This window comes from Gambusia affinis, linkage group LG11, assembly GCF_019740435.1.
Source record: "Gambusia affinis linkage group LG11, SWU_Gaff_1.0, whole genome shotgun sequence".
NCBI classification, from domain to species: domain Eukaryota; kingdom Metazoa; phylum Chordata; class Actinopteri; order Cyprinodontiformes; family Poeciliidae; genus Gambusia; species Gambusia affinis.
The window spans coordinates 3,081,917-3,370,274 of NC_057878.1; the positions used below are offsets into that span (position 1 = coordinate 3,081,917).

General features: G+C 40.8%; 7 protein-coding genes and 1 long non-coding RNA gene across 19 annotated transcripts; 2 read left to right on the plus strand and 6 right to left on the minus strand.

Moving 5' to 3' along the window:
* Window positions 1–5,807: 5,807 nt before the first annotated feature.
* On the minus strand, window positions 5,808–8,273 carry LOC122839805. The gene is made up of 3 exons (XR_006372110.1): window positions 6,574–8,273; window positions 6,185–6,400; window positions 5,808–5,896 (listed from the first exon to the last, which is right to left on the minus strand). It is a non-coding gene; the product is annotated as an uncharacterized LOC122839805 (long non-coding RNA).
* Window positions 8,274–18,783: 10,510 nt separating this feature from the next.
* On the minus strand, window positions 18,784–47,711 carry akap11 (A kinase (PRKA) anchor protein 11). 2 transcript variants are annotated; one of them, XM_044131945.1, is made up of 13 exons: window positions 47,611–47,711; window positions 47,391–47,461; window positions 39,195–39,282; window positions 37,668–37,778; window positions 37,536–37,589; window positions 37,299–37,424; window positions 34,158–34,422; window positions 28,711–33,082; window positions 28,436–28,576; window positions 26,870–26,953; window positions 23,853–23,896; window positions 23,560–23,759; window positions 18,784–22,289 (listed from the first exon to the last, which is right to left on the minus strand). In XM_044131945.1, exons 3-13 carry the CDS (start codon window positions 39,255–39,257, stop codon window positions 22,119–22,121), a joined length of 5,631 nt encoding a protein of 1,876 aa, XP_043987880.1. In that variant the 5' UTR covers window positions 39,258–39,282; window positions 47,391–47,461; window positions 47,611–47,711; the 3' UTR covers window positions 18,784–22,118. The 2 variants fall into 2 exon arrangements, with proteins under 2 accessions (XP_043987880.1, XP_043987881.1); XM_044131946.1 differs by lacking the exons at window positions 47,391–47,461; window positions 47,611–47,711 and adding an exon at window positions 47,129–47,158.
* A 2,137-nt stretch (window positions 47,712–49,848) lies between these two features.
* Window positions 49,849–115,708, minus strand: dgkh (diacylglycerol kinase, eta). 7 transcript variants are annotated; one of them, XM_044131346.1, is made up of 31 exons: window positions 115,456–115,708; window positions 114,470–114,637; window positions 99,248–99,358; window positions 97,775–97,933; window positions 92,396–92,476; window positions 84,461–84,565; window positions 80,907–81,039; window positions 76,339–76,445; window positions 76,034–76,159; window positions 75,011–75,113; window positions 71,617–71,779; window positions 71,357–71,465; window positions 70,149–70,370; window positions 69,860–69,951; window positions 68,922–69,021; window positions 68,498–68,822; window positions 67,763–67,894; window positions 66,633–66,767; window positions 66,414–66,531; window positions 65,615–65,725; window positions 64,437–64,533; window positions 63,930–64,037; window positions 62,519–62,632; window positions 62,306–62,440; window positions 61,472–61,632; window positions 61,282–61,387; window positions 60,338–60,430; window positions 60,050–60,169; window positions 57,756–57,861; window positions 56,357–56,487; window positions 49,849–54,411 (listed from the first exon to the last, which is right to left on the minus strand). In XM_044131346.1, the coding sequence occupies exons 1-31, from the start codon at window positions 115,501–115,503 to the stop codon at window positions 54,325–54,327; spliced, it is 3,906 nt and encodes a 1,301-aa protein (XP_043987281.1). In that variant the 5' UTR covers window positions 115,504–115,708; the 3' UTR covers window positions 49,849–54,324. The 7 variants fall into 7 exon arrangements, with proteins under 7 accessions (XP_043987281.1, XP_043987282.1, XP_043987283.1 ...); XM_044131347.1 differs by having other exon boundaries at window positions 57,756–57,883; XM_044131348.1 differs by lacking the exon at window positions 97,775–97,933 and having other exon boundaries at window positions 115,456–115,707.
* A 1,195-nt stretch (window positions 115,709–116,903) lies between these two features.
* On the plus strand, window positions 116,904–184,326 carry vwa8 (von Willebrand factor A domain containing 8). 2 transcript variants are annotated; one of them, XM_044132156.1, is made up of 45 exons: window positions 116,904–117,198; window positions 118,614–118,694; window positions 118,789–118,919; window positions 119,821–119,931; window positions 125,312–125,479; window positions 125,609–125,773; window positions 126,970–127,019; window positions 127,103–127,211; window positions 127,315–127,419; window positions 127,513–127,641; window positions 129,419–129,553; window positions 129,634–129,711; window positions 132,742–132,902; window positions 132,987–133,100; window positions 135,385–135,583; window positions 135,674–135,751; window positions 135,840–135,955; window positions 136,630–136,730; window positions 137,040–137,146; window positions 139,003–139,074; window positions 141,418–141,494; window positions 145,324–145,399; window positions 145,529–145,664; window positions 145,886–146,005; window positions 146,605–146,810; window positions 148,813–148,964; window positions 151,820–151,928; window positions 152,817–152,955; window positions 153,804–153,991; window positions 158,312–158,431; window positions 158,570–158,634; window positions 159,134–159,259; window positions 159,353–159,462; window positions 159,540–159,691; window positions 159,987–160,191; window positions 160,280–160,361; window positions 161,303–161,507; window positions 170,441–170,549; window positions 170,673–170,829; window positions 177,175–177,283; window positions 178,808–178,933; window positions 179,346–179,504; window positions 181,569–181,667; window positions 182,352–182,590; window positions 183,512–184,326. In XM_044132156.1, the coding sequence occupies exons 1-45, from the start codon at window positions 117,060–117,062 to the stop codon at window positions 183,618–183,620; spliced, it is 5,724 nt and encodes a 1,907-aa protein (XP_043988091.1). In that variant the 5' UTR covers window positions 116,904–117,059; the 3' UTR covers window positions 183,621–184,326. The 2 variants fall into 2 exon arrangements, with proteins under 2 accessions (XP_043988091.1, XP_043988092.1); XM_044132157.1 differs by having other exon boundaries at window positions 118,617–118,694.
* A 24,248-nt stretch (window positions 184,327–208,574) lies between these two features.
* rgcc (regulator of cell cycle) lies at window positions 208,575–214,819 on the minus strand. 2 transcript variants are annotated; one of them, XM_044131421.1, is made up of 5 exons: window positions 214,615–214,819; window positions 214,312–214,485; window positions 211,455–211,562; window positions 210,540–210,602; window positions 208,575–209,151 (listed from the first exon to the last, which is right to left on the minus strand). In XM_044131421.1, exons 1-5 carry the CDS (start codon window positions 214,640–214,642, stop codon window positions 209,144–209,146), a joined length of 381 nt encoding a protein of 126 aa, XP_043987356.1. In that variant the 5' UTR covers window positions 214,643–214,819; the 3' UTR covers window positions 208,575–209,143. The 2 variants fall into 2 exon arrangements, with proteins under 2 accessions (XP_043987356.1, XP_043987355.1); XM_044131420.1 differs by lacking the exon at window positions 208,575–209,151 and having other exon boundaries at window positions 210,529–210,602; window positions 214,615–214,816.
* A 1,804-nt stretch (window positions 214,820–216,623) lies between these two features.
* Window positions 216,624–234,642, minus strand: f5 (coagulation factor V). Its single transcript, XM_044131418.1, has 25 exons — window positions 234,414–234,642; window positions 232,758–232,840; window positions 231,619–231,741; window positions 229,737–229,949; window positions 229,487–229,648; window positions 228,266–228,487; window positions 228,015–228,180; window positions 226,912–227,092; window positions 226,629–226,725; window positions 226,331–226,536; window positions 225,499–225,646; window positions 225,087–225,299; window positions 222,774–224,988; window positions 222,496–222,664; window positions 221,710–221,946; window positions 221,079–221,295; window positions 220,752–220,931; window positions 220,553–220,669; window positions 219,627–219,698; window positions 219,464–219,549; window positions 218,852–219,007; window positions 218,621–218,765; window positions 217,504–217,655; window positions 217,020–217,202; window positions 216,624–216,910 (listed from the first exon to the last, which is right to left on the minus strand). The coding sequence occupies exons 1-25, from the start codon at window positions 234,572–234,574 to the stop codon at window positions 216,764–216,766; spliced, it is 6,051 nt and encodes a 2,016-aa protein (XP_043987353.1). The 5' UTR covers window positions 234,575–234,642; the 3' UTR covers window positions 216,624–216,763.
* Window positions 234,643–235,709: 1,067 nt separating this feature from the next.
* Window positions 235,710–245,593, plus strand: slc35a5 (solute carrier family 35 member A5). Of its 3 annotated transcripts, none has more exons than XM_044132180.1 (10): window positions 235,710–235,778; window positions 237,161–237,339; window positions 237,503–237,601; window positions 239,424–239,557; window positions 240,585–240,652; window positions 241,612–241,800; window positions 242,544–242,744; window positions 242,833–242,960; window positions 243,303–243,571; window positions 244,844–245,593. In XM_044132180.1, exons 2-10 carry the CDS (start codon window positions 237,213–237,215, stop codon window positions 244,910–244,912), a joined length of 1,284 nt encoding a protein of 427 aa, XP_043988115.1. In that variant the 5' UTR covers window positions 235,710–235,778; window positions 237,161–237,212; the 3' UTR covers window positions 244,913–245,593. The 3 variants fall into 3 exon arrangements, with proteins under 3 accessions (XP_043988115.1, XP_043988114.1, XP_043988113.1); XM_044132179.1 differs by lacking the exon at window positions 235,710–235,778 and adding an exon at window positions 236,163–236,308 and having other exon boundaries at window positions 239,427–239,557; XM_044132178.1 differs by lacking the exon at window positions 235,710–235,778 and adding an exon at window positions 236,165–236,308.
* An 894-nt stretch (window positions 245,594–246,487) lies between these two features.
* On the minus strand, window positions 246,488–267,576 carry ccdc80 (coiled-coil domain containing 80). Its single transcript, XM_044132185.1, has 11 exons — window positions 267,492–267,576; window positions 266,284–267,402; window positions 265,223–265,420; window positions 263,600–264,054; window positions 260,485–260,817; window positions 257,880–258,036; window positions 254,048–254,184; window positions 253,202–253,353; window positions 251,952–252,055; window positions 248,070–248,153; window positions 246,488–247,327 (listed from the first exon to the last, which is right to left on the minus strand). Exons 2-11 carry the CDS (start codon window positions 266,972–266,974, stop codon window positions 247,005–247,007), a joined length of 2,634 nt encoding a protein of 877 aa, XP_043988120.1. The 5' UTR covers window positions 266,975–267,402; window positions 267,492–267,576; the 3' UTR covers window positions 246,488–247,004.
* Between the last annotated feature and the right edge of the window lie 20,782 nt (window positions 267,577–288,358).

Here is a 288,358-nt window from a genome sequence, read left to right on the forward strand (position 1 = left end):
AAACACCCAGAGTAAAATATTCTCCTGTAGTTAGATACAAGCAGCCAAAACTGAACTTACTTTTGCATAAAGTCTAAAGAATATGTGTTGAAAACTATTGTGTGTGGATATGAATTATCTACATGCATTATAAATTTTTTTTTTTACTTGCACAGAATCTGAAGCTTAGCAGTGAAAGGCTGTGACAGGCAGGCACATAGCAGACATTTCAGTGACATTTATTTCCTTGTCTACTAATAATAGAAGCAGCAGAAATAAAAAGGTATAAAATACCAGACAAAGGAAATGGGGGAGGGGATAGATGACAAGAAACCTGAAATTCCACTGTTGCATGAAGCAAAGAAACTAATGCAACCGGCAGACGTCATGCTGGACTGACTCATGGCTCTCGCAGCCTGGGCTTCCTGTTCAGTGTTTTACTGAATAATTCTTTCTCAATTGACCACATGTGGATACAAGGAGCACCACAAAGCTTGCAGGAGGCTGTCCATGATGTTACTTATCCGCCTCGCAGTGATCCCTTCCCTTTCTTGACTAAGCAAGCCATCAAGATTAAGACTCATTACTTCTGGGATTCCAGCTATCAGACACAGTGGTTTGAGGGAGCAGCATAACAAACACAGATAACTGAGGTTGATGTTTGGTCCTGCATTCTTTGAGAGGTCGTTTCATAAGAAACCACCGCTGTTTGGTTTTTATTTGCTACCACAAACTCTGGAGATATTATCTGTTCCTGTTACCCTGAAACACAGGCATGACTTTTACCTCCTGTTTCCACAGTAGTAGCACGGAACAGCATTCACTCATAGACTGTCCCAATGAGCAACAAAAACAGGTTCATTGCCGTTTTTTTGCACAAACTCGTTAGTCTGCTCAGTTCTGTCTGTTGTGAGCTCCTTTCAGATGTTTTAGGGACTCTGTCACGTTAAATCCAAATACGCTGCCACTGGCCACGCCCCCTCACCTCCAACTCAAGGTTTACACTTGCACAGGAAAATGGCTGCAAACAGATGCAAAATTATACAACCGTGCATCTTTGAAAAGCAGAAATGGAGCCTCCTGCACAACCAATAAGTGCTTTCTGGACGGTAAGTCAACAACAAAACACTTGTCTTTTCCAGCAGCCATTGTACAGTGCATACAGCAGTAAAACCAGCTGACCGAAACGGGCTGGAGCTCCGTTTAAGTTGCTAGATAACAGACTGGACTTCACCGGGATTGCTAGGTAACGGCGCAGAGTGACTTGACAATCAGAAGGTTTGGGGGCGTGCCATGGTGGCGTAGGGGATAGCACGACCCATGTAGGGAGGCCTTGAGTCCTCGACGGGGCCGTCGCAGGTTCGACTCTCGGACCGGGCAACATTTATCGCATGTCTTCCCCCCTCTCTCTCCCTCTTTCCTCTCAGCCTACTGTCATAAAGGGACACTAGAGCCCACAAAAGACCCCCTGGAGGGGTAAAAAGAAAAAAAAGAAAGAAACAATTGAAAGGTTTTTGAAATGACGCATTGTCCAGACAGCAAGGAACATTAAGTTATTACCAAAAGATGGTTGGGTGTTTTTTTTTTTTTTTAAGAGCTTGTTCTGTTTTTAGAAGTAGTTGATAATGGATGTGTAAGAATGTGCAAAATGTGAATGTTCCTTGGTCAGGTCTCTGGCTGGTTGATCCTCACACAGACGTTGTCTAGACAGCATGCCAACAGTCCACCAAATGAAAATAAAGGTGTTCACTCGTTCATGTGTTGTTTGTTTGTTAAAAGTCAGAGCCAGAGGTGGGCAGAGTTGCCAAAAACTAGTACTCAGTAAGACCAGCACTACTTCAACTTAAAGAAGTATTGAAGGATCAACTTATATCATATTTGATATTTTTTACTCAAAGAAAAGTAAAAAGAATATTTGGTAAAAAAAAAAAAAAAAAAAAAAAAAAAAAAAAAAAGACTACTCAAGTCCCGAGTAACTGATCAAAAACTTTCAGAATTTAATATTTAAAAACTGCATCATCAGATGGTTCAAAATATACATTGATGTCAAAATGTTGGTATTTCAGGAACAAAAATGAAAATAATTTATACATATAACGTAATTACAAAACAACAATACTGGGCAAAAGGAAAAAAATCCCGAATCCATCTAAAACTTCTTCCTTCTTCACAGTATTGCATCATGCTCTTTACAAAAGCTTTTATAAACATTGCATGTAGATATTATTTGCCCAGAACCAGAATCGAACATGGAGACGCCGCATTCAGCTTCTATGCATCACAAATCTGGACCAAACTTCCAGAGAACTGCAAAACAGCCGAAACACGGAGTCCTATTAAATCAAGGCTAAAGTCCCAGCTGTTTAGAGCTGCCTTGGATTAGCAGCAAGTGGGACATTGATCAGAATATTTGATGATCACAAAATGTAATATTTATTGGCTGTATAATAACTGCTGACTGTGTGATGTTTTCAAACTGCTACACAAATAAACTTGACTTGACTTTACACTTTCTGGTCACTCAAAGCTGTTAATCCCACAGTCAAGTTGGCTGTTTTACTTCATACATGGATTTTTTTTATTTATATATATATATATATATATGGGCTGCATGATATATATCTACACATATCATGCAGCCTTCCTTATTCAGATGAGAAATCTGGAGTAATTATTTATCCAGTGAAGAACCACATCTACAAGCAGACAGAGGAATTTGCCCAGCAGGAGGCCGGCAGCTTCAGGGCCGTTAGACTGAAGGAGATGGAGCTGGAGGCGCCGGCCCTCTAATTGGTGGAAAACCTCTCCACCTGAAAACCTCTCCACCGCTGTTTTGCCAAATATGTAGAGATACATATTCAGCAAAAACAAACAAATGCTGCTGCTTATTTTTGGTTTTGTTTACGACTGCTTGATAAATCGAAAGTCCTGAATGGACTGTTTCGGGTCAGTGTGGTTGCTTACATGTTGCTGGGAATCTTGCTCACTTTCTCCATGTGTTGTTCTGTGATCCGCAGCTTCAGAAGCTAACAGTGCCACTGTCAGATTATTTCACTCATGGGAAAAGCGTCTTGTTAATTCTCTTCCAGTCTTTGTTTTACTTCACTGTTTGCACTAAGACTTGTTCATCTTATCAATATTAAGGAAGTTTTGACTCTAAACAAGCAACTATACCTTGATTAAAAGTTCCTTAAGTTAGTTTAGTCTTATTTCAAGGGTACTAGGATATTTACACTAGAAACTAGACAAAAATACTAGACAAGAAATACTTGGTAAGATTTTGTGTTTTTGAAGTGTAACTTTCCTCAATCCCCACAACAATACAACAGATGTATTGTTGAAAAAAATAAAAAGAAAACAATCAGGAAAACGACATCACCATCTGAATATTCAACAACATTATCACAATTCCATGTCTTCTTGGTCTTCATGATGCTGTTAAACTGATGTTCTCATACAAATAAAACGGTGCCTTCAAGGGACCGTTTTATTAAATAAATTAACATGAATCTCAATGAGATAATTTTACATACAGCTGGTAAAAACTGTTAAAAGGTGAATAGAGTGACGACTTCCCGAAGGCCGAGTGTCAGAAAGAGCAGAGATTTTTAAAGAGACAGAGGCCCAATTTCAAGACATTCAATTACTTAGTTAAAATTATTTTCAGTCATATTTGATATGTGCAGCATTTGTATAATATTGGTTGTGTTATAAAATGTGCAAGAAAAACCATAAAGCCGTCCCTCTAACATCAGCCGTGCAGTCTGGCTGAAGCCACTTCTGTTTCATCCAGTTGACTGATTAAATGGTGTTATGATCATAATTTGTTTCTTTTTCTTATGACCCATTTTGCATGTTGGTAGTTGTGTGTATGAGGTGTATTGGCAGAATATTTGGACTTTCAGGTTAAAGTGCTTTGTTCAGAAATGATCCCACCGTGTCTAACGACACCATCAGGTGACGATGCCCCGACGTGTTTTAACTGAAAGGGGAAAATTATCAACTCTATTGATAATTCAATTCAATTCAGTTTTTTTATGTGGCATAATTCCACAACAACTAAATTATTACTTGTACTTATTCATTCTTGAACCGTTGCGATCTCTGTTGCACATCAATATTCTGCATGTTTGTGAGACAAACATTTCACCACCGAGTCTTCATTTCCGCCTAACTCACGAGGACGCACTCTGTCCTGTACATTAATGTGAGACATGTAAGACAACAACAACAACAATAATAATAATAATAATAATACATTTTATTCAGAAGCGCCTTTCAGAATACCCCAAATCCCTTCACAATAAGAGCAAACAGACTGAACGATAAAAGAAACAAACACCAGAAATGAACATAGTTAAAATGAACTGTGTAATTACACAGTGTGCCGATGGTGCTATTACTTTTATTGCATGTTCCGATTCAAGCCTTCTTGCACATACCAGAGGGAGCAGTGATGCGCGGTTCCTGCTGGAGCGCCTGGTTAGGGCCCGGGCGCCTGCAGGCGTGGCGGCGGTGCCTCTCCGTGGCACCTCAACATGGCGGTGGCTCCCGTTAGCCCGGAGAGTGACCTCCACCAACCCTGCAGCTGTCCCGCTGCCAGCACAACAACACGGCAGGGCTTCAGAGAGCCAGCAGGACGAAGGAATACGCTGCAGGAGCCGGGTTATTTTAGGCAGGAGCAGCGACAACGGGAGGAGAGGGGATGGTTGTACGGCCATACCGTGCTGGGTGAGTTTGCGAAATTCAAACTCATTTAAAGGTGCCAGAGGAGTTCATGGGAGAAAGCTGTTTTTTACAACCGCCCCCACCCCTCCCACTACCCAACCTCGTGGTGCTGCAATCATTTAATACTCCATCATTATGGATTTTCAAACTTCATAAAACCACACATGATTTTGGTTATGTTGTAGTAGTTCACATTACCCCCACAGACTTTTTACAAGATGTGCGTAGACCTGTTGATGTTTAGCCTCCAAGACGCAGAGATTGGAGTTTCTCGGTATGGACCTACTGAACCCACATTATGGCTCCAGCAGACTCCTGTGTTTGGCTCAACGTAGCAGGGTCTTGGCACTGACGGTGGAAGTAAGGCTATGGAGCTGTGAGATGTACTCCTCTTTTGGTCAGGGGTCATTAATGCACTGCTAGGACCTGTGGGTTTCCTGTGCCCTCAGAAATGTACATTTAGGATTTGGGAGATCTGAGCTGTGGTTCAGTAGAGGCTGTCCACAGGTTAAAGTGGCATTTTAGCTGATCCCTTAAAGGGCCGGTATCATGTGTTTTCCAGGCACATAGTGCCATTTTATAGCACAATCAAGTAACTATTTTATAAAAATGTTGTCTGTATCCAATATGACTGAAAATAATTTAACTTTGTAATTTAAGTCCTTGAAATTGGGCGTCTGTCTCTTAAAATTTTCTTGCTCTTTCTGAAACTCCGCCTTCAGGAAGTCATCACAACATGGCTCCTCTGTTAACAATTTAACAACGTTTTTTCCGTAAGTAGCTTGTATAATGAGCTCAGCAGGTGTTTGCTAATTGCTGCTGACTAGTCTGAAGGAGCAGAGTGGGAGTCGTGTTCTGTACTGTGGAAGTTTGGAAACTGCAGCTAAAAAGAAGAGCTGCTCCTCTTCTAGGCGCTTGGTTCTGCACAGCTGAATGGTTGCCATGGAGATTAAAGGATTCCCCAAGCTTGCATGAAAGAATCAAAGCAACACTCAGGTGTGTTTTTGTTGAAGGAATTATAATGTGATGTAGTCGATTTTACAACGTTTGGGAGTTTATTTCAAGTGTAATTGACACAGAGATGGAAAAGAAAGGGAAAAAGTTGGGAAAAGGTTTAAGGGGAAAGAAGAAGACAGGAGTAAAGGAGAGAAAGAGCACAAGTCAAAACCCTTGAAGTCTGTCTCTATGCCTGCAGAACGAGAGAAAACAAGACCAATAAACCACAACAGCAAACAACATATGCACATATTATAATGACAATTATAACATCATTGAGAAGTAGATGTACCAGTGACTGGAGGGGAGTGTGATGGAGGAAGAGAAAGGGACCCAGGACCCAACCTGACACATAAACAGGTACACACAGACCCAATCACACATTCCCACCCTCATGCTCACACACAGATGTTTACACCCACTCACCCAATGCAAACATGCATGAAAATGTACGCCACACACCCACTCACTCTCCACATACCCAGGTCCAGGTAACGTCTCCCCAGAGGGGCCACTGGGCCCCCGCACCCCAGGAGGTGGTTCCCTTCTTTCTGGGGTGGAGAACAGCAGCCTGCCAGGTCGCCTCGAACCGCCCTGATCTGTCTTCACGCCCCCCTGTGTGCTGCTCTTGGCAGCCTGACATAAAGTGGAACCTGACACTCCAGCAGAGGATGCCAGCTTGACAAAAACCTTGTAACTAAAGATGGAGGCAATAAAAACAAAAAAAAGATGAATGAGGTAAAGTAGAAAGAAGAAAACAAATTGTCTGCATTCAAAGATGAAACTTCACGCCAACCCTCGCCTCGTTGTAAGTAAAGTATTATCTCTGGCCTGCAGAGCATTCCTAGTCAACCATGGCCCTGCGCTCACCCCGGCGTTAAACCCTGCAACCTCACGCTGCACCCTGCCGCCTGACGTCAGCGGTTTGCCTCCGTCTGAGGTCTCTGGGGTCAAGGGTGAGGGTTCAGGGTGCAGAGACAGACTGTGGAGTCACAGTGAGCAGGGCCCGGTCAGTCTGGCTCTGGTTCTGGCCGTGGCTATTTCGGCTTCAAAGCAACCAGCAGGATTCCGCTGGGTTCAGCCTGTTTTGAAACCAGAGAGGGGAGAAGTGCAGGAATTAGCGAGGAAATGGCGGAGCTGCTGCCCGGCACATAAACACTCGATGGCACGCATCCTGCCATCCCGACACGGCTGCTGCGTTGGCCTTTGATTCGGCGCGTGCACCGAGACGATCGCGTGTCGTCTCGGATTCCGGACGCGTGAGAAACCCGGACTGAAGGTGGAACCTGCCCAGGTTTTTCCACTGTTTATCATCGACCCTCTTTCATCTTTCTGCTCTGCAAGACCCGAGGCATGAAAAACTGAGGATTGTCTCTTTCCCCTCGTTCCCACAACTTCTATGGAAAGAGGGTCATTCCAAGTTTACAAGGAGACACACACACACAATTTAATAGCCGCCTCCATGGCAACTCCAATGTTTACACCCCGTTCCCCACCTCCACCTCTCCCGTCACATCGCACCATCTCGCGGTTTTATCAAAACTGCCCGTTTGAAGAGAAAATTGGAGTGATGATCAGCCTGAGCAGGGGTATTCCAGACCATTAGGCGGATACAGTTTCAGCTGATGTGTGTGGCTTGGAGAGTGTGGGAGAGTTTGGACGAAGCGGCAGATGGAAGCGGGCCGTCTTCAGGACTCTGTGGAGGGACCGTAATGCATAACAATAACGAAGCCGGCATCAGAATCGATGCCTTATGAACTTCCTAATGAGCATCTTGATCTAAACGCATCCTGTTGCCGATGACAAGCTGGAGAAAAGGCTGTGGGAGGAGCCACATGATAGTGAGGAAGAGGATTTCCCACAAGCAGCCAGCTCCTGGGTAGAGCTCCAAGAGCGTGTGGGAGAGGACTAATGTTTACACACAGAGAAATATGAGCATGAAAACGCAGGGCCGTTAAACAGACCTTGGCAGATGGGTGCAGATGGTGATTTTTTTTTTTCTTTCTCTCGCTCTCAAGTCTTGCAGTCAAGTGGAAGTTGAAACCATGAATCGCCTTTGATGGCAGAGAACTGAGAAGCTTAAATCTGGGAACCGGACGGCAAGAGTCTGTTACATTCAATAAAACCCAAATTCTTACCAACCTGTTTGCAAGTATTTTTCGCAAAAGGAGACTTTAAATAAAAGTGACAAGAAGAAGCCATTGTTAACAGAAAGAAGTCCAGTTTGCAAACTTGACAAAGTAGGCGGTCTGATCAAAGGAGGGAGAAATGAAACTCTTTGCATTGTGGAAAACTAAGACTGCGCAGTAACGCGCACCATGCTCTGCTGGAAACAACTGTTCCAGGCTATGAAGGATCTGAAATTGGTGGAGATTTGTCTTTCCACAGCACAAAGACCCTAAGCATACAGCCATAAGTACAATGGGGAGGTCTATATTAAGATGTTCAAATTGCAGTGCAGAGGCTCCTTCTTACCCACAATGCCCTCCATTAGCAGGCTACGTCACCAACTTGCTCCACGTCAAAGTTGAAGCTAAGAGACCGGACCTTCTCTAAAGTTGCTGAGTCAATATTTTCTGGAATCAACCTGTTGCTGCGGCTGCTTTCCCTCCAGCTTCGCTCTTTCACTGATGTTTTTCTGCAGACTACTTTATAAAATAGCTGAAGGTCAGTCAGAGTCTCGGCACAGATTTTATAATGAACTTATACGTGTTCTTTAATCGTTCCACTCAGTCATATGAAGTTACTTCAATCTAGAACATTCCACTGCAGCTCTGGTGGTGAGTTTAGGGTTGTTGTCCTGCTGGAAGGTGAACCTCCAGTCGGGTCAGAGCTCTTTAGCAGAAACGGGTTTTCGTCCAAGTTTGTCCTGGACTCTGATCGGAGTCTTTGTCTCTGCTGATGTGAAGCCTCCCCACAGCATGACCCTGTCACCACCATGTTCTACTGCAGAGCTGGTGTGTTCAGGGTGATTATAGAGTGTTAGGCCACATGCTATTTGTAATAGCTGCTAGTTCAGTGTGAACTGCACGTCATTCAATCAATAAATCAATCACGCTTATTTGTACATTACATTTGCACGACAGTGCAGTTTGCTGTGCTCTACATCATGAAACACAGAAAACATCGTTTTTTTAAAATAAAAAAATAAAAATTACTTTACAAATGTCAGAATTCCGCAAAGTAAAAAATCCCCCATAAATAATCTCGTCTATTTCACAGAACTTGGAGGTCCTGTGATAATTCATCTCTGTGGTTCAAGTCAAAATGGGTGAAATTTGATATGTAATTAGGCAGTTTTTTTTTTTGTTTTTTTTTTTTTTTTTCCTAGACTCATTTTTATGTAAGAGTGAGGGTTTCATCAAAACCTTTGGGTTTTGTATGTTTTGATGCCATTCATAACGCGCGGCATCAAAGCGAAAAGGCTGAAGAGAAAGAGGAAAATCAGATGTAAATTTAAAGTAAAAGACTAAAGTAGCTTTCACAAATTAATTCAAGTAAATTTCATTTTGCAGCATGTTAGTATAGCATCCTTAAATTTCAGCAACATCTCAGGTTTCGGTTATGCCATGTGAATGCGACACATAAAAAGCAAACATTTGGGGTTTCAATTATTTATGGTGTCCCCCCTCTTCTCAACCCCCCCCTCAAAAAAAAAAAAAAAGTTTATCCTGTGTGAACAGGGTTTCAGTTTTGCACCACACATGACATTTTGCATGCAGGCCAAAGCACTTTCTTGTCTATGTCCTCTATACGGTATGTGGATAAATGATGTACTGTATCATTTTCTTTCCGCTTTACATTTATGCACAACTTTGGGCTGGTCACAGGCCCCGTAAACACACTGGCGTTTACAGCTGTCATGTGACAGAATGTGACTTCATACATCAGCGTCTGAGTGGGAAGATACCACAACCAGAACTAGCATCTTGAAAATACCTTTACTGTAACCTCCAGACTCCGTCTCTCATTTGAACAATTCTTCTATACAATGAAAAGCCTTCAGCCTCTTTTAACTCCCATGTAACCAGACTAGGAAGTGGCTGGAGCCAGCAGGAAAGCCCTGTGTGTAAACTAATCAGCAGGAGACTTCTCCATTCATCCAGGCCTCTCCAGGATCTCCCAGTCTTGCCCTCTACTTCCTCTCTGTGGTCAGAGCTGATGTCAACATGCCCAGTCTGAAAAAAAACCCAGACCACAGTGTCATCTCCAAGGTGGGCGTGGAGGATGTGCTCTGAGATCATTTAGAAAGAAAAAATGGATTTGCTCATTCATGTTCCATCAAATCCTAATTTAAACACACACACACACACGCCCACACACACACACACACACGCACCTGAGTCAACAGAGCAGTGGGTGTAAACTGGCTGAAGATGAGCAGAGACACAACACAGGATGAGGCAACCCATTGCAGAAGCCTCTCCATATCTTCCTTACGTCTTGGGTGGGGACAGCAGCGCTCCAGCTGAGGGGTGTCTGTCTGTTGTTCTTGTGAGTCAGGCAGGATCTGTACTCAGGTTCACAGATAACAATATTATTTACCAGGTTACCACGTCCACACCGAGCTCCAATTGCTGTTTTCAATCTCCGTAGAGTCAAAACAGGAGCAGTTGCTTTGGGAAGTACTGGCAACCTCTCCTCCTGATCTTTTCAGAGAAACGCTTGTAACCTTAGGATGGGTTGATGACTTCCTTTGACACAAACCGCCTCTCTCCTCTTTTTCGTTTGGGGCTGTCCATCCCTTCTTTCCCACGCTGATGGTTTTCACAGTGCAAAGGGGTTTGGGTTGCCCTGGGAGTTGGAGAGCCGCGAGTTATTGTCCGGCTTTCACGCACACCCCAGCAGCGCCGGCGTGGCTGCGTGGTCACTCGTGGAAACGGGCAGACAATAGGCCTGGAAACATCACGGGCGGCGCTCTCCTCCCCGATGGTCACTCTGTGGGATCTGCCGTCAAGTCACGGCTTTTCTCACAAAGTCAACAAAGTCAAGGCTGACCACCACAGCCTCTTTTGCCATGACATCTGTAAAAACATAACAGCATCAGTTTCATCCCCAGGGAGAAGCTTTTTATTTATGGTAATAGAAGGCATAAATAGTCCAGGTAAGGGACTGATATGTACATCCTTCTCATGTTGCCTCTAAGCATAGCGGCGTGAAAACGTTCTTTTGAACTCAAAGGAAGATAAAGTGTTGCTACCACACATAACAGAACCTGTTCTAATTGTATCTTAAGGCCTTTTGTTTCTATTGTTCACAACGTTTCCTGCCACACACCACGGTCGGACACACCTATGCTAAGGTTTTAGACAGAGCACGCCGTTTCCTAGAGTTGGTAGGTGGATCACTGAAGGTGAATGAATCTCTCATGTCTTCTGGAAAGTCATTGCTGGATTCAATTAAGTTCAGTTTATCTTTTCTAAGAAATCCGGTGGATCGCATTGAGTCATTGACTTGCAGTATTCGGTCCTCCTGGATGAGCATATAGCATGGCGTTGTGTCATTGATCTCAGAGCAATCCCTCATTCTTTGCATGCATGTCACGACACTGAGGAGGAAAAACTCCCATTTTAACAGGAAGAAGCCACGAAGCGCATAAACATTTTGCTAAAGACAACCAGGACACTGAGCAGGGATCAGTGGCAACCATGTCCTGTAGTTAGAGAGACCAAGACAAACATATTTGAGTCACAGTGTCAAGTCGGTGGCAGCAACCAGGTGAGGAGTACAAAGACGTGTCTTGTCTTGAGGATGGGGAGTGTTATGGTGCTGCTGGCTGAGGGGAGCTACAGTTCATCGAGAGGTCAACAAATCCCAACATGTAGTAGGACACACTGGAGCAGGCCAGGAGCTTCTCCCTTCAGTATGGAAGGGAAGGTATTCCAACATGATGACGTCAGCAGACACACCACCAGGACGACCGCTGCCTTGCTAAAGAGACTCAGGGCGAAGGTGGCGCCTCTTACTCAGAGTTTGCGTCTCCAGATCTAAACCCGATTCAACATCTGTGGGGCATTCTCAAACAGAAAGTGGAGGAGAGGACGGTCTCTAACATCCACCTGCTCCTCCTGATAGAGAAGAGGTTTCTAGTGGCAACCTGTGAGGCTCTAGACTAGAGAGAGTTAAAGCAGTTCAATAATACTGGCCACACGCAATGTTGACTCCTGGGGCACAACTTGGACATTTCCACTTATGGGTTCACTCTCTTTTGTTGCCAGTGGTTTAGATGTTAATGGCTGTGCTGAGTTACTTTGGTGCCATTCTTCTGGGTGCTGAATGGTTTTTGGCTCTTATCATAACTGCAGCTGAAACAGAGAACAGTAGTTGAGTTAATGCAAGTGGTGTGCAGTCCTCCGCTCAACATTAGGTATACATTGTTGTATGGTGGATGTGCTGCAGTCGTCACCACAAGCACTCAAGGCAACCAAGCGTCGGGTTTGGGGTAAAGCAATAGAACAAAAATATTTTTAACTTCTTACAAGTTCCCTTGGGGAAACGACTTTAGCACGCCTGCCTTTTCATGCATCCTGGCAGGAAATCCTGTAGGATGTCCAAACTGCAAAAAAAAAGAAGAAAAAAAAGTTTGATCGTCTAAAGATCCCAATGAAAGTTTTCTGTGAATAACCTCCAGCGTGAGGAGCCTCTTTGTTCCAAATGCTGTGGTACAATAGGTCACCCAGCATGATCTCAGATCCACCTCGGTGATGCAGTTCAGCCCCTCATTAAATGTTCACACCTATTAGTCCATTGTGATGAAAGAAAGAGCTAAAGGATAAAAAAAGGAGTTGTCCTGATGTCTGGGATAAACAAAAGACTTAAAGGGATGATGTAGCTGGTTTTCCCCTTTCTAACACAAAGCCCACTACAGTATATCATGGATTCCAAGTGCTTGACTCAAACTGCCTTTTTTTTTTTCTCATTCATTGGACTCTCCCAACAACCCATCCATTTGTTGCTGTTTGGGAGGGAAGTGATGTCAATGGATCTCAGTGGGGGGATACACGCCAGGTCCCAGACTGATCTGACGTCAGAGACAGAGACATCAGCCCACGCCATCTCGGAGCAGAGGTTGATCTGTTCCGGGGTCCGCCATCTCTCCCTATACGCTGACTGACTCAGCATATAGACAGATTTACTGTCTGTACAGTTATTGCCGTCTGTCACTGAATTTTGCAGGAAAGTAGGCCTTTCATCAGAGCAGCATTCCTGTGGTCGCCCTCCTGTGACGCTTGCTGAACTCTTCGATTGGGGTTTCCGTGGTAATGTCTCAGTAAGAGTGTTACCTAGCTCCATCCTGGCTACTCACTGTGCTGTGGCCGCGTAAAGCATCAGCTGACGCACTTCACATTAGATTTGGTCTGTGCCTTACAACCACATAATCATTGGTATGTTTACTCACATTACGACGTCTAAACTCAGAATTTTTACTTGAAGAAGAAAGATCCAGAGGGTGAATTTAAATAATATGATAATATTGATAATCCCAATTGCAAATAAAAGATGAGCCATGTTGAGAAATATGGTTAGATAATCTGGTAATGTTCTGCTACTGGTTACTTTGAGGTGTGTTCTGTTTTCATAGTTACTTTCTTTCCATTAGTTTTGCCGCTTGTGCAGAATATTGCTGTAGAAATGTGTGGGTACACGCATAAAAATGTGCATGCTCACCACTGAGGTCATGTGTTTTTCATGTTTCCCATTGGCCTCTTAAATGTCAAGATGACGGCCATTTTTCAAGATGGACGCTGTTTTTGAGCCATTTATACCAGCTTTTGCTTAATTATGTTGCACATTTTCATGACTTGGAAGAACTTTATGTCACATTATATGTTTTGGACTATGGTGATCCTATTCATACAACTTTAAAGTAGGAATATGTTGAAAAATCAGATGCCAAATCTGAAACTGAGTACTTAGCTGTTAGAGAGTCTCACACCCGTCATCAACTGGAAGGAGATGAAGATGATTTTGCAGTCATCTTTATGGTTAGTCTGCTTTTTTTTTATGTGTTTAGCGGTTTAGAGTTAGCTTCTGCCAATATTTTGGTTTTCAACATGAACTTCTGGCAGTTTTTTTTCCATTTGTTTAGCAGTTTAGTGGTAGCTACAGCTATTTTTAAAAAATTGCTTTGCAGTTTAACATTAGCTTGCGCTAAATATCGTGTGTTCAGCAGTGTGCCATTAGCACAGCTAAGATTCTTGCTCAACAAAGTTGTCAATAGTGAACCAAACCTTTTGGTTTAATCTGTCCACCACTGGCAATGGCAATAGAGCAAACATTTTAGTTTTAGTGCAAACATTTATTCTCCACTACAAAGTTAGCAAATTTAGTGCAAAAATACATTTTCTTTGACGACCATGGAGTCCATCTTGAATTTTTCAGTGGCTACCAGATTTTTTTTCTTTCTAACAAGCTAGCCCCTGGGAACGTCTGTACCAATTTAGAAAATATTCAGTTTAAAACTACATCTGATCCAGGTGTTTCAGATGACTTCACTCCTTTAGTTATACTGATATGGGTTGAAAACTACAACAGCCCAACATCTCTGATCAGATCCATTCTTTTTTATGATGAAAATGATATTTCTACATTGCAAAAAGATTCCCTAGTATGTGGAGGAGTGCTGGTGCTGTGCGTAACAGAATCGGCACTTGTTCATCAGCATGGCGTTCCCTCAGTGACTTCATTCATTCTGGGAACAGGAGTCAAACAGGTGGCCCATATTTAAAGATGAAAGGCAGAAAATACATTTCCAAGGAGAACAGTTTGCTTTGACTAGACAGCTGGAATGTAGCTGGAAAATCCGGGAAAAAGGAAAACCACCTTTCTGATGGATCTAAGAGCAGTAAAAATGTCAAACGCTCAGCAGATGATCAGCACCAGCCCATAGTTACCGGTAAAGACTCTAACAATTACAAGACATCTATGTGAAACCAAACTGTCAGCAAGAAAGCTACACACACCTATTATTGGAGAAAAGGACAAGATCTCAAGCAATTACTGCAGAATGTTACAAGCTGTGTTTCTACTACCAACTTGTACAAACCTTTGTTGATATTCTGGTAAAGTCAATAAAACACAGTTTCACAATGTTTCTGTTAAACAAGTAACGCAATTAAAATCACACGTGAATAAGTTTGTTTGCTCGATAAGTCATTAAAAAACATGCAGCGCCATCATCCTCTGACCACTTCCTGTCGTCTTTTCGGCCAGTAACATCTGGTTTCTGATCACATGACTCTCGTGAAGCAGAAGTATTGTTTCCATTGCAGTTTTGCGAAAAAAATTTAGATACGGCTGAAGAACCACCTAATGCTAGCGCACAAATGTTTTAGTTTTTTCAAAATTGGTGTGTTTCCATTGAGCACATTTATTTTCATTCTTCCAGTTTGCTCAGTTTTAAAGTCAATGGAAACGCAGCTACTGATTTAGGATTCATTCTATGACAATGTTCAGCGTACTTTGGTCTTAGGGTTCAATATTCCGATCACGCATCAGTTTGAACACATCTGAATTCATGCAGAGACCATGCTACCTGGTACAGAGGAGGAAATACAACGGAAATGAGTGACGAGTTATGGAGCAATCAACCTGATCCCCCGACCTTAATCCAATCCAAGACCTGTGTGACATCAAACGTGTTTCTGAGGCTGAAGCAGAAAATTCAGAGGAACAAAGAAATGTAATCCATCGGTTCTGGACTGGAATACCCCTTCATGGGTCCCACAAGCTGGTTCATGCAGCAGGGATGGGAAACAGCTACACCGATTACAAAACTAAATAACAGCTCAGTGAGTCACTGAAAAGTTGCAGTAAAAGTTCAAGTATTCTTTAGTTTCTACAGTAAATGTTTGGGTTTGTAAAGAAACATGCAGATGAAGTTTGGCCTTTCTAACATTCGGCCCTCTACTGTCTATACCTGCATGTTTTTTAAGAGACTGAACAAATCTGACAGAACTGTCTTCATGTTGTGCTTTGCATTGGAACATGCTGGGTCCCCTATGATTTTGCATGTATGGAATAAAAATTATCCTATTGATTCTGACTTTTACTAACTTTTTCAAAGTTGCTGTTGCTAGTTTGATCGCAGTCCATTTCCTTTTGTTGTGCTGGGTTGCTTTCTCATAAAATTTACAGTCAGTGGCAGTGTTTTTTTGAACATCTAGAGTTTCCTGCTTTGTGTTGCTGCTCCTTAGTGTCATGTCTGTTTTGCACCTTCTGTATTCTCTGTGTGAATTCCAAGCAAGTCTCCCTTTAATGTGGAAAGGAAATAACAGTGCTTCTTTTGTCAGTGCTGTAATAACTGTGCTAAATTATTTTCTGTTAGTTATTCAAAAAGGGTATAAAAATTTTTTGCCACACCATTTGTGAAACAAAAACCAGATATAACATAAGTAAATAAAACCAGATTTTTGTTTTCAAAATTAAAGATCTGTGAGATCCTGTATCAATTCACTGCGAACCAAACTCCTTTCTGCACCTCCCTCACCCACAGAAGTTGCCACCACAGTCTCCTCCACCCCACAGCTGCATACACACAGACTTGGCAGATGTTTTACTTACGCCAGGTGAACTTCCTGTCATAGGTCTCCACCCCGGACTAACCCCCAGGAAGGAACAGGAATCCAACCAGGAAACTTCAGGGTCACTATCTGCCTTACCAAGAAGGAAACATGTTTGTTATATCAAAACAATTATAAATGTGCCAGGGCCGTGCTGTGGTGGCGCAGGGGGTCAGCACGCCCCACGTTTGGAGGCCTTAGTCCTCGACGTGGACGTCACGGGTTCGACTCCCGGTCCCGACGACCTTTGCCGCATGTCTTCCCCCCTCTCCTCGCCCTCCTTCCTGTCTGCCTACTGTCGCAAAAATACGAGCCACTAGCGCCGCAAAAACTCTTCAGAGAAAAAAAATGAAAAAATTAAAAAATAAATGTGCCTGTCAGTTTGGGCTTTATATGCTGTTTTTTGTTCATGGCATGATTTGCATTTTAATGTTAGACTGAATCGTATGGAAATGAAAGACTGAATGTAAAAACACAAAATATATAAAATAAAAAAAAATAAACTAGGTGGATGATGGATGGATTGGTATTTGTAGACCAACCTGTAGACAAAGATAAAACCACAAAAAAATTAAGACTGAAAAAAGTTGCTATATAAATATTATAATATGATTTGATGTTCTCTCTCAGAAGAGAGAGAACATCAAATACAGTCCTGTTCAACAAATTATAGTGTGTGTCATTATTAGGCTTGTTTGTAGGACCAAAAGTACTTTTTGGAATTAACTTTTAGTCAGTATTAAATATGTTGCACATGTTTCTCAAAAATATTTTTACATTTTTGACAAGAGATTCTGATCTTTCTGATCTCAGATGCCTGTCGTGTTTTCATTACCAGTAAGCAATAACATCAGTGTGTGTGGAATGAATCTATAATGCATGACTAACACTTTGACTCTCAGAGCAGCAACCCTGAAGGAAAAAAAGAAGATTTTGTTCAGAGTCTGCCCACGCCTTTCTCTCTCTCCTGGAGGGAAAGGGTGGACACAGGTTTAATTTAAAGCTTGTTGGGAATTCCTTCACTCAGTCAGGACTCCCACGCTGAAGCGCTGGTGAGCAGCGCGGCTGCTTGATGTAGGCCCCGTCAGCAGGTTTCCTGCGACTCGGAGCATCAAAGACGGGCTCCTCAGACATTCCTCGCCTCCTGTATCACCGTGCAGCCTGCAATTAGCCTTCCTCCAGCCTCCCTCCTCCAACCTGGAGGACAGTCACCTCCATTCATCCACTGCAAACACCTAGTGGCAACCGTTGTCTAACTACATATGATGAGGCGCACACTCAGTCGCAGAGGCTCTTCTGCTTGTGTGGAGGAAGAAGGAAGAGACGAAGCGTTGCTATCGAAACCATCTTTTATAAACAGTCTTTCAGGTTTCCTCTGAGGAGGAGGAGGAACCTGCTTTACAGTGAAAGCCTTTATTGTCTCTGATGTAATCTCTGTGCTCGACAAAAGGGCCTGTTATCTGCTGGAAGTCAACGCTTCGACTCTCCTGTCATCAAGGCGGTGTTGAGATTAATTACTGAAGGGAGCATGCACCAAGACTGATTTGATGTGGTCCCGTTTCTGTTTACAGCACTGCTGCAAGAAGGCGGCTGAAGTTAATCATTACTTTGACTGGTGTTCAAACTGCAGGCCGCGGCGTCTTCCAGTAAGTCTGCAGCTTATAAAGCTGAGGCGTAAATGGGGATGAGGAAGAACTTGCATTAAAAAATGTTCCTTGAAAGAAGTCAAAATGTGTCCACTGAGTGGAACTCACATGGCAACTTGGTGATGAATTTGGATATTTAACCTTCACCATTTAAAACAAATGATCTCTTAATATTGGTATCACTCCCTAAAGGCATCTGAGCTTGCTAGAAACATGATGTGAAGCATGGTGGAAACTAACATGCTAGTTAGATCAATAAATCTCATCAGCTAATCATGCGTCCAAAGGGCGTTATTGTCGAGTTCCATTTGATCAGAGCAAGAAAACAGCAAAACTGACTTTGCTCATAATACAAAGAATATTTCCAACATGAGACAAAACCACATTCTTAGATCTTTTAACTTAAAATTAACACAAGAATCAAATCAATTCAGTTGACTTTTTTTTTTATCAAACTTTGTGATCAAGAATTGACCACAAGTTTCTGATTGGTAGAGGTGGGCAGATGAATCCAAACTATTGATATCAATACCGGTCGGTATCAGTATCGGATCAATGCTTTAGCTTCAGATTATCTTATTTTTGTATTGTAGTCTTTCAACTCCATCATGAAAAGATTTTGCTTTATTTGCTCTCAAATTATGCCACCTATAACTTTTGTCCAAATTTTGTCCTCGAACTGAGCAAAAAATTATTCTGCAAAGGACAGAAGTTTGACAATATCTCAAACCTAAACAAAAAGTATTGGTACCGATAACGATACTGCTGTATCAGCGATACCAAACTGTACCGCATCATACACCCCTTCTGATTGGTTCAACATACACACCAAATCAATGCTCAACGCAGACACATTAAAAGGAGACAAAGCCTTTCAGCACATAAAAAGCTTTATTCTCACAACAAGCTTTAACATGAACAAAGTTAAGAGTTCAAGCTTAGACTAGTCAGCAATGTCACTAAGGAGAACAAATTCACTGTCATATAATTTAACATAAACTATTAAATATCTTCATTTGGCAGGGATGTTCAGAAGGAAGCGACAGGTGATGAGGTGAGGTCATTTTCTTTCTTTTTGTTTCTTCCTACGATGCGGTGGGCGAGGAGCAGAAAACGCTAGAAACAACTGGAGCAAAACAGATTTACAGTAAATCAGCCTCTAAATGGAGTCTTGGCGGCTTCATAACACATTCAGCTTTCACAAACAACAACAACAAAATCATAGAGGTTATGTGGGGAATGAGAAGGAATGTAAATATTTCAAATCGATTCTGAAAGATGAAGGATCCCCCCAAAAAAAACAAAAACAAAAAAAAAAACAGCTGAAAACACGGCAGGAGGAAATCTGTCTCCTGATACATTCTTTTTATTGTAAACCAACAAACTCTCACACTTCTCAGGGGAATACTTCAGAATTGCTTCATTCCTGTTAGGATGTCGATTTTGGATACTTTTTAGGAATATTGTTTTCAAAACAAACACCTTCAGGATTACGGAAGAATTTGGTAGCAAAACGATGAAGCAGAAACAACTGCGTCACACTGGGAACTAGTGTGAAACATAAGCTGCGTTTTCGCTGACTACTCAGTTATGCAAATTGGAATTATGAACATAAAATCGAATAATGGAAATGCCAATTTCGAAATAAAAAAAAATTGTTAAAAGAAAGTTTTATGCTCTGATGAGGCGGTTTTTCGGTTGCAACAAAATTAGCGTATTTTGTAACACACTGCAATGAAAAAACGTTTTCGCATCACAGGAGTTATGCGACCGGATGTTGCTACTGGCGGAAAAGACGGAAGGAAGTGGAAGGAGGATGAAAGCGCGGCACGGCTTTTAAAGACTTATCACGTGACAAAAATATGTGATTTTTTATTTTTTGAAGAAGTTTTATGGCCTTTATCTGAGAGTGGTCAGACGGGTTGTGAGGGAGAGGGAAGACATGCGGCCCAGGACTCGAGGACTGAGTCTCGTGGTGTGATTTTAATCGCGTTTCTCAATTAATAAAAACACCACAACTGCGAAATTGTGCTGTCGACATTATTGACGTAGTTTTGCCCCCAATTGTAATGGAAACGCAGCTACTGACAGCAACGCTGCTCAGGTGAAGCAGGCATAAAGAAGTGATTGAGCGAAACACCACCGCCAACACTGGACTTTAGAATAATAATGACGGACGTGAGTTCCTACTGTATTATTTTAAACACAGGACCCCACAGCATGGACGTCACTCTTCGGTCCCTCGTATCAAAACAATACATTAAACACAAACGTACTGTAGTTCTTTCAGTTTTCAGGACGGCGGGTACGGACTGTGAAGCGGCAGAGGGCTCGAGGGTGTGTTTGTGTCCTGAAGGTGACACAGTGTGTGTGTGTGTGTGTGTGTGTGTGCGTGTGTGTGAGCCCTGCTTTCAGCTATGCACAGGCCGCTGGTCTGTGGGCTGCACGTGCAGACATCTCCTGCACCTTTAATTGCCGTCTGCGTCACCGGAGCTTCCCCGAACTGAACCTGCTCCCCCCCCTCCCCTCCTCCTCCTCCTCCATGATTACCGACCCGTTCAGCTACAACTGACTGGACCGGAGTCACCTTTAACTGCGTCTGGCAGATTCCCACCAGTGAGACAGTTTAAGCAGCATGTCATGTTCGATTAGATACTTTTGTGTAAAAAAAATAAAAATAAAAATTAAGATTTTTGTTTATATTAAATTACTCTAACTTTAGTAAATATCATGCACTCTGGAGTTTCTTACTAAGTTTGACAACTGAGGACGTTATAGTGAAGCAAACAGATTCAGTTCTCTACAAAAAAAAAAATCTGATCCAATATTTTTCATCTAGTTTCTAGTTCAAATATCTTAGTAGACTTAAAACGAGCTAAAAGTAACTTGGAACAAACTTGTCAGCAAAATGTAAGAGCTTATGCAAATAATTCCTTAATATTGATTGAAAGATATGTTTCACTGAAGGGCTGGGCTTTGTTTGGGTTGCTAGGTGATATTCAGCAGGTTTTTGAAACGCTCATTTTCCAGACGCCAAAAGACTTTAATTTATTGACCAAAAAAAAAAAAAAGACTAGGTGGGGTTTTTTAAGCACTTTGGTTGTTTCTAAATGCAGTAGAAACCCAAATTAATGTACAAAAATGTGCAAAATAGGAATTTTGCATTATTGGTCCCCTTTAAAACAAGACCCCTTGTTAGTGAAATAATCTGCCAGTGGAACTCGTACTTTAAAATATATATATATTAACTGACTTAAAACAAGCTCCTATATCTTGCTGAAAAGTTGCTTGTATGTTAGCTTTGTCTTATTTCCAGTGTTCTAAGACATTTGCAGTAGAACCCAGAACAAAAATACTTGGTGAGATTTTGTACTTTTGCAGTGAACAACAATACTCCTTCATGAGGCATTTTTTGAAATATTCATCTCTCTAAAGCCACAATTATGGCTTCTTATATCAACACAAGGTAACAGTAGCAGAAAAAGGTTTCTTACACCTTCACAGACAGCTTATATTTCTGAATGTTTGGCAGCACATTGATGAATTATGATGGAGAGACTCAGTTCTTCACAGAAACTTCACCGAAGCGAACCGAAAAACAGGAAGTTTCAAAAGATGATCAACTAAATGGTGGGATAATACTACTCTTTAGAATTGAATCTGATAATAAAAGGGTGTGGTGTGTGTGTGCGTGTGTGTGTTTTGGTGCACGATTGGTCTCTGAACATGTGGAAACGCCACGGAGGTGAGCAGTGGATGTGATGACATCATCTGCTGAGCAGCTGTGGGGATTCCCTGTCAGGAAAAACAAAAAAAAACAAAAAAAAAACACATTTTCTCTCTCCCAGCTCCGTCCGTGTCTGTCTGGAAACACACGGGATGGGTCTCTGACTCCTCAGCTCCAGAACACAGGGAGGCTTGGCAGCGTGGGTGGGGATGGAGGCAACAAGAGGGGTAGAAAGAGAGATGGCTCCTCTCATCCGACATGGGGATATGAGGAAAAAAATCTGCAGCAACACAACAGGAAGGTGGAGAGAAAAAAAACACAAAGGCAGCTCAAGGAGCTCTTTGTAACATGCTGCCCACATGGGAGGGAATGGAACCCATAACATGGTTTCTGTGGCGCCCTCTGGTGGCTAACGAGATCCTAAAAGGCCTTTTTTGAAATAATAATAATAATAATAATAAAAATATATATCAGGAGGTTTTAAGCATGTTCCAGGAGCCACTGGAAGAGCGGTGGGTGCTGGGTGTCTCCGGTTCCCCCCGGCGGCGGCGGCGCGTAGCAGAGCCTCTCCTCTTGGTAGCGCAGCAGCATGTGCAGCAGATCTGCCACCTTCCACTTTCTCTCCTGGAGCTTCTGCACCACAGCGGGCAGCTGAAGGGGCAGACACAGTTCTGGTTAATGGCTTCCAGCTAGAAGGAGGGGTCAGATACACAGGATGACGGAAAATGATCAAGGAATGAGAGGAGGATCACCAAAACAATTCGCATTCAGTCATGGGAAATAGTTGCAGTTGCCAGGGCCGGATTTACACGTATGTGGGCTGGAGACAGTTTCGGTGCCCTGTGTGCTACTGAAAAATATTTCTGCTGAAAAATACTTCTACTGAGGCAATTTACAGAACATTAATATGTAGTGGTGTACATGAATTGATGCCTGGTAGGTTTAATACATCCACTGGCCAATGGTTCCAAGATTTTCCCAAGCAAAATCTTATAAAATGTCATCATTTTTCAAATACTTGAAGAATGAAGAATATATATTCATAAAACTCCCAAATTATGAATATAACTCCTCAAATATCAGGTTGTGAGATTTATATATAATATAAAATATGCCAAACATAAATCTTTAAAAAAAAATTTTTTAAACATTGGGGTCCCTCATACAAAAAAAAAAAAAAAAAAAAAAAAATATATATATATATATATATATATATATATATATATATATATATATATATATATAATAGGGGCCCTGTAAGCCCTTTCTAAATTATTATTATTATTATTATTATTATTATTACTATTATTACTATTATTCAACTTTTTAAAAAATCATGAGAGTAATTTTTTTTCTGCATCATATCATAAATCATAGCACAATGGGAGAAACTAAGTGCACCTTCAGCATTTCAACAGATTAGAAATAAAAACATCCCCATAAGGATACTGATGACAGACATTAAATATATAAATGAAAATAACATTTTGACACACAAGTGTACAAGTCCTGCTTTTAGCATGTTTGTTTTTAACATAAAAGAAAATCTCAAATTTAAAAATGCTTTAGAGTTGAAATGAACAAAAAAAATATTTGTTCACTTCATTAAAAGCCTACATAAATTAAAGGTTTCTGCATACTTCCATAATAATCACAACTTTTGTTTCTTTTTATTTCTTCTCCTCAGTCTGTCACTGCAGTAATGACAGTGGTTGTTGTGATGTTGCGTTCGTGTTCCTGTAACTGCAACCGGATTATGAGCGGAACAAACCGGACTCAGTTGTTAGACTGAACCGCTGAGAAAGAACTGAAAGAAACTCTGAACTAAATGTCAAATGATTTCTACTAAATCTTTATGTCACCATCTGACTCTTGCTGCCACATGCAGTTCCACAAACTATGACTCATTTCACTGAATCACCTGCTGCAGCTCTCTGTCCACGTTCAGCTGGATCTGAGGGACGTCGACCACGGAGGCTGCCGCCCACTGCAGCATGCTCCTGAGCTGGGGGTCGAAGGTCGCGTGCTGGAGGCCGCGTCCCAGCTCCCTGAAGTCTGAATTGATGATGAGCAGAGCGGAGCGCGCGGTCTGTGCCGGAGTTCTGTCTGCACACAGCGTCCCTGCAGCACAGACAGGCCAGCAGCTCTGCGTTAATCGGTTCTGGACCGGGATCCCGTGGCACACGGACGGAACGGAACGCTGAGGCTGCTTACCACTGGACTCCCTGACCTCCGTCTCCTTGTCCTCGGTGTTATCGCTGTTGGACGACAGAACGTCACACAGGTTACAGACTAACAGCAAAGGTTGAGAACACACAGTTCTTTCTTTCCAAAGTATTCAAGCGCCCTGAACCTTTTCAGAAGTCACACAGCAACCTCAAAGTGTTCTATGTGATAGAGCAACATGCAAAGTGGGATATTTAGAAAACACTAAGCTGCAACTAACGATTGTTTCCGTAACTGACGGTCCTGACGATTAATCAGTTTTAAAAAAAATACAGAAAAATTCAAATTTTATATTGAACCACCTAAAACATTTTACACAATATTAGAACTGAATTAAAAGATGTAAACAAACACATAATTCAATTCCTTTTTTAAAATAAGAAAATAAACATTTTATTACCTAACGTGCAACAGCACAGCTTTCCTTTAGTGAATTTGAACTGAGTGAAGCTATAACTATGCCACTGACGGAGTTTTGGCTTCAATATATTTCCAGACGAAATGGGTTTTTATCCTGTTGGCAGCAGCTTAACCTACTGACCATTTTTGTGGAAAATATGAAATAAAATCGCAGTTATGCATGAAAAAGCGCAAAGATTTGTCGATTTTGCGTAACAAGGTTCCTGACTTCATTACAGACGACTGCTTGGCTTGGCTGTCTAATCACGGTTAAGATGCGACAATACAGAAAACATCTTGATCAGTTTTTCCCCTGATATCTTTTCTGTCAGTTCTGCTGATCCTCGACAACAGGTAAACAGTCATTTCTCCTCCTCGGATTGTTAATCACAGACTTGTTGACACAGCCTGTGGCAACAGACAGGTAGACTCTGCTGGATCTGTGAAAAGGAGGGCAAATACCTGAGCCGGCTTTTTTTAGGCACCGAGAAACAGAAAACACCAAATATATACAACGTATCCACGTCCAACCCACCCGGCTCCCAGCGTCGCTGTTGCCTCCAGGCTACAAACCTTTTAGAAAATGTCTTGTACAGCACAATCTGACTAGTTCCAGCTTGAAAAAAAGCCTATTATTAAATACATCTACTTCAGATGAAGTATAATTAACAGCAACAACCGGCAGGTATCATGACTAAGTGATACCTGGCGTGAGGTCTCTTACATCACGGCGGAGGAATGCTGGAACGCTTGGCTTTGCAAATTGTTTTAATTCAGGATCATTGGAGGACACTGAGGATGTTTGGGGTCATTCCATGGCCTCTGAGTCGGATTTAAGTCCGGACTTTGACTAGCCCGCTCCAAAGCCTTCATTGTTGTCAAACTATTAAGAGGTGGATTTGTTGGTGTGCTTTGGCTCATAAACAAAGCTTAATGGAGCAAACTTGTAGCTATGAGGCATAAGGGGAACCACACCTCCCAAAAAGTTCCACTTTTGTCTCATTAGTCCACAGAATATTTTTCGCCCAAATCTTTGGCATTATCAAATGTTGGGAAATATGAACTCTTCATCAAAGTGTGAAGAGGACTTTGGAAATGCAGCAAGTCGGTGGAATTATTGGAAATATAGACAGCAGTCATGCTGAAAGCCAAAGTGTCTAAATGGAACAAAGAAACAGCTTCAATACTTTTTCTCATCTTATTATGCAACAATTCAATTGTAAGGCCCTGAGTTGAGATATATAAAATAGAAGATGTAGACATAAATTAAGAAAAGTTGGATTTATGTAAATGAAAAATAAAGAGAGGGGAACCAAAAGCGGCAGTGTTTGAAAATGTGATGGATGGTAAAACGAGATCAGTTTCAGAAGAACATTTCTTTTTGCACCAGAAAAGTTATCAAAGAAAAAAGTGCAAAGGGAATGATTGAAATGACTTACAACTGCTGGACATGTGAAAAAGTGTACACTGTGTTCCAAATTATTATGCAAATTGGATTTAAGGGTCATAAAGATACATTTTTTGTTGCGCTATTAAATTTATAGACGGTATTGTGTGTCAGGGCTCTTTGAATATCTATGATTAATTTCAGAGAGCTGGTTGATTAGTTTGTCTGGTAAACTCAATTAAAGGAAATCTACTTAAGGAGGATGTTCCACATTATTAAGCAGGCCACAGGTTTCAAGCAATATGGGAAAGAGAAAGGATCTCTGCTGACGAAAATAATCAGATAGTCTAGTTACATATGACAAGGTATGAAAACATTAGATATTTAATGAAAGCTGAAGCGTTCTTGTACTGTGAAGAGATTTGTGGATGATTCAGAACAAAGATGGTTTGTACAGATGAAGACATAATGAGGAAGGTTTCTGTTAGACAAACTCATTGGATTAAGAGAGCAGCTGTTAAAATGCCCTTACAAAGCAGCAAACAGTTATTTGAAGCTGCTGGAGCCTCTGGAGCCTCAAGGTGGAGGATCCTCCAGAGGCCTGTGGTGCATCAACCTACTATTGGGCCCCTAACCAGAGATCACTAGCAGAAACGGTCTCAGTGGGTCCAGCTGTACATGAAGGATTAATTTTCAAACAGATTTGTTCACTGATGACTGATATGCAACCCTGGATGGTCCAGATGGACGCAGTAGTGGATTGGTGGTGGACGGACAACACATCCCAACAGAGCTGTGACGTCAACAAGGAGGAGATGGAGTCATGCTTTGGGCTGAAATCATGTGGAGAGAATCATTGGTCGGCCCGTTCAGAATCCATGAAGGTGTGAAAATGACCTTGGCAAAATATACGGACTTTCTGACTGATCACTTTCTGTCATGGTTCAAAAAGAAGAGCTGAACCTTCAGTAGCAAAATCACCTTCATGCATGAAAATGCACCATCTCATGCTGCAAGGAATGCCACTGTGTCATTGAACCCACTTTAATGCGTTTTTTAAATGATGGAGACACAACAATTGCAAACTTGTGTTTTGTGGACATAAGCAGAGTATTGACAATGTTTTGCACACATCTGCAATGGAAACACAGCTACTGTTGCGTCTTTTTCTGATTTGGGTTAGTGTTTAGAAAGTGGTACAAGGCTGTGGTGGACCAACCTGTCAGAGGGGGAGAACGACATACGCTCCTCACACACGTCCCCTTCAAGGCCCAGACTGCTCCAACTACTGCTGTTCCCATTGCTGCAAAGAAGAAAAGACAGGTTATGCCAACATCAGAGCCAGATGATTCAATAATGATCATTTTCCTCATGTTCTTATCCCTCATGTAATGTACATAAACAATAGTCAGAGTAAAGAATTATTCTGGAGATTTGCAATAGTCCTATAACTGTTAGGTGAGGCACAAAACAAAGGAGGATTTACCAGATGAGGTAGATCTTTCCCCTGTATCTCCCCATTGAATCATTTGTTGCTAAAGACTTAACAGCATGAGATCATCGTGCTGTTGTCCCTACACAACCGAGGTACTCATGTGGGTTCTACCAAGACAACCAGCAGGCAACAGAAGCACAACAACACACTCAGTCTCTGTGGTATGAGTAATTAGCCAGCAGGAAGGATCCCCTGAACTGCAATGAGCATTCATCTGGAAGGTGTGCAGAATTGATAGCTAAACATACCTTCAATAATCAGCAATTACCTCAGCTTTCTCTTGTGGTTTTACTGAGTGACACGCGGCAAAACAAGCTCCATTTATCACCGTGCGTCTTGGCTACATAGGCCCATCAAGGTGTTTTGCTTTCTTGTGTCACTTCATCGACAGAGCGGAAATGGTTCCGGAAGGCTCTAATGAATTACACATGATGGACTTTGTTCTGACAGAAACGGAGCCAGAAGTGAACAGAGAACTCACAGACACGCCTTTAGAAAATATTATGATACATTAACTCGGTCTAGATCACACACTGTGTTGTTTTGGTATCTGAGGGGAGAATGGCAGATGTTGTCAGTTTTGCTTCCATAGAGACAAAAAACTTTTACGGGGGCCTCATTTCCAGGGGAGTCACCTACAAACAAGATTTCCACTACAACTATGACCTCAGCAATCAGACATGGGAGACTATTCAGACATCCTACAGATAAAGATAACCCATATGAGACTGATCATCGTTACTGGCAACCTGGTTAAATATAAATCCAAAATTTCACACTGATAAACTAAACGTAACCCAATATTTAATTTTAGTACATGTATTTAGTGGGGCAAAAGATTTCTTCCCAAAAATAAAATGTTCATAGCCGAATCCCAGGTGGGACAATTATTTTATATACTTATAAAATAAATGCTACCAATTTTTTTATTTATATGAAATTACACCAAGATTTCTTTAGCATTTCTACGATAAACAGTCCAGATGGGGATGGGTTGGAACAAGGGATGAATATGTGAAAAAGTCTACAGCTAAAAGATTTGCACACATGGAGACGTACAAAAACTAATTCTCATCAGCTAACTTTGTGGTGCAAAAGGAGGAAGTCAGACTTGAAGTTATTATTAACTGCAGTAAGTATGCTAAAGAGAACTATAGGAGTAGTTAGACCTGTATGATTGCATCTTGCAACGGATTATTCCCTATGGATTAGCTCACCCTAACCAACAGCACAAGTTTTCTGACAGTTGTGCAGAGATCTGGATGTGGGAAACAGCCAGAGGTTGTTTACCTGTCACTGAGATGGAGGAAGCTGCTGTTGTCGTCTGGGTGATCGTCCTCAAAGCTCAGGTTAGACCAGCTGCCCAGACTGTCTTCTCCCACACTCAGCTGCTGGTACACTGTGGACTCAGTCTGTTCCCGACCTGGAGAACTAGATGAAAAGATAAAGCGAGTATTTCCACGTTATTTAAAAATGCAAACACGCCAATTACACAATGCTGCTTTCATGCTACAGAAACCATTCAGTCCTAAGCAAAAAATAGTTCAAGCATCTGAAGGACATACCTGATGTTGGCAGCCTGACAGACGTTAGACAGCACTGACGTCATGATCTCTGCCGTTAGGCTCTCAGCGAAGCTGGTGCCGTCATGGCCAATCCCGCTGTCTGCATTAAGGCTGGCATTACTCAGCTCACGCTTAGCCGTCTCCAATGCCAGAGATACAACTTCTTCTGCGAATGCTGCCCTGTGGTCCAGGTCGATGTGGATCTTTGGAATACCCACACTAGGGAGGCGCTCTGATGCCAAGTGACTTTCTGATGCTCTTATCCTTCTCTGTAAGACAGGCTGGTAAGGGTGTCTGCTAAGTTTGGTGCAGTGGGGACATTCCTGAGACAGGCAGTAACGGCAGGTCCTCTCTCCTACAGACTGGACAGCAGCCGACCCCTCAGACAGCCTCTGGGCGTGAGAGTGACGATCGTAGCCACGAGTCTGTGAATGTTCCCAGGAGGAATGTCCGACTGACGCCAGGCTCATTTTGACGGTGTCATCGACTATCTTCCTGGCGTAATGCTCGATGACCTGCATCACTCTGCTGCTGTAGCCCCTATCATACAGGCTTCCTGTACTGTGGTAATGTCTATTTTTATCCTCCTTGGACAATAGAGGGCAGGAGAAAGAGTTCCTGATGATGTTGTCAGCCATATCTTCAAGTTTGGACTTTTTATAAAGACAGGAGTCAGTGAGAGACTTCGGAAGGCGAACTGAAGAAAGATGCAGTTTGCGTGTGACATCACAGGTGATGTTGTAAGCTAAAGACTCTGCAAAGTTGACCAGGTCTCCGTACTCCCTCTTGCACTGCTTGTCAGAAACCCGGCAGCAACACTCAGTGTTCTCACTGGACACAAACCCCATAGATTCTGATCTATATTTGGATGCTAAGGTCTCATTGCCAGAAGCTTTCCATTCATCCGGCAGGGACTTGGAGGACAGAAGGCGGCTGGTGGAGGGCCTTTGCTTGTTCTTACGACTAGCATGAGCCAGGCCTAATTTAATAGAGCGGTATGCCAGGCGGCTTGCATACTGGTCTAGGACCAACTCCCTAGTGCCACCTTCCTTTCTCAGCACCTTAATGAGGTAGCCTGCGTATTCATCTGTCACACTCTCACAGCTGGGGTACTCGGAGGACATACCAGAGCTGGAGCTGGTACTTGAAGTGGAATGGGGAGACTGAGAAACTGAAGCTATCAGGTCATTGGACCACTGCTCTGCAAGCTTTGCTAACCTTGAGTTTCGGCTCTGGTCTGTACTGGGCTGAGACTGGTGACGGTGGCGCGGATGCCAACCATCAGAGCTGGATCTTCTTCGGAGTTCCTGACTTCTGTGGTAGGGACATTGTTGTCTGGAGCTAACCATTGTCTTCACATCGTTTATGACCTGTCCTGCCACCTCGCCTGCATACACCCACAACGTGTTCAGGGTCTGTTCTGAGAACTGAGCCACGCTGTCCCTCCTCTGCTCGCTGCTCTTGTTTAACTCCCCTTCTTCCTCTGACCCTCCTAATGTATCCATCTCAGTCGCCATAGAAACTATGTGGCACGCCAAACGCTCAGCATAATGGAGGGCTTCCTTGTTAGACATCCTACGAGATGACACTTGATGGTGGTCCAGTCGCCCACCGTCTGCCTCTTCACCTCTCTTAGTTCCACTAACACCTTCTTCCTCAACTGGTTCTTCCTCTTCAACATCTTCATCACCAACCGCCTCCTCAGACAGAGACCGCATGAGGCTGAGCATAAACTCAGCCTTGTCTGATTCAGGGATGGCGTCTTCAGGGCCAGGACCTGGCTCAGGGTGATAATGAGGGGTTGGGGGAGGAGTCGCAGGGGAAAATTCATTGGCTAGCTTGCTTTTCAGCTTCTTGGAAAACTGTTTGATCTGTTTTTCTTTAGAGACTTCACTGGGCTGCTGAGGGGTGGAAGGAGGGGTACCAGGAGTCCCTGCAGACTTTTGGCCAGAGCTTGGAGGTGGATCATCCAGAATGCCAGATATCCGGCCCCGTCCAAGCAGAGCTGCACTAGGCACATCGAGAGTATCCATCATCACAGGATGCGTTTGATCCACACCTCTCCCCCTGGGATCCGTCTCACACTGGACTTTCCCCTGGTTGGAGGAACCGGCTGGAAAGGAAACAGGAGGAGCAAAATCAGGAGTCCACCCCTGTTGGACACACCCGTCATATCTGAAGCGCTCCCTATCTGCTCTGTGCTTTGAAGGTGAATCTGCTGTTTCCTGCGCTGAGGAGGAGTTCCTTCGGCTTCCAATGGACTTTGTGAGGAAGTCAGTGCAGTCGCCAAAACCCTTCTTCATTTTAGAAGTGGTAATAAGCTCACAGGCTTCAGTTACAATCATATCCACTATGTTGCCAGAGAAGTTTTGGAATAATCTTTGTTGAGAGCAGCCTCCCACAGGTATGGAGTTTTGGGTTTCGTGATGGTAGGCATGAGATTGTTTAGAGGAGGTACTGTCAGTTGATGTTACAGTTAATCTTTTGGTGTTGACCTTTGGGCTATCTGGCTTGTACTGGGAAGCTTCCTCTGGATCCTGGAAGCTGGAGAGGGCTTGGCCAGCATGGGGAACAGGAATACAGCTAGCCATGCCTGAGACGGTGAACAGAGCGTTCTTCACTGTGCAGGAAGCCTCCTCTCCTAACAACCCTGGAGTTGCTGAAGTGGAGCTGGAGCTTAAAATGTGTTTGTTAGCAAAGATGCTGCTGGTATGGGTGCTAGTGTTCTCAGCATTGACATAACAGACGTTATCCAAGGACACACTGATAGCCGCTTGGCTCGTAAAGGCAACGTCAGCCTGAGAGAGCTCTATGAAGGCTTCCTGTATGACGGACTCGGACAAATCCGAAGCATAGGAGGAGACGACCTCCTCCTCCTCTTCTTCTTCCTCTTCTGCTTGCCTGTGGCCAAAAGCCCAATCACTAGGTGTGATAGGGGTCGAGGGGTGGGAGAACTGACACACTTCCATTATGCCTTCAAACACCAGCTCCTCGGCCAGGTCAGCAGCAAACTGCGTCACTGTGTTGTGGAAAATCTGTTTTTTTACAATGAGGAACTCTTTAAGAGCCCCAGAAATGGCTTCACCGACAAGGAAACCAGCTAATCCGTTGATAGCTCGCTCCTTCAAGACATACGCACGTCGCATGCCAATTTCGTGAAAGGCCATCTGAAAAACAGAGGAGGTGAGTCTAGCAGCCAGGTGACACAGGGTGGTGGTACAGGAGGATACGCCTTTTTGGAGGTCTCGCAGGGCGCTCCCCAAGCTCATCTCCACCAGGTCAGAAGCAAATCTCTGAATGCCATCCTTTAGAGACTGGGACTTCTTCTGCAACTTGGCGACTGTGACCGTCTCTTGAATGTCTGACAATTTCATCAGATAGCCCGATGGGTTCTTGAACTCTTTGTGGCAGACACAGCTGAGATTCTTGTTGTCACTGATGTCAACAGCAGTTTGGAAACCACACACCGATCCTAGAATTTCTTTGGACAAATTGTTGGCAAAGTCTGAGTAGGTCTTATACAAGGAGCAGAGGTCCTGAGGTTTACGAAGCTCTGACTTGTCCTCCCCTTTCTCTTCCGTCTTCCAGAAGTATTCCAGTGGTCCATTAGTCTCCACCAAAGGACTAAAGGCAGAAGAGCTGACAGGACTGAAGAGAGGTCCTCCATTTTCCTCAGATGGCGTCTGCGTCAACCAAGAGGAGTCGGCCATGTCGGGGTGAACTGAGTAGGGAGAACCTGGTTTCAGGGGAGTAGGTTTTTTCACATTGGCTGGGAGAGAGGGCTGGTCAAAGCGCTGAAGGTTCATGCTCTTAGTTGAGCAACCCCTGGAAACATACTTCAAACTGGGACCACTGGAACCAGCCTCAGACTTTTTCTGTGCAGCCGAGGCGCTGATGGAGTCTAGAGGGAGAGTTAGAGTGCAGCTCTCTGAGCTTGGCTCCTCCAGGTCATCAAACTGGTCAAAGCTGTCAAAGAATTCACTAACTTCAGAGTCTGAGTCTTCAACTCGATCTCTGGGTCCCCCTGGAACCTGGGGGATGTCCAACTTAGCCAACAGGCTCCTCTGGTAGCCCACTTCATCCAGGAAAATGATTGGGCTGGGGCTGGAGCAGTCAGACTCCTCTGATTCGCTAAGCTGAGTTGAAGGAGAGGCCGGACGAGCTCCGGAACTGCAGTAGGTCCACTGGGATTCAACCCCTGATGATGACCGCTGCACTGTGACAGAAACATCGGGACCATGTTTGGCTGAATGTTTCATGGAAGATGAACTTATGATAATGCGGGACCCTGACAGTTCCTTCTTTCTTTTGTGGGCTGGGATGGTCTGTGAGGCCACATCACGCTTCTTAAAATGGCAAAACGCAGCTGCAGCTGAGGAGGTGAACAGAAAATGGAAGGAAGGGGAAACTGGTTAGAACTATATTAAAATAACTAAATAGGACATTCAGATGGTAAAGAGTCGTCCACAAAGGAAGTTAAAAAAAATTGAGGGGAAATTAAACATTTAGGACAAACTGGTTGATGTTTTAGTGCCTACATGCAAACATTTAGGAAATACGATATATGGTTTCCCTAACCTTCACCCTAATTACTGATGCACCAACAAGTGGTCTGGGGGGTGGAGGTGGAACATTATTAGCAACTCAAAAATGCATTCTTTATCCAATTGGTGAACATTGCTAGGATGGGATGACAATAACAATTCCACACAGCGTGAATGTTAATACAGTGTGAAGAAGACCGTGTGAAGTGTAAACCTGAACCGTTTTATGCATCAGTGAGGTGTTTAAAGGAGATATCAGAAGCTATTCAAGCGCAGACTGCTGCGACATGTCGACGTATATCTGCAGTTTATGCAGATTGCAAGCAGCCGAGAGGAAGCAGGACGTCAACCAGCTTTAGGACATTTTAAAAGGAAAGGTTAGGAACATGTTGGATGTGGAAATGTCCTCCACCTCCTTCCTGAGCTACTCTTGGTCAAAAACAAACAATAAGAGCAAGAAGGAGGGTCTTAGCGCTGTCAAGCATCCTTGCCTATGCGATGTTACATATGCTAATAGCAGAGAAACGACTGCCATTAGTAGTTTTTATTCGCTGCCATGCTAACTGACCTTAGCATTCATGACAAACTGTTATCAGAAAGACGCTGTAGGGGAAGAGAATAGAGTGGCACATACATGAGCCTAATTGTCAGCGCTAAGTCCTCTTCTTGGCTCTGACTGTTTCTGACAGAGAGACGTATTTCTGCAGTTAGTACTGGGATTAGTACGTGGAGGTGCTCCATTTTTTCACAGATGATCTGTCTCATATTATTCTGGTCTGCATATGTTATATATTAATGTGACAGTTTCAACGACTATGTAACAAAAACATATTTTTTAAGTTATATACTGCAGCTTTAAACCCGAGATCCTACTAAATCCCAGCACTCCTTACATGAACCTACAGGGATTGTCTCTATTGTCTTCCTCCTCCAGATGCTCCAGTGCAGTGACAAAATCATCTTCGATCGATGAGACCGACTGGTTGGTGTCGTCTTCTTCCGGCTGGCTGGGCTCGCTGAGACCCCTCTGAAGATCCTGGAGCTCCAGCACATAGCGGACCCCCGCTATGTAGCAACCCAACAAACCCACCAAAGACGCTACGCTGGCCTGGGGGTACACGCCTGTGGAGGGGTTGTGCCTCAGGACACACACAGCCTTTAGCCAACACTGGGTGGGGAGACAAAAAGAGAAATGTTTTAATGTCCGGACCAAACGAAAAAAAAAATAAAAATACAGCATTTCAAACAAGCATCAAACAAGAGGACTGACAAGTCCCTGTTCTGCATGTCTTGGATAAGATTTTTTTTTTTTCTTTTTAACCTCAGCAAGTTCAGCTGAACTCAAATGGGGATTTTCTCGTACGTTACAGGAGAGGGATAGAAGTGCTATTGTTATGTCTGTGCTCTGATTGCAAGTTGTCAGAACACAGAATAGGTTTTTGCAAAGCCACACTTTAGAATTCAGATCTGTGGGAGGTCCCGCCGACGAAAATGGAAAGAAAACCCACAAAATGAGCTGCAGGGCCTCCGTGAACCCAAACAAGACACAAAGGACCGGAGAAGGACAAGGCTGCAGTGGTGGGCTGCGAAAACAACATCTGTCCGTCCGTCCGTCCGTCCCACCTGCATTTCCTCTGAAGCGTGAGAAAGGACCTGGCTGTTTCTGTTGGACTGACACGACCGACAACATTTTGGTCAACAGCCGGAGGAATGCAGGGTTGCTGGTGGAGGAGAACATGGAGTATATTACTCTGTCTTATGTTTTGAGTAAATCATCTACAGATGGACAAAAGAAAGAAACTACAGCCGCTTATTTCAAGTCAGAAATGCAGTCAAAAGCTCAATATCAACAAAGGAAACATATTTTAGTTCAATCGTAAATACATGACTGCCATTTTAAAGGTTGGACAAACTATTTGATATCTACATAGCTTATCATCAATAGAGCTTTTCTGAGTAAGATATCTCACATCTGGATCGGTTTCCTCAGAATCTGGATCACTGAGTGATGATGAGCAGGAGGAGAGATTCATCAGGACAGAAACGAGACGGAGAATTTAGCACAATGAGGACGTAATGCTCCATTTACATTTACTTACAGTTATTAATGTTTACTGTTCAACTTACAGAAAGCCAAGTTTATAACGTTTAATTAACCCTAACCTTAGTCCTTATTAATACACTCAGAAACAATTGTTTTCTCCTAAAACCTTTTTTGGATGAGAAATACTAAAAATGTCACAAAAGTGTCATTAATTTAGTCAGAAGACCAGATTTCTTTAAATCGAGTTAGAATAAAACCCTGACCTGATTGAGAAAAATTGATATCATTTCTGGAAAACAGTCCCAATTCAGTTGGGAAAAAAAAAAACGGACAACTTTCCAAAATATTTTTTGCAACCCAGTGTAATCGAACTCTGGTGCGGCTAAAAAGCAAACACTGGTCTGCCTACAAACCTCGTATGTGAATGCAATCGTTCCAAAAGCAGGAAGCGAACTACGGCGCAGGGCATTCTGGGTAAGTACAACAAAACAAATGTGAGAAACTATCGCTAGCCAGAGAAATGACTCGTGGTCTTTTATCTAAAACAAAAGAGAAATCCTACAAACGATAAAATCTGACGCTTCTCCATTTTTGTTTATGTTTTATGACAAAGGAAGTTGCGCTCATGTCTTCCTTAGAGATTTTCAAGTTGTTTCCTTCAGTGTTTCTTGCTGCAGCGCCACCACAGGCAAGGTGGGGAACAGGTTTTTCAAATGGTTTGGATGGTTTGGTGTGGAAGAGAATCAAAGCAGCTGAAAATGAAACAAATGTTACAATTTTAGTCCCCAGTCAAACCGAGTCTACCAGACCATGAGGTGTGAAAAACCATTAAAGTTCTCAATCACTGCAGAAACAGAGGAAAGTGTATCATGCATCCAGCACATGCTGCACCTCATTATGAGCCGGTATTCAATGAGTTCTACTGATTTCATAAAAGTTAGGGATTCTAGGAGACATAAGGTACTGTTTCACAACCTGACATTGATGCCTAAAGTCTTAAAATGCTAGTGATATTCAGGTTCCCTAGTACTACAGACAAATACTACAACAGCTCCCCCTACAGTCTGTTCTTTGCAACACTGTCTATCGCTGACGGTGGGAATGGACCACCTGATGGTCGGTTCTGTATGCATGGACCCACCACTACTGCCGAACTGTAGGAAACTAAACCAAATTATTCCTTGGGTTTCACCTGTTTTTAATTAGATGAAATGAGAAAGTGCCACACCGCGAAACGTATCACAAATACATCGTCACTACAATGTCACCGGAGGCAATATTCATATCATAAAGGACTGTTTGCGGTTGGTTAATATATTTCCAAGTGTTATAAACTTGGGCTTTACATGCTAATGTAATATTTACCCAGTTAGAGACTGACACTGGACACTAACAGCTAAAGGTCACAGAGCGATGGAGGCACAGAAAGAAGAAAACAGGCAGATGATATCACACCAATATTTACTAGTATTGCAAGATTTTCCAATATTAAATATCTCTACTGCATTGACCCACCCAGCGCTCCTCATTTTTGTTCCTCCCTCAACTGTTTGTTGTGCACCAACACTTGTATTTTACCGCACAGACTTTAAATTGTATAATATATTAAATATCCTGAACCCTGTGAGAGCGCCACCTGTTACTCTGTTTTAAAACTACAGCTGGCTGCAGAAAGCTCCACTACTTCACTGACAAAATCATATTATTTTCTTTTAACAAAGAAAACGTTCTGGTTTTCCTCAAAACCAAGGAAAACAAACAAGTATATCTGGTTTTTGTGCTGATTGTTTCTCGAAAATGTTTTTTTTTTACTAATAATAAACACTTTATTAAAAGTTGACAAGAGAATAAAAGTTGCAGCAGGTACAGAGAAGTTTAACAACCAAGCTGCCGTTTTCTCACTTCCTGTCTGCGCTCTCCTCACTTCCCCAGCTCATTTCTGCTTTCCTCATCCTGCTGACTCAGCAGATAACTTCCCGACACGCGGCGCCGGCGGCTACCTGAACGTCTCTGTGCTCCGCCAGCCTGCGGGAGTCTTTGAGCAGCAGGACCTCGTCGCTTTTCAGGCTGTGCGCATGGAGAGACTTGAGCAGCTCGCACAGCGCCGCGGGCAGGGAGGACAGAGTCTGGGTGAAACAAACAAACAAACAAACAAACAACAAGGCAGAATAAAAACCTGTCAGACTGAACGACAATTTCAAACAAACAAGCACGGCAGCTGTGGGGCGGTGCCCGACCTGCTGGGTGGAGTCCTCCCCTTCACATTGTCCAGGCAGACACACGAAGTGAATCTGAAAGAACACAGCTCGCGGTCAGCGTTACATTATCCATGCGTGGATGAAACTGAGCTCCATCGGTGCAGAGCAAACCTCAGAGAGCCTCGTGGCGTCTCTGGCTGGCAGCTCCAGGCCGACGCCGCACAGCTCCTTTCTGCTCCTGAAGAGGCTCTTCGCGGACTGGGCTCCAGAGTCACGCACCGTCTGTAAACACACACACACACACACACACACGGTGAGGTCCGAGTACCGTCCGCACTTTCTGGATTTATTCACCGTGGCCGGCGGCCTGACAGAATGTCACTAAAAACGGACAGCGGGATGCACATCGTTTGACATGTCCAAGAAGCTCTGCTTCATCACAACCGACTCTGGAAACTACTTTATCTCCCCTCAGCAGTCTGCCCACTGCATCCCTACAGAGAACAGCTGCACAAATAAACAATCTAAATCACATTTCAGCACTGAACGCAGATCCTGTCCTGCTGGGAGGGTTTTTAAAGAAGCAGCTGTGGTCAGATGTTAGCTACAGCTACAACAGCTACAACACATCATAAAAATATCAATGTGAGCAATTTTACACAAGAACTGCAATACCCAGTTTTTCTAGCCTATTATCAGGATATATGCAAGTCAAATTTAAAACTTTTTAGGACCTTTTAAATGCCACCTTGAATGAAATTAATGACCAAAAAAAAAAACCCTGTAAATATAGGGGACAGTTGCTATAATCAAGCATCACAATAACCCCCATAGCACCTATCTTAAAAGTTTATTTTGTTTTTGAACTCACCTATCCTCATATGGACAGGCAACAGAAGTGAGCTAGTGGTGAAAACAAATGTCGTCCAGCTAAGTGGCGATACATTTTTCTTTTCATTTACGTTAAACCCAGAAATGTAGCTCTCTAGTTAACAAGGATTTGTTAGCAGGTAGTTAGCCATAGCCTCAACTGCCTTGAGTCACAGAACGCAATGAAGACGTTTAAGAAATGAAATTCTCCTGGCGCCACAAAATGTAAGACCTGTGATTAACCGTTAGCAACACTGCCATGGTAACCATGATAACCATGGTTACCCTGGCAACACACTGTGTAGGGATGCACGATATATCGGCACTCACATTGGTATCGGCTGAAGTCGGCCTTTTCTTAACATATCGGTATCTATCCGATAAATAAAACCGGGCTGATATGAACAACCGATGTTGATTTTACTTTATTATATCTTGTTGAAGTCTGTTTCTGGTTGGTATTTTTCCCCAAAGGTGTTGAAACAATAGTGAAATATATAGAATATCAGTAAATATCGGTTATCAGCCATAACAACAATGGTAACATCTGCCCAAATTGTCAATTCCTGCATCTCTAACAACAATAGAAGTCAAAATATCAGTTCTGTCTGCAAAAACTTCCCAAATGGCAAAAACACATTAAGAAGAATAACAACAACAGAAAACAGCTACACCTGTATGCCCCACCTAATGGCTAGAACCACTGATTCATACACACAAGGCTCTGGACCTCTTGTATTGTGAACTGATCCAGTTGGACCTCATCAATGTGAGCATTCCTATATCAAAACACTCAGAAGAAAATGTTCCGTGTCCTGGCAGACAAACCTCTCTCCGTACGGACGCCCTGGACCTGATCGGGCCTCCTCTGACACGAACACCAGCATCCATGGCAACGGAGAGACGGTCGGCTCACCTGGAAACAAAGAGAGGATGAACTCAGCCGCCCAACTTCCAGAAATATTTCCCAATATCCCCCCTCCTATTTCTTCGTACAACAAAAGAAGAAGAAAAAAAAAAAAAAACAGTGAACCATTTGAACTCTAACATGCTCCTTCACCACAACCACCACAGCCAAATGGGAACATCAAACTTTCACTTCATTTGTGGAAAAATTCTGAATTCCACAGTGGAAGATGATGTGAGTCACAGGAGGGAAATAGTGACTTGCACACGAACTCACTGCAGTTCTTTTCTTCAAAACAGACGGATATTTGCAGTCATTTGATAGTAATAAACGCTAAATGTTAAACAAAAAATTTATAATTTATTTATTTTTTGTTATTTCTTCTGCTGGGGTTCTCGTAAAATTACGACTTTAATTATTTATTTTAATTCTGGACATTAGCGTTGTGTTCTTGTAATGTCATAACTATGTTCTTCCATCCATTCATCCATCCATTTTCTGTTCACCCCTGTCCCTAATGGGGTCAGGAGGGTTGCTGGTTCCGCTCCAGCTGCGTTCCAGGAGAGAGGCGGAGTTCATCCTGGACAGGTCGTTAGTCTGTCGCAGGGCAACACAGAGACATACAGGACACACAACCATTCACACACACTCACACCTAGGGAAAATTTAGAGACAGTCCAAAAACATGATTGTTTTTGGACTGTGGGAGGAAGCCGGAGAACCCAGAGAGAACCCACCATGCACAGAGAGAACATGCAAACTCCATGCAGAAAGACCCCGGGCCGGGAATCGAACCCAGGACCTTCTTGCTGCAAGGCAACAGCTGCGCCACTGTGCAGCCCAACTATGTTCTTGTTTTTAAAAATAAAATATTCATTTGAAGCATTGTCCTGAATTCAAAGTAAGAAAATATAGATTAAAAATGTGGTTGGGACATACATTGTGTTTGGTGACATTACTCTTAACTATGGAAACTCAAGGAGTAAATTGGTTTAAAAAATAAAAATAAAAAAAATCCAGATTTTCCAAAAAAATCAAATCTTCAAAAACCAAAAATTTCATTAATCAATAATATCAATTTAATCACAGTTTTTTTGTAGCCTCTTTCTTCCAGGACATCTCCTGTGACCAACTACCTTATCCAGGCTTCAGACCCCCACATCATGATGCTGCCACCATCATGTTGCATGGGGATGATTTTTCAGGGTGGTATGTAGTTTTAAAACACACGGCGTTCTGTGTGGCCAGAAAACACTTCAGCCATGACCTCATCCTTTGGTGTGTCCTGCATAGCTTGTGGCAAACTGTGAAACATCACTTCAAGGTTTGTGAAAACTTTTAAGCCCCCACTTTAATCCGCTGCACCTGTGTGCCGACGAGCTCAATCCTGCGGGATAACACAGCTAACCCGGGTTTACCTCACACTCGAGTGAAGTCGTCACGAACGGAGCTCTTAAAAGCCGGTCTGGACTCGTCACGGCGGCTGAGAAGTTACCGAGGGCCGCACTTCAATGAAGCCTGGAAACCGGCGTGACCCGCCGCGACGATCAAACGGCGCGCAGAGAAAACAAGAGGCATTTCTGTGTGTGCCTTTGAGTAAGCGGAAACACACTCGCTGAGCAGCGCTGGAGTGCCAGTAGAGGAGGCAAAAATATTTACAGTGTACAAGAAGGAGAGGTTTCCCATGAAATCTAAGCCGCTGCCTTTGAGGCGCGACCCAGAGCAGATAGAGCTGAGTCAATATGCGGGCAGGTGGTCCGTCTTAGTCCGCCTCCCGTATCCTGAAGAGCCGGCTGGGGAGGAACGAATGTCAGCATCTTCCTCTGGTCGTCCAGGACCTGCAGGCTTTTCACTGGGGCCTCAGCAGAAACACCCCAGGCCCTGACCCCAGCTATCCACAGCATCCTGGTTCAGTCGGCACAATTAGCCCATTACATTTGAGACACCTGGTTGAGCACGACACTCAGGAAGAGCACACCTGACAGCGAGGAAGCGAGGAGGAGGGGCGTCCCATCAGACCGTCAGTTCCCGAAACCAGTGCCATGTGAGGCTGTTTTTCTCTATAGCGCTGCCCAACACTACACACACACACTCACACGCACACACACACCCACACACACAAAAATAACCTTGTAAAAGCTTAAGAAGGGTCAATAGATGTTACACCATATTTGCCAAAAATACAAAATCATTAAGTACTTGATAGTAGAGTAGTAAAGTTTAGCACTTTACAATAACACTGGTCAACAGACAAAAAAAATGTCTGTTTTCTTTTTACTATTTTAGTGTAAATTTGATGTGAATCGAAAAATCACATTGTTTTGGCTCCATCAGGTTCACTTTCTGAACTATGGAGCAACATGAGCATCAAAATTTATGACTTGTTCTCACATGGGGAGAGACTCCATCAGGACAGAAAAGAGACGGAGAATTTTACACAACGTAGATGTAATGTTCAATTTACATTTACTTACACTCATCAGTGTTTAAAAGTCAATTTACAAAAATCAAAAGTTGTAATGTATAGTTAATACACTCTGTTAGAAAACCTTGTTTTCTCTCCTGAAACCTTTTTTTGAGTGAGAAATATTAACAGAAATGAACTGATAATGTCACAAAAATGTCATCAACTTAAGTCAGAAGATCAGATTTCTCTAAACCAAATGAGAGTAAAAACCTGAGCTGATTGACAAAAATGGATCTCAATTTTGGATCCAGTGGTGGAAAATAGTCCTGATTCAGTTGAAAAAAAAACATAGACAACTTCCAAAGAGTATTTTTTTGTAACCCAGTGTAAATTACATTGTGGTCACAATATCTGATGAGCCATCATGTTCTGTGACTGTCTATGTTTCCATAATAGTGATAATACTACTGGTTAGTTTTTGTTCTTTGTCCGGCTTTTTCTTAATTTTTCCTTTTGTGTTTCTTCTCCCCTTGCAACATTTACATTCTTTGGTGTAGCATTGTGTTAAAATGCAACAGCGCCTCCTACGGTCACAATGTACGATCTTCACAGAATACGCTGTAACAGGTGTTCAGACTGGGCACTGGGTAAAAACCTCGCTGGGTCCAACTGACTCTGTCTCTTAAACCCGTCGGAGGTTACATCCAGAAATGTTAAGGGTAATCCAAAACCTCTGAGACCATCCGTTCAGAAAACGTCATCATCGCATCAACCAAAATCTAACAAAGCTCAGCAAATCTCACTCCCTGGTGCTGATCACCTCAGACCGCAGGAAAAAAAAAAAGAAATCAACCACCTGCCATAAGCAGAAACTGTGTAGTCTGAAGCCCGGTTTGGTCAGGAGGCTTAAGTGGGTCAAGTTCTTAACGTGGGTGGCCGGAAGAACAGATAAACAGAGGTCAAGGGAGACGAGTGGGAGCACAAGAAAACGCCCTCGCAGATGGCCGAGAACAAACACTGGAGGATAATGAAGCGCAGGTGTCCGTGGGCAGGTGGACGGAGGAAACTGGAAGTCAGTCAGAACTTCTTTCCTCTGTTGGAAACCTAAAAGTGCAATCGAGTCGAGCCAGTGCTCTCGCAATAAACATTTGTGTTTATCAAGTGCATTTGATTGTATGAGTAACAGCAGAAATTATTACCTCATTAACTTGTTTTACAGAACCAATTGGGTTTTAGTGGTACCGCTTTAAAATGGTTCAGGTCTCATCAGTCAGACAGAACCCTGTCTGTAAATATGCTGGTTTTGAATCCTCCACTTCATGGGGTTTCACAGGGCCCAATCCTAGGCCCCTTGCTCTCCGTTGTCAATTTGTTCTCTGTTGTCCAGATGTTCCATAATTGTAACGTTCATTACAGCACTTTGTCACAGTTGTTGCTACTTTAAAGTGCTTTACAAATAAAGAAGCAGTAGCAGTTTGCTGCACTGGTGCATAAAGGTGTTTAACAGAACACTAAGGTGGAAAATCAAATGGTAATGACCACAAAAAAAAAAAAAGGAACTGGTTTTGCCTAATAATCTGGGATGGGTTACTGGGACATTTCCAAACAATATGAAAACCAACATTTACAAGTGGGAACATTTAAGGCTCCTGCCAGGTCTTCTCAGCAACGGTTCAAGTCTAGGACAGACCATCCAATGCTTGGAGAAACGGAGAAAAGATTCAAGAGCACCAACTCTGACTCTTCAGGCTTCTGCTAGCTTGTTAAATGCTTAAATTCATGACTGGTACGTTTCAAAAGGGATAAAGAAATATGACTTATTTGGAAGTGTACCCAGAAAATACCTTCTCTAAAAGGAACCTGGCACCATAACTTAGGTTTGCAAAACTACTAGAATAATGTCCTTTGGACATAGGACCAAAGGAAGAGTTGGTTGGCCATAATGCAAGTAGCCTGGTAAAATCCAGTCCCTTGTTCTGTTTTGCTTCGTACAAAGCCATGAATAACCAGGTTTGGAGATAATTTAAAAAAAGCACTTTCTGATTGCTACAGAGGGCATGAGGGGAGCACCACTTTATCTACTTCTCTTCTTACCCTAATGCAGCAATCACTCTGGAAAGAGGTCATCACTGTACAGTCCAATCTTTTTCTCTGATTAGCTTCAATGATTATTGGTTTTCTTATGTTTTTCTTTAATTTTACGCCACCAAATAATTCAGAGATCACCAATCATGGTCATTCAAGGTTCTTTTCTGACCACATTTCTTGCTCAAACACGATGGTTTTCCACTTTCCCTCCAGTGTTTAACAAGTCGTTGGACAGTTCTCAACCCAATGTTTGTTTCTGCCTCTCCAGATGTTTTCTCAGCTTGATGCCAACAATCTGACCCTTCTCTAACAGACCAACGTCTTTTCCACGACCACAGGATGCGCCTTTCAGCACGGTTGTTTGAGAAATGAGAAGTTCCTCATTACATCAGCTCGGGTTAAATAACTTGTTGCCAGCTGGAAAACAGCTGTCCAGGCACTAACTGTCCAACAGGAAGTTCAGATCTATTTGCTCAGTTAAAATCAAGAGTAATGTCCTTTGTATGTCAGAGCATTCTGGGGTTAACTATGAGGCCGTCTGTCAGACAAATGAAGCTTTGCCCAAACTCGGTCGTCACCAGAACAACGATCCCAAACACAGCAGCAAGTCTGCAACAGATTGGCTGAACAGACAATACAGAATCAAGGTCAAATGACCTCCAGACTGAGATATCGAAGGACTTTTTTTTTTTTTTCTATCTTAGCGACATCATTGTTGTAATCATGAATCACTAATACTCCTACTGTGGTGGTCAGTGATTGATCAGTTGGGAACTTGACAGTCTGATCATGTTCTGACCAAACACCATTCATTAGCACTAGTTGGCTGCACAGACCACAACACTCTTCTGTGTAGAAGCTGTTCCTAGTGGAGGAAGACTCAAAATTTACTATTTTCGGTGTCAGTGAGATGCTTAAAAGTGAATGCAGAGGAGGAACAAAGGCCAGATCAAGAAAGAGAATACTATATTTTACACTGTCACAATAGGACAGGACTAGTTCCAGTTTATTACTGGACAATAAACTGTCCCAGTAGTTATTGTGGTAAAAGATAATATTGTTGTTTTGAGACCATTTTCAAGTCATATATTGATAATGACATGTTAAAGCAAGTTGGCTCTCTCAAAGATCTGTAAGCTTTAATTTTGTGAAGAGCACTGACTCCAGATAAACCCGTTTGTTTTTGTTGTGTGCTAGTTGCTAAACAATGAAATTACAGGAAACTGATTTGACTTACGGAGGATAACACAAGTGTCATGTTATTTGTTAAATGATTCTGAGACTTTTAGGAAGAAGATACTAAATTCCTCTTTGTCCATTTCTACTCGCTTAGCTGCTCTACTTAGCAAGCAGATGTTACACGGAGCTCCAGAAAACATTTAGAGGCTCAAGGGACTTGTCTTTTTCGAACTCGGGCAAAACCCAGTCATCTCAGTCCAAAAACAGCTGGCAGCCTGCAGGAATTTAAGAAGGATGAAGTGTCTCAGTTTAAATCCACATATGTCTTTTTGTAATTTACTCCCCGGAGATACAATTCCTCCTTCTTCTTCAGTAAGGTCTGTTTATCCCCCCTCTGCAAGCTTCAACCATTTTGACTGATATCTCACCAAACTAAACTTGAGTCATAAAGAAAACAAGATTCCAGGTTCTAATGAGAAAATAGCGCAATACCTTTGTCCTCTTCCTACAAACTGCTGTTCAGTCGAAAACAAAAAGAGCAGGACGCAACTGCAAACCTATCACACCATGTCCGTCTGACTGAAAGAAAGAAAAAAAAATAAATTGCCAAAAGTCGTGTACAGAAACCCAACATGTTGAAGAAAAAGCTTTTTTTTTTCCTTTGGGAAATCGGAAAACCTGCTCCCAAATGCACTTTGCATAAGGATCGCACTTTGTAAATAATCACCGTAAAGTGTGTGATCGAAAAAAACATATGCGAGAAAACAACAAAACGGAACGTGCTTAACGTGCCCCTTATCAGGGTAACAAACGGAGTGCAATAAAACGCAACCTGCAGTTCTAAAACTAAAGCAGTAGCCTGTTGAAAAGGTTAAGTATATAAAATAAAATTAATACACTTTAAGTTTTATTTCTATGTAAATGCCAAGCAAGTCAGTGCAAGGGTAAAACAGCCGCATCCTGTTCTCTTTTGACACGCCATCCTCGGACCTGAGCAACTAAACACAATAATATCGCCTAGTGTCATTTTTTCCCCCATGCTTTGAACCATGCGGCTTATAGCCCGGTGCGGGTTATATATGTACGTTTCCAGTTTTCTCATTGTTGTTGTTATTTAAATTGCAGGGGCGGCTTATAGTAAGGTGCGCTCTATAGTCCGTAAAGTACAGTACTCTTTTTGATATTTGACAACTTCTCCCTAAAGAGCAAACATTCAGGTAGTCCTTCTGCATTGGCAATGAATGCAAATGATTCGGTCCAAGAACTGGAGAATCTCTCCTCAGCTATTTGTCTCTTTTCCCCTTTGCTCTCCATGGCCCACCACACCTGGTTGTTTTCAACAGCCACCCGCCTCTCAGCCCGCTGAAAGAAACTTATGACAGGCTATGACGCAAATCTTCACTGACAGAAATTTTGAAATGTAATATTTATTCTACACATTTTTATAGCATTGGAAAACGTTAAGAATGATTATGTCATGTTTGTCCTCCTACAGAAACCGTATTAAAACAAAAAATATATCTCTCACCCCCATCTTTTCCCATTTTCAAACATTTTTGAAAAAGCTCCCGAGAGCCACTCGGCGGGTTGCCGACCCCTGGTGTAGGTGAAACTCCACCCAACAAATTATCAATTTGAAACATTCTTTTAATTGACAAAATAGAAATACATACGTGGAAGGGGTTTTCTTCCATCTACCAATGATGTTTGTGATGGTTATTAAACAAATCTATAATATTCAAAATGATAATACTTTAACAAGCCACTATTAGCTGGAGTCTGTCAGAAATACTCATAGATGATGCCACTGAAGCAGACTGAGGGTGTGGAAAAGAGGAGGCTGTCCCGTTAGGAACAAGTATGGTGTTCTAAAGAAAATACACACTGCGACAGCACTGTTACAACCATACCACATTATGACCAGGACACAAAATTGATACAATCATCCCATGGCTACACGGGAAGCTACCACCAGAGCAGACTGGCTGTTCGCAGGAATAACAGCCGCATATCTGTTCCTGCTCCCGGGTCAGGAAGCGGCAGCCAGCAAGGCCACAGAGGAGCCTCACTGAGGATGCTGATGGTGATTCTCACGGCCACAACACGTAAAAGCTTAGCCAGCGTGCTAGCGGCAGCACATTATACGTACACACACATATATGTTTACAGATTCAAACAGACCTTAAGTACATATAAAATGACAACAGTCCACTTCAGAGTGAGGCTCCTTGGGAGGTGACAAGCTGTCAATCATGAAGCTAGCCGCAGAAGCTGGCAGGCCGCGGTCGGCTCCGATTTGTCACCCTAACATCTCTGACTAGCTAGTCACAGAAACGACGGTGACATTGACATGCATTCAGTTAACCCCCTTTCCACAACACTCAGCTATTATCTGTTAATGTTAAACAAGTCCGTGTTGTGTTATAAAGCCCCCCCGCCTCACCTCTCAGTGTCGGACTCCAGCAGCGCTGTCGGGAGCCGCTGACTTTGATGGGCGGTCCGGGAACGATTCGACTGTTTTGGAATTTTTTCAACTTCAATGTGACAACATAAGCCACCATAGCAAATCATTGCAGGTCTCTACAGCTGAAAATTGTAAAAATCTTTGCAATATTTTATTATGTAAATTTGTAATGAATTTGTTTTTCTAAAGACAAACTTACGCCGTTCACTCATTTAAGACCGAACGAAATGGCTCCCAGAATCGAACCGAGCTTCACATTCACGGCCTATTGCAGTCTTTCCATAGTCTTCCCATAAAAACAAAAGTCAGGCATCATAAGTCGAACCCAGATAACAAGAAAGATGTCGCACTGTGTAGGACAAAAATAATCAAAAATCGAGAATTTGAGCAATAGAAAAAGTAAAATTACTCGCGTACTGAAACATGGCAACTTGTGTGAATGTAAATCACTCAGCTTCAGCACTGTTATTTTTTTTTCGTAATATTTTGTGAATAATACATCTACACGAAGGGTTAATAAGCGAGGCAATATATTTAATCACTTAGAATACAAAAATAAATAAATAAATTAAAAATAAAGCTGCATTGGAATTCTCATTTTTTAAAAAGAAATTGTTTTCCTTTATATGAACTCGCTACATAGACTTAACTGCAATCAAGAAGAGCTACATGAAATTAAAACTTCGAGGTAAACTAATAAATATTATAAAATCTAGCTGCTGGGAAGGAGAATAGCAAAGACATTAAGGGTGGTTTAAACGTGTTCAGTGCTGCGCATTTTACTTTGGTCTCAAAATTGGCTAACATTTACTCTGGTACTTAGTGTGTGTGACAATTCATGTACTCTGACTACACACAAGTCAAACAGTGATGATGTAAGCGTCCCCATGCAGTGGATAATCCTACCATATTCCACACTCAGGTTTTTCCTCCTATTATCGCTTTTTCTGTAATGACTGACAAAATTATTCACACCCCTTAAACATCTTCACACTTAGTTTTAACCAGAAATGTCAATGTATTTTATTGGGGTGTTAAGTGGATGGAGCATAAATGGCATAAAGAAGGAAAGGAGAGTTTCAAGATTTTTCTTTTCTTTTTTTTTAAACAAATAAAATTCCGAAAAAGGGTTTAGCCTGGATATGTATATGTGATTGAATGTCGTTATGAATCCAGCTGTTCTTTAATAACATCAGAAGAGTTAGAGAACAAATAGCAGCATGAAGAACACAACATCGGCGAAGGAGTTTGAAGTAGGGTTAGGTTATAGAGCAATATCATTTTCCCAGAGAACTGATTAATCGTTTGAGAATGAAAGCTTGGTGCAACTGCAAACTTACCAAGACATGGTGAAGGAGAGGGAAAGAAACAGCCAAGAGACCCACAAGACAGAGACCTAAACTACAAATATTTAGCTGAATATTTTATGTATTTGACATACTGGCACCAGAGGATTTTTTTATTGTTTGCTTTGTCCTGACATGTATTTTATTTTCTTTAATTCGGAGAGGCTGTGCCTACCTTCACAAACTTGTTTCCAGTTGTATTGTCACAGTGATGAAGTCTGTTTTTAATTTACCTTGGAAATATACCCTTTCCCTCCCCCGTCCACACACCCCTCCCAAAACCACATTTTATGGAAACTTTTGCTTACCGTTGGCACATCAACACTGAAACTATTTAAAACTTCAACAGATTCTGTGGTGGGTTTTAGCTTCTTGGAAATTAGAAGAAAAAAAAAAAGAAAAGAAAGAAAAAGACATGTCTGTCAAGAGTTAACACTGGGACCTAAAGAAAGATTTCATCTAATGATTCTGATTACACAGCATAAAGTAACAGGTGGCTGATCAGAGTTCTTTTGAGATTAAACGATTTCTCAAACAGGAAATAGGGAATCAAAGCAACACTTCAGGTAAGTCAAGGGAATAACATGACATGATGCAAAGCTCAAGCTGATCTTTTTTTACATAATAATAATCTAAACATTTTATTTCTCAGCTTTGCTTATACTCTACTATTGTTATTGTGCTCTACTTGTATAACAATAGTGGGCGGGACTAAGACTATTTCACTAAAAGTGATTGGTCGACATCTGAAAGGCGTCAAAATTGATGGACTGAACTGTCAAGTCACTAGTCTCTGACAGAGTCCAATGTCAGCTGATCAGCTCGATTTGTACTTCTTGTGATGTCATCAACTCAAATACAAACAAACCAGAACAAGGTTTTTTCCTTAAGTACACTTTTTAAAAATCTTCGTGAAGCAACGTTAACCCCTACACTGTCATCTGCCTGTGTTTTAAGTGTCAGATTACATTTGTTAAAAAAAATTAAATAAAAAAAGAATACAGCCCAGTGGACTGTATCTTTAATAACAATAATAAAAAAATAATGACTGTCCTGGTCATGTGTCACACCAGAAGGAGACAGAAACACACTGCATATGTATTTGGTTTTATTGAAGAAGAGAGATATGAACAGGTGGCCTGTTTCAAGGCACCTTAAAATGTACTACAAGGGCTGAATCATTTATTTATTCCGAATACAAAAATACACATCTCAGTGACTCCAAATTGTAATAAATAGGTAACCATGCATTCTAACCATAAAAAGGCACAGAAAACAGTCACTTATAGTAGTCATAAAAATGATCAACTACTTTACCAAAATCATCCAGATAAGTAATACAGGTGAGAACTGTAACATTATATTCCAACTGTGAAAACACAATACACGTTATATCATTAAACCTTAGGCAATAAATATGCAAATATTGTCTGTAGCTACATATATAGTCTTACAAAGGAAACCTGTGCCATTGTAAACATAATGTAAACAAATGAAACTCACTTTTCTTTTCTCCCGTCACTTAAAAACACACACACACACACACACGCACGCACGCACAGAGAAAAAAAAAAAAAAAAAAAAAAAAAAAAAAGACGTGTTCATTTGTCTTTTATAGATCCGCGTGGGTTCAGTTGGTTTTGGTAAAAAAAAATAAATAAAAAATAAAAAACTAGGCAGTTTGCAGCATTATTTACAGACCAGTGGGAAACCCATCATGGGAGGACAGTGGTGACTGACTTCCACTGTTAGATAGGAAAGTGGAGAACTCTCTGGTCTAAAACGGCGACGAAGTTTTTCAGAACTCGCCTGGTGTCCGGCGGTACAGAGAGGCTATAAGTGATCGCTTATCAAGAACTACCACTGCAACGGGATGTCAGTTCTCATTAAACAAATATCTTTGGCAGCATAATAAGAAAATGACACACATATTTATGTCTTTAAAGATTAAATCTGGTTCGATTTTGTGTTCAAATAAGTGAGGAGCTCCACAGTCAACCAACGGATTGTCGCTGTAAGAAACTGTCGAGCTTCAGCTGCCTGCTTTGGGAGTTGACGTGTGTTAGATCGCCCCCTTGTGGGATGTTACAGATAACACACGGTGATGCATTCAGTCACTTTTTGGGGGCGTGTGGTCCCTCAGAACAGAAAAAGTTGAACCGGTTTGTTTTCTTTTGCACCTACATTAAATGCAGAAAGTACTTTACAAAACAATCCATACTGTTTAGGTTTTTACATGGTTAATTACATTTCTGCCACAAACTTCAATGCCTTTCAATAAGATTTTATGTGGCGAACCAACGCTCAGTAGCACATAACTGCAGAGTGCAAAGAAAATGAAAATGGTTGTTTCTTTAGCAGTTATTTTTTACATGAATAAAAATTTAGAAAGTGTTGCATGCATTTTTACTCACCCTTTTTTAATCCGAAATAAAATAACATGCAACCAATTTCCCACAAAAGTAAGCTAAGAGTAAAATCTTTACCAAACTGCTGAGTTGTTTGGCATGAAAACACCAACCCATAGTGAAACATGGTGGTGGCAGCATCATGGATTGGTGATGTTTTCAGCAGCAGGGAAAGAGAAACTAGCCATAGTTGATGAAAAGATGGATTGAGACGGGGAAATAACTGCCAAAGACTTGAGAGGTGAGACTTTGTCAGAAGACACATCCAAGGTGACAATGCTTGGATCTAGGTAAATCCATTTGTTAAAACGGCCTAGCAAAAGTCCACATCTAATTCCAAGATTTAAAAATTGGAGGTTTAAAACAATTTCTCCATCCAATTTGACAGAGTTTGAGTTGTTTTGATAAGAAGAATTTGCAAGATTTTGAATCTTTAGGTTCTCCAAGAATATTGACTCAAGACGGCGAAATAGTAATGCATGCCACACTTATCAGAAACAACTGAAAGCCATGCATCCTTCGCTGTCAACTCCCCACATGAAGTACATTGAAGGTTGTGGCACCAAGTGGTATGAATTGCACTGTAAGAAACTGTAAGTGTAATATCAACTGAAAGGGCTACACCAGCTGCGTTTCCATTGATCAGATAGTTGCGCAAATTGGGACAGCAAAAAGGAATTCAATTAATGGAAACACAACAATTTTGAAAAAACTAAAGTTTATCGAAAAGAAAACCTTTTGCGCTAGGATGAGGTGGTTACGCTGCCGCATTGAAATTAGTGTATTTCATGAAACTGCAATGGAAAGACTTTTTTCGTATCACACGAGTCATGTGATCAACAACCAGATGTTACCACTGGCGGAAACGACAAAGAAGATGACAGGAAGTGGCAGAAGAATGATGGCGCAGAATGTTTTTTTAATGACTCGTGGCGTGAACAATCTTATTCACATGAGATTTTAATTGTGTCTTATTTAGTGGAAACACCACAACTGCGACACATTTGTAATGAAAACGCAGCTACTGCAAAGCTAAAATTAACCAACTATTATTCCCTAGCCTCAGTTATCAAATGTCAGTTAGTATTAGAAGAAATAAAACAAGCTTTATCGTCTGTCTTCCTCTGTTCTTTCATAATGTCTTATAGGCCTGAAATGAAGGGACCAATACATTTGAATGTGTAAATCTAAAAGGGTGTCATAAGCTGCAAAAAATTGATTCGTTTTTGAAGAAAAAGCCAAAAATAGGTTAAAATAAGGATGGTTTGCAGCTGAACTTATACAATTGCTTGCATGTCAGGCCACTAACTGTCTGTGCACACAAATGTACAAACAAACGTTATGATACGTGATAACACAACAGTCACGTCTGCCTAGTCAATCCATTCACAGACAGTCTTATTAGAGTATCATCTTGGAAGCACATAGGAGCGAATCTACAAACAAATCAACCACTGGAAGAAGTCTGGACCATGTAAGAAACAGCTGTGGGGTCGAACTTTAAAAATTCTCCCAGACTAACAAAATATAGAAACAAAGAAACCATAAGCATAAATAAAAACACAAGTTTTAGATGTTACCCCCCTCCCCCCACAGATAGAGATCATTTTGCAAAGTTTAAGAGTGAGAAAGAAAACAAGAGATCAGATATTGCACCATCATTAGAATACGACAAAGTTAACATGTACAAGAGAGCAAAACAAAATCGGCAATGCACGACTGTTGAAGGTGTTTTACACTTTGTCCAAAAGGGGGAGCTCTTCACGAATGCATGCCAAGTCAACAGAACTGCAAAATGCATAAGGCTACAACAAACATCGTTTGCATCCACTTCTTCACCGTATGTACAGTGCATAAGTATGTACAAACCTAGCATCACATCTAGAAATATACCCTGTAATGCCATCGACCTTAAAGAAACTAAGAGGAAAAAGTTTCTATCAACGTGGAAATAGAAGAAGATCAACTGCTTCGTTACATATTCAAAACTGGTTACCTAATTGCTATCTTGCATTAGTTAAAACTGCCAAAAGATACAAAGTTGAGGTGATTTTTTTGTTGTTGTTTTTAATCTATGTAATGATATGAGGATTTGCACTTGCATAAAGCAATATGTGAAAAGTGCCTTTAAGATATTCCTAACAAAAAAACAAACAAAACAAACAAAAAAACTGAACAACCCTATAATATATTTGTGTGGGCCCTGACCAGCAGCGTCTCCTTGGAAACTGTTAATCCCAGTCTGAGCGGAAGTGAGGCCCCTCGCGGTCCTCAAAACAAAATCTTCAGGTTTTCCTCCAACATTCACTTTGGTTCTGTTTTCACATCCACGATCAACAATGCCACCAATTCCTACTTTGTCATTCATCTTCCTATGATGACCGCCAGAGAGCACGTTTTACGACAAATAACCGAAAGTATGGCACTTGACAGAAATCTTTGACACGTCATAGTCATGCTAGCAAAAATAAATTAAATCGAGCGAGAGGGAAAAAAAGCACACCATCTTGGTTTCAGTAGTAACAAATGGTATCGTAATACTTAATAAGACATGTAAAACTTCTTCAAGTGTTATCTTGCACACCAAAAAATCAAGACACTAATCATGCAGTTAAAGATACTTAAAAGTTTAGCAAGCGTAGCATGCGACCGCGCCCCGATGGCAGATGGAGATGTTTGTTTTTCTTATCGGCAGACTCCTGACGGTTACTTTAATGCTCAAGATTCATCTGCAGTTCACAATCAACTCCAACTGAAAGTGAACCCCGAACTCATGGAAGTCTTATTTATGCTACTAGTTCATCAGACAACTAGCTATTAATATGGATTCTTGCATACCTGATAGTGTGCTTGAGTGGTTATTAACTTTGAAATGGCTTTTATTTATTTTTTTTTGTTGCTATGAATTTTCTTGACTTCCATTTTGAACTTTTCTCAGTTTTCTGGACTGTCTTGTTGGCACCGCAGCACAAACACGCAGGCACACTAGCACGTCCTGGTCCCGTCCGTCACGAAGACGCTCATGGCGGAGCGGTTAAAGCCGGCTCGACTTGAATACTCGTCTCCTCTCTCTCTCTCTCTCTGCCTACGGTGCTCCCAAACTCCCACGTTAGGGGGGAATGTGTGGCTTCCCCCTCTCTGGCAGTTATTGCTCCCAGGTTAAAGGTCGACCATGGAGACCTTGGCCAGCTCCTTAGTTCCCTGGAGGATTCTCTTCATATGACCCACTTTCGATATCCCCAGATCCTGAGATCCAACAAGGAGACAAAACAGAAGAAGTCAAGCACTGTGACCAAACACAAGCTAGTATGAGGAGTTGTTAGGGATCTCTATGGTTCCTACTTCCTATTGTGTGTGTAAAGTTGCAAAAACACTACCGCTTTAGAACAAAGGAAGATCTGCTCTGCAACAATGACTGCGTTTCCATGGACCATAAAATTGAAAAGTAGGAATTCCAAAAATTCGCTTAATGGAAACATGCCAATTAAAAAAAAAAAGAAAAGAAAAGAAAACGTAAAAAGCTTTTGCGATTGGATGTGGTGGTTTTTCATCTGCATCAAAATGTGTCTTTTTCACAAAAGTGCAGTGGAAACACTTTCTGGCATCACGTGAGTCACATGACCAACAGCCGGACGTTACCACTGGCGTAAAAGACAAAGACAACAGGAAGTTTCTTAATGACTTACTGTGTGAACAAACTGATTTGCATGTGATTTTGATCACGTTTCTTATTTAATGAAAACACCGGAATTCTGAATTTTTTATTTTTTTTTTTGACATTAGAGGAACATCGACAAAGTTTTGTGTACATTCATAAAGGAAACGCAGCTATTGACACATTTCATGAACTAGAAAGTACAACCTAGAACTGAGTGCTTTTCTTGATCCCCACTCATTATAGGATAAAACATTCCAAAGTTTCTAGACTCAAAATTGTCCAATCCAGGACATTTAAAAAATATGTATTCTGTACATTTTTAACTCAACTTTTTTAAAAATTTGGATATACACCGCATAAACACTCATGATGTACATCGGCATCAGATTAAAACAATAAACATAGGAAACAATAAACATCAGTTTATTATTTCTCAGATATAAAACCAACTTCCCTAAAAAGGAAAAGTTAACCGTGACACGAGGACGATTGATTGGGTTTCAGTCCTGGTGCTGGATTTGATTCTTTACTGGTTTTCCAAAAGCCAGTAAAGAAGCAGAAAGTGTCATCACATCCTAGACTGATGCAAGGATTTATTCATAAGCACATGTATTTTTATCTTTTAACAGTTGGATATGAAATAATCTCTTTCCCCCCATTTTTATCCAAACCTGAAAGAATTATTGTTTTCTGTATTTTTAAAGCTTTTCAAGCAGGACTGATCACACACCAGACTAAAGGCCCTTTTGGAAGAGAGAAACTTTATACACAAGATAATAACACATAAACACTTTTGAGTATGAATTGTAATTTAGTACACTAAAGAATTTAAACAAAAGTAAAGCAAAAACAAAACTTCTAGAAGACATTTTTCATTCAGTGCAGTGAATTACAATCAGTCATTTAACAGAGACCTAAAGCACAATAAACCTGTAGATAAGCAAAGATATGAATTGGTCAAAAGCAAAAAACAGTCATCTGGCTGTTAGATGTTTAACAGAAACACCCTTACATTATTGGTTCATACTGAATTTGATGTGATGATACGTCTTTGTGTTTTAGAAGGAGCTCGAAGGCGGTGCTTGGTCCTACCAGGCGTTTTACACAGCTGAACTGTTCCCATGAAGGATTTCTCAGACATCCATGAAAGAGTCAAGGCAACACTCCAGTTGATGAGTGAAAAACATTCTAACATGATGTTAAGTTCAAAAAAGATGATTTTACTCAATACTGCCCCTATCAAATTCACAGGTCATCAGATTGTGGCCTTCAACAAATCCACTCCCACCCCAACCCCCAGTGTCTTCTGCTTCCCTCCTGGTCAGTAAACACGGTGTTAGTGGGTTAGCAGGTTTTATCACCGAGCAACACCAGACAGTGGAAGCCAAGCAGAGCGATGCAGCAGGGAGACATGGGACAGGCCACAGAGCCATAGAGAAGCAGCACACCAACAGGAAGAGCAGATTGTTGGACTCACTACGAGCTGTAGACACCAGTGTGTGTGTGTGCGTGTGTGTGTGTGTGTGTGATTACCTTTAGGTCCCTCCTCTCCAGGTGCAGCAGCTCTGAGCCTCGGATGTCGTGCCGTATGAAGGTCTCTCTGTACTCCCCGAGACTCAGCTGTTCCAGCCAGACGCCCACCTCCTCTGTGCCCCACCTCTCCACTACTCACACACACACACACACACACACACAAAGCAGAGCAGAGAGGGGCTCAGAGCGCCTCGCAGGTACCACTTCACCTGAATCTCTGACTCATTTCACCCAGAACCTTTCTCACACACGCACACACATGTATGGAGATGGCATAACAAACGCGCGCGCACACACACACACACACACGCACACACAGAAATGCTCACAGATGGGCTCAAACTGGTAAATTACAGATGAGGAAGAGAGGAAGGATGGAGAGAAATGCAGTGGCGGCGGTTTGGCAGGGAAAGGATGAAGAGGCTGCATTCAGTTTCAGGTGAGAGTTTGGGGTGAGTGCAGAAGAAGGAGGGGGTCAAGCTTCAACTAGGCCTGTCACAATAACAAATTGTCCCAGTAGTTATTGCGATAAATGATCATATTGTTGTCTTGAGATCATTTTCAATTAATATAGTCATAATGCCATAATAATGCAAGTTCACCTGCTAACTAACATTTAACTCGTTAACTGGCGGTATCCCATCCATGGGACAAATCTAGTTTGTTTGAATACTCTGCCTTTTTCGCCGCCAGTTAAGGGGTTAATACAGGAACTGGGAGACATTTTAAATATTGAAAATAAATAAAGAAAACACCTAAAAAGAACAAACAAAATGGACACTCAAGTCTTTGCAAACTAAAATGATTTTTTTCTTTTAAAAAGGAACAAATTGAGTCCAAAGTACCAGACTGAAGACTTCAGTCATCCAGTGTTTGATAGAAAGAGAGAGAGAAACGAGAACAATGCTGAACCATGCAAATGTTTTTCTAATTCATCATAAGATTAACTGATTTATTGATAATTGCGACAGGCTTAGCATCAACTGGGGTTGGGACACAGAAGACGGAGGAGGAGAGAGGAGGCAGAAGCCTGAGTGGTCTGCAGGAAGTTCAGCCTGCGGTGACAGGAAGACCCTCCCCACCCCCACCCGTCTGGACGACTGATCCAGCCTGACGAGCTACAACCGGATCACCTCCGCTCTTCCACAAACCCGGACGGGAGCATGAATGAAGGGGTGGGGGTGCAGGTTGATGGTTCGGGATGTAACACCTCAACCACACGCCGTCACCAAGCATTTCCACCTCTACGTGTCGACTTCATGCACGTCCTTATCTAAAGGAAGCAACGCGGCCTCCAAAACACCATGTTATGCTTCGGGGCTGATTGACCTTTGACCCTTCCTGAGCAGCTGTAGGTACGTGTGTCTGCTCAGAGAGGTGACGGTGTGAGAGACCCTACCTGACTGAGGGCTGGTCTTCTTGGCGGCCTTCTCCTTCTTGAACTTGGGCACTATGCGGAACACGCTGCTGCGACTGTTCCTCTTGCCGTAACCCAGAGAGGGGTCCTGGTACATAAGCACAGTCAACCTATAGCCTTTCATTTAGCTACTCAACTCTCTTGTTCTCTGGAGCAATGCTACATTTTAGCAAGACTAGCAGCAAAACCATGGTAACACTTTGTGAACTAGATGAGGGAGATGCACCGTGAAACATTGTTGCCCGATGCAGCCTTTTCCCAATCAGTGGCCGCAGCATACACTAGCTGTGTTTCCGTTACAAATGTGAGAGCAAAACATTGAGGATATTACGCTAATGTCGAGAAAACAAAAACTTTGCAATTGCAGTGCGTCTGTTGAATAAGAAATGCAATCACAATCACACGTGAATAAGATTGTTTGCGTGATAAGTTGTTAAAAAACATGCTGCGCCGTCATCCTCCTGCCACTTCCTGTTTTCTTCTTTTTCGTCGTCTTTTTCTGCCAGCAGTAACATCTGGTTGTTGATCACATGATTTCTGGGATGTGAAAAGGTGTTTCCATTGCAGTTTTATGAAACATACACATTTTGATACAGCTGAAAAGCCACCTCATCCTAGTGCAAAAACGTTTTATCCATAAACTGCAGCCTTTATGAAATTGTCGTGTTTGTTTTCTTAAGTCCAGTTGCCGCAATTATTTAGTCAATGGAAACGCAGCTAGTGACTATAAAAAGCATTCATGCCATTTTGATGTCTTATCTTTTTATTGTTTTTGAAAAATCAATCATGATCAACCAAATGTGGCCATTTTGACAAAGAAGTTTTTTTTTATTTTTAAATTACAGTTACATATCTTGTGATTTATGAAGGGATGGTTTGCACTTATCAGAAAGACAAAGCTGAAACTTTACATTTTAAAAGCAAAATAACCTGCAAAGGTACATTAATTTTAGAGAAAAACTAAATGCTAGGGATGTCCAGCAGTTTTCAAGAATTCCAGTTTTTATTGCTGGGCTGAAACAATTAATCGATTGATGAATTGACTATTGAAATAATCAACTAATTTAATAAATAAGTTGAGTATACAGACACAAAAAAGCCAATTGTCAGATGAATTCTTTGTTAGAAATGGTTAATTATTCACTAAAGAAATGCTGTGATTGCATCTTAAGAAATAAAATGTTTATTTTCTTTCTTAAAAAGAAATTGCCTTATTTGTTTTGCCCATATTTAAATATATATTGTATAAAATAGGCTTAAGTGGCCAAAAGAAAAATTAGCAGACTATGTAACTTTTTTCACCGATGAATATCTTGCCAGAATAATGAATAGAGCAATCAATTATTAAAATAACTGCAAGCTTATTTTAGATAAAAATTAGCTGAAATAAGTTCAACTATAAAGAGTTCACAGTCTTACTGTTTGGTTCTGTTTTATTAGAACCGCGTTGTAATGTGTCACTGTTACCTCAAGGTGTCAGACTGACACTGACCAAGACTTAAGGACCAGAGTCACACTAACTGGGTTAAGATGGATCCTTGAGATAGAAAGTTACAGAAACCTCAGCTGGATAAAAGGTTGACATATAAATATATCATCTGTTAAAAACAATTTCTAACATGACTAAATCTTATGGTGAACAAATCTAGCTTAAGCTAAGATATAATGGAAAAAAGGCTCTGAAGATGTTAACAGTATTTACACAGTAAACTTTTTAAGGTTTAGTATGTTTCTTATGGTACACCAAGTATTTAATGCTTATTTTAAGCTACGCCACCTGCTGGCATGAATGGATAACTGTAATTGCTCAGAGTGACAAAGAGGCCAGGTCCATGTTTTTGGATGTTGTTTCTTTTTTCCACTCAAACTAGTTTCAATAAAAGGCTCATTTTTAACAGTGAAAACTTAAAACCAAAAAACCTCTAAAAAGAAATAACTAAAACATGTCTTTAATGGCCCTAGGATTAGTCTTCGCTGATTAATATTATCCTCTATAGATGTATATTTTCAGTTTTTTAAAGGAGGTTGGCTGTTTTTGCAACATAAGAACAGTTTCCACCAATTTTATTTTGACATCTATAACTAAAGAGTGAGATGAACTTCAATTTCTATTTGGATTTACATGTTGCGTATGGATTGTAATGGTTATTGTTTTAGACGAAAGGTTCACCTACTTCCCTACTCTGTGTGTTAAATTGTCTTTTGTTTACATCTGTGTACAGGAGCAGACCTGTCTCAGCTGTGAGAAGCGGGAGCTGCTGACAGAGGCTGCTTACCTCTTCGTCGTTGGGCTGCAGTATGTGGTAGAGCCAGGGGATTTCTCCCAGTTTGCCCAGTTCAACATCCAGGCTCTGCAAAGCACTGGACAGCTGCTCCTCCTCAGGCGGGTCCAGTTGCTGCCAGAAGCAGGTAAAGTCAACTCTTTTTTTGGTTTTTTAAAGCAAAAAAACTTGGAATTTTGGTCAAACCAAAAGATTTCACATATATATCTATCTATCTATACATATATGTACATATATATATATATATATAAAGAAGAGAAGAGAATCAATCCCAGAACTAACCAGAGAGACTCGGCCCAACAGAAGAGACTCGGTCTCGTTGTGGAGCGCCTTGACGGTGCTCGCCACCTCGATAGCAGTGTTCCTCGTCAGACTCTGTTGAAGGAACACAACCGGTGGTGAGGCTCACAGTAAACAGTTCATTAAACATCCTGAACACGAGCAACTCGACATGTTTCCTGTTACGAGTTAAATAATCTGCCAGTGGAACTAAAACTTTTTTTTTAATCAACCTTAAGGGATTATTGATTCAAAACAAGCTCCTATATTTTGCTAAAAAAGTTACTTGTAAGTTAGTTTTATCTTATTTGAAATGCACAAAGATATTTGCACTGGAAACTAGACAAAAATACTGAATAACATTTTGTGTCTTTGCAATGCAGAAACATGGCTGGAGTAAGAAAGAGGCGCAGTTTGGCTTTAAATTTCAGTATGTTATTTTATATGTTTGTTATAACAGAGACAGTTTTTTATGACACAGATAATCGATCTCCTCCACCTCCTCCCTGAGCTGCTACTGCCGTCTGAAGAAACACACCACCCGGTCAAAATCAACCAATCAGAGCCAGGAGGCGGGTCTTACTGCTGTCAATCAACCTTGTGAACACGCTGTTTAATATGCTAATGGTGGAGAAACAGTTCAAAATTACAGGAAAACTGTTTATTTTTCCTGGTGGTTATGCTCATTAAGTGGGTGAGAGGGGGCGTGGCATGCAAAGAGGCATGATTGACAGCACTAAGACCCTCATTCAGGCTCTGATTGGTTGTTTCTAGTTAGCACTGGGAGAAGGCACGGGAGCTTGATTTAGTCACATTTATCCATGTCGTATTTCTTCCAAATACGTAAAAAACATTTTTTTTAGTAAAAGTTACATAGTGCAGCTTTAAATATGCTGTTTTAAAACAGACTGTAGTAATGCGCTGTCCTGGTTGTGTTAGCTGCTTACCTCTGGGAACTTGGGGTGCATTTTGTTGATGGCGTGCGACGCGGCGTTAACAGCATGAGCCAGCTCCTGCTCCAAAAGCCCGTTGGTTTTTGCAGCTTCGCATATCCTGCGGCCACATGGAGAGAACGCTTACAGGACCGGAGCCAGGGCTGTGGATTCGGACCTGACGTTCTGGATCAAGCGTTCCTACCTTGTGATGAGCTCTTCGGCCGCCCGGGCGCACATCTGCATCAGGGCGTTCTCCTCCTCTGTGGCCAGATCCACAGACTGCTGCGGGTAGAGGTGAGGCCGCAGGGGCGGCTTGTCGTACTTCAGTTTGTCCTCCCATGACTTCAGTGTGTTCTCAAACGCCTGCAGGAAACAGTTTGAAGAGACACAGGAGAAGTTAGAGCTGCAATAAAACCAATACTGGCATTAAATGAATGTTTGGTTGTTGAAGATTTAAGTTTCTGGATTTTTTTTTTTTTTTCATCATAGCACTCCTTGGGTTCCTATAGTTCAGAGTGATGTCAGCAAGATCATGGTGGCCATCTTGCTTTACAAGTTGTTTTTTTTACTGTTTATATTTATGTGGACTTTGAATTCAAGTCATGACAAAATATAAAATTCAGGCTAAGTTCATAATGTTACAAGTCATGACGATATCATTTAAATAATACAAGAATAAACTCTTAGTAGGTCTCTAATAGGTCATGTAAGTAGTCATTTTATGAAAAAAATAACATAAAATTTAAACAAATTTTATTTGTTACTTGTATGTTAGTTTTGTCTTATTTCAAGTGTGATAAAGACGTTTGCCTTAGAAACTAGACATAAAATACTTAGTTAAATTCTGTGTTTTTGCAGTATAAAAATCCACTTTTTAAACGTATTTTCTGACACTTTCAATTTCTTTTTGAGAAAAAAAAGAAGATTAAAATCGAAAATTGAATCAGGTATGAAAACAAACCAGGTTGTCCTGCCCCTATTGCTTCCACATCTCCTGTCTCCATCTCCTCCACATCACCCAGCGTATCTCCCTCACCCGGTCTCTGGTGAGCATCTGCGCTCTGTTCTTGTGCTGGATCTTGATAACTCCGGGCGGCTGGATCCAGGCCTCGCCGTCCACCTGGATGGGAACGCCCTCGTCTCCCAGGATGGTGATCTTCACCGTTCGACACTGATTCAGACGGAGATGCGGGTGAGATGGGAGGACGCTCACTGTCGTTCTCGCTGCCGTCCTTGTGTTGCTGCTCACCTGGGCTATGCGATGATGTTGCAGCTTGATGACTCTGGATACGGCCATCTGCATGCTCCCGAACACGGCCACCACCTCCAGGATCTTATCGTCAAACGACGGAGCGCAGAAGATCTGCACAGCATCACGGTACAATGTGAGAGAGATGTGTCTGCACGCCTCTGCTGCATTTGAAGATATTTCTCAGCAAAAATACTAAATCAATCTGCAGAGATGAAGTACTTTGGTTTTTTAAGATGGCTGCAACTGCAGGTGTGCATTTTTATTCAGGCACCTTAGATGGATCATTTATGTACTTTACCTACTGATTTACCTACCGACATTAGGTAAATCAGTTTACTTACAAAGTGTTATACTGATAGGTCATCCTGGTTTTACTAAATGACCATAAAACTCAAATTTACCAAAGTAGTTCTTCTCTACTTGGCTCCTGGAGTTAATTTTCTAACCGACGTTGGCAGCTAGCTGTGCTGCAGTGCTAATGCTAACCTAATTGTTGCCAGAAACAATATATTGTGACTGACTAACATGAACAGGCAGAAATACATAAAGATAAAACCAAGAGCATTAAAATCTGAAAATGAAATATGACACAGTATTTTTTTTAAAAAAAGTAAAAATCCAGTAGAAAACTGAAAAGTTGAAAGATCTCATTGAAATTCAAAGTGATAAATTTAGAAATACTAACTAAAATAACTGCTAACCCATTTAAATGCACAAAAGTAACAAAATAAATTTACTGGGATTAGAATATAAATAAAAGCATTTTCATATAAAAAAAAGAATGCTCATCAAACAGACAAAACATTGGAATAGTCTTCAAATTTAAATCTGACTCATGTGAAGTGAATCACAAATTGCAAATGTTTGTTTTTAAATGTAATACTCAATTATTCTCAAATCTTAATCGTGGATGTTTTGTATTTGACAATGTTGTCCTGCACATCTTCAGCTAGAGATCGTTCACATAATTTGAAAAAATACAATAAGGAAAAATAGCAAACTGCATCAATGCAGGTTAATTTTTTGCATACACATTATGATTTACTCTCAAAATGTATTCTTGGATTGAGAAGTTCTTCAAAGTTTCATTTTGAAAGTTTTATTTTATTATTATTATTTATTTCAATTTTGAAACATGTTCTTTTCTTGGATTAATTTTTCTCCTTATACGTCAGCACCACATTTACATAACAGCACAGAGTGTGTCTTCTCCGGGGGCTCCCTCGGGGATGTTTGTGAAAGCTGACACTTTAATCCTTGGGCAGCCATTGTTCTTTGAGCATTTAACAAACAAGCCCACGTAGCGGTCCGTCCTGCAGGACGTCAGGGTCATGTCAAACCAGCGTCCGTCAGCGCCGGCATTCATTAGATGGAAAAACAGAGTGGTTTTTACTGTCAATGTACTCACATCATCCTCCTTGGTGCCGCCCCAGAAGTTGGTTCCGCCTGCGTAGCTGGGGATGTTCAACACGGCGATCCCCTGCAGGCTGGGCAGGGGGATGTACTGACCGTCACACTGGAAGACACCAGGGCAAAGTAAAGCTCGGCTTCAGGTCGCCTCAGCAGCGTCGCTCCATGAACCCTCCGCACGATTTTACAACCCACATGCCGAATTAGTGGGGTACTGCAGGAGATCTACCCAAGTGATACTCAAATGTTGCAGGAATGACATCAAAATAAAACGACTTAATCTTTTTGTGTGGTGTGCAGATGCTTTGTTTGCACTGATAAAGCCACCATGTGCGGTACGGTGAACACTTGGAGTGAGTCCAAGCGACGGCAGCCTGATCTGCAACACGCCAAGACACGCAGCAAGCCGTGTGACGGCAGATGATAGCTAATGCTGGGGTCCAACGTCCATCAAACACTTTCAATAATCATTTTGAAGCCTTTTACAACACCATCGGTTCCTCACCTCCAGCTGCACTTTTTGCTCCAAGTTCTTGTAGGTTCTCTGCAGCAGTTCTCTGGTGCCCAGAACACCGTACCACATCATGTTCTTCGTACGACTCCTGGGTTGGGAAGGTGTAGGTGGTGCATTAGTCGTTTTATTGATAAGACCAAGAAAAAACATTTGTATTTAAATTAGTCTGTCAGGAAAAGGAAGCGGAGAAATAACAGACCACAGGGCTAGCTAAAAAACAAAATGACAAAATGACAGAAAATATTTTTAAAAAGTGGCTTTTATTTCAATCCATCCTTCAGTGAGTTGTACAACAGCGTAATTACGAGAACATAGTCGTAATATTAACAGAAGAAAGATGAAATCTTACCAGAAGAACAAGAAAAAATGTGGATACTTTTTTGTATATGTTGTTTTTCATATTAGAATTTTTGCACTGTCCAAATATTACAACTTTGTTCTTTGTTCTAATATTAAGATTCTATTCTCTGTCAGGATCCATGTTTTTCTGTATGTTTATTTCAAGTTTTCTGTGTGTCTGAGTCTCTGTGTTGTCCTGTCTCCCCGTGATTAGTCCCCAGGTGTATCTTGTTCCCTGATTACCTCTTGTGTATTTAATGTCACCTGTGTCTCCGTGTGTTTGTCGGGTCCTACGTCTTGTTGTCAATGTACGTCTTGCTACGTCTGTGTTCGTCCGTGTTCGCCTGTTGCTACCTGTTGTGAGCATTTGCCTTCCGCTCAGCAGTGCTGCCAGGTTTGTGGACTGTTACTGTTTATTTTTCACCATTAAACTCCTCATCTCACCTCATCTGGGTCTGCTGCGTCTACCTCACCGCCACCACCACACCACTTTATGACATTCTCGTACTATTTTGACTTCATTGTCATATGACTTTATTATCTCACTGTCACTGTATTCTTGTAACTTCATGAAAATAAAAATAAACATTTGTGGCCTCACTCTTATATCTTATAGAATTGAGCTGAGTTCAAAGTCTAACTAAACAGTAGCTGTAAAAAACACTTGTAAAACAAGATGGCAGCCTTGGGCATGCTGACACCTCTCAGCTATCAAACGTCAATCAGGGCACTGTTTGAAAATAGTCCCAATTTTCCATGAATAAAATCTTCAAAACCCAAAACTTTGATTAATTGATCAAATCGATGTATCGCCCAGCCTGGTGTCTCACCTGCATTTCTCTGGATGCTCCTCTCTCTTGTTGTTGAACTCCAGAGAGATCTTGGCGTCCAGGCCGATGCCAAAGTAGTTGTTCATGACACACTTCTCCATGTAGCCCTCTCTGCCGCAGACGGAGACATAAAAAACATCTGTGAGCAAGACGGACACTAGCTACGTTTCCATTAGCCATAAAATTGCACAAGTTATGAAAATCAATTTGCTTAATGGAAACAGCAATTTTGGGGAAAACTGATGTTTTCAGTAAAAGGTTTCTTTGGTCTAGCATGAGATGGTTTTTCAGTTGTATCGAAATAGATGTATTTCACAAAACACTTTTTTCCCATCACAAAGGTCATGTGATGAACAGATGGATGTTACTACTGGCAGAAACAACAAAGGAGACGACAGGAAGTGGTAGGAAGATGATGATTTGTTGCTGATCTCACAGCATCACAGCTCATAAAAAGTTGTGTCATTCTAACAAATTGATTCCATAGCTCTTCTGCCGAAAACAATTTCCCTAAAACGCCACTCCCAAGTAGGTGGGGCTTGTCACGCTGATGCATGAATAAAACGCAGATTGGCTGATAGATGATGAACGCTAGCACCATGGATAAATCATGATTATATCACATAACTTCTCTGTCACAAATTTTAATGTCTTATCACATGAACAAGCTTATCCACATGTGATTTAAATTTAATTTCTTATTTAATGGAAACCCCGCAATTGCAAAATGATGTTCTTTTTTGGACATTAGCGGAATGTAGACAAAGAGAAGTGAAAGTGAAGGTAGTGCAGCTCTCACAGCGAGTCGAGGTCAGGGTCGATGAAGGGCGTCGCGCCGAACGGGTCGATGTTAGCTAGCAGCATCTTGCTAATGATGGAGCTTCCGGCGATGGAGGCGGCCAGCCCGGCTCGCAGCCCTGCACACAAACACAAAGCATCCGTCAGGAAACAGCGCCGGGCTGTGGCTTCTCACAGAGTGGGGACTTTTTTGATGCAACAGGTTGAAGTGTGTTTTTACCAGGGCAGATGATACGTGTGTTGAGCACGGGGAGGTTCTCCTTGCTGGTGGTGAAGGGTGTGATGGTGAAGGGGCCGTACGACTGGGTGCTGCGGCTCACTCTGCTCTCTGTCGGGGAACAGGGACTCCTAGCGGCTGAACACACACAGAGACAAAGTCTCTATGTAATAATCACACTTCTTTACGCATGCAGTGCCTGTTGAAGCCCGTTTCAAACAGGAATGTTGTTTTAAGACTAGCATTTATGTTTGTGATGCTTTTTTGTTTGTATGCCATGCATTTACCTAAAAAAGAAATAACAAATTAGATTTTTATCATAATTTGAATTGTTATTGCAGCAGTACTACAGAATATCACGATAAAATTCAAAGCCCATATCAGACACCCATAGACGTTAGGTAAGAAATAAGACATAAATGCAGAAAGGGATAATTTATCTAACTTAAAACACCTAAAACTTCTTCTTGCTTTCAGATTCCGGTGCTTCCAGGTCAGAAAAGTCAACATGCAGTGAAAGGAAAGGTGGCAACACAAAGCTGAGCATTCGAGTGCTACCAGCATGTCGACTAACTGTAATAAAAAGTAAGGAAGAAAGGAAGCGGGACTCGGATAAACAGGAAGGCGTTCTGCCCCGCAGAGGTTGAAACGTCCTGTGGTCGGTCCAGGGGGGTGTCTCCATGGTAACCTGTCTGGACTTGGGGGACAGCTTCAAACAGCAGCTCTACCCCGTCATCAGGTAGGCTCATTTATCACCGGAGAACTTCTCCGTGTCAACAGGCTGTTGTGGAAAACTGCAGATGTGAAGATGAACAGCTCAGCCTGAAGCAGGAGGTGGAATACCACAGGAGTGAAGCTCCTCTGCGCTCACTTTTAGTACTAAACCCTGAGTTTATTTATGACAGGAAACATGATTTGCGTCAGCAGAAAATTTTTCCATGAGGCCTCTGATCCCTACGCTGCAATGAGTGGGATATCCACAAGGTGGCGACATTTAAATTCCCTTTCAGCAACAAGTGAAGTTTTTTTTTTTGTGGAAACATACACAGAATCGGTCAGTGAAAGGTTTGCAAGTGAAGTGTAACCTGGACGTCTGGCAGGTCAGAGACCAGAGTGAAGGAGTAAATACTCACACGACACCGCCTCCAGTTCCTTGGTGTCCTCGTCCTTCTCACTGTCCCTGTTCTCGTCCTCGCTGTCCTTCCTGAACTCCAGCGGCGACGGAAGCTCTGTGTCATCCGTGTGGGCGTTCTGCTCGTCCACCACTGCAGAGAGAAAGTATCCACACCTCTTTTACTGGCTGGGGGGGAAAAAGGAAGAAGTCTCGTTTGCGGTTTATCATGAGGCAAGGACAGTCCTGGCATCGATTTGATGAATTGATTATCAATCACATTTTGGGTTTTGAATATTTAATTAAATTGATTTAATGTGGATTTTATCCACTAATTCAGGCTTTTAGAGTGAACAAAGGAAACCGAAGTGTTTTTATTTTCATTTAATTTCTAGTTCTTCTTTGTCGTTTCACTTAGCGTATTTAAAATATCGTCCAGGTCTCGAGTGAACAAAATTACAAGTTTATTGGTCCTTGAGAGAGCGGACTCGCACTAACGTCCCAATATCAGTTTATTACCTGGAAAACATCTCAAAAACAACAACATCATCGTTTATGACAATATCTGCCATAAACGATGGACGATATGGCAATATCGTCCAACAAAACAGATGGTGATGGTGACAGGGCTAGCTGCGGTTGCTCGTGTTTTCTTCTAAGCGTTTGCCTCCAATAATAAAACATTTCAAACACGCAGAATCCTAAATCATCAGACGAGCTGAACGTGGTTCCTTCAGGAGTCAGAAAGTAAGTGCACCTCTCACAGCCTGGTCTATGATCTGCCGGACGGCTTTCTTCAGACTGTTGGCCCTGAGCATCAGCTGCTCCCGGCTTTTAAACAGCTGCTCGGGGGGCCCGCTGCCCCCCCGCCCCTTCTCCGTCTCCTCCTCTTCCAGCTTCCCCTTGAGCTCCGTCAGGCTCTCCTCACTGGCTTCCTCCTCCTCTTCTTCCTCCTCCTCCTCATCCTCCTCTTGTTCTTCTTCCACGATCGGAGGGGTGCAGTGGGGAAGCGGCGGCAGGGACTGGCATTCTGCGTTCAGCGTCTGCAGGAGGGAGTCCAGCTTCTCGTTCAGCATGGCACACTGATGGGAGGGGGGAGGCAGGCGGATAGGAAAAAAAAGACTAGTTAAAGAAAATAAAACAGGAAAATGGTGATTCTTTTCTCCTTTTTTTTGACTTACTTTGAGAGACATCGAGTCACATTCCTCAACGTTCTCTGTGCTTTTTTCATATGCTTTCCCCACTTTGGCAATAAAATCCTTCACAGTTTCGCACAGAATCCTGGGGAACACAAATAAAAATGTATCTTCACTCCTCTGCTGTTTTCAGATACAGAAGCTGCTATTAACGCCAGAGGTGTCCCAGTCAGAATCGAATCGACTGTATTTGGTCTCCCACACATTGCAAAAACACAAAATCTTACCAAGTATTTTCAGTCAGATTTTAAAGTTGCAATGGGCTTAAATAAGCCTGAGTTGGAGTTTTCTTCACTGCAAATCTAACCAAGTGTCTTAGTATACTCATTTCAGAATGATATAGGAGATTGATTGAAAACATCCATCCATCCATCCATCCATCCATCCATCCATCCATCCATCCATCCATTTTCTAACACCCTTGTCCTGATGTCTATCTCCAGCTAACGTTCCAGGTGAGAGGCGGGGTCACCCTGGACAGGTCACCAGTCTGTTGCAGTGATTTAAAACAATAATTCTATAATACTGAAAAAGTCCCAGTTCAACTGGCAGATTATTCTTCAGGGCAAACTGTCTTGTTTTAAGTGAAATAATCTGTCAGTGAATCTACTACTTATTCGCCAATATTAAGGAATTATATTCTTAAATCAAGCTCCTATATCTTGCTGAAAAGTTACTTGCAAGTATGTTTTGTCTCATTTCAGGTGTACTAGGACATTTGCACTAAAAGCTAGACAGAAATACTTGAGAAAATTCACTGTTTTTCCAGTGGTAAAATAAACCTGTGCTCCCAATAACTTGCCTTCCAGACCTGGTTTTACTGATGCAGCAGCTCTTACAATGTATTTCCTGTTGACATTTAGTCCAATTGAAGGCTCCTGTGAGCTGGTTCACAGACTTGGTTCTTACAGTGGAACACTTACTTGGCAGAAGAGATGACCACAGAGTGCTGCTCTGAGGTGAGGATCTTTGTGAGGTGAGTGGTCACTGAGTGTTCATACGCTGAAATGTGAAACTGCAAAAAGAAAGAAACGGATGAATGGTGTCAGTTTGTTGTAGAGGGATCATTATTCTTCTTCTTCTTCTTGTTCTTTTTCCTGTTCTGAACCTCAGCTGAAGAGAAGCAGGATTAAAAAAAAAAAAGTCAGGCGCTCTCTGGTCTGTCTGGAGGGCCTGCTGTGTCAGAGTGTGAGTGTCGGCCGTTCCGTCTACCTGGCAGTCGCCGGCTCCCTCCGGGGTGGTGGGGCAGCTGTGTTTGGGTGGGATCTTAATCTCGAAGGTCATGATGCTCCAGCGGTCCAGCATCTTGGTGCTGGCCCGCTCCAGCTTCTCCAGGATCTGGGGCAGCTGGGTGTCGTCGTCGCACGAAGGGCCCCAGCCCAGCACTCGGGCCAGATCGTTGCCGGTGCCGAGGGGCAACACCCCCAGCTGGCACTGAAAGGCAGCAGGGACAGGGGTTTACTGGGCAGCGCAGTGACATTGCTGGGGTGCGTTTGGTCATGCATGTTCTGGTTACTTGACTGTGTTTTATGGAAGTTGGCCAGCAGGAAAGACAAACCAACTGCTGGGAGTCCACAGAATGAGGCTCCCAAAAATCCAAAATGGTTACAGGTCAGAGGAATGGAACAGAGGGAGGTTGCTTTGCTCCATTCAGCCTTCCTGTGTTCTACTTAAAGCTGCAATATGTAACTTTTGAAATAAATCTTGTATTTTGCATACTTATTAAGACTGTCATCATGATGTGATATTATGTTATGAGACAGATGAATCTGTGTGTAATCAATCTCCTCCACCTCCTTCCAGTGCTACTGTAGTGATCTACAGTAGCACTGGAGATCACTACAACTCCCAATCAAAGCCAGAAGGTGGTTCTTAGTGCTGTCAATCACCCTAGTGTACACTGCTCACAACCTCCTCCTTTGCTCTCTGCTGCTGCAGCTGGTGCACCACAATGTGGCCTGCAATAAATGTTAACGCTAGTTAGCATAGCCACCAATGGCAGCAGAGAAATGGTTTTCTGTAATGGTAAGTTGTTTTTCCTCAATTAGCATATTGAACGGCACATACAGGAGGGTGATTAACAGCTCTAAGACCCGCCTTCTGGCTCTAATTGGTTACTTTGATAGGTGTCTCAGGAAGGAGGTGGAGAAGCTCGATTTTTTTCAGATTCTTATGCCATCACAACAACATAGTGACAATTTTAACAAATATATAAAAAAACATATTTTACAGAAGTCACTTTCTGCAGTTTTAAAGCACACAACTCTTTCCAAATGTCTGCTTTTAAAGAGTAAAAATAAACATATCATTTTCATTAAACTTCACTTTTGTGTGCGATTGAAGACATAAAAACTTTGATTAGATATTGAGAAAGACTAAGTTGAAACTCATCAGCCACACATTCCTGTCCTGTGGATTACCTGCTTGTGGAGGTTGAGTTTGTCTATCTCTGACAGGACCCATCCCACACTGCCGTCCCCGCCACACACCAGGATACGAAAGTTGTCAAACTTCTGGAACAGACGCAGGCTGACAGAGAAACAAAACCAGTTCAGGTCAATTCAACTTTATTTCCATAGTGCCAATTCACAACTCATATCATCTGAAGGCACTTAATAAAAAAAACCCCAAAAAAACCCCACAAAACCCGTAAGCACTAGCGTCGGGTTCATCTCCTCACCCGAGGTGCGGACCCCCGTTGACCAGGTCGAAGACTTGGGCCGGGTTGAGAAGCTGCTTGAAGCGTCGCAGGAACTTCACCCCCTGGTTGTCGCCGCTTTTCGAGTTGACGAAGACCAGGAGGGGACTGGCACACGACGGGGGACAGGTGGCCTTCCAGAAGCCTGCAGAAAATCCACCGTTTCAGTTTGAACATTCCCTCCTCCTTATACTGTCAGCAGCGCAGCAAGAAGACCGCAAGAAAACAACAGCGCAGTTTGATGAGGGTTTCTTCATGGCGGCCTATTTAAAGTATCTCAATCTGGTTCCTTTTGTGTATCATGAAGTTTAAAGGCTTTCTATTTAATCACCTACCAACGCTTTTGTATAAACTGACTTTCTGGCTGATGAAGTGCTTTTTGGGGGAGGAAAGTGGTGCAGGTAGAGTCTATCACATGGATCCGACCCTGCTCTCTCAAAACAGCGTGTGATAACGTGTGTGACGGTGAGATGAGGTAAAAACACGTGCTATATGCTGATCTGTGGGAGGCAAAGCAGCAAGACGCCCTGGTCCTTAAGGAAAACCTTGGCGATGACAGCTTTGTGCGTACTATAGCTCCCCTCAAACCCTCCCTCCGTTTTTGCTCTTTAGTGTCTTCATCTGCGCTCCGTTTTGATCCCCTCCCTTCTTTCTGCCTCACTTTCTCTATCGTGCTGTTGCTAAGGAATGGAGGAAGAAGAGGGTGAGTGGTAGGGGAGAGAGAGGAAGAGGAGGCAGGGAGCCATGGTGCTCCGGCACGTGCTGCAGCTCGTGTCCCCCCCTCAAGTCCCCAAACCACACACACACACACACACACCACACTCCCTCAACCAGATAATACCAACAGGGTTGCCAGATCCGACTGACAGTTTCCAGCCCAAAAACAACGTAAAACCCAACCCGACTCCAAAAAAACAGCATGTCTCAACCGCTAAAGAAATTTATGTCGATATAGTCCCAATAATATTCCAAACAATATCCAAAACAGATTTGTAAAGAGAGAAAGCAAACAAAACTTAAAAGGAAGTGAGATTTTCAAAAAATAGACATTCAGGACTGAGACGATTCAATTAAAGGTGTCGGTTTATGGAAGAATCCTGACAGCGAAAAAAAAAACAACTATCTTAATATCTTTCTGCATTTGTATTGTATTTTTTGTTTGATTTTTGTGTACTTGAAATTTGTTCATAAAAGTGGGTTTTGCAATAAGAAAGAAATCAATTAATTGTATAATAAAACAAGCTCAATCATTTCTCTCTTTTCCACCAAAAACTAGATGACAAAAGTCTTCAGTCCGGTGCTTTGCTCTCAACCAGCTCTTTTTATGAAGGACAGTTTTCTTGACAGAAACTTTATAATTGATTTTATTTGTTGTTTTGTTTATTTATTGTTGATATTTTTAAATGTCTTCCATTTTCAGTGTTAAATGTTCCTTAGAATTTAAAGGTTTCTGATATTTGAGAATGTGTTCTTGCATTTTTGTGCCAATACCACTATATTACTGGAAAATGGTTTCAAAACAACAACATTATTGTTTATCACAATAACTTCTGGGGCAAATTATCGTCCAACATCTGCCCCATTTTCACATATGTTCTTGTCATCTGCCCCATTTATGTGAAAATGGGGCAGATATTATAAATTTATATCTCTTTCTGTTCCTCTTCATTCATAATTTCTTTTGGTTGTTACATGAACTATGAAATAAAAATGAAATTAAAAAATAAAATGGAATTTTATATAGATTTTGACAATTCACAACATTTTTGATTTTCCTTTTTTATATTCTGAACAGAACCAGGTTCCATTGAGACTACAAAGGATTGACTCTTTGAACGCAGCGAGACTTGAGAGATATTTCCTTTTAAATCGTGATGTTGCCCTGGGATTTCTGTTTTACAATGCTACTACACAGAGACGCATGACGAAGGAATGACTAATCACTGATGATGTCACATTCGACAGATTCTAGAGATTTCAGATAAGTGCAGTAGCATGGCAATTTATAAAAAGTCTTGTGCTTTTCTACAGAAAAACCTGCGAAAACACAACATTTTACAAAGTATTTTTAGTCTGGTTTCTAGTGCAAATATCTTATCACACATGAAATAAGACAAAACTAAATTACAAGTAATTTTTCAGCAACATACAGGAGCTTATTTTTAAGTGAATAATTCCTTAATACTGATGAAAAAGTAAGATAGTTTTGTCTTATTTCAAAGATATCAAGATATTTGCTCTATTATCCTGACCAAAATACTTAGTAAAGTTTGGTGCTTTTTGCAGTGAATATAATGGCAAGTACTTCGAAAGAGCTTTCCTCTGAAACTTTTCTAATAACTTGCCATAATGTTGTGAAAGGCAGCCCAAATATTAACAACCCGCCCACAGCTGTCCAAACACAGCCCAACTGGGCGGAAACCCGCACAATCTGGCAACACTGAAACCCGAGCGGTCCCTTCGCTCTTCTTCTTCATGTGAGCAGCAGAGAGATGAGCGCATCGTCGTCGTAGTTTCACTTCTGCCGTCACCTTGTCCTTCTCTTTTCATCTGGATGCTCAATCCCACCACTTTTCTATTATTCAGGCACCACTTAGAAGATGGCAGCTTTTCAGACGCAGCGGTCCGTGTGTGATTGCTTCGGAGGCAGTAATCTAATCCAGCGTGCTTATCAGGGTTCGTCTCGCAGGTGCTGAACTAGAATGGATTCAGAAGTGAGGTCTGGCAGGCTGTCCAGACACCTCAGGGTCAGGGAAACAGAGAGGCTGCCTTCCCACCCCTAACTTTACTGGATTTTACATACAGGGACACAACACACACACGCTCCCACACCCACAATAGAACGTGATTGTAAAGGGAAGGAAAACGGCACAAATAAAAATCTAAAGATTGCAGTGTTCATTCGTATTCAGTAGTTCTTGTATCCTATTGTTTGTGAGTGTAATTCTCTCATTTTCAAATCTATTTCAGAACTGTCTAGTCTCCCATTGTGTCCACTCCAACCACCAAACCAACAAAGAAGAAAGCCATCGCTTAAAGAAAGACAAAAGAAGTCTCTTACCACAAGCAGGAAGCTCATTAAAAATAACCGATTAAATGATGACAGCCAGCCTGTTCTTAGACTGACAAGTAATGACTTTAGAGGTTGTGGATGGGTTTATCCAATCAAGTCGAATTCTGCTCTCACACCACACCACTCCCGGACAGAACAGCAGGTCAGAGGTCAAAGAAAAGAGATCAGCAGATCAAATGAAGTGAAATCTCCAGTGTTCACTTGTGAGAATGAATGGTTCCTCACAGGTGGAGTCAGACTTTGACCCCCGACCCTTCAGAGTGAGTTATTGTACAGGTTACCGCATGCACAGTCGGTGCCTACCATCTGAATCGATGCTGTTGAGCGCCGTGGGGGGAATGATGGAGACTTTGCATTGACCGAGAGGACACTTGCGAGGGTACAGGTCCATACAGGCTGTATGCACCTAGAGGAAGACATAGAAAAAACTGTCGTTCAACATTCTACAGTCCAGACAGAATCAACGAAACGGACAACTGAGCTGTCATCTTGCAATTAGAGGACTAGTTGATATGCCAAAGATGACTCATTTAGGGCATTTGTAGTTTTATTGGAACAAAAATTACTTGCTGAAAAATATTTACTCCAATAAGCAGGGCATATTAAAACAACCTCCAAGCTATAGAGTTGACCCCAAGCTACATCAACAAATCACTGAACACAACTACAAATATCCAGAACACACAATGACTTTAACATAACACAAGAAGTAAGGCTCAGTGGAAAAACCTGAGAGATCCCTGATTGGACAACACCACTTTTGGCTTTAGGACCAGAAATTATTCCTGAATTCGCTTTCTCTCTGTTTAGACAGAGAGGAAGGTAGTCCCAAACAACAGAGCTGAACTTCATAGAATGTCTAATGACTCTAAATATAGCAGGAGCTGCATTTCCACCACCGGTAACATTTATATTTCAGCAAATGCCCTAGAGCCAGCATAACATCTGGTTCTAAAGCTAAAAGTGGTGTCGCCCAGTCACCCAGCCAGCATACCTGACCATATCCCACATGGGGCCCATGCAGGCTGGCCAACAATGTCTCAGGTTTCCCACTAGAACCTACCTCTTCCATTTTGTTGATGTCGATCCATTTTGTTAACTCGTAATTGTGCTTACTTGGCGATTTTGTGTTTTTGAACGTATTGTTGCATTTTTCTCAGTGTGTAGTGATTTGCTGATATGGTTTGCAATTCAGGGCAAACGAACAGTTGAGATGAAAGTCATGCTAAGATGTTCCCATGCTGCCCAATCTAACATGTTCCTTAGACGAACCATCTCCTCTGCATGCTCGCTGCGTTCAGCATGAGGGTGTGACAGATGCCTTACCATGGCTTTGCACCAGAGGCAGCGCCAGTCCTGCAGCCTTAGTACGCTGCCACATGTCTTATCACACACGGCACATTTGGCACTGACAGGAAGGTTGCCCTCCAACCACTGATGAGGCATGGCAATCTGGAGGTTTAACACACACACACACGTTACAGAACGGGATAAATACTTCTCTTGTTGAGACATTCTTTTTACAGTAGGTCGGCATTGAAGGTTGTCTTTGTAAAATGAAAGAAACATAAAATACATAGTGATGGCTCTATGTTTAAAAGTTGGTAAGAACTTGCTTCAAACCAACTCACCCCATCCTCATCTTCAATGATGTCCTTCCCTATGGAGGCCAAGGTCGTCCATTTGCAATTGTTAGTGGCTCTTACAGCGCAGCGTTTGTGGGCTTTGAACTTGCACACTGAAAAACACAGAAACACGAGTAGGACTGAAAAGTTTTCCACACTTGATAGGGGCTGTCACTCAGCAGCAGCAGCAGCAGCCTGCAGTAAAACATCAGCTCAATATGTCTGGAGGCAGACACTTCAATAACACAAACCGCTATTTATTTTTACATGGTACAATATTAATGATGCAGGGGTCATGTTTCAACTTTTAGTGAATGCATTTTATTTGTGCAGCACTGAAAACCTGCGGATCAAAAACAGGACTAAACTGAAAATTGTAGAAAACAGACCAGCTGCCTTGATTACTCTCAGTAGAGGTAAAATCAGTCAATTAACTCTTTTATTGGTCTGAACTTATTTTCAGAGGATTGTTTATGTATTAAATTGTACATACTATTTTAAGTAGTGAGATTTTTAGATTTAAAAATTGATCAACATTCTGATGTGTACTGATGATTGATGATGGCATATGACAAAATGCTAAATTTGTTTCTGGTCTCACACCTGGTGACTGAGTGATGTTTTTATGTGTGAGCTCTACTTCTACACTCGGCCCAATGCAGAACATGTTTTTTTAGAAATGTGTGTGGAGCGAGCTAAGAAACTGTATGACAGCTAAGCTAAGCTGCACGACTTTGCTTTAATGGAAAGAAACAAGAGGGCTAACACCACCTAGTCTTCTGAGTAGTGCAAAGTGAAAAAACATAATCTCTCTTAACTAATTTATTTCGTATTGCCACAAAGTGACTTTGATGTTCATCGGCTGTGTCTTAAGGCTCACTGGGCGTGAATGAAGAGATGCACCAACTTTTAATGCATTGAAACCAACTGCAGTGATTAACCGATCAGAGTGGCATGTAGAAAATATAGCGTGAACATTTCCCACCATCACGCCCCAAACAGAGAGTCTGCTCTTTCTCCAGAAGAGACGAAGCTCTTAGCAGACTCATGAATAATGTACGTACTCTGGGGAACTTTCCTTTCGCCCGCCCCACTCAGCTCATGTACAACATTAACACACACATGCCCACGCTTGCACACACGCAAACTAATACACACACACACACAAACGCAATGTTGTCATTCTGCAGACAACACAGATACTACAAGTCCAAGTCATATCCGGGGGCAACAATCAATGTTTCAATCTCATCTACCACTAAATGCTGTTAGAGAGCATTAGCAGAACATTAAGAGAATTCAGGGGACATGATACCACAGATTGTTAATGGCCAGGCCTCCACAGACCAGACTGGAAGCAAATGCCGTCTCTGGGACTATGAGTGTCTGTGTATTAAATATGAAGGGGCAGAGGACGTAGGTAGCACAAATCAATCCCCACTGACTGCCCTGCTCAGGAAATCGAAGGAACATTTAAGCCGTGTTGCTTTGCTGTGATTGGTTGCCTGCACTTAAAGTTTGACAGACATTTTTCTGCTTCATTTTCTCCTCATACTGTCTTTTCCTCCAGTTTTATTGATTCGTCGTTCATGCTGTCACACACTTGCCTTTTACTTATTTTCATTATATAATAAACACCAGCCAAGTCTTCAAAAACAGTGTGTTGTGGGAGGTAGGCCATATCTAAAGTTAATGCTTCTGGATCGATATATTTAATAAGAAGAGATAAACAAGACAAAACTCAGCTAATCTTCTCCTTACAGAAATCTTCTCTAAAACTGGGACAAAGTGTCTATCAAAGGTTAATAAACATTATTATTAAGTGTTCAAAAACAGAAAAGGCTTCAATACTGTTACATTAAATGAAATAATAAATAAAATCAAGAATAATAAAAGTTTTTTTCCTCTCCATAATTAAGCTTGATGAACTGACACTTCAAAATAATATTGAAGAAAGCTGAGGCCCTTGTAACGTGGTACATTTTTTAGATATATAGTGAACTACAGTTTGCTTTAGAAAGAAATAAAGTTTTTTTTAATGGATTTTATTAGTCCAAATAAATCTGTCACATAACCTGCATTCATTGGCCGAGAGAATGTTTTGCAATTTTGGTCTATTTTTGAATAAATTATGGTTTTATTTCACTAAATACACGGTATTGTTATTTTCTCCAAGTAGAAAGGAAATTTGTCATCTAGTTATCTATTAGTACTAACTCCCTTAATAATAAATAATACCATCATCATGCTACAGTTTAACAATGTGCATTTTAACAGCAATCTAAAAATTGCAATTGGTGCATCTCTAATGTTTCTAATGGTTACATACAACCATTACAGATGTAAAACATCCCAGAACCATCGGCATGTTCCCAACATAATCTTGTGATTATTAGTTTTGTATTTAAAGGGGCAGTGCACTTTCACAGTATACTCTGAAAGAGAATTGTTTTTGAGCTTTACATCTTGCTATAATGTAATTCCCTCATCACAAACATTCCTAGAGTGTTGCTATGATTCCTTCATGCATGTTTGAGAAACCCTTTAATCTCCATGGCAACCATTCAGCTGTGCAAAACACCTGGGTGGACCTTCCAGGCAGTGCTATGTTTCACAGCTTGTGAGCTTCTGCCTCACAGAGTCGCTCTCCCCCACGATTTCCCCACTCAGCTCCTTCAGACTAGCCAGAAGCAATTAGCAAACATCTGCAGGACCCGCGCATCTACTGAGTTGTTTATAGGAGCTACGTCTCAGTGCTATGCAGTAAGAATGTTAAGGGCTCAATAAAGGAGCCATGTTGTGATGACGTCCTGAAGGTGGAGTTTCAGAAAGAGCTTTAAAGAGACAGAGGCCCATTTTCAAGGCTTTAAATATTGAGTCATATTTGGCACACGTAGAGCTTTTATAACAACTGAAGGACACACAGTTACTTGATTGTGCTATAAAATGGCATTATGTGGCTGTAAAATGCATAATACTGCCCCTTTATAAAGTTGACAGTTCTCATATGCTATGTACCAAACCTGACCTCGTTGGAGATGATGATGAGAACCAAGAAGAAACTCGGTTTCTTCCTGATATTGGATGGATGCACCTTCCTACACCTCACAGATAAAAGTTAGCTAAAATAGCATAAGGAACATCTCGATGGTTCTCATCATGTTCTGCTGCGCACCAATGCCACGTACCACCAACTACCAGCAGGCAAACAGAAAAATCTCATTCGCTCTTGTTAACCTGATTCCCTTCAACACCTCACCTTACACTTTCCTTCACAGATAAGGTGAAGAGGTATGATGTCAGCCACAGGATTAGCAGTTTTCTCTCCGTTAATGACAAGGGGCATGGTGTGAATGCTAAAAGAGTAACCGAGTCAATGATTATCTAACACACAGTATAACATGAAACCTGTACGGCATGGCATGTTTAGTTTTAATGCCAGCACCTTCCTGTTCCTGCACCTCAAGCTGTGATTGTGATAGGCATCCTGCTCCACAGCCCAGACCGCTGCCAAGGTTCACGCTGGCTTCACTAAACCTAATCCGCTGCTTTCCAGCAGACTTTGGCAAAAATATAAATAACTTCTTCCTCTTTGTGACTTGAAAGGTCTTGTGCAGCAGTGACCTTGCCAAAGTAGCTGTGGGTCAGTAGCTTGGCAGTCCTTAAAGATCTGATGCCAAAATAAGCCACCAAGAGGAGTCAGTTTGTTAGCCAACATGTTTGCTGCTGCTGTTGAGCCCTCCTGCAGTCAACTATTGTGTTGGCTGCAGGAGGGTTTTGTTTGTTAGCTGATCCTGTGTTTGCAACGACAGAACATGACATTGGTAACCAGCAAGGTAGCATTATGGGTAATTTAGGAGTCTTAAATTTTGTGTATGGAAATTGAAGTGATGTATCCAGGGCCCAATAAAGACTAATCTGTTGTTATGGACACTGTAGTTCTACTGGACACCGCCGACTGCTTTTTTCATGCTAGACCTTTTGGTGCATGGACTGATGACGAAGGTTTGGAATGTCCTTTGCAAAAATACACAGCCTCACAAAAGTATTCACACCCTTAAAGCTGTACTATGTTAGCAGCTAGTTAGCAGCAGCCTCAAGCTCGATGAAGGTGTCTGTGTGTGACTCAAACTTTTGTCTAACAGAAAACTACAGAACGTCAAGATGTAAGACCTGTGACTGACATATTTAAGGCCAACTTACTTTTTTTTTATGCATTTATGAAAGTGTTATTTAAAAAAAAAATGTCCATATTTGTTAAAACTGTCACTATGTCATGACAGTGAATAGAGAATTTCTCAAACATGCATGAAAGAATCAAAATAACACTGCAGCTCTATTTATAATGAGGGCACAACATTATAAAACAATGTAAAGGTCCAAAAAGTCATTTTTACACGATACTGTTCCTTTAAGACTGCACACTTCAGCTGAGACTCTTCATGCTGTGCAAAACATTCCCAAAAAAACCTTTGGTGACAATATATGCAAGTTTGAAACACAAAAAACACAGAAAGCGATAATCCTACTTTGTTTTTGTCGTGTGTGCGTATGTGAAGCGTTGTGGTGTTTACCTTCGCAGGAGAGGCCATGAGATGTGACCCCAGACAAGCTGTCTTTACAGACATTGCAGAAGGTGGGCCGTGCGTGGGAGCAGGCGTACCAGTTGTGCATCCCTGAGAAATGTTCCACATTAAACTGTGCCGTCTGACAAAGGAGAAGTTAAAACAGGTTGGCAGCACTGAGAAAAAACAGTCAGAGAAGAGCAAGCACAGTGCACTAAGTGATAACAATCAACACATTCTCATTCCCAGCTTGTCATGGGGCGACACTCTCCCAACACCCCCACCCCTCAGTTTTAACGCATGGGCTGCTCCTTTCCCATCACCGTCTGATGCACAGAGAGCTGCTCTGCAGCGGAGCGTCGCTAGTTAGCGAGCAGCAGCACACAATGACGTATTGGTCATGCAAGCACTAAATGACATCTTATAATGCAGGCTGACATATAGCAGATGTCTGATTATTTTTAAAAATCTTTCTTCTGCTGCTTTCAGTCGATTGCATAAAGATTTTGAACGATGTCAAAATCCACACGTTTTAAACGCAGCACATAATAAAGTTGAGATATTTCGACCATTGAAGGGCGCCATGTAACATAGCGGTTAGTTAGATGTCCAAATGTAGAGTTTGAACAATGTAAGTCAAATTTAAGGCTTTTTAGACCTTTTTAACAACACATTGAATCGAATTTAAGACCAAAAGAATTACAATCAGGAAAAGCATGATTTTCTGGAAATGTGAAATGTATGTGGCTCTTATGAGCAGTTTTGTGCTCTTCACACTTCAAGGTTCCCTAAAACCTAAACCCCCTAGTGGCTAGTTTAAAAGACATTTTGTGCACAAAGGCAAGTGAGCCAGTGGCAAAAATAAATGCCCAGTCAACTGGCGATAAATTTACACTTACCCATGACAAATGCAAAAAAACAAAAACAAGAAAAAACAAACTAGCTATTGTATGCTAGTGGTAGCTCAAACTTTTGCCTGACAGAAAACTACATATATTAGATTAGAAAGTCCTGCTACAACATTTAAGACCTATGATTGAAGTATTTAAGGCCAACTCACATTTAACATTTTAAGGCCTTAATGTTAGATACATAAATTGAAGACTTTTAAAGACTCTTCAAGGAGACATGGCCATGGTTTCTCTGTTTCATGTCTTACTAACCTTTTAGATTTTAAGGACTAGCAGCCGTGGAGCCAATCACCATCATTTAAAAGAAATCTGTAATAATATTGATAACCAGGATGAATTTGCATCCATTAAACTGTTACCCAGAGGGTGTTAACATGTGCTACTGCATGAAATGATGCAACTTTTACAATGTTTTAGATTTGTGAGAGCCATGTTGGACTTCCAAGGCAGAACCCAAATTTTCTAGATTTTTGAGAAGAAATGGAATAGAATCCTGACTGGGTGTCTAGACAAGCTTAGAATGAGATTAGGCAGTAAAAAAACACACACACACACACACACACACACACACACGCACACGTACACGCACACACACACACACACATTGTTTCAAGATAACAAAGCATGAAATACTGACACAAAAATGAAATAATTCCAAATAAATCCAGCTTCTTTCAAGTTTTTCTTTACTTTGAAGCATTTCCTATAAGATAATAACTGCAGCTCAATCAAGAAAACCGTTGTACTAGAACACGGCTGTCAAACTCATTTTCATTTTGGGCCACATCAAAATCATGAATGCTCTCAAAGGGCTGGTTGAGCCAGAAGGTAATAATAAAATCCATTAGCAAACTGTTAAAATATTAATAAATAGCTTTGTATGCATTTGACAAGTACTACTTATATTTAAATAACAATAAACATCTTTTCAGTCATCAGTCCCTCCAGGATTTTGCGATTCTTTATTGCAATCAAAATTGCAGATTTTGTGGTGCTAATTTAGAAATATTTGCTGTTGCAATATTTGTCCCATACATGAGACCATGTGAGGCCGAGGCAATAGTTTAGTAGAGGAAGAAGGAAATACTGCCATCTGCAGGTGGGAGTAAGTAGTAGGGGCTGGCATGTATCGTATCATTTATAAATGATCATTTATCATGTATCATGATAAATTTCTGATCATAATAAGAAGAGCAGTTTTTGTGTTGGTGGTGTTCAGGTTGCGTTGCCATGTACTCACATCCAAATCCAGATTTACATGACAAAGAAGTAATAAATAGTTCTTATCGTCACTTTTATTGTTATCACAATAATTCCACAAAATACTGCGATAAAAAATGAAGTGCACAATGCCCCCCCCCCCACCCCCTCCCCCTAGTGAGCAGACACTTAGAGCCAAAGTTTTTGACTATTTTTATTTTTCAGAAAATCTGCAATAAATTTAGCTCTACAAAGTGTGGAGAACTGTTGATTTTGCATGAATTTCCATGACTGCGTAATCGCAAAATCAGGAGGAAATGATTGATGTAAATTGGCAGTAAGCGGCTAAAAACTACTTTGATTTGGTGGGTGAAATAAAAGCACCCAGTTGTTATCTTGAAAGTTCTCTTTACATGTTTCAGAGTTAGAGGGTCATAGAAAACGGTACAGTGGGCTGGATTTGGCCTCCAGGCCTTGAATTTGACATTAGCAGCATAGAGTCCATCAGGACTCCGAATGTGTGTGACCCGTGACTCTGCAGGAGCGGCCGGACCCCCAGAAGCTTCCATGCATGTAGAGGTTGGGACCACAGCGGAGGTGATGTGAATAGCGCAGCATTCCAGCGTGGGCGTTGCGTCTGCAGCAGTTGGCGCAGCCCCCATCCCAGTTAGGGTTTTTGTTTTTGTTGTAAAGTGGAACTGTAACAGGTCCCACTGCTAAATGGGACATCCTCACAGCACCGCTTTTAAATCAAAGCCTGTCTGGTCCGTGCAGCTCAGCTTGGTGTGTGTATGTGTGTGTGTGCACGGGTGTACATGTGTGTTCCCCGTGGCGAGCCAGCTCTGGGGTTGCTGCTGCACTGCGGTGCAGTGATGGGGGGTCTTATATAAGATTTCCCCTCTGAAATAAGAGCCGCTGCGCGCCTGTGCTCCTGTCCCCCGGCCCTGAGCCTGCCACAACCTGTCACCGTCAGCGCTCACATCTCTGTTGACAGGAAGGATTTCCGTAAAAGGGGGCTTGATTTTTTTCTTTGTGTGTGTGTGTGTGTGTGTGTGTGGGCGTGTGCGTGCGTGTGTGTGTGTGTGCAGAGAAACTGCTCAGATACAACTCAACTGTTGTGCTGCAAGTTTGTTGGAGATGGGATCCAGTGAGGCTGCAGCTGCGAAACAAAATTTGCTGTTGACGCTTTTATCCTTAGTAGTAGTTTATGCACATGTGAACACACAAGATCCAGGTGATACTTTGGATATCTTCGAACTTCTACACATCAAGCCAGATTTCACCGCAACAAGCTACGGCTTTCATCCCGTTTTTCCCCGACAATATTCAACCGACGAAGCGTCCCGCGAGCGGAGAGGACACGCCTTAACGTCAGATCTGCTGTCGCTCTGACTCTTGGAAACCCCAGGATGGGGGAAGAGGCTCGGATCTGGTTTAGAAAGCGCCCCTTACCTCGTAATGCTCCCTGGACTGGACGGACTTGAGCGAACTGATCCAGTCCTCCATCTCTTTCCTGTTCTCGGCGCAGAGGATGAGCCTACGGAACGGGGTGATCACCTGGAGAGAGAGAGGAGGAGAGAGAGGCAGGGATGCTGTGAGGCAGGGAAGACATACAGACGGACGGCGCTGTGGCTGAAATGAGAGGGAAGCGTTTCCGTCGCCTTCCCTCCTCCGCCCAGCGGTGCCTTTGAGCCAAGAGAGAAAGAGAGAGAGAGGATGAGGAGCCCCCACCTTCCTCCTGTCTTCCCTCCCTCTTTTCCTCCAACTCCTTTTAACTCCAGCCCACTCACACCTTCTAGAGTTGGCAGCCTTCTTCGCTTCTGCCAACCTTCTCTCTGCGTCCGCCCTTTGTGGCAGAAATGTCCTGGCAGGCGGAGATCATTAGTGCGCATTTAAAGGACGCTCCCCGGAGACGGGCCGCCTGATTCAGCCTCCGTTCATCGCTACATCACTTATTCATGCCACTTCTCTCTGGATTGTGCTTCCCTTTTGCACAGCAGTGAGAACAGAAACACCACCGGTTGACCATGAAATCACGCAAATTGAAAGTAGGAAAGTAAAATTGTTTAGTGGGCAGTTTCGTAAAAAATATGTTTTTTGATGAAAAGCTTCGTCGATAGGATGAGGTGGTTTTTCAATCGCATCAAAACAGATGTCCTTGGTAAAACTGCAATGGAAACACTTTTTTCACATCACTGAATGTGTTGAATACTTAGTGCTTCAGCAAAATCACAGAGAAAGAGCTTGGAGGATGTGCAGTTCCACCAGGTGTTTGCTAATTGCTGCTGGCTAGTCTGAAGGAGCTGAGTGGCGGCTGCTCTGTGAGGCAGAAGCTTGGAAACTGCAGCTCAGAGGAGGAGCTACGTCCTCAAAGGTGGGGCTAGGTTCCACCAAGCGTTTTGCACAGCTGAATGGTTGCCATGGAGATTAATCAAAGAAACCCTCTAGGAATGTTTTTGACGAGGGAATAACATTGTAACAAGATGTAAAGCTAAAAAAAAGTTGCTTTTACGTCACACTGCCCCTTTGATGTTTCAGCTTCATTGACATCTTAGAATCTTTAGCCAGTAAACAATCTTAATACCATGTCTGCCTGCGGTTTTGTGTTGTGTTTCCGTCTCTCTCATAGAGATCGCTGATTTCCCAACGTGCAGTTCAAGAATTACTATTTACAATAATTTGAAGGCACAGATTCAGCTGCTCTGGAGGTCCACTCTCTAAACTACACTCCCTTTGTGACAATAATTGGGATAAATGTGGGAGTGTGTAGTCCACCTACCCAGCAGCACAAACACACACTCGCACACATAACAAGCCTCTGGCTTCTTGACCACAGCCATGTCTGAAGCTGCACCTGAGGCTCTCCTGAAAGTGTGGAGAACAGCAGGTAAACACCATAGCGTGTGTGTATGCGTTTGTTTGTGTGTGTGTGTGTGTCAGTGTTAGCTTTTCATTCTGCAAGCTGGAGGTCACTTGCTAACCATCTGCTTTAAAGCCACACGTTGCCATCGTTTATCAGAAAAGCCCGATCAGAAAACACGGTCGATGATAAACAAACATCAAACGGCCTTGAAAGAGACAACGCCACTTAGAGAGAAAAAAAACAAACTAACTAACTAAGGTAGTAATCTATTTCTAAGCAACACATTTAAGCTTCCCGAAGCACACTTGGTCTGTTTGATAGCAAAGTCACAAGCTGTGCAGTGCAAACCAGGAGGAAATCATGTGTGAATGCACATATGGCAGAGCGGGGTTACATAAAACTCCCTGTGTGACGCAGCGTTTATAACATCTTCCTCCACTTTGGGCTCTGTGGGCCTGCAGGCCGGTTGCCTGGAGAGTGCCACAGTTTATTGGGGAGTAAGGATTAAAATTCTTGGGATCCTTAGAATTTTTACCTTCCTGACTGCGATTGTAAAAATTCCCTACAGACACAAATGTAGACACACCAATCAGAATAATACGGCTGATTTACATTCTCTGCTTTTTGTGAAGCTTTTTTTCCTCTCAAGAATGATGCAGAAAAAAAGTTTCTTCAAACAAACTTACAAAACCTACTCTATTTTGTAGCAAATTTGATTAGTTTTACTCAAGCTGTAATTCTGAAATCACAATTAAGACTCATTTTCTAAAGTCGGTTCATAGAAACATGTTTATCATTGCTGTGAGAGGTCAAGTCAGTTCTTTTTAATGCTGGAAACAAATGTGACTTCACCATATGTGAGCACGAGAGCTACTACTGTTTTCAAACAAAGACAAAAGGATCACATAGTTAACATTTCAAACTACTGTATCTTAAGTAGCTGATATATTTGAAGTTATAAGAGATTTGAAGAGGAAAAGAGGTGGATTAGCCAAAACTGTTGGTGTCATCCAGGACATGATGAACAAAGAAAATAGGTGATCCAACTTGAATATATTGGTAATAAGTAATTCAATTCAATTTGTCCAAGTTAGCTGATTAAGTTTTCAAACTTCATTCAATCACTTGAGCCCAATGAACACAATTTTTTAAAAGTTGATCCTTCTTTGTCTTTTTTTCAGTGCATGTTCCATGTTGCTGTGGAACATGTGCTGCAAACACATGTGTTTGCTGCATGTTAGCATCCTCGCAGCAACAATCTTCAGTCAGAGGCTTCTTCAGATTTGTGACTGCTACTGGAGGACTTTGCTGCCCACAGCGTCACCACTGACAAAGATATTTTGAAGACAAGAGTGTTTCTGAAATGAAACTCATTGAATCTATCGATTGCTTTCATTCTTTTGCTAACCAACTTTTCAGTAACTGCTGATCTACCCGAGAGCTGAAAGGAAAGTCTTAAAACCTTCCCAAAACAAACAAGGTTTTTAAGGGATGTTTTTGTCATCCCTCCCTTCGGTAACAAAGCTAATTATATTAGCCTCCTTCCTCCGTTGTTAAGTGGAGACGACGACTTCTGAATTACTGACAGTGACACTCCATTCATGCAGCTCTGTGTCTGTGCATGTTAGGAGAAAATGCAGCCATTCAGTCGACTAAAGTGCACAAGTGGCTGTGCTGTTCTGCCCGCCTTTCCCCCTTGTTTGTCTCCGTTGCTCCTTAGAGAAGTCGCTCTTTTGTTTCCCGGTCATCACAACACGTCCTCACTTCTGGACAGCAACCGGGAATGTTGGCGTACACGGCATGCATTCCTGTTTGTGTGTGTGCGTGTGTTTCTTTTCTGAGGTGTCCGACGTGTGGAACGGAGCGGTGATAAGTCTGGTTGCCAGGGGAAACTGGGAATGGCTGTTTTGAAAAAAAGAAATGGTGCCAGGCATCCCTCAAGTGCAGAAAAGCACTCTTGATGAGTGACCTTCAGAGATGAATGGGTCAGACAAGTGTGCATTGTGCAGTAACAATTGGCGCCAAAAAGAGGCTAACTTAGCAGCTCAGGAATCTAATGAGAGGCGCTGCTGTGAAAAAGGAAACTTTCAGTTCCGCGTGTTTTTTACTAATATTTGTGAAAAACACAGCGGAGTAATAATATCAACTGTGTCTATGGCATAGATTTCCATAGCATCCCGATAAATTACAACTATTGATGCTTAATCCCCGCCACAAAAAACTGTCTGCATTATTTTTATCTATTTTCTGAACTGTTCAATGAGCGCTATCATTGTATTTGAAAATGAGATTAGATGCAGTTACTGTGAGCAGCTTAGTGACACAAATCACACTTCTTCATGTGACCGGTGTTCATAAGAAGCGTATCACACATGGCAATGTGTGATACGTAAATGTGTTTTTCAAGTGTTTGTGGGGCTATAACTGCTGTGACACAATCGCAAACATACAACTGGCTGAAAAAGAAGAAACAAATAGCTCTTATTGTCACTTTAATCACAAGAGTACCACAAAATATTCTGATGAAACTTGAAATCTGTATCACCCAAATAGAGATAATGAACAACACCTGCCTCATCAACAGAGCAGCCGTGTGATTCTTTTAACAATTACTTACAATCTTTATTATTTTCTTGTAAAGATACTAAAGTTGAATGCAGTGGATGATCACAACTCCCTAAAAATAACTGTTATTTTATACCAAGCAGCAACTGGGAAACACAGAGGAAAACAGAGAGCTTTGTTGTGAATTTCCCTGTAAATTCACAAAGGGCTTGTCGGGGCAGCGAGAGGCGGGCTTTCCTGCCCACACTCTGACCACTTCAGTGTTTGGGCTGGGCTGAGAGCTGCTCCCTCACGTGGAGCTCAAGGTGCTCAATCTACCAGCTACAACAGCCTCATCGATACACACACACACCCATACACACTCATGCACATACACAGGCTGCAGCTTTAATCCATGCATTAATATTATAGCTTAAGAAAGTGAATATGATGAAACATCGGCTGTGTTTACAGGGAAGACTACTTCCAGTCAGGTCGGGACTCGTCTGGACGGAACATTTTGTTCAGAGGCTTCACCCTAAATATCTAATAATAAATCAACAATTTTCTCAACGCATTACATTATTCGTGTTAGTACTTTATTACTATTACTGTGTTTGTTTGGTTACATAAAAACTGATGCAGGTGGAAGCTTTATGTGAGAGTAGAATGATTTGTGTCTCTAACTCGTATTATAAGGTTTCCTGATGTTTGCACATCCAGAATGTCCTTGCTCTGCCCTGAGGAGACTTCAGCACCACGCACATGCACACGCCCACACACACACACACACACACACACACACACACGGATGAGCATGAAGCGTGAAGCATCTCTGCACAGACATGACTCAATGAATTCTACCAAGCAGCGCAGAGAACGCCGGAACGTCAGTCATCCTCTCGACGACACAGAGCAACACAGACAGGCTGTGCGGATTTCCAGAAGGCAGTCGTGTCTCTGCTATGAACAGTGAAGTCTGGTGTTCCCCGGGTCGGTCAGCATGCATAAAAATATATATATATATGTATATAGATATATATATATATAAAACAAAACAGCTGCAGGTGAACAACAAATTCGGCTGCGTTACCTTTCTGCTTCACCATTCCTCCTCTTCCATCTGTCTTTTCCTTCCTCTTCCTCTTCATCGGTCCCCTTCCTCTCCCTTTCCTTGTCTTGCCACTCGCTCCCGCCGCGGTCTGGCTAGAGACTCCTTTCTCTAACGTCCCCCCCTCCCCCGTAACACACACGCACACACTCTCCTTTCCCCTCGGGAGCATGTGTACGAATGCAGTCAGCGGCAAAGTGACATCACTCCAGGATTTCCTTCGCTGCTCTCCCTTTCGGAGTGTTTGCCTTTGCACCAACAACACGTCCAGTAGGCGCTTTCATCTCTCAACATTCTTGCTTATTTTTTGTTCATTCTCTCCATCACTTCCTTCTCTTTTCGTTCTGATCACCTTAGCTACTATTTTACAGTATTTGCTCAACCTTTTGACTTTCCGTTGTGGCTCAGCTCCATCCAGAGTATTAAAACATCTGTGTGTTTTCCTTCTAAATATCTAAAATATTGAAGTGACCATCAACATCCTGCCATCCCTGTGCGTGATCCCCATCGTAACATGCATGCAGCAGGCACACGCAGGCACTCAGCGGAGCGTTTCAAGCCAAAGCTAAAAATAGCCGCACGCTCCCCTTGAGGCAATGCTCCCAAGCCTTCCTCCTCCTCCTCTTCGCTTCTTTTTATAGCAACATCCCTGGGGAGGAAGAGTCATTTACAGAAAGCAGAGGGCACCACAAACTCTTTCACTTTCTGCTTTTATCCTTCTTTTTCTTTTTTTTTTTTTTGCTCATAATTCTCAAGTTCCTCCTACACGCAAACTGAGCAACAACTCACATGTTTATGCCTTGTTTCCCTCCAGAGGAAATGTCTTGGTGAGAAGCGTGTGATGAAGTTATAACGGGAAATGTAACAAAATGTCAAGCAAAGCCCATTTTCCTGTGCGGCGGCCTGATAAAACCCCACCTCAAGGCGTAGAGAGACTGAGAGAGACAGCCTTTATTCTGACAGAATACAGGCTGACGACATTTGATGGTAAATGATGCCAACGTTAAAGGGGCAGTATTATGTCTTTTCCAGACACATAGTACCACTTCATAGCACAATCATGTAACTATATTACATTCAGGTCTTATAAAAATCTTGTAAATTTTCTAAGACATTGGAAGAGATGATCAACTTTAACCGGGCCCCTCAGGACGGACTCTTCTTTCTATAGAATCGTTTATAACAGTGCTAGTAACAAATAACCCCGGGCTGATGAGCTTAACATAGAACTGAGTGATGAAATATGGGAAGAATGTTTAGGAAATATTCATAAATGTTATATAAATGCCAGACATAACCTTATGCAATTTAAAACGATCCACCAACTTTATTTTTCTCAGGAGACGTTACATAAACTCTAAAAGAAGTTTTTCTGTTTCAAACGTGCTTTAGAAATATCAGCCATAAGCCATTTTGTGCTTCAGTGGAAAGATAATTTAGTGTTGCAATAAGTAGGATACATGCTACCTTTTTTTAAAGTGAAATTTTCTGCTCGCGTTTGCAACTCTGCATTGCTGACCGCAGTACAAGATCACAGTGCTGTGACTGAGGTAACCCTCCGCAGGAGAGGCTTTTAGGTCAAAATAGGTAATGCAATCAATCTGCTTTATGTAATATTAACACGTTAAACATTTTTAGGTTAATCGCATGCGGTAACACATTAACAGTGACAGCTCTAAATAAAATTCAATCATACTGGATGTCTAATTTTCAATGTTTTTCAGAAAAAAAATTTCAATTGTGTGTTATCATAAGCTCCTTCTCTGACTATTTAGGTATGAGGAATAACCTCTTCTCTTTGGGTTGGTGATAGTGGAAAAAAATGATACTATTTGGAAACCAGGATTTGCTTTGTGAGACTGAGACCGCATCATGAAGAAAGAGGAGCAGAGTTTGATCACACCTGGGATCTGAAGTACATTTTTTTACATTTATAAATTTTTTTAATGAAGGTTTATAACATGAGGATGTGCTTTGTTAGTTCTGTGAAGTGTTCAAATGTGTTTTCTTATGTTTTTGCAACACTCAAAAGAAACCAAATAAACATACATTACAAAAAACTGTGTATATGTCCAACATGACTTAAAAGAAACTTGACTTTGCAATTTAATGCCTTGAAATTGGGCCTCTGTCCCTTTAAGAGCTTCTGCTCTTTCTGACACTTCACCTTCAGGACGTTGTCACAACAAAGATCCTCTATCAAGCATTCGACAATGTTTTTACAGCGTTTCATAAAGTAGTAGCTTAATGAGGTATGAGTTCAGCAGATTTCCAGTTCCACCAGGTGTTTGCTAATGGCTGCTGCTGCTAGTCTGGAGGAGTTGAGTGGGGGATAGCGGGGAGAGCTAACCCCTCCAAATTATTGGAATTTATTTTTACAAGACTCTTTCAAAACATTACCCGTGAGAGAGCACTGACAAAGTACCTTGTGACTTGTGAAACCCTTTTTCTGTATTTGGGAAAACAAAAATATGGAGATTCTCCTTTTTTTCAAAAACAAAAAACTTTGTTCCTGCCTTGACTTGTCATGGCACCATAATCTTTTATTTCTGTGTTTGATTACCTGGAAGTGTTTCTGCTGTTACTGTTTTAACCAAAAATGGTGTCTGCAGATCAGACTAATATTGAAACTAGAACTAGTCTAAAAAATGCGATCGCTATGAAAAACCAAACAGCTTTTAGAGTCTAAAGCTGGCGTTGGGTAAAGTTTCTATTCCCGTTTCCCCCCAGACTGCAATGTAAGCTCACCAAACCTTCAAAATGTGAGAAAAATGGAGAAGAGTTGAACAGTTGGTTGTGAGTGTCTTCATCTCCACTGTAACTCTCTGTGTGTGTGTATGTGTGCATTAAGACAGCAAGAAGCACTCACCGTGAAGCTGTTGTTGACATTCTTTGTGCTGGACTCTGCAACACTGGCATCTGATAGATCCACCTCATCGAAGATAAGGGACTGCAGCCAAGAGAGAGGCCAGGCATGAAGAGGAAGGAGAGAGATGAGACCACAAAAAAAAATAAAAAAAGCTTTTTTACAAGCATCTACAACACATCAGGTTAAGCTGAGCCTGTTGTGAACTGCGGTATGAGGACAAATGTGAAGCAAAGCGTAGAAGGAAACTTTTCAGCATAAAATGGAAACTAATATATGTCAAATATTAAGGACAACACTTTCTGGGCAATACAAAAAAACATCTTAAAAACATTTCTCACTGTTTTCAAACATTTTTCTAAACCAGCATAAGCTGAGTATTATTGCAATAGTTTAGTTTGTTTCACTAATTACAAGAAATGCAAAAAGATAAGCCACTAAGTGAACCGGATTAGGTATTATATTACACATTCTGGACTATATGGAGTCCTCCGTGATCAAATCTAATCTCATAAAAGGGATCAGGTTATGGCCACATATCATTAATTGACGGCATCTGTTATGATATTGTCAAAGTGAGTCAGCACACAGCTTATTATTAACCATCCATTAGCAGGATTAAGCTTCCCTGCTCTTAAACTAACTGAAGTATTTGTAAATGTGACACAGAGGTAATCCTTAACACAGGGGCGTACGAGCTTTTTGTGACATGGACCAAAATTGTCAAAAGGAAAGAGGGGGGAGAAGAAAAAAGAGAGGAAAAAGGAAAACCAAAGTACAGTGAATTATTTTACCTGCTCAACAATAAACGAAGCTGTAAAACTTTAATTAAATCAGCAGTCACAATTTTTGTTGGAAAGGGATGCAAAGTATTGTCGATCCAAAACATAAATAGGGTTTTGAAGGCTCACCCCTTTAAAGGAAACGGTCCACTTTGTGAATTTTTAAAGGGATTTTAAAGCTCAGAATGAACTAAAATTACTAGAGCTTTTTTCAGCAATTCTGAGGTACACAAACAATATATATGTCACTTTAATTGAAAAGAAGAAGTTGAATAAATTCATTAAAAGCAGATCGGGGTGCATCCAAACATGCTGGATAGATGTGACACAAAAAGCCTGGTTACTGGATACTTTGTGCTGTAGCCTATATTTTCCATTGTAAAATGTCCCTTTTATTTGAAATATTGCCCCAATAAAAAATAAAAAATCTTCAGAATTTGTATCGTTCTTGAATTGCCGTCTTTGGACACCTCTGGCTTAAAGGAATAATTCAGATACTTAGAATTTTTTAGAAGCTTTGACGACTAAGTATTAGTGTCTTTGCATTCAGAAAGCAGAAATTATTATTTAGCTCACAGCTAGCTAACAGAAGAAACAAAGAGTCTCAAGAAGTGCTTGATATTAATGCTTTTTACAGTAATAAACCGTCACACCGAAGGGGTTTTTAACAAATCAGACCATGGTAGGTCACAACCTGAAACAAACACCTAACATAAAAGTTTACAATAAATGAGAACATGTTAGCTTGTTAGCTGCAGAAATGTTCACCACAAATCAACACCTTTTGAGGAGCTAGCGCTCCCTTCTATGTTGTTTCGCCTCTTTCCCTGTATGAGAATGGCCTGAAGAAGATAGTGGTGGATGCGGCTGTGTGTTATTAAAATTTGGGTGGTGGAGGAGCTGGAGCTGCAGTCAGTCATGGAGGAGAGCCGGCGACTACAAACAGGAACATGATATGCTAACTGTGCTGTGATGTGTAAGGCACGCCACTGAGTCGAAACGGCTGTGGGCCAAAACCCGATGCCGTCAAAGGAATGCCCTCTGACTCTGTGTGTGTGTGTGTGTGCGCGTGTGTGTGTGTGTGTGTGAGGAGTGAGCTGCTACAGCTGTTAGAGGGAATGCCCAGTCAACAACACTCTCCACAGGCCTGGCTAGAGAGGGAGGGATCCCAGCCAACACTTACTCTGTGTGTGTGTGTGTGTGTGTGTGTGTGTGTGGGCGTGGGTGTGTGTGTGTGTGTCAGCATTTCCACATACAGCTACATGTGTGTTCATAGCAGATGCTGGGATGACTGTGAGCGTGGATGGTGGCTGTACGGAAGTGACATGTTATTGTAACTTTTCTTGTTATTTTTCTATGAATGTTGTCACCGTCACGCCACCAGCGCAACTCACAATATCACACACATGTGTAAGTGTGCGTGGGTGCATGTGTGTAAAGCCGTGGTAAAAGCTGAAAGATGGGTGGACGGATGCAGACATTCAGACCTGTGTTACCCATAATTTCACAGTTGCGCTCAGTGGCAGCGTGTCAGCAGTCAGAGCTAGCCTCCTTTCCTTCATCCTTTCAGCTTTCACAACTTTCATTCTGCTGGGGACAAAACCCGGATACCGGCCTTCTGGAATGGACTGTGGAACCGCTGAGGCTCCAGTACAGTCACTAACTCGGACAGACGGACTGATGGATGAATAGATAGGCTCTTTGTTGACATGGTTCTTTTCCATGTTGGATCTGTGTTTCTTTGTTCTGTGGCTGATTTCCAGTCTAAGTCAGGTGATGGTTGATGAAGGAGAGGAGGACGAGTTGAAGGCTGCTGAGATGAAGCCTCTCTGAGGATCAGTGAGGAGGTTAGCGTTCCTCTGTACGGCAGCACCGCCAGCCAGGCCATTTTAGAGGCACTAAGAGGATGGACATGTTGGACAGTGGACACTAACTACAGCTATACAGAAGGACAGAACCAGCTTGAATACAAGATTTTACTTCCTTTGACATTCCACTTAAAATTAGTCTTCCTACAGGAAAGTTTGGAAGTTTTCTGAAATGCAGTAAGACAAACAAAATATGTATTCTCTTAAATTTTCAAAGCTAGCATTTTTTTATTTTTTTTTTGCCTTCACTGACCAAATGCTTTTGCTCATAAATTTTTAGAACAAATAAAAACAAATATTTTTAGTCACACTTTCTTATTGGCTGAATATTTAAAATAACCCAATTGCAAACGTACTTCCCCTGTTTTGTAAAAAAAAATATATATATATATATTATTAATATGCTGTAGTCAGGGTTTGTGTGGTACACTGCAAAACTACAAAATTTTACTAAGCAATGTTTGTCTGGTTTCCAATGCAAATATATTAGTACACTTGAATTACGACAAATCTAACTTACAAGCAACTTTTCAGCAAGATGTAGGAGCTTGTTTTAAGTCAGTAATTTCTGACTTAAAACAGAAATTACTGACTTAAAGTCAGATATTTGTACCGAAACTAGATAAAAAATGATTGATAAGATTTTGTGTTTGTAGTGTTTTAGTGTAGATCAGGAGTTTCACATGCAGTTCAATGATTTTCTAAAAGACTGAGTGTTTAAAACTTTCTTAATAACCTATGGAAAAGTTGCTACTGGCATCACAGCAATCAAACCTTCCTTAGATTACTGAGGAGCTTCTTTCATGATTCCTTTTCATTACCCTGATCTTTAGCCTCAGTTGGACCTATTCCTACATTGTTGGCTTACAGCTTTCCCAATGAACAACACAGCTTCCAGGTGCTCCTGTGTGTAAAATATGTAGGTAACACAAGCTGAGTTATCATAAATGATTGTGATCAACTTTTGCTTTCTCGCTATTACAAAGTTGGTCGGTAAGAAGAACAAAAATAACTTCTGGAAATCAGTAAAATGAACAAAAGGTGGATTTTTGTAGCTTTTCAGAAAACCCAAAAACTTTTCAGGGAACAGAAAAACTGTGCAGCAACATGGGTATAAAAAAAAAGACTACTGAGAAGCTCAATGAGGCTAACAGTGATAGTTCAGTACTGGAAGACATGATTTCTATATTCTAAAGGAGTAATGAATAATGAATGAACGGCTTGTTGGCTGACTTCCTCATTTGACCTTCACCTGATCTCTTATTGAAATCAGCTGATTTCAATAACTTTTGCTTGATCTTCACAGATAATTAAAACAAACAAAATAATAATTATTATCTAAGCTTTTTTAAAAAGTCATATCAAACCGAAAGTATTTTTCATAGTTTTCAGGACTTTTTATTTTTTTACATTTTATAACTTTTAAAATTTAAGTAAAATGTTCCTTTCATACATATATTTGATTCCAGATGGTTTTGTTTCTGGACTGACTGCTTTTCCAGTATGTACACCATCTCTAATTTTGTTCCCAATTCCCTTCTGAAGGAGGCTTGCTGTGCCTCAATTATACTGTTGTTTGTTCCTATTTTTGTGTCTTGGATCAAACATAAAATCAATAGTGTACCAAAAACAGCCACTCTCTCAACAAAGAGCTCCTTACACCTGCTGACACACAGCTGTTTGTCATTATGGTGTTTGGAAATATTGTTTATGCTTATTGATAATTGGGTTTGGAAAGAAATGAACAAAAGCTGGGAAGAAGCAGAGTAAGGATGTTCATTTCTTTGTGTTTTTGCTGATTACTGACATTTGATCAATTATTGTTACAATGACTGATTTATTATTTCATTTATTCGTTTTTATCTTCATTTTGATACCTTGTGTTAAACACTGTTTCCAAGCTGCCTTGCACAAGCAGCTTGCATTTCATTGGAACAATTTGTGTAATTTAAAATTTTTTATTTTTATTATTATTTCTAAAAAAGAAATGACACAAGGCCACAGAGTTGTACTCATAATTTTGTACTTGTTTCAAATGAATTATTTTACTCTCATTTCAGATTGATCTGGGATGTAGATCAGTTTCCTTTAGGATTTGTCCTCCACTAACTGCTTGACCACATAACTGCATTAGGAAGTAGGAAAATAAATTTGCCTAATGAAAACATGCCAAGTTTTTTCAAATTTTTCAAAACTGCAACAGAAACACTTTTTCCGCATCACACAAGTCACATGATCAACCACCGGATGTTACTACTGGTAGAAACAACAAAGAAGACAACAGGAAGTGGGAGAAGAATGATGGCGTGACGTGTTTTTTAATGACTTATTAAGTGAACAAAACTTATTTGTGTGATTTTAAATATGATTCTTATTTAATGGAAGCAATTGCGAAATTGTGATTTTTGACATTAGTGGAATATCGACAAAGTTTTGCGCACATCTGTAATTTAAATGCAGCTACCGTCTTCTCAGTAGTCTTGATTTGGTCCCTCTTTACTGTCACAGAAAGCCATGCTATTTATTCTCTTATTCAAGATTTACAGTCTCTAAACCCCTTTGGAGCCAAATCTGGACTTATATGTTAACATACAGCGCATTCATGCCATCCAGAAAAACCATAAGGGTTTATTCTGTTACTTAATGAGCACTGAACGCTTCTGCAGCCTTATGACATGAATGCAGCACTACTGCATATTGTGGGTCTGGCCCCGTGGCTTAGCAGTTCTGACCCGAATTCTCACTAGGCCCTCCTCAGATCCACTGGCACCAAGGGGTGGGGGGGAGCGCCGCGCGCCCGTCCAGCACACGGACATGACTCGCCAGCACACGCGGCTCCTGGACACCCTGCGCAGTGCCCGCTCCTGCCACCGCGCCAAGGCGCTGCCAGACTAGTCCACGTGCAAACACACACACACACAAACACACACACATGTGTTTCATTCCTTGAGAGTTAGGTTAAAAAAACAGAAAAGGAAAGAGTTGTTCACCACTGTGAATAGAGAAGTTGTTTGTGATTCAAGTGGGTAGCTGGTCTCTTACCTGGATGAGACAAAGCTTAGGATGCGCTTAATTTACAGATTCACGTGAAATTTTTACGTCTTGATGCTATACACGGATATGCTAATTTTATCAATTAGAGAAAGCTATTGAGTTTGACAAAGCCTATTGATATTACTGTAATTTTGATATAAATACTGTTAATTTACATCCAGCAGTACCAGCTTAGTTTTGTTTTAAATGACAGAAAACAAGAGGAGACTCCAGCTTCATCTAAAACTAACAAACACACATCAAAATGCTCCTAAATTAACTCATAATACTTCCGGTTGCTAGGCTACCAGAAGAGTCCACATAGAGATGGTCATCCCTGTTAGCAGGTAGTAAATTCTCACGTTTTGATTTTATGAAAGACTGAAGGAACTAACTCTAAGGATGCATACACACCTGGCCTGTTCAGTCTGATTTAATCCTACTCTACTTGGTTCTTCTAGAAACACCAGTTCTTATGGGGAGGTGTGAATGTGTAATGAAACTCTGATGTGGACTCTGAGTTAGACGAACTCTGGTCCGTCTAAAAACCTCGGTCTGGGTTCAGTTGGAAGTGAACTCTGGTGCGGTCTGAATGCGTATGTGGACACCAAGAGAACCTGACCCCACTCTAAAAGCAGGGAACGCACTATAGGGAGAGCATTCTGGGTAAATACAACCAAAACAAACATGCAAGTCCAGAACTAGCAAGAGAAATGGCTCATGTTTTTTTGTTTTTTTTTACCAAAGAGAAATCCTACAACCGCTGGAATCTGACTCTGCTCTATTTTTGTTTACGTTTCGTGAAGTCTTCTTCATGGGTTTTGTGTTGTTTCCTTCAGGGGTTCTTGGTGAAGCGCCACCACAAGGGAGAGGAGGAACAGGTTTTTCTTTCACACAGATGAGTGTGAAACAGAACCACAAATGAAAATGTAAAACATATTGCAATTTTGGTCCCAAACCACACCAACTGGACCCAACTGTCAGGTGTGAAAACACCCTATGTTTGAACAAACTGAAAAGTGTCTGCAAACCCAACAGTGAACTGTTTGAGGCGTTAAAAGACAGACATGAGGCTGGTCTTTAAAAGTAGTTTGGTCTTCCCATCTAAACTAGACTGCATTACAAACTGCCGCTCTCCGGTGTACGGGGGCAAGAGGAGTGAGTGGAGCTACCTTGGCATCTTTGGCGTAGTAAAGCGTTCGGCCTCTCAGTTTGAAGTAGCGCTTTTTCCACCTCTGGAAGGAGCTCGTCTGTTTCAGCAACAATCCTTCCTTTATGCTGGTCTGCAGGGGGAAAAGACACAACGGTTTCAACACAGAACAACACAAAGCTTCACTCTCACATGTGGCGCACCTTCCGGGAATCTGTCAACATAAAAAAGTGCCTGCTGTTTTGTGTGTGTGCGTGTGTGTGAGCTGTAATTTTACGCATGGGAGGAGAGGAACAGGCGAGAAGAAAAAGACCCATTACAGACACACACACACACACCAATCTCTAATTTCTCTAAAGATGTTTAAACACACATCAGTCAGTGAAGCAATGGGTCAAGGAGAGAGTAACAAACAAAGATGGAGTGAACAGATGGAAAGGAAAAAAACCCAGAGAAGGCAGCAACAGCTTTCAGATGAAGAATGAACTGAACTGAAGTATCAGCTTTTAAACACAACAGCGCTTACAGAATATTACAAACACTGGAGGAGGCCAGTTTGACAATCCTAAGAGACGCGTCACATACTCACAGTGACGAATAAATACTAGAGACTCCACCAGTTGAATCTTCGATTGAACGTTTTTTAATTGCATTTGGATAAGTGTCAAAAAATGTCAAATTCTGCTTTTATGTTTTACACAATGTCTCAACTTCATTAGCATTGGGGCTGTAAAATCATCACTTTACCTTTTAAAACAGGCGTAAATAATTTACAGTTAGTGATGCACTGATCCAATATTAATATCTGTATCGGTTCTGATTTTGAAAAAAATTCTAGATGTGCCCGATCCATAATGGCAGATCTGTTCAGTCTAATTCTATACTTTGTGCTCTGAGTAATGTTATGCTTTAACATTTGTTTTACATTATTTTTAGAAATCCGAATTGCGTCTTTTGAACCACTTGAAACAAGACTTGATGGAGTTTAGTTTTTGCATGTTTGACCAAAGTAGAGGAGTTATTGTTTTTGTCAATTTCAGTTTATTTATTATCATTTAATGTACATTGGTTGGTGTACTCCTAATTGCACTGACTGAACAAATTAAAGTTGTGTTGTTTGTACATGACTAAGATTTTGAAGCTATTGGATAATTAAGAAATTTCTAATTCAGTACATTTCTTTCTGTTTAAAAACAAAACAAAAAATGGTTTATGTCACTCCAGTAATGTTTTTCTGTATCAGATCGGTGTCGACCGATACCAAACCTCAAATATCGGTGTCTGTATCGTAAGTTGAAGAAGTCCATCTCTAACTAATACAATAAGAAATGTCCTTTGTTTGATCAAGTAATGTTTTTTTTTTTTGTCAACACGCTGCAAACTGCTGACATTTTCACATTTTAATCAATAGAAATGTAATTTTCTATTTACTTAGACATCTAAGTAAAAGCTGTATTGTAAATCATATTAACAAAAACAAGCTAATTCAATTCCAAGAGATGTGTTGCTTTTGTCGCTCTAAGCAACTTTTGAATAGCTAAATCAACAGTTAAAGTGGCCTACATCTATGTCTGAGTTAAAAAATACCCTTTGAAGACAACTCGACAATGTTTTTCTATATTGGATCGGTATCAGTCATTAGCTCAGATATCAGTATCATAAGTGAAAAAAGTGGACCGGTGCATCCCTATTATCAATACATCATCATTACAACCACCAGCAACTTTCGCACGCACGCATACACACGCTGGACGTAAACAGCAAATAAAGCAGGGCGCGGAACAGTGGGCGCGTCACAGATTAAGCACACACAAGCGCGCGCAGATGCAAACGCTCAGCATCAAGAACATCATTCTCTACAGGCGCAGCGAGGCGAGGCGGGTCGCACACAAACACACACAGTATGAGGCTATTTATAGCGAAGGAAGGCCGCTCTGTTAGGGGAGAATTACAAACAGACGTAGAGGTCTAAATCTGACATCCTGCCCACCAGCTGTGTCAACTTAAACACAGAAAACACCACAGCAGAACACACACTCACACAGGTACGTCCGTGCAGACAAGATCATCATGTGCTTCCAAAGCACTCCCATCTCTAAGGTATTTTATTAGACAAGGGCAAAAGATGAAAGAACTTTATTTTATTTTGTCATTCTGGATATGAATGAAGAGCAAGGAATGAAACAAAGAACAGGAAGAGGACGGAGAGGATTTTCCTCAACAGCCAGCCATGCCTGCATTGATTCCCTCTGTTTGTTTCTGTAAGTAGTAGGACCGAATTCCTGCAATGGATTAAGGTGAAATACCTCAAAGCCGACTGCCATATAAGGCTTGAGCAGCTGACCTGCTGCTACATTCAAAGTGGGACCGTAGCAGCCAACAGATGAAATCATGTCCTCATATAGACCTGTAGGACTTCCAGCAAATAGCTGAGCTTATGAGGTACCTTCAGGGTCTTCCCTTTCTGCTACTTAAGCTGAGGAAACAGGAGTTTAGGGGATTCCAAGGCAGAGTGCTGTTAATGATGGCGACGATTCAACGCCAATACAAGCCAGTTTAAAACAGGCATCTGCCAATACTGAGCCAATAACCAGAACGGCCTCATGTCACAGAACGCAATGATTATGTTAAGTCCATGAGAAACAGGGTTATCTAGTCCTGTCAGGAACAAAATTTAAGACCTGTGACTAAGGTTTTTAAAATGGATTTAATATGTTTTAAAGCCTTAATTTTAGATACATGAATTTAAGACTTTTTAAGGATGTGAGGACACAATGTTTCAGTTACAGTAAATAAAATATGCTACTGTCAAACCTGTCTATCAAATCATATCAAATGCGTAATGATTTTACTGAATCTAGCCACCTATACAATAAATAATCAAGCTACGAGTGTCCATAAAAAGTATTCACCGCCTTGTATATTTTACCCTTTTATTGATTTTACAAATCAATCACAGCCAACATGATTTGGCTTCCTTTTTTTGTCAAGCCTTCCTACCCCAAAACAAATCTCTTTAATATCAAAGTGAAAACTGATTATGAAAATAATGGCATGCAGATACAAATATGAACATAAAACAAGTGACTGCAGAAATATTCACACCTAGCCTAATTCAACAGAGGTCCAGCCTACTGGTGCTAGTCATCTCACAATGAGTGGAATGGAGGTCACCTGAGTGCCTCCAGTGGTTGTAGTTTAAGGAAACATGCGTCTTTATACTCCAACACAAATACTTTGGAGCGATGCCCGTCTCATTTTCTTTTGGAAACAAACTTCTTTGTTGAATGGAAATACTTTTCAAACGTAATATCCTTTATTCATGTACTCTTAATGATGATCATTGAAAGATGACTTGATCATCTAATACTTGATGACTGGGTAGTGTACTGAGCATGTCACATGTGACTGAAACAAAACTGCATGAAAACCTCAATATATATTTATACTTATATATATTTAAACTTCCAGAAAACTTTAAAACAGCTGAAACAGTTCTTTTAAATTAACGCTAGCCCTCAAACCCCCTCCGTTTAGAGTTGCTTTTAAACAGAAATAATTGGAATATTGACCAACATATTCTATGAGTATTGATGATTTTAATGATGGCACTCATCAATATGTAATGTTTGTCACTGGTTTCTTCTTATTCTTGTGTTTTTATGATGTAACACACTTTGAACTGCATTGTTGCTGAAATGTGGTATTCAAATAAAATTGATTGATTGATTGATATTTATGAACAATATTTCCATCCACCATCTTTGAGTTTCCACAGTTGGAGTCTTGATTCTCCATTCTTTGCTCCAGTTCTATTTTCTGTTTTGCTCCTCCTTGGCCTCCATAGTTCCTCTCCTTGTCTTCATCTCCTTCCTGTTGCCAAGTAGGCCAGAAGTGATCTATAAATAGCCCGCTGCTCGCCTCTGTGCTCTGCTCTTCTCATCTGCTAAACTACGAGACAGAGAGCAAGTCCTGTGTTGAGGAGAAACCAGTAACCTGAGCAACATGTACCTTCCACCCACACCGTGCCTGGCTCCTGGCAGGGTGACACACACACGGCCTCTGAGCAGCACAAACACACACACGCTTACACAATGGACAAAGGCACAGGCGGCTCCAATGAATCCAGCAGCTGTTGCTGCTGGATAAGAGCGGTGCTGGAGTTCCCTCATAGGAAAGCTGAGGGGGCCCATGTCCTGCCTTTGATAACACCCAGACAGGCAGCCAGTCAGAAAGCTACCTGTTGACTGTAAGAGTGAACCTTTCATGAAGCTAAGCCGCAGCAAACTGGATCAACCAATCCGTCCTTCTAATGGGATAACTCCTCTGTCCCAGATTGCTGTCCTAAACCAATTGCTTTTTCCTTTCTGAGCCTCACAGAGGATTCAGTCTAATTAGACTGATGAAATATGCCTGACTTGTCACCCCTGTCTCTAGTCAGAGCTTACTTGTGCTCTGAAGAAACTAAGGTTAAATGTTCTTTACGCTAAGCCCTTAGAGGGCACGACATTTTAAGCCTGAGCCTCCTTTACGCTGACCTCCAGTCCAAAAAGGCAACATATTCTGTGTAGGAAGGGATTATTTGTTTGTAAACACTGAGGATGTGCACGAAACTTAACTGTGGAGAGAGCCAGCCAGACTTTAGACTGTCACCAGTTGCTGTGGTTATCTGCCGTTATCTTGCTGTTTTAGCTAGCATGTTGTCAGCGCACTACAAATGTTTATCACCGAGTGGTGAAATAATTGAAGCTACCAAATTAACAGTGAATTGAATGTGTCTTAATGACCTATAAAAGATGGAACAAACTTCAGTGGCTGGACATTACTCTACATAGAATATTAAAGCCATAATTTCAGCTCTAAATGATTTTATGGTAAGACGAACTAATCTATGGTGAGAAAGGTTGCCAGAATACCGTTTGTCTAAAATTGTAAATTTTCATAGTGAATCAGAATTCATGTTTAGCATACAAAGGAATGAATTTATGATCATTTCTAACTATTTTGGTTACAATTAGTAGTCATTTTGACTGCTGTAATTTTTCTGCTCTGATAGTTAAATTGTAAATATAGATACTATTTTTCAAAACGTATCGCAGTGTTTGGTCAGCCTTACATATTTTCACAGATGAAAATCTCACAAGAAACTACGTACTATATGAAAAATGAACATACAGCTGCAGTCATCAAGGCAGGTGGAAAAACGAATCCATCAGAAATCAAAGGCGCAACAGGCTGAACAGCCATCTGCAACGCTGCATGTGGGAGTTGCACGAACAGAGGTGATCTGCCCTGGCTGAGAGTTGTAAATAATTTTATTAGCCTAATTGTAAATAGTCCAATAACATATTATTGCTTTCTTTCTTTCTTCTTCATGCACAGTACAGTATACTGACATAAACAGTTGTCCTCTAACGGTAAGCCATTAACACATTGAGCAGTCCGTACACAAGTGTAATTGACAGTGCTAAGCAGGGATAGGTACCAAATTCGATACTTCTATAAGTACCGACCGAATTCCGTTGGTCCTACCAAGTACCTATTCACAAAAAATGAAATGTTTCGGTACCTAAACGCATCATTGTTACAGTATGGGGGAACAGTGGGGGATTTTCCATGCTTGTTCTGAATAAAGCATAGCACGCGCAAGAGCGTAATGAAGTCAGCAGCCACTAGTTCAGTACACAAAGTAAGCATAGCCGCTAGAAAACGCTATAAAGGTATGGCTGCACTTTTCAAAATGCGATGCAAATTATGCTCATTGTAATATTTGAATCACGAAGTACAAGGCCAGCAGTGAAAACATGTCTAGCTTGAGAAAGCACCTGGGTAAGTATATGATTTTCCTTAAGGCTGAAGAATGCACAATTTTCGACAACCTCAGAGCTATAACTCCTGCATTAGCCTCCGTTAGCACGCCTGCCTCTGTCAGTGACTCTTCTTCTGTAACCAGCAACGTGGACGAACAAATGTCTAATACATTCGGTGATGGCGACAGCAACATTTACGTTGCAACTGAGGGGAAATGGCAAATAGGAATTCGTGAAACTGGATTTTAATTTGTGCAATAAGACAAAACAGTCGGTTAGTCGCTCTGAAGAGTGACAAAGACAACACACAAAAGTACCAAAAGTTGGTACAGTGATTCCCAGGTCCTGGATATTGAAACTGAATCGATTCAAGTGTCTAAGGTACCCATGTCTAGTGCCAAGACCCTCCTCCTGGCTCTGATTGGTTGTTGGATTGGCGTATTTCTGCAGATAGCAGGAAGACCATAAAAAAGAGGCAGAGAGGCTCAATTCTCTCACAAATTATCTGTCTCAAATTATAGTGGAGACAGTTTTAATAAGTATGCAAAAAAAAAAAAACACCCCTATTTTTATAATAGTTACAAACTGCAGCTTTAAAGTGACAAAGGCCAATTTCAAGGTTTGTGGTTTGTCACTCCCTGGGTCAAATCCATAATCCACTGCTGTGAACGGTGTAACCCTCAAAATAGTAGTTTGATTAATCTGCATTATGCAATATTAACACTTAATTAATTTTCAGATTAATTGCATGCGTTAATATTGACAGAAACAGTTTGGACTCGGTCAAATGCCTTTTACATTCTTTTTGATAAATGCAGCATTTTCATAACAACTGAAGCCAACATAGATATTTGATTGTGCTTTAAAATGGATGGCACTATGTGTTTATAAAATACATAATGTCAACACTTTAAACAATAAATCAAATGGGATTTGTACAGTGAGATGTTGCTGGTTGAGAAAGTCTCGTTATTCCATAAAGTCCTTCAATTCTTAAGAACATTTAGTATTTAGTTGACAACCATTTTTAAAAATCAATACCATGTACTATTCTTTATTTTGATTTGTTCTTTGAATTTGCATTGAAACAGATATCTTCAAAACTAAGATCTTAATTTGAAACCACAAAACAATATGATCATAATTTTGTCCACATCACCCAGCTCTTGTTCAGTCTGTGTGGAGGAATGCTGAACTATTTTTACTTGGAGCAGAGAGTTTGATGCAGCAGGTAGCACAGAGGCCAATCCCCATTTCTTTGTTCTTTGTAACAAAGAAACACAAGATCGTTTTGAGCAAGAGAGACGATATTATTTTACATTCTACAGCACAAACAAGTATTCACATTCGCACGGATTCTCATCCACTAACTGCACTCACTTACACAGAAAAGCAGTGAACACATACCTGCACCTCCGCTCCAGGCTTCCTATCAGAAAGCCTTTCTCTATTTGGCAGTTTCAGGTCATGACCTTTAACATTAAACTTCTTGCGATTGCATCCATAAAGCCGACCGGCTACACATCTGTCTGTGCTGGAAGGCTGCTGGGAGAAGCCCGCTGTCTTAGCAGTCATTCCTAGAAGCAAGGCTCTGCTGTGCGTCTGTCAGCAAACGGTTTATCATTGCTGAGTCCAGCTGGAGGACAATCAGGTCTTTCAGAACCCAGCGCTGAAATGTTTCAAATTCTCTCCTCATTAATTCCTTGGTTCCACCACGCTCCTGTGATTCTCTCAGCGTATTGTCCTCTCGTTTCTGTCTAATTGTTACTCTGTACACTTCCTCCCCTAACTCCCACGGCCTGCTACAATTTCACTGAACTGATGGTTAAATTACAATCCAGAAAGTGGGAGAGGGGTAATTCCCCTGTCTAAGATCTGCTTTGAGAAACCAGACCACACATATGGGCAGCTGCATACGTATCAAGTTGGTAGAGGGGCTGATGAAGGATGCCCTCACATCCTGCCGTTATTATGTTTCAACTTCATGCACCAAGGAGATGGAAAGAGTTCTTCATGGACGAAAATCATGCAGGAGTCTCCAGATTAATCAGATTCACAATTATACTTCAGAATACCATTCCTCTGTCATAAGGGCCAGATACCTAAAACTCACAAGAAGAGACACGATGTTGAATTCTCAAGAACAAGACATGATTTTTGTTTCAAGAAAACATCAAAGATCACATTTATGCTACAAGAAGGCCTTAATTGTTCATTTTTATAGATTTTGTCATAAAGTTCAAACTGATGTGCTTCTTTTTCTGATTTTCTAAATCTCTTCAGACCTTAAGAACACCGCCTCAACTAGACAGTCTAGAGTAGAAGTGTGTAATTATACCATTTATCGTCATAAATTTGTTGTCAAGGGTAGCTCTCATCCTCATTTTTATCATTATCACAAAAGTATGGCAAAATATTGTGATAAAACTCTAAGTCCATATTGCCCACCCTTAGGATATAGTACAACATTTTCCAGTTGCTATTGACAACGTGCGCTGTGATTGTGATGTAGCTTAAAGTAGCTCTAGACAGCCAACCATATTGGTTGCTATAGCAATACTTTGTGCCTCCTTGAGCATCTGAACAACTCGCAGGCCTTAGATATTGTTTGTTTCTTGTCTGTCACTGTCACCATTTTTAATTTTCATAAACTGCCTCAGAAAGACAGAAAATATCAGAACTGAGATGAGGAAAAAAATTAACTCAAACTTTTTGCAGCGCTTTTCTTTCTAGTGGAGGATTAAAATATTAAGATGGAATAAAGAAGCAACAACTCAAAATCGATTCAATACCAACTAATGGATCAGAAAACCTTTCAAAAACTGTTTTCAAAACCCTCTATATCCAAGATTATTAACTATAGGCATTCTTTTATGACATATCAAAACTAAACTTAGGGCTGGATGGAGAAAATGAAAATTTGTCTTGCTACAGTAACAGCTCCAAACTTTTATGATAGTATCAAAGAGAGTTTCACCTCAGACAATTTCCTTATAAGTGGGTGGAGCTAAATTGATTTTAGCAAATGAAAATATAAATGTGGTTAGCAGTAGGCAGATAAGACTCCAAATGTTTTAGTTAATTGTGTAGGGGGTGCTGTGAATCCTTTTTGCAATCCTAAGTGAAGATTTACAGGTCAGTATATTTGTAACATGCATCTACTAAGGACAAGGCCACCAAGGCTACCAAGAGTTTGTGTCACTGAAAGATGTGCGGGGGTGCACGCGCGCCTGTGTGTTTGTGTGTGTGTGTGTGTGTGTGTGTGCCTCTTTAGGGTGTGATAAATTTGAAAATGAACTGATATAAATGTGTGTGTTTACATATTTTTCTTCTAACAGACAAATATCAATAAAACTTGAACAGAGAGCTGAATGCAGCTTTTTTTCTTTCCAACAACCTCTTGTGGCCTTTCTTCCACTGAGGGGCAGGTCTAAATGGAATTTACCAGAATTGCCAGAATGCATGTCTGAGCCCGTTTACGGATGGGAAGAGAGAAAAATACAATGTAACTGAAAGGGGCTGGCGAGAACATTGGAAAACAATGAAAGAAACCAAAACAAATTTCCTTATAAAGAAGCACAATTTATTGAAGTGCAACATCCTGATCAAAACTTTGTATCTAAAATAAAATGGTAAATTAACTCTCTCACTAACATTGATGTGTAGCAGGAGTGATAGGGTAATGAACCCATGACTTTCCAATTCCAAGCTTACGACTCTCCCCACTGGGCGAGATAAACAAAGAATTTTCATCTAAAAAGAAACGTCTATGCATCCCATAAATGGAAATACCGGTGTCACCTCGTCCTGCAACACCTCATTCCTTTTTTTTTTCTCTGCAAAAAACCCCCACCATGTATCTTCTTTGGATTACTCAGAGGCTCACAGAGCAGCAACGAGAGCAGCGGCGCTGTGGAACGCCATTAGCTCTGCTTTCAATCACAAACCACAGTATTAGTCACACATTTATAAGTTCTGTTCTGCAACAGAATGACAGGGTGGGAGCTGAGAGTGGAGACGACAGCAGAGAAGGGGCAGTGAAGGGACGTATTCACTCTTACACATGAGGTAGTCTCATGCAGAGCAGAGGTCAATTTCTGAAGGATAATAATCTGTTTTTGCCTGCTCATCAGAAGCATTTCAGTTATAAGTTTAAAACACCTTCTTCATATTTTGTCATGTTAGAACAACAAACTTTTGTTTATTTGTCTTGTATTTTAGGAATGATAATGATAATGACAGACACAAAATGGTGCATAGCTGTAAAGTCAAACGAACGATACCCTTTGAAATTCCTGTTCCCCTCCTTGCTTGTGGGGGCTCTGCAACGAGAACCACTGAAGGAAACGAAACAAAACTCTCTGAAGAAGACATGGAGCGCAACTTCCTTCTTCACAAAATGTGAACAAAAAATTAGTGGGATCAGATTTTAGCTGTAGTAGCATTTCTTTTTTGTTGATGGCTAAAGACACAAGCCATTTCTCCTGCGAGAGCTAAACTGTCCTATTTGTTTTGGTTTTATTTACCCAGAATGCCCTGCAGTATAGTCAGCTTCAAGCTGTCGGAGCAGGAAGCTGACTATAGCTTCATGTTCGCATTTGCATTCAAACTGTACCAGAGTTTGCTTCAACCGAACAGAGACCCAGGTTTTTAGGCGGTCTAGTTTGCTTTTTTGGATTGCATCAGAGTTCAATTACACATTCCATGGTTTCCCCCAGTATATAATAGGCCTGGCAGCCCGTCATGCTTTACAACCCCCACCGCTAGGCTACGCCTTCCTTGTTTATGATTTTAGGAAAATAATAATAAATAAAACATACGCTATTTCTTTTTTTTAAGTAGGATTGCAAGCGTCTCTGCTGCTCTGAGCGTTTCACTGGCGGAGCAGATTTATTCCTAAAATATATGTTTATAGTTTATGCATTTAAAGCTGGACCAATCACACCGCTGGCACCTCCTTCTGCATGTTCCGCAACAACTGGATGTCTTAAGTTTACCTCAGCACGGATCCTCTCACTCAAACTGGACAACAGACTGACCTGTATGGATATTTACATCAACACCCTGTAAGGAATTGTTTCTTTCCAGACATTGTGCAGGTTCAGCCCAGTGAGGAGCTTACGCACTCGCCTCATAGTCACGTATAACGCTGGTTTTACATTATTTTATTATTAGTAGTAGTAGTATTTTTCCGTTTACGAAGCATCAAACTATATCAAATGCTTTGTCCACTTAGACAGAGTTAATGTGCTTGGCCGCGCGGAGATCTGAGAAACTTGTCCCATAAACCAGACCAACCAAAATAGTTTCTGTGTCCCTTGTTAAAAACTCAACAAACACGAAATGGAAGAGCTACTAAAGCCACATTAGCAGCATTAAATTAAATCTCCCGTTTGTTCCTCATCTCTGAACGCAGTGCAGCGGATTTAACTCATGCAGGGCCGGTCCAAGGCTGTATGAGGCCTCTTGCTGCTAAAAACATCAGCATCTCTAACAGCTTCTGTCTTAGATTTAGTGAAATCTGGGAGAAGGGGAGTAGTTTAACTGGCCCACCTAAAGGCAATAAGTTATAATTACAGTTTATTAATTTTTATTTGTGGGCAAACAGAGCTCAAACTCAAAGATTAAACTCACAGCGTCAGACTATTGCTATGGTAACAAAACAATTTAACTATGAATATTGTTCTTTGAACTTTTACAAAGTAAACTTGCCAGCTGCTTTAAATCTTACATATACATGTTAAACAATTTAAAATCTTTTAATTTCTGTATGCAGAAACCATTAAATCGAATTTAGCAGCATTGATCATCTCAATAAACAAATGTTACATTTATGTATCTGTGGTCTGTGTTACAATATTAGCATTTATGGGCCCCTGAAGCCCTGGGGGCCTTATAGAGCCGCTGACTTAATTTGGATAAAATAAAAGTGAAAAAAAATTAATATTCATTTTATTTGTGTTTTTTGATTTGTTGTTTTTAAGACTAGTTGTGGGTTTAAATATCGTTTCACTGGCGATGTTTCCCTGTGACATATAATTACCCAGTAATATTTTTATTTTTCCTGTTTACTTAACATCTTTTAATACAAAACCATGGTGGATCACCGATGGACAGCCCCGGCGCCCCGACCACCGAGCTTAGCAAGTTTTTGGAGGGAAACCCAGCATCGACACGTTAGGCAACTGAACCAGTTTGATTAAAGCGGGCTAAACAAGACTGGTGTGAACGCACCCATCATAACAAACTGCTGTAAGGCAGGAGGTGATCCCATGGCTCCATCCACATTATTTGTACTTATATGTGTCACTCATGGCTGAAAGCCGAAATAGAGATTTTTCACATTACCACTTATTACATACTTTCAGAACAATATAACTTTATAAGTATGTCAACAAGAGTCAACCAGCATGGATATCTCATACATCATACAAGCTTTTACGCAACTTCTAATGGTTTATTAAGTAGGACATCCCTGCCATGTTGTTTATTTCTTATGCTCTGTCTTTTATGATTTTCAGTCATGATTGCCTCAACCTAACCCTGACCCTCATCCTGCAATTCAGGCTACATTAAATATGTGAGAATCTGAAAAGCAGCTCAGAGCGATGTGTGTGCACCCCTCACACATGTCAGCCGCTGAGATGACCAATATGGAAGAAATGGTTGTCTGTGGCAACCAAAGAACCGTGGAGATAGTGAACAAAAGAAGAGGAGTGGGCGGGGACAATACAGTGGGCACACAAGCACACACACACACACACACACACACGCACACACACACGCACGCATGCGCCCTGGTCCAGAGTTAAGCAAACAATCCAGTGGAATAACACTCGGTGAGTCAGTGCCTGCGTGATCCATTTGGAAGTCACAGGACACACACACACACACACACACACACACACACAAAGTGGGAGACCTCTGTTGTACAATGTCAACATGCTGAGCACGCTGATACAATTACAGCAGAAGTGTTTCATGCTATTGTGGTGGTAGGATGAAGAGATTCTTGACTGATCTGCAGGGTGGTGTAAAGTGGCAGACACGGCATCTGCAGATTTCAGCAAGTCCATTTTAAGACTTTTTAAGATCTTTTTTTAATGCCACTTTGAATGAAATTTTAAGACAGGAAAAAAAACTATAACTATAGGGCATGATTTAGGGGTTCCTGCAGGGTTATATGGGTTGGCACCAGAGGTGAGACTGTGGCAAAAACTAACGTCATTCACCCAGCTGGTGATGCATTTGCACTTACCCATGACAAGATGCAAAAAGGGCTTGCTAGCTATAGCTGGCAAGGGTATATTAGCAGCTCGAGTGACAGAATACACTGAAGATATCTGTGCACAACTGAAACTTTTGCCTGGCAGAAAAATCCTGTGAGGAAAAAAAAGCACATACGAGATCATTTCTGCCACAACTAAATTTAAGAGCTGAAATTATGCCAACTTACTTAATTTTTTTCAATGAATATGAGAACATTTTAAGGCCTTGAATTTAATAGATGAATATGAGTCTTTTTAAGACGTTTTTGTGGATGTGCGGAGAGAGCAGTGTGGTCCCGGTCCGGCCTTGCATAAATCCTCACACCCCTTCCATAGGAGATTCACCTTCCATAGGAACTGCAACCATAGATATACAATTGGAATGCATGAATATGTGTTCTAACACACATTGATGTGTTAGAATGATACAGTTCTGGCATTCATTCAATTGAAAGCCTGAAAACTGGCATTCTGTCATCAATTTGACTGAGACTGAGTTGTTTGTATCAAAGAAGAATGTGTACAAAAATGGTCAGTTTCTATATTTAATCTATATACTATAGATTAAAATACTGATACAAGCTGCAAACACAGGCTACACTTCTCAAATTCTATCTAAAACCTTATAGACCACTTTCATTTTTTCTTCCTCTTCAGAAGTATGCATTACTTTTATGTTGGTAGTAAAATCTCAACAGACGACATGGAAGAATTTTGTTTCAAATTCAAGTTTAGTCTATACTGTTGTACCACACTTGTCCAGCTTGATGACTCATATCAGAGTAACTTTTACTCACTCTCTCCTAAAACTCCTGTAAATGCGACAGAAATATATTGGTCACATGGTGTCACAAAGCCAAAGGGAGGATGAGATGTCCCGTCAACTGTTGCTGCTTTCAAAGTTTGGGCTTTTGTTTCAAAGAAAACATGAATGTTTGTTTAGGAAAGGCCAGAGACTGCTTTGCCCAAAGTTACTAAAAATAACTGCCTTCATCCTGAATAATGCAGAAAGGGTTGAGTGGAGCAGTCAATAATTAAGTGGGTCCTTTGCTGTGGGAGGACGGTACTCATTTACAGCGTAGAGAAGAAGTGTGCCAAGTGAGCTTAGGTGTCACAGAATTAGAGCAACATCCGCTTATTAAGTCCTGCAGGACAAAAGCAGATCTGCAACGAGTCTTTTGACTTGACAGTTCACTAAGAGAATGGCATTTTCAATTTTATCCACTGTTTTATGAAAGTTATCATTGGGTTGTGGGAAAGTCAATTTCCATAATTGCGGTGTGTTTTAAAAACTCAACTGTATATACAGGGTGATAAAACCCATACACCCATAAAGCAGCCTTCAACAACAATAAATCCAATAGGTTTGTCTTATGCAGATTCTCTTGAGTCTTTGGGATCATTGTTCTGTTGATGACCCAGTTTGAGTTTGGACAAAAAGTCAACAGTCAGACAGATTACCTTACATTTGACGGTGGAATACCTTACAGAGGAGTTCGTAGCTGACACCATGGTGTCCATGTCTTGTGACTTCAACACAGTATGCTATGTCTGATAGATTCTTTGGGTTTCTATCAGTGCTACTCTGCATCATGTGCTTTCCTCCAGCACATTATTGGAGGTCGGCATTCCGTCAAAGGAAACAGCCATGCACACACTCACAGATCATTTAGAAAGAAAAGACCAGCTATTATGCATGTTTCTAGGACAGCGAAGGGAAGTCAAAGTACCAGGAGACAGCCCACGCATGCATGGGGGGAACATCCAAACAGAGGACCTTCCTGCAGGGCAACAGTGCTGACATATAAATACAGGATAAACCTGAACGTTGTGACAGAAGCAAGGATGCTTTCAAGTCCACTAGAAAATGTACCGAACGATTCTCAATGAGATCAGCAACAGGCTTTACCAAGTTTCTCAAGAAGCTAGCCTCTTAATGTCTACCTACAGAACATAGAATATCTCTGGCACAGTAATGTCCAGACATTATGCTTCGTGCTTCCTTAACACCAGCAAAAACCCATATACTAAAAGTCATGCAGGCGGATTGATCTGTTGAATGTTTGAGGCAGCAGTTTGATCAGCCCGCCCGCTGAGGGAACACCTGGAGGAGGTGTGATGTTCATACAGAGAGGACGTTGAAATATCTAGACAAATTTTTCTTACCTTGCTCCTGATCTGTCCAGAGGTGGACACTTTCCGGATCAGCTTCTGGGGGCCTTCCTGCTCTGCCTCGCTGTCGGAGGACTCCTCCGCCGCCCCGCTGCCGGCCACAGCGCCCACCACATGGGCATGCACCCCCGCGGCGGACAACACGGTCCCTTTCTCCGGCTCCTGTCGGGAAAAGGGGGGAAACCAGTCGGGGTTAGACTTCGGTCGGTCGGCGGCTCCCTTTCTCTCCTTAAGGCGGGAGAAAGCGTCTCTCCTCGCTGTCATCTCTCCACGTCTCTGAGGTAATGATGCTTTCTGGAGCCTGAGTGGGCTGGCGGTCGCATAGGGGGACCAGCTCGGGGGTGGAGAGACCACAATTTGGGTAGACAGACTCGGGTAGACAGATGGCTGATATGGCCGGCCAGTACCCACCGACTGAGGCTGGTGGAGACCGCCTCGTCCACTCCGTCAGCCGGCGGACTGGTCCGTGGCAGGGCAGACCCTAGTGGCTGATTCACTCCAACACCCACAAAGACAGCGCCACTAACGGGAGTCACACTACATTTATTTATCAATAACTCAAAAAAATGCTGCGAAACTCTGTGACTGTGTTATAAGCAGCAAATAAAGACAACTAAACTGAAACAGATGTGAGTAAAAATAATTATGGTGTCACTCGTAATGTAGCGAACAAAGCACAATAGATTAAATTTTACATTTTTTTTCTTGAATAAACAAAAGACCCCTGGCGATTAAATCCAATTTAGTTGTTAAGACATCCCCATAAAAATCTCAGCGACAGAAACATACGCTCTAAACACGACCGCTCTCAGATTGAAGTAACACATCCACACTAAAACCTAACAGTTAAAGCTCAGTGTTCGTGAAAACAAGTCCAACTGTTCACTTTTCTTTGGAGAAACATCGAAGAAGATCCACCGAAGTGAGGAGTACGCGGGTTAAAAACAAGTCCCCCGGCCGGTGTTGGACTTTTTACTAACCAGTTCCTCCCAGACTGGGCTGCGGCTGTAGGTGTACACATCCTCCATAGTCCCAGGCTTCGTTCTGCGTCCGCTCCGGGGAAGAGAGAAGAAACAAAACAGGGGTAAAGGTGGAGGAATTCAGCAACCTGCTTCGCCGCCCTGGCTCTTCGCCACCCCCGTGTGCGCACCGAGGAGGAGAAGCAGGACGTGGAGCCCTGACCGTGTCCTCCCACCGCTCTCTTCTCTCTCTCCCTCCTTCTCAGCTCGGACTGTGGCCTCTCTTCTGCCCCTGCTGCTCGATTTCTTTCTTTCTTCCCTTTCTCTCCCTTTCTTTCTTTTTTCCTTTCTTTTTTTCTTGCGCGCGTTTTTAGCGCTGCGCGTGACAAAAGTCAAGCAGCATTAAAAGTGATGGAAATATTTGATGAGCATATTAATAGATGAGATTGGCTTGGGGTCTTTTATGACTGTGGCTGTGGATATTGTCAAAAATCTTTCAGTTGAGTTTTTGTTTTTTGTTTTTTGTTTTTTTTTACCCTCATGAGTGTACTTCTGTCCAAAACTAGGATGGAAGAAGGGCGTTTCATCTCAATTAAAGATAAGTTATAGATATACTCAATAAAAGCATTTTGGTTTGTAATGAATTCCCAAAACATTAAATGTCTCATTTGTGATGCAGGTTTTATTTGAATGTATTATTGACTTTGCGATACTGCATATTTAAGTATTTAGTGGTTTTTCTTTTGACTTATTTTTCTAGAATTTGGGACAGAATTTGGCAAATAAAAGCAAATTCTATTTCAATTTAGAATTGTGAAACTACAATACAAAAAATGAAGTAAAATAAGTAAACCAGTATTGTATTTGTAATTAAGGAGCCCCAAATGAAGCTAGCTAAAAACATAATACAATTCTAAAATGCACAAAAATGTAGTGTGAAACACATAAACAGAATCTAAGTATAAAGTTTAATATCCTAAAATTAAATTAATTAACTGCCTTATTAATTAAATTATATTATCCTAGTTAACTTCACGATATTAGTAAAACCTAGATGAAAATAATGTACAAGACATTAAAAACAAGTAAAAACAAATGAAACTCAAGATTTAACATTTGAATAGTTTAGTTTAGGTTAAAAAAATAGCTAATGCAGTTCAAGTAAGAATATATGCTTTTTATTTTGCTGGAAAAAAAATAGTTATTGCTTTCTAAATAGGCAAACTAAACTATGGGCATTTGGATTTTATACTGGCTTTTGTATAATAAAAATGTGCCAGAGCCCCTTTTTCCAAGACAATTTCAGCTCACATTATATGAGCTCAATACTCAATATTACTGTGTGTTTTGACTGTGTAATAACAGCTCAAAAGTCTAATCAAAAATGCGTTGTGGAAATGAAATTGTTGACCAAATTGAGGGCCCAGCGGAACTATTCTTTAGAGAGCTGGACGCAACGGAATTCTTTAAGCCTCGGACTCTTCTGTCCCTCTATTATTTTCCTCCGGCTCCGGCAGTATGAGCCGACAGATGTTATGAAATGGGAATAAGGCCGTTCCAGGCCAAGGAGTGACCCAAACTTGGGGCTTTTTGTATCCCGAAGGAACAACACAAGCAGCGACAGAATGCATTACCAGCTGCTACGCGGTGGCACCACGGCGGCTGTGGCCGCTAGAAGGGTGCGGAATATTCTGGGTTCGGTCTTGGGTCGGGACGGCTGGATGTGGAGATTCCATGAGGTCAAACTTGTGAGCACATCCTCAGGTAATCTTCAGGCTGGACTCCAGGGCTGACGCTTTCAGAAGGCTCAGCAGCGGAAGAATCAGGGATTCTGTTGGTGTTTATTCTAAATTCATGGACCATTGTTTGGGACTGCAGCAGCAGCTTGCTTCTCTGTTTTACACAAAGACCTGATTGGAGTTTGACTTGGTAAATTTCTGACCTCTGTGGTGATCAAAATGAGAATAAGTTGACGGAGAAACCAAGGTCAGCACTTGAACTAGTTTCTAGGTGAAAGGTCATCGACTTGCTTCTGTTGTCAGTTCCTTCAGTTTCAGTAGAAAATAATTGGCAGGCTAGTACTTCTGAGATTACTTATCATTTCGTACTTCTGTCACAGTATTACTAGTCCTGCAGTTTTTTAAAAACATTTGGGCTGATGGTTTGCTGTTTGCATATATAAAACTACTGGTACTAGCGGCACACCAGTAAATCGGTTCGATTTAAATAATTCTGTGATTGCCGATCAGCTGACACTCACATGAGAAATCAATCTTATCTACCGATCTGTCTACCTCCACTAAGTTATGAAAATCATCCACTGTCCCAGTTTGCGGTATCAGTGTTGCAAACTTAGTTACTTTGTCGCCACATTTAGCGATTTTTTTTTCAGACAAAAAAAAAAATATTGATATTGGCCAAAGTCTGAAACGGTGCACCAGGCATTTCAAATATCGGTGATCGGCCAGAAAAATGCCAGTAATTGCTAGATTCCAGTTAAAAGTAAACATTTCATTCCAATATTTTTTTTACTGCAAGAAAAATTAACTCATTGAATGTCATATGCAGAGGTGTGAACGAGTGTTTACCCTGTTCACGATTTTTCTTTTTTTCTCTCATTTTTTTTCATAATTAAATATCTCAGAACATAAAACCAACTTAAGTATTAGTGAAAATGCATGTTTTAAATGACAATATATTTAAAACATGGGAGAATATTTTTTTTCACACATACATGGCCTTATTTGAAAAGGTGATTTCATCTGAGCTCACTGTTTGTAGTCACACTCAGCTTCATTACTGTCACAGCTAGTTTGGGCTAAAGTTCATAAATGTGAGAAATGTTAAAAAAAAGAGAGAAAGAGAGAGAGAAAACAGGAAATCAGAACAACAGTAAACACTTTTCCACACCACTGTAGAATTTGTAAAGGGTTTTAAAGATTAGGGTGATGGCATTGCGGGCCTCTATTTTCATATTTAGACTTAAATACATTAAAATAACTCATTAAAATACCAGTGGAAGTTATAAAAAGCTGCTCAGCAATTATGAAAAGGGCTTGGCACTGCTGCAGTGTCAATGACTTTTTTCCCCTAAAATATAGAGAAGTGTAAAAATAATTTTCAATGTGACATAACAAAAGAAGTGCTTTTCAGGAAGACTCCTCATCCTCTTCTCTTAGCAGGTGACACTGTGACGATCGGAGAGATCTCCTACAAACTCAAAACCCCTCAGAATCCAGAACTGGTTCCCCTCAAATACCGTATGTGACGTTCAGTGTGTGTCCAGCTGTTCACTGAGCCACAGGCGTTGTGTTGTCGTCTAGATTCTTTAGCTCTCTGGTCTCCCTTCACCAGTTTCAGACTCTGTGCCCCAAACGGTGGCTCAACATCTCCGATGGATCATGCAGAAGGACCTTTTGGGCCAAGATGTGTTTCTCATCGGACCCCCAGGACCGCTAAGACGATCCATAGCCATGCAGTACCTCGTGAGTAACTTGAGAACAAACATTTGTTTTTGCCTATTATGCATACAAGAGGCAGTGAATAATTAGTAGAAGTTGTATTTAAGAATTTATGATGGCTGAAAAAGAAAATAATCATAGTGTTCTGTGGCCTAGTCAAAGTCCAAACCCCATTCTGACTGAAATGCTCCAGTGGGAACTGAAGAGAGCTTTAGATGTTTCATAAAGAGGGGTGGGCTTAGACTTTTATCATAATATTTTATCGTGCTATTGTGATAGCGATTAAAATAATGATAAAAAAAAACAACAATTTATAACTTATTTTTTAGGTAACTGCATAGCTCCGGATTCACACCGCCACAAACATAATACTGCTTTTAAAAAACATTCCCATTTGAAACTTCTTCAGGGCGCAGCATACTTAAAGAAATATGATTTATATCAATGATTTGGACACATATACTTTATTTAATCATAATTATTAATATTTATTTATGTTCTCTTGGAAAAAATTAGAGAAAATTAAAAACTTAACATTTTAGTCTGATTATTATTATTTTTTACCACTATCTGAATTTTATTATATCACTGATAAATCAAAATTCATGTCAAGAATTGACATGGCAAGAATTTTTTTTGACAATAAATGCCCATCCCTATTCATAACTTTGATGAACTCAGTCGTCTATTTTCCTTCTTAGACGACCTGAAAAACAGATCACATGAACAGTGTGATGCGAAAAAAGTGTTTCATTGCAGATTTTTGTATAGTTCAGGCATGAAGTTCAGGCATGAAAGCGTCTCAGTGGGAGACGTTCTGAGGAAAACAATATTAATTGTGTTATTGGTGCCATTTTTGTTGTTTTTCAGATGTTCAATTTAATGAGTTAATGAGTGAATTTTATTTCTTGTCGCTGTGAACTAGGAGCTGACAAGGCGTGAAGTGGAGTATGTGGCGCTCTCCAGGGATACCACGGAAACAGACCTGAAGCAGAGGAGAGAGATCCGATCAGGAACAGCCTTCTACATCGACCAGGTTCTTCTGATTTCTGTTGGATTCGTAGAATTCAATCAAGTTTGATTTTCTTCTGGTATTTCATCATTTTCAACTGGTATTAGTTTCACTTGAATGCTAAGTCAAAATGCTAGGATACAAAGGTAAACTACAACTGATGATCAGATCAACTCTGTATGCTGCATGCTTGAACGCTCAGTAGCTTTATAATGCAGTAAAACGACTTTCACTAAAGATATGAGTGTCATCTGCAAACGCAGTGAACATTAGTCTATCAGTGAAATTGATAAAGAAATGCCTTGATTTCCATATAACATGATGCAAAGCCATGGGCCTAAATCAACTACTTGGATAAAAGACTGGATATCATTACAAAAATGTCTGCAGTTGTGGAAGTTCCTCCTTACAGATATTACAATATAGTTTTTCATATAGATAAAAGTCTAATACCATAAGAGTGTGTGAAATTAAATGTCAAATTAAAGAGGCAGTCATTAAAAAAAAAAATCATGTTCATCCATGTTTTTTCCTTCCTGAGTTAAATTTCAATAGCTGCGTTTTCATTACGAATGTGCGCAGATCTCTGTCGATATTCCGCCAATGTTGAAAAAACACACTTTGGCAATTCCATTAAAAAAAGAAACGCATTTAAGTCGTTAAAAATTATGCCACACCATCCTTTTTCTACCACTTCCTGTCTGTCATCTTCTTCGTCTTTTTCCGCCAGTAGTAACATTCAGTTGTTGATCACATGAACGGTGTGATGCGAAAAAAGTGTTTCATTGCAGATTTTCGAAATACACAAACTGTGATACAGCTGAATAACCACCTCATCCTTGTTCAACAACTTTTTAGATTTAGAAAAAAATGTGTTTTTTTCTGAATTGGTGCCAGGTGCAATTTATTTTCATGACTCCAATTTGCGCAGTTTTACGCTCTATAGAAACACAGTCAGTGTTGAGCCTTTTACTAAGTGCTAAAACCAGCAACACAATGCTTCTAGGACTATTAGATAATTTAAAAATGACCAACAATAATTACCTTGTAAATGACCACTATGCATAAAAATAACACACTGCAGCACTTTTTTTTTTCCATTGGTCATTTGAACTGTTCTTCAGGTGATAATAGGCCGACTTTGTAGCTGTCTTTATGTGGGTCTGAATGTTCATGTCTGAGTCCGGGCCTGAAGCTGACCTTTAGTTTCTAACTGTAGTAACTGAAGCGGTACTTTGACTCTAAATTGTTCCTCGAGTCAACAATCTCAGGGATTGTTGACTCGAGGTTTTCTGAACAGAAACAAAACTGAAGAGTTTTTTGTTCAAAACTGAATAGTTTTGTTTCTGTTCAGCCAGAGAAAGTTCTGGAAGATCCAATCATTGATTGGTTCTCAGCATCTGTTCAGTTCTTGGTCGGGTTTGTAGTCCCCCATCTGCGAATTATGATCTATTGTAAATTGAGCGAATAGGAGAATGTAGATATTAAATCAAAGAACTACTTGGACAATGTCACGGGACAACATGTGATTTTTGTCCACTCAGATTAAAATGTACCTATTGACATGATGAATATTGAGAGAAAACACTTTCTATGTCCCTAGGGGAAAATTCTTAGTTGTTGAGCTACTTTTATCCAAACTGTTAAACATCAGCAAATATAAATATAACAATAGCAATATAAAACCTATAACACAAGTGTAAAATTACAGGTAGTTAAGTATGACTTAAACATAAAATAAATTCAATAAATGAATTGAAATAAGAATGAATGGCCCAAAGTCCAAATCTAAATCCAGTTGAGAATGTCGGGCGACACTTGAAAGTTGATGTTTGCAGATGAACTGTTTTTGACAAATAATTTGTTGCTGCAATCGGATGGATTCATAAAACTCAACTTCATTGAACAACAACATTATTATTTATCGCAGTAATTACTTTGGCCATTTGTCGTCCAGCAAAATGTGTTATTGCGACATTCTCAGTTGCCACAGAAACCATAACATGGCATCCACAAGTTTCAAAATATCAAATATCAGACTTTTTAATGCCTCAGCCACCCTGGTCAGAATCAACCCTCGCTTATTGTTTTTATGAAAGCATTATGTAAAGGTACCAAAAGGTTTTACGCGTTGCCTTCCTGAGAACCACCATCCAGTGTGGCCATGGTGAGTTGGCATGTATTATTATTATTTTTTTTAGGAGTTTTATGTTGTAATTTCCGCCTGTGGGTGCAACTTTCTGCAGTGTTGGATCTGATTACTGTTTTAGGGATGATAATGTGTGGGTGTGGATTGGAAAGCTTCTCTTTCTGAGGGTAGTTTGGTATCGTAGGAGGTGTTAACTAGAACATCCAACTATTCCTCTGGGCCCTGTGCTGCTTTGTAGCCCTATATTCATGCTTAATGTGTCAATCCCCGCGCATCCACTGTCCCTCCCCGCTCCTTAACTCCTCTCAACCCCTCTCCCCCTGCCGTCATGCCACCCCTCAAGTTTCCACCCAAGCCGTAGTCACATGGATATAATCCCTTTCTTGTTATAATTTTGACATTTGAAGTCACCCCTGTGCTGTTGCCAAGCTCTTATGTAAGGCAGCTTATCTTGCCACCTCCACCAGAGCTCAATTTAAAGTGCAGTCAGTTCCATCTAATTATGAGCTCCAAGCAGAACGTCTGAGAAACTTGACGCACCTTCAGAGAAACGTTTACCTTCTGTTCCAGCAGGTAGACCCTCCCAAGAAATCAGTGTAAAGTCTGTCCACCAGCTTTCTTTTTCCTCTCAGGTTGTCCACACCTCCTTCAAAAAGTCTTAAATTATTGTATCTAAAATGAACACTTTAAAATGTCTGAGTTTGAAAATGTTTGATTGTAACACAGCAGGATCCCCTCAGCAACCACCCATATCTCTAATAGTTTTTCAGTCTTAAATTTAATTCAAGGTCTTTGTTTGTTTTATGAATTTGACATTCTGAAACATGTGGATACCCTGTTTCTGTTGCTGTGGAAACTAGGCCTGTCACAATAACAAATTTTGCTCGATGATAAATGGTCAAAGTAATGAGTGCGATAAATAATAATGTCTGTGTTTCGTGAGAATTTATGGGATTTTTCAGTAGCGTTTGATTAATGTTGGACATCAAAACTGTCAGATGGCAGAGAAGGTTGTGGCTCCTAAGTGTTGAGTTTGCATAAAATTCAGAGGTGGGTAGAGCGCCGCAAAAATATTCTCAAGTAAGAGTAGAGATACTTTGACATATTTTTACTCAAATAAAAGTAAAATGTAGCCATCCAAGAAATGACTCTAGTATCTGTACTTGTATCTTTGAAAAAAGATACAAGTACAGAGTAACTGATCCAGTTATCAATAGCAATTATTTAAATAAAAAATAACAAAATCAAGCAAAATATTTTTTTTTTCCAAACCAGTTTCTTTCAATTAAAAAAACAAACAAACAAAAAAACTGATGAAACTCTTTAGAGCCTGAGAAAAGCTTCACTCCAAGTGAAATCCTGGGCTGACCCCTGAGTAGCCTTGGCCTGGTTTGACCTTTCAGATGGTTCTCCTCTATAGTTACCATGGGCTTGGATTTTAGTGAAGTTATCGCCTACAGACCTTAAGATGAAAGTGCAAGAGAGCCGTCAGTAGTTAAAACTCTTAACGGACGAGATCAGAATCAGAGAGGATCTGTTTCTGCTTCTTCTGGGATCCATTCGGGACGGAACAGAAGGCCCGTCTGTGCTCTCTCTCGATCCTGCGTCACTCGCATTTCTAACAATTATCTGATTACAGCGTTGGTGCCGAAAATGGACCAAGAGTTAAATTTAGAGCATCTGGTCCCCACTACGGCTTTATAGCTCTGCTTCCCACACAACCTGCCACACATTTACATGTTAACCTAATTACACGGCCGTCCGCTCTGCGGTCCACCCAGACTGCTAAAGTTTCCTGTCTCTTGACGTCAAGATGGGCTCTTTGAATTCCGCTGAAGAGTGCGCTCGCAGTCAGACGCACATGTGCTGCTCGACAAACTAAACGAAAAAAAAAAAAAGTTTTATTTGGTGGCCAAAAATAGGTTTTCCTAAAGGAGTTTTGTTTTGAATGTTTTTGGGACTTGTTTGAAGCATACCCAGCTGGCATTACACCCCAGGTTAAAAATATTAAGGCGTTACAGGATTTTAAAACAAAACGATGACATGATGATGATGATGATAATGGTTGCTTTTGAATTATTTTTTTTTTTAAACCAAAAATGAATCATTATTCCTGCTGCTGCTAAAATAATAGAATAAATTCATTATTTCCACTATTATAATACTAAAACAAAGTTGTTGTGGTTTTTTCCTTTTATTTTGATGCATAGTTTTAAGTAACAGAGTGAAACTTTGGTTAATTTGAAGTTGTTAAAATGAGGCATTTATGCCTTATTGCTAAATTCAGCATTTTTCAAAAGTTTGTAAGGAAATGTTCCCCTTTTGTCTCGATGTTCTCTCTATTTTAACATTAAGAGTCTACAGGATGTTATTTGCTGTTAATTAGCTGGGCTATTATCTGCTTGGCTAGCTAGCCAGCAGTGGGTAGTGCTCACTAACTTTACTTAAACGTGTCACTGATAGAAAAACTAGCTGAGTTCACTCAGCAACAACATTCACACCGAATAGTGTCGATTCTAGTGACTTGGTTGTGCTTAAGTATGGTGCGGTTCCTAATTAAAAGGATCACATTTTTATGATGCTAATTAGCTTTTAGCATGATTAGCATCACCAAGACAAAAAACAGTTGTTTTTTTCCCTTGATAATGTCAGTCCTGTTACTTTAACAGGTTTCTTCCTTCCTTCTTTTTTTAGCATTTTTTATTGCTCTTTAACTTCATTTAAATGTCTCACTGATAATTGAACTAGCTAACGCCCACACCGAAAAGTGTGGATTTTAGAGTGAGTTAGTTGTGCTTATGTATGTCGCAATTAATAATCGTAAAAAAATATGTATATTTCTATGATGCTAATTAGCTATTAGCATGATAAGTATCATCAAAGCAAAAAAACAGTTACTTGTTTTCCCTTGAAAATGTCGGTCTTGTTACTTTAACAGCAAAGCATCTGTCATTGCTCTATAACTTTAAATGTGACTTAAGTTGTAGGAACGATATTCAGAGGAACGTTTGTGGTTTAAAAATTATTAATTTATGTTTTTTTAAAGAAATAAAAAAAACTGGTTTTTAGACAGGAAGTAGAAACCCGAAGTTTGAAAGAATTGAACATCAGGTGGCCGTGTCACTAACAGCCTTCACATAAGCGTCACTGAAAGCTTAAATCGTCGACTTGTGGTTGGAGTCTGTAACAAACCAGCTCCTAAATAAATACTGTAAGATAACAGGCTTCATTTTACTGCCTCTACCTTTGCTCCAGTGTGCCGTAAGAGCAGCAACACAAGGTCGCGTTCTGGTCCTGGAGGGCCTGGAGAAAGCAGAGAGAAACGTCCTGCCTGTCCTCAACAACCTCCTGGAGAACAGAGAGATGCAGCTGGAGGACGGACGCTTCCTGATGTCGGCCGAGCGCTACGACAAGCTGCTGCAGGTAAGGACGGTGGCACGCATGTCAGTCACCATTCTCAGTCAAAACTTTTTGAGATTTGGAAATTTGGCTGTCTGAGTTTGGAAGGTGAAATAGTGAAAAGTGCTTTCTTTCTATGTCTGGGCTTTTCAGGAACACACCAAGGAGGAGCTGGACAGCTGGAAGATTGTCCGTGTGAGTGAGGACTTCCGGGTCATCGCTCTTGGTCTGCCGGTTCCCAAATACAAGGGCAACCCTCTGGATCCTCCTCTCCGCTCTCGCTTCCAGGCCAGAGACATCTACTACCTTCCTTTCAAGGTCAGAGCGGAGCCCTGCACTCTGTTAGCGCATCTCAATAAGGACTTTGACTGAGGAAACTGTACACTGACTCGCAAAAGTGACACTAAAGAGAACCACGCCCCCAACAGGAAGCTGCCACCTCCATGTTTTTATGTGTGGGTGGTGCATTCAGGGTTTTCTACCAGACTTAGCACTGTGCTGGTAGACCAACATGATGAAATGAGTTGATACGTAGGAATATTTAATGCCTCTAGGATGTTGTGATGCATTTTGTGATTGTTGTGGCCTCAAATTATAGATTTTTGCAGCAAATTTTTTCAAATAGCTGCAGTCACAGCTGTAATTTTTTTTTAAAACTTTTATTTTTGCCCCACTCCAGTTATGCCCATGACTGCATGCATGGTATAACCAGAACCTACAGAACATCTCAAAATCATGTTTTGTACACACACAAAAAAACAAATGTTACCATTAAATGTTGTGAAACAGGAAGTTAAATTAGAAGGGAACTAAGGCGATTGGTCAAAATCCAGCTGATTTGCAGCTGAATCAGGAAAGAAGAAAATACAGAAAACGTTACAGTGATTGGTCAGATTTACAGAAAAGTCCTTTGACTTGTGAAAAGTGCAAGTCTGTGCACAGTTTGCAACTGATGAGTGAATTTGCGTTAATAGTTGCGATCACAACATCACAACTTCCTGGAGGGAAGTATTCTACTTTATTAAGGCACTGAATTGTTGATAAATAATGAGAACACCCCTGCAGCTTTTAAGGTTTTGAAAGGGTGTGCACTTCAAAAAACAAAACCTTACCAAGTATTTTCTTTAGTCTATAGTTCAAATATCTTAGTACACTTAAAATAAGACAAAACTAACTTACAAGCAGCTTTTTGGCAAAATGTAAGAGCTTGTTTAGAGTCAATAATTCCTTAATATTGATGAAAATGTACAAGTTCCACTTGCAGATTATTTAACTTATAACAAGACATTTTTCACATTTTATAATTTCCTAAACAAACTAGTACATTTTCATCAATATTAAGAATTACTGACTTAAGCTCCTATTTCTTGCTGAAACGTTACTTTGTAAGTTAGTTTTGTCTTGCTACAAGTATACTAAGATATTTGCACTAGAAACCAAACCAAAGATACTTAGTAATATTTTGTGTTATTTGCAGTGTGCCTCCACTTCAGTTCTCATCTTTCCACTTTCAGGACCAGCTGGAGTTGTTGTACAGCGTGGGGCCAAATGTTGCTGCTGAAAGGTGAGGCATTATAGTTTCAAATACTTTTCAGATAAGTTCTGAAGTGTCTCACGAGGAGCCTCGTGTTGTGTTTGGTGTCGTAGGGTTTCCCAGCTTCTGTCACTCGCCACAACGCTCTGCTCCCAGGAATCCTCCAGTCTGGGCCTCCCCGACTTCCCTGTGGATAACCTGGTTTCTGCGCTTCATGTTCTGGTAGGATTTAGAAAGATAAATCAGAACTGTATTAAAAAAAAAGAGAAAAAGAGCAAAAAAAACCAAAAAAACATACGCTATTGTTTATGTTTTATTGCTGCAGAACACGTTTCCCATGCTGTCCTCCCAGCAGCTCGTCCAGAGACTTTATCCCTACAAGAGCATCCTGGGAAAGGATGGACACACTGCTGTGGAGAGTGTGTTGAGTGTGAGTGCAGCAGATTCGTGTGTTTTTAAGTGGCTTCCTTCCATCAGCATACAATGAAAACCTGACAGACGTGTTGCTCCTTGTCACTCGTAGCGGTTTGAGCTTCTGGACGGCCGTCGCCAGGCAGCGCCCAGCAACGTTTTGAGCGTCTCCTCCTCCAGTGACCGTGAAGGCCACGCGGAGGTCACGGTGCAGGCTGCTGATAAAGAAGTCACCTTTCAGGTATCAGGACAATGTCTGCTGCCTAGCATGTCTACCTTGAGTTAAAACTGGTTTATTTTCTTTCATTTTCAACTTGCCTGCCGATCTTGGATAAGTCTGACTTTAGTTTGGTCGATCTTCCCTGTGTTTTCTTTTCCCCCTCCCTTTCTTAAACATGGAACACTGTGTTCTGTGTGTGTGGGGGGATGAGTGCATTTTTTTGGTGTTTGTCAAACATGAGGTCATAGATTTTCAGTCAGGTTGATGTCTCAGGTCATGTAATTAATATATCCTTGTCATGTTACTGCATACTTTTATTATGGAAGATCTAATTCCACAGGAAATACCACCTTAGGTTGTTTTCCTGTTTTGGAAACTAGCTGTATTTCCATTACAAATGTATACAAAACTTTATTGATATTCCACTAAAGTCAAAGAAACACAATTTTCGTAATTTTGTTTAAAATGAGTTCAACTTGCATATTAGCGCATGCAAATGAACCTCCTGGCGCCATGTTTGTTTCCTAACAGGAAGCTATGGTTGTTTTGAAGCAATCTGGCTGACGGACATTGGTTTTAGCTTTGCGATACACCGCCCCCTGTGGGCTTGGACTGTTTAAAACAACACTCAGGGGCTAATTTGTTTGGGTTTATGTGGATGAAAACTTTTCTGAAGTCAGAAAAGTTTCAATGTAATACTTTTGAAAAATGTGGTGGAGATATTTGTTTTCATAAAGATCTGGCTACATGCGGACAAAGCCTCGATTACTCAAGAGACAACTGATGCCAACCACATAGGATTTAATTGACTTTCTCTTGTGGTTTAACTTCCCAAATATATTATAATTAGTATACTTTATACAACACAATGCAATTTTATTTATAACGCACTGTAAAACAAAATTGTTGGCCAAAGTGCTGTACATCAAAACAAAGAACACAAACAACTAAACAAAACAACAACTAAGCCATTAAAACCAACACCTCCGTCTGTGTCAAATAACGTAAGATGTAAGAAAAAATATTTTTAATAAAGGGAATGAATTGACCTTTATTTGCTTGAAATCTGTCATTTAAATTACTGATTTAAATGCTACTTCCATTGTAAAAACATCGTAAGAATGAGCAGAATGAGAGTTCTCTGGTGTAGAAGTTTCAAATGTCTGATTTCATTGGTACTTGATATTTCAAGAAATATGATTGTTACGACATATAACTATTAAAAAAATATAGTTTTTTATTAGTCTCAAACTAATAAAATATCAAGATCTCAAATTAATAACTAACCCTAACACTGACCCTATGTCCAGTTGTTTAGTACCACTAGACATTTTAATAAAATGTTGTACTACATGGTATAAACTTCCCTTATGGGCATAAAAGAGAAATAGCTTATCATCAACATAAGTAAAAGACTCTGAAAGAGTCCAGTGAATGTAAATCCATCAAACTGATTATCTGATTGTTTTAGGCAAATAAATAATTGCCTCTAAACAAAAGTACATCAAAACAGCTCAAAAGTTCAAGAAAATCCTAAGTTCTTACAGCTGAAGAGAAGTTGTCCAGATCATCAAGAACGTCAAGGCAAGAGCTACAAATGCAGGGATGAAGGCATCTGGACATCCTATAATGTCCAACAAACATCCCATAGCTTTCTAACAGTCCATGTTGGAGGTCACTTGTTGGTGTTTTCGATTTATCAGTCCTGAGCATGGTTAAAACTTCCTCCATAGATTGCCTCTTCCAAAAATCCTAAACCATTTGCTACCAAAGCTTTGATGCAGTGATGTAATTTCAGGTTCCAGCAGGCAGCAAAGAGCTGCGCCCACCTAACAGCAGCCTCACCTTCATCAACACACCCAGCCACTCGCAGCTGCTGGCTGAGATGATGCAGTCGCACATGGTGAAGGATTTGTGCCTGATCGGCGCCAAGGTAGAGAACACTCAGCTTCCACACACACACATAGACACACAAACGCTGTCTGATGTTTCTACCGTTGTCATGGTTCCCAGGGATGCGGGAAGTCAGTGATAGCAAGAGAGTTTGCCGAGATGCTGGGATACAGCATAGAGCCGGTCATGCTCTACCAGGTAAATATGAAACATTAAATCTGCTGCTTTTAGCCATTTTTTAAAAATCTGTGAAAGTTGGTGCAGACAATAGGAACATCTTCGCTACAGGAACCGTTTCCAGGGACTGCATGGGGTAGTTTTCTGGGCGCAATTATTACCAACTACGCTGCTGTTGCATTTACAGTACAAATTTACCCCAGGATATTAGCCTGGTGGTGAGGAAGTAGTTTTTCCTTCACCAAGAACTGTGTAGAGGGAGGGTATGATGTAAAATTTACTTTTTTGATGTAATGTTATAATGTTGTACCATCATCAGAACTATATCTGGAATGTTGATTTGATTCTTTCACTCATGTTCGAGAAATCCATTAATCTCTCTCAATGGCCATGCAAGGGTTCCACCAAGCTCCGCCTCCCACTGCCGCTAGTCTGGAGGAATCCAGCTCCTCCAGACTAGTGGCAGCAGCAGTTATCATACACCTGGTGGAACTGCGCATCTGCTGAACTCATCATAAGAACTTCTTCTCAGTCCAATGCTCCTAACAACGTTTGCTAACGGCTTAACTGAGAAACCTTGTGAAGACTTCCTGAAGGCAGAGTTTTAGAAAGAACAGGAGCTTCTTAAAGAGACAGAGGCCTGATTTCAAGTCTATAAATTGTGAACTCAAATTTTGTTTAAGTCATGTTTGATATATTCAACATATTTGTAGAAATTAAAGGAAACATAGGTACTTGATTGTGCTATTAAAGCGCTCTATGACGATACATAATACTGCCCTTTTAAATGTCCAGCCTCATGTTTGTTTCAGAACTTTTTATGTCGTTTCCTTCAGTGGTCCTTGATGCAGCGCCACCACAGGCCAGGGAGGGAACCGGATTTTCAAAGGGTTTGGTTCATTTGACACAGTGCAGTGTGAAAACAAACTGCACCAGCTGAAAAATCAAACCGAGTCTATCAGGTGTTAAAACGTCCATAAAAGTTGAATGGGTCTGAGAGCAGTGCTTTCTAAACATTTTCTGACAATTCAGGGATTACTTGACTTTGTGTCTACAGCTAAAAAAAAAACCTCCCTGTGTAAATAACGGCTTTGATGATTTACGTGACCCTGGAGACTCTGCTTTGATTGGAGTTCCAGGACCGCTCTGTATCTGAAGCACCGATTCGGTGCAACAGGACGGCCAGTCGCTCTCTAAGGAGACGCTTTCACAGCTCAGCAATCACTGCCTGGAACAAATGACCCAACTCTGCTTGTCTTCCCACTTCTACCCTTAAACTCTGCTGTGACATGTTAGCATGATATTAAATATGACAGGGTTGCTCAGCAGAGACCGCCCTAACAGAAAAAGTGCCATTAGGTGTTATCTGTAAAGCAGAGATATCCTGTTTAGCAGCCGGGTCAGATCATGTGGGGACAGAGTTAATAGAGTTGATGGAAAAAGTCCCCCAGGTTTCTGTTCTCATTCACATTGGTGGGATTGTTGGGTTGCATTTCTTTTTTCAAACTGTTTCTTTTATCAGATTTTAGATTGTTGAAAGCCAGAGTCTGTATGCTACTGACTTTGCTAAAAGAGCCAAATTTAGACATTATGCATGGCTACATGAAATAAATCTGTCACTTAGCTCAGCAGTCTATTGTCAGCCAGTCGGCTTTTTTTTTCAATCACTTTTCAAGTTCAGGGAATGTGCTTCATAAAGATAAACTATGATATGATATGAAAAGTTGGACCAATGTCATTATCTGATACCTGATATTTATCGATATATATATTTCTACCTTCGCAACAGCATGAATAAACAACCACATGGCTGACATTAGTTTTCTGCTTCACTTTAACGCCCCTCAGATGCAAATGAACGATGGTTATTTTTCAGATTTTTTGTTTATATCCATTTAATCTACTGATCAAACTTCATGAACATTTTTCTACGTGTACAAGCTCAAAATTTCACTTGCGCGAATTACGCCGGTGGCTTGACTTGATGAGAACAAGCGGCTGCTGCTTTGTCGCACAAATTTCATAGGAAATGAAGGGAGAGAAACATTTCTAAATGAACAAAATTACTTCCTTTAAACCTTCCTGAATATAAAACTCTTTAAAACTTAGAGTCTTCAGACATGTTTGGCTTGACAAAATGAAACTTAAAAAAAAAAAAAATCTACATACAGTGGCGGTTTTTGATGCATGGGCAGTTGTCCAGGGCATCATCAAAAAGGGAAGGAGACACCCAAGAACTAGGAAAAAATCCTTCTTTGTCCGTTGTCTCCTCAACAAGCACAATACTACTTTAATGTATGTGAAGTGAAATAAGTTTCCTTAAGTTGCTGTAGAGCAACTTCCTGCGGACCGGGGGGGGGTGGGGGTGGGGGGTGGAGGGGCGGGGGGGGGGTGGGGGGGCGGGGGGGGGTGGGGGGGCGGGGGCGGCGGTGTGAGGCTCAAACGGGGGGATGCGCGTTGTGAGCTGGTGCAAGACTCAACACTCGGCATCCGGTGTACAATTTTCAAAATAAAAGCTCCTCCAGACTCAATACATAGAACGGACATATTTAATCATTTCTTGCGCGGCCCGGTACCAATTGGTCCACGGACCGGTACCGGTCCGCGGCCCGTTGGGGACCACTGCTGTAGAGTACAAAGAGACTACATTACCTGCTTTCTGTGGGGGGGAAAAATTCATAATTTCTTGTATTTTAATTGGTTGGAGTGAAGGAGGGGCTTGCCCAGGTCACCATTCCTGGAAGAACCACAACTGTGTACATATTTCAAGATTTAAAGCTTTCAAAGTTAGTCATAGTGATTAATGGCAATTAATCACAGCACTAATGTGATTAATCTGATCAAATGTTGTAATCAGGTGGCAGCACTAATAAATAGTTCTCATATTTCAGTTAGTAAAGAATCTGTTGCGGTCAGACATGACTTTGAGGACGACACAACATCCTTTGACTTTTTGCTCTTTTTTTACGCTTTCTCTCCATTTTTTCCCCCCTTTCCCAGTCACCTTTTCTCAACCCATCTGACCTCTGCTACTTGTCGCTTTCCTTCCAGGATATGACAGCCAGAGACCTCCTGCAGCAGAGGTACACCCTGCCTAACGGAGACACAGCATGGCGGCCGTCTCCATTGGTAACCGCCGCCATGGAGGGCAAACTGCTGATTCTGGACGGCATACACCGGGTCAACCTGGGAACTCTCGCCGTGCTCTCCAGGTACTCCTTCGTTTATTTCCCCATCATGCTCAAGGAGTCTGCTGTGAGGAGTATCAGCTCACTCTGCAGCGTTCTGTCTGGCAGGTTGCTCCATGACAGGGAGCTGGACCTGTACGACGGGACCAGGCTGCTGCGGTGGGACAGGTACCAGGCGCTGAAGGAGCAGCTGCAGTTTAGTGACCAGCAGCTGGAAGAAAGGTGCGCACAGACTCCAACAGACAGGCTAGCAGCAGAGAAGGTGGATCCACTGGGTTTTTAATCAGCATTTTAGAAATCTACTGGCAGCAAATGTCTAAAAATGCTGTTTCTGTTCGATTTGCGTGGTCTGTTAGTCCCAGAAATGACGTCTGGTCTACGGAGTTCAGACCAAAAACGGTTTAAAGTGTGAAAGAACACAGAAAACAGGAGATACTTCTGACTAAATGTTCGCTTATTTAAAGCCCTAATATGCCTAAAACTCCACCTGCTGCTCAAAAGCCTCTGAAGAACAATTTTTTGTACATTTTTAGATAATGTGGTTTTAATATGTTTGGTTTTTTAAGTAATTGTTTACGTGTAATGTTCCCTTTTTTTGCCTGATGAAATGTCATCACATTCACCTTGTGTGTGTTCGGTCCGTAAAAATCCAGCCAGGCAGCAGGAAGGAGGTTTGTGGTGTCTGGCTTAGTTTAACACACTTCCATTTCCTCTCCTCCTGTGGTACAGACTGCACCGTGTGTTATATATATATATATATATATATATATATATATATATATATATGTGTGCGCGCACATATATATACCCAGGCGATGTGTGTAACCAGTTTGATTTTACTTGAAAGTTACATTTTTAGCTTTTGCAATGTCCATGTTAACAACACCTTGCCACATAATTCGGCCTTGAGCTCTACCAGTCTATCTAAATGAATAGTGTAACAAACAAATCAGTAAATGAATGAACTTCTGATTTGGAAGACATTAATGATTAAATCTCTGATAAATCTCCTTTTAGGAAATAGAAATAACTGTACGCATTCTAACTAATGCTCTGATTTCAGACAGTGAGAAAAAGGTGGATGTGTTTTTTATATGGTGTATGTAAACTTCTAGTTTCAGCTGTATGTATTGTGGTGAAAAGTAAACAATCAATTTATTCCCACATTCTTAAAAAGACTTAAATTAACACATAAAATTAAGGCATTAAAATGTCTGAAAAACACAAAACAGTAATTTGGTCTTCAATACGGTAATCACAGGTTTTACATTTTTTTGTGGCAGGTCTGTTTAATCTCAGATATTTTATTTTATTTTATTTTTTTTTAATCAGGATTTACTGTCAGGCAAAAGTTTGAGTCACCATCTTGTGAGTTAAGGCAGCTGAGGCTACTGCTAACCAGTTTCTGATACACCCTTGCTAGCTAGCTAGATAATTTTTAATCTAGGAACTGTGGGATTTTTGTGATGCTTGATTGAAATACAGAAGGATCCCCAATATTTTTAGGTTTTTGTCTTAAATTTCATTCATGGTGCTATTAAAAAAGGTTTTATAAAATCTTAAGCTTTACTTGCTGAAACCTGCAGATACCCTGATGAATACGTTTGAAACGCTCTCTTTGAATTGAGTAAATTAACTTTTTTAACTTATGCAGTTATTTGTAACTGTAAAAGTTACAGATAAGTGCAGTTGAAAAAAAGCTTCATCCTCGAAGGCGGAGCTAGGTTCACTCAGTCGTTTTCACAGCTGAATGGTTTTCATGGGAGGTGAATTAATTTCTTAAACATGCATGAAAGAATTAAGGCAACACTCCTGGTATGCTTTTGATGAGGAAATAACACTAAGACAAGATGTGAAGCTCAAAATAGTCAATTTTACATGATACTGCCTCTTTAAGAAAAACCAGGCATGTAAGCTAACCTGATACCAGTAACTTAAGTTACAGAATTTTATGCACAAAACTCCTTTTTTTTTGTTTAAATATAAGCTGAGGGACTTTGATACAGTATAGAATTGATTTAAATAAATGTTCTGTTTGTTTACGCTGTCTTTGTTCCTTTTGTCAGTCACGTAACGGAAACAGAATCTCTAGACAAATTGGTTTCTGGATCGAATCGTGACGCTAAAAGTTGGATTCGAATCGTTAGGCACTTAAGGACTGCCGCCTCCACTTCCTACCCTGATCACAGCCAGCGATGAGGGCGATGGTTAGCGGCCGCCTCGGCCTGCGGTGGCTGCAGCATAAATATATCCGGCGTGGGCGTCTCTGTGGTTTGATGGAAATGGACTTTGCTGTCTTCTTGAATCAGAGGAGCTCATAGCCAGCTGTCACAAGTCGTCCTTTGAGTTCGGACGTAAATTGGATGAGACACACACACACACACACACACTCATTTAGAGTGGTGACCCTCCCTCCCACATCCTCAGCTTGGACATGGCTGAACAGATGTTGGACAGTATCCTCTGCTGCCACACACACATATCCTCAGTATGTGTGTGTTTTCAGGTCCATTTTTCCCATCCACCCGTCGTTCCGGGTGCTGGCCCTGGCAGAGCCCCCGGTAGTGGGGGCCAGCAGCAGCTCCACCAGCAGCAGCAGCAGGGGCCAGCAGCAGTGGCTCGGCCCAGAGCTGCTCACCATGTTCCTCTACCACTCCGTCTCCCCTCTGGCTAAAGCAGAGGAGACGGGCCTCATACAGGGACTGGTGAGTCCCACACACTAAAACGTTCTTATTTTTTTCCCCGTCTGTCTCGTTTGTTTCTTTTCTCCTCAGTCTGTCCGTCTCCGTCCGCAGGTCCCCGGTGTTCCAGAGGAAGCAGCTGAGCGGCTGCTGCACCTCACACACAGCCTCCGTCAGACCAACGACCCCACCGTGAGTCCGTCGCCACCCATTATCGGTGTCCCCCCAGCCTCCTACCCCTCGGTGTCGTCATGGTAACTTGTAGGGTGTGTCTCCGCAGGCGCAGTCTCTAGCCTCGTCCCTGTCCACCAGACAGCTGCTGAGGATCTGCCGCCGTCTCTCCCAGTACCCTGATGAGAGCATTTCTCACGCTGTCAACAAGGCCTGTCTCTCCAGGTGAGGCTACACACACACACACACACACACACACACACAGACACACACACACACATCATGGCACCTAAAAGAATTTAGGCTAATTGATGAAGAATCGGAAGAAACTTTCTGCTTTTAAAAAAGAAAGTTAAACAGCTTAGTCAGCCACTTCCTTGTTTAATAAAGATCATTTGTTGAGATCATTTTGAAGTTTCATTTCTTCAAACAAACAGCAGTTAGTAACGCTGTAAGGGCCCAGATTTCTCATTACTTTAGAGAAAAAGATGAGCTTCAGTAGCAGAAACAAGTTCTAAAGTCCCAACAAGTCTTCTTTTCTCTCTTTTTCCTTCTTTTCTTCTTTATTCCACCTTTTTTTCCCCATTCCTTCCTTCTGTCTTCCTTGCCCTTTTTTCCTTTTCTAATTTCATATAATGTTGGAACAAGTGGGGTTTGAAAATGAGAATTAATATTTTTATTGAGGTTTGTCTTGTATAAATAAAAGTCCAAATAATAAGAGGAAAAAAGTCTCAGAATAAAAACCCATAAAGAAAATATTTTCCGCTTTTAGTCCTTTGCTGGTGCTGGGATCCATTAGGCAAATTGTTCATGTGTGTTTAGTCATGTTTCAGTTTGAATGAACATGATCTTTTATGGAGTTTTGCTTCGTCATGTAACGTTTCTAAATGTGTGTTTAGGTTCCTGCCCAGCCTGGCCCGGGCCTCTCTGGAGAAGACCCTCAGCAACTGCTCCATACAGGACGCTGCAGATCCTGCTGGACAAACACAGGACCACAGCTGTGAGTCCCACCTACTGCTACCGGATCTCAAAGACTATTATTCAGAACTAGCAGTGCACCAATTGCAGTTTTCTGCCACTCCTTGGACCTGTTTGCATCATAACCACAACTTAAAGTTGTCTTTGCCAAAAAGAAAAGAAACTTTTTGTAGCTATAACCTGATGTGTGCACCAATTTTCTTAGACATCTTTCATTTCAAGCTATGTCAATTGAGATCTTAGAAAGAGATTTACAGAAAAAACATATTGCCATGTTCAACACTTATTTTACCAGCTGTATCCATCATGGCTTCTCTCCGTCTGCCTCCAGGTGTGGTCCAGGACGGCGTGTTGACCATCGGCAAAGTGTCCGCTCCCGTCTACACCCCTGACCATAAGATGAAGGTTCCGGACGTTCTCTTCTATGACAACCCTCAGGTAATCCAGGCGACAGCTCTGTCCATTCACCATGAAAAAAAAACACAATTTGTTGAACATTAATAGAATTTTTTGTGCCACTAATAATCATGTCTCTAATTATGTAGATTTTGTAGACTGGATCAGGATGAGGTCCTGTTGCCATGGCATCACCGTCTAGTTTTTTATATTTTAGGCGTCAGCTGATAATCTGTGGGTTTAAAGTGTAACTAACTTCCAAATCAACTATTTTGTGCCGATAAACTGGCTTAATCTATATTTTTGTTTGTGTGCAAATTTTGACATTTTCGGGTAAATTTGTTTAGTTCTGCTTTATTTATTTATTTTCCCACCAGGGAGTCTTTTTGTGGGCTCTAGTTTCCCTTATGTGAAAGTAGGCTGACAGGAAAAGGGGAAGGAGCGGGGGGAAGACATACGGCAAATGTTGGCCGGGTCCGGGAATCGAACCCGCAACGGCCGCGTCGAGGACTCAAGGCCTCCAAGTGTGGGTTGCGCTTTCCCCTACGCCACCACAGCACCCCCCAGTTCTGCTTTATTTTTGTCTAAACTCATCTCAGTTCTGGCCCTTTTAGGCAAACAGTGCCAAAACAGCTGAGCTGCAGAAAGTTGCTGCTATTAAAACTGAAGTTATTATCTTTGGACCTGAAGTAGATTGATGAAGACTCAGTGAACAGATTCACTTATTACAGAGAGGAACTAGTGATCAGGTCTGAATGAAATTTGGATGCTGATCACAGATCCTGACTTGAACCTTCAGAGTCACATCAAGACAATCACAAAGTCATCCTTCTATCGCCTGGAGAATGTTTGTACAAACATTGAATCCTCCCATAGCTTCTACCAGCTCTAATCCTGGAGCTGGTAGAAGGCTAGCTCAAGAGAGAGAAAAAAAAAAAAAACTCAGAAATTTTTACATTAATCCCAGAAATGTTCCAGGGATAACTTTGACATTTTTAATTTCAAAAGTTGAAAACTTTAGACGTTTGAAACTCTGAAGTTCCCACATTTTATCTGAAAACTCTCTGTGATTAATCATAAAGACTTTTCCAGAACATTTTCAACTTTTCAAACTCAGAAATGTCCAAAGTTTTTCTAGAAAATGTCTGAGTTCTTTCTAGCACGCTTTTGACTTTTCAAACTCAAACATTTCCCCTTTTTTCCAGAAATTGTCCTGAGCTTTATCTAAACATTCAGATAAATGTTTAAATAAAAACATTTATCTCAAAAAATTTTGATAAATTAACACATTTTTTTAAGCCAAAGGTTTTTGGCACAAATGGATTTCTTTTTTTCTGTCTACAATGGACCTAATGCATCGTTGTAACTGGCAGTGACAGCAGTGAGGAGGTACTCCCAGTATTTTTATGATCTCTAAGGTTCATGTTCAGGTATGATCCATTGCTTGGTTCTAATCTCATGTGACCAAAGATGAGCTGCTTAAACCACCACATCTATCATCTAACATATCATCTATCCCTATGACTAGAAGACAAAACCTGCAGAGTTCACCAGAGTTTGATCTAGCCAAGTCCACGTATTCTGGTTTTTGTTTACTTTGTATTCGGCGTTGGTCGGCGTTGGTCAGTGCGACCAGACCGCAGGACGCTCAGAAATGGGCTCGAAATAAACCTCGAGCCGAGCCGTGTGACCCAGATTCACGCCCTGCTCCCAGTCTTCGCCCTGCCCCTTTTCTCTGTATTGGAGGGTGAAAAAGCACAAGAAAGGATGAGAGGAGAGAGGGTGCCCTACTTTTGCAGTGACCTAGCTTTCAGAGTTAGAAGCATATTTATGAGAAGAAGAGAAACGGGCGCGGTCCGTTCTGAGCTCCTTCTCACATGTTGTGTTTGTCTTTGCAGCACATGATGGTGATGGAGGACATGTTGAAAGACTTTCTGTTGGGAGAACACCTCTTGTTGGTGGGGAACCAGGTGGGTAAAACGGCCCAGTGTCATGTTGTCATGGACACCAACGTTTTCAGGGAAAAGGCTGCAGTTTCAGGAGTGAAAGCAAGACAAAAAACACAAACGGTTTTTTTCCATTCACACCATAATTGCGTACATTTTGGGAAAATAAATGGATACAATGGAAAAAATAGAATTCAGAAAATAAAAAAATAAAACAGAAATTGGAAAAAAATTAAATATATTTCATAGAAACTAACAGTAGGGATAGGGGACATGTAGACCGCTAGCTATTGATTTGTTATATAGTTTTCATTCACATTATAATTACTTACTTTTTTGGTTGAAAAATATGGATAAATAAAAAAAAAGAATTTAGAAGAATGAAAACAAAAAAATGTTGAAAATAGTGGAATGTTTAAAAAAAAAAAATGAAACAAATTTACAAAAACAAACTGTAGTTTGTTTCATTTGTGATACAGAACAACAGAAAATATTGACCTCAATTGATTTTATCATATTTTTTCATTCGCACCTTAATTAAGCACTTTTTAGGTTAATAAATGTGGAAAAAATGGAATTCAGAAAAATTGAAAGTGAAAAAGTGGAATTGGGGAAACTAATAAAGATGGCGCTGCGTAATTCTCAGCCATATCTGCAGGGTTAGCTGTTTCTGTTTGGACCGTATTACAGGACACACGTCAGCTCTACTTGACCGTGGAGGGAAGAGTTATGAAACAGGCTGTAGTCACCCTCCAACACACACTGCTGGTAGAAGGACACATGTACCACCGCTTCCAGGTCCCAGTGTCCCCCACAGCTCTAGTGGGCAGGGTTAGAGAGAAGTGACCGTGGTGTGATATCCTCCCCCCCAGAGGAGCTCCGTGCGTGAGAGCGGGAGAATTCATTTGCAACCCAGAGCGCACGAACACGCAGTGGGGCGACGCTGAGACGCTAAGAGCTGTCAAAGCGGCTCATCGGATCGGTGACGGACCGGCCCAGAGGTTCCGGAGCCTCCGTGGGAAGCCAGCGGGAGTTCCCCCTTACCCCACTGTCCAAACAAAGCACCGTCAAAACCGGGGGGACACCACAGGCTCTCCCCGGAACAGTCTGCTGTCAGCACACTGATGGTGGAGCTTCTAAAAGGTTCCTCCACAGCTCTGGCCCGCGTGAAGAAAAATTACGGCCTGTTTATGCCGTTGTCAGAGCGGAGCAAATCATGAGGCTGCAGACCAAGGTCTGGTTTATGGAGGGTTATTCTGTGATGTGTGAAAACAGGACAAGGTTATACATGACTTTAGGCTCCAAATTAGCCACCATGTCTTACTTAGCACAGGCTTGGTACAGTTTTATTTGCTTTAATGGAAATATAAATAAGTTGGAGGAAGAACACCTGATAGACGTGGCTGAACACTCCAGTCTGGGTCAGACATTGATCATAAAGCATAATGACGACTCTAATCGTCACGCGCACACTTTTCATTCATTTGTTTTGAAAGATTTTGAGAAATTTGTTTAAAAAAATATTCAGGTTTAACACATGCTTTTAAAATGTCCTGTACGGCAGTGTTTCCCAGCCCTGGTCCTCAAGGCACACTGCCCTGCATGGTCCAGGTGTTGCCCCGCTTCAGCCCAGCTGATTTCAACTGATGGATGATTAACAGGCGTTTGCTGAGCTGCAAACACCTGAGTTTGGAGTTTCAAGGCAGGGAAACGTCTAATATACACAGGACAGTGTGGCTTGACAACAGTGACAGTCATATTTAGAGTTTTCCAGACAACAGTAGACACACAAAAACACTCAAAAGTTACAAAAGTATTTTGGGGTTTTTTGAGACTGTTGTAACCATTAGGCCAGAGGTAGGGAACTCCAGGCCTCGAGAGCCGGTCTCCTGCAACTTTTAGATGTATCTTAGCTTCAACACACCTGAGTAAAATAATGAGGTCATTAGCAGGACTCTGGAGAACCTGACTGCACTTAGGAGGTGATTCATCTGTTGGATTCAGGAGTGTTGAAGCTGAGATACATCTAAAGGTTGCAGGAGACCGGCTCTCGAGGCCTGGAGTTCCCTACCCCTGCATTAGACAGTCTCCCCTTCAGTTCAACCTTATAAGTGGAGATACATTTTTGATGTTGCCACTATAAAACATCACTTTTTGGGTTACTTTAAAGTTACTTTTCTGTGCCATCACTACTTGATGACCAGTATGGGAAACACTGCTGTCCAGTCTCAGTAATTGTTTGTTGACATCCTTCCATGACGCATGCTGTGGTTGACTGTGTGTCCACAGCGCCTGGAACCAATGTGAGCTCATGATGTTTGAATTTCTTTACATTATTCTGATTTCTGTGTCTGCCTTCCTGCCCAGGGTGTCGGTAAGAACAAGATTGTAGATCGGTTCCTGCATCTTCTAAACAGACCCAGAGAGTACCTCCAGCTCCACAGGTGAGGGTCACCCAAAAAGGCTTCCCCTGGAAACATGCTTCAACTTGGGTTCCCTTTGCTGTCTAAAGCTGCATAAGGAAGTGCAGTTTGCCATACCACACACACACACGTGCGCCTGCACCCCCCCCCCCCCCACACACACACACACACATAAAGCTCATAAACCGGCGACCCGCCAGAATCGCGCACACGGTAAAAAGTTCAGACAGAATCCAAACTACCAATCTTAGAACTATGGGAGGATTCAAATTCCGCCTGCAAATTGACAAAAGTAAACTGACCAATAACATTTAGGCTTTGGCCTGTGGACCTTCATGGACTCACACAGGCTCGCTACGTACAAGATGTTTTGACACAATATATCTTTTTTCTCCTAAATGTTAATAGTAAAGAGGGTTAGATAATAAAAAAAAAAATTCAAAATTATTCTTTTCTTTTTTACTTAAAGAAAAATTTCAAAGTACACACAGTGCGTACAGCTGTGGGCGCCCTGTGATCAGCTACTTGTTAAAAGTCCAAAATACACACAATACAACTATGCCGAGGGTAGAAAGATATGACAAAAATCACGACTGGAACATTAAAAAATAAATAAATAAATACAGTACAGACCAAAGGTTTGGCCACACTTTCTAATTGAATTAAATTAGAAAGTGTGTCCAAACTTTTGGTCTGTTCTGTAGATGTCAAATATCCTCCAGCAATGCTAAGTTAGAGCAGAAGGACAACTTAATGGTTGCAGCAGCTCAGCAGCAGCTATCTGCATCCTCTGGGTCTAAAACCAAAGGGTTAACCAAAAGGCGGCGCAGATTATATTTGCTGCATGTTCCACAAATTTTGCGGGAAAGAGATTTCTGAGTGGGACAGATAACCAGCCAGACTGCTGACAATATTTTTGCATTAGAAACAAAATGAAAAACACCATGAATAAACTTTACTGTGCTTGGACAAAAATGAATTTCTACAGCCAACAGAGACCTGAAAACCATCAGCAGCCATTGATATTTATGGCTACTGATGGCTGATTGGCATTTGGAAGAGCAAAGAGGAAAAAAAATAAATAAATATTACAATTATTTTTCCACCTGAGCCAAAATGATCTGCTCTGGGCTAAGTGTGGATGAGCATTAGCTCCGGACTGTAAACGGACATGAGCCCAATGTCTCTTTTTTCCCTCCCAATGCCATTAATAAGAAAACATCGTCACACTTTTATAAATGGTGACAAATACAGAAATCCCACTTAATTTTTAGGCAGAATTGGTTCAGAGTCAAAGCCTTTTTTCAGATGTCAGACCGGTTCATGATCCCAACCCGACCCGGAGCTGCCGCATGTGCGTAAACCTTTGGCTGAGTGTTTGTGATCTGGAGCCTTTAGATTTGGTCCAGATCTCAGTGCTGTAGGTTTTATCTGTACCTCTGTCTGCATATAAACACAGAGAGATGTCAGTCACGGATTGTCAGAGTTGTGTGCAGCCTGTGGAAATGTCTGGTGGGACCAGAGGACGGGCGGGTCAGGGCAGTAAAGTGGCCCCCTGTATCGCCTTGTTCCGGCGCCTATACTGTCAATCCACTAATTATGAAAATATAAATATGCATGCTTTCAAAAAGTGCTTAGGAAAAAGCTTTGTTGTCTCAAACCAAACATCTGTTTTCCAGGTTTTTATATTCAGGAAGGTTTAAGAGAAGCCATTTTGCTTGAAACGTAAATTTAGAAATGTTAAACCTTCAATAATAATCTGTAATAATAATAATAATAATAATAATAATAATAATAACCAATAATAAGCTTTGGTGGAAGGATAATTCATTGTTCCAATTTGTACATAATTACCAATATCTACCTACTCACCTTGGTTTTATCCAAACATCCATCAGGGTGTATTTTAAAATGAAATTTGCCACTAAACACACCAGTCTGACTTTCCTCGCTCATGTTTTCCCTTGTGTTTGCGTCTCTGCTTTGCTGACCGCAGTACACGATAGTGTAACGCGCTGTTGTGAACTAAGCAACCCTCCACAACAGAAAGTCAAAACAGATATTGCGCTTTATCTGTACTATGTTAATAGTAAGGCGTTAAACGTTTTAGACTAGTCACATCCGTTAATGTGTTAGTGTTGACAGCGCTAATATAGTAGCGATTAGCAAGGCTGGCATGAATATAACAGCAGCCTCCGCATGTATATGTATAACCCAGAGATTGTGGAACCATTACGTTGACTTGAAGATCTGAAAAAAATCTGTCAAACTTTCCAAATCCACGATAGACGGAGGCTGAAAGCTCAAAGTTTTTGTTGCATTCAAATATGTAAAAAAACCTTCAACTGAAAGTGGGTGTGCTTTCTTTTTTGCCACGCCTGTAGAAAATCAGCTTTGGTGTTTGATCTATTGGAGGTAACAACAGAATTTTTTACATCTCGATAAGCAAAAATTCTTTCGGAAAAAAAATTTCCAAAAAGATCAAAATCCCGAGAGATTCCACAGCGGCAAAGCAACGTCCGCCGCCGACACATCCACATGCACACGCACACACACACACACGTTAGACCAGTTTCCGCCCCTATATGTGTACTTGATCAAAGTCTTGTGAAAGTCAAAGCGGAGCTGAATATAACCGTGTCCTGGTTAGCTGCTGTAGCAGCAGCTAAAATTAGAGCAGGACAGAGGCAGGAGAAGCTGTGTGTGTGAGGCTTTGGGGAGCTTGTGACTGAAAGTCTACAGAGATGTGGCTCAGAAAAGCAGGAGAGAGGCTCCCTGCTAGGGAGGAAACTGGGACAGCCTGGGTCACAGAGCAAAACAGAGCGGTTTCAGAGGTGTGACAGTGGGAGGGATGACTCTAGACACTGGTGAGTCACTGGCTTTTATCTGGCCAACGGATGTCAATGTTCATGGCCAGGCGATGCTCGGTCAACATTCTGCGTCTTCTAAACAGGAAGTGATGCTTCTTTGTTGTGCTATGGGATTTCTCTGAGCCTCGAGTGTTGTTTCTCATTCCCTTTTCAGTCAGCAAGGCCTAAAAATATTACTGACCAGCTTTCACTGCATCCTAATAGCCTCTCCTGTTGAGCTGTTATTCCGTAAGAGGAAACCATGGACAAAAAGAATCTTTCAGACAAACAGCTGGAAGCTTGAATAAAAGTTATAGGGCAAGCACAAAAAGTTACATTACTGTTCATTTCCATCCATCCGTCTGTTCTTCAGATGACTCCTGAGACATTCCCAAGATGGGATTACTAAACCACCTCAGCTGATTTGCCCTTTCTGCCTCGTAACAAAAGCTGCTTTTCCATCACAGATGTGCACAAAACTTTCTCAGTATTCCTCTGATGTAGAAAATATTCAATTATCTATCGCAGTGTTTCCATGAAATAAGAAATGCAATTAAAATCATGTGAATCAGTTTGTTTGCGCAATAAGTTATTAAAAACCATGTAGCACCATCATCCTCCCACCACTTCCTGTCGTTGTCTTCATGGTTTTCCCCAGTAGCAACATCCGGTTGTTGATCCCATGAGTTGTGTGACGTGGAAAAAGTGTTTCAGTTGCAGTTTGTCAAATATTTCAATTTCAATTCAATTGAAAAACCACCTCATCCTTGCACAAATTTTTTTTGATTTTTTTTTTCCAAATTGTTGTATTTCTGTTAAGCAGATTTATTTTTGGAATATCAATTTGTACCATTCCATGGTTAATGGTGTAAAAAATGGTGGGGGTGCAAGTAAAGCCTGGTGACCCGCCAGGCTTATAATGCACCGGGGGGAAACCCTGGGAGTCCATCTGCCTCTTGTTGTTCAGTGCTTTACCTAAACCTGTTCATTTCCTCCTTCAGGGACACAACCGTTCAGACTCTAACCCTGCAGCCCTCTGTGCGGGACGGTATCATCACCTACGAGGACTCTCCCCTGGTCAGTTTGAGAGACACATGTTAACTCAGGAATCAATTTTCTATTGCTTCTTACCCCGATTAGCTTTGTTTTTTGTTGACCACAGAGGGTTAGCAAACAGTCGAAGTCAGGTGTTAGCCTTGTTTTCAGGTGAAGGCGGTGAAGCACGGCCACATCCTTGTGATCGACGAGGCCGACAAAGCCCCCACTAACGTCACCTGCATCCTGAAAACTCTGGTGGAAAGCGGAGAGATGATCCTGGCTGACGGCCGCCGGATCGTCTCAGGTACGTTTGGAGGTATTGGAGGACAAAAAAGCCAGAACTGACAGTTCCATATAAAGGAACAACAGCACATAAAGTGGGAATCTGATGGTGCTAGAGAGAGAAGTCCTGAGTTTTGTGTTTATACATTTTTAAGCTAGGAGTGATACAATTATACCTGATGTATTTTTGTAATTCTCTGCTATTTTTGATCATGCAACTCTTGTACTTTTTTTTCTTTGTAGATCCACATGAAGCCAACGGGAGGGCTAACATCATACTGATGCACCCAGACTTCAGGATGCTAGTCCTGGCTAACAGGCCCGGCTTCCCGTTCCTAGGCAACGACTTTTTTGGAGCGTTAGGTATGCAAACGACATTATGGGTTCAGTAACCCTTTAGCCTTTTGACGTCACCCGATTAGTAGAAAGATTGTGTGTAACTTCAACGTTTTTTCCCAAGAGATGCATAAACACAAAAATAAAATAACAGGGTCACAGTCACAAGTTCTATAGAGTTTTCATTTATTTACTTAGGCCTTTTATAAATACATTAAAGAGGCAAATACATATTTCAATTCTCTTAATAAATAAGAAAATAAATGTTTTATTGCTTAAAATGCCATAAAATAACATTCCTTTAGTCAATTTTAACCAGGTGAATGTAAGAAAAATGCCACTTGAGGAGTTTTGGGTAAAAGATAAAGATGTTTTTCAACCTAAAATTTACAATGTGTACACTTTGGGGTTCTTTACTACTCTGAATATGTTTTTTGTTTTTTTCAGTAAACGGGCTCCTTTTGACTTTGTGTAGTCCAGTTAATGATTAATTGATGACTGAATTAATTGACAATTAATTCAATAATCGATTCATTGTGCTTAAGCCGATTAATTGTTTCAGCCCTACTGTTTTCCGACGTAAAATGCTGTAAACGAGAGAAATCCCTTGTGTGTGTATTGGACAGGGGACATATTCAGCTGCCACGCTGTGGACAACCCAAAGCCCCAGGCAGAGCTGGCCATGCTGAAGCAGTACGGCCCCGACGTGCCCGAAGCCACGCTGCAGAAGCTGGTAGGCGCCTTCGGCGAGCTGAGGTCCATGGCCGACCAGGGCACCATCACCTACCCATACTCCACCCGCGAGGTGGTCAACATCGTCAAGCACCTGCAGGTGGGAGGAGTCACACCTGCGAGCCTGTAACCAGTTTTCCTCCTGATCGTTTAATGTCAGACGGCTTTCTGTGAATTATTCAGCGTGTTTGTCCGCCTTCAGTCCTGCAGAACGAGGCGCTTTAATAATGCAGGAGAGGGACCTCACGACTTTGCCACACCGCTGAGGGTAGACGCTGTTCCCTTGCCCCCTCAGTCAATACTGAGAAAAACCCCCTCACACACATGCACTGTGGAAAATATACTGTCGCACAATGAGGTGTGATGTCTGGTTTTCACACTATCCTGGTTATATAAGACAATCTCACACATACGAAATACCTCACAGGATCATTTTTAGGTTTTGTTTTTCTCCGGAGGCATTCATGATGTTGATGCGGCCAGCTTTGGAAAACTTTTGCTGATTTTTCGCTCAATAAGATAAACCTTCTCTTTGTCTTTGCTGTTTGCTTTGGTTAAAGAGAGCTTGTCCAAAAGCTGATCCTTTAGGAACTGGGATGATCCGGTGGACTCCGCCCCTCCATCCTGTATCAAACCTTAGAACAGTCAAGTAACTGTTGTTGTAAGAATATACAGGGCGTCCACATCATCCTTAAAATGTGTGACAACTTCTTGAAGGCGGAGTTTCAGAAAGAGCAGGGGTTTTCAAAGAGACATAGGCCCAATTTCAAGGCATTTAATTACACAGTTAGATATAGCATTTTTGTTGCAACTGAAGGTAACACAGTACTTGATTGTGCTATAAAATGGCACTAAGTGGCTCCAAAACACATCGTACTGCCCCTTTAAGTCACATAAAGTATTGATATGTGAAGTCCACCTGCTGTGTGGATCAGCATTTATTGAGAATATATAAAAAAAATAATCAGAATTTCCTTAGAAATTTCTTATGCACCTCTTCTGTTTCTATCTTGCACTGTTGAGTCTCACTAATCCAGCCACAGAGACTCACCCTTATGTCTTATTTTCCCACTAGGACCATGGCTCAGTTATCCATCACCTCTGTTATTGATATCTGCTGGAGTGGCGCAGTTAGGCTGTAATTTAGTGGGAGTGAAACTGGCTTCCTTAGAAGTCACGGCTGCTGTTGGCTGTAATTACTGTTTCACCTTTTGTCATAATGATCCCTGCGTGGCAGCAGGCCGTCTCAATCAACAGTCTGTAGTCCTTCAGACGTTCATCTGAAACTCATCTGGATTCGGCTGCTATTAATAGTGGAAAAATTTATTGCCCTGTTTAACTGCCGTGAATGTTGTGAGTAAACGTGGTTTGAATGTTTAACTGTCCCTTGGTGCTTATTATAGGTTACAATACCCTCATGAAGTCTGTGCTAACGTGTATTTGGTCAGCTCAAGATGGCAGACTAACTCTGATTTGAAATGACGTACTAAAGCTGAAACTGTTGTTAGTTCACAGTCTGGTTGGAGTCTTGCTCCCACTCAACAGGAATGTTGGGCTTTTACTGGTTTGTATTGTTTCGCAGCATAGAATTTTGAAAAGCACAGATTAGTTGCTGCAATTTCAATTCTAATTTCTCTCTCTCTCTCTCACTTCTCTGGCAGGCTGAGGCGTTGAAAATGTTAGAAAATAATCAGATTTGAATCAACTTCTTACATTTCTGTTATTCCTCTGGCTTCATTTCAAAGTTAAAAATAATAATAATAATAATAATAAAACATGAATGGCTAACATTATCCATTAGCAGAACCTGGTAATGTTTTGGTAGGGTGTGTTCAATGACCCCCCAAAAAAACTAGTTTGCTTTCTTTATAATTGTTGTGGCTTTTTATAGCTTTGCTCTCTTTTAAAAAAGAAAGCGAGAAAAAAACAATTAACATCAGACGTATGACGTATAAAAAAAAAATCCGATTTTCTTTTTAAGCCGTATCGCCTAACCTTGGTAAATGTATACAACAAATATGAATGTTTAATTGTTCACACACTTATTTATTTATTTTCTTGTATTTATTTCGTCTTTGTTTTCACTTTTCCCTTCTCGACAGAAATTTCCCAACGAGGGCCTCGCCAACGTGGTCAGGAACGTATTCGACTTCGACTCGTACAACAAGGACGCGCGGGACGTTCTGATCGAGGCTCTGCACAAACACGGCATTCCCATCGGAGCAAAGCCAACCTCTGTCAATCTGGCAAAGGAGTAAGACCCCAAAAGCAGCTGATGCTAGCACATTCAGGGACAGGCACCTCTCTTAACTTGCTGTTCTGAAAAAAAATTTTTTAAAAACAAAACATTCAGGCTGTACATTAACATTCTTGATTGATAGTTAAATCAGTCCTGCTTTATTCTGATTGGTCAGCTCCAGTGGTGCAAGAAAATCCTCCATTAGAGATGTGAGACAGATTTCAACCAAGTACAAATGATTGTAAAGTATATCTTTACAAACAATTAGTTTTTATGATGACAAAATTTTATAATGTTTGGTAAATTCAGTAGATTTCATATTGGTTTAAATTAAATTGGAATTCGTTATGATTTGCTAAACCACACCTCTATTTCACATCTTAGCCATCAATAGTTTACTATTTGACTTCTTGACTACATGTATAATATCAATCAAAACAAAGAAGAAGGAAAATAATCTATTTTGTCACTAAGCAACTCTAAATTCAGATTAAATTGCATCTTCATTTCTTAAACTGTCAAGCTGAGCTCTAAACTAATTAGTCTTTGGAAATTTTGGAAAGGATGTAAAACTACCATCATTCACCAACAGCTCTTCAAAGACTCCCCGTTTAGTGTGTACGGGGATTCATTCCTTACATGACGAGTTCCACTAGAAGTGGCTTTTGCCTTTGTGTTGTTTCACACAGAAACCCGACTTTTTGTAATCAGGCTACGGGTTAATATTTTTGACTTAAGATGGCCAGAATTTCTTTAAAAAAATACAAAAAAATATCTGGAAGTTAAGTCTGGAAAGTAGTTAAAAAAGAAAAAAAAAAGTGCAAAAAACCATTAATGACAAACTTTGCATCAGAACACTTGTGGAGGATTTCCTCCTACTTTGAATACATTCAATACCATCTTTATTATTTTATTATGAACTACATAAATGCCTTGACTTATTCAAATTCTCTAGAAGTGAAGCCAGAGGTGAAAGAAGTCATTCCGGACACTTTACTGAGACTGAAAGTAGTAACGTTTAGTCTTCTACCTACAGTATCAAACATCTGCACCGAAGAGTGTTGGTGTCAGTGTAGCCTGATAGCCTTTAAGTATATTGTCTTCACTGATTAGAAATGGATTTTCACTTTCTGTGCATTTCTACTCATTTTCTGCTGCTGGTTTGTCAACAGAAGGTTTCTGTAAATACTGACCGACTGAAAACATTGAAAATCTGAGATGCTTGGAAGAGGCTCGTGTTGCCTGCATCTTTCACATATCGTTCTAATAAATTGTTATTTATTTATTATCGTTCTAATAAATTATTCATTAGAAAGGTAAAAATTATTTCACTATCCACTAAATGTCACAGATAATGTACAGATTTGTTCTTTTAAATAAAGGAAAATATTTGTTTCTTCTGTCTCCTGTGCTTTTATTTGACACATTTATAGTCGACATTCAGTTTTGGAAGAAAGAAAACATAATGAGCAGAACAGAAACAAGTATTTTCCTTGAACAACAATAACCCAATATTCAGATTGGGATTTCCAACTTGAGGCTCTTTGTTGTGGCTCTGAATAAATTTGCCCAAATAACTAAGCAATGCTTTCAAATTTCAACATAATTAGTCTATGAATGACAGTTTTAGCTGTTCTTTCCCCCAGACATTTTCATGTAATTTGTAAGCAAAACATTTTCCCAAAGAATGATGCTAATACCAAAGATACACCGATCCGATATTAATATCAGTATTGGTCCTGATATTTTTTTTTTTAAATACTAAAGCTCAGATATTGGCATAGGTATCAGAAGTGGAAAACGTGGATCAGTGCATTCCTAATTAATGCTATTAAAGCTATACCTTGATTTTAATCAGTAAGTTTCAAACTGCTGATTTCGCTTTTTACATCATAATTTTCAAAAATGTAATTCCCTATTGAAGAAAATGATCTAAGAAAAATGTGCAGCTGCTCTTTATTAAAAAAAAATTAACTTAAATCTTATCGTACGTCTTATAAGAGCGAGCTGTTTTATTTCCACAAGTTTTGTTGCTTTTATGGTTCTTAGCAACTTTTGATTAGCTTGACTAAAAATCCAAAATGGCCGTCAGGGCCGTAGAGGTCGCTGACCCCTAATTTGGATGATGTTTGCTGCTGTTTCTGTCATCCAGTCCCCCTTTTCTTTGCTCCGTCTTGAACAGTTTATGGCAGCACTAGCCTCCGCTCACATCTTGTGTACATGAAAGCAAATATTTTGTCTCCTGATTTCCGATTTTGGACATGGAAAACATGAAACCGCTCGACTTGCCCGTCTCGCCGCCTTTCTATTCATAGATTTATTTACGGTGGTCGGAACCGTCCGTCCTCTCAAGTCCACTTCCCCTCCTCTCCACCAACACACACCAACCCCTCCCCAATCTCTTTGAAATGTGTGTGTTTTGTGGTCAGGATGCATCTTTTCACCCCACCTGCAGCCAATAAGCCCCCGTGGCAGCGCTCCAGCTATGAATCATGGGAAAACCAGTAAACATCTGCTCAGATGTGACTGAGCACATGAGGATATTTGTTCTGCATATATTGGCTTTTCCATCCCCAGGGAACGCGGGGATTCAAAGACGAGCGTGTGTTTTCTAGGAGCCCCCGTCCCAGCAGAGTGAAGCTGTCATCTGATATCATTTTACAGCTCCTGCTTTGAGCCCTCGAAGGCCAGAACTTTGTTTTTCATTTTATGTGGGCATTAACAGCAGTTCCACCCATAATTATCCAAGATGAAAAATCAGAACACAGCAATTTGTGTGTACATGTAGGAGCTCTTTGTTTTAATCCCCTAGGAAATGACTATTTGTGTGTGTGTGTGTGTGTCCGGACTGACTGGATTATTGTCTTCAGGTTGCCGCTGCCGGAAGTCACGATGACGGGATACTGGACTTTAAACCAAGGTGGCAACGCTCGCCGCAAGCTGCTCTGTCCCACTGAGACACGCCCCATAGACGTCAAGGTACACATAAATAAGCAATTTATCAATTAATAGTATGATCAATTAAAATGATCGCAATAATTTTCATTTGGACAACAGACGTCAAATCAAATCAAACTTTATTTGTATAGCACATTTCAGCAGCAAGGCATTTCAAAGTGCTTTACATCAAATCAAACACAAAAACACAACGCAACATAGAATCAACAATAAAAACAACATCAAGTCAGGTTCTGTCAATAAATTTGCAATTGGTTACGTTTCAAATCCAACTCTAAACAAGTGGGTTTTTAGTTGAGATTTAAAGGAAGTCAGTGTTTCAGCTGTTTTACAGTTTTCTGGAAGTTTGTTCCAGATTTTTGGTGCATAGATGCTGAATGCCGCTTCTCCTTGTTTGGTTCTGGTTCTGGTTCTGGTTCTGGGGATGCAGAGCAGAGAGACTTGGAAAATGATGCTTCCTGACGCTCCACATCCAGTCTAACTGAGCTCATGCTGTCTGCGTTAAACACACCTGGTTTCCAATGAAGTGGTTCTAAGATTTATTCATCCTGGAGAACTGCACGCCACACTTTTCAGATTCTTATTAGCCAGACTATTGCAACTTCTATCGAGTAAAAAAAGATAAAGAACTGAATTGATGTAGCCTACTTTCTCAACTTTCAAACACTTGCCAGCAGAAAGATTTTTTTTTTCATACAAACTTTTGTTTTTCCTTCAGCTTTTCATTTTTGCCTGTAATCAGAGCCGTAGTTCCCATGGTTACAAAGACAGAAATACATTTGCTAATGGAGTCATCTATGCACAAACAACCACTTTTAAGTCTGATTTGTAGAAAAGAAACTTTATCTGAAACATTAAACAGCAGCGATGCTGTCATCAGTGTGTGTGTGTGTGTTTACGTGCTTCCAGGGCCCGGCGTTCCTGCGAGTCCAGAGTTATCCCAGCAGTCGGCAGGAAAGCAGGACTCTGAGTTTCAGCGAGGAGAAGGCCCACTGGCAGATTCCCATGAATGAAGTGAACATCATCTGCGACGTGGTCAGCTCAGACGGTACTGACGGTTTAATCATCTGTCACACACACACACACACGCACACGCACACACACACACACACAACTAACAAGTCTCAAGTAAAAAGTTTGTATTTTATGTCACTGAATTTCTGAAGTAAAACCCAGAAATTCCCTTTATTATTCAAAGACGATACAACAAAGTCCACTCCTCTGTTGAAATGTCAGGTTATAAAAATAACACAATAATAATAAATTCAGAATTTTTTCTGCCTAGTACAAGTCAGCAACGTTTCCACCCTGAGAGCCGTTTTTGTCTTTGCTCCAGCTAAACAAAATGTGTTTAAAGCCGGGTTGTCCATTTTTTTTGATGAAAGTAAAAGTTTTTTTTATTTTTTTTTAAATAAAAAAACATCATCACACTTTTACACAAAAGGAATGAGTAATGTTTTTTCAAGAAAAGGTCACTTCTTTGTCTATATTTGATGATTTATTACAACTGTTTTATATATACAGTACAGACCAAAAGTCTGTACTGTATACTGTATAAACTTTTGAGTTTTTCCATCAACCTGCTAAGGGACTACAGATGTAAATTAGCCTCTCTGGCTAAATCTGGGATACTGAAGTGATGTATTTATGTTGTTAATATTTATTAAAGGTACTTTAATAATCAGTTTAATCTGATGTCATATTTTTTTTTGCCTTCCTGACATTTTAACAGGCCCGGCCAAACTTTTAAATCCACTGAGCTACAGAAGAAACAACTTGGGAATTTTATGACCTTTCATTTGCTGTCTGAACAAAAACTTGATGAGGTGATGGAAGGATTTAAAGGTGTTTGCACAGAGCTCCAGTGTGACGTCGCCGCTGCTCGTGTTTTTGCAGACACGCTGTACGTGGCCATGTGTAACCCCGTGACCCTGTACTCCATGAAGGAGCGTGGGGACAAGATTCAGTGCATGGAGCTCTATGACGTCTTCCCCAGGACCATCAGCGGCGTCTGGCAGCCGTTCGTCACCGTGGCGCCGCTCGGGAGCCCCCTTGATGGACAAGTGGTGCTGCACGAGGAACAGGTACACACTAGCAATCTAAGTAGAGAATGATGAGTTAATCTAAAGCTGAGCAATCTTATCGATCTATTAACGATTAATTGACAAGCAGCAATTTTCTTAAAAACCTGAGTTTCTCTTGTATCCAATCTTTCCATAATATGAAGGGCTAAACTGTTCTGAATAAAAAAACAAAAAACACATCTTGACATTGTGTTTTACACCCTTATTCTGGTGGGGTCAGGAGGGGTGCTGGTCTTTCTCCAGCAGGCGAGAAGCGGGGTCACCCTGGACAGGTTGCCAGTCCATCGCAAGGCAACACAGAGACAGACAGGACACACAACCATCCACACACGCACACACACACACCTAGGGAGAATTTAGAGAAATCTATTAACCAATTAGCTGTAGAACCCAGAGAGAACCCACACATTCTCAGGGAGAACATGCAAACTAAATGCAGAATGAACCCGGGCCGGGAATCGAACCCAGGACCTTCTGGCTGCAAGGCAACAGCTCTACCAACTGTGCAGCTCAGATTGGAATTTTAACTTAAAAAATCATTAATCAACAATTAATCATAAGTTTTATTGCTTGCGTTCCTAACAAAAGTTACACACACTAACGTGTGTTACACACACATCAGTCTGATTCAGCAATCACAGAAGAGATAAGATGGTGTTTGATCTGGAAACACATTCCGTCACAGCAAATATTCCACTCTGAGGAGTTGTTGGGGTTTTTTTTTAAGTGTATTTATGTCCACACCACGTAATGTGTGTTCTTTAATCTGTCTATGTCCTTTTAAAGAGAAGATGGAGCCACGCTGGGATTTCTCAGCAGCTCCCCCACTTGGCTTGTTAACACTGTGGAGATCGGAGCTTGACCTCGCGCAGTCAGCACTGTGGTGTTTTTAGGTTTTTTCCCCGCTATGGTCAGAGTAAGTCCAAGTGCTTGTCATCAAACAACAAGTAATGAATCAAACCGGACCGCTGGAATTTCCAAAGGGAGAATAATTGCTGATGTTTTAACCACAGAGCGTCATGAATCCATTCTGGGTGAATGGTAGTGAAAACAAAAAGATAGTGTGTCTCTATTTATTTATATTTCTAAAATAACAGATGGCCTAAATAGAACAGCTTTTAATAAAACGGTGAACATTGAAGAGGGACAGAGCTTTGAAAAGTACTTCTGTACGATTAAATTACCAGGAGGAACGGACCAGAACTCCAGCAAACCTGTGGAAGGAAACCCAACATTCATCCAGTTCAAAGGCAATGAATGAGATGTAGATCAACATGTACACTTCTGAACTGGAAGACATTCATAAATACATTTCTGAAATATTTTTCTCCCGTTATTATGGTGTTTAGCAAATAGAAATCTTTTTTGTGATTCTAACTGACCTGAAACATAAGAGGTTTGGTCTGATTTAACTTCAGACAGTCAGACAGAAAAGATGTTTGTGACTTTTTAATTCATCTGTAAACTTCTGGTGTCAACTTTCAAAGCAACATCAGAAAAAATTCCACTCTTGTAGTTTGTTGCTAGGATTTATACCAGCATGCTTCCAAATTGTGACTCTGTGAAAATAAACATGGTAAACATTTGAAATCTTAAATAATTTTTTATTTTTTTTTCACCTGATGCTTTCAGTAGACAATGGGTTCATCTGTATGAGGGACGTCGGTGTGACACCTTCATATGTTGTGCTTTCGAAAACATTTGGATTCATATTTCACAAATTGACCTAAAGCCCGGGCTGCACAGTGGTGCAGCAAGAAGGTCCTGTGTTCGATTCCCGGTCCGGGGTCTTTCTGCATGGAGTTTGCATGTTCTCCCTGTGCATGGTGGGTTCTCTCCGGGTTCTCCGGCTTCCTCCCACAGTCCAAAAACATGACTGTCAGGTTAATTGGTCTCTCTAAATTCTCCCTAGGTGTGAGTGTGTGTGTGAATGGTTGTGTGTCCTGTATGTTTTCTGTGTTGCCCTGAGACAGACTGGCCACCTGTCCAGGATGACTCTGCCTCTCACCCAGAACGTTAGCTGGGGATAGGAACCATCACCTCCTGACCCCATTAGGGACAAGGGTGTTAGAAAATGGATGGATGGATGGATGGATGGATGGATGGATGGATGGATGGACCTAAAGCCCATGAGGCTTCTGGAAATGTAGGGCTGGAAAAGCCTGAATCGGTGAAATATTTTGCTCAGGATTTCCAGATAAAATCTTAACACCTTGACACATCAAACTATAGAGGCGCGTTAGATCAGGATTGGAAGATGTGTTCGTAAGTCGTTTCTCTGCTGTTTCCCATGACATATTTATACAATTACGACCACAGTCTCTTCAAGATGAAGTTCATCTGTTGTACTTTGACTTTCTTTTTTTTTTTTTTTGTCTTTAACAAGACAACCTCGGATACCTCAGAGTTTAAAAATAGCTGCGCACAAGTCTGTTTCTTAAAATGGCCAGTGGTTGACGGTTGTTTGTTGATGGACGTCCTTTCGCCCCGCGGGACGCCGTGCAAGACGAGAACAATGCTAGTTAGGCTTGTCCTGCAACCAGAACTGCTTTGCACAGCTGCTGCACATTAGGCAAGAGGAGAACTTCTAAAAATACAGTTGTGACGGGTCGGGTTTCGTCTGTCTAAAAATGAGGAGGCCCAGACGAGAGGAGGTTCATTCACAGGTCGTTGTCCTCGCAAGTGTGGATAGAAGCGGTTTCACGCATGAATGTGTGTGTGAAATTAACTTTAAAGGTTTCATTCAGAGTAAACGTTCACTGAGATCATTTGTCCGGACTGTATCTGAGTCGGAACACGTTGACCTGCCGGGAGTTCATCTGGCTTGAAGAGGGTTCCTCTAATGGCAATATATGTTTAGAATCAGGAAATGGGGTTTACCAATGCTGATTGTGTATGTGTGTGAACACGCATTTGTGTGTGTGTGTGTATTTGAGGAATGGGAGGCCATAAGGAAACCATTAGTGTGAAGCCGAGTATCAGGGGCCCAGGACAGCTCCCCTGTGGCTCCCACTCATAAAGCTCAATTGAAATGAATCCTTTTGCGTCACAAAGCCTTCAGCGCGGTTCATCCGAGACACACGCACGGAAACGGAAACGTCTCGCACACAAGTGCAGACCCCATGCGGACAGCGTAGCTCTGCAGGAGCCGGCTCAGCGCCGCAGCTCCCTGACGAAGACTGCCCTCTGCTGGCTGCTGGGGGCTGGATACATATTTTAAATGGAGGGATTAGCTTGTAGTGCTGTGCTGCAGTATTTGGGCCAGGAATCTTGGGCCCCCTGACAGAAAATTCGATTGTCCCCCAGCTGCGCAGCTGCTGTTACAATTTTTTGAGTCTTTTTGACCCATAAAAAGCATCACAATTTTAAAGGCTTGCAAGTTGCTTCCTTTGGTTCAATACCGCTAACTAGCACAATATTTACTGCTCATGAATTTTACATCCAACAGTCCACATACAGTATGTAAATAGGTTGCTTACATTTTTTCTCTTAGTTTTAGATTACTGGAATATTACTCCCCACAAGAAACATGTAAAATGTACATGAAGCAGTTCAGACTTTTTAAGAAATGCTGTGTAGCTGCATTTTATTCAAACTGCAGTACATAACTATAATAAAAAATATGTTTTCTCCATATTTGTTAAAGCTGTCACCGTGTCGTGCCAGTTTATGGAACAGATAATCTGTGAAAACAATCAATCTCCTCCGCCTGCTCCTTGAGCTGCTACTGCTAGCTAAAGTAATGCAACGTTCCGACCAAAACAACCAATCAGTTTCAGAAATGTTCTATTTTCTTTCTAGAAAATTTCTGAATTTTTGAGCAATCCTTTGATTTTTCAAGTTCAGAAGTTCCTGAGATATTTCTTAGATTAATCTAAAAATTTCAATAAAACATTTTCTGCCTTATATGCAAAAACACGGCATTCCTTTTGTGCATCCTTAAACATTTGCAGGTCAAAGATGCCGATTTGTCACAGATAAAAATAAAAATCCTGGTTAATGAGAAACAATGTACTGTTACGTGGTCATGCTAACTAACCTGATGCTAACAACCGGCTATGCTGGCTGCAGCGTAGCAGAGAGCAAAGGGTTGATTGACAGCGCTAAGTCCCACCTCCTGGCTTTGATTGGTTGTTTCTAGATAGCGAAGGTATTTGTATCATAGCACACTGTCGTAACATGGTGACAGTTTCAACAAACATGTAAAAAATTTATTTTTTCTAAAAGTATGTTATGCTACATCTTATTTAAAGCGTAGTTGTTTCGCTGCTGTTTTAATGTGAGTCTCTGTCCGACCCGTCTCTCTCCGTGCCATGTCAGAGTAACACAGTGCTCCATTTGGACCTGGTGACTGGGGCCGTGCGGAGACTCATGCTGTCTCCAGACGGGGACCAGACTCCCTCCAGAGCCTCCAACTGGTGGAGCAGCAAAGAACAGCAGGTCAGAGGTTTCACCGTCTGCAGAGAGAGATGTGAATGTTTGGCTCCCAGGCATCTCCTCTGTTTATTCACCATAATAAAAGAGTTTGGTATTCGGTTCGCTGAGGTTTTTACTTTCTACATCACTGTTTGTTTGCAGGGAGGCTACAAGATGTGTCGTGACTTTTCTAAGAAAAACTGGCTTCTCTTTTATAAGGAGGATGGGTAAGATGCTCAGATCCAAACTAAACCGTCCACAACACTGCTGAAAATACTGATCTATAAGGGGCTATATTATGGAAAATTTACTTTTTTAAGCTTTATATTTTATGTTATTATGTTATTTCCTCGTCAAAAACATACCAGAAGTGTTTCTTTGATTCTTTCGTGCATGTTTGAGAAATCCTTTAATCTCCCATGGCAACCAATGCTCTCACCAACCGCTGCCTTTTCCATTCAGCTCCTTCAGACTAGCCAGAAGTAATTAGCAAACAGTGAAATGCTCCTAAAAACGTTGTAAAAGGCTCAATGGAGAAATGTGGTTACGGTGACTTCCTGAAGACAGAGCTTCAGAAAAAGCAGGAGCTTCTTAAAGAAACAGAGGCCCAATTTCAAGGCTTTAAAATGCAAATTTTTTAAGTTGCGTTTGATAGAAATAGGACAGCGTGCCTGAAAAATACATGGTACCGCCCCTTTAATGGCTTTCTGGTGTTCATACACGCAGAAACCAGCTGGAGGTGCTGGACGTGCTGGAGGGCCGGGTTCATTCCATCTCGCTCCCAATCAACTTGAAGTCAGTGTTCCTGGTTGCAGAGGACCGGTGGCTTCTGCTGGAGAGCAACACCAACAAGTAAAGGAACCATTTTAAATTCTCTTCTCACGTTCTTCAGGAACAAACTTCAAACTTCAAACTCCAAACGGCTTTTTTTCTGCATAACTTCAGGAAGTTCCTGCTGACCAAGCCCATGCACATGGCAGCTGAAGACTCTGGAGTGTGTCAGCTTCACAGCATTGGTGAGGACCCGGTCAGCTCTGGTCATGCAGCTGCTTCAGGTATGGGACACACAAAGTAAGAATATGTCCATTATTACTCTTCCTTCATGTTTGTTTTCCATTTTTCCCCCCCTCAGCCGAGGTTATAGTACCCCAGATGCTGTCGAATGAGCAGCTGCCCAATGAGAACCTCAGTGCCGCTTTGGAGCAGAAGATCGTTTCCCCAAACCGCGTGCTGGCTGACACCAGCTGCTTTGCTCAGATCATCGTGGGCTTCCCAGACCTCATGGTGAGACATTAAAGTGTATCTAACCCCCAAATCAACGGTTCTTTTTCCCGGTAAACTGTCTAAATATATTATTTAGTTTCATCTTTCTTTTTCTGTGCAAATTTTGACATTTTTGTTTAAATAAGTTTAGTTCTTTTTTATTTTACCTAAAACTGTCTCTTACTTATAAGTTAACTATGTCTTACTTCAAATACTGAAAACAATCACGAAACTTAACCAAGTAAGTAAATAATGTCAGTATCTAACAGATGAGTGCTGATATGTTTTTTTATTAACCATTGTATTTTTTTAACAGTCCCCTAATGAGGTGTACAGCTTTAAGAGGCCAGTCAACCTGTCGGCCATGAAAAGCAGTGAAAGCGGCTCTCACGCGTTCTTCAGGGGTGCGCTGCGGAGCGGCTCAGCCAAACGGGAGAACTGCGTCAGTCTGCTCTCAGCCAATCAGGTGGTCCGAGCCATCCCACCCACCAAGGCGCCCCTGAGGGACATCTACCCTAAAGGTCACAGTTCACATCGTATGGGCGATAGTGAGCCAATGCATTCAGAGAATGTCGGAGTTTGTGATTACTCGCTTCCTCCGTCTTGCAGACGTTACTCCTCCAATGGCAGCAGCGTACCTGGAGGTGACCGACCTGACCTCCAAGAAGCTCAAATACATTCCGGTTCCAAGGTAAAATCAGCATAGATAGAAGTTGTGGGATTTTTTTGGGTGATTTAATTTCTTCACTTATGGTGAACAAAGTGATTTTTTTTTAAAATATATAGAATCCTGGTTTTGCATCTTTTGCTGCCACCTTGTGGGGGAAAAGCATGATTACATGGAGGAGGATGACTTCCAGAGCTGATTTTGTCTGTTTACTAGTAAATTATTGAGAAGTTCACTTGTTTCAGTAATTCAATTTAAAAACTTAAACCCATATATCAATTAATTACATGGATATATTTCTAGCCTTTAGTTCTGCTGGTTTGGATTATTGTAGCACACGACTAATGGAAAACTAAAATTCAGTCAGAATTCAATCAGAAAATCACAATATAACAGGAGTTTTCAAAACAGATATTTTTTCAACAAAGTTTGATAACTTATACAATCATGGGGAAGAATACTGACCCCTACATGACCCCTGTCTAGTAGACAGTGTGTTCTATAATGCACTGCAAACACAAAATTTTACCAAGTAATTTTGGTCTCGTTCTAGTCCAAATATCTTGGTACACTTGAAATTAAACAAAACTAACTTACAAAATATAGGAGCTTGTTGAATTCCTTAATATTGATGAAAAGGCAGATTATTTGACTTATAACATGGGAATTTAAATTAAATAATGTAGTACTAATTCTTTCCTCCTTTTTTTTTAAGTCAAGGGAATATTGAATTAAAACAGGCTCCTATTTCTTTCTGAAACATATAAGTTAGTTTTGTCTTGTTTCTAGTCTACTAAGATATTTTAAAACCAGACCAAATTTACTTGGTGAGATTTTGCGTTTTTGCAGTGTGTAAGTTAAATAAATCCAGTAAAATGTTCCTCATGATATTTTTCGAACAGATCTATTTCATACATCCTGACCTGACTCACATCTTGAGGAAAGCCCTGTCTTGTGATTGGCAGGTCGATGACCGTGTCGCCGTACACCAACTGGTTGTCGAAGGTCTCAGACTGCGACGTGCTGCTGGCCGCTTTGGGTTCTGGAGGCGTGGTCACCGTGGACATGGGGGGCTACGTCCGGCTGTGGGAAACGGGCCTGGACGCCCTGCAGCGCTCTCTAATGGAGTGGAGGAACATGATTGGCTCAGAGGACGGCAGACCTATTCAGGTATGAGACCAAATGGAGGGCGCAGTACCTCTCGGCACCACTGAGGGGCGGCGCTGTGCTGCTATAGTCTTGATGTCTCTTTCCCATTCAGGATCTTTTCTTGCTCTTGCAGGATATTTTTAATTCATCTGAACATTCCTGATTTAATAAGCAGTGGAATGCTTTCCAATTACAAAATTCACAAACTGGCATGTTTTTTTGTTTTGTTTTTTTCCTGTCATGGGCGAGCGTGAAAGAGGGGTCATTGTCATTTTGACGCAACAGGTCAGAACGGTTTGACCTTTTGCACTGAGACGGCATTGTTGAGGAGCCCACATGCAGACGCAGACAGATGAGTCCTGATAGTGTATCTGCAAATCTGAGTCTCGTGAAAGAAAGGGGGGAAGAAAAAGACCAAACACGGTTTGAAAGGATTCAGTTACCGGATCAAATATTTGTTTCATTGTTCCCAACAGTCAGTGTCCAAGAAGAATCTTTAAAAAATGCCTTGAACGCAAGTTAAAGACCTTGATAGAAATGTTTTGCTGCAGCTGAACACCTGGGCCTCCTGCTCGTCGGGATTCCTCTGCAGTCGCCTGCAGATCACACTCTGCCTGTGTTAGCGTTTGCTTTCTGCATCCACAGAGCTTCCACTGTACGACACACCTCAAACATTCTCCGTCTTGTTTGCATAAGTCAAGTCTGTTCAGGATGACCCGTTTGCACACAGAATTTGTGCAATATTTACCACACGCCTTGTTTTAGGTCATCGCGACAGTCGACACCCAGGCGTTTTTCCTCCTGCAGGAGGGAGAAAAGAAACTGAGTTTCTTATTTAACACATTCATATTTGATCTTTGTAGATAGGAAGAAAAAAAGGAGAATAAATTTCTGCCAAAAATACTCAGAAATTGTCTAGAAAAACTGAAATTGAAAAGTGGAAACTCAATTTCCTTTTTTTTTCGTAGAGAATTTTAGAGATCAATCTCAAAATTTCTGATTTTTATTTTATTGCAATATTTTTTCCTTTGGAGCTTTGTTTTTTTTTTTTTTTTTTTTCTGAGTTTTTTCTGGAACATTTGTGATTATATGATCTCAGAAATTTCCACATATTTTTTTCTAGACAATCTGTCTGCTTAATCTCAAAATTTCTTTTTGTTTTCTATTTATAATGACTTTAATTCACTGATGTACATATTAGAGTAAAAATATGATTTTTTATTTCATTAAATAAGTTCTTTTCTTCCATATTATCGCAAGCAAAAAGCTTTTGCTAAAACACAGTTATCTGCAAACACATTGTTGTTCATTCACAGTGATCCGTTAACATTAGAACATTAGCGATAGCTTATATTTAACCTCATTTCGTATTGTTTCGTTTTCTCACTTTAGCAAAAATGATCGGTAACTTCAGATTGAAATATTGATATCAGGTGCAGCTGGGGAAGAAAACTTAAGCAGGAAAAGAGGAACAGATGTTCTTTTATTGGTGTTGGTTGACTGTAGTTCCAATTAAAAGCTTCAGATCAAAATGACTGAATGTGCTAAAACTTCACACTGCAAAAATCAACCGGGTTATTTTGGTCTAGTGTCTTGTGCAAACATCTAACTAACTTACAAGTAACTTTTCAGCAACAAGCTACAATGTACTCAACAACATGTGGGGAGTTACAACCATGTTGAGCAACATGGTTGTAACTCCATTCAGTATGTTAAAATTAGTGTATAACCTAAAATTAGCTAAAATGCTAAGCTAAATGCTGCCAATGGTATAACTAGCATGTTGTCTTACAGTGACTTCCTCCATTCAGTGTGCTAAACATGGCTAATAAATAAACAAAATAGCTAAAAAGCTTATTTTAGGGAAAAGGCTACTGCTAATGTGGGCAGTGCAATGCTAATGTTTGTGCTAATGTTAATGGACTGCCTTCTAATTTTTACTTTTGCAAAAGTAAAAATCAGATGTTTACATTGTAGCACTTGGTTATCAGAAAATGAACTCATCTCTTTTACAACAAATATTTACAACAAATATTGTTATTGTTCAAAAAACATAAGATTTCCTTTGCTCTTTTGAAATATTACTTATCTTATACTTCTCAACAAGAATTGTACAGTTCATAAATTTGCCAGAAAAGTAAAAAAAAATAAAAAATTGTCATTGATGGTAGATATATTATAAAACAGACATTCAGTACAAGAGTATAAATCTAATTTATACTTCGTGGCAGTTCGTTACCAGAAAGAAATCATTCATCTCTTAACACCAAATTAATAACAAGTATTATCATTGTTTATAAAACTGAAGCTCTTTTGAAATTCTGCTTATCTGCTTAGACGCAAGAAATTTACAGTTGGCAAATTTTGCAAAAGTACAAATCTCCATGCCACTTGGTCACCAGAAAACACTCTCATCTTTTGGCAACAGATTGACAACACGGCTATTATTTTAAAAACAAAATATTTTTTCTGCTCTTTAGGAATGCTTTTTATCTTACACTACTAAGCATTTAGCAAGAATTGTGCAGTTGGTGAATTTTTCAGAAAAGTGAAAATATATATTTTATTTCTTTTGTCATTTGTGGTAAATATATTATAGAACAAGTACTGCTCTGTAGAAATGACAACAGAAATAATAGCCCGCATGCTGAGATCCAGCAGCATTTAAGTTGTGGGGGTGATATGTTCAATGGTACGAGCTGCATTAACAGTGACAGGAAGCAGCAGTTATTTTGAGGCCTTCCATGCATTGGAGGCTTTGAAATGCCTTGTTCTGCATGCATGTTCTCCTATGCGTTGGTATGGCAGGCCTCAATAATCTGCCAACGGAACTAGTACTTCTTCAACAATATTAAGGAAACTCTTTCAGTTTTAATTAGACTTGTTTAAGACTAAAACTGTAAAAAAAAAAAAAAAAAAAAAAAATCAACATAATTCACATAGATTATTAGTGGAATGATACATTGCGTGGGATCTTCCCACTGTTCAGTTCGGTAACATCCACAACGCCTTCGGTATACAAATGCATCCATCTCAGACAGCCATCATATCTGCACACACTTCATGTATTTACTTGTGGTTCCCTGCAGGCTTCCAGCTTCACGTAATGACAGTCAAAACAAGCCAGCCAGTCAGCCTGCCAATTAACTACACAATATGTCTGTGTTTTTTTGCCTCTATTTCAGTGATTTCATTTTACTTTCTGCTGGCGTCGTTGGCCACACGCCACCATTTTCCTTCCCTGACTACTGTCCCGTACTAAAGCAGCCTATCTTGCAGACACATGCTGAATCCTGCAGGGCTCAGCAACTTTATTCAAATATGGGTAGACCATTGTGTAATCGGCATCTCTCACAGACAGTATCTCCACTTCTAATCTCTCCAATATTTGATTCACTCATTTTTGTATTTTTAAACATTTTCCAAAGGTTTTCTCTGGAGAGATTAACAGTACAGATAATACATTTGAATGCAGATGTGCTGTGTTAAAGAATATAGACTCAAACTAAGAGTCTGAATGATGAATAAAGTGGTCTTTGGGTTGTACATTTTCTTTCAGTGTGAATATTTTTCAGTCTATGTAAAGACCTGCAGAATTGTACACCAGTCGTAGTTATTTTGTCGAAAACATATAAACAACTCCGACTTAGCAACATGTTTGGCATGCCTTAAACGGACAGTATTACGGAAAATTGACTCTTTTTTTTTTCTTGCTTTGCATCATGTTATAATGTTATTTCCTCACCAAAACATCACTAGAGCATTTTTTTATTCATTTCATTTTTAGAAATCCTTTAATCTCCCATGGCAACCAATCAGCTATTCAAAACACCTGGGTGGGCCTAGCCCCGCCTTGGAGGATGAAGCTCCTCCTTGGACTTTTCAATGAGTAGCTTTGCAAGCTTCTTATATTACAGAACTCAACTCCCCCGCAACTTCCTCCACTCTTCTCCTTCAGACTAGCCAGCAGCAATTAGCAAACACCCAATATAATTGCACATCAGCTGAGCTCATTATAGGAGCTATTTCTCAGTGAAACACTGGTAAAAACTTTGTCAAAGAGTTTATAGAGGAGCCATGTTGTGATAACTTTTAGTTTCTTAAAGAGACAGAGCCCCAATTTCAAGGCGTTAAGTCAAAACGTCAAATATCTTTTAAGTCATATTTGATACATGGAGCATTTATATAACAACCAAAGGGAACATACTTACATTTTTGAGTTATAAAAGGGCACATAACACTGCCCTTTAGAGGAATATGAGTGATCAACTTCCTTTGACATTTCTGGTCATTCTACGTTGTTTTTACAATTTTTTTTTGTTCTCAAAAGCAAACTGCAACACCTCCATGTAGCACCTTAAAGTGTGGATTACAGGAAATCAACTGAGACATTAGTAGCAACTCTGCCTGCTAGCCTGAATAGTTTCAATCTCAACAGGCGACATCTGAAACATTAAAAACAGTAAAACTGTTACTTACATTAATACTTTGATAACATGCCTGCAGTTTTGGGTTTTTCATTATAGTTTAGTGACTTTTTGTCTAAATCAGTTGTAATGAGTTTATTAGTTATCATTAGTTAAATATCGTTTGGTTTAGTTTTTAGTCGTTATGGTCGTAGTTCTACTGGGCTGTAAGGTGAAATAAATCCCTCCTCCTACAAATGTTTAGTCTTGTTAAGGTCTAACTACAGTTGGAAGCTAGTATTGCTAGCAGTCAACTATAGCAATACTAGCTAGTGCAGTGCTCTGTGTGAGTAAAGACTTTAGGACAGAGTTTTACTGAAGATTGTTTTCTTCATTGAGCTTCTGATGGAAAAACATAAAACATGTCTTGTACAATTTCACAAGCATGGGTTCTGTCTGAATCACACCCTGCTATACGTTTAACCCACTGCTACATGTTCAAACATTCATGTCGCGACACGCCTTTATGCTAACACACACATTGGGCCATATATAAATATAGTCACATAAAACACTCAGGAGTGAACTAACATGTGCTTGGTTTCATACACACTCACACACACACGCACACACACACACAAGACGGCTCTCGGTCTTTAGGCTTCGAAAGACAGAATCAGAAATTTATGAGGCTATTAATCCTACAAGACCAGGCGTGGACCTCAGAGGAGAGAGAGGGAGCCTCAGTGTTTGAAGGAAAGCAAGATGTGAGGGAGGAATCTGACATTGATTCCCACAGCCATAAAAAGGAGATTTTCCTCTCAGCACCAAACATCCAAGATCCATTCGCCTTTCTAATTCGGATTTACTTCTCTTTCTTTGTGCTAGCTGTCAACATTAGCCTTTTATTTACAGATGGATCCTTTATCAAGAGCCTGATTGATGACAGTAGGGTTAACATCATCCTATCAGAAGTCTTACACATTGACTTTGGTGAAAATTACTGATCTGAAGTGACCTGAAATCTCTGAGGTTTCTTGTTATGATGGCTGACGCAATAATTACACAATAATAATTAGTTTTGTTAAATAGAGTTGTTTATTGGATGATCTTAACAAGCATTCAATAAGTCTGTACTATTTTAAATATCACTTTGTTTTCTTAACTCTTTTGACACATTAGACTATAATTATAACAATAATCATAACCAAAAATATTAATTTAATAGTCATGTAAAAAGATATTGCACACTTAAATATTGTTTTTCACTTTTCCATTTTGAAACTATAATTACATTTTTTGGAAATGTAATGTTCTTACTTTAAAAAAACCATGAATCTTAATTTTACATCCTGATAAATGAAGAAACTCCCATAACAAAGAGAGTAAAGAGACAAATTAAGCGTGAATAGAGAATAAAGGAAAAGTATCACATTTTCAAAAATTAATGTCTGAAGAAAATATTTAAGCTATAGAATAAATTGTCCTTTAACTCAATACTTTTTGATGTAGCGACATCACATTATGTAAGACACTGATCAAGAGAATAAAAATGATGGGATTAGTGATTTTTACAGCTAAATCAGAATAGTACGATACAAAAAGAACTTGATGACAAAGGTAAACTTTTAAAACAGTCGTGTCTATTCTTTTGACACCTATAATTGTTAGGACGTGGTCCTACTGTTCAGATCTGTACATTAGCATTACATCGTCCCTCACCACCCTGAATGTTGGTGCTTTAGTCTCACATCCAGACTTGAAACTTGAAGTGATGGTGGCGTCTCCAAAAGGACTCGTTTTAAAGCGTCACTTGTTTTTATAACCCCGGAGTCATCAGGTATCCATCACCTCCTTGCTTTGAGAAGCCCCGAATGGAATCCACCACCAGCTTCATGAAACAGTCGTGTGCTATTCTGTCAGACAATATGATCTAAGTAAAGCATGACGACAAGTGTGGATTACTGGAACAAGATGACGTGGAGGAAATCCTGCTGGCTCAGTTCCCCCCCTGTGATTGATGGGTTTTTTACGGACGGAGGGGTTTCAGGAACCGGCCGGTGCTGGACCTGACCGTGGTGGTTCTATCTTTGGCCTGGGTTGGGGTGGGCGGGTCACACCACATTCACAAAGACTCGTTCAGAACACGTGAACCCGGAGCAGCCGAACATTTAAAGCACGTTGATGCCAGAGGCTCAGACCCCTGACCCTTTACCTAACCGCAGAGCTATGAAACCAACTTCTCTCTGGTTACTGAGCCGAACACTGATTCATGTGCCTGCACACACACTTCCTGATGATTGTTACTAATACTGGAGTAATGAAGGGCTCTGTTGCTACACAGAAACCCTTTCTGCTAAGACACTGATGTGACATTAGAGACTGAGTTCTTCTTCTTCTGGTGCTCTTAAGAGCAAGAAGTAAAAGTTTTTCTTATCCAAACACAAAGTCGAGAGCCAGATAAGTTGAGTGCTGCTACTTTTCTGTCAAATACCAATTCCAGAACAGATGGAAGGATTTTTCTTGATGCATCAAAAAAAAAAAAATGTACGTTGCAGTTTTTTCTGTTTAGATCACGACTTATCAATGGCTACGTTCACATGGGAGGCAAAAGAGACACAAATCTGCTTTTTTTGTCCTAATGTGATATCCATTTGGGTTGTTCATCACAGTCTGAACAGCCCAACTTCGATCTTTTCACCCCCCTCAAAATCAATATATATTCTTTTTGACTTTAGTGGCTTTTATTTCACAGTAGATTGACAGGAAAGTGGATTGTGAGCGAGAGGGAAGACACCACCACGCTCTTATCCGACTGTTTTCAAATCGTCTGCTAACGGTTATGTCGCATTTCATCTGATTTTTAGTTTCAGAAAAAATAAAAATGTGTTCTTGTGACACTCTCTTGAGTTTTTGATACTTCTTAGTGTCGGCACTAAGAGTCAATTTTAAATGATTTATTTTTTAAAATAGAATCCTTTTTATAACACACCAAATTTGTGTTTCTCCAAAATCATGTTTTGCTCGAACACTCTGACAGATGTAGCCAAATACTTTTCTTCATTAACCTGTAAAAGCCTTTGTCAGTGCCGTTCAGTCCAGGTTAACCTGTCCTAATCTGAGATGAGACTATGTGCATCAGACTGACTCCTCTAATCTAATCTAATCATGGAGATCCCTGCTGACTCGGCAGCATTGGATCGGAGCTCTAAGCTTCTCTGGGCACCGGCCTGAAGCTGAACTGCTGCTGGATAAATCTGGATCAATCTCGCTGGGTTTCCATTACAAATGTGTACAACTTTATCAATATGCTGCTAATGTCACAAGAACACAATTTCGCAATTGTGGTGTTTCCGTCAAATAAGAAACAGTTAAAATCACACGGGAATAAGTTTATTCACGCGATAAGTCATTAAAAAGACGCGCTGCGCTGTCAACCTGTCTTCGTCTTTTCTTCTTGTGGCAACATCCAGTTGCCCGTGTGATGATGCACAAAATATGGCTGACAGACCATCTCATCTAATCAAAATTTTTTTTTTTTAATCAAAAAAACGGGATGTGTTTCCAAAATTTCCATGTTTCCTTTAAGCAAATTTATTTTCAGAATTCCAATTTGCACAACTTTATGGTCCGTGGAAACGCAGACTCTTTGTATCTCCTCATACACGAATAAAAACTACAGAATGAGTAGCTGCGTTTCCATTAACCATAAAATGAACATTTTGGAAATAATTTAGCTTGATGGAAAAAGCCAATTTCAAGAAATCTCTTTCAGAACATATTGAAATGTAAGCATGTCACAAAACTGCAATGGAAACGCTTCTTTCACATCAGACAAGTCACATGATCAACAACTGGATGTTACTACTGGCAGAAAAGATGAATAAGACAACAGGAAGTGGTAGGAGGATGACGCCGCAGCATGTTTTTTAATGACTTATCACATGAACAATCTTGTTCACGTGTGATATTAATTTAATTTCTCGTTGCAAAATTGTGTTTTTTCGACATTCGCGGAATATTGACAAAGTTTCACACACGTTTCTAACAAACGCAGCCAATGGATGGAAACATCCGGGTCAGAGCCATCCACCTTTTCAGAACAACTCCATCCTTTAAAGATTCCTTCCGTTTGTAAGAATGCAGCTGAACCCCAGGCGACCTTCAGAGTCTGGCTGCCTGGGCGCACAGTTCGAGCCAGAATGCTGACTTTGGGTCTGATGGAGAAATCGACCAAAAAAATGTATCGTTAAGCTCCGTGTGGATCCACTTTTTCCCCTCCAAAGCTCTCCTGCAGAGAAAGAGACGGAGCGCGCTGCGTCCTTCCTGGCCAGACCTCAGTCTTGCGTTCAGTGTGTGGTCGATTACGTATCATTTGGGGAAGTGAAGAGTGCAGAGTGATTGTGTGAGCTGGGAAAAGTAAAAGGCTCTGTTATTTGTCCCTCATTAAATTCAGTTTGAAAGCCAACTGGAGTGACTTTTGTTGATTCTTAGCTTCAGAAGTACTTCACCCAGTGGGAGAAAAATCCAGTTTTGTTTTTGCTTCAGATCACGATTCAGAGGGACAGCGGTTTGGACGTTTCTGCACCAAAACACGGCAAGATAGACGCCAGCAACGCTCCTCACGTCGGGGGAAACCAGTGGGCCGGAGGCACCGGTAACAAGTCTTCCTAACTCTACGTCCATCGTGTACAAATCCCATCTTGCTCCCAAGGTTTTTTAAAAATACTGGATGCAACACAAACTGTGACAAGTAAAACAGTTTTTTCTTTTCCCTCAGGTGGCAGAGACACTGCAGGGCTGGGAGGTAAAGGCGGGCCTTACCGCCTGGATGCTGGACACAAAGTGTACCAGGTGTCCCAGGCTGAGAAGGACGCTGTTCCTGAGGAGGTCCGCAGAGCCGCCCGCGAGATGGCCGAGAAGGCCTTCAAGGAACGGTAGGGCACAGGAAGTCTGCATCCGTTTCATGCTTATATAAGTTTTAGTCCATTTTGCATCATAAACTGCTTCAGTGTTTTACATTTTTCAGATTTTGTCACAATAGAACCACCAGGTTTAATGTGTTTTGTTGCGAAAGTGCATAATTTCAGATTGGGGGGGGGGACAAAAGATTACAATTACAAATCTGAAAAGTGTGGCATGTATTTGTGTTTTCTTTTTTCTATTTGTTTTTGGTTTTGTAAAGTTTCTCCAACTCCCCCATAACAGAAGGAGAGTGTCCTTGAATGTCAATTTTCAGACTTCACCAGATATTCTCAGTTTCATTTTGGTCTGGACTTTGACTAGGCCAGTTTTAACACTTAAACAGGCTTCCATCTAAACCGTTTCACTGTAGGAATGGGCTTCAGAAAACTTGGAGAGAAGATGAAGGGAAAAAAAGAAAGCAAAAATGAAAATATTGACTGTGATAAACTTTTTAATCACAATTTCTTTAACTAGATATTTATTTTCGAAATGATAAAATTAGTTTTTCAGTCACTGCTATGAAATCTAACTTCAGCAATATTCAAGTGTTATTTATCATGTTCATCTTTCTGATTGGCTGATGGTTAAATTTACAAGCTGCTTTGCTCCTCAAGCTAGCATAACTAGCATGGCTAGCACAGGCAGCTAGTGCAAAATGGGCAAGTCTGTGACCAGAAACAGACTCCTGCAAAGAAACCCTCTCAGGACTCCTGGGATGTCTAAAATCAGAACGCCTGACTCAGCATTTATGCTAAATTCATGTAATAATAACTGAATTAAAAGTGAGGGGGAAAAAAAGCAAAAACCTTCTAAAAGTCGTTTGGGGTGGGTTTCTCTGTCTCCATCCTTTATCCATCCCTCAGTGTGTAAACGTGGAGCAGGTGTCGGTCCTGGAGGTTCTGATTGGAGGAGCTCAAGGTCTGACAGGGTGATCCCACTGGGAGACGTGTGTGTGGGTGCGTGTGTGTGTGTGAGCCCATACATTCAGTCTGGAGCAGAGGGCACCCCTCTCACCAGCTGAACCATGAAGGCCGTCTCTGTTCACTATGTCTTCTAACATCCCCCCTTCCTCTCCCTCTTTTCCTGCATGGCCCTCCAAACACACTGGCTGCTTTCACATGAGGAGGACAACCTCTCTGCCTCTTTCTTTTTTTCCTCCTTCTTCTTTTTATCTCTTCTTGTCACTAGCTTCATTTGTCCAGATTCCTCCCACCTCTACATTTACCGCCTGTCTGTCCATCAACGTCCCGCTGAGCTCAGAGCAGATCTTGTTCTAACATGCGGATTCTGATATCATTCACTTTGAATGTTCAGAAACGGTTCCATAACTGGCTGCTCTGTTTTTTTTTTTTTTCCCCCTTCCAGTCGCTGACTGGAGGGGTTTTCAGAACATCTTTCACCATATTTTTATTGGCCGAGTGTTTTTCTGTCTCGCTGCTCAAACTGTGAGCCATCCAGAAAGTCTCTGACATGTGACATACAGCGGTGGAAACACAGGTATTCCTGAAGAGACGTTTTTGGCCGACATTCTTACGGATTATTTGTGTAAACCAAACAGGCCAGAATCCCTAACTCACCAAATCTGTTCAAACTTTAATCTTAAAGGGGCGGTATGATGAAATTTCCAGGCACATAGAGCCATTTTATAGCACAAATAAATAACTATGTTATCGTCAGTTGTTATAAAAATGTGATATATGTCAAATATGTCTGAAAAGAAATTGTACCTCAAAATTTAAAGTCTTTATTTTGGGCCTCTGTCTCTTTAAGAAGCTCCTGCTCTCAGTGAAACTCCACCTTCAGGAAGTCATCATAATATGAATCCTCTATTAACCCTTTAAGAATGTTTTTTTGTTTTGTTTTGTTTTGGGGGGTTTTTAAAACAGTGTTGCAATAGGAAGTAGCTCCTATGAGCTCAGCAGATGCTCAGTCCCACCAGGTGTTTGCTAATTGCTGCTGGCTAGTCTGAAGGAGCTGAGAGGGGAAGGAGCTGCTCTGTCATGTGGAAGCTTGGCAGTTTGGAGGCTGCAGCTCACAGGAGGAGCTTTGTGAAAGCAACCATTTAGGCAACCCGTGGCATTTAGGTTGCCACGGGGGATTAAAGAATATTTCAAACAAGCATGAAAGAATCAAGGCAACACTTCAAGAATGTTTTTAATAAGGAGCTAACATCATAACATGATCTAAAGCTCAAAAAAGTAGATTTTTACACAATACCTTTAATTGTGTTGGAAAGGTTCTGTTATGGGAATGTCCTGTTCTATTATCTGAGATGGGGAACGAGAGGTAAACATTCAACACATCATCTATCTAATGTAGTCCAGTCTCAACCTTTGTTTCCGCTGTGCTGACATTTTCCAATCCATATGACCAGCCTGAACCACGGACAGGAATCTCTTTACTGTGTCATGTTTAGCACATCCTCGTCCTCTGCTCAGTGATTCAGGAATCCTCACCCTCCTTTCAGTCGACAGTTGCAGAAACAAGTCAATGAGCAATAAGCCACAGTAACGTGTCTCAGCTCAAAACTACCTCCAGTTCCATCACGTTAGCCAAACTGATTTGTTTTCAGCACAATTTTGCAAAAACACAAATATTGCTAAGTGTTTTTGATCTGGTTTCTAGTGTAACGATTTTTAGTCCTCTTGAAATAAGACAAAACTAACTGACAAGTAACTTTTCAGCAAGAAATGGGAGCTTGTTTTAAGATTCAAGAATCCTGCCAGTTCCACTGGCAGATAATTTCAGACTTTATGTTTGGATGATTTGAGCCAAGCATAAACCTGAAGGTTTTGGATCAAAACTGGCTGATATTTAAACAGAATTTCACTCCATTCAAAGAAAACCTCTGAACAAAGGTGAACCCAGAGCATGATGCTGCCACTATCGTGTTTCACTCTGAGTGTTTTACTGACATGCAGCGGTATTTACCTTTTGGATTCATGACTCAAAGGTTCAAAGTTGATTTCATCAGACCATAACACTATCAGATGGGGTCTCTGAGATATAAACCTGCTTCTTTCAACAGTTATTCATCTAAACCTGTTAGCGTGTTATGTGTAAAGTTTGGTTTCACATCTTAAGAGTCCCATGATTTTTAAATACGCCTTAAAACCCTCTGTCGCCTGGTGAGGTCAGATATTTCCTTCTGTATAATTGAAAAGACAAAAAGAACATCCAGTTAAAGTTTAGCAGAGAAACGTGTTTCTGTTTCACCAGTTTTACTATTTTCATGCAGCTTGACACAACAAAGCATCTCTAACACAACGTGTTCCAAGACGACCACATTAAGCAATGTGTTAAACGTTTCATTGGACCAGCCCTGACCCCCGAAGCCGCAGTGCGAACAAAACAAAAATGTACTTTAAGCGCCCTGCTTCCCCAGTTAAACGTTTCACAATGTGGAAAGCAGAGACGGGTTTTCTGCTCGTCCGGCGTGTTCAGCCGGAGGGAGTGTCAGCCCCGATGTTTTTTTGCGGTCGCTGTGTGTGAAAATGTCGGCGCGCCTCCGCCGAGTTCCCCTCTGGCCGCCTCGGCTGTTTTCATCGAGGTTCTGGAATTCAGAGGAAATAGCTCCGGCCAGCCAGCCAAGACCCCGAGCTCTGCGCGTCGCTGCCATGCGTCCGCAGACACACGCAGGAATGCGAGGAGGAAGTGGCTCCGGGACACGCTGTGCTGCGACGAGGCGACGTGTACGCCGAGGAGCAGACAAAGAAATCTGTGTGTGCAGCTCAGAAATAACCGGACACCTGAAGCCCAGCTGATTCCTCAGAATGCATGTGATGCGGGGAAGATGCACGCGCTTGAATCACAAACTTTAATGTGTTTTATTAGGATTTTATCTTAAAATCAAATTTAGTTGCTGACTGGGATGGAAACTGTTTTGTTTTTTCTTTCTCTTTTGCAAATAAAAGTGTGGCATTGATGTTCAGTAGCTCAGCTTTAGCCCATTGTCCACAAAATAAAATAAAGTACAACCACTTGTCTTCAGGAGGTACCTGATCTCTAAATGATTAATCGCATAAATCTATTATAATAATAATCGTCAACTAATTTATCAATCGATTAATCGGTAACTGGAGTTAAGACAAAAAGAGGCCATTTTCTGAAAGAACAACGTATTCAGAGCAGTAATTAAGCAACTGTACAGTAAACTTTACAAAATGTACAAAATACATAAACATTTAAACACCTTTATAAATATGTTTTAAAACCCAAAAACTCCTCAAGTAACATTTTTTATATTCAATCAGTTCAACTTCACTAAAAGGAATGTTGTTATTGCATTTTTGGATGTTTCAAATTCATATTTCAAATGTTTGTTTTCTTATTTGAAAGGGGATTTGAATTATTTGTACCAGTAGCACCAGTACCAGTTCCACTGGCAGAGTCTTAATAATAAAACATTTTTCTTGTGTTCTAAGTGAAATAATTTACCAGTGGAACTGGTTCAATTTCATGAATATTAAGGAATTATTGACTCTACACAAGCTCCGATGTCTTGGTGAAAAATTACTTGTAAGTTAGTTTTGTCGTATTTCAAGTGTGCCAAGATGTTTGCACAAGAAACCAGACCAAAACTACTTGGTAAGATTTTGTGTTTTCGCCGTGTAACAGAGGAAGAATAATAAGGGAATAAAATAATGGAATAGAGCCCAATGTCAACAATCAAAATGAAAATGAGGAAATGTGAACTTTTAACAGATATAATGGAAGCGATGCTCTCCTAATAAATGGCTCCCATCTGTTTCAGTGGATAAACGTTGATTTTTGACAAGTTTTGGTCTCTTGGTTTTAAATACCACCAGCCTGAATTAACCATCGAAGCTCCAACTCAGCTGCCATTGATGTTGTGGAGGATAAACGTTCAGGTTATCTCTACAGGTGTGTTCTTCTGAGGGAGTGCGTGTGTGTGTGCGTGTGCGTGTGTGTGTGTGTGACCTCCTTTGATTGCATGGCTGATGCCAGCACAGTCTACACATTCACACACAGATCCGTTACAAGCTGTGACATATTAAGCCAGAGGGACTCCACCCTTCATCCAAACCCTGCCGGCGTTTTGAAAATAAAAAAAAGTCAAAAAAAATTAAAATAAATCAAGCCTCCACATCGCCAGGGTGGTTACGGTCTGGCTGCCGCCAAACGTTTCAAACACCTGGGAGAGATTTCACCCACGTCCCGCCGTCGTTTCATCTCACACACACACACACACACACACACACACACTTCACGCTGCTGGAGCATGGTGGTAGCACCTTTACATTAGCGAGGTGTGTGTACGGTTAGCTGATACCCGACTGATGGCTGCAGGGACCACCTGGGTCTTTACAGGTGGGGCTTTTTGAACAGATCACAAACATATGCTCCACATTTTAACCTTTAACCTTTCTGCCATGGCAACCACAGACACCTTTTTTCATATCCACTTATTGTCTTTGCTCTCTAAGACGATCTGGAGCTGCACTGATGTGAAAATGTGTTTGCACGCTTATGGTTACCTTTAAACTTTATCTTTTTAAATATTTCAAATCATTAAAAACCTGGAATTAAATGGGATCGATTAATTAATGGGGTTAATATATTAACAGACAGAGATTTTAGATGTACTTATATATATAACTGCTCTTAATATGCTTTATTGTTCAACAGATTGTCTTTTTTTTATGAGCCTGTGTACTCCAGTTAACGATTAATCATTGCTAAATTAATAGACGCTCTGCAAAAAAAATACAAAATATTGCCAAGAGTTTTTGATCCAGTTTGTAGTGCAAGTATCTCAGTACATTTGAAAAATGAAAAACAAACTTAGAAGTAACTTTTCAGCAAGGAATAACAGTTGGTTTAAAGTCAATAATTCCTTTATGCAGATGATTATTTTCATTACCGGCAGATAAATTCACTTAGAATAAGAGATTATTCCCATTTCGTAAATAAAATAATCTGACAATGGAGCTAGTACTTTTTTTAATCAATATTAAGGAATTAATTAGTTAAAACAAACTTTTTGTCAGCTGTAAGGTTCTTCTATGTCAGTTTTGTCTTATTTCAAGTGTATTGAGATATTTGCAACCACAAACTAGACAAAAATACTTGGTAAAATTTTATTTTTGCAGTTTAATTCAGTAATGGATTCATCACAATTAATTTGATTAATCATTACTGCCCTATCATGAATAATTGTCTTTTGATCTGAGTCAGGCAGAAAACCCACACCTGCCCGGGATTCGAACCCAGGACCTTCTTGCTACAAGGCAACAATGCCAGCAATTCCTCCAGGCTATGCTAACAGAGCTGCGTCTCTCCTGTCTCTGTCTCAGATTGAAGGAGATCAATATGAGTGAATACGACGCCTCCACCTACCAGCGCTTCTCCAGCGCAGTGAGGAGGCAGGTTCAGTCCCTGCGGATCATCCTGGACAGCTTACAGGTCAGCGTCCCACTGCCCGTCTAACACTTTGCTGTTTATCGCGCACGTGAGTCGCTCTGTTGGGCAGCCCACCGCTTTCAGTCTCTGGACTCTAATCTCTTTTCCTGCAGCCGTTTATCAGCAACAAGCCTGATTATTCTTTGAAGAACACTGATGACTTTGATCCGGCCTTTCTGTCCAGTCAAAGTCTCGTTCAAAGCCAACAACAAAGTTCAAAAAGCCTTCAAACTACAGCTGGGAGATGACCATTGTTTAATCTGCAAATGGGTCAGAATGTTGTGGTGTGAACACGAACGCTTTCTTTTGTCCTGCTGACGTGAGCGAAGGGAAAGATAGCCAGAAAAAAATCAGGGTTAGAGTCTCAGTTTCATTGTTTTGGGTTGAACTTTCCTCCTTTTGTTTTGGCGTAGTAGGCTGAGCTTCTCCTCTGTGTGTGTGTGTGTGTGTGTGTGTGTGTGTGTGTGTGTGTGTGTGTGTGTGTGTGTGTGTGTGTGTTCATATGACGAGGGGAAAATCCTGCTGCAGTGATTACAGAGCAGAGGCCTCGAGGTTTGCTCTATTATTCTCCGGTCCAGGTGTGGAGTTGTGTTAGGATGTCGTTGTGGGTGTTTGTGAGCGTGAGTTCATCTTTTTCCATCCAGGTGTTGACAGCTGCTGAATGCTGCTCGTTGTTTCTTCGTGTCCCTTCAGTTTACTCTCCTCACTGCGAAAATGATGACGATTCCCCCGAAACCAGCAGACAAGACGCCATGAAGTCATGTGTTGTTGCGCCGCACCTCAGGAGCGATTTAAGGACTCCCACGCAAAATAGATGCAAATCTGAATTACTGCTTACTGCAACTGGTCCAATAAATGATGGAGGGTTGTTTCCGTTTACCTGAGGGACGAATTTCTGTGTATTCAGAACCATCAACTGTTCTCTGCCCTCGTTCTTTGTTGCTGGACAAATGGAGAACTCTTCCCAATGACGAAGCATTAACAGTTGATGTTACTGAGCTTCATTCAACTTGCCCACTGGTTGGAGTAAAACTGCAACAGAAAAAATACAGCACAACAGGAGGCTGAACGTACAATTCTGCTAGCTGAAATGCTAAATATGCTAACAGCAATATTTTTATCAACTGAAAACATCAGGTGCTGTTTTTTTTTTCCTGATATAATTAGTTGTACCTTGTAAATTATCTGCTCTAATATGTAAAATCAACATTTCTAGGAACTTGGAGGCTGAGCTCTCCCCTAAAGAAAAGATGCGAGCGATCCCCTGTAGGGTTAAAACAAACAAACAAACAAACAAAAAACCATAAATAAGATGGAAGTGAAAGGATACATGACTTTCAATTTTATTTTCAAATAGAAAAACATAATTTTTCTTTTACTGTGACTCTTCTAAAAGAGTTGTAGCCCTTTGTAGCCGTTAGCTGTCCTTTGGTTCTCTTTTCTAACATGTGGCAATGTTGTTTGTTCTGATTTTATTTTGTCAGTACTAACGAGCGCTTGGTGTGTGTGTGCGCGTGTGTGTTTCAGGCTAAAGGCAAGGAGCGGCAGTGGCTGAAGAACCAGGCTATGGGAGAACTGGATGATGCTAAGATCATCGACGGTCTAACCGGAGAGAAAACCATCTATAAGCGCAGGGGAGAGCTGGACCCAGAGGTGTGTGTGTGTGTGTGTGTGAGTGCGCGTGTGCATGCATGCTATTGTGTGTTTGTAGCTGCAGATATTTTTACACTTTAACTATCTTTGTTTTCATCACACACATAATTTCAACCCTTAACCTTTAAGTGCTATGTTTAGCCTTGTGTGTGTGTGGGAGTTTTTTCCTGCACCCTGCTTTCCTACCATCAGGTTGTAGTCTACTCTTGTGTGTAACTGCATATTTTTGGCCTGAACCAAAACGCCTGCATTATAATAATTACTCCAGGTTTTAGATCTCTGGCCTCGTGTCGGCAGGTATTTTAGGAAAAGCCGCTCCAAAATCAGCAGCAGCCAGCCCAGTGGATTATTTAAGCTCCATCGGGTGGTTCTGTTGGCTCTGATTGTTTTTGGACCTTCTCCGTCCCTCCAGCTGGGCAGTCCTCAGCAAAAGCCAAAGCGTCTGCGGGTTCTGGCCGACGTGTCGGGCAGCATGTACCGCTTCAACGGGGTGGACGGTCGGCTGGAGCGCTCCATGGAGGCCGTGTGTATGGTGATGGAGGCCCTGGAGAGCTACGAGCACAAGTTCAAGGTGACGACACTGAGCAAGGAGGAGTGTGAAATGTCAAACAAAACGGTGTTACATTCCTTATAGGATGTAGTGTCTTCAAGTTTCTCTGCAGTTTTTCGTGACGCTTTTTTTACATCACACCAGGCATGTGATCAACAGCTGGATGTTACTGCTATCGAAGACGACAGGAAGTGGTAGGAGGATGATGGTTTGTTTTTGTCTTCTGTAATATGGAAGACTACAACTTCCCCAAAACGCAGCATATGTAGCCACTCCCAAGAAGGCGGGGCTTGTCGCTCCAACGCCTAAATCAGATGCCGACGTCTCCTCTGATGAGCAGAATTATGAATATGTTTCATATAACTGCTTACATCCACCACTGTGATGATTTTTAATGTGAAAATGTGATTTTAATTTCATTTTTTTTATTTAATGGAAATGCCGCAATTGTGAAGTTGTGTTAGCAGAGCATCGACAAAGATTTGTGCACATTTATATAGGAAATGCATCTGCTGCTTGCTATCTTGCCACATATGTCGAGAAATCAAAAAATGAATTTTTGGTGCCTTTAAACCAAAAATCAAATCCTGTCATGTCTTGGATGTGGGGTTTGGGTCTTGCTTTTGATACAGTCCCATTTGAAACAGGAAATATTGTACTTTCTAAACATCCCAAAGGACGCATGTACGATCCAGACAAAATAGGACCGAAGTTGGACCCTTGAGGTCCATCGCAACAAACAGGATCTGGTGAAGAGAAATGTTCCCCACTGAAAACCAGAAAAAGACCTCACTGACAAATAAGACATCTGAAAGCACTGTAATGTGTCTGTGCTCATCCAGCTACCCCAGACTGTCTGCATCACTGCTGGAAGCACTCGTCTCTCTGTCCGTGTCAAGCCTGTTGTAGCCTAGAAGGAAGAGTTGTTGAAGAGAAGGAGACGACAGACAGGACAGAGAGGAGACATGCAGAGATGCGTCTGCAAAAGAGAGCAGCAGGAGGCAGACTTCTTGGCCCCTAGTGACATTCAACCCAGCCTAAAACTGATCACCCTCCCCCCCCCAGCCCTCTTAGCGTGTCACATCAGACGGCTGTGTGACTGTGCTTTTTGCATAACACTCCTTGCATTTGATGGAGTACAGTCACACCCACGTCTCGTGTCACCTACTGTCTGAGGTGGAAATTCTGCCAGTAGTGGTTCAGGGTAGCAGTGGTGCACCATTAGCTGTGATTGTTTGTCACTTTGCATTTTTAAATTCATGTCTGTTCACAAACCAGAAATAGAACAACCATAGAAATGCTCTGTAAAAGATTCTTAATACCGAAAATGGCATTAAGCATTTTTGGCTAATACCATTTTAACCATTTTGGTTAAAATGTGGCTCTCTACAGAACTGATAGAGAGCCAGGTGCTTCGAACAACAGGATCACCACTGGCTCCAACAGAACTGGTGCATCTATGTCAGACCTGGGCACTGGAATAGCTGCAAGAGCCCCGGAGTTGCATGCTGATCGTCATTGACCTCATTTCCATTGACCATAACATCGTGCAAATTGGAATTCCGAAAATAAATTAGCTTAATGGAAACCTGTTAATTTTGAAAAACCTGTACTCTTTGAAAAAATTTCAATGGACACGTTTTTTTTTTGCATCACACGAGCCATGTGATCAACAACCGGATGTTACCGCTGGCGGAAACAACAGAGAAGACGACAGGAAGTTGTAGGAGGATGACGTTTTTTAATGAATTATTACGCAAACAAACGTATTTATGCGTGATTCTAATTGTGTTTCTTATTTAACGAAAACAATTGCGAAATTAGAATTTTTCAACATTAGCGGAAGATTGATAAAGTTTTGCATACGTTTGTAACGGAAACACAGCTTGTGAAAGGTACAGTCTCTCCTGACTGCGTTGAGATGCTCTGGTTGGTTTCAGCCTGACTCTTCCAAAGCTACAAAGTCATGTTTCTGCAGCATCACACATGACTTACGGGAACTATTTGAGAATGTGTCGTGACGAGGTTTTCACGATGTCATCCATTTTAGAGAGTTTCCTTATAGTCCCTGTTTTCTCCACTCAGTACGACATAGTGGGCCACTCGGGCGACGGCTACGACATCGAACTGGTCCCAGCAGACAAAATGCCAAAGAACGACAAGCAGAGACTGAAAGTCCTCAAGGTACACACTCTAAATCAGTTCAGCTGTGTGAAGTACCTGTGAGCTGCCGGTGTCGGCAGTCAGAGTGATTTATTTGAAGAAGTTGCCAATCTAGCAGCAGCTAAATGGGTCCATCTAAAGGATTTCTTCCTTCTAAAGCAAGGTTAAGATCCCAAAAAATGTTCTGGAGCATTGTGGTATGATCCGACATGTTTCATGTGTAAAACCAAGCTGCCACACAGTACACCACACGTCAAACTCAATGCTCGGGATCCAAATCCAGTCTGGCATAGCATTTTATTTGACCCCCTAGGCTCCAGAGGAACATGTAAATAAAACTTTTAAAATAAGAGTTGTGTGGTGAAATATTATCTTCCCAATCAAATCAAATCAGTTTCTATGTCCTTATTGCTAAATTACATCAATCAGGTTTTTGCAGATTTTCCACAGAAATTTCTATGTATTTGTTTGAGACTATCACAGTAAGAAGAGGGCTAACAACAAATACATCAGACTCTCTAAATTGAATTTTGTGAGCAAGTTTGAGGAGAGTTATAGAACGTTTCAACCAAACAACTGATTAAGTCTTTCTAAAATGACTTTTATTGCTTTAAAATGAGGTCTGATCTGTTAGATAGCAGCCATGCTGACCGTTCCACGGCTGATGAATGTTTTCTGAGCTAGTATTTCCTTGCCCGTGCTCAGACCATGCACGCCCACGCCCAGTTCTGCATGAGCGGCGACTACACCCTGGAGGCCACCCAGGCCAGCATCAAGGAGCTGGCGAGGGAGGAGGCGGACGAGCACTTCGTGGTGGTGCTCAGCGACGCCAACCTGGAACGCTATGGAATCCGGCCGGAGCGCTTCGCCCAGGTCTTGACCTCCGACCCGCAGGTCAACGCCTTCGCCATCTTCATCGGATCCCTTGGCGATCAGGCCGAAAGGTGAGGGTTGAATGGAGCACACCCTCACTCTCCAGTCTTGATGGGTTTTGGTTTGCCACGTGTCTGTAGTTCACGTCCCAGCAGGTGTTCAGGGTGATTCGGGTTTTTTTTTTACTCTCTGATGGAAGTGATTGACATCAGTGTAGTTTCTATTCTCCTTCTGCCTGCCTGGGATTTTATGGAGCTTCAGTTTCCTCCCACAGTCCAGAAATATGAATGCTAGGTTAACCAACAGCTCTAGACTGACCAGAGGTGTGAATGTAAGAGCTGCTTCCTGTCTTCTGGGACTGATGTGTCATAATTTACAGAATGACACTTCATGACAACATTCATAAACATTAAAATGACTCTTTCATGTTCATGACAGGGGTTATGTCACCTTTATGACTATATCATGTCAGTGTTATGCACACCCCTTCAAATAAAGTGTTTCCTTTTTAGTAGTTTTTTTGTTTTGTTTACATTTTTATTATTGTTATTATTATGAGAAAATTGTCTTATTTTAAGTAATATTGAACTGCCATTTGTTGAATTGTATGCTAGTTGAATCAGGACTTTTTCATCACTATTAAGGAGTTATTGTTACTAAGACAAGCTCCTATATGTTACTTAGTTAGTTTTGTCTTATTTAAAAATATATATTTCAACCAGAAACTAAACAAAAAAATACTTGGTAGGATTTATTTTTTCAGTGTAGATCGTTGCCTGGATGGACGAATCTATTCCCAGATTTACTCATCGTGTTGTTTTGTTGCTAAGTTTCTGTGTTTGAGGGACACAGACTGTAGTTTGCTAATGGAAATGTCACACACACACACAAACACACACACACCCACACACTCCAAACAAGCTTTGCTCTGTGTTCGTCTTCAGGAAAGAAAAAAAAAACAAATCTCCAAACACTTCTTGTCTTTGTTTCAGACTGCAGAAGACCCTTCCAGCGGGGAGATCCTTTGTTGCCATGGACACCAAGCAGATCCCCCAGATTCTGCAGCAGATCTTCACGTCCACCATGCTGTCCAGCGCCTGACTCCGCTAACAGACTCAACAGACTTTTCACAGCGTGTCCTCAGGCCGTCTCTCTTACAGACGTCCAAACTGCTCTGCTGCTGTCGCCGTGGTTTCCTTCAGAATGAGTCTGACATGACACAAACACACCGATGATGACATCATAAATCCCCATTCTCTTCCTCTGTATGTGTGTGGGTGTGTGTGTGTGTGTGTGTGGTACAGCATCAACAAGCAGCAGCCTCTTCCTTCCTGGCTGCTGGACCGCGTGACGCCTTCCACACTCTCAGTCCTGCAAGGAATCTCAGATCTGCTTTCATTCTCCAAACACACACACTCTAACACACACACACTCCAGTCACTGTGGGGTAACTATCGCTCACATGCTAACAGGAAAAGTCTGCACAGACGAGAGCCACGTGCTCACTCTGTCCCTGCTTATCATGTTTAACATTCACGCATCACTGTCTGGAGCAGATGGGATCAATAAAGCAGCTGATCGATCGGTCCATATTGATTCCTCTGTGACAGTGTGACGGCTTGAGGGGAAAGAGACACTCTGCAAACATGTTGGGATGTTTTACCAGTTCAGTAGTGTGTCTTAACTCTTAGAATGATAGTTCTTGCTAATGCTGATTCTTTAATTGTACACGGTTGTTAATTTAAGATTATATAACATGTAAAAGTAATGTACAAAGAATTTCATAAAGCCATGTTGCTGTTTGTGATCATTGTGCAAGTATGTCTGAAAAGTGACAGAGAAACTTAAAGAGGCAGTATTGAGTTTACCAGGCAGACAGTGTCATTTTATAGCACTGTCAAATATCTATGTTACCTTCAGTTGTTCTAAATGTTCTGGATGTGGGCTTCTGTCTCTTTAAGAAACTCCTGCTCTTTCTGAGTGTTTTTACCAGCGTTGCACTGAGAAGTAGCTCCTACAATGAGCTCAGCGGATGTTCAGTTCCACCAGGTATTTGCTAATTGCTGCTGGTTAGTCTGAAGGAGCTGACTGGGAGTCGAGCTCTGTGAGGTGGAAGCTTTGAAACTGCAGCTCAGAGGAGGAGCCTCGTCCTCGAAGGCGGAGCTTAGTCCATGGAGGTGTTTTGCACAGCTGAATGGTTGCCATGGAGATTCAGGGATTTCTCAAACTTGCATGAAAGAATCAAGGCAACACTCCAGGTACGTTTATAATGAAGCAATAAAATAACATGATGTAAAGCTCAAAAACGTTACATTATACTGCCCCTTTAGCACCGCGGGCTCCATGTTACAGACTTCTTCAGAAACCAATTTGATTTGTATTTTTATCCACGAAAATAGTTAAAGTCCCTTTTCAGTCCTCTACCTACCTAATCTGTACCTTCTTGTGTTTAAAAATATGAATCGTAACAGTTACAGTTCGTGCTGCGGTAGAACATCCCCCGGCTGCAGGCTATTGGTGATATTTTGCTCTTGGTGAACTCTCAGCCGGTAGACGTTGTACAGCAGAGTTTGTTCCGTCCAATCCGACCAGAAGTGCTTCCCTCCTGGAAAACCGGAGGAGTTCTCAGAATCCCAGATCCTCTTTCTCTTTCTCATTTCCTTCTGGTCATATTTTCCATGTGTTTTAATGATCCATTCACTTGCTCTCCCAGCCCACCCTCACTGTTACATAATCCCAGAAACGTCCCGTCAACAGCATTCTTAAGCCTTTCTACTGATTCAGAACTAATCCAAGCTGCAGCTCTCTGTGTTGAGCTTCTTTCATTTCTACATCCTGGTACTCAAAAAAGATTTTCAAATCAACGTCTTTCATCATTTTGTTCCTTTCACATTTTTGTAGGGTGTTGAACACACATGGTTTTCTCTTTTTGGAGGAATAAATCCTCACTAGCTGCGTTTCCATTGAGCATAAAATTGGAAATACGAAAAGAAATTTACTTCATGGAAAAAGTCAAGTTAGACAAATAAAAATTTAGGATGAGGAGATTTTTAAGCTGAATCAAAATTAGTGCATCTTACAAAACACTTTTTTCTTGTCACACGAGTCACATGACCAACAACCGGATGTTACTACTGGAGGAAATGATGACAACAGCAGGAAGTTGGCAGGAGGAAGTATTTTACAAACACTTTTTTTCACATCACAAGTCACATGATGAAGCACAAAGAAGAAGACTGGATGTATTTGGAGAGTCATGGTGTGTCATGATTTTTAATGGTTTATCGCTTGAGCAAACTTATTCACGTGTGATTTAATGGAAACGGCGCAATTGCAAAATTCAGTTTTTCCGACATTAGCGGAATATTAACAAAGTTTTGCTCACATTTGTAATGGAAAGCTGTGGTTCGTTCCAGGAACCGTATCCATCCACTTCAGTTTCAATGAGCTCTGTGCTGCTGCCAGTCCTGCTTTCCTCCTGTGTTGACACATTGTTTATTAAACCTGTGTTTACAACCGAAAAGCTCAACTTCAGACCTGCTGTTGCACATCTGCACCGCCACCTATAAAACTCCCGGTGTGATTGCAACGGAGGGTTAAGCCGTCTAGACTAGCGGAGCATTAGTCAGAGCTCGGTGGGAGTTTTTTCTGGGTTCCCCCGACTTAACAGTTAAAGTGCTTGGTGGTGAGTCAGCTTGTCGCTTTATGCAGCTGTGCAACAATCAGTGGAATCCAGCTGGTGACTCAAATATTTGTAGGGATTTTGGCCAAGCATCATCCTATTTGAGTCTGGCACTGTGACACAATAAATGTCACAGTGCAAAAATCTGTACCAGATGTTTTTCTGGTACAGATGATCCATCCTCAGCGATTTCCTGAATCGCTGAGGATGGATTCAGCTGCTCCCTGCTACCTTGCTAACCTTTTTTATTATTATTATTTAAAAGTTTAAATAATAATTTTGTGAATTTATGTTGTTTTCCTTTTTTTTGTACCTGTTTGGCAGTATGCAGTATATGTATGATTTACAAATTTGTTGAAACTGTCTCTGTTATGAAAAATCCAGCTCCTCTGCCTCCTCCCTGTGGTCCTTTTACCATCTGAAGAAATTCACCAGTCCTGGTCAGAAGGAGGGTCTTTTATTCAAGATTTTTAAGTGACGATTGGCCTTTCAAGTGCAAAAAAGTATTTCAATGCCATGCTAGTCTCAACATTTCTTGTCGTGTTTATTGAGGTAATTATCTGCTATCATCAGCCAAATGGTTTGTGGTTGAGAGAGAGAGACACACAGTGGGAGGTGTTCCCAGAGTTTTGTGGCTAATTCATTAGACTGTAATAACGGTGATTCTCACTAATTATCCTGGGGAGAGTGTGTGAGTGTGTAGAAGTGTCTGAGCAACAATATCAGTTTCACTTTGTAGACGTGAAAGAAATGAAAACAGAACAAACAAAGTAAAAAGGAGAAAAGGTTGAGCTATGTGTTCTCAAGATACATTACATCTAGAGAGAGAGAAACAGAGCAACCAGCTGCCTCTTTCAGCCACTAATTGAGTTGTACAAGGAGCCTTCTGGGCCAAGCTGCCGACAGATCCAAAGACAGATCACTGGAGCACCTGACACGCAGAAATGTTGACGGGCAGATGAGCGGGCAGCCTGGCGGACTCCTTGTGTACTGATGAAAAACAAATAGCTCTAATGTCAGAGTGAGGGCAGGATTACACTTCCATGTTTCAGCAAGTCAGGGAAATAAAGCAGGTGAAACTTAAATGCTAAGTACCAAAGAAACAGTAGTTTGGACAAGAAATGTAGCTTGCTGTATCAGACTAAAATAATTTTGTTAAATGAAAATTTAAAGTGTAGTTTTTAGAGAAACTACACTTACAGAGAGATTGACACTCAGAGAGATTCTCCACTGGAGCCACAGCAGATTCTGTACAACTAGCTAGTGTGAAAGAAACGATAGTTTTTAGAGATGTTCTTGTACGTCTGTACTAGTTAGCAAGCTAACTTCTGTACTAGAACTAGCTAGCTGCACTAGCTACGTGACTGTACTAGCTAGTTTCAACTAGCTGTAGCTAGGTACTACAGCTAGCTAGTTCTGTTCTAGCATGTGAACAAAACTAGTCCACTGAAGCCACAGAATCTGCTGTGGCTCCACTGGACAACCTTTCTCTACGAACTAGCAAAAAATTAGTGGCTATTAAATCTAACACTAATCTAGTGGCAGACCATTTTACTGCCGCTAGTTCCAGTGGCAGTAAAACAATCTGCCACTGGAACTAGTACCTTTTATAAAATAAAAGACTTGGTGTGGCCGGGTTTTGTCGTCAACAGTGTCTGATCTCTGTTGAGCGCCGCAGCCGAAAGGCAGCAACTGGATACGTAACTCAACAGGGAGGGCTCCACGTTTCCAGAATTACCCCACAGAGCGCGCCAGGCAGCAGGATAAAATTACCCAGGAGACGTTTTCCTAGGACAATGAGAGTGAAAGTTGACATACACACACACACACAAGGATTAAAATGCATTATTTCATATTCTTCACGCAAGTGGAATGAAGAATTTTAAATTCTTCTAGCTTAAGTAGTTAAAATAATAATGCAGAAATGGGTGCTTGTTTGGCTAGTAGATGGAGGTTTTCTTGCATAATGTGAAATAATAACTTCGTTTATATTACAGTAGTAAGTCATAACTCACAATTGAAGATTAATGAGCTATCAGAACCTAAGAACAATGTTTGGACAATGCTTTACCAAATGCTTTACCAGGTTTTCAGTGCAGTAGTAAATTAAATTAGCTCAACTTAATGCCAGTAAAAGGTAGTAAAACGTAACAAATACAATTTGACTTGGTAGTAAGTTTTTAAAAAAATTCATGACCTATTCAATATATTTAGAATTTTACATAGATGGTGACTTTTTGTTTTAAGTTCATTTAACTATAAATCTGTATTAAAAATTATAACTACTCCCAGGACCCAAGCTGACGTTAGCTGTGTCAGAATTCAGGGTCTGTATCCTTCGGAGGGCCAGGTCTACTTCTTACTCCGGTCTACAACTCCAAAGGACCAGGTCTTCTCCGGGTCCTTCGAACCAGGTCTACTTCGTAGACCGAGTCCTTGGTCCGGGAATAAGAGAGCAGCCAAGAAATACGGAGGTAAAAGCTGCGTCCAGATTCAGGGTCTGCATCCTCCGAAGGACACGTTTACGTAGGATGGGTCCTTCACAGGCTGCAAATAAATGTTGACCGGAAGAGAAAAGCTTGAATTTGGACAGGTCTATCCTTCACCAACAGTCCCCACCCCCACCTCAGTGTAACTTATCTTGCCTAGCAACCTTGACAGCGTGAAGCAGCGAAGAAAAAAAATTACAACGGAGCCGAAGTTTGTTTTTTGGTCATGTATTACTGATTTCTGTATTATTCTTCACCTTTTATAGTAAAGAATGTTCCATAGTACAAAAAGAAAATCTCTTAGTTTGATTCTAAAATGTTCAAACATGTAGCATTTTTCTACAAGAAATACATATAAGCAAATTATTCATTTACAAATATAATACTCTCCAGATCTCACACAGGACACTACAGTTAAATAAACCTATTACCGTATGTTTGAAGGCTTAACTTTAATCAATCAAACCGATTTGCTCTGCTTTGAAATACTTTTGTAAACCAAACATTTTACAACTAGATATTACCTGTCTGTATAATATCGGTGTTTAACTTCCACTTATTGGGGAAAGCTAGCAGGAATTTTTATAACAATGCACCAGGAGTTTTTATAACGATGCACCAGGAGTTTTTATAACAATGCACCAGGAGTTAGGCGTTCTTCTCCACGAAACCAAACCTAGAGCGCCCGGCCAGCTGACAGCTGGCGAGAGGAGCTAGCTGTTAACACAGCAGGAGCAGACATGTCTGAAAATGTCAGAGCAATATTGCAATTAGATGACGTATTGATGATCTGAGCAGATATTTGAGACATACAAAGCTACATTCTCGCCTAAAAACATTGTAAAAAAATTATGTTGTGTCACTTAAAGTGTAATATAGCAAAATAATTTGCCGCTCTTCACCGTCATTACCGCTTTGTTTGAACGCTTGGTTTGGACCCGCAATGAATCATGGGATATGGTGGTCCGTGTAGGATGCACCGGACACATCCGCGCCTTGTCGCCACACTATGATGTAATCGGCCTGCAAATCCGTCCTTCGAAGGATGCAGCCCTGTTTCATACTTGTAAACAGCCAAGTATGAAACAGCCAGTTTGAAGCCTATAGACGTCGAGATCTGTTGAAACCAATAGGACCTCAGGATCCTAAGGCCACTAAAACAGATCCCATCAACACCTTGACGGCCCCTGGAAAGTGGTGGCAAAGGGCAACTTTTGGAGAGTTCAACTCTCACCGGATACGACTTTTTTTATGTTTCTCTTATCCGAATGGTTCACAAATTCAACTTTTCTAGAAATTAATACTGCCTTTTTTGAGGACAATTTACAATGGTCAATCACTCCAATTTACATGCACTAACCACTGCATCACCGTGCTGTTCTATTTTTTTGTCCAAAATGTGAGATGTAATTTCTATGATTCTGACCTGGACACTTTTTGCTAGTTGCTTGTTTTAGAGGTTTTCTTGCTTTTCTCACTACAAATGTTTCTCCAGTCTGAACCGTTTGCAAATTCCATTTTTTAGAAATTAATACTACTTTTACATCGGTCAATAACCCGAATTTACATGACCCACGGCCATTTTTTTGGGGGGGGTCAAAAATATAAGAAGCATTTTGAGGTTTTGGAAACGATTCAGAACTTACCTGGACTTTTTGTTAGTTGCATGTTTTGGAGGTATTCTTGCTTCTCTTGCCTTTTTGTTGTTTCTTCAGTTTCAAAGTGTGTTGCATCATTTTCCACACTGAAGATTTTTCTTCGGAGGCTGCTTCTCTGTCTTGAAGCTCCGTCTTCATATTTTCCAGCTCGGCTCCAAGTTTGTTGATGATGTTATGGTTGCTCATCATGTTCTGGTTGTGAGCTTTCTTCTCTTTATCTAGCGTCTGCTCAAATATTTCTGCCTTCTGTCTTAGAGCAGAAACGTCCCTTTCATATGTAGTTCTAAGTTCCTGAGCCTGCTCCAGTTCTCTTTGTAGATGTTTTATTGTCTCTGCTGATTGATGCTGCAGCAAAGTGAACTCTTGCGTTACTCTCCGATGCAGACTGTTGTTTTCTGATCTGAGCGTGTTGATGAGATGATGGTTGTGCTTTACTCTTTCCAGATTAACTTCTTTTTCACTGTTCACCTCATACTGATAACGTTGTGCTCTCTGTCTCAGTGCAGAAACATCTGCTTCTTGCTGTTTAGTTCCTTATATTAAATCTCAGACAGGTCCAGCTGACACTGCAGATGTTTCTTCGTTTCCTGCAGGCAGGCGATCTCCATGAACAGTTTCTCTAGGATTGTCCTTCTCAGCTCTCAGGTTTTCAGAGAGATTTTGCTCCTGCCTGATTCTCTCTTCATAAAATAGCTGCATGTTCCTCTGACCTGCAGCTTTATATTTTGATTGTAGCTCCTCATAGCGAGCCTTCATTAGGTCCAACTCTTGTTGAAGGGCGTCACTTTTTTCTTTTTCTGCCCGTATTGCTTCCTCGCTGGCAATGTGAGCTACCTTCAGTGGCTCAAAGTCCTGCTGCAGCTGGATTTTCTGCTTGTGTTTTATGTCACTCTGCACCTGGGAAGCAATAACAGCAGGGCTGAGAGACTCTGAATTGAACAACTCTTCTGCTGTCGGTAGTTGTCTCATCTCCTTTAGTGTTTTCTGCCTTTTCAACTCGGCTTTTGCATTGTCCAGTTCTCTTTGGACGTAGGTGACCCTTTGGTTCTCCTCACACCATCTGGCTCTCTCCATTTCCAAAAGAGGGCCAAGCCTCTGGAGCTCTCTCTGAAACTCAATGGGAGGCTGATGTTGTCCAGCTCTCCAGTCCCACGGCTGGGGTCTCATCCCACCGTTGAAGTACTGTGGCCTTTGATAGGACATGTTTGGACAAAACAGTACTTGTTCAAATCAATCTTGAAAAACAATCTTACCGTTTGACTCTGAAAGCGCTTTGCGTACGTCAGTAGTGCAGCAAGCAATGACAAGAAGGTAGAAGACACGTCTACACATTTGGTTCTTTTTCTGTCAATATGGGGGACGAGAAGGTCCCCCATATTGACATTGGGCAGGATGAGGGTTAATGGTTGGAGGGTTATACAGAGTTAGAGTGGCTCTGATTTATTCTTTCTGTAGATTTTTGTTCATGGTTGTTTTTTGTTGAGGCATTGCATCTTAGGACAATTGTCCCATCTTTTTTTGCTCTTACTTTTTTAGTTTTGGGTAGTTGGTATGAAGCCTATTGATGGCAAAGAGGTATTCATTTTACTACTGGGAGAAGCTAATCATCATCTCAAAAGCTCAAATAGTGAACTAACTACTGCCACCTGTACTACAACCGCAAATCTCATTAGACTTGAAAAGAAGGCTTTGTGCAGGAAGAGCAGAGAAAATTTCTTCCATAGTTTGTAATGGGAAAGAATCATATCCCCAAACCCCACATATTTCTGCCCAGCTTTCAAACCACACAGCCAGAGACATTTACAAGGGAGCAGCAGTAGAGGCAGTGAAGATTGAGGTACCAGTTCATTACAACAACTTCTGGTGTCATCCAGAAGTTGTGGAATATTGGAATATTGAGATGTTAGCATATCATGACAGCAACACTGTCTTTAGATTGATACTGGAGATGATCCTTCCTGCTCACAGCAACAACATCCACCAACCGTTTGAAGATACTTACTTAGATATTTAGTTTCCATTTAAACGTTGCAGATACATATTGGATCACCAGCAATACAAATATTTTTCTAATTCTAATTTTTCTAATATTTTTCTTAATAGTATATCAAGTAGTTATTAGTAAAATCTAAGTAGCTGCTCATTTTTACAGTCAGAGGAATATTTCAGACAGACATTTCACCAACAAAAAGTAAGATTTCATATTCCTAAGTGTAAATACAGTACCATATTACCAAATATACTTGCTCAAATAGCTGTAAATACACCACTTGTTCAGTGACTGAGTCTGAAAAGGAGCATGATGAAGTTTAACTTGTATAATCACACCCCTTTTCCATTCAGTAATTCATAACATAAATAGTCTTCCCATTTCTCATATCCCTTCTAAATAAAAATAGTTTCCATCTAGATGAAAATAATACATATCCAACATTGCCAGACTCTTTCTACAGGAAACATAAAATTCTGCAGGCAACTGTTTGAACAGCACAAAGGGGCTTTCACACAATTCTTAATTCAGATATCCAAAAATATAATTTTGAGTAGTCATAATTACATTCAAGATATCAAATTTTAATCATGGACATGTGTCCCATCAAATGACAAATAGATTTCTTGAAAGAAATTTTGACTCGCTAAAATGTAATTGAAGATATCTTGAATTATTATTCTTACTAGTCAGAATGTAAATGCAGATATTTTAAATTACCGTTCTAGATAGTCAACATTTTTGTGTCTGAAGTGTCTCTAAAAATTGCTTTTGGCAACAGTGGGGTAAATATTGTTAACTGCAACCGTGCAGACATGACCTGGTGGGCCGATCTGTCAGTCAAACCTCTGACTGCAGAGCAGGAGAGGACAGTGGCTGATTTCTAGACCTTTGCTAAGGTAGAGAAGATTGGGGGATAAGATTAGCTTCACATGTAAGTATTGGCCCATCACTAATCTCACAAAAAGAATTCACCGCTACCCCAAAAAAGACTTCTGCTCGATCTTGTGTTGGTAGTAAAAGTATAAATGCAGTAAAAATAGGTAGTAAATTCAAATCTAGGAGTCCTGTATAAACCCTGTTCACGGTGAGTTGCTTGAGATATAAATAGAAAGTTGTGAGGAAGAGAGGTCAGTCCAGAGGTCAGGTCAGGGACAGTCTCACTAATGTGAGGAAAACAGAACCGAGTCCCTGGTAATGGGTTAACCTCAGACCAGATAGCAGCAACTGCAGCAGATAAATCTGTCCTTGCTTGAGCTGCCCTGATCCACTGAGGCTTTCATTGTCACGTGACATGAGGACGTCCTGCAGCTCCACCTCTGATCCACCTCTGATCCACCTCTGGCCCAATCAGATGTTCCGCCTGCAGGCCACAGAGTCCCAAACACTGCAGGGTCTCTGAGAAGAGAAAAGCTCCAGAACCTCTGGGTCATTTGATGCTGTAGGAGACACTGCTGTAGAACCCATGATTTATTTTTGCTTATTTTAATGTCACTACAAAAACACAAAGTCTTACTAAGTACTTTTGGTCTAGTTTCTTGTGGAAATATCTTAGTTCACTTGAAATAAGACAAAACTGACTTACAAGGAACTTTTCAGCAAGGGCTTGTTTAAAGTCAATGATTGCATAATATAGATTTTGAAAAAAAAAATCTATATTATTTTACTTGTTAATAGAACATTTTGATATGTCCTAAGTAAAATAATCTGCTACTGGACGTAGTACCTTTTTTTAAACTGAAATATTTTCTGTTAGCAGTAACTGAATCTCAGTCAAAGGGGATGTGAGAAGCTGTTTTCATCTTGTCCATTTTCATAACTGGATTCTGAACATTTGAAGACTCAACAGGCTTTCATCCAGGATTATCCTGTTTTGCTCCATTTGTCTTTGCATGACTATAACAGACTCTCCATGGTTTGATGCTACATCCACCATGGCTCTAGGTGAACAAGATGTGTTCGTTTTCCCACAATGACTGTGGTTGTAGCATAAAAAGTGTTCACAACTGTCTACACTGCAAAAGCAGAAAATCTTACCAAGTGGTCATATTGGAAATATCTTAGTTTTATTTTATTTCAACTGTACTAACTTTTACTAAGTAACTTTCCAGCAAGATATGGGAGCTTATTTTAAGTCAATAATTCCTTAATATTTAAAAAAAATACTTGTTCCACTGGCCGATTCTTTTACTTATAAAATGACTTTTTTCCCATAAGGTAAATGGTCTTTTTTTTTCTTCCATCTGCCACAAATGAGCAAATCAGTGAAAGCTGCATTACTAAAGCTTCCTGTTCAGATGGTCAGGACCTCAGTCCAGTCCTGTGACCGGTCTTACATCATGCAGGATGTGGTTTTAACACATGGTGCTGCTGCTGCTGTCAGCTCTTGGAGCAGACATAATCCTGTTGTCCCCTATGTCTGATAAACAGTTTATCCTCTGAGCTTCAGATGTGTGATGAACCAAAAGATATATAAAAATTCTCTGTGAAACCCAACCTGGAAATGCAAACGAGCCTGTAGCAGTTACTCCATCTCACCGTCACGTTCCTCATTCTGAACACAAAACACTAGAAATCAATTTGTTCCACACTTTCTAATATACACTTCCAGAGACTTACATGAGTTTTTTTTCCCCCAGTATATTCTCTCTTACCAGCCAGATTTGCAGACATGCATGTTTTCACACCAGTAGATTTATGGGGCATGAAGGGCGTCCTTCCCTTCCCGTCCGTTTGTTGGGATCCAAACGGACGGGACATGCCAAACGTCTGGAAGACTCATCTCAGGTTATCTCTGTTCTCTGCCTCAGCCTTCTTTAGCTCAGTGAAATCAAATCTTATCTGAACATTGATTCTCTTCATCTACGCAGCAGGGCATGGACCAGATGTGTATCTTGTGGTGGTGTGTAGTTTTTCTGCGCTGCTTATCTTTAACGGTAGCAGTATTAGCCCCACCGCACTAAAGACTATCTGCTTTCTGTTACACATTCACAGGAAGACATGCCAGAAAAATAGCCCTTTCTTACAGCACATTTAACACTATAGAATACACAACTTGATTACCAGCTTAGCCATGCTGCCATATAGATAACAGGCTTTACAGTAAGTAAGACTGCTGCTCTGAAACTGCAGGTTATTTGGACGTTGATTGGCAAACAGTTCCACAAAGACGTCTTCAGTCAGCTGTAGTTGTCAAGCCAGGCCACTGGATGGCGCTGTGATTTTAGCATGTCATTGAACGCACATGCACGTTCCCTTAGCTTTGACTTCACAATAAACAGTATCCCGTCTCCCATGAATCAAGCGCTCATGTAATATATATAAATATTCTTTATCAGAAATTGTGTTAAACTGAACAGGTTAAGTAGTGCAACAAAGCACAACGCTAGCCACAATGCTAGCCACAATGCTAGCCACAATGCTAGCCACAATGCTAGCCACCATTGGTTTTTTCGTTATCTGCCTGTGTTTGCTTAGCATAACCCTTTAGATTCCACGTCCATTCTCAAATCTTTATTTTGTGTAAAGATATGAACTCCACCACCTCTGCTTGCTGCACTGCATTAATAATATGTTGCCGTCTCTCTGGTTCAACCTGGATAAAAGTCAGAATAACTGAAAACACAATACATAACTCAAGAATGTTGTTGGTGTGCGCTTCTATAATCAGCCTCAGCTAAAAGGTGGAATTATAGCTGTTGGACATTCCTCTGTGGTATTTTGGATTCTTCTTGGCAAACTCAGTCCACCGTTGGTTTGGCCCTGGGCCACACACTGTGGACGCTTCACTTCTCACATGCACACCAGGTGAAACCTGGGGCGTTGTCCCCCGGCCAGCTAGGAGTCACATGAGAAGATGTTCCTGAGCCTGCTGACCAACAAACATCAACTTTGTTCCCAAGGCCACCGACTGGAACAGAGATAACTTCTGGTTATCTCTGATTTGAAGGTGTTTTGGAATCTGCAGAAGCAAAAATGCAGTTTTCCCTGTAATGTCTTTCTTCCTCTGTCTGGTCTGGCAAAACGTCAGCTCAAACATCTTCCTCTCATTCTGCCACATTCCTGCATGTTTCACACAAAGATCGGCTGATTCTGCTGGTTTAGATCTATTGGCATGAATTTACTGGGTCTTAGGGCCAAAGAAGATGGAGAAGAAAAGGAGTGAATGTGCCTAAATACTTGTTCTAGAAAAAGCAACGACGACGTTTCTGAGCTCCAAAAGTCAAAACTTTTCTAGAGAAAATAAGACTAATTTCAAAATTCATTTCAGGAATTTTTGAGAAAAAAAATTCCTGATCTTAAAAAGTTAAAAAAGTGTTTGGGAAAAAAAAAAACAAATTTCAAGACTAATTTCAGAAATGTTATGGAAAAAACACTGAAATTTCTGAGTTTCAAAAGATGACTAATTTTGACTTTTGAAACTCAGAAATGTTTTTTTTCCCCCATAAGATTAATCTGAAAATTCTGGAGTTGTCCAGAACATTTTTGACTTTTCAAACTCAGAGACTTTTCAGTTTTTTATAGAAAAATATCTGAGATTAACCTGAACATTTCTAAGTTCTTATTTCTAGAAAATGTGCTCTACAACTCCCCGTCTTGTGTCCTCTACATTACCAGAGCAGTTCATCGTGCTGCCAGCCACACAGTCACTGGTCCTGCAGGCCTGGTGCTCCCCCCTCACCATAGAGCACAAACAAGGGTGGAGCTGTTGACCTCAGAACGGGAGCGTCCTGCAGACAGAGTGTGCAGTCTGCTGTTATCCTCCAACAACAGCCTGAGGAGAGAGGCCGTAATGATATAATGATGATGCGCGGGGCCAAACGGTGACGGCAGAGATGTGCGTGAAGCCACGAAACGCTAAATCATCTCACAAAAAACTGTGTGCATCATCCCACCGCCACTCCCCTCCCCCAGTCACTCGTTCCTCACTGGACTCTGCTTCTGGAAGACGGTGACAGATTTCACACGTCTTGGTTTTTGTTCCTGACCTTCCCTCCACTGAGGACGGGAAGTGGAATTGTAAGGAGTCGAACACGGACATGGACGAACAGTGTTCAAAAAATAGGAAAAACCTTTAAAATAATAAAACAATCCGGTGCAAAATAAATCAAATGACAGCATGGATTTATTGAGCAGGATCTGAACGCAAATAAAATTGACCTTCAGATATAAAACAGAGGCTACATAAATCTGCAGTATAACTTTTATATGAAAAAAAATCTATATTTTTGTTGAAACTGTGTTATGACAGTGTGGTGTAATCTATGAAAACATTTTTTATCTCCTCTATCTTCTCCCAGTGCTATCTAGAAACAACCAATCGGAGCCAGGAGGCGGGACCCTCTGCTACGCTAAGTCTTCTTCCCGAGCCTGTTGTGATTGCTAGGCTACTTAGCTTTACCACCGATGACGTTGGATAACAGCTTTAGCAGCGAATGCATGAGGATGATTGGCAGCGCCTAGACTCTCCCCCTGGATCTGATTGATTGTTTTTGTTGGGTGCAGGGCATTTTCAAGATCAGTCTTTTCACATATTATCTGTATCATGTTATACTGTCACAACACGGTGACAATTTTAACAAATATGTAACAAAAAAAATGTCCTTATAAAAATTATATGCTGCAGTTTTAAATAGGGCAACCTAAACTATTTTCTTGGACATAAAAAAGGGCCCCAGAAAACCACAAAATTAGCTAATGAAACATATAAAGCCAATAAAGCCAAACAATCTTTGACTTTATGCAAATAATAAGTGAATATTAAAGCAACTAAATAAAAAATTAAGGTCAAATTAACAAATAAGTTTGACCTTTGTAACAAGTAGTAATGAAAATTGTGAAAACAATCAAACCTCCTAACACTTTGTGGTGGTAGGAGCATCCGTCACAGAGTTGCTTGGGAATAATAAGGAAAGAGATTTTCTCTCCTGCTCTGTCGCCTCCCAGACTCCCTCCCTCAATATCATCACTCAGCCTGCTGTGGATCTCTTTTAATCCTCAACAGGAGGGTTATTTTTACTGCCTAATGGGCCGACAGAGTAAAAACAGCGGAAGGTGTTTCCTCTTTCACTGAGTAAATACCGGCGACTCACGAGTCTTCAAAGCTTGAGATGACTAATAGGGCGTAATTAGAGTAAAGCCACTGTTAGATTTACTTGTTCTTGTACGCCTGAGCCTCGATAGGCCTAATTACACCAACGTTCGGGAAATGCCGCTCCAAGTGAGCCGCGTTTCCTTTCCTGCTCGCTGCTTCTTGCAAAACTTTGGATTTTTGACTTTGTCGCCCCAGGCTGACCACGCGGCGGGCTTAATGCTGCCTATTGACTTTTTAAATCTCGCCTTGTGTTAAAGTAAGGCTGCAAGTTGAATGTTTTTATTTTCTTTAAAGGGGCAGTATTATGTATTTTCCATCCACACAGCGCCAATTTATAGCACAATGAAGTTATTGTGCTACCTTCAGTTGTATATTTCAAATATGACTTAAAAGGAATTTTACTTTGCAATTTAATGTCTTGAAATTGGGCCTCTGTTTCTTTAAGAACCTCCTGCTTTTTTCTTTAACTCTGTCTTCAGGAAGTCATCACAACATGGCTCCTCTATTAACCCTTTAACAACGTTTTTACCGGCGTTGCTATGAGAAGTAGCTCCTGTAACGAGCTCAGCAGATGTACAGTTCCTCCAGGTGTTTGCTAATTGCTGCTGGCTAGTCTGAAGGAGCTGAGCGGGGAAGTCGCAAGGGAGGGGATTCTCTTTGAGGTGGAAGTTTGGAAACTGCAGCTTCGAGGAGGAGCCATGTCCTTGAAGGCGGGGCTAGGTCCACCCAGGAGTTTTGCACAGCTGAATGGTTGTCATGGAGATTAAAGGATTTCTCAAACATGCATGAAATAATCAAAGCAACACTCCACACATGATCAACACAATACTGCTCCTTTAAACTTGCAGCATTATTCTACATTTTAGCAAAAGTCTTTAATTGCTTTCTTTGATTTGTCATTTTTAAAAGTAGGATATTTTTATGTTAAGGTAACTGAAGAGGTACAAACTGTGTGTACAAGATTTTGGAACAAACTGTTCGTCTTTCTGAATAGTTAAAATGACGGCTGCGTTCCCGAACTCTTTGTAATTGAAGTGAGACGACTCTTGGTGTTCACTACTCTCTGCTGCTGCTCCACTATGACCCGCTGTTGGAACACCTGCTCTCCGTTTCATCATCCACTCCTGCCATATATCAACCTCTCCACTAATCTTCCCCAAATCATCCCGTCAGTCCTAATTAAACGAGCTCAGACCTGTCAGCTTGACGATGCAGCAGAACGTAGTTGGCTGCTTTCGGAGCTAAAGAGGCTCTACAAGCTTCAGCTGCAGGTGAATAAATCACTCTTTTTATGCCCTCAGGACACACGATTTTCTGTGAAAGTCTGGTGACATGTAAACTCCTAACTGTGGGGTGGAGAGTGCATTTGTTTGTTAGCCCGAAGCTAACCCAGCCACGGGGCGGGGAGGGAGGAGAGCAGAAAGACTTGAAGAGTTGATTCGAATTGAGATATAGGAAGGTGAGGTCAAGCCACTCTTTTAAGAAATGTCAAGTGAGGCAAGCAGTGAAAGGGCAAGGAGCACTGACAGACCGAAGATAGCAGAAAGACAACAAACAGGGGCGTGTTTACAGTAGCAGTGAAGAGGACGGTGATAAAGGAGGAGGGTGGAACCGAGGAGGGTCCCGCGTGAGCCGGATGGGTGGACAGATAGGGCCGAGGAAGAGGAGGCGGAGGAAGAGGGTCAGGCTGGGAAGCATCTGCTGCAACTTAATTATTAATGTTACATTCTGTCTGGAGTGAGCTTCAAGAGTTCAGACATTTATTTCAGTGCACGGTTCAAAAGATAACCTTTTAATGTCATCTTTAATGACAAAAATGCATATGTTGTGCGGTAGCTTTACAATTGCATCATTTGGGTTTATTGTAAAATATGTCTCAAAGGCCAAAAATGCTACTGTTCATGTTAATCATTGGTGACTATTTGTACAGTCAGCAGCTGCATTTCTATTTCAAATGTGTGTAAAAAACTTCGTCGATATTCCGCTAATGTCGAAGAAACACAATTTTGCAATTGCAGTGTTCAAGATACTTGTGAATGTTTGTTCACGCTGTAAGTCATTAAAAATGAAGTGGCTGCCATCATCCTGCAGCCACTTCCTGTCATCTTCTTGGTTTTTGCCAGAGGCAACACCTGGTTGTTGGCCATGTGGAAAGTGTTTCTGTTACAGTTTTTCGAAATAAACCAATTACAATACGTCCAAAAAAAGGAAGAAAAAAAAAAACCCTCACCCTACCACCAAAACAGAGTATGGGAAACAAATGTTTTTGTTTTTTTTTAATTGTCGTGTTTCCATTAAACTAATTTGTTTTTAGAGATTCTGCAGTTGCAATAGAAATGCAGCCAATGATGAGAATGTGAGAGTTATTTATGAGGGAGTTCTTTAAGGGATTATCTGCTGTGGAGAGTCTTAAATGACTGTATGTTGATATGTGAAGTGCAGGAAATCATAAGATCTTTTATCGTCTGCTCTTTCCTGAATAAATTGCGCAAAATTGCATATCCATTGACATGACTAGTTCTTCTTATTTTATTTCCCCTGTTTTTCATTTTTATTGTCTGTTTGAAATAAATAAATAGATGTATGAAAAAGAATAAAGAGAAGAGCACAGCCTGGAGTAGAAGAGGTTTCGGGTTATTTATGGTGAAGACATTAGTTAGCAACCTTCGTCCCACAGGGAATGGAAAACAGTAACAATGTAATTTTGCCCTAGCAGATTTTTAAAGTTTTCTTCTTCTTCGTAATGCAAACTGTGGAAGTGGATACTTTCTCCTGACACATGCTGACACTGTTCAGACTGGAAAGCATCACCGACTGCAGCTGGGCAGAGATGAGTCATTTGTTTCACACTTCCTTATCTGTGTTTTAACTGACATCTTGATTGTTGCTGTTTTTGCTCATAGTCTGACTGCCAGCTTTATTTCCTGTATGTTGGGCATCTCCGCCACTATTGGTTGGTACGTAGCGTTTTTAGACCAAAAAAAAAAAGTAAAAATGAAATTGAAATATTCACATATTTGGTCATGAGTCAAATGGCAAAGAGAGAAACTCTGATGGTCCCACTGATGGTCAGTTTCTCTCTACATGGTGTGATAAGGGTCACTATTATTACACATAATAGTTATAAAAAACTTTATTATGTAAATCCCCTGAAGAACGGAGTGTTTTAATAAAAGAGGACACGGTGCTTCTGCGCCAGTGATTATAATTATCTAAGTTTAGCTTACAAACATGCACAATGATATCAATGTTGAAACAGCAGTGTGTTAGCAACGGCGCTAACAATGGAGCTAACAACAGAGCTAACAGCGGAATTTGCTAACATTCGGAGCGTAAAAAAACAAAAAACAAACACAGCTTTCTGAAAGTTAATAAACTCATTTATAATCTACAGGGGTGTACATGTATATATACTCATACCTGAAGAAGGGGAGTATTTTAATAAAAGAGCCGGACACGATGCCTCTGCTCCAGTGATTAAGGAGGAAGTTCCGGTGCTCTTAACTATAGCTAGCGCAAAGCGCTAGACTCCCCCTGCTGGTTGAATCTGACCACTGCTTCAGCCAAATCAGACTAGTCAGCCTCTGAAATAACCAAATTTCAATCCATCACAATTACACTTATAATCCAAAGCAAAAATAAGAGTGTATGATTAAAAACAACCAAATTAACAGACAAACGCATTATATTTTTTATAAATTGTCACTCTTCTATTCATTGCCAAATCCTTTTTTTATTGCGTTCTTCCACATTTGGAGGCTAAACATTTAAAAATGACCAGCTTGTTTAGTGATTATCCTCAACACACCTGGAATACACATTCTCATGTATTAGAGAATGTTTGAAGTCAGACTGAGAGTACTTTCTGAGTGCTGCAGTAGATTTTACTCGTTTGATGATGGGATGGAAGGAGACGGAAATGAGGGTTTTGGTAGCAACCTTTACTGTAAGTTCAGATGCAGAAAGACAGATGGACAAATGGAAGGAAATGAACGGAGGACCAGATGGGAGCCAGACAGTCTTAATGGACCGCTGGAAAGAGTGTTAGCAAGCTAGCTTAGCACCATCTGGGATCTGCCTGGCGGTTCTGTTCTAGCCTTTTTAGAGTGACAGTAGGGGTTTGGGCGATATGGACTTAAAGTTTTAGCGCAAAATCCTTCCAAGTATTTTGCTAAGATTTTGTTTTTGCAGCTTTGCCTCACAACCACACACACTGCTCTAAAAACATTCCTATTTGGATGATAAACTGCTTTCCAACACCAATGGCATCAAAACGTTTGAATTGTATCACTAAGCTGAACACAGTCACTGCATTTCATGTTTTTGAATTGATTTATATGTAGTGATACTCTCCGTGAACGAACAGTTGAGGAAAATAATAAAAAATTCCAGGGGATTGTAAACATTTTTCATTGTAATTGATCGTGCCAACAATAAATCAAAATTCTTATGATGAGAAATTTCTTACGATAAATGACCAACCCCAATTGACAATGCTTACTTTTCCCACTCTGATAAAAATGATGACTTCTGCATTAATGTATAAATAATTCCTGCTGATGAGTGCAGCGGTTTCTGCAGGCGTTGTCACATCCTTCATGTGTGCAGCAGTCCACTGACTCATCAGCTTGAAATATTGGCTCACATCACTTTATGCTAACAAACAACGGATTGGCTCAATCTGTCTGCAAACTGGTTCACCGTCCACTCAGGTGTTCACTGGGATTCATCATCATCATCATCATCATCATCATCATCATCATCATCATCATCATCATCATCATCATCATCATCATCATCATCACCACATTAGAATTACAGTAGCTCTTTCTTGCAAAACTGTTCACACCCACTGAATATTTTCTCCATTCTGTCATGTTAAAACTTTCAGCATATCTTATTGGGAGCTTGAGCTAACAAAGTAAGTAGTTCATGGTTGTAAAGTGGAGGAAAATTTACACAAGGTTTTTATAAGCATGTACAGTTTAAAAAAGAGTTTAAGAGTTATGACTTTAAAACACACTGTATGTCTTAACTTATTTCTGCCAAAAAAAATAAAGAAAGAAATTTTTTAGTTTCAAAAGTGGAAAATCTTTGCCTCTTGAAAGTGAAAATTTCCAAAAACAAATTTGTTGAAAATTTTTGAGATTGATTCAAAATTTACAAGTTTTTTTCCAAGCCAATTGTCAACTTTCTAGCCAGTTCTTTATTTTATTTTCTGCAGAATCTCTGAGGTCGCTCTTGAAATTTCTGAGAAATTAGACTTTTCAAAGATTAATCTCAAAATTTCAGTTTTTGTAGTTAATTTTCAACTTTCCGCGTCTAGAAAATTTCTGAGATTCCGCCAAAAGATTCCAAAGTTTTTGGTGAAAATTTTCTTCTTCTTTTTTTTTTTTCTTCCTATCTACATTGTTGTACTCTGCTGCTGAAATTTCCTCTGCACAAAATCCTGCTGGTTTGACTCAAACCAGCCAAGCTTGAAAGGGAAGTGCTGGCTGGATCAGGAGAAGCTGCGGCAGACAGCTGGGAACTCTGGCTGGGAATCCAATGACCTCAAGCGTCCCCAGTGATGTCACCACATCTCCTCCGCCAGCTTTATCCCATTTTATGAACCATCATTACTGCTGCTCTCCTCATGCGAACAGCGAGGCAGCGTGTGAAAAAGCACGCACAGTTTGAAATATTCAGGATTATTTGAGAGCATGTTAAGATCCAAAGAAAATAACATTTCTAACAACTTTTAGTCACAAATTGCAAAAACCTCACAGCTGTGGGTTATTCTGGTCAGCTGTGAAACTAAAATCAATTCACAATACAAGCTGAGAACGGTTCTTTTTAAGCATTTTCTACATTCTGCCACTGTGGGGAAGAGTCCACCAATACGGTCCGTACTGTGTGTGTGTGTGATGAGACACACACTGTCCAAACAAACACTTTTTATTTCAGCTCTGTGATGAGGCATCAACACTGTGAGATGCAGTCGAACTGTTGCAGACGGTGTGGAAAGCCATGAGGGAATGGAGTAATTCAGCTGACAAGTTCGGACTTATCTGCATTCAACATGTCAGAACCAAAGAATGTAACTTCATTAACACGCTTCTTTACAAGTTATGAGTGTCGACGAATAAGACCATGTCAGGCTTTCCTTCAGGGCTTCTTGTGTTAGAATATAAAGGAAGTTGGATAAGCAGCTAACAGATGAATAGGTGAAGTCTCATTCACTGAGTCAGAGATATAAATAGATCAGTTCTTACGTGACATTCAGACTTAATTCTGTTGTCACAACACCATGCATTTCGTGTTTTTTCCACATTAGAAATGTTGAGATTTTTCACTTCCATTTTTAGTTTCTAAGTTACCAAACAAACCAAAATGATGTAGTGAAAAAAATCTAGTGCTATGAAAAAGTATTTGCCCCCCCTGACATGTTTCTTCCGCTTTTGCTGTAAATGCGTATGATCACCAAACTAATGTTAGTCAGTGATAAACTGCAGAAATACAAGATGCGGTTTTGAAATCGTGATTTAATTTATGAAGGGAAACTTAATAGCAGTTCACCTCAGTGCTCAGTGGAAACGAGGCGTTGGAGTACACATTGTCTAACAACTGATAAGATAAAGATAAAGTGCATTCCTAATAAAGATTGGCATCACAAGCAGATTTTTTTTTTTAGCAGTTCTTAGAAGTCTACCAAACATTTATCGATAATGATTCCTTCTGTGTTTAAGTCTTAGTTACACATGCTGGTACAAGCAGACGTTCTGTCAAACTCCACCTCATAAAACATTTCACGTCATCGTCCTCCTGCTGCTTCCTGTACTTTATTTTCTTGTTGTACGTTGTTTTTAACTTTTTTGTACAAGCACTTTGAATTGTCTCTGGCTGAAAGGTGTTATATAAATATAGTTGCCTTGCCTTCATTAGCCTACCCTGTTAGGCTAATGAACTACTACTTCCTCATACTTCAAAATAAGAGCCTCAAACAACAATAGGTGTCAAGCTTATGGAACTCACTGTGAAAGACTTGCACTTAAAATATTGTGGCAATCTCTTTCCATAAGATCTCACTGACCACTAAACCTCTGGTGTGTTTACTATAGAGCCAGTGATTGCCTTCTGCCCCACCCCATTAACTGACATTATATAGCAGAAATGTTGAGAATATATATACTTTCTTCAGTTATCTTTGTATGTTGACTTAGTGGTTCTGTCTTTATAAATGTAAATTAAAACATGACCAAGGCAGATTAAAATAGAAGTTCAAGGTAGTAGTACCCCACAGAGCATGATCAGTCTAAAGACATCTGAACCCAGTCATTAATGTTCCCTCCCCTCGGTCTGCATCTGGACACCAGCGATGAAGAGAACCTGACATCTGGATAGGGGTTCTTCTGTGTTTTTGTGATGTGGATGAACATCTGTGCGTCCCTGCCCAGCCTATTCATAGAGAGACCGCAGCAGTCATCAGGGGGCCTCACATCAGAGTGCATCTCAATGAAAAGGCTTCATTTGGTAAAAAAGGTTTTCTGTATGACCAGGTCTTTAGAATTTTGTTTTTTCAGAGTTTCCAGTTTTCACTTTATGTCCCTGCAATGCCAAGGAATTCCTTCTTATCATTTTTGCATCATTTGTGTCCTCTCTTCCTCTTCCTTGGAGTCTGATGTTGAGACTCCAAGGAAGGAATCTTCCATCATCATCTGTTGGGGCAGCAGCATCTGAACCAGAGACCCAACAAGACTCAACCACCTCATAAAGAAGGCTGGTTCTGTTCTGCAGACGACTGTAGGACTTCTGGAGACGACGATGCAAAGAGCGATTCCACATAACATCAAGAACAACCCTGACCATGTCTTCAGCCAAAAGGCTTAACGTGGACCACATGAGATCCTTCCTGCTCAGAGCCACCACCGTCTACAGTAACTTGAATTAATATGAGTTACTACGATTGAGTCCAGTGTGTGTGCTGGTTGTACTCTGGAAGGTCCAATGCGTGCACAGAACCCATGAAGCAAGAAAAGATGCCTACTGCTGCCAGATAGGAGGAAGGTTGTTTCAACAGGGAGAGCTTCCTCCCTGGCCCTCAGCGGAGGGACAGGGGGGATCATCTGTTGTGTCAACACGCTGTCACTTCATCTATCCTCTGAACACCGGACTCAGAGTGCATAGCAGCGCAGAGAGCTGGAGTCCAAGTACCCAGCTTCACTCTGCCAACTGTGCTGAGGAAGCAGCTGGTGTTTCTGTGCCAGCTTCCTGTTGTCAGATGAATCCACGCTGGCATGGAGGGGCAGTGGATGGGCAAAATCTGCAGAGCGTGATTAGTAGCCATAACCTTGGGGAACCAGTTACTCGTGAATGCAGATGAGCGACGTGAGTTCTTTTCACTTTTCCAGCAACACTAATTGCCTTTCCATTACAAATGTGCGCAAAAATATTTGTTGATATTGGGCTAATGTTGAAAAAAACAACAACACAAATACGGCATTTCCATTGCATAACAAATGCAATTAAAATCACATGTGAATACATTTGTTCATTCGATAAGCCATTAAAAAAAATTGCCACGCCATCATCCGCTGAATCTGTTTATTGTTTCCTTTCGCTTCACAATTTTGAACTGCTTTTTTGGTTGGACAATCACATCAGATCCAGATAAAATATGTTTTTTCCTCATTTTTTTAAATGAGAGCATAAAATCCAGGGTTAAGACGGTAAATAAAAGCGTGTATTTGACTACATTTACCAGCAGCCTGTCTGCACCTGCTGCACTGTCTCTATGAAACCAGTATCGAAGCATGTCTTACCCCCCTCTAATAGTGACATTTGACCTCTAGTAGTCAACAGACAGAGGGGTGCCTGTGACATCAGAAGACTTCAGCCTCAGCTGCTGCTGAGCGGGGTCACACCCTCCCGTCTCCCTCCACCTCTGGAAATAGACCCTGTTGCTAAAGACGTTACATAAGCGCTGCTTTGTTGAATGGATGATTAATGGGCTCAGAAGCCCCGAGATTTGTTGAATCTATTTCAGTGTATCTGTTCCTGCTTGTATGAGTATTCTAGGAAGGAAGTGGACGTTCCAACGCTTCGCTAATGCTAGTGGTTATTTTTCGGTCCATCTCTCCTAGGCTGATGGCAGCACAGATCTGTAGATAAGGAAACCGAAATGTAGAGAAATAAACACAATGTTGTTTGATATGCCTGCATGGAAGACATAAAGGTCCGGCTGCAACAGGTTGTGTAATCGGGAATATGACAAAAGATGGGTAGATAGAGGGCTTATGAGTTCACTAAAATGCCACATTAGTGAATTCAATTTTTATATATATATATATATATATATATATATATATATATATATATATATATATATATATATATATATATATATATATATATATATATATATATATATATGTATATATATATATGTATATATATTTCACAAGGAGGCATTGTTAATTTTAATGCCAGTTTCTCAACTGAGAAAATTCAAAATGATGTTTTGCCTCCCAATCAGCTGACGGGTTTAAAATAAAATCCCCAACAATATGAAACCTGAAAGAACACAAGAATCATCAGTAACATGAAATTGCACTAATTGGAATTACAAAAATCAATTTGGTTAATGGAAACAAAAAACCCCAACTCATTTTCATAAGTTTTTGTGGTACAATTATGTGAGTTTTTGTGGCCATAACCAAATTAGTGTTTAGTGTATCAGTGCTTACAGGAAGTCGTCCACTTTTTTACAAGCTCATTGTACAAGCTCAGTATAATATTTGATATGTTTATGGATCAGATAGATATTACTGTGAATGTCACAGCGCCACAGAACCTTTAAAACCAAAACGTCCCGTTAATATGAGTGACATCATCTGGAATTTTCCTTAAGAAAAAATCTCCAAGATTATTAGTGCCACAATATTAAACTCAGAATGATTGTTTGTCATGTAAAAGCTGTCATGGCAACAGTTTAAATAAAGAACTGGTTTTAAAAGCGCTTTAAAGTGACTCATTTCTAGAAATGTATGAGATTAGATGTTTAACTCATAGCTAATTTCCTTCCTGAAAAAAGAAACTTACTTCATCAGACTTTTTGACAGAGCAGACTGATGGCATGAATGCAAAATAAATACAAGGGTCTGGTGTTGCTATGTTAAGAATATTTTATATTTGAATATTTTCTCTGGCAGGTGTTAGCTGTATTAGATACAGACACTGCTCTCCAGTTTTCCCTCCAGTCAGTGTGAGTCTCATCTTGATCCGTCCAGGTTAGCACAAATAGAATCTGAAACATTATATACATACGATACAAAAATAGATTTCACGAAATGAATCATAAATCGACAGCAGGAAGCTTTATAAAATTACAAATATGTTTTTGTTACAAAAAGCTTTGTTTGTTTAAATAACTCTTCCAGCTCAAGTTTTGGATGAGAGTGGAGCCTGGAGTGTCCGTCAGGATGATGTTAGCGATCCAAACTCGTTTTAGTTCCAGTTCTACAGAAATCAGATTGAGAACGTCCCTGCAGCACATAGTCCAGAAAGTGTGTGTGGACCGGCTGCAGCAGCCTTCAGGGTTCTGCTGCTGTTCTCTCCAGCTGCATCCTGCTGGGCAGCTGACCAGGCGCGTTTTAACTGCTCAGCCAGGGTCCAGAAATCCACTCCCTCCCTCCGTCATGGCTACGCTCCGAGGTGACAGAGAGCTCCTGGGTCACATGCCTGAGGACAGACAGACAGACAGACAGAGAGACACGATCAGGATCTGAGTCGCCGGATCTATTCTCAGAGCGGTAGGCGCTTGATTTAATAGGCTGGACGTCGTAAAGCCGTCATTCTCTGAAGTCAATAAAAATTCATACATTCGTGAAAAAAGTAATTACAGGATCAATATCGAAATATGCAGTATCGCATACCTCTAATGTTTACTGACTGGAAGGATGGACAGATTTTCCTGAATGTCCTGTCTGTCCCCCTCTCTGTTTTAACACAATGATATGATTCCATATCCTCACATGTGATTGGCCACAAGGCTGCCATGCTACCAATCACAAAAAAGTTCTGCAGTGAGCAGGGCAGAGCCACTGAGAGTGAGAGCTGAGCAGTGAAAGGAAAACAAGGTTTTACTCTTTGACCTAAATCTGATATTTTGGAACAGCATTTTCATTATTAGAATAAATATGAATACATTTGTGATTCAAATGAGAATTGTGGTAATCATGCTAATTTCACATGTTGGCTCTGTGATCAAGATGCCAACGTTTGGACCTAATAGTGAGATCTTGCTGAAATGCAGACTGCGTACTCCTATTATTAATAATTCAGAATGGATCAGGAGTAAAAGGCTGTTTGAGTTTCTCTATAGTTCCATATATTAAGTTGGCATCCACTGTTGTTTTAAAATGACATTGTTGAAAGAACTGAACATATTTTTACATCTGCCAAAAAATGTAAAAGGCTAATTGTCTGTAATTTGTTTAGTAAAATGTTAAAAACATATGTTATAATTAATTTGTAGTTTCACTTTAAGATAGCTGTGCCTCATAAACTGATTTTACTGCAGTTATTATGTTTCAGTGCTGCAGAGAGAAACAGCTCTGCAACTGTTGTTTTATTTTAACATTAACATTTTGTTGGTAAAGCAGTTTAATATGTAACCTACTTAGAATGTTATAAAAAGTTTAATGATGTTAATTAGAGTTTATTAAAGAGAAAACAAAATTTTGAAATTTAATATTGCTAGGTCAGAGCTTTATAACCTTAGGGATACAAGATGGAGTTACATGTGCAAACAAAAGTAGAAAAAGATCCAGGAAGCTGAAGTTGTCGCTGCTTCCTGCTAATTTCACAACGCTAGCAGAAGAGTTTTCTTCACAGTCGGGTGACAAGGTGAAAGGCGACCCCTTGTCTGTGTCTGATGTAATCCAAGACGTCTGCACAGCATGCCCAAGGCCCTTCATAATCCTGACACATCATTGTGTCTTGGAAAGCAGAGTGTAGCACCTCCCGTGGCGCTCCGTGAGCGGTCGTTAGCATAGCTGACACGCAACTGAACGCGCAGCGGGCGCCGCGGCTTAATCACACTGGTTCTGACAGACTTCAACACTCACTCTCTAATGTCCGGTCCAGGTCGGCGATGAAGTCCTCCAGTTCTTTGGTGTCACCCAGTTTGGCTGTGAAGGGCGGGACAGAAAGATGTGTGGCGTTAAATGATGCTCCATTTATTTTCTGTGTGATTCATTACAGTGATGTTTATTTGATTGTAGAGCTTCTGAAATGTTCTAAAGTGCCTTAGATTTGGATTTCTCTGGGTTTAATGAAGGAATATATGGAAGAATGAGAGTTGGCCAAACAAAAACCAAGGCATAAAATAACTTTTGGCTCACAAGTAAATATGTATTAAATTATTTTAATATAATATCTCCACTACTTTTGCTTTTTTTACACTAAATTTAACATTTTTTCAACATGGTATTTCAATTAATGTTAAATATTAAAATTAATGCAACAATTCAGCCTTTAATAGTTTTCTTTTGTTTGTTTTTGACTTGTTTATCTGTGTGCACAGGCTAAGAAAAATATGAAAATAGTAATATCTTGTCTTCTCTTCTAAACACATAAAACGGTGAATTTACAAGCTGGGAGTTTATTTCTATTAAAAGACAGTTGTTCCTCCACACTGTTGCCCTGTTCTGCTGCATTTTAACTAGGGGTGTCCTGATACATTATTTTTAACTTCTGATGCAATATCGCAGCTTTGAGTACTGGATGATGCCGATATTGACCCAATGCAACATCAGCATATATCATAAATGACTTTATGACGTAAAGTGAAATTTTACGTCATATAGATACGTAGATATAAGAAAAAAACTTTTTAAAAACCAACTAAAAGCACTAATTCTCCTGTGAATTTTGCATTTTGAACTTGCTGATTCTTCCTTTTAATTCCTCTTTAAATCTTTGACATGTTTCTCCTTCCATAGAACCAGAGAGGGGAACAGTATTAGAGGTGCTGAGCTCACGTTTGGGTGACATCAGAGGTGGGGAGGTTGTTGCGGGGGAGTGGGCGGTGGGGGAGTTCAGCCGCTCATCACTGAAGCTGAAGCTGTTTCTGTTGAACGAATCGGCACCTGTCAGGAAGACAAAAGACACACAGATTAATGTGACACCGACACGGCCGACTCTGATCTGTGTCAGAAGAGCAGCTTCGCTTCAGTCTGCATTCTCCGTTAATAACAGCCTTTTTCTACGGCCTGTCATCTACGTGTAGAGTGTACACGTGGTCGGATCTTTTCCACAAAAATACAGAATTTTTTTTTTTTTTTATGACAGAAAATCTGCAAAAGAAGATCTGTTTAACTGTTTGTTTGCTCTGCTGTTTGCCCCGTTTACAAGTATATACAAGTATAGGCCTGAGTAGCTATGAGAGACCTGTATTCAATAAAATGAACTGATTTATTGCTTATTGCGACAGGACTATCGATAAGTCAAAGTGAACTTGCCTCGTTGCCATTCCTCCCCAGCTGTAAGTAAGAAGAGAAGACAAGGCAGAACTCTGCGCTCCAGTCTGCAGCTTAACAGCGAGTCAGATGTCAAGCACCTACTTACTCCCCACTTTGACCCGCTCCCAGCAGGAGAGAGGGGTCACCACACACACACACACACATGCATATACACACTCTCGTAAAATGGGAGTTAGCATCAGTGTTTGACTTGAACTCTCCAGGCACCCCTCATATTCATCTCTGCATCGCTTCCGTCTTCAGTCGTTCGTTTTCACTGACACATCAACACGTCGGGGGGAAGCAATGGGTGGGTTCTCTTCATTCATCTGCCCCTTCATCTGCAGATCCATCCATCAGGCAGCGAGACAATAGGTCCTCCTTACACTGGACAGCTCTCTCTTCATTAGACTGCCCTGGAGGGGACAGGCATCTGATCCCATGAGAAAATCCTGAGGCTCTTTAGCTCCAAAAAAACCCAAAAAACGAGCTCAGACACCTTCCTCCTGAGCCTGTACCGCATAAAAACTACCACCTCGTAAAGATGCTTTTTTATTTTAATGTATTAAAACAATGTAAACTGTATGTGATAGATATATGTGTACAGCCACTTATACTAACCATAGTCCAAGTTTGAAATTAATTTAAGTACCATGAAATGCTAAAAACACAACATGAGTTGTGCGCTGCGCTGCTTTCAGGAGTGCAGTAAAACTGGAGACGATAGTCTGAACTAGAGGGAGAGAAAAGGTGAAAGACGGGTTTACCTACTGGTGAACACTTTTTTAGTTCAAGCCTATGAAAACAACCCTAATGTAAACGTGGGTTGCATTTCAACAACAGTAATGCCACGCATGATTAAGTTAATCATGCGTGATGTTTCAGACCCGTTTTGAACAGCAGGCCATAGCTTAATGTCAAGTAGGTTATCCGTTGAGACTAGATTAAATTCTCACCACCACCGTTTCAAAAAATCCCTGATCATGAATATCCCGAAGCCATAAGTCTTTTTTTCAAACCTTTCATTGGAAGTCTAACCTACTTGTACATGTGTGTGTGTGGGGGGGGAAGCATTTCCACATATGCAGGGCTGGAGGATACTTTTCTCTGTGTGTCAGCATTTGACTCTGACCCAGCTGAGTATCTGGAGCCAGCTCCACAGCTGGGGTAGACAGGGTTTTTTTTAAACCACTCTATGGTCGAGTAATATATGAATATGTGACAGCTGTGCCCAAATTATACTACGGTGGATCTAATCTTTACTCAGATTTGAGGGGGGGGGGGGGGAAACTTCCACTGCTGTTTGTTGAACGGCAGAGTGGGCCAAGATGAAAGCTAACCAAGCTAAGAGCAGTCCAGCAGGGGGCACCAGAGAGATAGATTCTTCATATCTGTTACATTTTAACCTACTTTTACATTTACTCCAAATTTAGAACATCTTATCCAGTAATTTTTAAATTAGAATTGTGTTTAGAATTTAAAGTAAGTAACTAATAGCTTCATTATGTATGTTAACAATCACAAAGCAATAGGTTTGTGGTGAAAAGACGTCCAAAAATCTCACAGTCCAACGAGAATCAATAATCAGAGGAATGGAGAAGTGTAGCATTAATTTATGAAATATGTATATAACTAATATTTTATTTTTGAAAAACCACATATAATTATTTAGTAATGTATTGGCAGATGATTTATTTAATCTGTTGGCCCCACCAATCAGAGTTCAGTGGGCGGGGCTACAGTTTCAGTTACTTCATGGTGCACTGGAGCAAATGAGCTACAACATAACTGTCGAAAGATCATCTTAACACATATTACAGGAAAAATTTTATATTATATTCTTTAGATGCTGTAATTTAATAATGCTAATGATAAATGGCTTATATTTTATGAACAATAAATTATCCTAATGCACTTATATTTCACTGAAATATAAGTGCATTAGACTGTTTTATTTTTATGACCACACGTTTGCATGATTTATGTATTGCATTCTGATTGATCTGACAGCATGCAGTGTTATTTACTAAATAATATGACGTTCCTGGTCATATTCTGTCATACGGTGAGTTTGAACAACTTATTATTGGCTTATTAATTACACACATCTTAAATTGCAACATATGCAGCCAAGGACGTTCAATTTAAAAACCATGGAAGTGATTTTTCACTTACAAAGAAATCCCATAAGAAAAAAAAAGATTCAGCCTTTGAAGCCATAAAACCAGAGGCTGGTTCTGTTCAAAGAGTTATTGTGAATTTAAACCCACAAATTCTGGCTGGCAAGCTTCTATTTAGGTGATTCGGTCAGTGACGTGAAGATAGAAAAGGCCATATGGAAAGAAAAGCCGCTCAGGGAGGAAGAGGTAACACTCACTGTCGGTGTCGCTGATGCCGCTGTCGCTGACGCTCGCGCTGCTCCTCCTCTTCACCGTCTTCAGGTGCTCGTCGTACCTGAAGTGTCGCTTCTCCACGGGCGACGTGAAGTCTTCTATGACCGCGTCGAACTCGCACAGGACGTCGCTCAGGTCCTCCTCCTTGACGAACTTCCCTGCAAAACGGAGGAGGCAGCAGCTGTCACTTCTACAGTTTAGGTAATTATTATACATGAAACCCTCCGACCAGGTGGCAGAGGAGCTAGAGGTAGTAGAATGGTAATAAATCATAAAAATATACGTACCTGGAGTCTTCAGTTTCGGGGACTTCATGATGCCACCAGTCGGGTTTTAGAATATCCGGAAACGTCCTAAAAATGTCCGTATAATAAAATATCCCAGTCTGTCCCAGCGAGGAACGGTGAAGTCCTGATGCTCTGCAAGTATAACCCCTCAAGCCGAGGACTGGCGTTTTTAAACGAGCCCGGCTCGAAGGGGGCGGCGCGTGTGTGTCTGAGTGTTCATGTTGGCGCGCGTGACTAATAAAACTTTTCCCGGTTAAACTACACCGCCTCCCTGTGCCTCCCCCTCCCTCCACCCTCAAAAAAATGTTTGTAAACAACCGTGGTGTTAGCCGCCAAGAGGAGCAGTAATGCCCATGTTTTTCTGATGAGGATCCAGTTGCTGTGTCACCAGGCAGACCATAATACCCAGTGACCACACGGATATACAAGAACCAGCATCATCTTCAGTCATATCTGGGGGTTATTACGGGATCAGGTGCTAATATCAAATATTATAACCTGCTATTATTATCCTAAGTCGATATGCCTGGCGTGAAATAAAGGTAATAGAGCCTTGGAAAAACGAAGTACACTCCTGCTGACTCCATCTAAGGGAGAAAGTAGCAGCCATGTAAAAACATCCTAATTTTTAAGTTGTTTTGAAATATAAATACAAAAATGAGAATCTATTTAACGGTTTTAATTGCTAGGATTAGATAAAGTGGGTGGTTTCCTCAAACTAGTTGTTAGCCTTCCACCACGTGGAAAGCATAAAACAGTTTTCTCAGACAAACATCTCCTAAGTTTTGCCTTTTTTGCAGAGTTCGTGGCTTCATTATCTCAGAACTTAATTGAGACAAGTTCATATACCTGGCGGAATGTTCTGGCCAAATCTGTGAGCAAAACCAAGCTTATGCTGCCATCTGCTGGCAGAACATTAAAGCTGACAAGACCAGCAACTAAAGACCAACTTCCGAACCAAACCTGAAAGGTTTAGACACAACTTCGAAGTCGAATAGTTTAAATCGATATTAGTCGAAGACTGAGGTGAAATTCTGGACGCACTTAAATCCAATGGACAGGTGTAAAAACTTTTCTGAGACCACTACTCAGTTTACAAACTAGTCATAATGTCTTCCGAGTTTGTTTTCATCCCTAATTCTTCTAATCAGTTAGTCAGTGGAAATACTACTGCTATTACTCAGAGATTACTTGGTTATTTCTTAAGATGCCAAACGCGTTGCGCTCCATGTTCAGGGCTTATTCGAGTCTCACTTGGATTAATCAGTGAAGTTGACACTAAAAACACAAAGCCAGGAATCATATTTATTAAAACATAATAAATTACACATCTACTTACATATATACATTACTTCCGTTCCATTTCCTTTTGTATTTGTAAGCCTAAAATGTAGGCTAATGTAAGCCTAAAAATGTATATATAGTCACACAAAAAAGCTGTGTCTAATTTGTGTTATAGCTCACGAGGGAAGATGACGTAACAGTTATACTGACATCTTGTGGTCAGGAGAGAGTTTGCAAATAACTTTCAGTCAAGTTTTCTAACGAGAAATGATATAGAAATTGGTTAAATAAAATGCAAATTATAAAAATATTTTGAAAAAGTTGTATCTGTTGTCACATGTTTCTATTGGATTTTTGCTTCTCTTTTTCTTTTTATTTGAAGAAGTTAGTTTGTGGATTATTTGTTTTTACATTATGGTCATCCGGTTGATCAGATCTATAAATGCTGAACTACTTTACCAAACAGTACACTTTTCTTCTGGTTACTTATTTTACAGAAAATACTTTAACATAGTGTTGAAAGATGTTCTGCACACATGTATATTACATTTACCCTGTTACATCTGGGAAGATTAACTATTTTTTTTAACAAACTTTTTTCTTATTTCACTGCAACAAATACATTTCAAATTAAATGCTGGATCCAGATGCAAATAAATATAAAAAATATTTTTATTTTCAATCTTATGATCTGATGATGACAAACAACTTGGTGTTGGTATGAGATCTCAATAAATTACGTTAATGTTTCTGGTTGTAAAGGGACAAAACTGTAACATGTTCCAGGGTTGGTAATAATTCTGCATGTCTGCCTCTACATCCTAAACATTTATTTAGTGTCTCCCTGTGTTTTCACAAGCACGTTTCACTCAAAGTCGCAGCCGAGAAGCTCTATTCTCATGGTGATGGAGTTCCACCATCTTTTGGGGACGACTCGGATAAAGCGAGTGAAGATGGGAGGATAGATGTAGTTCTTCACGTAGTCGTTGTTGTTTGTGTTTCCGTCAAACATCTAGATGTGTGTGTGTGAGAGAGAGAGCAAGAGAGAGAGAGAAGGTCTTTCAACATCAAGGAAAGCTTCAGTCCGAGAAAACATACCTGCGCTCTTTACATCGACTCACCTTTACAGTTACATCATCATCGTCCATGTAGTAAGTCCAGTGTATCCCATTGTCACTGTACTGCAGGGCATACTTCATGACGTACATCTCCTTCGTCATAGACTTGGCTCCCTGTGTTGTGATGCCTGTGATCTTCTTAATGCGAGGCAGTTCCACCTGGAGCCACTGGTTCATGTCACTGTGCTGAGTAAAACATAGCACAGGGTCACTTCGAGAAATATTTGAGATATTTTCCAAGGCATTACCCATTTTATGTCTACTCGGAATTAGAAACATTTTTATTGGAAGGTTTTCCATTTTGTCACATGACAACAAGTGATTTCAATGGATTTTATTGGGATTTTATATAAAAGACCAACATGAAGAAGTGTATAAGTTTGAAGTGGAAGGAAAACAACAGATGTTTGTCAAAATTCATTACTAGTGATCAAATAAAATCACATAAAATTCCTCCAGAACTGAAATATCTCCAGTGATTTATTACCTTAGCTCTCCATGCGTTGATGGAGCCCTGCTTGTTGAGGCGACCGAGAGAGGCTTTCCAGAGTCCCCCGAACCAGCTGGATTCCTCAGAGCTGGCTGTGATGTGTCTGTCCTCTATCAGCCCACTCTCCATCCCCAAAGGCACGGAGCAGCCTGAACGCAGACAGGCATAACTTTTCAATGCTTTAGCCATTAGGTTAGCATGTAGCTGGTCGTGGAGTTCAAGGGGAGGTCAACTATTGATTACCTTTGTTTTTTCTTTCTTTCTGTTTTTTTTTTCCTTTTGAATTGCACAAAGTAGCTTGCGCTGAATCAAGCTTTTTTGAAAAGTGATGTGCATATATATTTCACAAAGGTGTATTGATCCTCAACAATCTTTAGGAAATATAAAACTTTATACCAGTAGAATGTGCTCCTTACTTTGTAAAAGCCCTGGAGCTACAATAAAACCAAGGAGAGCTTCACCTACAGTCATAGTGATTTGATTGGAGCTTTTGTCCAACGATCTGGATTCAGTGTAATTATTGCTGTAACTGCAGAGCAGTGAAGCTAATGCTGTGTGATGATAAGCAGAACCAACTTTTCTTCATATTTACCTGAACCCTAACATGCCTAGCTCAGATATGATGTCGATAGTTGTGATATAAAACACTCCAATTAGGCATTACATTATGACTACTGAAAAGTAAAACAAGTAACACTTGTCTTTTCATCATGGGACCTGTTCTGAGTGGCACAAACCAGAGAGGAAGTCATTGTTTTGTTTTGTTTTTTTGTCCACAAAAAACTACACGCAGGAAAAATGAGCAAGTGTAGGTTTAACAAAGATCTGATTGTGATGGGTTGAATCACAATCTTCAACACGACCCTCTTTGTTGGGTGTTCCTGTTCCTGGTCTACAGTTGTGGATGTCTTATCAAAAGTCGTCCAAGAAAAGAACAGTGAACAGGCGACAGGGCCTGTTTTGACATTGTAGGCGTTGGACATGTTAAGCCACCAAAATAAGAAAAAGATTTGGGTTCCTGAGTCCAACTGGTGGACATTACACCAAACACACAGCAAACCAAACTAGTATCTCTGACTTTTGTCCACATTAACTTGCTAAGCAAAAGTTTTACCATCAAGCTCACAGCCATAGAACTCCATGCGGATTGTTGCTGCATTATTCCAGGTGATGGGGTGGAGCCTAATGAACCGTCCAATCAAAGGAGGAAAGAAGGTGTTTTTCTTTGTCTGAGAGGCTTCCTCGTTTCCTTGAAACGTCTGAGTACACCAGGACAAACACGGGGGCATAAATAAGTGATCATGCGTGTGTTCATTCTGAAAGTAAATGATTCAAACTTTCCTACCTTCCAGAATTCTCTGCCGCTGCCTTTGTAAAAGATCCATTTGCGGCGGTCGTTGCTGTATGAGATGGAGAAATTTGTGGCATACTGGGGCTGGAATAACTGCCAGGCTCCTTGTGTGGCCACCTGGCTGATCACAACTGGCCGCTTGAAGTCCACCTTATAGCGGAGGTCCACAGGTAATAGAATAAGTATACTGAGTCCTTTCTTTTTGTACTTAAAAGCAAGATATTCCTAGTTCCTATTTGGAAAAGCAACAGGAATGCTCCCTGAACTCTGGAAAAGCTGAGCTAGCTGAGAAATCCAGATTTTTGTATCCATAAGAATGTTTTTCTGACAGTTTTTTTTTTTTATCTCATTAAAAAAATTATATAAAAATTTTAAGTAAAAGTAAAATACATATCTTTGGATGTGTTCCTTTTGTGTTTAAATACAAAAAAAATTGCCTGAAGAATATTGTTATTAGCTTGTATTGCTAATAGTAGTTAGCACCAAGGCAAATCCCACCTTTCAGAAAGTCTTCCCTGTTTAGTTCCAGGTTCTGACTTCCAAAACAAAATGAATACGGCACAAACAGAACGAAAACATATAGACTGAAAAATATAGGACTCTTACCTGAATCCAGTCACCTTTCTTGTCCGTGCTCCATGCATTGTATTTACCCTGGTTATTTAGCCTGGCAAGATGGGGCACCCAGTATCCTTAATATGTGGACAGATATTTTTATTCATATTTTTAAAGTGGCTGGCTACTAGAATATCATCAGGGGTCTGACTACCTCTTGAGTTGCTGGCTGTGATCTGGTCATCTTTCACGCTGCCCGACTCAAGACCCATGGGATGGTAGCAATCTTAAATATAACAAAATATCATGGCTAAAATACAACACATCAGTGTAAGACAATTGGTTAAGAAAAAAATAAGTTCTTCAACACCAAAAGTTGTTTTTGGATTGACTGTATTTAAAAGATGAACAATTTCTTTGCTAAATTTACAACTAATAAGCACCTTTGTCAAAAATGTGTGAAAAAACCCCCCAGTTCAAATAAATTTGTCTTTTTTTTCCCAAAAGCATAATAACACTTCTTCCTTTTCTTTAAAAAAAAAAAGAAATATAGCTTTTGAATTTAAACATAACTCATATGAGGAATAATTATGTTTAACAAAAGGAATCGATCAAAATTCAACAGTTTATCAAAAACACATTTAAAGCTGCGGTCTATAACTTTAAAAAAAGCATGGTTTTTACATATTTGATAAAACTGTCATCGTCATGACACTGTAACATAACAGATAATCTGTCAAAAAATAATTCCTTTGCCTTCTCCCTATGGACCTGCTGTCATCTACACAAACACACAGCTCCGTCAGAAACAACCAATCGCTGCCAGGAGGAGGGTATTACTGCTGTCTATCACCCTTGTGTATGAGCAGGTACAAATAAAAAATTCTAAATATAATTCTTTTTACATTTTCCTATTTAAAAATATAGAACGTTTTAAATTCTATATTTAAAAAAACAAAATTTATACTTTGAATTTCAACTATTTTGATCTGTGAGTGAAAAACGTTGTACGTATTTTTACCAGCAAGAATAATAATTATGTGGGTCATTCTACCCAAAATGTAAACTACTTGTCATTGCCAGTTTTCCAGGCTCATAAAAATAAATTTACAACATACGACTATGCAAAGCTGTATTCACCATTATCTAGAACCAGGAAGAGCGTCTGCATCCCCTTCTTTTGGTTTAGACCAACTTCCGTCTCCAGCTGCCACAGCCCAGGCTTGGATGGATACATCTCCAGAGATGCAAAGCTCCCTGCAAAAAACCAACAATGTGTTACAAACACAACATGGATGTTCTTTACATGAGCAGGTAGAGGAGCTGATCTGTTTCTCACCAGGCAGCAGGGGAAACACAGCCTGCCTGTAGCGCTTGGTTTTAACGTATTGGAACGTCTGCCCATGAAAGTAAACGCTGTGAACGTCTTTGGGAGAACCCATGTTGATCAGGTTCCACCGCACAAGCTGTTTGGTGTACATCCTCAGACCCTTAAGACTATATATTATTCCATTGATGGCTACATAAAAAAAAAACAAAAAAACAGACAAAGCAGAGAATTGGTTCCTCCAGGCTCTAAAATATCTTTTAACCATCTTGTCATATCATCCTCTTCTGAAATGAATTGATACGGTTTGAACAAGACAAAAAGGTCATGGATTGTTACAGTGGAACTTGAGGTTCTCCATGTCGTAGTCATCCCAAACTCGTTTTCGGTACTTTCTTTGCATAACTTCCTGGTTTTTATTATAGTACCAGCTCTGTGACTCATCGAAGGTCATGAAAAGCAGCACAAACTCCCTCGTGTTGAGTGGCTTGTTCTTCAGAGTTCCCTCTCGACACACCAGCAAAGGACCAATTAAGCCGGAGTGAATGTCCTTCTCCTGCAAGAAATGTTTTAGAAATACATTATTTATACAGTGTGTTGCAAAGTCTGCGTACCTCTTGAACTTTTCCTTATTTTTCGACGGTGCAACTATCCAGCCACAAACCACAATGTTTTCTATTGGAATTTTGTGAGTTAGAAATATTATCGACTCGAATAATATTATAACATTGTTTTCCAAATGAAAATTTGATGAGCGCTCCATGGCACACACATCGCTACAACTGATCTGTTTTAGGCCTAAGAGTTTTGTCAGCAAACATTAGAGAACCAAGAAACACAGCAGACAGGTCAGGAAAAGCTATGAAGGGGTTTAAATCAGGCAAGAAGCTCTGCTTGTTTATCACTAGGTATGTAGGAGACATGACAAGACCGAGGAAGAAGATTCCTCTGGTAAACTGTAACTACTTACGGGATTAACACCAGAGTAGTACGCCCAGGTCCGACACTCAGACTCTTCCGGAGCTGGCCCAACCATAGGACTGATTTTCCATATGTATGTGTAGGTGGTGTTGGGTTGAACTTCGTTGTCATATTTATACCAGTGCTTGGAGTCGTCCTCGTAGGACAGACCCTCAAACTGCTTTGTATAGAAAACCCCATTGGGGTGTAGGGAGTATGGACGGTTGGCGTTGTTTTTGAACACAATCTATAAAACAAGAGACAATGATTGATTTTATCACAGAAAGGTCACAATCCAACACAGTAATTGTATGTTTGTTTACTCGGTTACAGCAAAAAGACAGTTTTCTTTGCTTAGCTATTAGTACAGTGGACCCCCACTTCTTTTTTTTCGGTGGAATGTAATTTCAAACTATGTGTATAAAATTCACCTATTCAATTTTTTCTTAGAATATATCTAAAATATTTGACAGAAAATGCTGCTTGGGAAGTTGAAATACTGAGGTGCAATGCTAGATGTCACGCCATTCGCTGATATTTGCAAAACAGGTAATCCATGTGTAACCCCCTTCATTTTTGTTAATGGGGATCGACTGCAACGCCAAGAGTAGCAATAAGGATGATTGCAGACGTTACCTTCTGCACTGTGCTCATTAATAAATATATTTTTTGTGTGTGCTTGAACTATTAAAATAAGCTATTATAAGCATTTTTAGAGGGAGTATAAAGTATATAAGTGAAAAAGCAGTCAAATGAAGAATAAAACTCAAAATCCTTCTGAGAACAGCTAACTTACCATGATGCTTTGTCCAACCTCAGCTTTGATAACAGGCCCAAGGATGCCTAGATGCTCATCCATCTCCCCGCGGACATCAGGAGTGCTGAAGCTCGCATCCAGGTAACCTCGGAAAACAACTTTGGTGAATTTGGTCTCTAGCATATTTTGCTGCGACTTATCGTGTCTCCTGAGGTAATAAAACAAACATCACATGAACTAAGTACTTTTTCTTTGGCATATTTAAATCTTCCCCTTCCCAAAATATGTGTCCTCCATTTTCTTATTTGTGAGCTTACCTCTGTCCATAACCAGCATAGTCCCATTCAACTTCTTCTGCAGCAATAAAGTATGTCTTGACATCAGGACCTGATAACTTTAAGTAGTATTTTGTAGTTTCATCCAGGTTGAGATTCTTAATGTCCTCATGGCTGCTGTAGGGGTCTTTGTACGACACATATTCATACTCATTTTGTGTCACATCTTCTTCATTCATATCAGGTTGCTCTGGTTCATTGCCAGGGACATACAGCTGATAGTCACTGAAATCAGGTCGAGGCAAAGCAATAACTATGGGGAAGTTAATCAACTCCTCTTCCTTGGTGACAAGCTGTGGTGAATTGGGCCTTGCCCCCCGGGGGGTGAGCCCTGGGTTAAATCCTCGTGGGGAAAACGGTAAGCCACTCCTGGCCTGAGGCTTGTAGACCTTCCTCCTCCTTGTTTTCATGCCTTCACCTTTTTTGGGTATTTGTCTGAGGTTCACTTTTTTGTACTTTTTGGGAGGTGGAGTTGTCCGTAGTGGTTCGTTCTCAAAGTATTTTTTCATGTGATCGGGAATCTCCTCAGGTACTGTGGAGTGAGTTCCATCATAAGTCCAGTTGTGGCCTTCTGGGCTCATTGAGACAGTTTTGATTGCCTCTGATTTGTTTTCTTTAACATAGATAATTATTTCCTCACTACTTTCTGAAGAACCGAGCTCCTCAGAACTCAGCAACTTCACAGAACCACCAGAAAGTGAATGGTTGGATGAACCTCTAGTCTCATTAGAGAAACTTTCCATCGAAGAAGTATTGGACAGCTCCCCAGGAAGAAGTCCTTTCTCGGAGTTCCTCCCCACTGAACTTGATTGGGAGATGTTCACTGTAGCGTTTTGTGATAGCTTATCTACATTTAAAAGATGTGTTGCATTCCCAAGGCTGGAGTTGGCAGAAACACTCACACCTTCAGTAGCATTTATTCGTAGTCCAAGCTCTTGCTGCGAAGTCATGTTTGAAGAGTTTCCCTCAGTGTTTCCTGTGGTTTCCACCAACTCAAGGCTGGTGAGGTTATCTTTGATCATGCTGCTGTTGTCAACTTCCTTGACATCAAGTCCTAAAAGGGACAGTGATTGGTTCAATCCAATGGGTGGCACATCAGTTGAAGTGTTATGGTCATCCTCAACTGTTGAAGTCTGTTGAAACCAGAGATTGTTTATTGGGTTGATGTCGGTGTCAGTTGCGTGCCCACTGTAAAGGAACACATCGCCCCGAGTGAGTTGCACCTCATTCTTATTGGGAAAGAATATGTCCATAGAGGTGTTGCTACTGCCAGATGGATTTGATTCTGTTCTTTTATCTTTGGTCTTTGTTGTTAATGGTGTAGTAATGTTAGTAGTGTCTTGTGATTGTACTGGCATGGTCTGATTGGTAGACTCTGGTTTCCGGGTAGGTTGACTGGCCCTCTGTAGTGCTCCCATGGTGACAGTGGGTTGTTTGGATAAAGTGGAAAGGTTGACACTGTCTGCAGAGGCTGTTGAACTTGTCGCATTGAGAAGCGCTGAACCTGTACCATTGAGAGCTGTTGAGTTCATTGTCCCAGCAACTGTAACACTAGCATTATTTGGACTGACAGCAACTATGGAAACCGTCCTGTTGGTGGTTGCTGTGCTTTGATTGCTCAGTGAATCACTGTCGCTGTTGAGAACAGTTGTGTCATTGTCAAGGAATGACTGAGTCCTATTCATCTGTACAGCTGTTGCATGTTTACTAATGCTGCTGTTGTGCAAATTACGTTCTGTAACATTTTGGTTGTCTACATATTTCCACTGAGTATCATTCATTGCAGTCTGATTTGAAAAGAACTCAGTTTTATTGTTTGTGTCCTTTACATTAGGAGTAGCATCGCCGACCATAGGAGCAACATCAATATCATCATAGTTAAATAAACTCAAGTCCAGTATCTCCACATCTGAGTAACTGGACTGGTTCCTCAGCGACCGTAGACCTAACTCATCCGCAAACATGTCCGTGTAGATATCGACCTCCACTGGTTTTGTGGGTACAGATTTTGATTTCTCCTTTTCTTTTTTGATATCTTCTAAAGTTTGGGGCTTCCACTGAGTAAATACATCAACTCCATTCATGTCATTCTCCTCATACTCATATTGGAGGTCACGGTAGCACTCAACATCTTGAAACTTCACACGCATTCCCTTTGTTGTTTCATGAGTATTCAATGATGCCAAAAGCCAGAAACCTGTTACGAGGCAAATACACATACAACTGTTTGGCAAACAAGTTTTCCAGATAAAACAAAGGAATTAAAAAAGTGACTTTGTAGTTGGCTGTTGTCACCTATGTTGTCCATGGTTATCTTTATGGTCTCTCCAGTCATTGGATAGAGGCTGAGAATGTCTTCAGTTCTGTGATTCAGCTCGAACGAATGGCCATAGAAAGTAGCTGTCTGAATGTAGTCCTGTGCTCCAATGCTGGACACATGCCAGGTTGGAACCTCACCATAGCAGAAGCCCAAATCAGGGCCACTCTCAAACACATATCCATTTATTGCTGTAAGTTGAAAGAAGATGGACATTAGTTGTCTGAGAAACAGCTGGAAGAAGTCCCTACAATTATAGAGTACATATTAATACAGATAAATATTACATTGGGTTAAAAGAGGTTTTGGATGATGACTTTATTTCCTTTTTATCATTACTGTTATCAAGACCGGTGCTGTTAACTGTATTGTGGTAGCAGTAAGACTCACTGTGCATGACATTGGACTTATAAAAGTCTGGATCGGCTTTGTTGACTTTGGATTGATCATAACAACGCCGAATGTTTTCGTCCAGATACCAGCTCTTGTTCTCATCAAAGACTGAAAACACAGCATGCTGTTCCTTGTCCGCTCTCAGCTGCAAAAACAAAGAGATTTTTTTTTTTAATTACTTCTTAGCTCATCTATGAATAACAAAGATGAGCTAAGAAGCTCACCACGCGGATTGTTTTTTTTTTTTCTGTTGAGTCTTAAGTTGAATATGTTAAAGGTCTTTTTTTCTGCACATCTTCCTTTAGATGACCTAACTCTGTGGAGAAGTATTCTTCAGTTGAAAAATCCAGTTGAACCAAAATTTTGATGATGATCCAGCTGCACCTGGACTTGGATTGTAACTATTTGTTCCTTAAAGCCCCAAGAACGTTTCTGTTGTAATTTGGAGCTAGAAAAATAAACCAAACACGAAATCGCATAACCTGACCAAAGTTATTATAGTTAACTAAAGCTAACAACAATAACTGAATACATTTTTTGAAAATGGTATCTTTTGTTGGGTATTCATTACCCAATGGATGCATATAACACTTTGACCTTTTTGAATTCTGCACCTAAAAATAAATAAAAGTACAAAACAATAAACCTACTGCGATAACTAAGAAAAACTAAACAAAAATTAAAGAATATTTAACTAATAATGAATAATAAAAAGTAGCCAACACACTCCAAAAACTGATTACAGCTAAATTAGACAAACAAAAAGTCACATTCACATAAATCTAAACTGTAATGAAAAACCCACAATGATCATAACCCTGGTCCTGACCTGTACATTCCTGACATCTAGGGATTGACTCTTGCAGATGAGCATGGATCCCATCAGGCCCGATGCAATGTCCCGCGGCGTGTCCACGGCGCTGTGATACATACGCGTCAGACATTGGGGATCTCCATCCAGAGGCTCGTTCTCCTCCAGAACCTTCCACACGTAAGTGTGCGTTTCACCTGGCCGAACGCCATGGGTCTGGTTTCCTGGTTGATTATGTCGCAAGCAACTTTGTCATTTCATGTATTTAAAATTTGTTATGTTTTGTTTGATGTCTTATTTGGGGAATAATATATACCTCCTTCTGGATAGTTGACTCCCTCCTCTGACTTTTCTACAGTCAGGCCGTGTGGGTAGATACTGTAAGGCCTCGAGGCCAAATTCTTAAAAACAATCTGGGAAAGAGGAAGAAAGTGCATGAAGCCATAATCTAATCTGCAAAAAATGATCACACAGTTCCTGCTATTCTGTTTAATATTGTACCAGCACCAAATTTAGGAATGTAAGTATTTGACGTTGGTGTTTATCTTTATACGTCCTACTTCCTAAGTTTAAGGTTTTCCGTTCTATTATAGTCTTACTGTGATGATGTCTCGGATTTGCGCTCTGATCACTGGACCCAAGATGCCCAGCTCATTCTTCCTGTGCTCATTTTCCACCTTTTCAGTGAATGATTCATTTTTGTACAGAGTGTACACAGCCTTCTTGTACTTTGCTCCAATTCGGCGTGCCGACTGTGTCAGGTACTGGAGCTTGAAGTCTCTAAACAGAGAGAAAACTCAAGTTTTAGTGCAGCTCTGAGATAGCGAGTTTTCATTTTTCATGCCTTTGTGGGGAATGATAACTGACCCCATTTATCCTCCTATAATAACACCAAGTCAACTTGAGTTTAAATCATAGGCCAGATTTAAACCAGATTGAAATACTGGGACATGACTTTAAGGGGGCAGTATTAGGTGTTTTCCAGCCACATAATATATTTTAGAACAAAATCAAGTTACTATGTTAACTTCAGTTGTGATAAAAAATAATATGTATCAAATATGACTTAAATAAGTCTGACTTCATAATTTAACACCTTGAAATTGGGCCTCTGTCTCTTTAAAAATTGCTGCTCTTTCTGAAAGTTTGCCTTCAGCAAGTCATCACGACATGGCTCCTCTATTAACCCTTTAACAAAGTTTTTACCAGCGTTATACTGAGAAGTAGCTCTTATAATGAGCTCAGCAGCTGTGCAGTTCCATCAGGTGTTTGCTAATGGCTGCTGGCTAGTCTGAAGGAGCTGAGTGGGGGAGTTGCGGGGGAAGGCTGCTCTGTGAGGCAGAAGCTCGAAAGCTTGGAAACTGCAGCTGCGTCTCAATGGCGGCGCTCGGTGCGCCCATGTGATTTGCACAGCTGAATGGTTGCCATGGACATTAAATGATTCTCAAACATGCATGAAAGAATGAAGGTAACACCACACGTGTGTTTTTGATAACATTAGAAAATATGTAGAGCTCAAAAAAGTTGATTTTTCGTAATACTGCCCCTTTAAATACACCAGTGATGCTCAAAAGTCTTCCAATGTTGTGAAATAAATGAAGTTTTATTTAAATCCCGACGCACTGATGTGAAAGTCCAGTTGTCGGTGATAATAGTCAAAAGCAGCTGTTGGCAATCTATACGTCAAAATAAAGTTGCTCACTGATCAATGTGTTTGTTGTTGTCCTTTGAATAGTCCCAGACTATTTCTTCCGCAGCAATATAATATTTCCACTCCCTGCTTTGTCGTTGCTGTAAGACTGTCATCCTTCTCACGGGTTCCTTAAACTCTTCACACTTCGTCACGTCCACGAAGCCGTGCATGCCAGCTGCAAACCGATCAGACACATTCGAGTCGTTCCGGCGGGAAAGCAAATGGAGACTCTGTTGGTTTAAATGCTCAGTTCCACCCACCTTCCATGTGCTTGGTGGTGAAGGAGGAGAGCAGCCAGCGACCGGCGTAGGCAGAAACCAGGCTGGCGGTGGTGGAGGAGCCGCTGATCAGCCCCACTGACGACACTTTGTGGCCGCTGTGCGTCAGGACCTGGCCGTTCATGTGAACTGAGAAGACCTCGGGCTCTGAGCTCATGCCCACCAGGTGAAGGCTCACAGGGGCGTGGGCACATATACTTACAGCTTGGAGCAGAAATATAAAAGTTTTAATTAGAATTGAGGCAATAAAAGACATTTTTCACTCATTGAACAACAGATTGTGGCAGTTCTAAATTTCATAAATATCATCAACATTACACTACGGTATATCTGTCTTTGCATTATGCTGTGACAGTGTGGTCTGAGACATATTTTGTGAAAACAATTGAGCACCTCTGTGAATTGTTTCTCCACCATTAGCACATATAGCAGCAAGTACATCAGGGTGATTGACAGCGGTAAGACCCTCCTCCTGGCTCTGATAGGTTGTTTTTGATCGGGAGCTGAGTATTTCTTCAAACGACAGTAGTAGCTCAGGGAAGAGATCAATTTTTTCACAAATTACCTGTCTCATAACATACTGTCGGGACATGATTAAGCTTTTTTTTTTTTAAGTTTGGCACTTTAAAGTAAATAACACTCAGCTACTGCCTTTTTAAGCTAGCACTGTACACTTTAGCATACTTTTGTCTACCAGCTGAGTCAGGCTGCTACAGAATGACATTAGTGTCTCAACTCAGGGATGAGAAAAACTCTATAGAGGTGCACTAGAGCTGTACAGGTAAATACAGGACCAGCATAGCCAATACCGACACTTTTTATTACTTCAGTTTGATATATCGACATATGTTTCTGTGATTTTTCCTTTGAATTATTCTGTTAAAACATAGGATAGAATTTGGACAACATTTATAAGTGCCTATTAAAATTCTTTAGCAACATATTGACATGATAAAAAGAAACAATAGTAAAACAAAGTGCAAAAACTAAAACTAAAAATCTGTTTTGAGGGAGAGCTGTACAAAAATCAAATACAATTTCAAGAGGGAATCTGAAACCAATGTATCAGTGTTAGTTGCTTCGTTACAATCAATCCAATATTGATATCAACTTCAACATTTTGGATCAGTTCTCAATATATAGCAAATATAAGAAGCCTACACCCTCAACTCAAAAGTTACGATAATGACCCAATACACTGACCAGGCAAGGATCCCCGTGTGTATCCGTTGATGGTGTATTTGACGTGGTCGTCTGAAGAGTGTCCACTTGGAGTGTACAAACTTTCTTTCTCATCAAAGACCCCAAAGAGAAACACAAGCTCCTTGTGGAGGCCGTTCTGCTGTCCCGATTCGTCCAAGGTGCCTTTAATCAGAAGGAAGACCAAAGAGGCTTTAAATCCAATCTTTAATTCTCGTAAAAGCGAACAAAGTTATCAACACACAACACTGACCGGCCTTGCAGATGAGCAAAGCGCCGATGAGGCCAGAGTTGTAGTCCTGCACCACGTTTTGGTGGGAGATGTAGGTGTAGGTGAGACAGTCGGGATCATCGGGCAGCGGGGAAACCTCTGGCGTCACCTCCCAGGTGTAAACATGTTCACCATTAGGCTGCACGATGTCGTCCTCCTTTTCCTTCTGTGACGTGTTGTCAAAGTAGTTGGCTCCTGTGGAAAAAAATAAGAACCTTTTCTTTCACTTACATGCTAATTTCTACGTTGAAGCTAGCTTTAGAGCTAGCTTAGCTAATTTAGAGTAAAGGTGAGGATTTCAAACCAGAGACGGACATGCAAACATGTTGTGTTTGGAGGAGTAATTTCACATCATTAAACTCCACCACAACCTGAATAGTTAGAAACTTTCCATGGCTGGGTTTGGATAAAACAAGCTAATGTCAAACTTCTGAATTACCCCTTATCTCAAAATACACTGTTCTGCTGAAGTAGCAACAGAATAGTTTTCCGTTGACATAAACCCTGCCCGATTAAAACCATGAACGGGATTTAAATACCATATTAGTATCTGCCAGTGAAACTACTATTTATTAATTTTATTTTTTACCAATACTAAGAAATGAATTGCTTGAAAGAATCTTCTATGTCTTACGTAGAAGTTAGTTTAGTTTTTTCCAAGTGTACAAACACATTTACACCAGAAACAAGCCAAAAATACTTGGTAATATTTTGTGTTTTTGGCCATATTTTTTTAACATGACAAAAACCTGGGATGTTAGAATTTTGAGGACCATTGGTATAAATATTTGCTCCTGTACAACATTGACTAAGTGTAGATCAGAGAAAATCTACAGTAAATTGAAACTTGTGAACCGAGCAGGCCTGTTTTATAAAATCCTTGCGGCTGTGTGTCATATCCTGCTCGGAAAAAAGAACGGTTATGAGTATGATGTTTATGTCTATGATGAGAGGATGAAAAGTCTTTATCCTTAACCTAAGTGGTCAGCAGTTAGATGAATAACATCTCTGTGGTGTTTAATTGCCTCAGTAGATTATTGACCAACCCTTAAATTCCTTAAAACAAATGAAGAGGAAATAAACTCCTTCCTGTAAACATTTCTTTAATTAACATTTCCTCTTTGGATTCATCTTAATCACAGAGGAATTAATTTGAAATTAAGCAGCATTTGTATTTCTTACATGTCTAAAATAAATAAATAAATAAAATAAAACAAAAATAACTTACAAGTCACTTTTGTTTAAGTCAATAATTACTTAATATTGATGAAAAAATCTTAGTTCTATTCGCACATGATGTCGCTCAATAACCTACCAATTATAAAGTGAAATAACAATCAAGTGAAATTAATAACATGTCTTGTTATTTCACTTTCATTGTCCAAGCAAAGCAACATATTTTTACTGTGTACGGTAAGTAAAATAATCTGCCCATTAAGTACTTTTTCCATCAATACTAAGGAACTCTTAACAATCTCCTATATCTTGCTGAAAAGTTTCTTGTAAGTTAGTTTTGTCTTATTTCCAGTGGACTAAGATATTTGTACTATAACCTAGACCACAAACACTTGGTAATATTTTGTGTTTTTGCATTGCAGACAGTGATTTCCAAAACCTTCAGGTCTTCTTCCTGTTGGTCTTCAGAACCGTCTGCCTTGATAACCTGCCTGTCCTGGTTAATATGTTAGAAGAAGACAAACAGTTTTGTTTGCTGTATTGGCCAACGCTGCGTGAGTGATGAAGGGTCTAACATCAGGGACTCCTGGAGCGACCCTAATCCAGTGCGTGGCGTTCAGGGGGACGCCACGCACTGGGAGACAGTTGGGAGACAATCTCTGTGTGTCTTGGTTAATGCCCAACTCACCCTCCGACTGCTTGCCGTAAGCCACTCCGTGTGGGTGGATGCTGTACGCGCCGTAAGCCATGTTTCTGAAAGTGACGACAATCGTCTCCCCCTCCTCGGCCCTCAGCGTGGGTCCCAGCAGACCTGCAGAGAGAGGGACAGGATCGAGGTTCTTTATTTGGATTTGTGTGCGAGCAGTTCTGGGATTTTGCGCAACGTGAAAACACACCGGGGGCATGTATGCTAACCCCTCTCATGTTTTCTGTTTTTCTTAAATATTTGACTGTGGTGGAACAGTCAAATATTAAAAGTGAGTTCTGTATTTTATTTTTTCATCATCATAGACCAGGACTCTGCAAGCTTTACAATCCAGAGAGCATTTTTTTGTCCTCAGTTCATTAACAAAAAACAGCTTAGACACATTTCCTATAATAACAAAATATTTTTTAAAAAGTAAGCCTGCAGAATGTCATTTTATTAAAAAGAAAAAGTTTTATATACATTTTTGAAAATGTCACCATGTTGTAACAGTTTAATCTGTGAAATAATTTGTGAAAAGATCGATCTCCTCCACCTCCTCCCTGAGCTGCTATTGCTGTTTGAAGTAATACACCGTTCCCAGTCCAAATCAACCAATCAGAGCCAGGAGGCGGGCCTTAATGCTGTCAATCTCATGAATGTGCTGCTAAATGTGCTACTGGTGGAGAAAGCACTCACCATTACAGGAAAACTGTTTATCCACCATCATCAGTGGCTAAGGTAGCTAGCCCTAACATTTGTGAGCGGCACGCACACGGCCATGATTGTCGGCGCTAAGAACCGCCTCCTGACTCTGATTAGTCGTTTCCAGTTAGAACTGGGTGAAGGCAGAGAAGCTGTCCTTTTTTCTTCTTTTTTTTTCATGTCATACTGTCATAATGTCACATCATAGTGACACTTTCAACAAAAATTGAAATATATATTATATTACAATTACACACTGCAGCTTTAAAAACTAAAAAATAATCTTTAAGTTTGTTTTTGGAAAATGTTCCCTGTCTGATATAAAAGAAATTGGATTAAAAAAAGAAAACATTTCTGCTGTGGGAATCGACTTTTGAGGCAGAGTTTCTACGTGATCAATGCCAGGCCATTCACTTGTTTACCTCCACCGCACTCACCTAACCAGGGCGGATGAGTCTTTGCCTGGCTGAAGTTTTCGTCATACTCCCGAAAAACCACTTTCTTATAGGTGGGATCCTGCCTGAGGAATGGTGGGAAAATACAAAACATCAATGAGCAAGCCAGCAGGAAGGGAATCTCCACGTCTAGTCATGGAAAAAACAAGCAACTCTACCTAAAAAGTACAGCAGGTGAGTTAGCATTTAGATGTGTGTGGTCAACACAGCCTGTGATGACTGTCATGTGACACCATATGCAAAATTACTGCCTGGGTTCACACAAATGAAGCATGTGTGTGATTTGATGAAACAGTCAGCGGCCTGCAGAATCACTTTTAGCTGAAATCTTAAAGATTGTGTGAAGATTTTGGTCAAACATCTCCACTTTTTCTGAAGCAATGTTGTTCAGGAAGCAAATTCAACGTTCCAGATGTAGGTTGCATTTCTGTGCTTTCCTTTTTTATTTAAATAACAACTTTCCTCTCACAATCATTTGAAATATTCAATACTTTCTTGTCTAATATACTATCCTGAATATCAACATATTATGTTTGACATGTATATTCTATGACAGTGGTGTCATAGTTTGACAGTAAAAATCCAGCAAGTAGATATTATTGGGTCTACAACATTTATGTACCTAGCACTTATTTAGCACAATAAGTGCATTTAGCACTTATGTACCAAATTATTACGTAGTAATAAATTTGGTCATTGCCAAATTACCACAATTTAATTAGAGGTCAGTTCCTCGTGGTAACAGGAAATTACACTTATATTGGTAATTTCAAGGCAATACTATCTTATTACACGGCTGAAGTTGGAAGTACTTCCTGAAACTAACTTTTTGCATACATAATTATATTGTATGTCTGATTTGCAATATACATAATGTATTATCTTCCTCTGGTAAGGAAGATAATACATTGTAATTGATTTGGCAAATCAATTACCAAACGATTTGTGAAACCGCAGAAATGTAAAACACACTACTTTATTTTTCTCTTTGTTTCTGGATCTGTTTGATACAAAATAACTTTTTTTTTTTTTATCAAAACGTAGAGGGTAACTGATGAGGTTGTTTAATACAATGGTGCATTAGGGCCACTGTAGATGGAAAAAAAATAGAAGTAAATTTCAGCCAAAAAATTCTGAAATTTTGGGAGGAGTCTCAAAAATTCTCAGGAAAAGAACAACTACATTTTAAATTGTGAAATGTTGACCATTTTGTATTAAAAATTTTGAGGGAAAACATTTTGGACATTTCTGCCTTCTAAAAGAAAAAAAGAGTTTCAAAGAAGTAAAAAAAAAAATAAAAAATTAGACTTTTGAAATTTTCAAATTTTTTTTCCTGAAAATTTTTGATATTTTTCAGAGGAAGTTTACTCCTCTCTATTTTTTCTACCTACAGTGGCCATAAAACTCTGCCATAATGTAAAGTTTGTTCCAAAAGAATTAAGACAAAAATTATTAAGACTGCTGAAAGAAGCAAAGACTAATTGAGCTGTTTCAGTAAAAAACCGAATAAACAGTTTATAGTTACTATAAACTATATTAACAGTTTTGTTAAGATTACACACTTAACACACAACTATTATCCAGACAAGCAAGCAAAGAAACACCATTCTTGCTGTTTCAGTTACATTTCTAGCCAACCTGTTTGCATCATTGGCAGAATAATTCCAGTTGATCTCCACAGCAGCGATGTAGTAGCGTCTCTCCCTGGATCTCTGCAGGTCCGCTTTAACAACCAGGGCTGCCAGGAGAACCAGGACAGGCAGGAGACGGTGAACTCCTATCCCAGGACAGAGCTTCATGTCTGGGATCAGTCCTCCAAGTGAAATGCTGTTCGGTTCCGCAAGTCTGTGGTCTAACAGAGAGCTGCGCTGTGTGTGTTATCTGTCACTGACACACACACACACACACACACACACACACACACACACTTCTGTTTCCAAACAGTATGTACCGGGGCAATGAACTGTGCCTCAGTGCAGTTTTTTTTTTCTTTCTTTCTCGGTCTTGTAATTGAAGTCATATGTCCTTTATCTTGAGTCATCCCTGAGGTTGTACCCAGTCCCATCTTTACTGAAAAAGTCTCATAGGAATAAGCGCTGAAGTATTTATCTGACCTCAGAATGTGCCTGGAAAGTCAGCCATGCAAAAATACACATGCTGTAAATCTAGACTGGGACATTTGGTGGAAACATGGAGCCAGAAAACACTCACGTGGATCGGTCTTCTGGGAAATAAACAACCATTTTAGCTCTGATTATGCCTATTCATACAAATAAATATGAAACATCTCTCAAAGTATGTTTTCCTCAACAACTAAGGCAGATCACTGCAAAATCACAAAATATTACTGAGTATTTCTGTAGTTTCTGGTGCAAATATCTTAGTACTCTTGAAATAAGACAAACCAATCTTATAAGTAACTTTTCAACAAGTCCTATGGGCTTCTTTTAAATCCTTAATATTGATGAAAAGGTACTACCGGTAGTTCCACTGGCAGATTGTATTATCTTGTTATAAGTGAAATAATCTGCTAGTGGAACTAATAAAACTGCTGAAAGTCTAAAATACACATTTAAAATCCATTCTTAATAAAAAAAAAAAGAAAAAAGAACGGTTTAGAAAAAAAACATGGTCGTCATTTGTTCAAATGAAAAAATTTAAACATTTAAATGAAAAGTGGAAAAGAATACAGCAACTGTGAATCTGACAGTGATTCAACAAGACAGCAGGTCAAAATTAAATATAAGAACATTTTGCAGTACCTGGGAAGCATGTGGATAGACGGCTGAAAACAATCTACAAATGGAATGGAGTAATAACTTAGAAGGTCCTTGCCTACATCACCCTTTAGTTAGCTTTAACTTTGGGTAACTTCCTGTTTGAGTCGTGTTGCTTTTATTTTTGAAGGGGGAATTTCCGGTTTAACTGTTACCGCAAAGTTAGCTTAACGGCAACCAGAAGATGAGATAGAGATGATAAAATTCATCTTGATAGAGACAAAAGGTATGTTTATTAAACACGTAAATAGGTACATGTTTCAAATATTGTGTGACTTAAACTGTAAAATTACATAAAACATCTGTGTTTTTTTAACCATCGTTTATTTAATACTCTTTGTATTTAAAAACACTACTTAATTCTAAGTCATTTGACCATTAAAATAAGAACTTAAAGAGCCGCAGCAGAAATGAAATGCAGTTAAATAAATAATTAAAATCAATATTTGTGAATGTTCAAATGAGCAAGTTATGTTTTAGAGTAAAAGCAATTTCATTGGGGTTTCCAACAGAAAAATGTCTTTTTAATGAATATATTCAATGTCATTTCCAACTCAGTTCCATCAAATGCAGCAAAGCGTATCTGAGAAGAGTTCCTACAAATGCCTACGTTCTGTAGCGCGCGAGTGCTCGTTGCATGACGTCACCGCGCCAGCTGCGTCGTGAACGCGTACTCTTCCTAACAAGGAAGTCGTCGGTTTGTGTTGACGGAATAAGATTCTTCAGCTATGGATCGGATAAAGGCAGAAATAAGTGGTACGTCCCTGTAAAAAGGGAGACATATTTCAGTTCGTACTGGTTGAACTGCTACAGAAAATATGACTTTATTTTAACTCCTAATATGGAACCACAGTTGTCATGCTATATTAATGCTAACTAAACGGTGAGCAGCTTGTACAAAGAGAAAGGAGAGTACAGAAAAACACCACTATTATTTCTGTTTTACATGATTAGACGGGCGTTATTAACTTAATTATGTTAAAGCCGTTTTTATAAAATTCTAATAAATGTGATTATTCTTCCATAGATTTATTGGTTTTAAATGTAGATTGAGAATGGCTACCTGTCTCTGTTAAAAAGCCCAAAGCTAACCTCGACTGTGTAGTCCTGGGTCTTCAACCAGGGGTGTCCACAGTGCGGGGCGTGGGCCATTTGAGGCCTTTGGAATAATCTAGTGTTGATAAATAGCAGGCCTAAAAGTTTGTCTTAAGCAAATTTCATGACATTGTGTGACATCAGTTCAATTCAATCGAATTCAATTAAAAATATGCTTTATTAAACTCGGTGGGAAATTAAATGTTGTTGTAACTCATTCAAGTTTCTTCAAAAACTGGACTCCAAAGACTTGCCACGATCCCATGAACTCTGTCTGGTGAAGAACCATCAGTTTGCCAGTGTTTCAGTCATTTAAAACAAAATAACTCATTCAATAACTATCAATATCGACTGATATGAAACTCTCATGTCTTGATAAGTTCTTCAGCCATACCATCAAGCCCACATAACCCCTCTCTCATTTGTTTCAGCTGCACTGACAAGTTGTGACCAGTTGAATTTTATCTTCAGTGTTGCAGTCATAATCCAGCAGCCTGCTTGTTTGTGTGACAGGTCTGAAGAGGTGAACCCAGAGCAGCTCCCTGTGCCCCAGCCAGCCAGAGCCATGGTGAGCTGCTGCCCCCGCCCCATGCTCTGCTCCCGCTCCTCAGCCTATACGCTCGCTCTCGGCCTGGGCTTCGTTACCTTGGGGACGAGTCGCATTGTGCTGCTCAAGTTCTCAGCAAACGCCGGTGAGCGACAGGATGTCCATTTTTAAACATGACATTGAATGACAATAAACTCTGTGTCTTTGTATGAGACGGTTGTCTCCAGCAGGGGCATCCACAAAAAAGATCAGATTTGTTTCATAAGTAACACATCTTGCTGCTTATTTCTTTTCTACTTTATTTTCAGAAAACAAGTATGACTTCCTCCCTGCATCTGTGAACCTGCTCGCTGAAGCGCTGAAGCTGCTCTTCTGTCTGGTTATGTCAGTCAGAGTGATAGTCAGAGGTAAAAACATCACTGTCATGGTATTTACTAGAGATGCATATTGATACAGATATCAATATCTGTATCGGTCCCGATATAGAAACAAATTCCAAATGGGGTATCGGTGACAATGTTCCCGATCCATAAGGGCAGATCTATTCGGTCTATTTCTAGGCTGTGTGCTCTGAGCGACATCATACTTTATTATTTATTTTACATTATATTTAGAATTCCTAATTTATCTTTCTGAAAAATTTGAAAGAATGTTTGTCGCAGTTTATTTTTTACGTATTTGACCAACGTCGTCAACCTGTTGTTTTTGTTTCTTTATTTATTCTATAGTCACTGTTCTATTCCTGTTTGCTCTGACTGAACAAATTGAAGTTGTGTTGTTTTTTTAATGTTTGACCGAGCTTGTGAAGCTATTGGTGTATTTAAGTGTGCTGTTCTGACGCAGAGTTATCAAATAACTGGTTAATTCAGTACATTTATGTTTTGTTTAAAAAAAAATAATAAAACCCATTTTGTTTAAAAAAGAAATATTTTGAAACACAACAATTTGAGCAATCGATTCAGCGATATCAATCTGTATCAGATCGGTATCAGCCGATACTAAACCTCAGATATTGGTATCGGTATTAATAGTGTAAAATTTGGATTGGTGCATCTTCAGTATTTATAATGGAGAACAGATGTTTCCATTATAAATAAAGGAAACATCTGCTTTCTTCTAACTGTCTGAAGTCAAATCAAACCAAACTTCTCTTGCTTCAGGACAGAATCATCAAAATTGCTTCAGTGTACAAAAAGCCACAATAATGAGAGAGAGAATCTGCCAGAGTTTCATAAATTAAGACATTTTGCGCTGCTTTTCTGCTGTGTATGTGGGTTTCTCCGCCATTTTTATCACCAGTCTCACTGTTCACTCTTCTTGTCACCTGGCACATCTGATGAGTGTGTCACCTTGACTATAATCATATAAGTTTTATAGAAGTTGTTTCTACTTTTGTGCTCCATTTCAAGCCCAGAACATTTTGACACTCTGACATTTGTTTCACTCATCATCTCTGTCACATATCTCATAGATTCATAGTGTGGATGTGACATGTTTTTATCATACTTGTTTATTCCAGTCTGTCTGGCTTGATTCTGCTGAGGGAGACGCTTTCAGGAGATGTCTGTGTCTGAGAACAAGTAACAGCCTAAAGCTCACCATGTTTTCAGTCAGCTAATTATTAGCCACCAGGCTAGTTCTTATGACATTTGCTTGTTTGTTCTTTAAAGAAGTAGAATCAGATGGGCAAATATGAAGATTATTGTTGTCGTTTGAATTAAAAGTAGGGATGCACCAATCCACTTTTTTCACTTCTGATATCTATATCAGAGGTTTGGTATCAGCTGATACCAATCCCATACAGAAAAACATCGCTGTATTGACTCATTTCTTTTGTAAGCACACATAAATGTACTGAATTACAAATTAATTGGATAACTTTGCACCAGTGCAGTACACCTAAATACACCAAACGTTTCACAAGTTTGGTCAAACATGAAAAAACATCACAACTTTAAATTGTTCAGTCAGTGCAATGAAGAGTGTAAGATAGATATAATGTGAAATAAATAACTATAAATGATATCACTCAGACCGCAAAGTATACAATTATACTGAATAGATCTGCCCTTATGGATTAGAAGCATTGTTACTAACAATTTGAGTTTTTATTATATATGTCCCAATATTTTAAAAATATAGGTGCAGCTCAAGTTAAAAGTAAAAATGTTGCATTAAAAATTCATACCAGAATGCTGTGCGCGCTTGTGTGTGTGTGTGTGTCCTCAGAAGGACGATCATGCAGAGATCTGGGCTGCGCCTCCAGCTCCTCCTTCCTGATCTCCTTAAAGTGGGCCGTTCCAGCGTTCCTCTACTTTCTGGACAACCTCATCATCTTCTATGTGATGACCTACCTGCAGCCGGTAGGTAAACGGTCAGATCAGGATCCTCATCACACACTCTCAGGTCCAGACTTACAGGGATGTGGGGCCCTGGGCTAGAGCCACTTTTGGTGGTCCATCCTCTATAGGCAAATTCGTCTACTTTTAAAGATTACAGCACAACAATACATAGTCTTATGCATGAACTGATGCACGGTAGGTTTAATACGTCTCCTGAACAGCAGCTCCATATATTCCTAAAAAAATTACTATAACTTCTTAATTTTCAAATACTTGAGGATTGTTTATATTCGTAAAATTCCCAGACTTTGAATAAAATTCAAATGGTTGTAGAATCATTTGATATGGTTCTACAACTTTTATATAAAGTACAATACAAAACATATATTCATTTAAGCAAAAATGAAAAAAAGTGTTTGGTGCCCCCTTAAACTCAGCGCCCTGAGCTACTGCCCATGTCAGCCCTTTGTAATGTCTGGCCCAGCACACTGTGCCTTCCCAATTTATAATTTTTTTATTGTGTGTATTTTGTGTTTGTTTAATTTTGTGTATTTTATTTTTTAATTTAATTTTGTGTATTTTATTTAGCTTTATTTTATTTTGATTTGTGTGTTTTATTTGTTTTGTTTTATTTTATCCAGGCTTTATGTGGTAGACCAAGTTGAGCTTTACTACAGTGGAAGGAAAAAAATGTATTGCTGTTCTACAGTAAAAATCTTTAAAGTCCGATGTGTCTTTTTAGCCAGCCCCCTTTCACTCCAAGATATGTATATATGTATATGTGTATATCTTAGTCTCTGTAAATCCAGCTTGTTTCTGAACTCAGAGGTTCTTTAGAGAATATTAGTGATCAAACGGCATCATGGAGGCCAAGGAACCTTTTCTCAGGTATTCAGTGTGATTATTTGGGGAGTAAGAGTTGAGGAAAGAGTTAGAGTTCTTCCTGTATGTCAGACCTTGATCCTTCATTCTTTTCTTTCTGAAGGTCTTGGTTTGTTATTCTCCTCTGTGACCTGCAGTGACTCTGCTGTTTCTCTTGTTGTTCCAGGCCATGGCAGTGCTGTTCTCCAACTTTGTCATCCTGACCACAGCTGTTCTCTTTAGACTTGTTTTAAAGTAAGTGGCTCAACTCAGCATTTCCTTGTTCATTCCTACTCTAAGATGTGAATACTAATAGTAAAAGACAAAAGGTATTCTTGCATTCATGCACTATTGGTGACCTATGAAAGGTGTCTGTTTCGCCTTAAAATGTCTTAAATTAATACCTAAATTTAAGGCCTTAAAACCTCCTAAATTTATTACAAAATGTAAGTTGTCAGGCAAAAGTAGTTGCTAACATACGTTTGATAGCTAGCTAGCTGTTTTGCACCTGTCGTGTGTATTTGCAGCTTTATCATCATCTGACTGGAGAACATTCATTTTTGCCACTGGCTCAGTTCTGTTCACATCCCCATATGTGGTTAGACACATTCTGCACAAAAGAAAAAAACTTTTCAGTCAGGCACTATGGGGGACATAGAGCCATATGTAGCATGAAAAACACAAATCTGCTAAGAGCCACAGACTCCAGAAATGTCTGTTTTTATTAGTATGATTGTAATACAGCAGAATTTCCCAATCACCCCTTATATTTACATTTTTTCTTTCTTAAATTTCAAGCTGGCGCTAAACTTTTGACATACTGAAACCTGCACATACCCTGTAGCTAGCTAGCTAGATCTTTGTGTCCATTATATCTAAGGGCAACTTCATCCAGAAACAACACAGTTTTGATATCCTGGTGTGGCTAAAGCTCCCTAGAAAACAATTTTATATAATCTGATATTTTCTTTTGCACATTTCTGTCACAATGCAGGTATTGACTTACATTCATAACAGCCTTAAAAGGTCTTAAAATGTCTTAAAGTAGAGCTAGCGAAGCCTGATCTTACCAATCTACAGCATAAAGGGAGCTATAGGTTTTTCTTAATCTTGTGTTGAGCATCTTCAGACTGACCAGCTGTCGTCCCAGTGGAATAAAACCATTGTGATGGAAAGCTTCGGCATCAGGCGGACATGTTTGGTTTTTCCGTCAGGAGACGCCTGTCCTGGGTTCAGTGGGCTTCTTTAGTTATCCTCTTCCTGGCCATCGTCTCCTTGACAACGGGATCAGAGGGCAGCCAGAACTCCATAGCAGTGCCAGGCCTTCACTCAAACCCGCTCTCCACCCCGTCCAACTCCTGCATCCTCTACACTCAGCTCCTAGAGCAGATGAAAAACAGCAGGTAACTTCACTCTGATTTAATACAGAACGTTTCTCTGAAGAGGGACAAACAAGAAAGGATTTGATCGATTGGAGGCAAAAAATAAATAAATAAAAAATCTGAGCTTGAATTCAATTTAAAAAATATGCTTTACTGATCCAACTGCGAGGTTAAATACAGAAGGCGGTATTGGAAGCAGGTGACTGAATCACATGAAGTAACACAATAGAGGAAACAATAGTTCTATTCAATCTGCAGAGGAAATGCACTTAAATAGCAGCATAACTAAAAACATTTACTGGTTGATCTGTGTTTCATTCAGAAATGTTTCCCTCAGTGTATTATAAGCCTGGAGGGCCACCAGGCTTTACTTGGCCCCCCGCCAGGCTAACAGTCATTTGTTTATTTTAAATGGGAGTTATTTTATACACCAGTAACATTGACAGTAAAGACAGATTAAGCTGGATTTATAGCTGGGGCACCAATTGCATCGTCCCTGCATCTGCCTGTTGGCTTCACACACTATTTCAAAATTACAATTCTTGCTTATGTGACTCAGAATTTTGTAACTTTAACTGAATTTTGTGACCTCAAGAGCCTCCACCACCGGGCTTAGCAGGTGGTCTGAGGGAGAAACTAGTAGTCATCATAGATTGAACCAGTAAATGGATCGTTTCTTGACTGAGAAAAGACTCGAGAGAGCATGGGCCGCCGTCTCCAGAGCTTGTACTCCTGTGGTGAGTGTGTCGTTGGTTGCTCGGCAGCGCCTCCGCGTCGTGGACGTCGTCTCTGCCCGGTCAGGCCTGGAGGGACCGGGTGGTGGAGAAGCTGCAGACGTTGGGCGTGGGCCACCTCCTGCTGCTGCTGCAGTGCTTCATTTCCGCCATGGCCAACATCTACAACGAGAAGATCCTGAAAGAGGGAGACCAGCTCACAGAGAGCATCTTCATTCAGAACAGCAAACTGTGAGGAAACGCCGAACAGCAGGAACGCAGTGTGTGTGTTGGGGTGTGTGTGTTGTGGTGGTCTCACCAGGCCGCCTGCTGTCTGCAGGTATGTGTTTGGTGTGGTGTTCAACGCTCTGACTCTGGGACTCAGCAGCGAGGCGAGAGGACTCACCATCCACTGTGGCCTCCTCCATGGACACAACGTCTACTCACTGGCCCTGGTGCTGGTCACTGGTGAGGACTGATGGGTGATGCTGCTACTGCTGCAGCGCTAATGAGCAGAGATACTGATCTGCCAGTGTCTAGAGATTCAATTCTGATCTTTAGAGTCACAATTCATCTTCAGCTAGTTTTGATTCAGAAACAATTTTTGATTCAGAAGCTATTTTTTATTTCCATTCTCGAGATTCTGTTTAAGTTATGTGACTGACAAGAGTGTGAACAAATAAAAGATTTATTTAAAACCGTTATTATCATGTCAATTGACTGAAATTTCATCCATTTCTATTTTACCAAAAATTTATTTGTGCATAAAATTCTGTAAATTAAATTATCTTCCTCCTCCTCGCCCCTCAGCTGCTCTGGGCTTGTCAGTCGCCTTCATCCTGAAGTTCAGAGACAACATGTTCCACGTGCTGACAGGCCAGATCACCACCGTTCTGGTCACCGGCTTCTCCCTCTTCCTGTTCGACTTCCGGCCGTCGCTGGACTTCTTCCTGCAGGCGCCCATGGTCCTGCTGTCCATCTTCATCTACAACGCCAGCCGGCCCAGGGACCCCGAGTACAGCCTGCAGCAGGAGAAGCTGCGGGTCATCAACGGAGAGGTGTTTGAGAGGTCCAGAGGGGTAAGCAGCTGACCTCGGGTCAGCAGGCGGCTACACGCTCTAAGACTTTGAGCTAAAGCTTTTCACCACTAGGTGGAGTCTGAGCAGTTAGCCAGAGAAAGGTCTGAAACATACAGAGAAAGTTTTACACCTTTACCAACATTTTTTAGACATTTGTTTTAATCTCTTTCATGTACTACATTTTTTAGAAATTATTTTTGTCCATTGTAATTGTTTATTTAGTTTATTAGGCCTTCATAGCCCTTTGAGATCTCAAGACATAAAGGGCATTAAAAATAAAATCTACTGTTATTACTGTTATTAAAAGACGAGAAAACTTTGAACAGAGGGGAAATCACTGAGAAATGGACAAAGACAAAACAGAAACTAGTTAAAGTCACAATGAGAAAGCAGCCTAAAAACAATCTGAGCTTAAGAGTTATGGTTTGATTAAACTACATCTGAAATATCTGAATTCCAGAAGATATATTTAGGGTAAAGTAACAAATAAATAATCACCAAAAGCAACACCATGCATGATGTGAAATATGGTAGCGGCAGGATTTAGTTTGTGGTTTAAAAGATTTTGACAAATGTTAGTGGAAAAAAAAATCCCTACATGACCAATAGTGGATTAGTGATAAAGAAGAAAAAGCTTTTAAGAAAGCAACGTTATGTAAAAATGGACTTTTTGAGCTTTACATCATGTTATAATGTTATTCCTTCATTAAAAACATTTATGGAGTGGTGCTTTGATTCTTTCATGCATGTTGAGAAATCCTTTAGTCTCCATGGCAACCATTCAGCTGCGCAAAACATCTGGGTGGACTAGCTCTGCTTTAGAGACAAAGTTCCTCCTCTAAGCTGCAGTTTCCAAGCCTCCATATTACAGGACAGCTTTCCCCCATTCAGCTCCTTCAGACTAGCCAACAGCAATTAGCAAACACCTGGTGGAACTGAACATCAGCTGAGCTCATTATAGGAGCTACTTCTCAGTCCAGTGCTGGTAAGAATGATGTTAGCGTGTTAACAGAGGAGCCATGTTGTGATGACTTCCTGAAGGCGGAGCTTCAGAAAGAGCAGGAGCTTCTTAAAGACCCAGAGCCCCAATTCAGTTATTTTTTTCCTTCTCCCTCAATAGTTTATGCACTGAACTGTACAAAATGTCAGATTAAAAGGGTAAACGTTTTTGAAATGATTCATCAGGAAACCACTGCATAGTTTAGGCCGCGTGGATCCAGTGGGACGAGTGTATTAACACATCCTGTCCTCTGTGTGTTCCTGCTGCTGTAGGACGGCGAGGAGCTGGAGCTCCTTACCAAAACCAACACCGACAGCGAGTCTGATGAAGAGTCTCTGTAAAATCCCGAGTTCGGAGGATAAACCGCTGCTGAAGCTTCTCTGCACAGAAGTCTGAACCTCGTCACTTGGTGGAACATCAAGTTTGTCCCACTTTTTACATTTTCTGTCTTGAATTTGTACGATGTCACCACATGTTCAAGAATCAACTACTTGTTTGGAAATTCTATTTTCTTGTGCTCTGAGCGCCCAAATGTTCAAATTCATTGACAGTTTAATTAGAAACCAAGGACAAGCTGCCAATTTCACTCTGTTTCCAGTATTTGTTTTGCTGTGGAGTGAATCTTTATCAATGCAGACATCAGAGAACACTATTGCTGCAGTGAGTTGGACAAAAAAAAGCTTGTTTACCAATAAAAGCACAAAAACGTTCCTGTTCCCAAAACTTTCTTGAAGTGAAAAATGAAGCAAAAGCGTTTCAGTTCATCAAATCTCTGTGTGTGGATATGTGGAGCAGACCTCCACGATTATATTTTATGTATATTTAATGGTGCGTCTGACCTGAGAGCATTCAATGAATGGGCTTCAGATCTGCTGCAGCTTCATCATTAATGTTGATTTGGTGGATTAAATTGTGAAATTCTGTAAAATGTATCTTTCTCTTAATATTGTTGATGCCTTTGAAATACGTATGCCATTTATTGTGAAATGACTTTTTTTTTTATTAAAAGAAACTTGCTAAAGCACGGCGACATTTTTGTGTTAATTCTTCTCTTAAAAAAAAAAAAATCAGTTTTATGTTTGAAGAACAAACAAAACAATCTTCTCAACCCGGGTTCATAATTAGATAAATTAATTTAAGCATTTTAATTTGCTCACAGCTTTAGGACATGTTGTCTTTAGATTTTCCCTTTAGCGCCTTACCAAATCGAGCCAGCAGGGGGTGATAATCCTTAAGACATTGTTGCTGTGTACACAGCTCACCCAGATAAGCTTCAGTAATTCATGATCATGAGTCATCACTTTACATATTGTGAGTCACTAAATGATTACATTTTGTGTCCTTCAAATGCTCTTTGGGTCTATAAAGAGTTTAGTTGTTTTTTTGGTATAAAAATATAACCCTCTTTCCTCAATATTCATATTACTGAAGCGATATAAATCAGTTAGGATGCTACTTTTACATTATAAAACCAACTTTTAAACCATGTTGCTTTCAACCAGGCAGTAAAAATCTGAAATGACTCAGCTAAACATGGCCGCTTCCTGTACTTTACAGTTGGGATTGCTATCTCTGGTCATTATAACCAAACAATTTGTTTTCATTTTAGCTTCGTCAGATCACAGGACACAAGATTGAGGCTTTTCTTAAATCTGTTCTTTTATGTTTTTTTGGTTAAATAACTTCCTCTTTGATGGTTAGGTACAAAATTCATTTCACTGCCGGTGGATAATGAAGCTCAGCATCCTCTCAAGGTCATCTGGTTTTGTCACATCTTGACATGTTTACATTAAACCAATTTATTTTCATAATTCCAATTTGTGCAATGATATGGTCAATGGACACACAGTTAGTGATGGTGAATATCAGACAATCTTGTGTGTGAGTGAAAACATGTTTTCTAAAAGTCATTCAGGTTTACTGCACCAGTAGTAAAAACATTTTTATTCATCATATTTGCTAGCATAATATAAATAGGAACATTGTAGAGCAACGTAGACTTTACAGAAGGGAAATAATGTAACAGATTTGAACAAAAGTCGGTAATTGCACTTTAGATGCCACAGATTTCCAATAAATACATATTCAAGCTCATTATCTACAAAAAAAAAAAAGATTTGTCCTGAAAATATGAAAATGTAACTTTGACAAAGCAAGTAAAGGTGGTAGGTGATTATACACGCTTGATGCTGGAAAGTGACAAATACAAAAAAAACCTCCAACCTCTGAATGAATAAAAGCCCCCGACCTGCACCTGGTGGTACGATGTGTTGTACATGTCTGCAGTGAGGACGTGAAGGCAGCTCAGGAGTTTCCTTTAAGTGCTACAAAATATTTCAAAAGACTACATCCCTGACTACCGGGTGTAGGATGGCTATAAAACTTCATGAAAGGACATCAGAGGACCAGTTAACACGACCGACGTTAATCGGCTTAATATCCGTAACCCTGGTGATAGCCTTCCTGGTAGCCGTGTTCATAGCCGTGTTGATGGTAGCCGTATCCGCCGTACTCGTCTTCCGGGCAGCGCATGCCAAGCGACTGCTGGATGGCCATCTCCTGCCTGCGAAGCTGCATGGAGTCCACCAGGTCGTAGATGATAGCCATGGACCACATGGGCGAGGGGTACCAGGACTTCACGTTGCCGTCTTTCCCCACAAGCAGCATGGAGAAGTATTCCGGGCTGATTTGGAAATAGTTCCTCATGTCCTTCACCAGGGTGGCGGAGAGCCCTTCACGCTCCACTGTAGCACTGCCTGGACGGAGGAAACATCCAATGGAGAGTTAGACGGTTAAAAAAAAAAAAAAATCTGGGATTGGCAGTCAGATTCAGAGTCATCCTTAATCCTTCAATTATTGAACTGTCAGCCTCCCAGCAGGGGGTCGTCAACTATTCTCATAAACTCTTTTAGAACTGAAGTATTGAAGAGGTGAATGTGAGACCAGCCATCAAAGAGATGAAGCTCCATCCAAACTGAGCTCCTCATTGTGGATCCTCTCTGCTGTAGCCCTGCAGCTTCTGTCTACAGCTGCTTAATGGTTTGAGTTCAAGTCCATTTAAGCATTTGAAGATCAATTTAAGAACAACTAAATCTATACAAGCGTAAAAGCCTGGAGTAACGAATTTAGCAGAAATATTACAACTATGAAATCTGCCTGGCTTTTGGTATAAAACCTCAACATTTAGGAAAGTTTTATATGAATATTTTTCTGTGATTGTTGTTCGGTATCATTCCTGTTTATTCCAATATACTATATTCGGCCGTTTGCCACACTGAATCAGGTGTTTCAACGGCCCATTGAAACATTTATTAGATTATTACAGAAAAATGATTTGGGTTAGCAAACTGAGTGAGTTTCTGTCAAACAATGCCAATTTTCTCGTATCTTTATTAGTTCCTGTGGATGATGGTTGTACTTTCCCATATCCTACAATAACAAAAGCATGTGAGGACCATGCTGTTATGAAAATGTCATGTTAAACAATAAAGCTCTCACCGTTAATGGGGTAAAGTTCCAGGACTCCGCCCATGTCTGGCAGCTCCGTACCGACCAGCTTCAGGATGGCGATGTGCCTCAGACCTGAAACATCACGATAAACACAACAAACGTCACATAAGGAGAGGGAGAAGCTGCGTCCATCTGTGTCATGTTCATCCGCCGTTCTGCTGATGCGAACCGGCGGTCTGTTCCTGGAACGAACCCCCCAAAACGGCCTTTCTGAATGTGAAGGGAGGAGAACTCGGAGGTGGTCTGGAAAATCCTGCCAACAAATTGTTTCCTCTAAAGTGGGAGAGAATGCTGGCGAGCGCCAACGCTAAACAGCAGGATGAAACCTCCCAGGAGAGGTGGAGGTAGTTTGGAGGTGGGGTGGGGGCCAAGATCAACACAAGAGGAAGGAAAAAGTCCTGATGTAGCTGAGCAGGAAGCTGCTGATAACACACCATGTGCGGGTTTTCTTTAACCACACGTCGTGTTCTCCAGTGATATTGCCGTGAGGCAACAATACGCTGTCACTGTTTCATTCTTTCGGGGGACCAACAAAGCCTAGAAGAAATGCTATGAACTCTTAGGACAACCTTGAAACAGACAATTCTGTTTTTTTAAAGACAGTTTCATTCAGACGTTATTGCATCACAGCAGTCGGTATCTACTGTAGGAAACTTTCTTTCTTTGTTAGAAACATGGAATCGTTCTTTAAATCTCCGCAGACAGCTTAGACCAAGAGTCTGCAACCGTCCAGCCAGTAGTTTCTGTTCATCGTAAAAATGCACCGATTGGAATGATCTTTTCATGTATTTCAAATATTGTATAAAAAACTAAAATGACGTACACTGAGAATGTGCCGATTTTTCTCCATCTCTAATTAATCAGTTATTTGTCCAAATATTTCATAAATTGATCAATAACTAAAACTTCATAAATTCTTCAACATGAAGTTTTAGTCTATTTTTACCGGTACAAAAATGAGCGGCAGAATGTTTTATACCCACCATATTAGCGACACCCATTAGCTGTCATCTGCTGATACTCTACCGAAAGAAGTTACTCCCATGGTAACATAATAAAATCTACCAGCAATAAGCGTCACGTTGGGTCTGTGGTAACAGAAGAAAACTATAAATATATGGCTACACTTAACTTTACTGGATGGCTAGCTCGCTGTTACTGTCTCTTACTCTGCGCCCCCTAGAGACCTTTGTTGGAAATTTTGTTTTTTGGAAGGCTGCGACAAAACCTATTCATCCCATTTAAAGAGTGTATCGTAGAAAGAAACACGATGTTCAGTACAGGTAGGGATGCAAGTTATTAATTAATGAGTTAATCTAAAGTTGATTAGATTAAAACAGAAAATTATGGCTATGGTCAAAGTGCAAGAATAAATACACTGAAAAAAATACCTCTTTGGATGAGCATAAAAAAATCATGGAAAGGTTTTCCACCTGATTACTTTGCTTTATTTCAGCACCATGTAATTCTGTTACTCCTATTTAAATCATATGTGTTAAGTCAACTTAATATATTATGGTTATTCTAATTTAAATAAAATGTGTTGGCCCAATATAATTTATTAAGGTTGATTCAACTCATTTACTATAGTTGGACTCAATGTAATTTAAAAGAGCCAACCCAACTAATTTGCACCAAGTAATTTACTTGACCAAAATTAACGGCAATTTAGTTGAGACCAACTTTTTTTTTTTCTTTGAAGAGTTTTTGCTGCGCTAGTGGCTCGTATTTTTTTGAGACAGTAGGCAGACAGGGTGAGGACATGGCAAAGGTTGCCAGGACCAGGAGTCGAACCAGCAACGTCCACATCGAGGACTAAGGCCTCCAAACATGCAGTGTGCTAAAGCCCTGCACCACCACAGCACGCTGGAGAAACCAACTTATGTTACAGTGATACTTTCACACTACTTATTAAGTTGATCCAACTCATGAAAATTAAGTTAGCTCAACAAACATGTTTCATGCTGAAAGAAAGCTATTTAATCGTGTGGAAATCCTTTCCATGATTTAATTACATTAATTCAAAGAGATTTTTTTTTTAAAGTCAAATTTTTTTTACTTAAAAAAAAAAAAAATGTCTTTGAGAACTTTTTTATTACAGTTCTTAAATTTTTACAGTTCTTAAATGCACTGTATCAGTCCATTTAAGAACTGCACTGTTACAGAACTGTGCAGATATTTGTTTTCTCTGCCCTGCAGTTGTTCAGGAGTTCTGTTTGGATGGTTCTAAAAATGAACAGTAGTAAGAGTAATAAAAGTGATAAAATACTCCATATTCTGACTCTATTCATTTAGCAAAGAAATAATTTTAAAAAAAGAGAAAGTTGTGGGTTAATGACACCACTCTTAAATTTTCAGAAGAGTTGAAGTGACCAGGGTGTGAAACCCTGAATATCTGTTTTTTCAGACCAGTGGAGCTGCCCAAGGGTCTGTCCGGTTTACATTTATCAGCCATATTTCTGTCAGACCTGTCCAGATTGTTCATGTTCGCAAAGTTTTGACATAAACGGCAGTAATAACTTTTAAACAGCAGTGGAAAGGTTGAGCAACAGGCGTTCTGGACAGGAATCCTGCCAGAGGAAGAGACAGAGAAAAAAGACTTGTAAGCATTAGAGAAAAGAAGAGAACAGCTCGGTGCCAATTTCATCATCTGGGATCCTTCTGCGAGCGAATAACACACACACACACACACGCACGCACACGCCCACACACACACACACACACACACACACTGCACCCATCCACCAAAAATATGGGCTTCATATCTGAGATTTACAGCAAACAGAAAAAGTTTGTCATTAATTTTTCACACATGAGGAATTTATTTGTATATTGATAAAAATCCATAATACTTTGGTAGAGTGTGACCACACACAACGCTGGATGAGGCAAATCATACCAGGAAGCAAAAAAGTGTTTTTGATTAGGTTTCACCATTTGGATTTAGTAAATAACCTCATTGTTTTTATTTAAGTAGATAGATGGGCTTGCAAAACTTAAGACATGTTCATAAATTTTAGCATTAACAATTATAGTTGCGTGCTACTAAGGAATGCAGTAAAGAAAAGACAGATTGAAGCATACCAAGTGTTGTGATTATATTGCTGTAAATGAGAGTGTATCCATGGAAGAAAATGAAAGATAAATATTTGTTTCCAGTTTGAATTTAATCTCGGCTTTGAATTTTCTCTTCCTCTGAATGCACAGATCGTATATAGAAGCTGGAAATGCTGACAGCTAGCAAACATGGCGGAAAACTATATAAAAAAGTCTTTGTTGGTGTTGATTCACTGCAGCCCATTGGTTTATCACTAGGAAACAAAATGATCTTTTTTGTATCTCATTTCAAAATGGCTCAGAATCTTCTTGTAAATCTCAGGGAGGCGGGAAAAAAGACGTTAGCTAACATACTTAGCTAAGTCGTTAGCGCTGAACCGCAAAAGAAAAAGAATATGGAGGCTCACCAGCAGATTTGCTCACTGTGTGTGAAATGTGGTCCATTTATTCCTGAGTGTATCTATGAAGACAAAAAAAAATCTCCTTTTTGTTACTTTTTGTTTGAAACTAGCTTCCATTTTGAATTTTTGTGGTTATTCTCAGAGAACACATAGGAGTTAGCTTCCACACAAATTTTTTTTCAAAGCTACTTTTCAGATTCAGGTTTTTTTTTTTCAGCTTCAATTTATTTTTCCCTTTGAACAAACGTTATGGCCCCTATTTAGCTCCATATAAACTGTATTAGCAGATTTTGATAGTTTTTCCTTCTCCTTGGACTGTTTCAGCCATAAACTCGTGATCTGACCTCAGAGCGCTGAGTGAACTGGTCAGACACAGCTTGCTGACGCGACAGGTTGCTTTCGGACGGCTCACCCAGATTGCAGGCCTGGCTGCTCAGGGCGTACAGCTGCTGCTGATAGGACCACTCCTCGTCGCTGGGGGCGGAGATGATGAACAGCCGACGTCTCCATCTGAACCTGCAATCAAGGGAAATTTCCGCCTGAATCTAAGTGGCACTTTGGTGCAGCAGTGAAAGCTCGATGCCAAGACAAACAGTTTCTGCATGTACTCTGCATATTCCCATACAATTACTTCCAGAAGGGTGACAACCCCAAATTATGGTTGAAAACCTGCCACATCACAGCAGTCGGGAAACCAACATGCTCCACGGTCGCCATGGGAACGAAAGGCGGCCTTTCTGCTTCAGACGTCTCGCGAAAATATGTGACAGCATTGATTTAGCCTTGAAAAACTGCAGGGGTTTGTGCTACTTTTAACGTCTGCAGGACGCCTACAGACAGGCAGCTGCTGGCTGCCATGTTCTGACCAAAGCACCTATGAAATCTGGTTCTGCTTGTTGCTCAGAGGAAAAACAGGAGCGACGTGATCTGACCACTAAGGATCTCGACATTCAACTTCTTTGACCAACTTTCTTTGCGTCAGGATGATAAACTGATCAACGCGGTTAAAGTTGATGCAGCAACTAGTCATAGAGTTTTTATTACTACGGTTGAAATTTCTTCTTCCATTCTCTCACATAACTTTGGATAAAAAGTATAAACGCTGTTAAGAGGTCATCATTATTTGTTTTCGAGGTATAGAGTGACATTTTATAGCACAATCAAGTAATTGTTACTTTCAGTTGTTATAAAAAAATCTAAATATCTCAAATATAACTTTGTAATTTAACAGTATAAAATTGAGTCTCTGTCTCTTTAAGAAGCTCCTGCTCTTTCTGAAATTCTGCCTTCAGGAAGTCATCACAACATGGCTCCTCTATTAACCCTTTAACAGCGTTTTTTGCACTGAGAAGTAGCTCCTTCATAGAGCTCAGCTGATATTCCACCAGGTGTTTGCTAATTGCGGCTGGCTAGCATTAATTAGCATGATGTAAAGCTCCAAAACATAGATTTTACAAAATACTGCCCTTTTAAGTTTGTAAGTAATTACTTTTTCACACTGTGGCATGTTGGTTAGGACAGAGGTTTTCACCCAGTGAATGGTTGATGAGATGTTACTTCAAAACGTCTTTGTTGAATTCCCTCTGCTTGTCTGAGACGACTCGAAAACAGATGGAATCTGTAAAATGCTTAAACGGCGCACTCTGTGTTGTTGAATCCCACCTGGACAGGAAGTTTTCCAGAGACCGGGGTTTGTCCTCTTTCTTACAGACGACTCCGTCTCTCTTCTGCTGCTCCATGTCCCGGATTCGGGAGGAGAAGGTGTCAATGTAGTCAAAGACCGCCTTCATGGCGATGGGGACCTCATAGGACTGCTGCTTAAAAATAAACAATAAAAGACATACACAAAAATGAGAAAGTTAGAAGTCAAGTCTATGAAATAAAACATGGCTTCCTAGGCGGGTTGAGAAGTGTGTTTGTGACTTTGCAGTGAGCTTTGCCACCTTCCAAACATTCTTCGCAGTAACTCCAGGGAAGCAGCGAAAACACAGAAGATTTGGTGAATAACAACACGTGTAGGAAAATGCGAGCGACTCTCGCGCCTCCGCGGATGTGCTGAACTCACGGCTCGGCCCGATCTCCTTCGCACCTTTCTCTGTCTCTCTCTCGCCGCCTCGCTCTGTCTCCCTTGCACGCCCACGGCCGTGTACGCTCACAGGCAGCCCTGTCTCTGCCTCTGTCAGCAGAGGATGTGAACACTGGCCTCTTTGATGGGTCTGTCCAAAAACAGCCAGCTGGTTTACTCTGGCACACACACACAGCTGCTGAGCAAATGTCATGCCGTGTGAATTAAAACAGTGTGTGAGTGGAGCTACTGTGCCGGCAGTGCGAGGCCAGGTCACCTTCAAAGAGGAAAGCGGGGAAATGGAAGTTGACGGCAGATGAGTGGCGAACATGCGGACTGAGAGCGTTCACACATCTACGACTGTCCTCACTTTTCCAAGTTACAACTTCAGACTTAAACTGTCCACCTGCTGCTGGCAGGTTCCTAGCAGAGCGGATTCTCACCTTGACTCTCATGTCGGTGTCGGTGAGGACCATGTAGAACTCATCGTACGTCATCCCGAACTCCTTCCTCAGCTCTGTGATCAGCTCCTGGTTGACCAGGTCCTCCTGACGAAGACCCTTCATGGGTTTGTCATTCTCTGGAGAACGAGATGACAGATGCTGTGAGCTTCTTAGCCATTAGAACTATGGCGTGTTCAAAGAACGTTCCAAACCTACGCGCTCCTCTTCACATTTTGCCACATTACAGCCACTTCACTGAATTTTATTGGACTTTAACGGGACGGAGGAACATACATTGGGCAAAAATATGAATTTGACGGTAAAAGATACACACGGTTCAAAATGATCTTCAAAGATTAGTCTGAAAGGTGTGACATTCCTTTGTATCCATCTAGTCCAGTATTTTCCAAAGTGGGGGGGTTTGAAAACTCACCGTCCCACTTTGTGTTGGTCCATCACATAAAATCCCAGTTAAATACACCGAAATTTGTGACAAACTGAAAATGCAAAAGCGGTGTCAATATGTTTCAGATTACAGTCAAAAGATGTAAAATGACTTGGCATTTTCGACACATCCCAAAAAAGTACATTTCCCACTGCTGACTTAAAAACAACGTTGCAGTAAAAAAGGATGTATCTGCCTGGAGCGGCCAGATGGGAGGCTGCGGCGTAAATCACACGCTAACTCCACAGAGAGCAGCTTTCATTCTGTGGGATCCGTCTAGATTAGATGAAGAGGACTGCATCTGGCATGCTGCGGGCCTGCAAAGTAAAAGACAGGCCTCTAATCAGCCGTCCCGTCCCAGATGTGCGCATGAGACACAGACCACAGAACGACGTGTTTTGATGACCGGCTGAGCCGCTCTCTGTTGGGTAGTGAGCACTCCCAACAGGAGTCCAGACTCCCTGGACCGAACACACCTAAAGACCAGGCTGTGTGTGTCCAAAACACTAAATCTCACCACATATTTCTGCTCTAGTTTCTAGAGCAAATATCTAAGTACACTTGAAATAAAACAAGTTTTCAGTAAGAAATAAGCTGCATTTCAAATGATTTGGCGCATTGTGACATTTAGAAAATAAACTCGCTTAAAGGCAACATAAAAAAAAACCCTCTTTTTTTTAATAAAAACGTTTTGGCATTAGGTTGAGGTGGTTTGTTTTGGCCACATCAAAATTGGTTTACTTAAAACTGCAATGGAAACACTTTTTTCACATCATACGAGTCACATGATCCACAACATCCAGGAAGACAACAGAAAGTGTTAGGAGGATCATGATCTGGGATGTTCTTCATGACTAAACACATGAAAAATCTGCAGTTTTTCCAAACAAACAAAATATAAGTTGAGTTATGTTGTTGGATGCAGATAATCTTAGCTAACTAGCTTTGTTCCATTGGCCATATAATTAAATGAAATGGAATTCGGAAAATGAATTAGCTTAATGGAAACATGCCAATTAAAAACAACACTCAAGTTATTCAACAAAATGTTTTTGCATTTCAAAGGAGTGGTTTTCAGTCGTTTCAAAATGTGTGTATTTTGTATAACTGCAATAGAAACTTTTTTTGCATCACACCAGTCAGATGATCAACAACCAGAAGTTACTACTGGTGGAAAACATGAAGAAGACAACAGGAAGTGGTAGGAAGTTGACGGCACAGTATGTTTTTTTATGACGTATTGAATGAACAGACATATATGCGTGATTTTGCGTGATTTTAATTGGGTTTCTTATTTAATGGAAACAAGAAAATTAGCTCTTTTTTTACTTTAGTAGAATATTGACAAAGATTTGTGCACATTTGTAAAGAGAAAGCAGCTAAGGGAGCTTGTTTTAAGTCAATAATTATTTAATATTTATGAAAATGTTCCAGTTCAACTGGCAGATTATTTTACTTATAACTTGGGAATGATGCCTTGTCATGAGTGAATTAATCTGCCAGTGGAAAAAGTACTTTTAAAAAAAAATCAATATTAAGAAATTATTGGTTTAATAGCTCCTATATCTTTTTGAAAAATTACTTGTGAGTTAGTTTCATCTTATTTCAAGCGTGTTACGATGTTTGTACTAAAAAAAATTGCTGCATGACCAGATGTAGTCCTTGAGAACACGGCCGTTCCAAAACAACACGGGGACACTCCGGGCTGGACGTGGAAGGAGGGAAGTGCGGCTAAGCTGAATCAGTGGTGGGGGCGGAGGATGATGTGAGCGCATTCCATCTGGATGAAAACCTCGCCGACACGAGGAGAGGTTAACTCGTAAAGTGGCTTCGCTCCTCGTGAAACAAACGCAGAGGGTTTTGGACGACTGGAGTTTCCTAAGCTCCAGTGACACAGCACATCCCTCCAAACCAGCTTCTATCGGTTTTCCACCTCAAAACAAAGTGGGACCGTTTATGAGACGGTTAGAGTTACGCCGCTGTAAGGACTTCTGATATGGGAAAGCTGGTTGGTTCGCTCCACAGGACCCAGATACCTGCTGTTTGGGTGTGATTGGATCACTGATGCCTCTGCATCACGCGGCTCACTTCTAATTTCTGGACTCGACGCAGTTACATCCTGGCAATACCAGAACTTCAGAAACCCATCCACCAAAGTCTCACACTGTTAGTTATAGTTCATGAAGTAATATAGAAGCTGTGTGACTTGCTGTTAAATATGCAGTTCCACAGCCTTACATAATAACCTGAAGTAAAATCTAGTAGTTACCTTCAGTTCAGTAGTTACCTGCGCGTTGTAAGGACCGAGACCGATGCCGTTGTTTCATACTCATTCTGCTGCATGTTGGCACGCACTGACAGCATCCGGTTTGGGATTTTCAAAATAAAAGCTCCTCCAGACTCAATACATAGAACGGACATATTTAATTATTTCTTGCGCGGCCCAGTACCAATTGGTCCACGGACCGGTACTGGTTGGGGACCACTGCTGTATACAGTATATCGAAAATGACTTCTAAAAATTTGACTTCATAATTTGACACCTAGAAATTGGGCCTCTGTCTCTTTAAGAAGCACCTGCTCTTTCCCACACTCCGCCTTCAGGAAGTCTTCACAACATGCACATTTTTACCACTGTTTCACTGAGAAACAGCTCCTATAATGAGCTCAACAGGTGTTTGCTAATTTCTGCTGGGCTAGTCTGAAGGAGCTGCATGGGGGAGTTTCAGGGGCGGGGTTATAAACGAGCGATGCTGTGATGACTTCCTGAAGGCAAAGTGTTGAAAAGAGCATGAGTTTCTTAAAGAGACAAAGGCCTGATTTTAAATTGAGGAGTCAAATTTTTCTTAAGTCATACACTGTAAAAACGAAGTCTTATCAAGTGTTTTTGGTCTATTTTTTAGCACAAATATCTTAATACATATGGTAAAAGATAAAACTAACTTACAAGTAACTGAGTTTAAGTCAATAATTCCTTAATACTGATGAGATGAAAAGGTTCTAGTTCCGCTAGCAGATTATTTCACTTAAACTATGGGAAAAATAAGTGAAATAATCTACCAGTGGAACTAGAACTTTTTCATCACTATTAAGTAATTATTGGCTGAAAATCAGCTCATATATTTAGCTAAAAACTTAGTTTTAAGTTAGTTTTGTCTTATTTCAAGTACATCACATATTTGCATTAGAAACTAGACCAAAAGTAATTGGTAAGATTTTGTACTTTTGCAGTGTAGTTAATTGATTTTGCAGGGTTTTCTTGAGTAGTACAGTTCCATTGCTTGGAAAACACAATATTGTCCCTTTAAATTTGGACAGACTAGCGTACACCTGGGCTAAAAGATGCTTCCTCTAATTACAATCAGGATCTCATTTAGAAGGGCTCACCTGTCTGATAGTGGTCGATCTTCATGGTGGAGTTGGTCAGGGAGCCAAAGATGGTGATGATGGAAACCTTCCTGATGGCCATCTCACACACCGACTCCAGGTACTCGTCCCTCTGCTGGACATACATTCTGTTCTCCTCACTGGGGGAGGTGATCAGCTGGAGGGAGGGAGGGACAGATTAGGTTAGGGTAACATATACGTGCCATAAAACACACATGCGGCCTGTGCTGCAGCGGAGATGTTTACATTAACCCGTATGAAGTGGCAGAAGGTTTTCCCACCCTGCTGAGAGCAGGGCTGCCATAAGGAATCTGTACTGGCTACCAAACGGAGACATCTAGTCTGCTCAGCACTTTGCTGTGCAGCCCGAGCCGAAGCAGGAGGATTTATGGACAAACTGGAGCAACTGTGAAGCTTTAGAACTTCAGAAGTGCAAAAAGTGGATAACCTAATCCCCATGGCGGCCAGAGGTGTTTCCTGCTCCCCCGGAGTCAGTAAAATCTAATTACACTGTAAAAACAAATATTTGCATATTCAACAGTGGAAAACAGTAAAATTACGGCAGGTAAAATCTGTGAACTATAAAATGATTTAAAACAAAACTGAAGCCGGCAGAAAATAGTTAAAGGGCCTGAAATCTGGGTGAGGTGATGGACACAGAACTGAACATCCAGAGAAACATAAAGGCAGTCACAAAGTCGGCCTTCTATCACCTGAAGAACATTTCTAGGATTAAAGGACTAATGTCATAGTAAGGTCTAGAGAAACTTATCCATTTGTTTATCTTTAGTTGAACTGATCTTCTCAGGTCTGACTGAAAACATTAATCCTCCTTAACAGTTTTCACAATCGTTGGAAATATGTTGTGCTTATGATGTATCTATGTTTTTGTGATGTAAAGCATTTTAAAAGTACCTTGCTGGTGAAATGTGCCAAACAAATATACTTGATTGATTGATTGATTGATTGATTGATTGATTGATTGATTGATTGATTGATTGATTGAATGATTTATTGAAACTGTTGATTTGATGTGAATTGCAGGTCAAAACAGTCCATTTTACATTTGTTCATTTTGGGAAAAGCATGGTTTTTTTACCTGAAGTTAAAGCATTTTCATATACTGTGAAACACTGAGTCCAGCATAATTTTTAACCATAATATCAACAACCAGTATTCTTGTTGTTGCCCTCCCCCCCAAAAAACGTCAATCTTAAATTATTAAAACACAAATCATACATCGCCTCTAAGTCACTTTCTCAACCTAACTTGCTCTCATGCTGCTACGCTACGCTCATCACTCTAGCGCTTTCATAAAATACAAAAAGATGACAAAAAGGCTTCTACATCCCACCTTCAAGTGTTTTGAGAAAAGAGCTACTGAGGATGTTTCCCAACTGTTTGTTGAATTTCTTTAAACTGAGGTTGATGTGTTGCTTTTTGAAATCTTACTATATATCTGTTGTTATCTTTGTCTAATGTTAAAACTTGCAGGGAAGGTTTATTTTATCAGATCAGCACATTTAAAAGTATTGTCTATTTTCCAGCCATGGTATCCCGTTTCATAACTGTGTTGTCTTCAGTTTTTGACTTAAAAATTTTGACTTTAAAAATTTACTGTTATTGAACTCCTCTGTCTCTTTAAGAAACTCCTGCTCTTTTTGAAACTCTGCCCTCAGGAAGTCATCACAACATGGCTCCTCAATTAACCCTTTAACAATGTTTTTACCATCTTTTCATTGAGAAGTAGCTGCTATAAAGAGCTCAGCAGTTGCTCAATTCCACCAGGTGTTTGCTAATTGCTGCTGGCTAGTCTGAAGAAGCTGACTGGGGGAGAACTGCTATGTGAGGTGGAAGCTTTGAAACTGCAGCTCTGAGGAGAGCCGTGGTCCTTGAAGGTGGAGTTAAGTCCAACCAGATGTTTAGCACAGATGAGTGGTTGTCATGGGAGATTAAAAGATTTGAAAAGATCAAATCAACACTACAGGTTTGTTTTTGATGAGGGAATAACATTATGACATGAGATACATCTCAAAAACGTTGATTTCACAGAGTACTGCCCACTATTAGCTGGAGTATGTCTGTGTTTGAGTATAATAAAAGAAAACCTGCAACAAATTTAAACAATCACATATTGCACTAGACCCAGGAGCTTGTATGTTGTATCATTTTTCCACTCAGAGTGAAAGAACAGCTCAGATAAAACTTAACAGCTCAAACTCCAAATGGCCGTCATGCCCGTGGTCAGTGGATGCTAACGTCTGTTTCTGCTAGCAGCGACTTCTTCAGCCGCCACTTACTGACTCAACACAGGTACTCAATCACAGGGCTACTCATGGTTATGAAATTAGTTTTGGAAGTCAATTAAGGCTTATTTTGTTTCCTTTTGGCAAACAGGACAACAGCAGTGGGTGTTAACTGTAATGAACGATACAATAAACCAAACAGAGACGGACCAAAGATGTTGAAAACAAATACATGTAAGGTAGCAATATGTTGATGGACATAGAATAATATCTATGTGCAATATGTTCCCCTGTCATTAGGGTCTGAAGGGGAGGTAATGTGTTATTACTGGACTGTAAATGTTGTGTTGTGCTCTCACCAGCAGCCGCCTCCTGTTCTCAAAGTAGTCCAGGAAGGAGGCCAGGGCGCCCTTGGGAGGGGGCGTTGGCTTCTTTGTGGGTTTCGGGTATTCCTGCTTTTCTGGGTACTTTGTCGGCTTCCTTACAATTTTCCTCTTCTCCTCTTTCTGGGGTTTCTCTCCTCTCCGGTCAGGTTTCTTGATGTTTTTGATGCCGTTCTTTCTCTTCTTCTTATCGTGCTTACTTTTGACTTTCTTGGTCGGACTGGCATCCGGGACAGATTCCGTCTCCTCTGGGTCGCTCGGATTCGGCTGGCCGGGTTCATAGTTGTCCTCGTAGTCTTTAGGTGGTACCTGTAGAAGGAATCATGCTGTTACCATGACGATAACCATAACGATAATTTACCCAGTTTGAAGTTGAAAAATCAAAAGTCTGCCCAGAACTTTAGCAAACCATGGATAGTGACGGTAGCCAACGTAGCAGATCAATTAGATCTGATCATATTCTATTTATTCAAATTAGCTTAACGGTCTGACTATGTCCTCGGTCACTGTTAGAGGCTGCCTACGGTAAGTAGGCGACCCAGTGGAAGCAGCTGAGGAAATTGAGATGTTTATTAATTGGCAAATTTCGATCCAATCAAGCATCTGTGGGATACTCTGGTCAAACAAGTTGAATCCAACTTACAATACTTAAAGGATTTGCTCCAAAACCACCTTCAGGGGTTTAGTGAAGGTTATACCTCAAGAGATCAGAGTCATTTTGCTAGTATAAGCTGCACCAACTTACTATTAGGCAGATAGTTGTAATGTTATGCTCAGTTGATTGCTGAAAAGCGGCATATAAATTTGTAGCAGACTGCCTTGTTCCATGGGAAACAGGCTCATTTTTGGCTTTTTGGGCTCAATTTCTTCCCATAGAATACAAAATAGCTTCTTTGAATCAAGAAAGGGAGAGTCTTTTGTATGTATGTCTATATTTGAGCTTATATTTATGTCTATATAGCTACAGTATCTTATAGTTAGAAAAAACCTACAACAAATTAAAACAATCACATATAGCAATAAACCCAGGAGTTTGTATGTTGTATCATTTTTCCACTCAGGGTGAAAGAACAGCTCAGATAAAACTTAACAGCTCAAACTCCAAATGGCCGTCCTGCCCATGGTCAGTGAATGCTAACGTCTGTTTCTGCTAGAGGCGACTTCTTCAGTCAATTTAAGCTTATTTTGTTTTGTCAAAAAAAGCCAACAGCAGTTTCTTGTTTTTGTGCTATGTCAGGTTTTTTTTATGACAGCACAAACCTGACAGTACTAAAAAAAAACATGTTTTCTGCGTGATAGCAATATGCTTCTGTAGTTTATCATGTTATAACACGATACGTATCTTGTTTATACATGATAGGATCTTGTTAAAACTTGATAGGTATCTTGTTAAAACAAGATACGAAATTATTATGCAAATTGGATTTAAGTGTCAAAGATAAATTTTTTGTTGTGCTATTAAATTTATAGATGGTATTGTGTGTCAGGGCTATTTGAATATCTATCATTAATTTCAGAGAGCTGGTTGATTAGTTTGTCTGGTGAACTCAATTAAAGGAAATCTACTTAAGAAGGATGTTCCACATTATTAAGCAGGCCACAGGTTTCAAGCAATATGGGAAAGAGAAAGGATCTCTGCTGACAAAAATCATCAGATAGTGTAGTTACATATGACAAGGTATGAAAACATTAGATATTTAATGAAAACTGAAGCGTTCTTGTACTGTGAAGAGATTTGTGGATGATTCAGAACAAAGATGGTTTGTACAGATAAAGACATAATGAGGAAGGTTTCTGTTAGACAAACTCATTGGATTAAGAGAGCAGCTGTTAAAATGCCTTTAAAAAGCAGCAAACGGTTATTTGAAGCTGCTGGAGCCTCTGGAACCTCAAGGTGGAGGATCCTCCAGAGGCCTGTGGTGCATCATTGTTGGGCCCCTAACCAGAGATCACTAGCAGAAACGGTCTCAGTGGGTCCAGCTGTACATGAAGGATTAATTTTCAAACAGATTTGTTCACTGATGACTGCTGTGCAACCCTGGATGGTCCAGATGGATGCAGTAGTGGATTGGTGGTGGACGGACACCACGTCCCAATACAGTTGTGACGTCAGCAAGGAGGAGGTGGAGTCATGCTTTGGGCTGAAATCATGTGGGGAGAATCATTGGTCAGTCCCTTCAGAGTCCATGAAGGTGTGAAAATGACCTTGGCAAAATATATGGACTTTCTGACTGATCACTTTCTGTCATGGTTCAAAAAGAAGAGCTGAACCTTCTGTGGCAAAATCTTCTTCATGCATGACAATGAATGCTGCAAGAAATCCCACTGTGTCATTGGCTGCTATGGGCATAAAAGGGGATAAACTCATGGTGTGGTCACCATCCTCCTCTGACCTCTGACCTCAACCCTATTGAGAACCTTTGGAGTTTCCTCAAGCAGAAGATCTGAGGGTGACATGAGGTTCATATCAAAACAGCTCTGGGAAGGTTTTCTGACATCCTGCAAAGAAATTCAAGCAGAAACTTTCCACAAACTCACAAGTTCAATGGATCAAGAATTGACCAGGTGATACCAAAGAAGGTTCTATGTTAACATGTAACTCAGTCTGTTAAGATGTTTTTGATTGAAACAGCTTTTTATTTTATTACATGTGACCACTTGATGCTGCACATTCAAAGAATTTGCAGTTCTTTATAATCCATAAATTGTTTAGATAATCTGCTGTGCATAATAATTTGAAATATTTTGAGTTTTTTATCTTTGAAAAAAAAAAACTTCTGTTCTCATGGGAGCTCTGTTCTGTAAAATTTGATTTATACTGTAATAGTTCATGACTTGAAAATTATACTGACCATCATTTGCATTGACCATTTAGGAAAATCTGAGAAAATTCTCACTTGCATAATAATTTGGAACATGGTGTAAAGTTAGAAAGAAAACTGCTGTTAATGGTTCAAGTGCCTGGACGAACGGAGGGGTGAAAGGACACACTTGTAGCCCCTAGTACAAAATGAGATTACGAACCCGAAGAGAGGCGTAAGGAACGCGGAACAATTAAACTGTTGCTAACAGTTAGCAACGGTAGTGTTACCTTCTCTGCCTCGTTCTTCTTGGCGGACTTCGTCTTGGTGGGTTTGTGTGAAACAGGCACCAGCTTGTGGCCTTGAGAGTCTCTGTTGTCCTTGTCGGTGCGGTTGTCTCCGGTCGGGGTGGTTTTAGCCGGGTACCTCTCGCTGTGGTTGTCATCGTAAGGAACAGCTGTTGTTCTGGAAGGCGGGAGCCACACGGCTGTAGTCTGGGCTCTGGTCGGTCTCTGGGTGGTGGTGGGTCTCCTTGTGGTGGTGGTGGTGGTTCTCCTGGTTGTAGCTTTGGTGGTGGTGGTGGTGGTGGTGGTGGTAGTTGTGGGTCTGGTCGTGGTTGGTGTTGGTGCTGTCGTGGGCCGTGTGGTGGTGGTGGTGGTGGTGGTGGTAGCAGCTGTGGTTGAGACCCTTGTGGGCTTTCTGGGGAACTTCTTCATTGGTTTTCTCTCTACAGGAGGATCAGGAGCTACTCGACAGATAAACAGATCAACTCTAACTTTAGGAAAGTATTCACGGTGCACATTTCATGTGTGAAAAGTTGCAAAAATTGTAAACATTTTCAAACGTTAAAAAAAAGTTGTAAAAATAGTAACCAATATTGGAGCTAAAGTTGTACAAATCTTAACACAAAATATTGTATTAAAATATTTACCCAATGATGATCATGTAAAAAGACAGTGTTTTAATTGTTTGAAATGTATTAAAAATGTAATTTACATAAATATTCATAGCCTTTGCTTAACATCTCGTTGGTGAAGCTCAAAATGAAGCTCAGAGCAGGTATGGAACTTTTACAAAAACAGATTTTTTACACATTTCTTAAAACTGTTACCATGCAATGACTGCATGGTATGAAACGTGAAAAGAGCAAGAGCTCCTCCACCTCCTCCCAGTGCTAATATTGTCATCTGAAGACCCACACCGCGCTCGGTCAAAAACAACCAATCAGAGTCAGGAGAAGGATCTTAGCACTGCCAATCAGGCTCGTTTGTGCACTGCTCACTGTCATCAGTGGCAATGGTAACTAGACCTTAGTGAGGGAGGTGACCAGGAGCCCAATGGTCACTTTGTCGGAGCTCCATCATTCCTTTGTGAAGAGAGGAGAACCTTTCAGAAGGACAACCATCCCCTCAGCCGTCCACCAATCAGGTCTGGATGGTAGAGCGGCTCATGGCAGGCCACCTGGTGTTTGCCAAAGGACAAATCCTCACAGATCCTCCATCGTACATAGGTGAATGCTTTGCCACACATTCTTCCTTGGTCTTACACCAATTCAGCCTGGTTGTTTACTAAAAACCAAATTTTGGTTTCATCTGATCAGCAAAACTTTGTGCATTTGTACTGCTGGGACATAAAACTCTTCTGGCATACCTCCCAAACGAGCGTTGGCATATTTTTGGAGACTTGGTGACCCAAACATGCCAATATCTGTTGCAGCTTTGGAATTTATTTATTTTTTTTTAATTACCTTACAGCGATTCAGTTGTTTTAACCCTTCTAATATGAATCGGACTGCAGATACGGTCATGTTTAGACAAGATCCCCCAAATCTGGTCACCTAATACAGAATCTTTTGGATTGGCTTGTGAAATCTTAATCTTGAAGACTAAGAAGTCTAAAAAGTGTGGACTTGCCTGTCTGTGTGACGTCCTCCACCTGACCCTCCACACCTGCTGCTTTGCACTTCTGGACAAAGCCCTTCTGACGTAGCTTCTCCACCTTCCTCATGGGCGACTGGTCAATGACCTCATACATGGCCTCCAGTCTCACCGGGTAGGGGTACTTCTCCTCCACCTGCAGGGTTTTCTTCAGTAGCACCATTCCAAACTTACCTGGAGGTCAAAGAAAAGTAGAATAAAGTAAAGAAGAAATGTGTGGCCTGCATTGATGTTTCCTGTTTACTCTTACCACCCTAAATATCACTGATTACAACACAGAGTCTGCATTAAGCACTTATTAAGCAGTACACATGTGTTTTAATCTAATTGACCCATTGACCACAAAATTGCGTGAATTGGAAATGTGAAAATAAATTAGCAAAAATAATGGAAACACCCCAATTAACAACAACAAAAAAAACAAACAAAAACACTTTTTTTGATTATTTGGTTTCTGTTTCAGCCGTGCGCAAAAACTGCAATGGAAACATTTTTTACATGGAGAAAAAAGAACTAAATTTCAGCCCCCAAAAAATTCCTCTTCTAAGCTAGTAAAGTCCTAAATTAGCTAGGGGAAAAAAACGTGGAAATTTATGACTTTCAGAAGTCGGAATTTGCTAAGGGAAAAAACCTCCGACATGTTTAGATTATTCGAAATTCTTTGACTTTTGAATATCTTTTACGAAGTGTCCAGGTTTTTCTAGGAACCTTTTTCCGATTCATCTCAAATTTCTGAGGATTTTTTATTTTTTTCGCAAATCTTCCACTTTGGAGCAGAGGAACATTCCTTGCCTTTTCTAGAAAATGTTAGACATGAGCCATATGAAAAAAAATGTATTTGAAATTCTGGGGGAAGTTTATACCTCACTTTCTTCTACCTACCATGACCATCGTATTGTATAAAATATGCATTGAACTCCGTGGTTGAACTGTGAAAATAATGTGATAAAGTTCCAGCGACACAAATACTTTCGCCAGGCACTGCACATCTGTAAAGTCAACACGTCCAGGTGCTGCCTCGATATTTCACACCTTACCCTTCTCCAGTTTGAGGAAGCTCATGAGCCTGGGGATGAGCGCCGTGTCCAGCGGCTCCTGCAGGACCTTCCCCTCGGCGGTGATCCTCCTCACCTTGCCCCCCATCTCGCCCTCCTGATGGAAAATCACGATCTGGTGGACGTGCCTCTCGGCCAGCTCGCAGTAGACGTCCGCCTTCAGCAGAGACATCATGAGCCGGTAGTAGCCGTCGGACTCGTGGGGCGCGGAGATCACCAGAACCCGGTTCTTCCCCGCGAAGCTGGCCAGCAGGTTGGGTGACCCCGCACTGTTGGGCATCCTGGAGATCCTGGCCCTCGCTCCCGGAGTGCCCTCATCCTGCAGCATGTCCGACCGCCGCGGCAAGCCGATCTGCCCGGCGCCCCCTCTCCGTGGCGACAACCCCCCACCTCCCGCTCTTCTGCCCTTCGACGCCCTTGTCCTGATGGGAACTCGGGCCCCCTCATCAGACTGTACATTTCCACCACCCGTTGAGCTCTGTGAAGTGATCGCGGACCCAAATTCCGGGCGCAGACGCCCGACGAAGCCCTCCTTGTCGGTTGCGCGCTGCTGGGCGCGTGAGGTCTTTACGCGTCGGCGGAGAGGCATTCTCTTCAGATGAGTTTGTTTGTCGGCTTCGCTCCAGGTGATCAAATAAATCAGAGCCAAACTGACACAAACAAACGCCCTCATTGTGGATCCTTCGAGTAAAACAAACCCACCCAAAAGGAGAAGAAAAAAAAAGATCCAGCAGCGGAGCTTCGGTGATGTTCTGTAGTTTCCTCACAACATTTGGTATCTTATTAACTCCAGATGAAGACAGACAGAGGACAGGACGCGCAGTTGTTCAGAGGGATCGCTTTCAGAGCGAGCCCTCCGCTGCGGGAGGAAACCAAACCTCACGAAAACAGGCCGAACGGGCTGTGCGTAAACTTTAAATCCACCAGTTCATCCCAGAAACACGCGGGGTCCCACTGATAACAGGAGAAATGTCGCCAAACAACTCATAGCCAAAGAAGAAAGCTGCTCAACCCCCGAGAGAGAAGTTTTAGACGTCGATTAAATGCCGAACGTCTCCCTAATCCTCCAGCATTGTCTGTCTCCAGAGAGAGAGAAACTTCCTGATGAATGAAGGAGAGGAAGAATTCCAGTTTGAGGCTTTGCAGAGAAAGAGAGAGAGACGGATTGCACAGGGAAAACTCGGCTCTACCTCTTTCAAGGTCCTCCTCTGGCAGCTGGGAGCAGTGGAGCCTTGTCCACACAAACCTCAGCCTCCGGACTGTTGGCAATGCGCAGTCAGGAGGAGCTGGCCCAGGACGCGCAGCTGCCACTTCACTCTACAAACACACTCCTTCCGTCTTCCTGTACGGTTTAAAGGGACAGTATTGTGTAAACTCAGCTTTTTAAAAATCTTTTACGTGGTATTACAATGTTATACACTCACAAATCTACCTGCAGTGTTGCTTCGATTCTTTCTTGCATGTTTGAGAAATCCTTTAATCTCCACGGCAACCATTCAGCTGTCCAAAAAACCTCTGGGTGGACCTAGCCCCGCCTTCAAGGACCTAACTCCTTGGAGCTGCAGTGTTCAAGCTTCCATCTCACAGCACCGCCCTCCCCCCTCAGCTCCTTCAGACTAGCTAGCAGCAATTAGCAAACACCTCTGCTGAGCTCCTTATAGGAGCTACTTCTCAGAGCAATGCTGGTAAAAATATTAAAGGGTTAATACAGGAGCCACGTGGTGATGACTTCCTGAAGGAGTTTCAGAAAAAGCAGGAGTTTCTTAAAGAGACAGAGGCCCAGTCTGAAGGCATTAACTTACAAAGTCAAATATCCCTTAAGTCCTGTTTGATAGCATTTTTATAACAATTAAAGGTAACGTAGTTACTTTATTGTACTATAAAATGGCACTATGTGCCTGGAAAACACATAATACTACCCTTTTAAAATATTAGGAGGAAACATGGATGTCAAATATTAGAATATATCTATGAAAAATTCATAAAAGTCAAAGTATTGACTAGAATCTCACCAGACATGTCGATAATAAAACACCCTTTACTCTTACAGGGCTTTAACAAAGTATTCCCTCCCCTGGGCAATTTTTACATGTCACCTTCAGAGATTAATGTATTTTATTAGAATTTGGTGCAGTTGATTAAATGATTTTCAAAAACCGTTTACAAATGAAATTCTAAAAAGTGCCAATATTTTGTCGAGCCACCTTTCAATTCTACTGGACGTACACAGGGACTGTCTTCTGTTTCAAGGTGCAAACAGTTTCATGCTTTCCATCGATTCTCTGCCATCAAGTTGTGCGACGTCTCGGTTCCAAGCAACACCAACAACCATCAGGCCTCTAAAGACAATGGTAGCCGAGCAATTAAAGTTAAGATTTCATTGTTGCCATGTTCTCAAAAACCCGGATTGTTAAATATTGAAATGCATCATTCATTTTTAAATGTTTGAAAGGTGAGGCTCCTCAGGTGCTCAGTGTCCTTGTGGTTCCTTTTCAGTGACTCACGCTGCATTCAGCAACAACAACTTTTTTGCACGACATGTTTTTTTCTTTGCAAGCCATGCCTGTCTGAAGTTCCTTACCCGAGGACTTGAAGCGTTTTCCAGACTGGCACATTTTTTAGATTAAGACTGAAGGAGTTTCTTAAAGTAGAGCAGGTTTAGCTCTATAGTCATGGTTAACAGTCAGCCTGTGATGGCTATTGTTTCACTGTGGTCTGTTCATTTTAGCATTTATGTTATATATAACATTTTATCTTGGGTATGCTATTTTATTGTCTATTAAACTGTTGTATGTTGTGAAAACAGCTTAACAGGGACAAGCATTGAAAATTAGCTAAGGCTACAAATGTTAGCATTCTGTTTTTGTTTATGCTGCAGCCTGACACGTGTCCCCGTGCAAACAATCAAGAAAAAAAGACAGAACAGAAAGGCATTTATATTACTCAACTAGTGTTTTTACATAAACAGACTGACATTTTTCACCCAGCCTTTGCCAAACGGCTCGAGTTCTCACAGACTGGATAAGGAACATCTGTAAAGACGGTCGCCGTAGTTCCATAAGGCAGGACAGATGGCAGCAGCCGACATTTTCTTGGCAGCAAAAGTAAAGAAGGATCTGAAGCACAATTTCATTTTTAACGTTTTGATGATGATCCCTACAGGAGATCCGGTCTTCAATCAAAACCCTAAGGTACTTGTAACAAGGCAGCATGTCGATAGTGTTCCCTTGTAAGGAGAACAACCTTAGAGGGGTCTTGAAAAAAAAAATTGTTAGAAACATTTAAAATAAGTTTCAAATCTATAAGATGACATTCCACAACATTACAAGCAGTCTGTAAGCCTCAGTAGTACACGACTGTATCGTAAGCATAAAGGATGACTTTAGCATCAGGTGCATGTCTGCCATGTCTCCACGTAAATACACAACAAAGTTGGGTCCAAAAATAGAGCCCTGAGGCTCACCAGAAGATATTCTTTTTTTAAATTAATAATAAGATTTAGGTCTGCACCATCACTAGGTCATTCCAACAAATGAATATGCTTTGAGCTGAACCATTTCCGTGTTGCTCTGGGTCGCTGTTGAAAGGTCAGTCTTCACCCTGATGTCAGATTTGTTGAAGCTGCTAACAAAGTTATTCAACATAGAACCTTCAACAATATATTTATTCATAATAATAAAATAATTTTTTTCCTTTCACTTCACAACTATGCACTGCCTTCTTTGTAGCTTTGTAACAAAAAAACACATAAAACATATTTGTTTGTGGTTGTAATATGAAGGAAATGAAGCTAGGAGTGTTAAGATGTGTGTGTGTGTGAAGGACTGTATGTTTTTCTGCAAAGTTGCTGCTGCTTCTTGGTGTGAGAAAGCTCTAAAATAGTGACGTGAATTACAATTTTGTTCCCTGATTGTCCACAATTTCTGAGAAAGTGAGTGATGTAAGTCATATTTGCTGCCTTAGCAAGACAATGAATCTCTGTGCTGTTTTAATGGCTTGTTCAGAGCATGTTTTTCCATTTCCTCTGCGAATGTCTCCCAGTTTAGTTTGTAATTAAGGCCTATGTAAAGAAAAGTCAACCACTTAGTCTGTGTTGTCTCAAAGCAAAGGAATGTTGCGCTACTGCGCCAGCTTACAGCTGCTGCTGCAGTGGGCTCTGTGCAAAGTTCATCAAAAGAGATATCTTAGATTTTGTTTATAGGACTTATTTCTGACTCATTCAATCACATTTGTTGAAGATGATTGCTATAATGCTCGGTGCAACACTGGATTTGTTCTCCATCCACATCCAGTTTCCTTTTATCCTCTTCATCGATGTTTTTCCTTCAGTTTTCTTCCTGAACACCAGCAGGGAAACGACAAATTCGGCTGTTTATTTACAACGCCTCACAAGGAAGGAACAAGTTTGCAGCGACACGCCACAAAAACAATGATGCTCCATTGTTTGTGGCATAGCGAACAAGTGCAACGTTTTTAGTCACTACGCCGGTTTCTCTGTATCGAATCAGCCGATACTAAACCTCAGATATCTGTATTGGTATTGAAAATGAATCAAGTGGATTGGTGCGACCCTGGCAGGGAGCAGTTGGCTGTACATCGTGAAGAAAGCTTGTTTTCCTCCATGTGACGGCTTCGATTCACCAGGGCAGGGTCAGGAACGTCTTTCATTTCACTGACAGGTTTAAACGGAACTCCGGCGTTCGCCAAAGTAGCTTTCCAAAGTGTCCTCTCAGGTCTCCATGATTTACTCTGTAGTCCCAGCTGTTGTTACAGGAGACCGCTGCATTCCTCCAACCGTCAAATCACTCCCAGACCCGCCAAGTTGCATTCTACTTCCATCAAGACGGTCGCCCGTGACAACTCCTGCTTTAAGTTTCTGTGACAGTTTCCATGAGGCCTCTGCGACCTCTTGCTCCTGCTGTACCCTCCTCCCGTGAAATCTCGACTCCTGCCAGAGGATCCCGCCCATCTGGGTCTCACATGTTCTTCCTCAAAGTCTTATTTTGGGGGAGTGGCGCAGGACTCTCTGAGAGTCAGAGCTGTCCGGCTCCTGATTGTTCTCATGTGGGCCATAAAAACATTGAGCAGTGTTCAGATTGCTGGCAGCCTGCTACATCTGTAGCTTAAAGAGAGATGGATGGGGCCACATCTCAGAAAGTCCCCCTGAACTCCATTTGCAGCTGGAATGGTCCTCTATTGACACGTCGTATGTTATTGTTTACATCCAGAAATTTCGGGCATGTGCACAACGCTGGAGGACAGAAAGACGATTCTTTTACTCTCCCTCCGTAGCCACAGCAGAACGATTCCATTAAGAGAATTAAACATGGAGATCTAGACATTATTAAGTTAGTGCAGTGGCCCACGGCACTAAATTACACACAATGCAACATGCAAACTCCATGCAGAAAGACCCCGGACCGGGAACCGAACCCAGGACCTTCTTGCTGTAGGGCAACAGATCTAACTACTTATTAATAACCAAAAAATAAACATCAAGCCTGAAAACATAAAACTGTGATGGACTGAATGTTCTGTTCTTTGTGTGGGAAATATTTTTTTGGTGTTGAATCCTGATGCGCTACTGGAGCTGTTGTCAGCTGTTGCTATGGCAACTGGTCTGTGTGTAGCATAGGCGACACAGAGAGGGAGAAAAAGAATACAAGTGGTTTTGAATTGTTCTTCTACTGTTTTTCTGTGTTATTTTACTCTTACTGCACTAAATTAATAATACTTACATCTCCAGGTCTCATCAGTTAATGGAACTGTCCCACTGTGCCAAGTAAGTAAAATAAGATTTTTGTCTTTCATCACGCGCAAAATTTCCAGCTGTAAACACAACATGACGACCTTTGACCTTGCCTGTTGGCCTTCGAGCTTGCCCATCGTTTTTATTAGCCCCATCTGCCGGTCAAAGGGGGGGAATATTTCACAGGTTCCTCCCATACGCAGGACAAACGGCTATGCAGACTCAATAAAAACCCACTAGAAGCGCTTTTTATGAGCGAGAAATTATGGAGGCTCAGCAAAGAGAGCGGGATATTTACGAACTACTAAAAGGTACGGGAGGAAATATGTCTGCCGAGGAAAGAAAGACAGGAAGCAGAATTCAGAGGCAGCTGAAAAGTTTGTTTGAGTGTAGAAAGAGGGTCTCATCAGGAGACAAAGGCTGGGTTCTTATGTAACCCCTACAGCCTAATGATTCCCATATGGGTCTGATTAGTGCGGCATGGCAGGAGACAACATCTAAGCAGCTTCACACCAGCTGTACGTGTGTATATTAGATGCATGGAATCTGTTTTTGAGTGTGTGTTGTGGGTGTGGACTTTAGCCCCGCCCACAGCAGAGACCCCAGCCACTGCTCCTCGGTACACCGTTTGGAAACAGAGCAGAACAAGAAACCAGAGGATATCTGAGATCTGACGGCCGTTTTACTGAGTTTCTTGAACCTGTTGAGGGAAAATGTGTCAATTTGAAAAGTCTTGCTACAGACATGGACCTAATCTTCCTCCTTAATCTTTACACTGCAAAAGCACAAAATCTTACCAGGTATTTTTGGTCTAGATTCTGGTGCAAAAAATAAAATAAGAAAGACAAAATTAACTTACAAGTACCGATTCAGCAAGATATAGGAGTTTGTGTTAAGCCAATAATTTCTTGGTAAAAAAAAAAGTGCTAGTTCCATTTATAAGTTTTCCCCATGATATTAGTGAAATGTATTTATCAAATATGATCCATCCATTTTCTAACACCCTTGTCCCTGGTGGAGTCAGGAGGGGTGCTGGTGTCTAACTCCAGCGAACGTTTCGGGCGAGAGGCGGGGTCTGAACCGGTCGCCAGTCTGTCACAGGGCAACACAGACAAGACAAACAACCACACACACACTCACACAATTGTAGAAGCCAATTTGATCAAATATGAGATAAAAGGAATTTGACTTCATAATTTAAAGCCATAAAATTGGGCCTCTGTCTCTTTAAGAAGCTCCTGCTCTTTCTGAAGCTCCGCCTTCAGAAAGTCATCACAACATGGCTCCTCTATTAATTCTTCAACAACGTTTTCACCAGCATTGCAGTAGCTCCTGTAATGAGCTCAGCTGATGGTGAAATTAGCAAATTAATTGCTGCTGGCGAGTCTGAAGGAGCCGAATGGGGGGGAGCCAAAGGGGATTGGTTGGAAGCTTAGAAACTGCAGCTCTGAGGAGGAGCTTCGTCCTTGAAGGCGGGGCTAGGGCCACCGAGGAGTTTTGCTCAGCTGAGTGGTTGCCATGGAGATTAAAGGATTTCGCAAACATGCATGGAAGAATCACAGCAGCACTCCAGGTATGTTTTTGCTGAGGGAATAACATTAAAACTACATAAAGCCCAGAAACATTGAGTTTACAAAACACTGCCCCATTAATCAAGACCAAGTCTGTGTAATAGCAAATGCATTTTATCTCAGTGACTCAGAATGGCGTTGAGGATAAAAAGTCAGGATCACTATATCCCTACAGTCTGATCGGATGAGCAGCCATTCGGTTCTGGCATGAAGTCAGACTGCAGCCTGCAAATGGACAAACCTTCTGAGGCAAATAAAAAAAATGAAAAGAGAAAAAATTGAAAATATAATATTGTAGATAACCTCTGGTGTTTTTTGTCATAAAACTAAATCCTCTACATCTCGCTCTTTGCTGATTTAGCTAAACCAAACTGAACATTTTTATTGTTCTGCTTCAAGGAACTCATCTGCTCCTTAAAAAGTGTAGAATTGGAAATTGAATTTCCTCCAGTTTGGAAAAGTTTAAAGTTACCTTAATATACATTATGTCCCTTGACAACCTCATATTTAAATTTTTGTCTTTATTTTTCTATTTTGGTGTGTTCAGTTAGGTAGCCTCTGAATGGGTTCAGCTGCTGGGATCTGTGCTGTGATCAGGCCCATGTGTGCGCCCTGCCTGGATCGTTGACCTCCTGGACGTGACTCCATTTCCCCAAACGCCTCACTGTGAAGCAGAGGCCGTTCATCATGTCAGCGAGAAGGCCTTCACATGGAGCGAAACATCAGAGGTACTCCGGCGGACGAGGAGCCTATGACTCAAACCCCACATGGTGCTGGGCTGGCCAGACTTTCCCCAGATAATGAGCCTTACATGTGTTTCTACCTCCGACTGCTTCCGTTTTCTCTGCGGAGCCAATAAATCCTAGAAATGTCTCATTTAAGGCCAATGAATATTACTGAGGGACACGTGTTGTCTGACATGGTAAAAGTCACATTCCCATGTCGTGGATAATTGAAGTGGAAAGAGAGGGCTGGGTTTTTACGTTTTAGGAAATAATACATAAAAAGTGTGATTAACAAAAAGTAACCTTTACTCTGACACAGAGTTGGGTAGTAACTGCTTACATTTACTTGGGTAACGTTTTGGAAAAAAATTTACTTTTAATCAAGGCAAGTCAAGTTTATTTGAATAGCAACAAGTCAGTTCAAAGTGTTTTACATCCTAAAAACATCATACAGTAACCTATTATGAAATATGCAACCGTGATAACTGGAAGAGCTACAGAGTTCTAGGTGTGATTCTCTGCAGGCAGCGCCTGTTAAACCCAAAAAACATTTTGCAACCAATGGTCCCCAACCCCCGGATCATTTGTTCCTGGGCCACAGAGAACGATGACCGAGACGATCAAACCGTAAAAGGCGATTTCTTTCAAAATCTGTTCTTGTTGGTGAGCTAGAGAGGCAGCAGATGAGGAGCTCCATGAGCCAAGTACAAAGCTTATTAGGAGTTGTACCTCTGCTGTGGTATCTCCCCATCAGAATGGTCCAAACAGAGGGACAAAGGGTCAGGATCGTTAATGTACGCTGAACTGCATCATGCCGTGGAGACACTGTTCTGCAAAACATGTGGATGAAAGTTTCATTTATAAATGAAACGTTCAATATTCACTGCTGATCCATATGATGTCTTAAAGGCAAATTAGCTACTTGAGGTGTCTGAAAGGGACAGTATCATGTGTTTCCCAGGCAGACAAGTAACCACGTTACCTTCAGTTGCTTCAGATGCTATGTATCAAATATTATCAAAAAGGAAATTTGACTTTGTAATTTAAAAACTCCTAATCTTTCTGAAACTCCACTTTCTGAAAGTCATCACAACGTGGCTCCTCTATTAACCCTTTAACAACGTTTTTACCAGCGTTGCTCTGAGAAGTAGCTCCTATAATGAGCTCAATTAATGTGTGTTTGCTAATTGCTGCTGGCTAGTCTGCAGGAATGGGGAAGGGCTCCTCTGTGAGGCAGAAGCTTGGAAGCTTGAAAACTGCAACTCAGAGGAGGAGCTTTGTCCTCCAAGGCGGGGCTAGGTCCAACAAGAGGTTTTGCACAGCTGAATGGTTGCCTTGGAGATTAAAGCATTTCCCAAACATACCCGAAAGAATCAAGGCAACAGTCCAGGCATGTTTCTGATGAGGGAATAACATTATAACATGATGTGAAGCTGAAAAAAACATAGATTTTACATGATACTGGCCCTTTAACAACATACCGATAAACTGAGCTGGGAGTGAAACCGGAACCAGTGGAGGGAGAACGGCAGAGCTGCAGTGTAGGAATTGTTTTAGGATGTTCTGTGGTCAAAGAGCAAACAGAGGGAAAGTAGATCTCAGGTTGCAGTGGCAGCGTGTTGATGGTCCGGGCTGAAGCCTCCGGCATAAAGCGCATTCCTGCATGGCATCATTTCTGTATAATATGGAGGGAAACAATTGCAATTCATCCTGGTTATCGAAGCAGGACACAGCGACTTTGTCCAGTAAATCAATCCCACATGAAGTTCTGTTACTGGAATGCTAATGGGTTCAGCGCATTGAAAGCCTGGGAATGTGTGAGGAAACGATTTGGCTCACTGACAAGGGGCTCTCTCAAGGAAAATAACTGGCATTCTTTCAATGCTTCTTGTCATTTATTGCTCATAAGTGGTTTTCTTTTTTTTGTCATAGTAAAAATTCAGCTGAGGATCATATTATTTTAGGCCCCCTGGCTTTGTTGAGATGGAGGAGTAGAAGGAATTTTGAAAATTTTAATACGAATACCTAAAAGCACTTTTGACCCCTGGAAGTCTGCAACATCCCACCTTCAGCACAACAATGCTTCTCCATTAATGCAGTTTACAACCGTTGTTATCAGCGTTGAATTGAGATGTAGCTCCTATAATGAGCTTAACAAATCCGCATGTCCACCAGGTGTTTGCTAACTTCTGCGGGCTAGTCTAAAGGAGCTGAGTGGGAGTCGTGCTCTCAGAAGCAGAAGCTAAGAAACTGCAGCTCTGAGGAGGAGCTTTGTCCTGAAAGGCGGGGCTAGGTCCAACCAGGCGTTTTGCATAGCTGAATGGTTGCCATGGGAGATCAAAGGGTTTCTCAAACATGCATGTGAAAATTATTTAAAAATTGCATTTAAAAAAATTATGGAGAGCTGCTCTGGGTGGGTGGAATAAACAGAAAGTCAATATTTCTTAAAGCGGCAGTATTATGTAAAATTGACTTTTTTGAGATTTACATCCTGTTATGATTTTATTACTTCATCAAAAGCATACCTGGGAGGTTGCTGTGATTCTTTCATGCATGTATAAGAACTCAGTGAATCCCCTGTAGCAACCAATCAGCTGTGCAAAACGCCTGGAGGGACCTAGCCCCGCCTTCACAGCACAGCTCCTCCTCTGAGCTGCAGTTTCCCAGATTCCTCCTCACAGAGCAGCCCTTCCCCCACTCGGCTCCTTCAGACTAGCCAGCAGCAATTAGCAAACACCTGGTGGAACTGAGCATCTGCTGAGCTCATTATATGAGATACTTCCATGAAGAAACATGGATCTATAAGGATATGACCTTTGGATAGCCATGAGAAGATGGAATTAGGTTTTTGCTGGAAATTCCCGCTTTTGTCCTCTTTCCATGTTGTACACACACACTGAGCAATATGCCGTTGTGGTCAGGTGGAATGAATAGATGATGGGTGGAAAAAAAAAAAAGCTTCAGTCCAACTAAACCCTGGACAGACCTTTAGAAAATCAGAGGAAAAATATGATGTGAGGAATATTGAAATAAATAAATAAATAAATAAATAAAAGGTCTTTCACAGGAGAAATTGTGGGTGATTTGCAACTTTTGCACAGCATTGTTTGTTTATTTTTCACCCTTGGAAACAGTTCCTCTGATGTTTCTTTATTCAGCATGTGAAAAGAACTTCGTGGAGACTTTTGGCAGGTCTGTAATGTTTGAATTGTGCATTCCACTGTTAGGCTTTAGAATAACACTGTTCTCATGCAAAGCTGCTGGTGCAAGTACCGCCCAGTGTAACCACCACTAATGTCCCAGACCTGCTGGCTCTGGGACATTTACTGCATCCTTTGCACCTGTGACAGCGTTGGCTGTTCTGTCTTTGGGGGAATGTTTGACACTGGAAGCACTGTAGTGCTTCCAGAAGCACAACAGTGCGGTCAGACACTGATGCTGGACGGGAAGGTCTGGCTTGCTGTGTGTGCTCTAATTTATCACAAAGGTGTTCTCAGGTTGAAGTCAAGGCTTTGTGTAGGCCTGCCACACCACAGTCAGGTTGGAACAGCAAACATTATTAAAGGGTTAATAGAGGAGCCATGTTTCAGAAAGAGGAAGAATTTCTTAAAGAGACAGCAGACCAATATCAATGTGATAAATTACAAAGTCAAATTTCTTTTAAAACATTTTTAATATATACACATACATCAAATATATTTGCATATATAAACATTTTTATACATAGATTTTTATACATGGATGTGAAGAAATTTCCTAGTTTCAGATCCTTGTTATAAAATTTTTTTAGAGCAACTGAAGGTAAGATAGTTACTTGATTGTGCTATAAATTGGTGTTATGTGCCTGGAAAATACATATTACCCCCTTAATGTTTTGGAGTAGCCTAGTCAAAGTCATGACTTCAGTGTGATAGCAAATCTGTGGAGGGATCTAAAGATTAGGGTGATGGGAAGGAGGCCTTCTAACCTCAACTGCTTTGATTAATCTAATGCAATTAAAGACTGTTGAGGGTATAAAACATGCCATTTATCGTTAAATAAAAGTTTATTATCACTGTTATTATTACTGGAGGTGTTCAGTGTTCTTTGTAAGGTAATTATACCCGACAGTATTTCGATGATTAAAAAAAGTCTCCAGCTTGTTGAGGCTACCTCAGATGCTAACACAGTGATGTAGAACTGCAGCACTATTCTAATATCTGACAGTGTGTAGTGCAGACATGGCTGCGTATGAAGCCATACTTCTACTCAAACTGCCTTTGCAGAAGATTCTGGAGTACGCTTTCTGTTACGATGTATCCAGAAGAGGATCGCTGGTTTGATATTCCAGCACAGAGGCATCTGAGGAAGTGGAAGGCGTTGACATCCTGTCTGAGGGCACCAGGAAACATGGTGGTTGTCGTTATTTTAGGACAGATTACAGATAAACAAAAAAAAACCAACAACAACATTTGCTTGTGTCTTTCAGCTGGCTGCGGCACACTGAGCATCTTCATGTGCGCCATCCAACACCTCGTGGTGCCAGTTCCCCTCTGTGGCTGAAAGCTCTCACAAAACACTCAGGACCAAAATATCTGAGACAGCTGAAAACGGCGCTCCATGTAACAGACCGAAACCCGCAGACAGTCTGAAAACGTGGATCTATAGAGAGCATGCAAACAGATGAGCCACAGCAAACACACTCACGTGTTCAAGGCCTTTCATGGGCCTCACTGGTCCATGCTTGGTCAGCATCAGTGAATCAGACATCTTACATTTAAGACCTTATACAACTTGATGCTTTTATGAAAGCTGAGTTTGTACAAGACACCTCCCGAAAAGTTCCACTTTTACCTCGTTAGCATTTTGGGGAATTGTTATTTTTTTCTTTGGATGTGATTTCAAATGTAATGGTAGAATGTTTTACTCACACAAAGCGGAAGTCATAAATCTGCTTTAAATTTGAAAAGTATAAGAGTGCGTTTCTCATTGTAGAAATCAAATATAGAACCGCGAAGCCGGGTGGTTGTTTTTCAACCAGAAGGCTGTCGGTTCGATGCCGTGTGCTGAAGTGTCCTTCGGCAAGACTTTAAACCCTTCCTTTGATTATTAATTGGGTCAAGAGTGGGGGGAAAAAAGAACTGCAGAGAGAAGAACCAGCAGCAGAACCAGCGGACCAGTTACTGTTTCATCAAGAATGGATGTGAGGAAAATGTAATCCTAATCGGAAACATGTGCAGTAACATTTTGATGTCGGCCATTTCTCTTTTTAACAGCTTCTAGCTTCTCTTCCAGAACCCAAACGTTCATATCAAACCCTTCTGGAGAACATGGAGAGTGGACTGGGTTTGATGGAATAATAACTGCCAGCTTTTGTCCTGGTCATTTTCCGTCTGCGGGTCTGCAAAACATCCGCTTTCAGTTTTGAGCTGAATTTATTTGTTTTATGTATTTATATAGCACATTTTCAGCAAAAAGGCAATTCAAGGCTAAAGTGTCTCGTTTCACTGGGCAGCGCCTTTCAGCTAACAGATTTGGCTGTGATTACAAGAGGAATGAGATATTGTCTGCGTTGGATGTGACATTATTTGGAACAAAGCTCTCAAAATCCAACACGAAGTCCAGAACCCAGCCGCTGCTAAGCTTTCAAGTGTCCCCGCGCTTTGAACGCCGCGTCCCGCCTTTGATACGGATACGGCGCTCCCATTGAGGAGCAGCGAGGCGGACAGTCTGCGCTGTCCCGATGTTGACATTATCACCGAGACAACAGCAGCAGGACTTCCACAGCGTCAGACCCAAAGGGCGCAGAGTCCCTTTAATGCAGACTTTCTCACACCATTACACACATGACCATGAGAAGCCGTTTTAGCAAAGCCTCTGTCAGACAACAGGAACTTGCAAAAACTACGCTTTGATCAGTGAGGGAACTGTTTTTCTCACAACATGTGCAAAGACCACAAAAGAAGAGAATCTAAAATTGTAGGTTTTGAAGCATTTGCAGGAATTGTAATGTGTTTGCTGTGGGGATCTGTTAATTAGCTCCAACTCCGTGTTGGGGGATTGGTGCAAATGACTTGGCGAACATTTTCCAACTTCATGGCTGGTTTGGCTGTTTGAAAGCCAAACGCTGTTGCTCAAGTCAGGGCAGCGCGTTGTGAAGAAGGACAGACGGAAAATGTTCCTGGCTGAGTTTGTTGCTTTCTACTCTGCAAATGGCGCAGATGGTGATGATTTCACACTGACCATGAACCAAGAAACAAATGCAAAAAGTCTTGATATATTCGCAGGAAAAGCAAGTGAAATTCAATCTGTAGAGACTCAGACAGACAAAGGGTAACCATTAGAAAAGTTTAATGACAATATGATTTAAATCTTTGGCGCCTGGGCCCCGGCTAAGGACATTGATCATCGCAAACTTTGCGATGGGCTTGGATGAGCATTCCATATGCTGAGAGGAACGTCATCCCCCCGGGACCCGGCACTGGTGGTGGAGGCGATGAAGGATGTGGCCTGATGCTGAGCGAGTGGAGGTGAAGGGGTGGAGGTGGGTTGAGCTCTGCTGGAAAGCGCACGACGCCATGGATGGCGGTCCTTATCAGCTGGGGCTTGGACGGTGATTGGACGTGACGAGTCTTGGACCGGCGTTGAGCAATCAACGGTGATGAGCTGGAAGTTCCGGCTGGAAGATGCAGGATGGGCTAAAGAGTCTTCCAGATTGAATTTGCGCCTAGGCTTCATTACATAAAACATTACCAGGAAAGAATGGTGTCATTTAAGTTTAATTGTTCAGTTCAGTAATGGATTTATCTTGTAAGGTGGTGGAACATCTGAAATGTCACCAAGGCAACTCACGAGAAAGTCGCCAGAGACAGAAAATCTCCCATAGATTTAAAGCAATTTAAATTGGGATTTATTAAATAGAGCCAATAAAAAAACACTTTACGGTTCCAGTGATACACAGTACCATTTTATAGTATAATCAATTACTTATGTTGACTTTTGTTGTTATAAAAAATGCTACATATATAAAATATGATGTAAAAGAAATCTGACTTTGTAATTTAACATCTTGAAATCGGGCGTCTGTCTCTTTAAAAACTCCTGCTCTTTCTGAAACTCCGCCTACAGGAAGTCATTACATGTCAATCCTTTAACAAAGATTTTACCAGAGTTTCACTGATCTGTTGACTGTGAGGCTGCTCAGTCTCAGCTGTGATTCAACAAAATTCAGTTCAACAAAAAAAACATTTGATTGATTATAAATTGACTAACCAATGATTGCATCACGTTCACTTTGCAGCGGTCTTTAGCCAGTATGTGGGGACAGGGAGCAAGAGGAGGAAACCGCCAGCAGAACCAGCTGCTAACAGCATGAAAACATGTTCTGCCCAGATGATGCCTTACAATAAAATTCAAAAGCTCATAAACCAGAACTGCATGAACAGAATGATGTCACTTTGTTCTCTCCTCTGTTCTAGGAGTGTCTTGGTAAAATATGTACAGATTGGGTGAAAACTAGGCTGGTGAACAAACAAAACAAAACAAAACAAAAAAACCCACCAGCTTTGGGTGGGTAGTTAAAATGTGTGCTGCTGTTAGTTTATGTTGTATTCAGTCTAAATCGCTCAGACACATAATGACAGTTAATGACATTCTGAAAAGGCAAACCAAAGAAATTCAAATCAAAGTCAAATTAAATTAATTTATAAGTGGAACATAAATTGAAAAGGTGTTTATATGTACTTATACCCCCGAGTCTTTCTGCAGGGAGTTTGTATGTTCTCTCTGTACATGGTGGGTTCTCTCCAGGTACTCTGGCTAATTGGTTAATGGCTTTCTCTAAATTCTCCTTAGGTGTGTGTGTGTGTATGTGTGTGTGTGTGCGTGTGTGTGCGTATGTGTATGTGTGTGTGTATGGTTGTTTGTCCTCTCTGTCTGTGTTGCCCTGTGATGGACTGGTGACCTGTCCAGGGTGAACCTGTCCAGGGTGACCCCGCCTCTCGCCCCAAAATGTCTCGCTGGAGACCAGCACCCTCCTGACCCCACTGGGATAAGGGTGTTAGAAAATATTAATAGAATACACAGAATCAACGGAGAAGATGAGAAAAATAGAAACTAAATCTGACAGGTTAAAAAGTGAAGAAATGTTTTGGGGGTTTAGAAAGTGTCTATAGGGAAAATTCTGTCAAAATACTTGCCAGAAAACTATAAATGTGCACATTTTTATAAAATGACTTGTCTATAAACTGGACAAAGCAGTGTCCAGTTTATTTTAACTAATCAAATAGATCTTATTAGTTAGTTTTGTTTGAAATGTCTAGAATCTGCTGAGTGTGATCATCAGTGATTAATAGAGAATGTTTAATCAAGTCTCACTATATAGCAGAAATGTAAAAGGAACATCTCAGAGCAACTTTCTGATTTAAAACGGTGTAACAGCACAAAATAAAATTCAAAAATAAATAACACATTTTCAGTCTTCTCAAGTTAGTTTGGAAAGTTTGCTTCTCTCTTTGAGCTCAGGACCTTCCTGTGTTATGAGCAAAGTCCAAAACCTGGAAGATGTTCAGATGAAACCTAGAGAAACAAACCTGAACACAGGTCAAACACACACTGTGTGTGTTCACAGCAAGTTCACAGCTCAATTTATATTGGAAATACGAACAAAACACACCTCGGGCCTAAAACCTACTCGGCATTTTTCCAAAACTCATTTCCTGCCTCCAAGCGGTTTAATGCAGCCGTTCTGTTTGTGTCACAAAAGAAACCTTTGACCTCGATCTGCTCAAGTCAGAACCACGTGCTGCAACTCTCCTGGAGGGAGAATCAGAAGAGCAGTTCCTCCCTGAGACACCGCTGCATCTTCTCCTGCTGAACACAGGTCAAACCTTTTATTTATTCTTTGTATTTTTCTAAGATTGCAGTTCTGCAGCTGTTCCATCACAATAAAGCTGTTTAGAAGCGAAGCGTTTTCACTGAGACTTTCCCTTCCCTTGGTTGACCCTGTGGCTAATGTGACTAACAGGTTTCCTGCTTCCTGAGTCGGAGTCTGTTTCCTGGATACTGAGGAATCTGTTCCTCCCAACGACCCTTGACCCCCCCCACTGAGACACAGCTGAACCACTTCACTGCCACTTCCTTCCCCATGTTTCCACTGACATCACTGATCCCAGCCAGAGCTAGGGACTGACTGGGAACTGATGACGCTTCCCGCCTCGGATTGCTCACTGACAAATAATGTTTTTTCCAACCAACTTAAAAAAATAAATAAATAACTGAGACTGATTTGTTACAGTTAATTATACTAGTTTTGCGCAAGCTGTTATTCAGATTTGAATTTATACTATTACAATTCTGAATGGGGCTGTACAGTGCTGCAGTTGGTAGAGCTGTTGCCTTGCAGCAAGAAGGTCCTGGGTTCGATTCCCGGCCCGGGGTCTTTCTGCATGGAGTTTGCATGTTCTCCCTGTGCATGGTGGGTTCTCTCCGGGTTCTCCGGCTTCCTCCCACAGTCCAAAAGCATGACTGTCAGGTTAATTGGTTTCTCTAAATTCTCCCTAGGTGTGAGTGCATGGTTGTCAGTCTGTCTCTGTGTTGCCCTGCGACAGACTGACCTGTCCAGGGTGACCCCGCCTCTCGCCTGGAACGTTAGCTGGAGATAGACCAGCACCTCCTGACCCCATCAGGGACAAGGGTGAACAGAAAATGGATGGATGGATAATTCTGAAATGAGAATTAAAGCTTGAACAAAACAAGTAAAATTAGCTGTAACAAATTAGAATTTTTTTTTTCTAAAGGTGGTTCAGAGATGTTTTTCATGAACAACGAAGGATTTGTAAGAAAAATACGTTGAAGGGTATAGATGTGTATAATTATATCTGACCAATTTATATCCTGTGTGAATACCCCAGTTTTTGAGAAGCTGTGTTCTTTGTTTTGTTTTTTACTATTATTATTATTTCTTTTTCTTTTTCTTTTTTTTTCTTTTTTTTTCTTTTTTTTTTTGGTTGTTGTTGTATTTTATTTCTCTGGGTTGAGTAAAATAATTACTGTCATGTAATGACTACAAAGAGAACCTGTTCAAATAACTACATGCTTGTATTTCCAAAGTGTAAAAACTCAATAAAAATATGTTGGTAAAAAAAATAAGTTGAAGGACGTTTTTTGAGCATTCCATTTTTATTCAGAAGTCAAAATGTAATTCTAAGAATGTAATGTAATTCTCCTTTTTTTTGATGTTATATATATATATATATATATATATATATATATATATATATATATGTTTATATATATATACATATATATATATATTCTCCTTTTTATCTGATGATATAAATCAATATGAACACAAGACAACATTTATTGTTTTTTTATTCCAATTGAAAACTAAAATGCACATCACACCAAACTAATAAAATGCAGCTCTGCTGTTTCACATCACTGAACGCTGACCAGAGCTCCATCTTTCCTCTTTTTCACTCAGTGAAAAACAGAAACAAAGAGCGGAGCTGCACGGCTGCGTTGCCTCGTTTGGCCTCAGGCTGCAATATGATCCAATCAGCCTGCAGCAACCCGGCCGAAGCAAGAGACGAATTACAAAGGAAACAGCCAAACACTCAAATATTGTTTTCCTGAGCCACATTTGGCTCTAATTATGTGTGTTTGGCCACGGTTTAATAAGCTACCAGTGTGCATTGTCTCGACATTTTTCCATGCAAAGTTGGAGTGATGTTCTGATTTTTTTTGTTTTTGCTCTCCTGTCTTGTGTTATTATGTGGGTTGGATGATGAAACCTCTGAGTGAGTAGTTTCCTATTTTCAACCAACAGAAGACTGTTATCTTATAAAATCATACATTGGAAAATATACATTAGACAGTAAAGCATATATACGTGTGTATATTAGCACACAATAGCATTTTTCAATACAGTTTGTTATGAAGCCTAGGCGCAAATTCAATCTGGAAGACTCTTTAGCCCATCCTGCATCATCCACCCGGAACTTCCGGCTCATCACCGTTGATTGCTCAACGCCGGTCCAAGACTCGTCACGTCCAATCACCGTCCAAGCCCCAGCTGATAAGGACTGCCATCCATGGCGTCGTGCGCTTTCCAGCAGAGCTCAACCCACCTCCACCCCTTCACCTCCACTCGCTCAGCATCAGGCCACATCCTTCATCGCCTCCACCACCAGTGCCGGGTCCCGGGGGGATGACGTTCCTCTCAGCATACGGAATGCTCATCCAAGCCCATCGCAAAGTTTGCGATTATCAATGTCCTTAGCCGGGGCCCAGGCGCCAAAGATTTAAATCATATTGTCATTAAACTTTTCTAATGGTTACCCTTTGTCTGTCTGAGTCTCTACAGATTGAAATGATTTCCACTAATTGTTTTCTTCCGTAGAGTGTGGAATTACAAAAATGTCACTTTTTTCAGCTGAAAGCTACACACTCATCCAGGTAAAATCAACTACTGAACTTACATTTATTTTATAAATGTAGATATAAAGAAAAGAGCAAAGAGCCAGATATAAAAAAGGCTAACTTAACAGCTTTATTTTTAATTTTTAGAGAAAGTGGTTTCACTTTTTGACAGAAAACTCCCTCCGTTTCACTGACGCATGGTGATTTTCAGCGTCAGTGCTGCTAAATGTGCTAATAGCAGCGAAACAACTTACAGTTACAGGAAAACTGTTCATCTGCCGTTGTTAGCGGCCATGCTAACTAGCCTTAGCATTCACGACAGTTTACGGCTAGCTGTAGTGCAGCAGAAGGCAAGAGGGTGTGACCTACTCATAAATGAGCTTGATTGACAGCTCAAAGACCCGCCTCCTGCGTCTGATTGGTGGTCTCTGAGGTGGAGTGTAGTTCTGCAGGTGACAGGAGATCGTTTCATCAGACCATAACACGTTCTCTTAATTATTTGTTGATGGGTTTTTATTTACTATTATTTAAAGCCAGGTTGTTTCCTCTCGGGGAAAATATTTCATTCTTTTTAGTTCAGACACGTGGAGCCTGTAGGAGACTGCTGCCACATTCAGAACACGATCAGGACTTCCTGGAACTTTCTGCAGCTACGTCACTGCAAAAAACACAAAATCCTACCAAGAAGTTTTGGTCTAGTTTCTAGTGCAAATATCTTAGTACACTTGAAATGAGACGGTGAAGCGGTTGCTGTGTTTAAGTGTGCTGTACTGGAGCAGAGTGAGCAAATTAATTTGTAGTTCAGTGCATTTCTGTCAGTTTTTCTGTATCGGATTAGCTTTGCCTCATCCGATATCAGTATCGGTATCAGTATCGGAAGTGACAAAAGTGGATCGGTGCATTCCTACTTGAAAAAAGACAAGACTAATTTAGAGATAATTTTCAGAAACACATAAGAGCTTGTTTTAAGTGAATGATGTCTTCGTATTTACTTTAAAAAAGAACTAGTTCCATTGGCAAATTATTTTACTTAGAACTAGACATTTTTCATGTCATAAGTGAAATAATCTCCCAGTAGAACTCATACTGTTTTCATGAATATTCAATAATTATTTATCCAAACCAAGCTCGCTTAAGGATATATGAGTTAGTTTTATCTTATTTCAACTCCACTAAGATATTTGCACTTGAAACCAGAGCAAAAACACTTAGTAATTTTTTTTTTTTTTTTTTTTTTTTTTTGCAGTATTCCTCTAAATCTAAATCCTGTCACCAATTCTTGTCTTTCAAAAAAAATCAGCCAAGTTAGAAAATAGATGAGTCATTAGGAGATCAACCTTCAGGCCAGTGGCTCCTGTAACGAGTGCATGTCAGCCTCTGTGGTGATGCATGTTTTCTGGTATTTTTATGTGTGAGAGGGAGCGCATGAAAGGAAGCCTTTCATGATTGCCGAGCAGCAGAATATCTGCCCGGCCATTTCTTGTCCTGGAATAGTGAGGCAGGCATCACGCCCACACACACCTGAACTCTTCCGCAGAAATGTCAAGAGTTGCAGCTCCGCTCGCTAAGGCAGCAGCTTTTCTTTCTTTTTTTTTTCGAACACTGTTTTCTTTTCTCAGACGCAGTCAATAGGAATGCGCCGCTCAAACACAAAGGTCGGGATGCGTGCAAAAATAAAAACGGCCAGGGAGCCGAGAGGAAGAAACATGCTTCCAATCTGACTGTAGAAAGAAATGTAACAGATTAAATCTTATACTATACATCTATGTAGCTCTTTCTCTTCCAAACTGGAACACATCTGTTCTAATGTGCCTGGTTTCACTGAAACATGTGCACCACGGTAACATGTGAAACACTGCCATCTACAGGCCGGTTTTATAAATCACGCCGAACATCTTCCGCTTCCACTCCGACGCGCTGAACTTTCTCTGCAATCTGTGTTTCCCGGTAAATCTGCAGATGAGTCCCCAACGTTACAATGAGTAAACATGAACACAAGAGGGAGCTGTTGGTCCAGGAATATCTGCTTGACCCGGACTGCCCCAGCAGGAAACGCCAACGCAGGGAGATCTTCATTAATCCTGACCTTTTGACAAGGAAAAAATATCGGGAATTATTTTTCCAGCTTAATAAAATGGTTTATATTAGTTTTTCATTCAGTCATGCTGCTTATTTTTTTTAAAATGAAATGATCTGGGTTTTTTGTGTCCAGTGGTTGAGTTAGTACTAAGATATTTGCTCTGGAAACTAGAAATAAACAATTACTTGGTAAGATTTTGTGTTTTTACAGTGTCAGCAGGTAGCCCTCCTGATTCTACAGGCCACAGAACAAGTCGTGAGTCTTTATGTTGCTCTGAAACCCCCCAAAATCTACTAGATTCTTCTTGAAAGACCTTTGGTCTGATTGGATGGTAAAACAAAACAATGCAAACCAAAAGAATGCCAAAAATCCACACTGAGGTAAAAACAGGAAAAAACAAAATCACAGCAAACTTTGACAAACTGGTCATTTCTGTGACATAAATCTGCCGAGCCACGTTAAAACGAGAGTTATCTGTGTGGCTCCTGGGTGGGCTCAGGGATCTGCTGCCCCCTGTCTTTTCTGCCAC

Excerpts from the sequence above, each read along its gene's own strand:
- akap11 (XM_044131945.1), bottom strand. The coding sequence starts at position 39,257 with ATGGATGCTGGTGTTCGTGTCAGAGGAGGCCCGATCAGGTCCAGGGCG. Across the intron at positions 28,577-28,710 it reads TGTCAGGCTGCCAACATCAG|TTCTCCAGGTCGGGAACAGA; the intron begins GTATGTCCTTCA and ends CTTTTCATCTAG. Across the intron at positions 23,897-26,869 it reads TCGTTCTCCCCCTCTGACAG|CGATAACACCGAGGACAAGG; the intron begins GTTGGTCCACCA and ends GTCGTCCAACAG.
- dgkh (XM_044131346.1), bottom strand. The coding sequence starts at position 115,503 with ATGGAGGATGTGTACACCTACAGCCGCAGCCCAGTCTGGGAGGAACTG. Across the intron at positions 76,160-76,338 it reads TCATTGAAGATGAGGATGGG|ATTGCCATGCCTCATCAGTG; the intron begins GTGAGTTGGTTT and ends TTAAACCTCCAG. Across the intron at positions 56,488-57,755 it reads GAAGACCAGCCCTCAGTCAG|TGGAGAGGTGGGGCACAGAG; the intron begins GTAGGGTCTCTC and ends GTGTGTGAGTAG.
- vwa8 (XM_044132156.1), top strand. The coding sequence starts at position 117,060 with ATGCATTACCAGCTGCTACGCGGTGGCACCACGGCGGCTGTGGCCGCT. Across the intron at positions 127,642-129,418 it reads ATAAAGAAGTCACCTTTCAG|GTTCCAGCAGGCAGCAAAGA; the intron begins GTATCAGGACAA and ends ATGTAATTTCAG. Across the intron at positions 153,992-158,311 it reads TGGTGCTGCACGAGGAACAG|AGTAACACAGTGCTCCATTT; the intron begins GTACACACTAGC and ends GTGCCATGTCAG.
- rgcc (XM_044131420.1), bottom strand. The coding sequence starts at position 214,642 with ATGAAGTCCCCGAAACTGAAGACTCCAG. Across the intron at positions 214,486-214,614 it reads CCCGAAACTGAAGACTCCAG|GGAAGTTCGTCAAGGAGGAG; the intron begins GTACGTATATTT and ends TCCGTTTTGCAG. Across the intron at positions 210,603-211,454 it reads ACCTCTGATGTCACCCAAAC|CCAAACTGGGTGACACCAAA; the intron begins GTGAGCTCAGCA and ends CGCCCTTCACAG.
- f5 (XM_044131418.1), bottom strand. The coding sequence starts at position 234,574 with ATGAAGCTCTGTCCTGGGATAGGAGTTCACCGTCTCCTGCCTGTCCTG. Across the intron at positions 220,932-221,078 it reads GGAGAACCTCAAGTTCCACT|CCATCAATGGAATAATATAT; the intron begins GTAACAATCCAT and ends TTTTTTATGTAG. Across the intron at positions 218,766-218,851 it reads GCGGCAGAGAATTCTGGAAG|ACGTTTCAAGGAAACGAGGA; the intron begins GTAGGAAAGTTT and ends TGGTGTACTCAG.
- slc35a5 (XM_044132178.1), top strand. The coding sequence starts at position 236,190 with ATGACGTCACCGCGCCAGCTGCGTCGTGAACGCGTACTCTTCCTAACA. Across the intron at positions 242,745-242,832 it reads TTCATTCAGAACAGCAAACT|GTATGTGTTTGGTGTGGTGT; the intron begins GTGAGGAAACGC and ends TGCTGTCTGCAG. Across the intron at positions 243,572-244,843 it reads TGTTTGAGAGGTCCAGAGGG|GACGGCGAGGAGCTGGAGCT; the intron begins GTAAGCAGCTGA and ends CTGCTGCTGTAG.
- ccdc80 (XM_044132185.1), bottom strand. The coding sequence starts at position 266,974 with ATGAGGGCGTTTGTTTGTGTCAGTTTGGCTCTGATTTATTTGATCACC. Across the intron at positions 264,055-265,222 it reads GGAGGACGTCACACAGACAG|CTCCTGATCCTCCTGTAGAG; the intron begins GCAAGTCCACAC and ends TCTGTCGAGTAG. Across the intron at positions 248,154-251,951 it reads CAGCCAGGCCTGCAATCTGG|GTCTGAGGCACATCGCCATC; the intron begins GTGAGCCGTCCG and ends GTGATGTTTCAG.